This window comes from Lonchura striata, chromosome 3, assembly GCF_046129695.1.
Source record: "Lonchura striata isolate bLonStr1 chromosome 3, bLonStr1.mat, whole genome shotgun sequence".
Taxonomy (NCBI): Eukaryota; Metazoa; Chordata; class Aves; order Passeriformes; family Estrildidae; genus Lonchura; species Lonchura striata.
This window is the reverse complement of record NC_134605.1, coordinates 98,610,975-98,899,332: the sequence shown is the minus strand read 5'-3', so window position 1 is coordinate 98,899,332 and position 288,358 is coordinate 98,610,975. Positions and strand designations below refer to the sequence as shown.

General features: G+C 40.5%; 6 protein-coding genes and 1 long non-coding RNA gene across 15 annotated transcripts; 3 read left to right on the top strand and 4 right to left on the bottom strand.

Annotated features, from left to right (window-relative positions):
• Nucleotides 1-49,684: 49,684 nt before the first annotated feature.
• Nucleotides 49,685-76,295, bottom strand: LOC144246016 (uncharacterized). The gene is made up of 3 exons (XR_013339618.1): nt 76,277-76,295; nt 50,291-50,360; nt 49,685-49,720 (listed from the first exon to the last, which is right to left on the bottom strand). It is a non-coding gene; the product is annotated as an uncharacterized LOC144246016 (long non-coding RNA).
• Nucleotides 76,296-82,945: 6,650 nt separating this feature from the next.
• Nucleotides 82,946-104,648, top strand: YWHAQ (tyrosine 3-monooxygenase/tryptophan 5-monooxygenase activation protein theta). The gene is made up of 6 exons (XM_021525423.2): nt 82,946-83,090; nt 84,110-84,488; nt 99,432-99,555; nt 101,928-102,091; nt 102,459-102,554; nt 103,579-104,648. The coding sequence occupies exons 2-6, from the start codon at nt 84,195-84,197 to the stop codon at nt 103,636-103,638; spliced, it is 738 nt and encodes a 245-aa protein (XP_021381098.1). The 5' UTR covers nt 82,946-83,090; nt 84,110-84,194; the 3' UTR covers nt 103,639-104,648.
• Nucleotides 104,649-127,796: 23,148 nt separating this feature from the next.
• Nucleotides 127,797-162,381, top strand: ADAM17 (ADAM metallopeptidase domain 17). The gene is made up of 19 exons (XM_021525424.2): nt 127,797-127,976; nt 140,083-140,215; nt 141,715-141,848; nt 142,757-142,845; nt 144,800-144,968; nt 145,514-145,644; nt 147,330-147,419; nt 148,503-148,616; nt 149,136-149,280; nt 149,803-149,891; nt 151,739-151,891; nt 152,696-152,895; nt 153,934-154,037; nt 154,679-154,813; nt 155,739-155,869; nt 156,886-156,964; nt 158,095-158,183; nt 158,820-158,876; nt 160,466-162,381. Exons 1-19 carry the CDS (start codon nt 127,892-127,894, stop codon nt 160,805-160,807), a joined length of 2,469 nt encoding a protein of 822 aa, XP_021381099.2. The 5' UTR covers nt 127,797-127,891; the 3' UTR covers nt 160,808-162,381.
• A 1,507-nt stretch (nt 162,382-163,888) lies between these two features.
• On the bottom strand, nt 163,889-169,701 carry IAH1 (isoamyl acetate hydrolyzing esterase 1 (putative)). Its single transcript, XM_021525425.3, has 6 exons — nt 169,503-169,701; nt 168,406-168,458; nt 167,819-167,967; nt 166,820-166,981; nt 164,927-165,045; nt 163,889-164,235 (listed from the first exon to the last, which is right to left on the bottom strand). Exons 1-6 carry the CDS (start codon nt 169,575-169,577, stop codon nt 164,068-164,070), a joined length of 726 nt encoding a protein of 241 aa, XP_021381100.1. The 5' UTR covers nt 169,578-169,701; the 3' UTR covers nt 163,889-164,067.
• Nucleotides 169,702-170,299: 598 nt separating this feature from the next.
• On the bottom strand, nt 170,300-189,455 carry CPSF3 (cleavage and polyadenylation specific factor 3). 2 transcript variants are annotated; one of them, XM_077782422.1, is made up of 18 exons: nt 189,355-189,455; nt 188,859-188,922; nt 188,374-188,471; nt 187,299-187,427; nt 186,401-186,578; nt 184,771-184,860; nt 183,629-183,779; nt 181,220-181,395; nt 180,561-180,719; nt 179,664-179,810; nt 178,554-178,706; nt 178,050-178,158; nt 177,212-177,310; nt 176,054-176,148; nt 175,429-175,516; nt 173,369-173,438; nt 172,691-172,787; nt 170,300-170,724 (listed from the first exon to the last, which is right to left on the bottom strand). In XM_077782422.1, exons 1-18 carry the CDS (start codon nt 189,423-189,425, stop codon nt 170,536-170,538), a joined length of 2,163 nt encoding a protein of 720 aa, XP_077638548.1. In that variant the 5' UTR covers nt 189,426-189,455; the 3' UTR covers nt 170,300-170,535. The 2 variants fall into 2 exon arrangements, with proteins under 2 accessions (XP_077638548.1, XP_077638550.1); XM_077782424.1 differs by having other exon boundaries at nt 170,580-170,728.
• A 76-nt stretch (nt 189,456-189,531) lies between these two features.
• ITGB1BP1 (integrin subunit beta 1 binding protein 1) lies at nt 189,532-198,626 on the top strand. Of its 3 annotated transcripts, XM_021525437.3 has the most exons (7): nt 189,532-189,605; nt 191,416-191,516; nt 192,452-192,530; nt 193,232-193,368; nt 194,559-194,651; nt 197,452-197,601; nt 198,269-198,626. In XM_021525437.3, exons 2-7 carry the CDS (start codon nt 191,445-191,447, stop codon nt 198,338-198,340), a joined length of 603 nt encoding a protein of 200 aa, XP_021381112.2. In that variant the 5' UTR covers nt 189,532-189,605; nt 191,416-191,444; the 3' UTR covers nt 198,341-198,626. The 3 variants fall into 3 exon arrangements, with proteins under 3 accessions (XP_021381112.2, XP_021381115.2, XP_021381114.2); XM_021525440.3 differs by lacking the exons at nt 189,532-189,605; nt 191,416-191,516; nt 192,452-192,530 and having other exon boundaries at nt 193,280-193,368; nt 194,563-194,651; XM_021525439.3 differs by lacking the exons at nt 189,532-189,605; nt 191,416-191,516; nt 192,452-192,530 and having other exon boundaries at nt 193,282-193,368; nt 194,587-194,651.
• Nucleotides 198,627-198,905: 279 nt separating this feature from the next.
• On the bottom strand, nt 198,906-281,741 carry ASAP2 (ArfGAP with SH3 domain, ankyrin repeat and PH domain 2). 6 transcript variants are annotated; one of them, XM_021525431.2, is made up of 28 exons: nt 281,603-281,741; nt 262,831-262,903; nt 258,900-259,045; nt 250,247-250,321; nt 248,652-248,701; nt 238,872-239,001; nt 236,697-236,782; nt 235,301-235,376; nt 234,844-234,930; nt 229,503-229,606; nt 229,324-229,393; nt 224,300-224,387; nt 222,463-222,511; nt 222,188-222,354; nt 220,676-220,809; nt 219,867-219,961; nt 217,415-217,604; nt 216,917-217,002; nt 216,603-216,718; nt 216,079-216,146; nt 215,179-215,292; nt 213,283-213,538; nt 210,710-210,871; nt 209,686-209,854; nt 208,307-208,374; nt 207,052-207,161; nt 203,130-203,252; nt 198,906-201,540 (listed from the first exon to the last, which is right to left on the bottom strand). In XM_021525431.2, the coding sequence occupies exons 1-28, from the start codon at nt 281,726-281,728 to the stop codon at nt 201,466-201,468; spliced, it is 3,093 nt and encodes a 1,030-aa protein (XP_021381106.2). In that variant the 5' UTR covers nt 281,729-281,741; the 3' UTR covers nt 198,906-201,465. The 6 variants fall into 6 exon arrangements, with proteins under 6 accessions (XP_021381106.2, XP_077638544.1, XP_021381108.1 ...); XM_077782418.1 differs by having other exon boundaries at nt 207,052-207,158; XM_021525433.2 differs by lacking the exon at nt 210,710-210,871.
• Nucleotides 281,742-288,358: the final 6,617 nt, after the last annotated feature.

The window sequence follows — 288,358 nt, the reverse complement described above, 5'->3', positions numbered from 1 at the left end:
GAGGTTGTATTGCTTTTTCTTTCTACCTCTCTAATTTCCTTCAAGCAAATTAGTTATTGGAACAGGTTATTACTTTTAAAAACCACTCAAGGTTTCCAGAAGTCTGAGAATGACCCCATTAACCACTCCAGAGTGCACTTCCCACCAGCACTGTGAACAACACAGGTTTGGTTTGTCTGCTGGAGACCTGGAGGAGATCTGGCATGTGCCAGGACCCTTCCCTTATGTCCAAACCCCAGGAAGATGTCAGGTTTGGTCCAGACCCTCCCTACATGGAAGGCGAGAGGGGATGTGAGCAGGTGAGAACTTCTAGGATACTCACCCAGTTCCAAATTTTGGATGGTGAAAATGGAATACCCTCTCTACACTTGAAGGGCACCTACTTGGTATATAGCAGCTTATGTGCAAAATACGGTGGCTGGAATGGCATGTCAAACATTGAAGTTGAATTTATGAAAGTTTGTCCCAGCTCTGTCTTCTTTGTCTTTCTGCTATATTACTTGACAGACAGATGGGAAACTATAAGGAAACAAGAAGGCAGTATTGCTTACAGTACTACTTACTTTTTAGTATGCACTGCTTTCTCCCTAGGAAAGTATCTTTGCACCCTGATCACATCACCTCTCAATCTCGCTTTTTATCATAAACTAAACAGACTGAAGTGTTCATGAGTAAGGACTTTTTTCCAAGCCTTCAAATAATTTTACTGGCTCTTCACCTCTTCTGAATATTCAGGATCAATTTCATCCTTTCAGCCGGAGGGTCTCTGGGTTTAGATTTTCTTTCACATTCTGTCCCAGTTTGCTAATTCTCAGTCCAAAGGTTCCCACTTTTTCCATGTCATCTCTGCAATGAAGAGCTTCTTATGACAATGGGTGAAAATACAGGGCATTGCTTTCCTTTGGAGTGAGCGCGCTGATCTTTGCTCTTCCCCCAGGGTGAATCAGTCCCCCAGGAGCTCTATTTGCTGAGTGCTCTCCAGTGTGATTTGTGTTCACTTACTGCATCTCAACAGCCTTTGCTCCTCGAGGGAGGGATGCAAATCCTTGGCAGGAAGTTTCAGAAATCCTGTTCTGCCACTGCTGTATTGAACACTGCTGGGGTGTCCCACCCTATATGGAATAAAACTTTCTCATTTAAATACTGACACACATGAGTTTGTTATCCATTTTTCTGCAGGCATTTTTCTATCACACTGAAATGGTCACAGGAATTATGAACAAAATGGCAGGGATTCCAGCCAAGCCCATGTCTGCCTTTAATTCCAACGAGTAGCCAGAGAAATGCTTGGCAGTATTCAACCAGCTCTATTTTTAATATTGTGTTTACATGTGTAATGACCATGTGTACATAATAGCTGTCCCCCTCCCTGCTCCACCCAGCACTTTCCAGTATTGCTCACTATAGCTTCAAGCAGACATGCCTTATGGCCATCTCCAAACTGGCAATGGCATAATCCAAGAAAAGCACCTCAGCCATTACACATGCAAATGCACTATCAGGAAATTATTTTAATAGATTTTTTTAGAGATAGCTTCTCCTGTTTAGCACACTCACCATCCCAGAGACCCATTCAGACTGGGATGCAGGGAAGGGGAGACACCAAGAGGGAGGCAGGGATCCAGCAGTTGTGTGTTTTACTGCTGCCAGTGCTCCACAGGACCATCACAGCTTGGAGATCCACAGGAAAGAAAATAAAGGCAGTCACCTGGCCACTTCCAGCAGGTGGCTTTTCTGTGAGACAGAACACCTGGAATCACAGCTGGGCTGGCCCAAACCCGAGCACAAGGGTCCCTAGTGCTTCAGCTCACCCTTGGTCAAAACCTGCCTTGATTTCTGGCTGCCCAGAGCAGGAGTCAGCTGTCAGCAGCAGTGGCCAGCTTGTACAGCCAGTCTCCCCTCACAGCTATATCCAGCTCTGCAGCATCTTTTCAGACCTGCAGCAATCTTGTTGATGCAGCTTTCATCATGAACACAATATGAGCTCCCTTAGTAGCAGCAGAAAATGATATGTGAGTGCTGGTCAAAGCTATGAGGACATGTGCAGTACAGAGCTTCCATTCAAAAGCACTGGAGTATGATGAAAAGGAGGATTTAGCATCACAGAGGACATCTGTAGCAACAACACTTTCCCACCCTGTACCTTCAAACTTTATTTGTAACATTATTCATTAAGCTGTGGTCAGTGCAGGAAATCAGTTTTGGGCATATTAATAGAAGCAATAAATTATTGCTTACTTCTTTATGAGTTCTCCTCAGATTCAGACAAATAGAGGGGCCACTTGGCTCCCAATGGCAGCAAGTGCAAAGTGCAGGGTCCCATCCCCTTGGAAAAGATCAGGATCCACTTTATATTTGGTTTGCTAACAGAGCCAGAGAAGCTGAGGGTGCAACAGTGCCACTGAGTTGGGCTGGAGGGTCAAGGAAGGCAATGGGGTCACACACCTTGCAGTTTGGGCACATTGCTTTTCTGACCCCTGTGTGACATGCACCAATCCTGCATGGCACTTGCACATCACAAACACCCCAATTAAATTAGAAACTCATCCATTTTCCCTCCCAAGAGGCACATCCTTTTTTGTAACCCATGGTGTTACCCATGTAGCCATAAACACACAGCATCCCAATGCTGCACTAGTCTACAATAAAGTAAGCTATGAGGACTAAAATCAGTTTTAAACCCTCAATGCATCATTCCTGTCCTTATGTATTATTAAACTGTGCTGTAATTCCCAGTGCAGCAGGATGAAAATGAGTAGGATTTGGTGACCAACCTACAGCCAACTTTTGTGTTTGTTTCACCTAGAAGAAGACAAATGTCTTGGCCATTTTCCTGAATTAAAAATTGGTTTTGTTTTGCTCGCTGAGCTGGGATAATATGATTGAAGGATGAAGCAGTGGAGTAGAAAACACCAAACTGTGAGCCCCATAGCCATAGGAGAGCTTCTCCATTATCTCGTTGGCTGTGCCTGGCTGTGAGGATCACTGGCCTGTGGGCACAACAGCAATGCAGATCTGCCTCGGCATCACACTGTGGGAAATGGCACAGGAGGAAGGAGAACGAGCAAACAGCTAAAGTGACCACACTCGTTGTGTTTGCCATGACCAAGGCTTGCTGTCTTCCACCTGTTGGCCATGAATTTACAATGGGATTGCTCTGGGATGTGTTTCTTTAGGGAATGAATTCCAATTTCCATAACAAATTCAGCCCTTGAGAAGCATGATCTACAGCACTCTGCGGATAACAACTCTCTCACTGACCAGTGAGACCAGTGAGGGCTGCTATTCACAGCCCTGTTTTATCACTAGAGGGCTGGTAGAGATGACAATCCTATTTTTATCTGTTCTGCATTGCCTATGAAAAACTTTGTTTACCCCACTGTCCTCTTTCCAAATATTTCTTTACAGAAGGAGACATTGTGTGAGTGGGATCACTCATGTAACCATTGTTACTGGAGAGGGACAGAAGGCTTTGCAGTCTGTCTGCAAGCAAATGGAACAATGGCATGACACCTATCTACTACCAAACCACTGCTTGTGAGCACCTTCCAAGGAGCTGCCTCACCACAGTAAGACCAGAATGGTGAAGTGTCAAGAGACTTTGCTGACTCCATGATTTTATAGACATTTTTGCTGTTAACTTTTGTTGTCACATCACTAAAGGTATTCAAGAATGTTTTGATGTGGCCTAACCTGTTATTAACATCCCAGGGCAGGGTACAGGAAGTGAAGATGTCAATCACCCACTATTTAATTCTGCTGTCCATTAGTTAATCCTTTTCTTCATATGCTCAGAAAGGCATCACCCAAGATGAGTTCCTGCTCTACACCTATGAAGTATGAAAGGGGCCAACAGCATGAGCAGCTCCAGCCATCCGCAGGTGGACCTCACCAAACAACATCCAGCTGCAGTCCCTGGTCCTCAGCAAAGCAAAGTTATTTCCTTCCTGTACCAGCTCATCTCTCACCTCTGCAAAAGGTACAATGAGACCTTGGAGGTTCAAGCAGAGCACACGTGGGGTAAAGTGAAAAACCCCAGGGGTTTCCACTCTTTGAGCAGGTCACCACTAGGTCACCAGTAGTTTACTCACCCAAGAGGGTTTGTGCAGGTTTGTGCACCAGCAGAAAATGCTGCAGTGTTTCACACTGGGAAAAAAAAAAACTGTCCTTTTTTTCTGAATTGGGGAATAGCCTTTGAAAAAAGCAGCAACTGGAAGCATGCTCATTCCTCCCCTTACAACTCTGAAATAATAACAAGGCTCCATTTTTGTGAGTGAACAACAAGATGTGCCTCATTGCATGGAGCATGGAAGAAGAGCATGAGTTGTGGGATCTGGACCAGATCCTTTGATGTTCTGCGCTAGGTGGGTTTGGGAGAACTCAGCAGCTTTCCAGATTTCTCTGACTCCAGTGCTGCTATGGCTTGCCCAGCTCTCTGAGGGGAAGCTGGGGAAAGCATAAGATGCTTGTTAGGTGGAGGATGTCCAGTAACCTGCAAAATTATGAAATAGCTTTGTGCTACCCAAGTCACAAAACCAATTGAGGGGGGAGAAAGAAACCCAGCTCTAAGTATTTTCCCTATTAAAATAAAAGTTCTTCAGGTTCCTCTTCACATACTCATATAAGGCAAGATGTACATGTCCTGATTTCAGCCATCAAAATTATGGGTCTGTGGGTACCTCATCTAAATAGTTTTGGAGAGGGAAAAACAGGATGATGACCTCAGCTATGATTTAAGAATATAAATTAACGTGTGGGCATTGTGGACTGTGAAGGCTTTGGGTCTGTTGCCACAACCCACAGGAGCAGGGAGATTAATGTGCATCTGGGAAAACAGTATGGTTTCAAACCAATACACTGTTGGTCAAAATGAGTACTGCCAAAGCAGTGTTGCCATAAATTATTAAGAATTTCTTTTTGCCTTTTGCACTGAAAATTTTGAAAGAAAATCCTGACTTTGCTCTATGAGAGAGGCTCTTAGAGAAACAGATTTGCTGTCTTCTGTGGGCTTCACCATGCAAACTCTCTAACTGAAAGGACCATTATGAAGAAAGGCGACAGAATTGGGCTTTTATTTTAGACAGAGAAAAGGCATCATCTGCATTGTAAGGGAAATATTGTTTGCAGCCCAATATAAGTATTTCTTTGTAAGCCTTCAGAGTCAAAACCAATTAAATTCAAATATTTATCCATCAATATAAAGTCTCACTTTCTCAGCTAATAAAACCTTTAAGAGCATCCTGTTAACCATTGTAACATCACTAGATGAAAAGCTGCTTCTTATTCCCCCTCTGTGTTTTTCCCTTGTGTTAGATTTTGCATTTTGCAACAATTTACAATATAATTAAAATTTAGAGTCCTCTGGATGTGATGGAATTATTATTCATTGTGAAAATGGGAGTGGAAAAAGTCTTCTGACCTGTTCTTAATAATCCAACTCACACTTCATTACAGTACACGCAATACTTAATTTGTGACACCAGTGTAATTGTATTTGAAATCTGTGCTATCTGTGATGGTGTGAGGAAGACAAGCAGCCTGTTAGCATGGTGACCACTGAGCACGCTGCCCAGCCTCCTGGCCACACTGAAATCACCAGCAAAGCAAAATAAATTGCTTTTGCTTAGCAAGAACAACACTCTGATCTCACCCTCCAAACAGAGAATTTCCTGCTCCTGCTGCTCTGACTCAGCAGCTTGCTCTCAACAACAGGAAGAAAACAAAGAGGAAGAGGTCAGGGAGGAAGGCAGAGGTGGGAGCCTGGCACTCACTCATCCTCTCCTGCTGATCCTCCTGCCGCAGCCTTGCACGTCCCGCAGCTCTGGCGCTTTGGGGCTGGACTGGTGCCAGGATCCATCCATAACCCTGGTTTCCTGTGCAGCCACAGTACTCCCTGCCTCAGCCTCTCCCCAGGTCCACCTGCAGAGTCAGTACTGGAAGGGACCATACAACACACTAATTTTTTAGGGGTAGATGGAAAGATCCTGCATAATTTTACCAACTGGTAAAATGTGGTTAATGTGGTACCAACTGGTAAATGTGTACCAACTGTGGATGGTGTGCACCATCCACAGCCATGGAAGTACAAGGAATTCAGCATGACTCCTGTAATCCCATCTCCTTCCCACTAACACATTAAACCTCCTCATTAAGACAGATAAAAGGATGGCACCAGAGGCACGCAGTGGAAGAGTAAAGCCAAGCTGTGGCAATTCCCTTCCCTTTGCATCAACAGCCATGCAAGCCCAGCCTGAAAATAGTAAGGCAATGAATCACCCTGCTACTCTGGATGTGCTCTTATTGCTTTTATGCTGATGCCATGGATGTCAGTGAGGTTTCTCCTGATTTACTACAGCAGTTGGAGATGAACAGGAGCGTGAGAGGCTCATGTATCAGAGCAGTGTGATTGCAGCACAGCCTCCTGAAAAGCAAGACACAGAGACAAAGATGTGATTGGCAGCAGCACAGCACAGCCCTCAAAGTCTCAGTTAGCATTGGAGAGAAGCTGGACCTGAACAAATAAGTTTGAGCAGAGATCACATCCTATTATATTGCTAACTTAAATGCCAATTAAGTATTACCTTTTCAATTCGTATTTACCTTAGGAACCAAATGTATGTTCTGGTGGTGGTATTCAAAGGCTACCTGCAAGGTGATCTGCAGATCATGATGCCAGGCTTCTCAGTGGAATGCTGGCACCCAGTACCATCAACACAGTATTGGTAGGTCTCACACCAAAACCTTCTCACCTGAGCGTTTAACATGGACAGTTATTTACAAGTGACTCATGAAAAGCAATTAAGATGGGATGGGAATTAAGTGTTCTCAGTTTTTCTGCAACCCCCAGGGTGAGAAACCCAGGCACCAATTTCTGGCACCCTGCAGTGAGAGCAGGGCTGCTCCCACAGACAGGCAGCATAAGGCTGGTTTGCCCCACAGCTCCTCTACTAAGTGAACTACCCAAATGAATATCCTCAAATAGCAGTCACAGCTTTTGCTCCAAGGCTCTGGAAATGCTGTCTCAGCACTGGTACATTAACCAGGGCCAGGGCCCCAGCCCAGGCACCTGCCACTGTCAGGCAGGTGTCCACACACCAGTATGCTCAGGGCCAGGAGCCACAGTGCCTTGGAGGCAGCCTGGAATGGACCACCTTGTCCTTGAGCTGTGAACTGTGCCCCCAGGCCAGAGCCCCCCGTGGTGGTGGGTGGTGGTGAGGATGAAGGTTTTGCAGAGCTGGGCTAGGACACAGTGCCACATGTACCCCTGAATTCAAACTGGAAGCCACCTCCCCTTTGCTGGGAAGGCAGGAGTACCCCACAGGTCACCACTCAGGGAGCCCCCAGGGCTGCAGGGCTTGCTCATGGCAGAGCCCTGTGGGGAAGTCCAGCAGCTGGCCCCAGCACTGACCTGCAGCCTCTGCACAGACCTCATCTGTAGCGCTGTTGGCTGCAACCCAAAAGCATTCATCATTTAAAAACCCCATTCTATGTCTATTTAACTACCTACATAGATTATGTGAGTCAGTATGATGGCATCCTTGACCCACAATGTCATCATCTACTGCACCAATCCCTATCTGCCATATCCCTCCCAGTCTGAGCCTTTGCTCTTGGAAAGTTCTGTGCCTAATACAGGACACTTGCCCATGCAATAAAAAAAGAGCATTGTAAATTTGTTTTCCTGATTTTCTCTTTTTTAATTAGCAGCCCAAATTAATGGGCTGACAACAGGTTCATTGTATCTGATGTAAAATTTCCAGGAGTTTCATTTTGCTCTGCAGTACATGTGTGACAGATAGAATTTGTGTATAGTACTCATGTGAATACCAGGGTAATAAACCAGTGGATCCCACTGCTTAGACTATGGAAATTGAAAAAAAACCCCACTCTTTCTGCATGTGTATGGCTATTTCCTGTCATGCCTAGATCCATCTGTACACAATCCAAATATATTCTGTGATTAAAAGCACTTTGCCCAACCATGTATTTGTAGATGTGACACTTGTACTGGGTGCAGAACTGAGCAGCCTGCTTTATTTCACAGGCAGGATGCTTGGCAGAAGTTTGGCAGCTGCCTCCAGCTGTGGAGCTCTTTCTCTCACCAGGTGCAGATGGCAGCAAATCTCCTTCCTTCATGCTAAAATGTAAATTCCAGCCCTTTCCAAGCTACTGCACTGGATAATAACCACTCTCTTTCATAATAAGACTCACATATCCTGCCAGCAACATCCTCCAGAAAGGACACAGAGAGAAGGGAAGAGGGAGAGACAGAGGTGTATCCAACCTGTAGCAGACAAGGCAAGGGAGAAAACTTGAGCACTGGTGTAGATCAATTAAAAAAATGCAGTTAAGCAGGGATTGTGGGTGTTGCAGGAATTAGATTAAGGAGGGATTGAGTGTCATTTAAGAGGAGGCTGTTGATATGCAATGCTTTCATTTCCCGATTTAAATAGCACTGTAGCAGCCAGCACAGTGTGCAAATGCCTTCTAAGTGGGTTAGAGAGGGGTGCAGGGTACAGGATGCAGAGGGCCATGGGGAGGCCAACTGCAAGGAGCCAGCTGGGAGAACACTGGTGAAATCTGTGAATCAGTTCAGAGACAGCTTCTAACAATAGCATTATCATCAATACCCATGTTTGCATCAGGACAGAAACAGGCAGGAGTGCACAGGTTTAACTGTATTTTCCTACATGTTGCTTACGTGGGAGAAAAGCACATCACCCACGGTACTGCCAAGGTCCTTTTCCCTCACACACACACACAGATACATTGTTTGCTAATTGCAAATTGCTCACAAACACAGGGGCACTAAATTTAGGTTGAAGAGATGTTTCTTTGTTTGAAAACAAAACAAACAAAGCAAAATAATTACAGGAGTACTGCAAGTGAGTACAATAAAAAGTCAAAACAGAGGCAAAATAACTCTTTTCATTTCTAGAGCTCAAGCATCTCTGCAAAGCTGCATCAGGGTCAGTGCCTCCTCCTTGCTGAAAGGAAAAGAAGCGCTCTAATCCATACTAGACTCCCTGACAGAATTCAGAAAACATTCTGTATTTCTTGCCTCCGCAGAGCCCACTGTAAAAATTTCAGGTGAGCATGTCATTTTGAGACAGATTTTCTTCTCAGCATCACATAATATAAAATAAAATTCTTGATTTGCTTGAAGGCTTTCCATGCCAACAGAAAGCAGAGTCAGCCTCAAATCCAACACCAAAAATCCACATCAGGGAAGGCCCACACCAGCTCTTCCACACTGTTCTTACCTACTGCCAAGACATGACATTCCATTTTCCACTTGGAGCTGGTAGGAATGCTGTGCATCCTCCCAAAATTTCTAGCAACCACCAACTCTACAGGACTCTAGATGGAGAGTGTTTAGTAAACTGCTTTCAGCTTTGAACCCAAGCTCTACCCTGAAATACATTTAAAGCCAAAATCCTTATTTTCTCCCTGTAAACACAGAGGTGAGCACTGATTTGGGGGGATGTATAAAATGGCCACCCACTGCCCCTCTGGCTGTTTCCCATGTGTTCCTCATATGAGTCCCTCACCTTCAGCAAATAAAGTGCTGCCAGGGAAAGAGGCTGGCTGAGGGGTGTGTTGGAATGCTCACAAACTCCTGCTTATCATAGTGCTGTGGCAGAAGAAAAAATCTGCAGAAAGACAAGTGCATTTTAAGAAACAAGGGCAACATCATTAAAACTATTTCTTGTCCCCAAGTGACCGACTAAACTGTTGGGTAACTGCTGGGAGTGCAGACAGGAGCTCACATGTTCAGCATGAAGCAGCTACTCGGTGTCTCTGCAGAATAATGCAGCTGGAAAAATCACTGTGGGAAGTCGTGGCTGGCCAGAAATCTGCAGGGGAGGCACAATCTGATGTGACAGGAGCTGCATGCCTAGGAGCAGCACCACCAGCCAGGGAAGAAGAAGAGCTGATTCTAGGAACACTGGATCTTGGGTTAAAACTCAGGAAAACTGGGTCTAGCTGTAAGGACTTGCTCCTGCAGGTTGGGGTGCTTTGGTGTGCTGGCCGTTCCCCTGGGAGCTCAGGAGCAGCAGCTCTGTGGACCCTGGGTGTGACCCCCTCATACCAGCCTGCTGCTGGAGATTTAGGAAACAACAGCAGGTATGGAAAACATCCCACTGACATCCCACAGAGTGCTGGCAGTGCTGGGCAGCAGATCCCACTCAGCACACTCAGCTGGTGCTCCATTAACCAAAGGGGTGCTCACAGCACAGGCACAGGGCTGAGAGCTGTACAGCAAGAATTGCTCTGGTCCAGCCTCTAACAGAGGCTTTGTACAGACCAAAACATTTGTTTTCCTTATAAGTTCCTCAGTCCAGGATCAGACACTCCAGGTTAATTTGCTCACAAACAATTTTGGTTTTAAGTCTTCAAAAAATTTCTTTACTAACACATGTCTTCTCAATTTATTTATTTCCTTGATTTTCCTAACAGCTACCAGGAGGTTATATTTAACCCTCACATATGGTATTAGCTCTTTGTCAATATTTAAATTCTTATGGGACCTATGTGGTCTTGAAAATGAAAAATTAGGTTAATTATTTGACCAATTCAATAAAGCAGAGCAGCATCTCTGTGATCTAAACTCAGGCCTATGCTACCTGACAGGGAGGATGTTTTTGTTTGTGTCGCCTAGACAACTTTCCCTCACACATCACGACCCAGCCCCCTGGCATCAATGCAGGTGCTATCTCTGTGATTCTCCTACTTGCACGTCACCCTCTTGATCCCCAGGGCAGGAGCTGGCAGCCTGCCTGCTGCCTTCAGCAGGTGAAGTTTTGTGGCAGGCATGAATCCTGACCCTTAAATGTTGCCTCTGGCTCAGTACCAACCCCACAGTTAGTGCCTGGGAGAGGAGCATTTTGAGCCATCCCCTTCACATCAGCAATTCCCAGATGAATTCCCAGTCACAAATGGGATGAGCTGGCACGGCTCTGTTGGAGAGTTCTGGGGAATGATAGGGTCCTGCCCACTCCTGCACAACCCACTCCCATGCCCAGCTGCATGGGCTGTGCAGAGCAAGAGCCAAAGACACTCCTGAGCAGTGCAGGTCAGCCAGCGGCCCCCAGGCAGCCATCTGGAGTCCTGAGGGAAAGCTGAATGTGGGTCCCCCCTGGTAGGAACCCCTCTGATACCTGTCTCTCTTTGACTGGAAGTGGTCTCTGTTGAGTGGAAGGGGTGTCTATCGATTTGTCAAGACTCACAGAATAGTGTAGTCACCTTCAAAAGTCCAAGGGGAGAAAGCTCCTTGAATGAATGGAGGGAAAGCTGAAAAAAAGCTCATGGTAGCAAAAATGATGATGACAGACTGAGAGTGATGCACAGCATGCAGGTAGAGGATTCAGTGCATGTGCAACAGGTGCCTGTCATATGAGTATCAGCACATGCACCTGCACACCACTTCTGCAGCAAGAGGAACGTAAACCAGAATCACAGAATCACAGAAATGTTCAGATTGGAAAAGACGTCCAAGTCTAACCATTAACCCAGCACCACCACCATATTTACCATTAAACTGTCCTCAAGTGCCACATCCACACACTTTTTCAACACTTTCAGGGATGGTGACACCACTACTGCCCTGGACAGTCTGTTCCAATGCTTTGCAACTCTTTCAGTGAAGAAAGTTTTCCTAATATCCAAACTAAACCTCTGGCACAACCTAAGGCCATTTCCTCTCATGGTATCTCTCGCTACTTGTGAGAAGAGACTGACCTCCACCTGGCCACAACCTCCTTTCAGGGAGTTGTTGAGAGTAATAAGGTCTCCCTTGATCTTTCTTTTTTCCAGGCTAAACAACCCCAGTTCCCTCAGCTGCTTCTCATAAGAGATCTTTTCTAGACCCTGTACCAGCTCTGTTTCTCCTCTCTGGACTCCATCACCTCAGTGTCCTTTTTGAAGTGAGGGGCACAGAACTGGACACAGCATTCAAGGTGCAGCCTCAGCAGTGCTGAGTACAGGGGGTCAATCACTGCCCTGGCCTTGCTGGCCACACTAGTTCTGATACAAGCCAGGATGTCAAATGTAAAAGAAGAGAAAACAGAAAAAAAAATGCCTTGCCTCTTTATTTTTCTGCTCATTTCTGAAGATGACAACTGATCTACTATGTTTTCTATCAAAAAAACTCCTATGCCTCTCAAATTACAGGACATAGTTTGCTGGGAAGCACTGGCTGAGCCAGGCTGAGCTTGTCCTTGAACTCTTCATCATAAGGAGAAGACAATCGCTGCTGCTCCGTGGTTACCAAGCGCTGCAAAGATTATATGGATGGGGAGTGGTTTTTCACACAGAGATTCTGAGGGAAATCCCCACTCAGTCACCCACCTCAGTGCACCAAGGATGCCCTCCCCCCTGTCAGTGCCCTGCTACTCGTGTGAGAGCTCCTCCAGCCCTTGGCTCCAGCCTGGCATGCTGGCAGCAGCTGTGTCTGCCAGCGGTGCTGAGCCGCACATCCAGCTGTGCTCCTGGCTGAGCTTGCTCGGTGCTCTGTCCTCATCCACAGCTGCTCATCGTGGCGTGGGCACTGTGGGCACTGCTCAGCACTTGCAGGGGTTTACTTTGCTTCCCATGGCTCAGGAGCCCAAAGGATTGGCATTTTACTCTGCATTGTACTGCTGCCATCCAGTCGGCTCTGACAGACAACCACTGACAAAACTTGAGCTGCTGCTCGTTCAGCACCCACTCTCACCCTTCTGTATATTATTACAGTAAATAACCAGAGACACCACAATTTCTCTGAAGTGGCTTTGGGCTACAGCCTTTTGTCCCAGCAGGCCCTGCCAACTGGCAGCCAGCAGCTGGTGCAGGTTGAGTTGCCCTTTAATTTGGCTGGAGATGCCATTGGGTAAGGTGAGTTTTCAAGGAGCTCAGAGCTGAGAGCACAGCTTGACACAGTGAAGCCTTCCAGTACTGGGCAGGCTGGCAAGCCAGACCTTGAGCACCCCAAAAGCCTCAGAGCAATGCTGGCTAGTGCATATCCCTGCTGCAGCATGAGGACAGGGACCTTGACCTCCTCCCATGGATGATGGGCTGTAGGAGGGTCTGCCAGGTGGACTGAGCTGTTTCCCACTGAATGTAGAGCAGCACCAAGCTGCTAAATGGCCATGTGAAGCTATTTATGAAAACGCTGAGTGAAAGACAAATGGTTTCTTTAGCCAGGCCTGCCTTAACAAGCGATGTAAACCCTGTGTGGCAATGAGGGAAGCAAACCCCACTCAGGTTTTGCTTGCTGGGGATGTGCAGGACCCTCCTGTCTGGAGCAGGGTTGTCCTGCACAGTATCCTCCACATGCCATGAGGTTCCTCACAAAGGCAGGGCTGCCCAAATTGGGACCCTGGGCCTTGGGGAGAGCCTCTGCAGGTTTGCTCATGCGTGAAGCACACGTGGGGTGTCTGGCAGAACTTTAGCCATGTGTTGCACTGCAGTAAGTAACATGGAGTTGATGTGCAAGGATTTTAATACCTTGGGAGGCTTGAGAAAAACTCTCCCTCCTGTTTCAGTGATGGGATCTGGGAGAAAAGATGATGTGTGTGCTGTCCATACACTCCCCATCAAATGCTGTCAAAACTTCCACCTGCACATCTCTGTTCTTCCACATCCGTCCTCCACCACAACCCACTGGCAACCAACCTTTGTCACAAGTGGACTTTTGCTTTCTTTTCTTCTTTTTAAATGTGAAGCTGTTGACAACCAGCTTTCTGTCTGAAAGGCAAATGGTGACTCACAGCCCTTCCCACCTCTGCATCCAGGAGGGAGCTGCTCCCTTGGAATGGCACTCTGCAAACAAACCATGGGGGGTAGGGAGAGATCCTTCTATCAACATGTTCTCTCTCCAGGAAATTGAAGTATTTCAGCATTTTAGAAAAATGGGCATTTTTATTAGCAAACTCTCTTGTCCTGGAAGCAACTCTTTTAATTTGCAGCTTTGCATTCATCAGCAAAGTCCCTGACATGCAAAACCATCATAAACTGCACCAAGCTCCATGGTGCCCTGGGCCATCACCTTCCCAGCCCATGCTGCACCAGAGCTGCAGCTTCCTCTTTTCTTTCCCCTTCTTCCTTCTTGGTTTTCAGTCTGACACCAGTCCTACACTCGGTTTACAGACTTTCCCTGGGTGGAAGGGAGGGAAAGGCACACCTGAGCTCAGGATGAGGGAGTCTTCATAAGTTGTATAAATCAGGGGAGGGACGAATAGGCAAATTTGTATCAGGTCTTTTATCACTCTGACCACATTCCCACTGCACAAGGTAAAGTGTCTGAGGACATAGAGCCCAAATGTGCTGTACCATAAGAGAGCTGGATCCCTGTGTAGGGAGAAGAGGCAACAGAGAATGGTTGACATGGCCAGCTAAGGCAATCTAAAAGGCTGACATTTTATTTAATTCTTATATTTCTATGTTACTGCCTACCTTTATTTCCTTACTGCCTTTCAAAATCAAAACATCAATTATTTTCTACTGAATTAGCCCTCATTAGAGCACTGGAAGCACCACAGTAGCATGTGCCTGTCCAAGGAGGGTTTGCTAAGGAATGCTGTCCTGCCATGTTGCCCTGGCAGAGACGAGTCTCCTGGCCACAGAAAACCAAAGGAACATTTGCTTTGTGCTGTAGAGATACCCCAGACAAAGGGAAATGTGAGTGAACCTTCCACTTGCACACTGCCTTCCTGCAGCTCCTCAGGAGAGAGGAAGGCAGCTTCTGCATTTACCTGCTGCATTATTGAGGGAGACAGAGCACCTCTGATCCCAGATCTCCATGGCTGTCATTTCACACCCAGGGCTTGCTGCTGAGAGAAGAACTGAAGCAACTGCCTCTTCCCAGCCACTGCAACAGGGCATCTTTTATGTTCAGAAAGCCCCAAGGACTGAGCTCTGGAAGTGCCTGTTGAGTCCTGTATCTTCTTGGCCTCTTGGTTAAATCTGCAATGAGAGAATTAAACGAGGCAAGGAATCTTGTAAAGCATTTATGTTGCATTTTGTCCTTCTGTATATTACAAATTGCACATTTCATGACAGGAGTTAGCATGTCAGATTGCTTTTCCAAATAATTATGCATGATACATTCCCTCAGCCAGGCCTCTGGTGACTCAGCAGGAGGTAAAGCTTTGAATAGGAGGAAAAAAACCTCAGACACATTTCTCTGGGCTCTGTGCAGCCACCAAACAAACAGAAAGTCTAGTCTTTTTGTATTGCTGTCTGGCTGCTGAATCCCACATCAGATGCAAGGAAGGGAGTTCTGTGATGAAGAAAGCCTGCAGAAGATAATCTGCTTTGGAGAGAAGTGGAGATTTTAGTGGTTTTGGTGCTCTCTCCTATTCCTTGCTTTGCTTTGCTGTTCTGAAGCACCAGGTCCACCAAAATAACCTGCAGAGAGGGAAAAAAAAATCTTCTTCAGGGCGGGGCAAAACTTTACAGCTGGGTTTGTGGTGTGATGTTGGGTACTGGGGATGGCCCTGCTGAAAAAGAGCACCAGCCATGGGGACTCTGCCCCTCCCCGCGCCTCTCCCATGCTGTGACCGAGGGGCTGGGAAGAGACAGACCCCGGTGAGCACCAGGGTCTGTCCAGCTGTCCAGCTGTCCAGCTGTCTCCAGCTGTGCTGCTGGAGCTGGGAGTGGGGCTGCCACAAAGCTGCAGCAGGGCAGTGCCCACCCGGCCACCTGTCTTCTGTTTTTGGAGCCTGGCTGGGGAGTAGAGGGGTTCACGTTTAATTAAGCAGGGCCTCAGAGAAAAAAAGAGCCACATAGAAACTTGCCACCAGGTGTGATTTCACAGGAGCCCAAGAACATGATCTCTTTTTCAGCATCTTTATGTTTGCCTGGCTAATGAGCATGTTTCCTCACAGAAAAGCAGATTCCCAGTGGGAGGGATTGCAATATAATCCCTTTGCCCTGGCAGCAGGGCTGCAAAGGGGGATGGCAGAGGCTCAGGCACACAGACCCAGTGGGTCTCATCCTGCCTTGGGGTCATGAATCCTGATGGCTTTTCCAACCCATCCTGCTCTCACAGGGAGAGGTCGGGGCCATCAAGCCCCAGCCTACAGAGCCATGACATGCCCAGAAACATCCCCTGTGTCCTCACTGCCCACCAGAGCCCGGGAGCTGAGCACTGGAGGGGTGGTCACCAGGTGTGGCAGCTGGACTAGGAGCACCTGCAGGTGGAGTCACAGATTTCCATAGGAAACCAGAGCAACAAACTGTTAGGAAAGCAAATAATCCCAAATAAATCCTTCCCCTTTATTCAGTAATGGCACAGAGGCACAAAATAATAGTGGGGCCAAATCTCTGCAAGACATTTGGGTGAGTGAATGCCTTTCCTTACTAATGGGAGCAAAGCGACTTATGGCTTTGAATTTGTGAGCAATGATATATCTGGTTAGAAAACCCCAATCCCTTGATCAACAGGAAAATCCAATCTAGGGACTCTCATGTGGGAGGATCAGGAGCCAACTGAGATACAAGAGACTGGGAAAAATGCAGGACATGGGAGAAAAAAAAAATCTGTTTAATATCTTTTTCTTATATGGAAAAGTGTATACTTGGAGAAGAAATGTAGAAGAAATATTCTTGTAAATTGATTTTTCTCAGAGTGAACAGTTTCTCAGAGAAATGTTTAACATGACATGACTTCTGCCATTTCAGCTCTTCAAAATTCTTTCAATAACTAAAATATTTCAAATGAAGGTCTTTTATTTCTAAACTTCATGGTATCAAGCAATTAAAATGCTTACAGACTCTTGGCTTCAATACCTAATTTAATGAGGGTCTTTGCTGCTGTTGTGTCAACTGCCTCTCAGAGACTATGGAGAGAGAGCAAACGTTAATTTTTCAATCTTTTGCTCTATTCTCTTAAATCTGTTGATGTCTTGTGGTAGGATACAGCCTTCTTTCTTATTTAAAAAACAGCTAGAAGTCTCCTTTTAATATTTCAGCATTTTATTTTCCTGAAGTTAGAAATATATTAGTAGGCAACACATGTACAACTAAGTTCCTCAGCATATAGTGGTCACGTCTCTCATCGTTTGAAAATAAAAACTGAAACTCAGCTTTTTAAATGTATCCATCATCTCCTTTGTTGAACTAACTGCATAAATTATATTTTCACCCTTAAAGAATGAAAAAAACCAATAATTCTGATAAGCAGCATAGCTACTGAAATTATTTGAATTTCCTACATTTGGTGGGATTTTTTAAAAAATATTTTCTTCCTTAAGCCTTTAAAAGTTCCAGAGATTTTCCATCTCTAGGCAGAGTAAGATTTCCCTGTCAGACCCCTGGCATCACATATTCACACATGCCAACCATCTTTAGCCCTGACATCCCCAAACCAGCCCTGCTCCTGAAACCAGGTGAGTATTTTGTCTGGTTGCCTTCCCCCAGCACCCCCTTGCCACAGGGCCTCCGCTCACCCCTGTCCACCTCTTGACCACCACCTGCCTCCATCCCCAAGCACTTTGGGAAGGGGTTTGGTGTCAGCAGGGGATGCTGGCTGCCCTCCCCTCCCATGAAATCCAGCTGGAAAGCAGGATCCACAGACCTGCTGAGAAATGCCAGGTTTTGTGGGAGGGTTAAAAGGGGCTCGCTCCCTGCAACCAGCTGTACTGCAGGCTTTTTGGATAAAAAACAGTCACCCCATGGAGCTGTTTTGTAAAATTTTAGTTGAAGAGACTGTATTGCAGTGAATGCCGTGCCTTCCCCAGAAAAGGATTGGAAAGTCATCCTCGTTTCCATGGATACCCTGTAACAGGACTGAAAACAAAGCTGAAGCTGTACTTTTTGATATGGCTCCCTGAGCCTCCCTCTCTGTACTTATGCACAGGGAAGGGCCAAACTCCCTCTGCAGCAGGACATGAGGGGGCCATGTCCACATGAAAATATCCACACCTGTGGCTGGGCAAGACTGGAAACTTTGTCAAGGCATCTGCTTTTTGTATGGAAACCCCAAGGAGGCTGAGCAGTGCAGGGCTGTTTCTCCCCTCCCAATTAAATCTAGTTGAGTCCATGTTTTATACATGACCTTGAGGAGATATTTGATCAAATAGATTTTATTTCTTCTCTCCATAAATGTCAGCATTATAGGCCATACTGAAAGAAACCACAACAAACACAAAGAAAATAGATAACACTTTGTGGGCATCATATAACTGGTGATATTCTCTGCATAAATCTGCAGCATCTGTGTCATGGTGAACCACGTCTGCTACACTGCTGCAGGCACAACCACATGGCCCCAAAGCAGTTGTGAGTCCAGCTCAGTTCTGAGCTTCTCCTTCCACCAGAGATGCAGAAACCCAGCTCCATACCCACTGGAAGAGGCTGATGTCTGACATTCCCTGCTTTACACACCTTTGTGCTTGCTTGCTTGCAGTTCCTGGGCACAATGCCCACTTTTAAGAAGCCATACTCTGCTCTGTGCCAGGCTGCTTGCTGCTCTTTTTCCTTCAAGAAGATGCTCCACATGACTTGCTGCAAGCTTGATGCTGATGAGTACAGCCAAGAGAGGGTTGGCTATTTTATTCTTCAGTGGCCTCATGTGTTGCAAACCATTTCCCAGACAGTCACATCTCATTATTCATCAATGTGACTCTCATGGAAGTGTTCAGAGAGCTGTAGAAGTCCAGGATTCTGTTGTGCCAGCTGCTGGCCAGGGCAGAGCTAAACCTGCTGGCTCCCTACTCTTATCACATGCCTCCCCAGTACTGCTGTGCCTTGTCTTAGTCATCTGTGACGTTATTTGGATAATGAAATGAGAAAAGAAGGGGTATACTAATGTTAAAAACAGAGAGATATCAACATTGGCAGTATGCAAGTTCTTCAATAATCCTTGGAAGAAGCTATTTTGTTGTAAGGAGCTTTGATTATTCTGTTAGATGGGAAGAAGCTTTGTGTGGATGCAGAAGGATCTGGTGGATCTTGAGCCTTGGTTCCAGCAAGGGTTTCTGTTCCAGCCCACTCTAGGGCACAGCAAGGACTGGGCACCACAGCACAACCACCACACTGCTTTACCCCAGTGTTGGACCTGGACTTGCAGGAGATCGAAACGTTTAATGAGCAGAAGTCAGCACAAGGGACAGAGACAGAGAGTTAACAGAATATTCAAGATAACAGTAAAGTGTAGCTTGCCAAGATTTTCTTTCAATATTATCTACTGTCATTTAGTAATTGTATGTACACACATGCTTGTATGAGATACAAAGTGGTGGGATGTGGTTTTTGGCATGGGCTTAAACAGATGCATTACGCACAGAGGGAAGAGGCTCAAAGTCAGCTGCTCAGATCATCCCTCACAAGTGCCAATAAAGTCTTTATACCGTGCCATTAAGCATTCACGATGCACCATCTGGACTGCAGGAAAGCTAATTTTGGAATGTTTTAAACACAGCACTTTATAATCTCTGGTGCATTAGTTTCCTAGTTACCTGGAGGGCAGTTTTGCAGGATTCAGAGAGAAATGGTAAAAGGCACAAACAAACTCAATCTACAAACTAGGTGGGTTTAAGTCCTCCATCCTAGACTCAGGCAAAACCCCTAAGGTGTCTATCACTGGAAAGTTGCAGATTGTCCCAGCCCCAGTGGATAAGCTCTCCTTTTCCAGCCAAACTGTGGAATTCCCTTTTCAGTACTTTTTTACACATCACTGATGTTAACTAGATATTCCTAACCAGTAACAATGGAGAGAGAGACCAGAATCCTAAATGACAGAGCAGAGGAGGAGGACGGGGAGAAGAAGGAAGGAGCCACCAGGTGGACAGGGCTGTCTGTGCAATCAGTGTCTCTTTGGACTGGTTTGGGGCTCCCCAGGCTCCAGTGATTGTACTGGCTGCAGCAGTCAGCACTCCTTACTCCTCCCCTGCCTGGGCAGTGTCCCACCCTCCAGACACACAGCCTGCACTGCCCCGTGGTTCATCCCCTGCCACCCCTCTGGCTGCAAGGAGCTCCAGGGACAGGTGAGCAGCCCATGTAAATTGGATCTACTCTTCCAACCTGAAAACAGGCATTTTCCTTTCATTCCTCTGAGCACAAGGGAGCACTGCAAGGAGCCCCAGCATTCTCCTTCCCTCCAGACCACTCAGTCTCATGTCTGCAGGCAGGAGCCCTCCAGCCCTTGCTCTGCTTTTGTAATCAGAAAAGCTCTGGTTAACCCACCTGACTTATCCCTGCTCAGGCCAGGTAGACTAAGGCTTTCCTTAGGTCCTTGTCTGCAGCTGCTTTTAATACCTAGAGGCATTTTGCTGCTCTTTCTGCTGGCTTGGACCCATTGCTACCTTAGTGAAATCTGCAATTTCATGGAACCTTCCCCTCCCAATGAGGGTCATTAACACCTGCAGAGTCATAACTGTGCACACACACCCACCCACACATCTTTAGGGGAAAAAACCACCTGAAAATAGGGACTACATATATAAAATTGCTATGTCTCACATATTAAGTGGGCTTACTAACCAATAACATTTCGAATAAAAATTTCTTGCATTTGAGGTTAACAAAAGTTTCTATATATTTTCAGAGTAGTAGAAATAGTTGTCAAGCTAAAATGTTACACCTTTCTCTTTTTCTAGCTTCTTTGCAACACTGTATTTTCCTTTTCCACTTCACATGTAAGGAAGCTCAAATTTGGCTTTAGCTGAGGAAGGCTTGGGATTTTTATCCAACTCTGAGCTGTTGTTTTGTGCTGACTTCTCCTTGGAAAGACTCCGCTCCTCCCTTCCACCTCAGAAACTCTTTTATTTTTAGGCATAGAAAAACTTCCACAACATGCTTGGCTGCTGTCAGTGCCATGGGATGTGTCCTTTTTGGCACACCAGTGTGGGAACAGTAGGGAGGTTTTTCCCTCTGTGCTGGTGCAGAGGGAAGGTACTTAGAGAACACTTTGTCCCTGAGGTGGGATATTTGTATGGGTCTCCCTGGTACTTTCCCTGCTTTTCCCTTCCTTTTGGAAATTGAAAAAGGGGAATCAGAAGCAGGAAACTGTCAATTAGCATAGCTAAAAAATAGCCTAACAAGGCTATCATCAGCTGGAAATGAGATGCTTCCCACACCAGCAGCTGCATGCTACTGGGGATATAAATGTTTGTATCAGTCTTCTCAACAGTAAATTGTGCTGGTCCTGTCGGGTGTGGGCTAAGGGGAAGGGTCTATGCTGCTCTGAGACTTGCTGGAGTCTGTGGTCATTGGATGTCCCCTTTCCCCCAAACCTGCAACTGCAAAACCACCCAGAAGATGATAGGCACAGCAGAAAAATCAGGGAGACATCACGCAGAAAGTTTGCCCATGAGGGAAACTTCAAGGGAGCGTAGGGTTTTTTTAATAAGCATTGGTATGGCAAAAGATGGGAGAAAAAGTCTCTTTTTCACTGTTTCAATAAATTTTACTGTTAGTTATTTTGTGTTGGTCTTCCTCCTACCCAAACCTCATCTTTTGCTGAGACAAGGTAGCTATGGTCAGCTCTTTCACAGACAATATTTTTCAGTGACTCCCAGGGATGGTCAAAGCTTGCCCAACCAGAGAGGAACAATCCGGGCTTGAGGAACTGCACTTAACCACATCAGTGCACTGAATAGCAATCATCCTCCATGCATGGACATGCTTCCCTCAGTGCACTCAAATACTAGGATAATTTATCAAAAGAGGAAACACTATGCTTCATTAAATGATATCTGTATTTTATGTATTGGCTGTGTGGTGGAACCCTCAGCTTCTGCAATATCTGGAAAATCTTGTGGATGCAAAGTGGAACACAGACTTGGACCAGCTCACAGTGAGATCTCCATGTACCCCTGCCTTTGAACCACTGCCAGTGGTGAGGGATGCAAAGCCACTGGGCCTGCATTCACATTGTGCCCTGTCTTGTGATGGGGGCTGCATTTCACATTCATCTTGCTCCAGTCACAGCCCTCCTTTGCTTTCATCACCTGGGCCTGCAGGTGTGGGGGGAAAGAAAGGGTGTTCAGAGTCTAATAAATGCTTCAGGAGATGCTGGAGCAGCAGCTGACCAAGTCTGCAATGTTCAGAGAGTGACCTTGCAAAATGAAGCATGGAAATGGGTCAAAATTTCAAGTACAGAAAGTGCTTCCTCAGTTTGTGGTTGTTTTCTTTTTTTCTCATGTAAATTCTGTGGAAGGATGTGGAAGGACTAGGGTATAGCATTAGCACATTGTCAGCCTAATCACACAATAAAACCTGCCACAGTGAAGCCAGAATAACCATTTATGGAGTGAGATGATGCTGAAAAAAAAAAGTTGTTTACAGCTTAGCATCTCCTCTGTCTGAAAATCTCCCAAAGAGGGGAAGGAACTGAGAGGGGATGCATTTGGTGATTTAATGTTTAAATAAGAGTGTGAAATGGTTATTTCTGTGTCCACTCAAGGGGGTTCAAGATTCGTTTCCTCAGTCTCCCTGCAGCCACTCTTTATGGGATGAGCACATAAGCCTATGCCCTGGGTGTTCCTGAAATGGGTGCTAGCAGATGGGAAAAATCCATGGGAATGGAATGCTTGTCACACTTATAACGGTAGTGGAGTGGGGAGAGGTAAACCCACATTTTCAATTACTTATTTCGTCAGGACTGTGTTATTAGTGTCTAGATAAGGGATGTGAGTCCATCCAGTCAATGGCTTTAAGAAGAGCAGGCACTGTGGAAGGAGCAGATCCCAATTTTCATATCTATTTCCAGCCCTTTGTAAATCTATGCACTCCTGGTCTGAGTAGGGTGGTGGTAGGGTCTTACACACACGGCTGTGCAGCTGCAGTAGCAGTAACATACTACCAGCCTGGATTTTACATGGATCAAAAGCCTTTGACAAGGTCCCCCAAAACATCCCTCTCTGGATGGAGAGATATGGATTCAGAGGATAGACTGGGTAGATAAGAAGTGGTTGGATGGACACATCCAGGGGATTATGGTCAACAGCTCAGAGTCCTGATGGACATCAGTGGCCAGTGGTGTCTTCAGGGGCCCATACTGGGACCAGGGTTATTTAATAACTGCACTGATAATGTAGATGAAGAGCTTGAGTGCATCCTCAGCAAGTTTGCAGATGACACAGAGATGAGTGCTGCTGTTGGCACACCTGAGGGGTGGGATGCCATCCAGAGGGACCTGGACAAACTCAAGAATTGGGCCCATAGGAATCTCATGAGGTTTAGCATGACCAAGTGCTGGTGCTGCACCTGGGTCATGGCAACCCCTGGTATCAATCCAAGTTGGGAAATAAACAAAAAAAAGAGTAGCCCTGCTAAGGACTTGGGGATGACATTCTGAGCCATCCATCATTTAATCCTTTTAGAATTAGGACTAAATCAATAGTCAAAGAAATAATATCCTGTTTATTTTGATTATTTTTAAGAAATTGATATCTTCTTCCAATTACTAGAGATAATGGTATCTAGCTCCTATATGAGGAAACATTCCCTATTTTCCAAACAAATTGCACATTTGGGCTAATCAACCATTGCATAGCCTCTGCAAGGTAAATAATTATGCAGAGTAGCAGGGAGCATTTAGAGGCAAAAAAAAAAAAAAAAAAAAAAAATTAGAAATCATAGCAGTGGAAATAAGACTGTCAGGGCTTCCTGTGCCACCTGCAGCACTGTGCCCTTCCTTAAAAAATCTTATACAGGTACCCAATTCCATTACATGTGCATCTGCCCTAGCCCCAGTGTTTGCTCCTCAGTGAGCTGATTACTTTTGGTGTGCTTGTGTGCATCCTCCAAGCTGCATCTACAGCAGCACCCAGCAGCCCTGCAGACCAGTAACCCCTGGAGGAGTTAGGGCTATTCCAAAAGGCATGGAGGGCCATGCCACCCTATACTGTGACAGTGCCCTGAAATGTTTTTGCCTGACTGGTTTTTACCTGTCCAGGCACTGCACAGCAGACTGCACAATACAAAACGAGACATCACTGCTTTGATTAGTGTATGCTTTTCACTCTTTTAGACTGTTGAAAATGGTTGCTTCATTAATCTGACTCTGGATTTGTCTGCTTTCCTATTTATTGTGAAGCCTGCTGTGTCACTTCCTTTACATGTTGTGGTGCCTGGAATATATTATTTCAAAAGTGTTTTTCCTGAAAGTGCTATTTTCAATTAAATAGGCATGAGCAAGAGCAAGCGTGTTCTTGGGAGCTTTCAGACACAGTGTCTGCTCTAACATAACATGACAGCTGCTGAAATGCTACCCTCAAATCCAGAACCATTACAGTGACTGGAGAAATTTCACCTAAGGAAGGCAATAAGGTTGTAATGGACACAGTACAGCCTGTACTACCTACCATCACCTACTCACCAGTGCTGCCAGACAGTGAGCACATTTTCGCCATCCAGTTCTTGGAATATGTGGCACACTGACAGACTGCTGCTTGCCATAAGAGATGGCAGCAAATAGACATGGCCTGTCAGCAGCCTCCCCTTCTGTGCTCCCTGCTGCTCTCCTCCTCGCCCTCCCTTTATACCTCCAGCACCAAGCCCACACTGTGCAGTCATTAGCGCCAGGGGAGACTTGCTCTGAGCACTTCCTGACACCATTTTCGATAAAGGTCAGTACCAAAGGTCAGAACATCCAAACCTGCCCAACTTTTCTCCATCTTCCTCAGAACACAGCAGGGTTACTCAAATAAGCTTATACCAAAAGTCTGCAGAAGGGCAGTTCTAGCATCATATGCATGAAGAAACACATCATAGTCTGGGAAAGTACCAGCATAATGATGGAAGATTTTTGAGCTGCCTCACTGAATTCTTCTGGAGGGATTTTTAGTTTTTGCTGACTTCTCAAAGACTTTCCTACCAAGGGGTCCAGCAAGGTGTTTTCCTGGATCAATATGCTACTACATAACAAAAATAACACAAAGCAATTCAACACAACCCACACTGGGCTGAGTGCAGAATTGGCCATGATCCAGACTGTCACACTGGGACAGCACAGCTGTGCTGGAGCAGCAGTGCCACCCAGGAGAGGTAAGACCATGTTCAGGGTGGCAGGTCAGGAGGTGGTTAAACAACATGTGGGAGGAGATGACCTGAAGGCTGGAGGATGTGGACTTGTTCTCAGAAGTAGAAACAAGAGCAGGTCTAGGTCTCTCTCCATTTTGCTGGTGAGAGTTTAAGGTGGGAAACAAACAGAAGAGATACAATTAGTTAATTCTGAAAATCTAATTAGCACTATGTATTCTTTGGAGCTTTTTGGGAGCACCAAAGCAGCCACAAGCTCCCTGTCAAACCCTGCTCTTCCCTGGTAAGTTGGCCTTTGCTGGCAAAAGCTGACTTCATATCTACCAATGGCTTTGTCCTTCATGTCCACCAACATTTCCTGAGCCCAGAAAAGCCTTGGCTACTGTGGGCTTCAGGAGAGGCTCTCCCAGACTATGGATGTGGCATGTAGCTGGAGGCACAAGCCTTCCCCATCCAGTGAGAAGCTACAGCCTTGTCTCTCCCATGAGTGAGACAGACTTAATCTGTGCATTGATGGCTTTCAGAAACATTGTGCACATCTGGAGCAGCTGGAGACCAACTCTGGGGAGGGTGATTTATGGAACCCCCACAGGGACAGAGAGTGTTTGGGAACCAGAAAGCGAAAAGCCATTATCTATATGCCTAATGCCTTTAGTCAGAAGGCAGATTCCCTTCTTCCAATGCTATTAGCTTCCAGATACCACTGGGAGGATGAAATCCCTGTTCATATGGGGTAACTATCCAGAATACCCAAAGAAGCACGAAAAAGCTCACAAAGCATGAGAAAAACAACCCTTCCACACACAATCCCTGCTTTCTCCTTGCCCAGGAGGAAATGTTGATGTTTTAATAGGTAGGAAGCCTCACTTACCCTGGGAACCTGCAGAAGGAGGCTCCAGCTCCTCGCTTCCCCTGTCTCAGAAGTCATTTCTACCTGAACTCAGTGGGAAGACATCACAACACCACGAAAACACAAATACTGTTGAGATTGCACCCAGGAACTTTCATATTTTTGACAAGCCTGTAGCTGTAGCTTACTGAAGGACTGTGTAGCACTGTGCATAAGGGGCAAGGGGATGCCCAAACCTCTTGTGCACACTTTAAGGCTGTTATTGGAAAAGTGTGAAGAAACTTCAAGCAGACATCATCTGACACCAGCACTCCTGGCTAGAAAGCTGGATTTGACACACAGCCTTGCCAAAGCACTTGCAAACTTTTTGGCATCATCACATTGAACATTTCCAGGGGATGTGTGGCCAAAATTATAAATAGAAGGACATTAGCTGGGATGGACAAACCCCAGGTAGGCCAGTTGCCCACACTGCCCTTTGTAGGGTTCATGTTCATGCCTGCATCAGTGGCAGCCACTGGAACAAGTGAGGACACACACCTGGCATCAACCTCATCATCTCAGCCCACAAAACTACTAATAAAATAAAGTAGCATAAATTTAAAATGGCTATCCAGACCTTATTTTTGAAGAGGAAAAATGCTCCTTTTCAGGCTAAAGAGCTTGAAGAATTGATTTATTAAGTTGGCCTCTTTCCATGAGGCTCCAAAGATAATTATAATTATAATTATCTTAATTCTTAGTTCATGTTTTAACAATCAGTATTTAACGACCACTTGGAGCAAAAGGCTAACTGAAAATCATATGAATTGTGGCTGAAAAGTTATGTCATGAGGCCAAACAGTCTGGTTCCACTGATTTGCACTATTTCTTGGGACATCAGTAAATACTAACACAAAAACCTAGTGGCTCTGTTCCATTTTGTATCTCAGACCAGACCACTAATTTTGACATCTACATTCATAAAGATTGTGTCCCCAAAATCAAACATCTAAGAATAAAGGGAAGAATAATGACAATCTAATAAAACCAAGACTTTTAGGGAAAATTACTTTTTTTGAATGCTAAAATGTATTACGGATGTTTCACCCATAACTGGGAAGGGAAAGAACAAATGAGCTGCTCTTCCCCAGCCTACCTCCAGAGTGTAACCAGGGCTTGCCAATGACAGACCTTCCCTTACACAGGCATATTTTGTAATTCATATAACACATGATGGCAAAGAAAACCTGCCCAGCTGCTCGGCAGGCTGGGATTCACCTCCCTTTGAACACGACATGTTGGCTCATGGGGACAGCAGCACTCCTGCAGGCCTTGTGTGCTGCAGTGCAGGAGGATGAGCAAAGCTTTCTGAGGATAGATAGCATTAAAAATAATCTGAGCTGAAATTTTTGCATCCAGACTTGCCAAAAGTTCAAGGATGCTCAGGTCTGAGGTTCTCGTTCAGTCATGTCTCTGGAGATCTTAGAAACCCGTTTACTCTGCAAAGAGAAAAACAGGAAGCAGAGACTGTGTCACCCCCGGGGCCTTTCCTCCAGCTGAGCCGACTGGTCCGGGAGAGATTATTTTGGTTTCAGGCACAAACAGGAGGAACTTTCCTCTGCTCTTTAGTTACAGCTTTTTCAGTGGAGCACTAACCCTCTGACAGGAGGCAGTGCCTGCTTGCAAGCTCTGAGCCCAGCTGATGGAAACCCAGGGGCTGCATCAGTGGTGTCTCAGGCTCATAGGCATTTGGAGGTAGCCTGCTTGAGGCATCTTTTCTGCACCGAGGTTCTCACCTGGGCTAAACAAAAAACTGAGCAGTTTTTTTAAGAGGAGAACTGAGTCTTGGCCCACCCTATTGCTGGCTCTTGTGTCTTCTCTTCCAGGTGGCTTAAATATTCTGGTCGTTAGGGTTTATCAGCAGGAAAACTCACAAAATAGGACAACAAAGTGCTTCTTGAAAGTGAATTTATAAAATCCATGTATGTGTCAAAATTGCATGCGTAGTCTAGAAACCGAAGCACGCAATTCAGGGAGCTAATCAGCCAAGCTGTAATTGCAAACCCTTGCATCAGGCAGCTGAGTCATGAGATAAAGTGAGAGAATTGGGGATGAACAGCAAGAAAATCCACATTCTTGGCTTGGAGAGATGCAGAGCATTTCTAGTTCCCTTCCTGGCTGCTGTCAAGGTTTTGCAAGTAAATAACCAACATGAATAATCTATGCATTTCATGTACACTACTCCCATAGAGTAGTTTTAATGTAGAGAGGGTTTAAGGGATTTTGAGAAAAACTGCTCAGAGCTGTTTCAAACAATTGCTAGGTATTAATGTCACATTTGCAAGTCCTGGTGTTTCCCTGGTTTTAGCAGAATAACATTTTCTGCTTATTAAGGACTCATCTTCTTGCTCTAGCTGTAAAAATACTGGGGACAGATGCTAAATTGCAGGTAAGTATGCTGCTGTGCTGGGTAATGGCCTTGTATTAGATGTAATTGAGACAAACACTCTGGAAAGCCAGGAGGCTAAAAATTTGTCTTTCGTTCAATCTGCTAAATAAGGGTTGCTGAATAAAATTAGGAAAAATTAGAGCTGATTCATGGGCTATATGCTGGCCAGAAGGGAATGCATAACGAATACATTTTATAATAAGTAGTTCAACCAAGTCTAATATCAAAATTGCTCATGCCATGGCAATATGCCTTTATTCTTTCTCTGCTTTTAAGATATCACTTGAAGTATTTAGTTCTTCTCCCGCTCTCTCCAGCTAAGATACCAGGCTCATAATAACACATCTGCTAAATTTCCAGTGTGACCAATCCCACATATGCAGAACCCTCTGTGTCTTATGGTTTCACAATATCAGTATTACGTTTCCAAAAATCCTCTTTCAAACGTGCAATTTGAAGTGATGGTTTTAGCCACTATTTTCTGTCTGAGCTAGTTGGCGGCCTGTGCTCTCCTGACAAGTGGGGAGAAAACCTACTCAAAATTAGAGCTTCTGTAGGGAAAGAAAATTAAATCCTCTTTAAGAAACTTCGGACATACCTTAATGGATGAGGGAAACGCTGTAGACATGGCTTACCTGGACTTTATTAAAGCCTTGGAGACTCTTTCCCACAGTATTTTCCTGGAGAAACTGGCTGCTCATGGCTTGGACAGATGTGCTCTTCCCTAGGTAAAACACTGGCTGGATGGCCAGGCCCAGAGGGTGCTGATGGATGCAGCTACTCCAGCTGGTGGCTGGTTGCAAGTGATGATCCAGGCTTGTGTTGAGGCCAGTCCTGTTTAATACCTTTATCAATCATCTGGATGAGGGGATGGAGAGCACCCTCAGTCACTTCACAGGTGACACCAATTTGGGTGGGAGTGTGGATCTGCTGGAGGGTAGGAAGGCTCTCCGATGCTCACCAGAAAGGTCTGGGTTAAATGCAACAATAAACCAACCAGCAATATCCAAAATGGATACATTTTCTAAGAGCCCTTGAGACACAGGTTCACAGCACCTTCTTTCTTTTTCAATAGCAAAGGCCTGTTCTGTCTTCTGCCAGCAGCACCATGATGCAGCTGGACTATGAAAGTCAAAGGAAGGTGTTTACCAGACTGAGATGAGCAATGGGCCACATCAGAACAGAGCTCAGCCTGCTCTGACCCCATCAGCTCCATCACAGGTGTGCACACACTCCCATGCCCCAGGCAAGGGCTGGCATCATGAGACATGAGTGCAAAGCAAGCAGTGCAGACACCTCCTTAAGTCCCCAAGGGTTGTCTTCTATTCCCCACCAAAATCAACCTTGCTGTGATTCTTGGTTGTCTCATATGAGAGAAGTTTTCATCACGGCCTCTTCATCTTTGTGGGTGTCTCCCCTTTCAGCTGCATTTATTTTTCAGGGTATCAAAGCTAGGAAAAGCAGGGAGAGCTGAGAGTCCCCAGGAATATCACAACAGAACACAGCTGTCAGTGGATGAGTGAGGTTTTAAGGCAGGCATACCCAGATGGGGATGTTGACTCTGCAAACCATCCTTACCCAGAATTTTTGTCTCAGAATGCGGCCTCACCCCTTTTAGACTTATTTGCCAGGTATTCCTGGGAAAGAGTTGTGCTGTTGTGACATGCCTGGAAAATCCCACATTTGCTCATTCTAGTAAGTCAATCACTAAAATATGGAATGTGAACCCAGGCTATAAGTGATTTTACAGTATGCTTAACTGGTTTCTTCAGAGAAGCAGCACAGCAGGGTCTTTACTTGACCTTCTCACTCCACACCTTATTTTTTTTTTTTTTTTTAATGGAACAGTTGTTTTTTTATGTTTTGGGTTTTTAAAAAAATTGTTTGTTTGGGGTCTTTTAGGTTTTTTTGTTTTTCTTTTTTTGTTTTTGTTTTTTTTTTTGGTTTGTTGGTTGGTTTTTTGGGGGGGTTTGTTTTGTTGGTGGGTTGGGTTTTTTATTGATTTTTTTTGTTTGTTTGTTTCTTTGGGCTTTTTCTTTTTCTTTTATTTTACAGGGATTTTAAGCTGCAAAGCTCTTCACAGAATAACAGGCTTAGAATATCCTGCTTTGGAAGAGACCTATAAGGATCACTGAGTCCAGCTCCTGGCCCTGAACAGGACAAGCCCCAGAATTAACCCATGTGCATGTGAGCATTTTCCAAGTGCTTCTTGAACTCTGTCAGGATGATGCTGTGACCACTTCCCTGGGAAGCCTGTTCCAGTGTCTGACCACCCTCTGGGTGAAGAACCATTTTCTAATATGCAACCTAAACCTCCCCTGACAACTTCAGGCCATTCCCTCAGGTCCTGTCCCTGGTCACCACAGAGAAGAGTTCAGTGTCTGCCCTTTCTCTTCCTCTCACAAGGAAGCTGTAACTGCAGTGAGGTCTGCCCTCAGTCTCCTCCAGGCTGAACAGACCAAGTGACCTCAGCCACTCCTCACACGGCTTCCACTCAAGGTCCTTCACCATCTTTTTTGCCCCCCTTTGGACACTGCAATAGTTTCATGTCCTTCTTACATTGTGGTGCTGAAAACTGCACACAATATTCCAGGTGAGGCCACCCCAGAGCAGAGCAGAGCGGGACAATCCCTCCCTTGCCATGCTGGCGATGCTGTCCCTGATGCCCCCAGGACAGGGATGGCCCTCCTGGCTGCCAGGGCACTGCTGGCTCATGTTCAGCTTGTCACTGACCAGGACCCTGTGTTCCCTTTCCATGGAACTGCTGTCCAGAATCTCATTCCCCAGTCTGTCTGTACATCCAGGGCTGCCCCATCCCAGGGGCAGAATCCAAAACTTGTGTCTGATACTCTTCATATGGCTGGTCATTGCCCAGCCCTCCAATTTTTCAAGGTCTCTCTGCAGGGCCTTTCTGCCTTTGAGGGAGTCAACAGCTCCTCCCAGTTTACTATCACCAGAATAACACCCCAAATTTCTCAATACAGGCTTTCATGCTGGCTTCCTGGGCAATGTCTTAGGCTAGCTTTTACTGTTACTTTATAGACAGGTTCTTTTTAATTCTCCTCATTTCACTTCAGTAGTTTGTGAACAGCTGGCTTTAACCTCACAGTAAAAGCCAAGAGCTGTGTATGGTGTCCTCAGCCTCAGCAGATGACCTTGATTTTTTGCCACAGAAAGATCTGTAACTGATCTCTTGCATTCCCTGTTTGCTGCCTGAGGAGTAATTTTTCCCTACCTGTGCACTCTGGCCTACAACATCCAGGTCCTGAGAGCTTATGGGTGGAGGCTACTTTAATATCCTCAGACATCCAGATAATTTTTACAGGAAGATCCCAAATTAGGTCTGTCCTAAAAAATGCAAGGTGTAAATTTGATGAACCATCACAGTTTTAAATCAGTATAAATCTACCAAAATCAATGAGGTTATTTGGATTCACAGCATGAGGGCTGACTCCATCCCTGCTATGACTACAAAACTTCCCAGTTCAAGCGATGGTGCTTCTTTGATTTTACTGCTTAAGAGCCAAATTTATTTAATATATAAAGGAATTACCTTGGCACAAGAGGAAGAAGGAAGACAATGACATTTGCAGTCAGTGCTGCACAGTGTAGGGACAGACTGTCCTATGGCAATCCAAAGTAGACCAGACTCTGGGGATGACTGGGAGGGAAAGCTTGGCCAACACTAAGAAAATAAGTTTTATTTAGCCTGGTAAACTGGGATAAAGTGGAGATGGTAGTGATCTCCATTAGTGCAGCAAACATTAGGGATAAGGATGATGATAAAGCTTGGGGATGGCACAGGTGGTGTCACCAGTTGCTCTGCCACAGCAAACGGGCTGCTGTGCTCAGGAATGGCTTCAGTCTGAAAATGAAAAAGTGATTCTGGCCTGTTAGAGCTGGCAGGGTCTGAAAAGGCTCCCTGAGAGTGACAAAAAACACCGATGAGTTTGAAGATGGGATTGAATTTGACTGTGAGAGGGTGGGAGGGAGGTGGTGAGTGGCAGTGAGGTCCTGCCCATTCTCTGCATCTCACATGCCCCCTTGCAGCCACCGCCAGGCTCTGCTCTGCCCATGGGGTGCTCACAGCCCTTTCCATGCACAGTTCAGCTCTGTTAACAAAAGTGAGTCTCTTCTGCAGTTGGTTTGGCATTTAAACACTGCCCCACAGCCACTGGGCTGCCCCAAGGAACCACATCTTGAGGGATGCAGCACAAACTGCATTCAGACCAGTAGCACTGGAGAGAGTGCCAGTGTTTTGATGCCAGTGCCCTGCATCTTCCAGTTCTTACAAATCCACCTCTGTGTTCATTAATGTGGACCCACATTGACACAGTTTTTTTCATGAGAAATCTGCTTTTTTTTTCTCTAGGTGTACTGCCTTTTCAGTTATTATTATTATTAGCTGATAAAAGTCTGGAGATGTGTATTAAAGACCTGTGCATCTAACTAAGTCAGCAACAGCACATTAGTTTTTTTGGATTTTTTATGTCTTTAAATGAGAAAAGCTTCCTGCCAGGCCCTCTTAAAGCATAGAGAAGATAAGCATAATAAAAATTAAATCAGTGTCAAGAAAACAAGCCTACAGATAATGCAGTCCACAAAGAGATCCTGGGGAGAGAGCTGCACTTATCTTTCTGGTCAGGTATAACTTGTGTTTCAACATTAAACTCTTAGTTATATCAAAACTAACACTTGTTTCCATTGAAGTCATTAGCCATTAGCTGTGCTCAGTTGATAAATATGTTATTAAAATGGGGTGCTAATAGAATAATCTACAGCAAAGCTCAAAACACTCAGATTTTCACTCAACAAATGTTTGGAAATATTTAGTGCATGTTTTTCTCAACTGCTTCTAAAATTTGCATATCTTATGGAGCATATTTACATTTACTATGATGGCAGCATCATCTGATAGAGCCTTTCTCTGAGAGAGCATTTGCTGTAGTCTGGGCAATCCCTGTGATGGGGCATTGGGGACCACGCCTGCCCATAAGCAACTGCACAACGTAAAAGCAGCAGGTTGGGCTGAACAGACTACTGTGGTTTGATAGATGAGGTGTCTGTGCTCTGTTCCTACAAACAGTACTAACATGCACTGTATGGTAAAGGAGGAAAAGGACTTCTTTCAACCAGTTTTTTTTAGTACAAAAGCAGGTGGAATTGCTTTAAATTTGGTCCTGATGTAGAAAATAAATGACCTGAGAGCTGCTGAAGGGTCCAGTGATGCCCCTGGTGTATCATTCTGACATGAGCCAGGATCAGGAGGAATGTTGAGAATACCTGGAGTAGGCTCTGTTATCTTTGATGATTTATAGCCAGCTGAAGCAGGATCTCTTCCTGCCCCTCTTGCCTTCCTTCACCATAGTACATGGGATATCCCAGGCTCAAGTCTGGCCAAAAATATCATGGCCCTGCCATGTATCATGTATCCTGCCATTTGTATGAGCTGTAGCACACTGTTGTGGCACATGAAGTTATTTCCTGGGAGTTCCTCCTGGGCCCTGTGAGGAGGCTGGAGGGAGGCTGGGATGTACCTGGGTCCTGGGAGGAGGCTGGAGGGAGGCTGGGATGTACCTGGGTCCTGGGAGGAGGCTGGAGGGAGGCTGGGATGTACCTGGGTCCTGGGAGGAGGCTGGAGGGAGGCTGGGATGTACCTTGGTCCTGGGAGGAGGCTGGAGGGAGGCTGGCCAGGCAACTCCCTGCAGGCCAGCAGATACATGAGGTTTAGGCGTCATGCAGGCGAGACAGGCACTGCTTTTTCTTGTCTGAAGATCTTCTTGCTTCCTGACTCCCTTCCTGAGACAGACAAAGGTATGGAAAATGCCAGGGCCTGTTCTCTGCAGGGGAGATAATTTCTGTCTCACTTCTGCTTCCAGACTCCCAAGTAAGTGGCAGTCATGGGTATTACTACACTTCATTTCATACAAGGTAATTTACCTGCCAACTTTTGAATGTGAAGATCCTGTTATCCTGTTCTAAAAAATTATCTATATTTTAAAGCAATCTTTTTTCTCTAGTTAAAAATCACACCAAATAGTTTAGATTTTGCTTTAAACATTCGAGGGGTTAAGTATTCAGGATATTTCTGTTACAGCCAGCACTACTTACAGAGTCACAGATAATGAAGAAGCTTTTCAGTAGCATTGCCACTGCAGGAACACTGAAGAACAGAAACTTGTTACCAGCATTATCCAAAGAGTAACAGTGCAGAATATCCTGATCTGGGTATAATCAGCCTGAACACAAGAGAGTGATTACTTAGAGCTACAAGAGTATGAACACTAATGCATGTAAATCAACCCCAACCTTTGAAATATATGAGGAAACAGAACATAAATTGGACATAAATTTCTCCTTGGGGTCACTTTGAAGTGCCTCTGGAACAAGAAAAGAAGGTAGCCAGGGTGTTTTCCAAAGGCCAGGTTAACATGGACTCCAAGAATACAGACACAGATCTGGTAGCATTCAGTGCAGATGAGAAACCTGCTTGCTCAACAAAGAGAAAAAAATTGCAGATGAAACCAAACATCTTCCTCAAGTGGACGATGTGAGGGCAGTGGCGTGTGTGCCTCTTTTCTGCACTGTTATTTTTGGACGCAGCCGCCCTTCTCTGGAACTGACTCACCTCTACAGGAAAGGCTCTTCCCTCCCCAGGCAGTTGGCTGCATTTTCCTTCCGTGGCTTCTGATTTCCTTCTAAGGGTTTGCACTGAACCCCACAGACAGTTTTAGAGCATGACCACTGTGACTCTTTACAAGGAGACACCTGAGCCAAAGAAAACAATAAATGCTTGAACTCTACCCTGCTAATCACATCTCAAAGCATGATTACAGCAAATCTTATAAACCCCAGCAAATAATTCCTCTTATCCTCACTTTGTGTACTTGGACGGTCAGGCACAGACAACTCAAGTTACTTTCCCCAAATTCATGATGTGTAGCAGGCCCAGAAATAGATTTTAGATCTAGACAGCCCAGACTGGAAGGGATGAGTTTTCAGTCAATCTCACCTCAGAGGCTGGTCTGAGCTCTCCCTTCTCAGTGCCTTCACTTAGATTGTACCAGGCAATGAAGTAGGGCAGGAACACTCTGAGCACAAGTGAGACACAAACCTTTCTCTCAGCAACACTGTAGTTACTCTCTCTACAATAAGAAACTGTTCTTTCATGTAGAAAAAGAATCCCAGGGATTTAGGAAGCAAGCAGATACAATTTTCCACAACCTGATGGGAACAGGCACCCTAAAACAGGGCCCCTCCAGAAGCTCCAAGGTCCTTTAGCAGAAGCTCTTTGTGGTGAATCTTTCCTTCAAATTACCAAATAAATTGGTCTTTAAAAAAAAGGCTGCAGAAAACAAAAATCAAGAATCTTAGTAATCACTGTAAGTCTTTATAAAATAAAGGGAGGGTAAAAGTGCCTCAATTGAGCTCTGTAGTCGGGTGGACCTACAGGTACCCAGGGGCAAGTGTGTGTGATGGCAAAACCTGCTGGGAATGGGAGATAAGGTCATGCTCTATTCTGGATTTTTGGGGTTTTTTGGGTTTTTTTGGTTTGGTTTTTTTTTTGCCTTCCTCTTACGCATCCCCTCAGGTGACACACAAACACCTCATAGCTACAAAAGTTTACAAAACCATCTTTTGATAAAATGTTCATTTTAGCAGATCCATCTCCCTCAGCCCTGGACATGCCATAGCATCCAAGAGGAAAGCCAAATGCTCAGCATCGTTCCTCCCTGAGCTGCACCATCAGGTCTCAGCTCACTGAAAAGCCTTCCCTGTTTGATCAGAAACCATAACACAATGAAAACTGCAATTTCCTGACTAAAATTCAGATACAAAATCTGCATAGAGATGAAGTCTTGAAGGGTCATATTATTCTCTGGACTGATCACGTTCCCCTGCCCACTCTTTCTCATCTGAAGATTTTAATGGCTTTAATATGTAAGTGTTTGGAGCAGTCACAGTTTGTAGCTGTGTTTTAGGATAAATAGGAAGTGAGAAGACTTGAGCAGCAGTAAGGTTGCCATAGCAATTGTTTGTTGAAGAAGAGAAATTGTGACAACAAAGTCCTGGAAAACATGTCACTGTGACTGTACCCTTTGCACCAGGCCCATCCAGACTTCAGAAAGGAGAGGCTGCATGGGAGAAGGGAGCCCTCGTGGCCCCTCTGCTGCTCTTCCTCAGGAGTCTGGGGGAGCTGCCCGAGGGCACAGCTGAGGCAGTGAACCCATGGGCTCAGTAGGAAGTTCTGAGTTTTGAGTGACACACGCCCGAACTTTGCAGACACGTTAAATCACACATGACTTATCCAGTGATCCCATCATTGTATCAGCCCAAGTACTTACTTATAAATCATAGATGAATCAGAAGGCATTTGTTTGACTCTTCAAACCATGGAGTATCAATCATATATTTTGTCTTTGATTTCAGTCTGCAATCACTTTGAAAACAAGTTGATCTCTGGGGTAGGAAGGTTATCTGCAGGGTGTTCTTGTGCTACTCAGCTGAACATTGATGGGCCACTACCCAGACAAGCAGATAAAAGGAAAATAAATCAATGTGCAATGTGGGGAATCTACTTTAACTTACATGAGAATGTCTCTGAGACCCAAACACTACTTTTACCAGTGTTATCTGAGCAATGCAGTGCAGTGATAAATTCACAGCATTTGCCAGGAGTTTTTCCTTGTGGCTTTACATTTGATGTTTTATATATTTCATTTGCTTACCCCCTGGCACCAGCCTTTCTTTAATGGCTGACTTGCATTATTACTCTCATCTTACAAGGGAAGGGACAAGAACAGAATGTAAATGGGAGCCAAGGTGAGACAGACACAGCAGAGCAGAAAATTGATCTTGTTTCCAGGCTCCATTTGACACAGACCCTGCCTAAGAGTGTAAACACATGGTTCTGCTGCCATTACAGCAGATGCTGCTGGCACCTCCTAGATGCAGGGGTCACACCATGTCTGAGCATCAGCGTTTCAGTGACAACATTCAGAGACACCCCTGGGACATTTATATTTGCATGTCAACATCACTGGCCCAGGAAATAATGTTTGCATAAAGAGTTTTAAAATGCTATCTGGAATATCTTAACCACCATAGGACACCCTTCTCTAAATACAACAGTAAAGTGACTGCTGTGCCTTAGGAAGAGGGAGGGAGAGGCAGAGCAGTATCTCACCAGTCACCAAACCAGCAGCCAGCCACACTGGACATCAAACAGGACTTGCAGAATGCTCCCCCCCTTCTCACGCGCAGGACAATAGCTTCTCACCCACAGGACTAGAACAGTGCTTCTCTAGTAAGGATTTAAAAGATCACTTCATGACAATGTCTGTACTACACTACAGTGACACACAAATGCTTCAGCAGTACTCACAAAATACACATGGATGATGGCATATCCAGAGCAGGTCTGATTACCTTATTGAGTACAGCTTGCCCCAAATGATCTTTTGTCTTGAAATAATTGCCAGCATTTTGTCAGGCAGAAACGGTTCTGTGTTGGAGGGGGAAGGTGGACCAGAAAGCATCCCAAGATTTCTTCCAGCTCTATTTTCTTGTGGACTTTGTTCTGGTTAAGAACAAATCCATAGCATTGTATTTGAACTCTTAGAGCTTAGGAAGAAGAACAAACTGCTCAGATACTTCTTCAGTGTAGGGAATAGCCAGAGATCCAGTGGTGTGAGATATTAATCAAAAGCTGTGGAAGAACACCAAAACTGCTTTCCTACATAAATGACTGAGCCATGTAAAATAGAAGCCCATGTCCAGTGGTCAGTTATGCCAAAATCAGAGGGAGATGCAAAGTAACACTTGATATAAAATCACTGCCAGCATATCACGCAGTGTTGCCCATGGGTTAATAACATTTGCTGTCAGGAAAACAAGGCAGCTGTAGGATAATTCATGCCCGCTTGCCCTGTGGCTTTACCCAGAACATAACTCCCTCAAAACTGGCTGGTATAGGTGGTTGCTGAGCAAATTTTTCATGCACAAAGACCTCCTTGCTCTTTAAAGTAAAAACCACCTTGTCATTTCAAAGAAATGAAAATCTGGGACCTTTCCACATATTCCCAAGGTAGTTTCCAAGACAATATATGAAAAGCTAGGGCTGCACTTAAAAGCCTGCATTAACTGACTGCTTGTGTTAGAGAGGGGGTAGCCACCTTACCCTAAGAAAAGGCAAGTGAAACTTTTAAGGTGGCAATTCCCATCATCTGCTTGGACCAGCTCATGAAGGAGCCACAGCACGCCAGGGAGGGGTATCCCCAGCTCCTTCCCCAAGCTGCTCCATGGCACAGTGTCTGTGCTGCTCCCAGTACGGACAGACAGCTCACCCGCTCACTGGCACAAACCCTCGTGGTTACCAGCTGTGCCCAGAGGTGGAGGTCACTGCAATCAGCCCTGCATCTTTGCCACCATTTGGAAACAAACACCTCTCAGCCTGTGCAGCCAGGCTATGCAGAGCACATTTCTGCACAGCCCTGCTTCTGCAGCTTCAAAACATTATGTATGCTTAGCATCTTGCTACCTCAACGCTGAAACACTGTCATCAGGCAAAGCTACCTCCCTTGAATATGTACCAAATGCCAAGGAACATGAACCATCCTACAGCAGGAAATTTGGTTTGCTTTAAGCAAACTCAGATACCAAATTAAAAAAAAAAAATTTTGCTATAACATCTTTGATAAAAAAATATTTATATAAAGTTATGTTTTGGAGGGTTTGAACTACAGCTTTGTCTTTCTTACTGACTCTGCTTCAACACTCAAATGAAAGCTTTTTGTTTCCCTATATTTCTTTTTATAGCCTGGTCAAAGATCACTGCTCTTGCCTGACAGCAGAGCACATCTTCTGAAGTCCAAGTCAGAGCCCATGGGTGCTGTCTGTCTGTTCAGCACTTGCACTGAGGTCCCTGGTCTCAGAGATGTAAATACTGACGTGATATCAGCCAAGCACCATTTCTAAAGCAGTTTCCAAATCCTTCATGCTAAGGAGCTACAACTGTTTTAAGAAAGGCTTCAGCAAGCGGAGCCAGGTCTGCTCATGGATCAGTTCCTGCAGATATTTACCTGAAAGTAAGATGCTTTGTTCATTAAATTGCATCTATCCTTCAGTGCATTCTCCCTCTAAAATCCAGGTTTATTTTAGTCTTGGTATCATAGGCTTCCTACTGCAGAATTAGTAAGGTACATTAACAGAATCAGAAAAAAATACCTAAATTTTTGGAACTCTTACGTACAACAAGTCAAGAGTGGGGAGAAGCATAATTTTATACTGTCTCAGCAGGGCTATTTTCTACTGGAAAGCTTTTGGATTTGTCAGCATTAGATTATGAAAATACTTTAATTTCTTAGCATCTCCCCCTTCAAGGTAATACATCCACAGGAACTCTTAAAAATTGATTTTTTTTCCTCTACCCTGACAGAAGGACTATCAGTATCCAATACAAACTCCTGGCCGTGCCCAGCTCTTTCCTGAGTAGTGACTGTGCAGCACCAGAGAGACAGTAGGACAAAACCTGTGCAACATACGGTCTGTGAGGCGAGTGCCCTGTTCTGCAGCTGCCGAGGGGCAGGGGAGCTGCGTGGCCCCTCCAGAGGCCACAGGAGCAGCCAAGGAGCCCACGAGGCCACGGCAGCCCAGGGGCCCTTGGCCAGTGACAAGGTGCAAGCACTGGGCTGGCAGTGGCACATACGGGAGCACCAAGCTGCCCCTGTGGCTCTGCACAGCCCGGGGCAGGTGAGGGGGAAGCTGGATCCTGTCTTGGCTGAAGGCTGATGGAGGGAGGCTCTCGCAGTGGTGTGGCCAGGGCACGAAGGGCTCCACGGGTGCAAATTCAGGGTCAAGTTAGAGATGTGGGAGTTGTTGCTTTGTTCCTACATCTTAAGGCATTACAGATGGCAGAGATGAGGAATGAGGAAGGACCCAGCATCTTTTAGAGAAGAGGAAAGTGAAATTAGGGTTAAATATTGTGGGTGAAGGGAGTTGTAGCCCAGTATGATGTTTGATGGCCTCTAAAATCCAGTGTGCCCATGAGAGCTGGTCTGCACTGGGCTGTCTCTCCAGGCTTCTGGAAGCCAGCTTCATCTCAGGGAGCACCGTCACTGTTTGCCTTTGTAAACACCAGACCCACTGAGCAGTGGAGTGTGGATCTGAAATGCCTGCACAGCTCTCTTGAGTCTTGGTCAAGAAGAGCAGCATTTATGTTTTACATTTTTCTGATGAGCGAGTTTTGTATTCCTTAAGGTTGCTGGCAGACTTTTCCAAATGGGGACTGGGTATCACCCAAACATATTGCCTCAAGCTCCCACTTCACCATTGAGAATAATTAAAAGTGAAACCCTTCTCTTTCTGATGAACTTCTTGTGAGGCATTCTGGTTAAGAGTTTGTAATCTTAAACTCCTTTGACCAGGCCTACAGAAAAAAAAGTGATGGTGACTCTGATTTCTGTAGCATCTCCTGTAGCTTTGGCTGTGCTTGGCTTCAGGCACAGCTCTGCTCTGGAGCAGACAGGTGTGCTTGAATCCAGCAAGGCACACACAGTGGCACAGGCCACCAGATCACCCAGAGCAGAGGAATTATGTTACCTGTTGCACAACAGCCTCGGGGTACCTAAAAAATAACCCAATACTCACCACAGGAGCAAAAGTTCTACAGATTATCTCTGAATGCAACACTTGTTATTTATTGCATTATTATATTCTTTAAAATAATATTATTGTCTTTACAGGAGAAGAACACCCCAACCACTTTTTCTTAGCAATTATTGCTTTTTATTCTGTGCACATTATAAAATTTCTTGTATCAGACTGGGATGCTGGGTGGAGCTTAAAGTGTTGTACAGACAAATAGGACTTCATAAGCAAGTTTAATTCATTATAACAAGAATATTACCTATTCAAAGACCTCAGAACTATTCAGTATTCACTGAAGTTGAAGCATTACATTTATTAACAAGAAGTATTTGCATGAGACAGCTTCTCCACATTCTCAAGAGGGCATAAAGGCACTACAGTATGTGTCAGCCTGTGTAAAGAAAAGTAGACATACCAAGAAAAAACTAAAGGACTCAACATCTTCAGTTTTGGCTTCAAAGGAAAACAGAGTGCAAAGTTGCTCTTCTTTCTACTCCCACTAGAATGTCCTGGGGGGCTTGTACCAACACTCAGGCTTTGGGGATGAGAGTGGTCCTGGGTGGATGCGCGCTCTTCACTCAGGCCCAAGCAGCCACAAAGAACAAAAAAAGGAGCCTTGGTGGTTTAAGTTCTGCTGGGACTGTGAGTTGGTGTTGCCACACATCATCACTGGCTCATGGCAGCAAGGCATGGGCACAGGTGGCACAGCCTCTTTCCTCTGCTCTTCTGGAAGCTCTTCCAAGCTCTCCACAGCAGACCCATAAACCAAGCAACACCTTCAACCTATCCTGATGATATTTTTCCCTTCTCATTGCAAAAGATATGTGCTGTGCAGCACTGCCAGCACTGGGGACAGCAGTGTCCCAGCAATTTCCAGGCATCTGGCCCGTGGTTGGTCAAACATATATTCAGAAACCAGCCTGCAGGAGTTTAATATACATTCAATTTTTCTGTATGGTGCCATTAGATTAGGACAGGTTTTCAAGAATGGGGCCAGAAGAGGCCAAACACCTCATGGTCAATCCTTTTTGTTCATATAGTTAAATTCCAAGTCTTTCATACACTTTACTCTCTCATCCCATAGTGATCTTCTGCTACAAGGAGCATGGCCAGTGTAAGGCACGAGTAACACCCCATGTATCTGACCCAGCTGAGTTCTGTGCAGAGCAGACAAGGTGCATTTTGTCTCATGCTCACTAACTGTGGGTAAGTCTGCAAGCTTGTCTCCTCCTAAGCCTCCTGAGAAGAAAGGGCCTTGTTTGAGGAAATCACCATCAAAAGACAGGGGAAAAAAAATAGTAGAAATAGGCAGGCAGTGTTTTTGGACAAGGGCAATTACCAGAGAATCCCACAGGAATCTCTTCCAGAGTTTAGACTGTATGAACCATATGGATCAGAAGACAACATCTTCATAAATATTTGAAAGAGTGAGGAACAAAAATTGATTATGTGAACTGATTCAAAGTAATAAAACTGAAAACTGACTGTATAGAGCTGAAGTACAACTTTGCAATAAATGGCTGGATGATAAAAAGCCAAATGAAATGTGATATTGATAAATGTGGAATAATGCATACTGGAAATACAGCTTTAACTCCATGCACACAGTGATGGGCTTTGACTGGCTTGCTACCACTCAGGAAAGAGATCTTAGTTTGTTAAGCTGTCTACCCAAATCTCAGGATCAGTTTGAAAAGGCTTAATTTAATCTACTATTAGGAAAATATAGAAAAAAATTTGAAAGAAAAAAACCCCAAATAAATATTACAAGGATTGTACTGCCTGCATCTGACCATAAATCTCTACAGCAAGCATTGGCATCTCTTCCCAAAGCAGCAGAGTAGCAGCAGAGAAAGCACAAAGATGTGAAGCAAGGGTGATATGGGGAAGAACATGACAGAGATAAGAAATCTTCAACCTAAGGATAGAGGAGCATATGGAATATGTTAGGGTTTATAAAACCTCAAGCATATAAGGTAGATTAACAGGAAATAATGATTTAACTTCTCATACTACTGCAACTACTACTAGTAATAATAAATAATAAGTTATGAAACCTCACCTAAAATTTTCTAGAGACATGACATTGGTGGATGTCAAAACTGCATGTGCTCAGTGAATGGAAATAGTTGATGGAAGAATATATCAAGTATTATTAATCACAAAAGTGTCATACTTGAGTTAGGAGCTCCTTGGCAAAGCCTCCTGGGGAAGTTCTCCTACAGCTTTCACACTTTTGTGCATGCTTCTAAGCATCCACTATCAGTCACCTTATTTTTTATGGTCATCAACTTCCTAACAGTTCTAAATATCATTCTGCAGTCCCATCAGAGGTGTGAGAATGCATCAGTGAAACCCAGTAGAAATGTAAGTGAAGCTCACAAGGGACTAAATGACACCAGTGTGTGCTAACCCAGGTCACAGAAAGAACAGGTGCTTCTTGAAAAAGGATTTTTATGGCAAGAGTGAAAAATTATTATATTCTTGCTTGTCTTCACATCTTTCTATCTGCAGCAGCCTATAACCTATAAGTTGCTGCAGTATCTTGCAACTCTCAGCAGTGTAGATTTGGTCCTAATTCTTTCTGGCTGGTGGGGATCTTAACAAAAAAGTTGGGAGTATCTAATGGTTGTAGTGTGCTTAATGAAGTGGAGGATTAAGCTAACAAAATAATACAAGAAAGAACAGTATAGATTATTAATTGTGAAGATAATAACAATACAAGATTTGTTTCTTATACACTGGGGGGAAAATAGGTCCTTTTTTTGTATTTGAACTTGAACTTGTAAAGAACTTTGCAGCTTCCTGCTCTGTATTCCTTCTCACTTTTGGCCAAACTGCTCTATGCCAGCCTCTGTGCACTTAGGGAATAACCAGTAAAATCTTTACTGAGGGCTGCTGTGCAAGGCCTTTTTGTAGGCTTCCTGTATGTCATGATACCCACATTGGTGCAAAAGGGAGCTACAAGACACAGCTACTAGGCTGACTCTCAGCCAACCCTTCCACTTGCCAGGGTTCCTCTGCAGGGTGCACAACACAAATCCCTGCACAAGAAAGGAAGTGAACCTCTGGACTTCTCAGAGTCTGGGAAGAAATACAGGCAGCCTTTACTTTCTGCAGGTTCCAACACTTCATCCTCACTGTGGGTGTGCTGAGCATCTGCTAGAAGATTAAGGTAGCTGTCAGTACAGACACTTTACACAGAAATGAGAGACATTTCTTATTCCAAACTACTCCTGCCTCATCTGAGAATCGGTGAGCAGATGTTAGACATTATTTCAGAGCATCTGCAGTGTGTGAATGCAAGCTATGTATTAAGTAAGGTTATTAATTTAAAATTGATCAGCTTAGTGCAGCTCTGAACAGAAACATGTCAGATTTGGCTGCTAATCTGGGGGGAAGCTCAGCTTAGAGGAGTTCTGTGAAGGAGACAAAATAAGGGGTACTTTCAACAAGTTTGAGAAATACTGATTTGAATGGACTGTGCTGACACTAAAACCAGTGTGAGCAGGATCTGGTCTTCTGTGGGTGAGGGGCTGTGCAGTGTTCCCAAGGATACTACCCTGTCCCATGAGTGCTTGTGCCAGCACTGTGCCTCTACATGGGCACAGCTGAAATGCCCTTTAAATGTCAGTGAACAAAGTAAGGAAGATATTAGTCAGGTCCTGCCCATTTTATGCCTTCTGTGACATCAAAATCCAATATTATAAATTGCAGGAAATTTATAAAGAAAACTAAGTATCTAGAAGAAAAGGCCATAGGTGGGACGACAGGTGACAAGGAAAGACAGGATGTCCCCTTTGCTGGAGCTATATGTTGGATAAATCTTGTCTCTCTGAGCAGGTTGTGAAGCCTAGGAGAGGGCTGCTGTAGCAACAAATTCAAAAATAGAAGGCTAGCACCTCTCAGCAACTGAAGGACAGCGAGTTGGGGTATTAGACAAAAAAGTAAAAAACTGGTGAGGGACAAAATAGAAATGTAATTAGGAAGATAAGACCTGCCAAAGAGAATATTTCATTATTTGAAGAGATTATGTGTTTGATTTATAACTGCAAAGACATAATAGAGTTTTGCAAGGTTTCTTTCTGAGCACCATATTGGCATTCTGATTATAAATTGTCAATATACAATATTAGTAAAGCATTCGGTAGATAAAGAAGTGATGAATAAACAGCTCAAAAAACTGTTTTTTTCACGAAACAGATTTGTTATCTATTGGATATTATGAAGACCGGAAGGATCTTGGTACCTCTCCAAAATTTGTATCCATTAATGCAACTCCAGAGAACACCAGCCTGCACACAAATATTCTCCTGGCAGCTGGTGAGAGCAGCCAGGGAATGGGACCAGCAATGGTCATGGCACTGCTAAGGAATTGGTAGTGGCCAAGGTGCTGCTGGGGCATGCCCTGCTTTGTCAGAGCGCTTCATGTCTTGGGGTTTTTGAACTGCCAATGCTGTACACATATCACTTTCTAATTTATTTTTAGCTAATGAAGTTTCTGAGAAGCAAATCAGATTGCTATTGACATGGTGTCTAATGCAGCCCCTTCTTCGTCACAGTCAGTTTCTGAAATGAAGTTACAACAGTGCTGTAAAAAATACTTGATGTGACAGGCCTGGAAGATGGAATGGTCTGTTAATGTCAGCCTGTGCTAATGGAAGCTGGGCTGAATAGCTCAAGAGCAACAAATTATATAGATTTAGGGCACAGAACAATTTCAGCTACATCACCTTAATGTCCTTTGTAATGAAAACAAATTGCTTTGTGCTATATAAAGTGGTGCCAATGGGAGCTGGAAAGTTCAAAATAACACAAGGACATTGTTAGGCTCCTCAACCAGCTCAGTTGAAGTGTGGCAGGGTGAAAAACAAGGAAGGAACTTCACTGGTTCCTGCCAGAAGAATTTAGTCCCCAAGACATAATCCTGAACCTTTGTTTAGATACTACACTAAGCCAAATATGAAGAATATTCTTGTTTTATTCATAGGAGTAACTGCTGATCATTTGACTTATTAAAGTATCCGTCAAATGTCACTTAAATTTGCAACACCTCTGAAGCCTGGCCTGTGTCTCAAAGAGTTTAGCCATTTAAACTACAGTGATATAATTGCAGCAGAAGAAAAAGCAACCGTAAAATAAGTGGCTCTACCAAGAAGTTGTTAATTCAATACAGTTTATTTAAATGGTGCAAAGCAACATTAGCACTCTGAGCAATCATTGTTTCTATGGTGTGGCACCTCAGGCTCCCAACAACATACCTGCATCACTCTGTACTGGGTGTTAGGTGAATATACGAATCTGAAGCTAATATTTTTGTACTAGGCTTTTAATATCCAAAATATATTTAGAAAATATCAAGTTTTTAATTGATGTGGAATAACCATATCGTTGTTTTAAAGAAAAGGGAAAACTCAAGTCAGTTCAATGCTTCTGTCTATTACAAAAGTGGAAAAGGAAACATTTACATATTTCCACAGAAGAGACACCTTTGTCCATAAAGACACTGGATTACTGATTCATATAATCATATAATTCTCCTTCCCAGCCCTGACAATGGAGAAACACCTTCTTTTTTATTTTGGAGATGACTACATTATAGTGCCACTCTTTTGTATTGTAACAATGATTTTTTCAGGAATAAACCTTCTTGTTCTTACCTGTATGTTCATAAATGCCTCAAGGCTAGTCTTTAAATCTTAATAGTCTTACCGGATACAGATATATCTACCATTTGTACTGGAAAAAAAGTTTGGAATAAATTTGGACGTCACTATATCTGTGTTGTTACAATTGGCCACTGACAAAACTGACTTTTGACCAGGCTGGTGAGCCAGGTGCAAGAGCTGTGGTGCTGTTCAAAGACAACACAGATGTGAGAGAGCTCTGGGACTGCTCTGGTAGGTCTCAGCTGAGAATCACAACAGTCACAGACGCTTTATTTTGCAAAAAAGGGAGCTCTTACAGCTGTGACAGTATATATTGCTTGGATCACATCCCATTTCCACCTTTTGATGCTTAGATGACACATTAAGGAATTCACTGTTCACTTTCACCTAATGTTTCTACTAACTAACTCTTTTGCTAATGCATCCATCAGAAAAGCATCATAAATACTTCTGGAGACAGATATTAATCGTATGGTTTTCAGGAAATGTGTGCTTGGTCAAACTGAAATGCATGAAAGAACTGTCAGTCAGATGCACAGAAAGCGAAATTCACGTTGTATGAGCTGGTGACTTTTCCTACAGCATGAACAATGGATTATCTTGGGAACATAAGCAAATTCTAAGAGGAAATGTATTTACTTAACCATTGTCAAAATAATTTGAATATCAACTACATTTGTAGAAGATCAAAGTCTATTCAAGGATTACTGAAATGGACCAGTCTGATGCACATGGCCAGAGAAAAAATATTCTCAATTCTATGCTCCATCAAAATTCTACAGGTTTCCAAATGGCCTACATTCCTTTGCACACATTATTAGTGCTTTAGTTATTTGTATAGTCAACAAACCCATGAAATATCTGTGTGAAGCTGTGTATCCCAGTGCAACTATTACACAAACACCTTCCAACTCACTCCCACACCAAAGTTAAATTTAATTCTAAAATGGCCTTGGCAATTAACTAATTCCTTTTAAAAATTACTCTTCTGAAAAATGGCTTTTTTATTACTTGACAGCACACAAAGGAATTGCAGGCAAAAGCCATGCTGCTGTTACAGAGCCTGGAAGCTGAGAATCTCCCCAGTACAACAAGGATGTTGACACTGCAGCAAATCCAGTACAACAGTGGTGATGAAGGGGCTGGAGCATTCTTCATGTGAGCAGAAGCTGAGAGGTGGGAGTGTTCAGCCTGGGGAAGAGAGGGCTCAGCAGGATCCTGTGAGTATGTTTAACTGGGGAGGGAGCAAAGAACACCCAGCCAGGGTCTTCTCCATGGCACCCAGGGACAGAACCAGAGGCATAAGACACAGACTGAAACACAGGAAAATATGTTAAAACATAATAGAAAGATTCCTCTTACTGTAAGGGTGGTTGAACATGGGAACAGATTGTGAAATCTCCACCCTTGGTGATACTCAAAACCCAGCTGGACACAGTCCTGTGTGACCTGCTGTGGGTGACCCTGACTGAGCAGAGCTTGGACACTTTGCTCTCCAGAGGTCCCTCCTGCTGGTACCATAGCATCCTTGCCCCACCTGACGGCCAGGTAGAAAGTAGAAAACATTCTTGGACTTTGCAAAATTTTATTACTTAGTTTTATTCTCCTCTTCTACCTCACTCTTCTTGTGTGCTAAATGTATTTCTTGTGAGTCTTTCTGACCTCTGAATTTTATGAGGTAGCTGGCTGAGTTTTGCTATGGCTGGACTGGATTATGACTGGGCAAGATTATGGCTGGACTGTGTTTCTTGTGGCAAAGGCTATCCTCATGCCAAGGACATCTCTCTTATTAAAGCAACTCTTGGTCTTCTATCTTAAAAACCAAAGGAAGATGAATAATAATAATGCAAACCTGGCATGCTAAAATCAGCCAACACAATTCTACAAATTTTGAACCTCCCCTCTTAAATTCCTGAGGAAGAAACCCTTTCATTAAGGACTGGAGAAGAGAAAAAAACAGAAAAAACTTTAGAGTGTTATGGTGTTTCTAATTGTACACATATATATATGGATATATATATGTGCCGTTTACAGTTCAGATGTGGTACTAAGAGCTTGTCTCATTCTGTGTGACAAGGATAGCATACTGAGGTAGGAAATAGAAATGAATGGGATATTCCTAAAGATGACAGCAAGCACAATAAATCCTCAGGATCCAGGCAGGGCAGGATACTCACAAGCACAGAACTGTCCCTGAGAGCCCTTTGCCAGGGGTCTGTCACTGATGAGACAGCTCTTGGCCTGAGACACTACCATGCCTTTCTTGCACATACAGAGCTTGGGAACTGGTTTGATTCGATGGGGAAAACCAGAATTTTCATTAAATTTGGTACTTGGGCAGGCAGCCTGCTGCCTGCTGAAACCTGACATATGTGACTGCTTCAGCCTGACAGGAGGCAGAGAGAGAGGGAATTTGGGGTAAGGAATAACTCATAGTACAAGCAGAACAAGAGTAAAAAAAAAGAAAAAAGATCACTTAGGTGCAAACCCCTGCTAGGTGTAAGACAGATGGTTTTTCATAGCAAAGAACCAAGATTTTTTTTTTTTTTTTTTTTTTTTACTATTGGCCAGAAATTGCATGAAATCATGTTATTTATTTATTTACTTAGTCTTCAATTAAAAATACCATTGAACCAAATCTGACAGTGTTCAAATTCAGTTTACTCCAGCCCTACCATTTCATCTACTGATGGGTTTAATTCCTTTTTGATATTTGCTGTACAGAATTTTATAAGGGCTGCTGACAGTTTCACTGTGCATCAGCTCCCAAGACTTTCCAACAGCAAATCCACTGGGGCAGGTGTGGCAGGAGCAAGACCTGCTCCTCTTTCCCCTCCTGGAAGATGATGTCGTGGTGATTGCAATGACATCATCTGTATGCTGGGAGGGAAAAGCTGTCCCACACATCTCCAGCCAGGGGGAGGGGAAGGGGAAACAAGAGTCTCTGTGTGAGATGTGCTGCAGAGGCTGTGCCCCTCCTCAGCACAGCCTCACTATTCACCCTGATGCAAGGCCAAGCCTCTGTGAGCACAAAGTACCTGGAGGTGGTGATTGCATCCCTGCTACAAATGGCACCAGATTCTTACCACAGGTTCACAGACGGGTGGAGGCTGGAAGGGACTTCTGGGAGTCATCTGGTCCAAGAGTGGATATCTGAACCAGTGGAAATATTATTTTGTGTTATTTCATTCTCTCCAAACTGTGCGAGGTATGCTGAGACCCTCACATCTAGCTTTGTTTATTAGATTCTTGGGCTATAAAATCTATTAATCTCTTTCTCTTACATTTTTTCAAAGTGCTGCCAAGCACATTTTGAAGTGATGGCCTGCCATCATACTCAGCCAAGTTTCATTGAAGGTGAGCATCATCTGGGGGCAAGGTGGTGATGCAAGCAAGCTGACAGCAGAGCTGTGCTCGGGGTGGAAGCACGGAGTGTGAGCAGGACTGGCTGCTCTGTGTGCTGGGAGCTTCCACCCAGCACAGCCACAGACTGAGGGCTCACAGCCAGCCCCGAGTCACAGCCTCACCCGAGACACTCAGTTAAAAACACGTAACATCAACCAAACACAAGGCACAAGGGAATCACCTACAGGAACTCAATCTCCAGGATGAGAAAACCAAGGCAGAAGATGTCACGGCCATGGGGCAAGGGAGCAGCAGTGAGCAAGGCGTGGCACTGCCAGGCTTGGGGAGCTCCCACCTCCTCTCCTCTCAGCCACTCACCACAGCTGAACCAGGCAGGGAAGGGGCCAGGAAGCATCTCAGGGAGCTGATGGGCTGTGACAGACGTGGTCTAGGTAAAAAACCCAATACATTAGGTAAGCCTTTATCTCAGGGCTTACTTTGATATATTGGCAAATGTGAAGAGTTTGTATCACATAATTCTAAAAACAAAAGTGGTGGAGTTTTCTTCATGTAAGAAAGGTCTGGTTATGTGATCCAGATGAATTTTTATTTAAAATCCTCTCTCCCAGATTTTGTCATAACATTTTCTCAAAGCAAACTGCCCAAGGACTGAATAATAATAAGCCAGAGCATTAACTCTGTTAATTCACAAGGTTTTAATTTTCTCTGTGTTAAATTTTGTGAAAGTTCTTTTACAATACCCTAAAAGTGTTATTCAAGAGAAAAAAGTGATTTTAGCAGTCAGAAACAGGACACAAGGTGTCAGGGCTTATGAATCAGGTCATGAAGGGTAAAGCAATGAAAATCCACCAACTTCCACTAAACTAAAGCCATTTTACACCACCTGAGCATCTGCTCTTTCAGCTTCAGCTCACCTCCACTGCCAAATCGCTGTTGTGATAACATCCTGCAACACAGGACATCCATTAATGGCATTAGCAATATTATTTTTCTTCCCTTTCTGCTGTTCCAAAGATAATTACAGCTAGAGAGTTTCAAGAAAGGTTGTCCTTGCTTTTGGTTTTGTACAAGGACATTATTTTGCAGTGTTGAACACAAGGTTTAATCACAGCTTGCATTACCTTAGCTGTCCTGAAACAGAAGCACCAAGGGAATGCAGGGAATGCCCTTTGAGCATCACTGTGCAGGCTCACACGTGTCCTGCCTTCCTTGGCCGTCGTGGGGCAGAGCCTCCTCCTCCAGGGCAGATTTCAGAGGACTCCCTGCTAACAGACCGGCTGTCTGGCCTCTCAGTCCAGCTCTCCATCCTCACACACATTTCAGGGGCTCGGATAAGAAAGGAGAGGCAGACATCACATGCTCATTGAGCAGATAAAATGACTGAAATGCTAAAAGAGAGCCATGAGCACACTGTCCCAGCTGGAACATGGGAACCAATAGGGCAGGATGCAGAGGGAAGAGTTTTGCACTGCAGTAGAGGAAATTATGGCCCTTCAGAAAGGCAGCACAGAGAGTTTATTAATGTTTTAGGAGTTCTGGCTGGAGGTCAGACCACAAGAAAGTGTCCCTCTGGGGATTTACTCCATCATTCACCCTCAAGAGACTCCCACAACTGCAGCCTGCAGGCCGTCCATCTTTGCTCATGGATGCATTTCAGCAGAAGTCCCAGTGTCTGAGTAGAGGCAGGACCCAGTCGAACCCACACTTGGCATTCCTGCACTGGTTCACAACTATTCATACGTCTTCTCTAGGTTATGTTCAGAGCTGGGTGAGAGCTGTGCATCTAATGCTTGATTTTAAGTGTGCAGCCTGTGGGAGACAACCCATCATGGACTGAGAGTGCCATAGGAGAAATCTTCATGCCCAGGGAGTGGAAGCCTCGATCAGCTTTATTTTTAATAAATATCCTTTTCTAGGTAACAAGGTTCACTGATGAAAGGGCAGCAGAGTGTGTTGTAAACGCAGGCGAACCCAATGGGAAGAAATGATGATGTCTGACTCAATTCAGAAGGCTGAATGATTTCTTTATTATAACTATACTAAAATACATTAATATACTATATAAAAGGAAGATACTAAAACTACACAGTATTTTCTCTAACTCTGTACCTCTAATACAACTCATGATCCTCTTTTGAAATTCCAGACACAGGTGGATTGGATTGGCCATCAGGCTCAAACAATCCTCACCAGAATCCAATCAAGCACTCACTCCAGGTAAACAATTCTCTAAACACATTCCACATAAGAACAACAAGGAGCAGAAATAGAAATTGTTTTCTCTTTCATTTCTCTCTGTGGACCTCTATGAAAAATCCTGAGGGAGAAATGTGCTACCACAAGAGTGTATAGCAAGGACCTCAACAATCCAGCATGATGCAGACAAGCCTCAGAGCCTGCAGAGCAGCCACAGTGTTCCCAGCACCTCCAGTCAATGTTAACAATCTTTCCAGACCACCACCTGTGCAATAAAGCTGGGGAGAGATGAGACTCTGAGGAGTCCCACAATCTTTCCAAGTAACTCAGTCTCAGTGCTTCCTGCTGGCCAGAGAGGAGGCAGGCTGCCAGCACTGCACAGGAAAGGGGTTTGCTGATCATTCCTTGAAGCAGAAGCAGTAACTTCAGTCACCAGGGCTGTCTTTCAGCAGCATAGAACTCATGTTTGTGGCTGTTAGCAAGTCAGTTACAAGTAAGCAAATTACATTATTAAAAAATCTGTGTGAGAGAACATGCCTTGAAACTATATGAAATAGCATGACTGTCCCTTTTTTCATTCTCAGACCTGCTGTGAGATGATTCCTGCCAAGGATGCCCATGTCCTTGTGGTGGCATCCCTGGAGGACCAGCAGGCTCCCCTGCCTGCCTCAGCCCTCTGCACCATCACACTGCAGGCACCTGTCCCACCAGGGAAAGATGCCCACCCTTACCAGTGGTCCCCCATCCCAGTCCAGCAGCTCCCAGCTACAGCTGGGAAAGGCAAACAGGACACGATCCCCACCCAGAGAGAGACTGTTGGCAGCACAGTTTGAGTTGCTGATCTGGGCAGCTGCTCCAGCCCCTAATCAGGTGGGGCTGAGAAGGCCATCACAAAATGCTGCATTTTGCAAGCCTGGTATTTGGTCCAAAGCTCACCAAATGTTGAGGAAAAAGCTCTGCATTTGGATTAGACTCCCTACCTTTAATATAAAATAATGTTCCCTTGGCTTACTTTTTTTTTCATTATTAAAAAAAAAAAAAACAACAACACAAACATGCAGTAAAAGAGCTGTTATTTGAACATAGATAAGTCCCTCCAAATCATTATTCTCTTGTAGTCCAGGACACCTGTGCATATTAAGCAAAAGCATCTATTATCTACTACAAGGCAGGTGTTCTAGCTGTACTGAGAGTTAGGAATGAGAGTCTGGCTAAAAACCAATTCAATTCAATGAGAAGTTCCTCAATTTAACACACAAATTGATTTGTTTTGGCTGATCAGTTGTGATAAAAATAGAAAAATATGCTTTGAAATAATTAAAGAAACATTTAACTGGAATAAAATGTTCACTACAAATGCCTTCTGAATGAGAATAATTTTCACTTCAGTCTTCTGAGAAGAGATTTGGAGCTGACAATGTGGACCAGTTTTCTAATATTGGCATCCTTGGCTGCAGACAGACTACCGAAGTAATGAGCTCCATTTGAGAGTAACTGACTTTAAAATGTAGAATTTAAAGTGATGCCATCATTTTTTAATGCCCTTACTTGTACATTGTGTTACAATCCTTTTTTAGTATGCAATTAAATGCTCTAAAAACTTGAAAATATATAGGAAAAAAAAATTACATGTCTTAGTTTCTGAAGTTCCTCTTCATTTTTCCCCCTTCCTGAACTGCTCAGAAACTGTAAGGATCTTGATAAATCCAGAAGTATCCTTCTCTACAGAGAGTTACATAGTGTTTTGCACTACAATAAAGAATCTGTGATATTGCTGGGTGGTTCCTCATCTCTGTAAGAAGTAAAGCATGACTTCTTTGATCAGTACTTCTTGCTCTAAACTGAGGGGTAACTCAGGGTAGTTACTATGAGATTGGAATTAGTGAAATTTCTAAGAAAAAGGCGCTTAAGCAAAATTCAGAATGCTGGTATCTGGCCTATCTGGGTGAAAAGTCTGCACTGAAAATCAAAACAAAGCAGCTTTTGTTTTTTAAGTTAATGAACCAGGACACTTGACACACTCCTTGACAAGCATTTGCATCATTTCCATTGGAAAAGTTATGAGAAAATATTAATAAAAATAATTCAATAATATTTTACAATAAATAGCATCAGTAATTTTCTTTGGTTTTAGTAATTTTCTTTGTTTTTACAGCCACAATGACAGCCATGTAACAGATTCTTATGTTCAAGCAGGGTGTCCTGGGCTTTGCTGATGTATATAATGTCATTTATATAGGGTTTGTAGTATTATTTTATTATAGCGGTCTGTGTGTTTTATGTACATTGAAATTACATCAAGAACTCTTTTGTTTTTCAAATAACTTGAAAATGCTGCACAAACCACTCAGACAATCCTCAATATTTTTATTGTGTTACAATTTCCAGGGGATGCTTTTATATGGAGCAAATGTTTAAGCCATCAGTATTGCAGCAGGAGAGTGAGCAACAGAGTTGGCACATGGGCTGATCATGGAATTGGGAAGAAGAGCAGAACTCCAGGGTTGTCCTCCTGCTTGTGCCACCAACCTGAAGGGTCATATTCTGAGCAGCTTCCAGCAGGGATTTCCTTCCATTAGCTATCTCAGGGTGGGTACAATCCTGCCTTATCACAGTAACATTTTACACACAGGTGTTAAATGGACAGGTTGAGTTCACCATACCAAATAAGAACATTTTCTAGTTTTATTACCCAGTAAAGAGAGTCTGAAGGTCAGGAGTATTTAACATTAACAAGTACCTTGGGAAACCCTGGGATTCCCATGTAGTGCAAGAGGAAAACATCACAGCCACTGAGAGCAAAGGGTACCATTCTTTGTCACCACCTGTATTTTTCTAATTGCGCTTTCTATACATAAGTAGAGCCATTGTGCAGTTAATGTAGTCTCTGAATGAAACGTAAGCTCATTCTAGACACCTATACTAACAAGGAATAGGGATAACACTGGTGAATCTTCTAATGAAAGAAGAAAAGCTACAGAAAGATCCTACAGTGCACAAGAAAGTCTCTGCCTGTATGAATGCAAGTGCTTTAATCTGCATGACAAAGGCCCCCCTCCCCTTCCAAACAGCCACCGCATGGCATTGGTCATTCATTCCATGCAGCCTCCCTGCTAGAGTGGAGAAAAAGAGGCTGGACCCATGGGAACAGTGCCTCAAGTACATCTTGCAAAACACAGAATATTAAATTCTCCCCAGAATATGAGCATTGACCACTACCTTCCCCCATGCAGGGCAGGACGGCTCAATGCTTCCTTTGCGTGGCAGTCAGACCCTTTGCTACAGCAGAGATTTTGCAAGCCTGGCTCTAAAACACATTGCAGAGGTTCAATTACTCATTCACTATAAAATTCTGCATGGTAATAAGACGTCCCTGACTCGCAGCTGCTGCACTGCCGTTGACACAACAGAAATAAGAAATAAGGCAGAAAGAAAGGAAGGAATGTGAATCACCAAAATCCACAGCAAAGCAGACTGCAGTCTGAAACATGGGCTGCCTGTTGATACTGCTTTGTGTGGGGAGTACCAGTGAGACCCCACAGAGATCCTCAGGGTAGGTGATCCCACTGAGAGATCTACGGGCTGGTGCCAGCCCCCGGCACGAGTCCCTGCCTGGGAATGGCGCCGGGGCCAGGACAGGGCAGCTCCCCAGATGAACAAGCACACGGGCCCATCAGCCCCACTACCTCCCCAGACAGTGCCAGAGCTGGGGCAGGGCTCCCTGAAGCAAGTGGATTTCTTTAATCGAGTATGTGTCACTTTTGACTCACACTTCACTCCCCAGACACACTGATTCAGCTACCCTGTCTACTCAAGCCAGACTACAAAAGCTCAGGCAGTCTCTGCTCTGAGCTGCAGAGGGAAAGCTAAAGTAATTCCAGTGAAGACAAAGTCTGACACAGAGTAAATAAGCAGATGTTGGACTTTTTTCCTTTTCCCATTGACTTCTTACATTTTGTTCTAGCCAAATCTCTCTCATGTTTTTGGTAGGATTCTCTCTCTGATCAGACAGAGCTTCTGATAAAGACAGGATTTTGCTTAAAGCAGGGTCCTACTAAAGACAGAACATTGTTGTTGTTGTTGTTGTTGTTTTGATCAAGTAGCTTCTGGTAGGGAAGGAAAACAACAATTTTTTAAATTTTAATTTTTTTAAAACTGGCCCTGAAAATCTGTGCCCAAAATTTATGTGAGATATTGAACAATTACCCATATACTTGCTTGCTGTTACTGATAGTTCAGTAGGTCAGGACTGCAGAAGCTTCTTATCATGGGGTACAGAGACTCTGTGCCAGATTCTGATCTCAACTGCACGTGCTGTAATTTACCTTATGTTCACATTGCACTAGAATAACTGAGATGGAAATGTGTTTCACTCTTCTCATCCTTTTGCCTTTGGAGGGAAGCTTTACTTTGAAACGTAGGAGCAGTGAAATGATTAACAAAAGCTAAATAGGGCAGTTTCAGGCTGAAAAATGTATGAATCATAGCAACTTGTTCAGACATATTTCTAAGTCATATACATTATGGCAATTTAATTATGTAATAGAAGGGATCATGTACTGTTGCGTGCCCACAGTTCCCACTCGTTCAAGTAAATGCAGATGGGCTCATACTACAAGAAAGTAACACATAAAAGTGAGGGAGAGAGAGAAAAGTGGTGCTGGAATATAAGAAAAAAACACATAGCAAAAATAATATCCAAATGGCAAATTCTGTACACCACGAAATATTCATTTGCTCAACTGTAGCAAAAGGCCAGGCAGGAGAGCATCAGCAACAAGCCAAGGCAATCTCAGCATAGGATTAATGCCATTAAATGGAGGGGAAATGTCACAGCATGCATAAGAAATCTGAAGACTTCAGACACACAAGTACTGCTGGATGTGGGTGTTTTTATTATCCAGCTAGATGTAGAATATCAAAGCCTTTCCACCTAAATCAGAGGTTTAAAGGCTACTGAGTGTTGCTTCAGCTTCTTTAGCCATTTGATAAAATCTAGCAACAATTTCTGAATAGAGTGAGAAGGGTATTTTGTATACCACTCATGCCCTCATCACTGCATCTTCCATGAGCTCTTCATTCAAGGATGTACTGACTTGAGAAAACTCCTGGGTTGTTTATGTGCTGGAAGACTGAGGTCTATGGGAACATGCCTCCTCACAGATTGGTGTCATATTGATCTCTTTTGAAAGTAGTGGTGGCAAACAGCAGCTGAACATGAGGGATTCAATGTTGACACTCTTCACAAAGATAATTACTGTTCACAGTGATGGGAAATTTTTAAAGGGGAAATGGTCTCAAGTTGTGCCAGAGGAGGTTTAGATTGGATATTAGTAAAAATTTATTCATTGAAAGGGTGATCAAGCATTGGAACAGATTGTTCAGGGAAGTGGGTGAGTCACCATCCTGGAAGGGATTTAAAAGATGTATGTATGTGACACTTGGGGACATGGTTTAGTGGTGGACTTGGCAGTGCTGTGTTAACGTCTGATTTAAAGTTCTTTTCCAACCTGAGCCATTCTATTATAATGAAAAGCTCATTCAGTCCCCTGAGGGGGGACCTTTTGGTTTACCTTCACACAACAGAACAGCATGGGCACCATCTCCTGTAGCCATCAGTGCTGGGGGAGCTGTATGAGAACTCATGGCTGCAGATCTGCAACCAGATTTGTGCAATAAGAGATAAAGCCCTGGTATGTAGAAATCTAGATGTGACACCAACATGTAATTGCTTTTACATAGAATTAATAGGATCTGGTAATGTTGGGTTTGTGCTCCTGTTACAGCTTTATGCCTGCTTTTGTCAGCTTTGGGAGAGCAGATAAGAACTGATTAAGCACAAGGTCCCCAGTGTGCACTGTGGTCCCTGGGCAGAGACAACCTTATCCCACATTTCTTTTGCTGGGGCTCCATCCTGACAGGGAGGATTGCTCTCAGCAAGAAGGAGGGAGGGCTGGGAGTAATATAAAATATAAAGACATTTTTTAAAAATATGATATTATATGATATAAAATGTACGATCAATAAACAAATGAAAATCAATGCTTTGGTGGACTGTCAGACCAACTGAGAATGCCCATGCATCCTCTCAGTGCCAGCACTAGCAGAGCTGTAAATACACTGCTGCATGGGAGGAAAACCGGCCTGTTCCAAGTAAATGGCACTTGAGCTGGGGGCAACATAATTAAAAAATACATATTAGGGCATATGGCGTGAATGGCCTCTGAGCAAACAGAGCAGACACAGCCTCCAGCAAGCCTTGCTCCCTCAGATTTGACTGCTTCCCAACGGGAGGAGCAGGTGGAATGGGAGCCTGCTCACTGCTCACTGGCCTGACACCTTGCTCTGGCCACCCAGATATGCAGCGGGACACAGAGGGACACAGAGGGACACAGAGGGACACAGAGGGATGCAGAACGGTGCAGAGCAATCCAGAGTGATGCAGAGGGAACAGCCATAAGCAGAAGGAGGTGAATGCTCACAGGAAACAGACACAGCAAGGGCTGGCCCGCAAGAGAAAAGGGACATCCCAGGCAACGAGATACCTGCAGCTGCCACAGGCCAGAATTTACACCAGGTGGAGGTGGAGGTTTAATCCCTGGGAGAGGGCAGGGAGGAACTTTTGTACAGGGAAGATGTTCACGTGCAGTCCAAGAAGAAAACCTTCACTTACTAATCTATGTCCCCATTAAACAGCAGAGCTGGGCTGTGGTATTTGTCTGCAGGATGTATAGAGAAAAAAACATAAGGAAAGCCTGAAGAAAGGGGGTTAATCAATTTAAAGGATAATAGGAAAATGTAGTGGCCTCTTGCAGGAGTGAGGTCTGGGAGGAGGCACAGCCCCCATGCTTAGCTGTGCTGCCTCTGGATCACCACTCCTGTGGGGAGAGTGGCCGCCGCCCAGCGCGTGGGGAAGCCAGTGGGAGCATTACCTCATCCCACGGGAGTGACTCAGAGCAGCAGTATCACCTCTGCATGCCAAGTGCATCAAGTCAGTAAAATTAATTCAAAGTCTTGAGGAAACAGGTCTACCATGCGAGAGAAAAGGAACGGACACGAACTGTAGAGAAAAGCACATCATTGTACCTGCCTGTACATCATCCATCCACATAGCAACACACAGAGGTGACCAACTTACATCAGCTGTGATGCTCTTCCTTCTCTCCAGGAATACAACATTTCCATGCTTCAGGTGTGCATCTTCTCCCTCCCTGCTGTGTACTGTTACCAGTGAACACAGGTGCAAAGAAGCTCACCTGAGTTTGGAGCACAAAGGGACATGCTCCTAGGGACTGGCAGAGCTGGATGCACAATTTTAAACCAGTCCCTGAAAAACGGCAGCTAAAGAAAGAGCCCATATTGCACCAAAAATAGTCATCATCAAGTTTACAATCAGCTCATGCTGCAAGACCTTTGGGCTGTCTTTGCAGAGTCATGGACTATTAAGCTTGCTGGAGGCTTAGAAAGAGGGCTAAGTCTGATCACTGTAACCATTCTGGATGCAAGCTGGAATAGTGTCTTCTTGTATGGGAAATTACTCTGTAGCTATCACATGGAAATGCAGAGCTGTTCTTTGGGAGCAATGCAAGGAATATGCTTCAGCTTGCCTCACCTTCTACAGCTTCAGGTGAAAGAAGCTGTTTCAGGAGAGAGACAAAAACCAAGCCTGATCTACCCTGACTTTTCATGTCAGAACCCCACTGAGCCAAGATCCACTGTTTCTGAGCTGGGATCATCCCTGGACAGGTACCATGTGTGTGTCCTTCACCAAAGCAAGCAGAAGGGGATTTTGGTGCACCTTCTTATGGAGAAAGCAGGATTCAGGTTTTAACACTTTGTTTACACATAATAAGGCACTGGTCAAAATGGACTTAGTGACAGGATAATTTAACACACTTCTCCTTAGAAAATAATTACAGGTAAAAAAATACAGCTCTTCTTAGCAGTGATAGGCACCATCTTATCAATGATTTTAATACCAGAATCCTAGAATGCAGGAAGCAGATTTCTGACCTCACATTTTAGCTGTGGAACCTTCATATAATCAAGTTGTGAGGCGGAAGCTATTTGTTGGTCCATCTTTATTCACAATGTTCTCAGTGGCTCTAAGAGACATTTTGCACTTCTTTGTAACCTAGGTTTTCAAAGGTTTGCATACACTAAAGGAAAACCACAGGGTTTAATTTTCTTGATGGAATAAAACCAGTAGCGTGTATATTTAATAATCACATAAAGGGTACCCATTTTATTTCAATTTGCCTTTAAACAGAATAAAAAGGCATCAAGTTACTTGATATCCAAGCACTGCCACCAGCCAGCAGTGGACTCTCTCCCCAGGGCAGGTCACCACCAATGGCACAGTGACAGCATGCTACCAAGCCAAGGAGAATTTGCTTAAGAACAGCCCTTCTGGCACCAAAACTGCTGACTATAATATTTGACAATATTACATCTTTTTCCCAGTCTGATTGAGAAATGGAAGGGGGATCATTCTGGTTTCTGAGGTGTAGCAGGTCGTGACAAACAACCAGGAGAAATGTCCCCAGGGCTAAAAGTCAGTCCTTATTACCAGCTCAAGCTCAACCTTCATGCAGAGACTTGAGTAAGTTTCTGTGCATATGGTTGCATCTTGTTAGAGATGACAAAACCAACCAATCTCATGGGGGAAGAGTCATAGAATTCACTCATTCTTTTCAACAAAAACCATTGCTTGATGCAGTGAACAGGGCTGGGAACCAGACAAAGATAACTTCTGGAGAAATGCTCTGTGTTCTCTGGGCAAAAACTTGTCTCACTCCAACCCTCTCCAATTTCTGCCATCAGCATCAGTAGGGTCAAAATCTGATTTTTTTAACCAAGCACAAATAAACAAGGATGTAAAAGTGGGAACAATAATGTTTACAGAACACTCTCTACTGCTTTGAGGTCTCACAGATGGGATTACACCACTGACTTCAGGCTTTCCCCAGCCTTGGTGGTAGCAGCAGAAAGCACTTTCCTGTTAAAATGTCAGAAATCAGCTTTTCTGCTTGGGCAGCTCATTAGCAGCAGGCTCTAAAGTTAAAAAAAAAAAAAAAAAAAAAAAAAAAAAAAAAAAAAGGCAGGCTTACAGAACCTGATATTAACCACGGAAAAGGGGAATTACACCACTATAAAGAAGGTGTGAATTTAATTAATCATGCTGGCAACTTAATTCCCCATGTGAGTATTTCTCTTCCAATATGAACCATGGCCATTTTCAACACAGTTGATGTTTCTTAACATCAGAAGAGGTAGTTTAAACTCAGCTGAAAAGAAGTCACTCTTTAATAAGAGGATACATGAGAGATTATATGGCATAACCACAGCAATACAGTCATAATTACAGCAGTCTGACTTCCCATACAGATGACCCTGGTAGAATTATTGATTTGTGCTGCTTCCTTTAGGAGGGAAACAAGCCCATTGTGCCTGAATTATCCTCTCTGTACAGCCAAGAAGGAGGACAACAATTTTTGCTAAAGAACAGAAATTTCCTTTCTGCACTTCTCACTTCACAACTTCCAAGAAAATTATTTTATGTCAAACCACATAATCTGTAGGACTGTAATCCTCCCCAAGTACTATTTGATTTATGGAAGAAAAGGAATACCAGAAACAGACTGCTTTTTATTTCTCATTTTTGCAGGTGCTAATAGAGTCATTGTAGATACTAAACCGTGGGAGAATGTGTTCCTCCCTTTTCCCCCTGCAGCCAAAGGTTAGAGCTGGCACTGTAGGCTGAGCCTGCTTTCATGACATCTTCCCTGACAACTCATTTTTAATCCCTGATTCAGCCATCCCTGATCACAGGTACATTGCATCACACCTACAAGCTCACTGGCATTTTATCAGACTCCAAAAAGCAGACTGTCTTCCCATGTACTGTGCTCTGCATGGAAATAGCATAACATTAAGTCATATGCAAATGTCTAAACACAGCCCACCATTAACTGCCATATAAATCTATCAAATACAGGCATAATGAGGTGAAGGTACAAAACACAGATTACTTCAATGAGGATCTAACCCCAAATGTTTGTGAAGTCCAGCAGTGCCTTTGTTTGGACCGGGTGTCATTCCAAATGCAGGAGACAGACCATATGACAACTTTTAATTAGTTGCATACAAATATGACCATGATATTAATAGCACAACTTTTGAAAAATAGTATCATGCTCAATATTTAACGCCTATGGGCCCTAGTCTTTCATCAGGCTGCTCATATAAACATCAATTTATGAACTAGTTTCACTAGTCATGGACAAGTAAATGTAATGACTTGGGCTGAGAGACATTTTGTCTTGGCAAAAGAAGATAGATTACAATTTCCCTCAAGAAATATTTTTCACCTAAGCTATCAAAAGTAAACTGCACATAAAACCTGAAGTGCCTATTAAAACACTTCCCTTGATGAAATATTTAATACTTTTTCTATTTAACAAGATACATACTCATCTGCTTAAAAATTAAATATTCTTTTCTGCACAATGAACAAAAACATGAAAAGGCAAATGGTGAAGAATCTCAGAAAGTTTTATGAATTGAAAACACCTCATTCAAGGCATTTAAAAACCTAGTTCCCACTTTCTGTATAAGGTGGAAATGCCTGGCCAAGAAGTGCAGTCTGGCATCTCAAGATACTGTCTTTGGAGATCTTTTCTCCCTGCCCAGCCTCATACATTATTTGGGCCACAGAGGGCATCCTTGGTAGGTAAGGAGCAGCAGAACAAAACCTAGGCCAGCTGTGATGCCAAGAATCCTACTTCCACAGGCATTGTACAGGTTGCCTGCAGCAGGGATGGAGACCTGAGCACCAAATGACCATTACCAAGCCCTGCCCTAAAGCAGAAGCCACTATTAAGGAGAGGTGAGGTAGTAGGTGAAAAGCACAGGAGAATCTTGAGAAGCTCCTTTCTCCTAATTTGATCCTCTTAGGTATCTCCTGGACAGGTTATTCCTCCCTTTTTTGTTAGAGGGGGTTACATTCCTGAAAGGAAAGGGCAAGCTGCACCTGGGATGGTGGTGGGAAGGAGCATCAGTCCCACAGGCAGCTCTCTGTTGCACAGGAGAACAGAGTGTGCACAGAGGAGCTCTGGGGTCAGGCTGGGGCACAGAGCTCTGTGTGTACTTGTTTTGCACGCACAGCTGTGTCAGTGACACAAAGCAGGTCTGCAGCTTGAGCTGCCTTCCAGGGACATCCCTCTGAGGCCTCCTCCAAGTGGAGGATCCACAGCAGAGGCAGGAATGACTCTGATGTGTTTGTATTGTTTTCAAACTGAAGATTAATAACAGTAAACAACAAATGAGAGTTTTGCCCTGTCATGACCACTGTGCCACAGACACTGTCCTTCCTGGGGTCTCAGCTGGGATGCTCAGAGAGCACAGGGACTTGTGTCCCTCTCCTGGGGGGGGCTGCCAAGGCTCACATTAAGCTGTGACCAACCACACGTACTTCATCTCTCTCAGAAAAAGGTTTGCTTTCCACCAGCCAAATGCTATGAATCTGCAACTTCCCCCCTAAAAACCTTTTATTCATCCCCAATGACACTGAAGTGATGCATGGCCAAGGTACAATGCCTCAGGCACACACAGGTCTCCCAGCATATTCCCTTACCCACGTGCATCCTCTCTGTTCGCAGGCCAAGCAAGTTGCATTTGCTCATCCTCGGGCGCGTGGGAGCTCGCAGCCGCGTCCCTCAGTCTCCACCTTCCCACTGACACACCCCTGCAGCCCCCAGCTCCCTCCCTTCCTACAGGGCTGTGTTCGCAGTTCAGCTTGCCCCCCTCTCCCCAGCCTTTCCAAAGGCAGGGGCTGGAGTTCGGGGATCCCCCGTTCATCCCTCTTAGCCTGGTTATCCATTTCTGTCCAGGGGAATGATTTTTATCCAAGCCATTGTTTTCTCTTTCCTGCCTGGTTTCTTTAGTTCCAGTACGGCCTCCTTTAAATCTGTATTTCCAGTTAGCGACACACAGAACTGGGCTGGGAAAGCAAATTGTAAGGGATAACCATTAAAAAAAACAAAACAAAACAAAACTACCAAACACCAAAAAAACAAACAAAACAAAACAAAACAAACCCAAACCAAACAAACCCGAACATTTTGGGTACTTTTCCCCCACATTAAGAACGATGCAGAAATTGATGTGCATAGAGCACAGAATCTCCTGTCGGGGTGCTGCAGCAGAGTGGGGAGAGCAGCAGAGGCTCCAGCGCTGGGGCAGGCAGGCAGGGTGCTGGGGAAGCGCCTCCCGCGAGGTCTGGGCTTTCCTATGTTTTCCAAATAATTGGACATGTTGAAGGTTGAATCCCACAAACGAGTTAAGTCCAAGCCTTAGGTCAGTTGGTTGCAATGGGAATGAGTGGAAGGGTGTTTCACCATCCCTCCGCCCCTCCCTCCCAGCAAACTGGCACACTGCTCAGGTTTTTCTTTGCAAACTGCCAAACCACTATTAAACCTTACACTCATGCTACTGGAGAGAGGAAACTATTTATAGAATAAAAAATTGAATGAGTTTGCTGGCCTAGGTTCATATTTGGTGACTTCAACAAGTTACATAAGGGCAGATTTTAAACCACCACCTTTGGAGAATCCTTCTCAGGCTTTTCCCAGTTTTCCTCGTTGTTTTGCTCTCCTCCACTGATTAGAGCTGGGCATCATTCTGCAAGAATGTTTTAATTGGTACATTTTAAATGTTTTCTTTTTTTCTTTAGGTGAGAGTTCTGTGGCCTGGTGTGGCATGGCCTGAGGATCTTGCTCAGAGCCTTGCTGCAAGCACTGGGATCCTGCAGCCTCCTCAAGGCAAGCAGAATTCCCCTGTAGTATAGTCACAAGTCTGATAGTGTGGCGATGATCAGGGAAGGGATGGAAGATATTGCCTTCCTTCCCACTGCTTAGCATTTACCAAAAGTTCTTAATAAAATATATGTTGTAAAAAGCACCACAACTTAACTTGACCTATTGTTAACAAAAGACCTGTCTTAAAAAATATTTCATGACTTGCATAACAAATGCAGGATATTATAGTTAAGTATATAAATTGAAACTCAGAACTGAGCTGCCAGAAGCCTAGGACTCATGAGTCCTCAGTACTTCTGAGGACATTTGTTGTCCTCAAAATTGAGATGCAGATAGCTACCTGATAAAATATTGACTTTTTCAGTAACACAACTCTGAATATGAAGTGCAACCTAAAGACACAATTTATAATCCAAAGAAACCGAGAGTCCTGCTGTCCCATTGAAAATAGCTCCTGCAGATTTCTGAGAACCCCTCACAAGATGATATCAGCCCCAGCTGCTAGCAAGGCCAAAGTGTTTTAAGTGATTGTGCAGCATTTCCATGAAGCAGAGCTCTAGTTTGCAAGTGGTGAGAAACAATCCACAATATAAACAGGGCAGTGTATCCCTATCAGCATGCAGTGCTGCTCTCAACTCATTAAGAAGAAGGATTATTTTTCTTATTCCAAGACACATCACAGCAATACATGACCTTTCAATTAGACAGGGATTCTGGTGCAATCTTCAAAAGTGTTGTAATGCATTTTACATCTCCCAAAGCTGACATGCATTAACTGCTGCAGAGTTTTATAAGAGAGCAGCCTAGGAATGGTTTTGGTATCCCTGCCTATCTCAGGTCCATATGGTACGATAGAAAGCAGTTTCTCAGGTCACATGGAAGGTGTGTCTTTTTTCCTCCAGTTAATGGAGACAGGGAAGTGCCCCCCGGGGAACGTGTTTTAGTTGTAGTATTTCCTTTGTTGTAAACAACAAGATATGCCCTAGGAAAGGACCTGCTAAAATGATCTGGAGGGTGAAATGTGCTTTTCTTGTAGCTTGCCTAGGCTTGGCTTGGCTCGGCTTTGCCACCAGGCATCAGCTAGTGTACCTAAGTGTCCAGCTCCCACAGTCTTTAATGGTGCTTTTGAGTTAATTGACAGAGAATTCTCCAAGATGCAAGAAATTTGTTAATATTATCTCCTTTTTTTTCATAACTGAGGTGGTTGTAACATTTAGGAACCTTAGATCTGTGTGTGAAAGCTGAACTTCTAAACTGAGCTGAGTAATATTTCAGTCCTAAGGCTCAATAAGTGCTTCAGGTTTCTTAATGATTTCAGCTAAAATGATGTGTTATAAATTTAAATATAGTGTAGGCATACACCAAAAAAACCCACAAAACAGGCAATGAAGTGGCATTAAACAAAAGCAAGAAGTTGCATTAAGTGCAAAAAGAATGAAATTATATGGAGTGCTGTAATATTACTTAGATGTTGATATTCAGTTTTAACAAGCTTTTAAACAGTGCTTGATTAGATTAGGTTAGATTAGGGATTAGGAGGGATTAGATCTAATTCATGAATCAGACAAAGACTGAAAAACTCTATGAGAGAAATGTGGGCAGGAGGTTTTAGCAGCACATAAGTGACATCCAGGCAGTGGAAGATGATGGGAGCAGGGGCTGTGTCCAACAGCCTCCCTCCTGTATCTGCAGTTACTAAGGGTGCAAAGCTTTCCTGGCTGCACAAGTGAAATGCTGCATTATGCTCTGAATGCTTCTTCCTTAGAAAGATGCCAATGTCTTCTCCAGCTTCTGTACCTCTGTAAAGAGCTGATATGAGAGGCATGGGCAGAACTCAATACAGCAGTAACCTCATACCTACAGGGCCTGACACACCAAGTACAGGCATGATGACAAAGTGATAGGAGCTTCAGAAAGGTACTGTAGGCAGGTCATTCCTGCCTGTTGCCCAGGCATTGCTTGAAAACACACAGAATCCAGGTTATTGCCTTTAAATTGTTTACATCCTCTTAACAACTCACTGACATACCTGGGTGAGGCAGGCACTATCCCACTACCACACTTCAAGATTTAATGGGAGCTCAACATCTCTCAGAATGCAGAATGACAACAGAAGGAGGATTGTCAGGGTGCTTTGTGACAAAGGCAACACAAATTAGAGTGCAAGTTCTGGTGCCATAATTATAATGCCTTTTACAGGCATGATGCACATCCTTGAAATGCTTTGACAGAGATCAGATTTCAGCTATAAAGTCCATATTACTTTATGGCCCTAATTTCTCTATTCAATTAGGTTGATACCAAAAGCTATGAGGCGTCTGTTTTACTTCACTTTCTTTGAGCAGGAATAAAGCAACATTTCCATCTTTATTTTTTCTAACAATGGGATGCGCTGTTGTGGCCACATTCCTCCTTTCAGCTCAGAAGCTGGCTTAAAGCAGGTTGGTGTGGTTTCTCAAGCCATCTTTTGCCAGGCATTACAAAGGAAGTGTCTGCTTTGGACACTGCTTCAAAGGACAAATGCTTGAAGAAAGCAAACATCATTCAGAGCAGATACATCCTGGCAGATGTATACCTGCAATATCATAGGAACTAAACTTCTCCCATATATTTGGCAGTGAAAACTTGAAATCAAAATGAGGATGAGCTAGTTACTGTATAAACAAGGCACACTGTCTTTAGTGTACCTTAACGTGTGTCACATCCTTCTGGAAGTGTGCTAGAAAGTCTCTCTCCAGATTTGGGGAAACATGAATGGTAAAATTAACCCAGGAAGTAGACAATATGATGTTCTGAGCTCAGGGACCAAATCTACTGCTCGTCCTGACTTTTTCCACCAGGGGAAGGGAACCTTTCCTCTTCCCATCCCTGAAAGGGAATAGAGTTGAACAGAGAGTGTTTGTCCCCTTTCCTTGTAGAACCAGATTCCTGAAAGAGCAAGATGCTCCACGAGGCACACTCCCCATTCTCCTGCAAGCTAACATTCACTAACATTTATCCCTGTGCCTCAAGCGGGTGGCTTTGCAGTACGTTCATGATCTGGTTGGTTTTCCTCCAGACCCAACTCTGACTGTGAAAGAATGTAAAGGATGTGGTGAAATGGAAAAAGAGTGATCTCCTACTGTAAGGGGTGTCCCAGGAGAGTGATTTTTGTCATTTCCTTTACATGCCTGACTCCAGCTAATGCGTGTCAGAACGACAGGAGTTATGTACAGGGCATTTCACAAACTTGCCAAAGCAAGTTTAACAGCACCAAGATGAACACTCAGTACACAATAAACAATGATAGCCATGTCCAGCTGGGAAAGGCAACTTCTCCTCCAGTGCACTCAGAGATCTGCTTCAGCCTAAGGACTGGTACAACAGTGGAACTATAGCTAAAACACTAGTGGAAAGGGCAGCACTGCACAGTCAGATGTATCCAAGTCAAGGAGTCACGAGTTTTTCCACCTCCCTTTTGGCCTTCTGAGACAAGAGGGAGACCAATGCCACTGAAGGAACAATGTCATCCTTGCCTTCTCTATGGCTCCTTGTAAGATAGCTTGTAGAATAGTGTTAATTAGGCTTGCTCCTGCAGTTCATGTTTTTTACTGCAAACTGGCAAAGATTTAAACCCATTTTGCAGGCAGATTCAGTAACCTGGTGGAGGAGCCTAACCCTTTCAGGATAACAGGAAATGGATCCTTCTTCTGAAAATATCCCATATTCTTCTACTGATATCCCAACATACTTTGCTAGATACCTGGTTTTTGCTACAGGCATTACCTGCCTTCTTGCATTTTGGCAAGAGCAAAGTGTTGGTTTATAGTATTCTAGCTGGTGGCAAGCTGATTTACCATCACAATCCCATACTGAAGTCTGGAACTGATGACCTTTTGAGAAGCCTGTCTCGGCCAAATCCCTAGCAGTGCTAGTGCTTAGTGCAGGAAAAAAAAAAGATGAGTGATAGTGATCACCCTGTGATAAAAATCAATAAATAGAGCAAGACTTCAAGGATGGTACCAGGGCCTACTAAAGTACACTGTTACCAAGACCTGACTGTGCACTGGTTCTGAGCCCCAGCTGGAACATCTCTCTATGTTGTAGACAGGGGAAGGTACCATTCCAAAGGATGGGGCGCTGGAACAGGTTGTTCAGAGAAACTGTGGATGCCTCATCCTGGAAGTGTTCAAGGCCAGGCTGGAAAGGGCTTTGATTAATCTGGTCTGTGGAAGGTGTCCCATGGCACTATTCCTGATACAGGCCAGGTGGTCTTCTTGGCCACCTGGGTACACTCTGGCCCCAAGTTCAGCTGCTCCCAACCAACACCCCCAGGTCCTTTTGACTAGAGAAGCTTTCCAGCCACTCTGCCTCCAGCTGCAGCACTGCATTGAGTGTTGGGACCTAAGTGCAGGAGTCAGCACTTCATCTTGTTGATCCTTAAACCACTGGCCTCAGCCTATTGATCTAGCCTGTCTAGATCCCTCTGCAGAGCCTTCCTGCCCTCCAGCAGATTCACACTCCCACCCAAATGACTGTCATCTTTGAATTGTCTGAGTGCATTCAATTCCCTTGTCCAGATTGTTGATGAAACTTGTTGCCTCCTCCACTGAGCTGACTGCCCCGGTGATAAAGCACTATTACATCAGTAAAAAAAAATTCACAGCTAAAGGAAAACCTCGACAGTTGGAAGGTAAAGTTCTTTTATTCTAGAAGTGTTTACTGTAAATAGAGGAAGAAAACTTCTAGAGATGTGTTGCTGGCTTACAGTTTAATTGGTGCCCTCAGTTTTGAGCCAGCATAAAACATTATTATGAGGGAAATTGCTGAGGTCAGGCTATTCAGACACTTGCTAAAGGAAAGCAATTCTGAGTGTTGCTATAGGGAATTCTCTGCAGCTTTCCTGTAGTTTTGCAGTGTACTTTACACTGACTTGCAGGAATTAAATTAACTAATACCAAAAGTAGTGCTCTCCCTTAAAATGAAGATTGTTCATTGACACAGTTCTCTGGTTGTGCTCAGACTGGGAGGGAGTGTGCTTGTGCTAGGGCCCAGTGTTCTGGAGGAATAGTATGTATTTTCCCTTCTCTATCCTTATCCTCATTTTAAAAAATCCAGTTTTGCCCGCTTGCAATGAGTTTCACAGTGAGATCCTTCAGAGGGCAGCCCTATACATGCCCACTTACTAATTTGCCTCTCATGTACTTTGCTACCCCATACCAAAAGCAGCCATCAAACCTCCTAATGGAGCCACACAGTACCCCTGAAGCCTCTCTCAGCAGACAGCCTTCTACCCTCTGCTCATTCCCTGGCTATCTAGGAATCCATGCCATGTTTAATAAATTTCTCCTTGAGTTACCAGAAAGGACTGCTTTTAGACAACTACCTTTAGGCTAAGTGGACAAGGAAAAATTTGGAAAGATGAAATCCTTGTAACTTCATATTTGTTTAGGTCTGGACAAAGTCTATGAGAAAGAAGACCTAAACCCGAGGAAAAGGCTAAAGGACAACGGCACTGGGTTAATGTCTATAAATTGGAAAGTAATTTTTGGTTTTCTCCTTTTTGTGTCCCCAGATCTTCAGTGTGATGAAGAAGAGACAGAAGAGTGTGGGAAAAGGGCTGATACCCTATAGCACAACAGTTTTGGGGGATCCTGGAGGGACAGATAACTCTCCTGAAGCTCATGGTTTTAATACTCCTAACTGCTTTTCAGATTCTTAGTAATGTGGTTTTGCTTAGTGTTTACTCTGCATGCTCCCCACTATTCAATTTAAAAAAAACCCTGCTGAAAATGTATTTCCTTTCCAGAGAAAGTGCAATTAATTCTGCATATAAAATAACGCAAAAGGTACACATGAATCATGACAATAGTATTCCATACACAAGAAGATAGGCAATATGCTTGACTGGTGGTTTATATAAAGATTTATCTGTAGTTCACAAGTGGCTGTTTGAGCCACACCAGGAGCACTATGCATTTCTGACTTGATGGCCCCAAGAACATTCAGCATTTCTGTGACGTTCCTCTTCTGTCTATTCAAGGCTTTTGGTTGTGTATCCTCTACCTTTTCCCACACCTCCACAGTACCCTCTTGCTTGCTTTTCCCTTACAAAGTTGCTGCAAGAATATTTCTGTCCTACTTCCACCTCAACATCAGTGCTGTCCATTCAATCATGATTCATCCAAATCATATTTCATAGTCTTTATAAAGCTACACAGGCTGTTTTGCTATCTGTGTGCAGGACAAAAGACTGAAATGAAGCAGCATCCTCTGAATAAGCAGAATAACCCCACAGAATACATTAGGATTAGGCTGAATTTCTCCCATGAGGATCTCTGCTGTGTCCTTTGTCAATCTACAAAATGTACCCTGCACATCCAATTAAAGCTTCTTCAAGCTTGGTACCTTGGAACTGATTTTATTTAATATTTTCATTAACAACCTTGGCACATGAAAATGAAAACATGCTAATGAATCAAGAGTATATCACAGGATTCAAAGGCTGGGTCAGTGCAGAGGAAGAGCAGAGTATTGCACAGGTAGGCTAAGAGTAAAACAGAGAGACAAAAACTGAAGATCATGGAGTATAAAGTCATATATATACATGGAGCATAAAGTCATAAACACCAGAATTTCTGCTAAAATTTAGCAGCCAACTAGGAACACCTTATATTTCTAGCTAAGCACAATCATCCCTTGCTAATGGGATGCAGGGCTGAAAAACCAAAGTTTGATGCCAAGAAGTATGAATTATTTCACCAGTTAAAAAGTTATTGTGCTAGTACTAAGTCTTATGGGGATCTTGCTGGGATATTCTAAGGAATTGTTTGGTTTTTTTTCAAATTCAGGCTCGAGAGGTACTGAGAGTGTTTTGGTGGAGGCAAGGAGATAGATACAAAGGGAATAGCATTTAGGTTTAGACTGCACTTGCACAGGCAACATGAGTGAATTGTAAGGTAGGATTGCAGAATTTGAGGCAGATGTAGGCAACCAGACATGCTCCTGCCTTGAAATGTGTGCAGAATCTGTTCTCATGCTTCAGTGAACAAGCACTGAGCCTTCCAACAACCCCTGTATTGCCTTCCCCCAGCATACTTCTGCTGCTCATAATTAAAGGCAAACCTGAGAGGGGAGACAGGCCTGCAGGAACAACTCCCTCAGAAGCTGCCTTAGCAAAATGTGGAAAACTAATGTGGATCTTCCTTGCCAAATTGGACGAAACATAGCCATCTCCTTCCAACTAATGAAACACATCTTTTTGTTCCCATTTCTCAGCTGGGGCTCCTATTCTGTTGTTTTGATATTTGATCCCATTTTTCCCCATCTGCTCATATATTCTCTCTTCCCTCACCCCAACCCATTCCCTCTGCAAGTTGCCTATGTGTCTCTGAGGGATGAGATGAACTACAAAAGAGAATGTCTCACATCAGGCTCCACTGCTGCAACATGGGCATTAAGGAGCTCTTTTGTAAAGAAGCGGCATCAATAATTCAGCAACATAAGAAGAGTGCAAAGCCCATAGCTGTGTTGGAGCCAGGCAATCATTTGGGAATCTAAAAGATGCCAGGAACTAAGTATTCCTATGTTGAAGCTTTAGGGATATAACACTGCAAAGAAAGCAGAGTTTCCAGGGATTGTGGACTTCCGCACTACCTCCTGCATGTTGACTGACAAGCTATGTACAGAAAAACATCTCTCCAGTAATGACTAGAAAGACTGATGGAAGGAAGAGGAAAAAACATAGAGTGCCTCCATCGATCCCAGCCAATGGAGTCTGTGGTGCACGGGCTTAGCCTCTCAGCAGAGAGCCCAACACACCCCCACTTCCTCTGCTCACCCTTCACTGCCACCCACAGGGGCAGCTGCCAGCCAGGGACAGCCTGGGGTGGTTTGGCCCCAGATAACAAGTGCTTGGCTCTGAGGCTGTAGGAAACACTCATCTATGGGCTCCATTCCTTCAACTCCTGCAGGTTTCCTGGAACCACTCTGAGACTCTGATGCCACCACAGCTACTCACAGCATATTTTTTTTTATCCAAACTGGTTTGAACTTCAAACAGTGCTAAAGTCTACGGGGACAAGATTTGTTTGGCCACCTTCTCAGATGCATCAAGTTGTGCTATTGTCACTGATGCAAGCAAAAAGGTGGGAATACAGTTTTACTTTTCACTCAGACTAAAGATTAACTGCATGGTGCCTACAGATGTAGGCTACTGCTCAATGTCTTGACTAATGGTCTGAAAAAGAGTGGAACAGGGCAAGTTTACAAGTGACACAATGTTATCTGACAGTCAAAACAGCTCTGAGACAAGGTTGTGGAAAAACTTCATACAGACCTAACAAATGCTGGTTGAATGGACAACAGGAAACAGAAGAAATGCCATGTTATCAAGTATAGTCTAGGACAAAATTATTTAAGTATTGATGTGGTCAGCAGAATAAGAACATTTGCACAGTATTCAGTGTCAATTTATAAAGCTGGCAGATTTTCAGGAAGAAGTGTATTGAGAAAAGTCCTGAAAGCATTAAACCACTCTTTAAATCAAGTCTCACCTTGCAAGCAGTGTCCAGTACCAAGTCTCTCATTGCAGAGATATATGAGAAAATAAAGAGTCTACAGAGGTGTAACTGAAGAATTTAAAAAATAAGGACGGACTAAATGTGATGGTACAAATCCTGCAGTTGGCTTACAATAAAAAATCTTCAAGGAATTAAATACAAAAGACACACATTCAAAACAGGCAGCATTTTCTCTGATTTACACCAGACAAAAATCAGGCCTTATCCTTTTAAAGTGAATCAAAAGGAGCTTGTGCTCTGTGAAAGCAAACACTAAATGACTCTTGATGACAATCACCCTACTTATCACGCCCTGCAACTACTGTTCCTTCAAACAAATTAAATGGCTTTGTGCCAACAGTAACAATAAAACAATTGCATCAGAAATATGGAATATTCCTCTCCACCTGAAAAAATGTATGACTTTGAATGAAAGTACATAAGTATGATGCAAAAGGGGAAAATGTAGAAAATTCAGTCCCCTAACAAATGCAGTATGAGCCCTTCATACAGGCCTGATGATCATTTATGTGCTTTCTGAGTGAACATAACCTGCTCATAATTAATATGCAATGTTTGTATTAATCCATTAGAGGTAATCTTCAGCCATTATGAATATTCATCAAATTGTTCTCACATTTGTAGACTTTGGCTTATGTTCAGTCTATTTCATTTTATTTAGTTGCTTAAGCATCTGGAGAAGCTCAGTGAGATGAGAAGACTCATTCCCTGGAAATATTTTCCACAGGCTACACAGAGATGCTGGGGTTACTATGGTCCAGTAACTTGGAACTACATCTACTGGAGAGAAATCCAAGTCTGTCTGTCCTTTTGTGGAGCATCCTAACAAAGTGTTGGAAAACAGATCTGACATTTCCAGGATACACACTTCTCTTTATCTGTAAGAGAGACCTTATTTCAGCCCTTCAGTATATACAGGGGACTTACAAGAAAGATGGAGAAGGACTTTTTACCAGGGCCTGAGCAACAGGACAACAGTTTTAAAATGAGAGTTTAGATCAGACATAAGGAAGACATTTTTTACAATGAGGGTATTGAAGCATTGGTATGCATTGTCCAGAGAAGTTGTGGATGCCCCATCCATAGAAGTGCTGAAGGACAAGTTGGATGGGGCTTTAAATAACGCAGGTCTAGTGAAAGATATCTTTGCCCATGGCATGAAGGTAATTTCATTCATACTGTAGAAGTATGGGGTTTTTTTTCCATGAGAAAAGTTTTGCAACCTTCTTCTTCAGGGTAAGAATTCCTGAAGAGTTTGACAGAGCAGGATGTTTGTTTCCTACCTAGCCGTGATGACAGTAGCATGGATACAATAAAGCAAGCTGGTCAACCAGTACTCCTCCAATATCAATATCTTACCCAGGAAAGTAAGATATCATCCCTCCTGGAAAACATTTGAATGAAATAGCTAACAAAGGTGATAATCTGTGACAATAGAAAAAACCTCAAAACCCTATGAAATATTTGATACATTTAATATAACATTTTATGTTATATTTCCCCTCATATTTCCAAAACTTTCACCTTAACTATCTTATTATTTTAATGGTCCATGCATAGCTTTAAAGCTCAGGTAAAGATGTACAGAAACATTGTATTTAAAAAGAAAATAAGGCCAATTCATAGAAATGCCTCTACTTAAGAAGGGGAGCAATGCTAACTACATAACATCTGAACATTCAAATACACTTTACTGAATGTTACACAAACAATAATTTGAGAAACGCCATAAAGAAGAAGACTGAAATAAATATTGGCATTTACTTGCAGCTGTTCTGTGTGTTCTATCTGGAAGTCTCCAGTGTTCAAACACATGGAAATTAGATGTGAAAATTCCTCCCAGCATCAATATTTAACACTGTGAACATCTAGCACCTTCAGACTAAACTCCTCATGTGTTCATCCATGGTTCAGGACCACATCTGAATCTCCCTATTCAGAAGTTTATCTCCTGCTGCAGAAACAGCTTTATCTGCCAACATCAACATGTTACCACGCTCTCTATGTTTTAAGCATAGCTCTTCACCTCAACAGAAACCTCTGCTTTCTCATATGCAGTAGAACATGAAAATAGGGAAAGGGAGGCTGCATCTCTCATTTGGTTTTTCTGGAAGGCAAAACCTCCCACTGGTAAGCTCAACCCACCAATGCAGGAGGCAACCCCACACTTAGCCATTCTTTCCCTCATCTGAAGCTTTTTTCCTTGCTTGTAGCTCCATGGACACTCACCCTGTGTACCTGAAACTTCCTACAGCATTAATGCAAGTAATTAAGTGATATAATTTGCATTACCATAGGCCATCATTAAACAGCTTGCCTATAATGATGGCAGACAAGTGCAACAGTGATAAAGTATTTCAGTAAAGCAAAGATGCAGTATGTTAACTGCCAAAATTAATTCACTTACTAAAGATGTATGACTAGTACCCTGTTCTTGGCTTGTCAAAGGGCATTTCAGCCTAAAAGATGTATATTATATGCATATGCTATGCCCTTCCTTCACTGAAGAATTATTTTATTCTACATATAAATCACTATTAATAGTGTACCAGATATATAATCACAAGTAGTGAGACATTTAATATGTATTTTTCATAGTCCTCAGACTTCTGATTTTTGTACATGAAAGACAGTGCTGAGTGCTAATTAAACTCATAACCAAGAACCTTGTCATTAGAAATTATATGGAAAAATTCAATACATACACATCCTATTGCCACACTGAGCTGATGGAAGAGCATGAATTCTTCAAATCCAAAATATCTTACCTTTGAACAAATTTCTGAGGGCTACCACACAATTAATTTCAGTCTGTAAAATTCAGATGAGAAAGGATAGTTATGTTACATCTTCCCACAGGTATCTTTACTTAACCACTTGACTACCTTCTTTCCATCTCTATCTTTTTTTCTTCTCCCTTTCCTTACTTTATTCTTATGGCTGCTCTACTCTGAGAATAGTCTGATAATCATAGTTTGTTGTTATTGCTCCCCTAGCATGCACTGTATTTCAGAATAAAAGTGTCTTTCTTAATAGAATGGAGTTTTCATGTAAGGAATTACCCCAGTTTACTTATAGTTTACAGGTAAAATTATTCACAATTCCTTTACCAGTCAGTTTACCTGTATAGATGAACACTTCGCCTTCAGGCATCCATCAGTCTTAATATTATATAATACAGAGCAAAAAAGTACATTTAGATTATACAGAGAAACTACATTAGTACTTTCAGATCAAATGCTTGTCTATTTTCAAACTGTTAATTGATACGGTAAGAGATATTACCTCTCTGCAACTGTTTTGCCTGCTGGCATCCCTAGTCCATCACAAAACTAACAGGAATGGCCTGCAGTGACCTCCCTGCATTGACCTCCCTGCAGTGACCTCCCTGCAGTGACCTCCCTGCAGGACCCAAGGCTTTCTCAAGTCATGCTCCCAACTACAATTCCAATGCCCCCTCTCCTGTCTCCACTGTGTCACTTAGCTGATTGATGTCCTTTCCCCCATTTCAATAACATGCTCTTATGGCAGTTGCAGGGGAAAGAGAAGGAAAGAGAAAAAAAACAAGTGCAGAGGTCAAACACAGACAGAGCTCTCCCTGAATTCACTAAATCTTTATGAAACCTGAAGACTTTCCAAGTACCAGTGCATCTTTATGCATTTTGGTCTTATACCTTAGTGCCCCTTTCCCTTCCGATAGTTCTCACTCCCTAAAAGGCACACTAAACATGTGCAGTGTTTGCGCTCTCTGACCTCTCCATATCATTTTTGCCTTGCACATCCACCCCCACTATCTGCTTTCTCATTTGTCATGACCACTGGCAACATGGCAGAACCAAAAATCTATACAAATCTATTGCAATACAGACGTTTTCTGAAACCAGCAATTTCATAGCACTACAATAAACTGTTAATGGATGAGCAATTTTAATCGTCCACTCCCATAAATTGGGTAATTTTTCTTAGATAAAAGCACAACATATAATTAGAAAAGGGAACTAGTTACTTGTAATGAAAGAATAATCAAATCACCATTAAAATGACATGAGCTACATTTGTCTTAATTCTAGGGGCCCTCCTGTTGCTTCCAGATAGGAGAAAAAAATTAACTTGACAATCTGAGTGACTTTTTCCAGTTGTGTTTATTCATGCAAAAAAGGGACCTTTTATCAACTTCTAGCAGAGCAAGTTGAATGTAACTAAACAAAAGCCATTAACAGGCTATTTGCTTAATTTCCACAAAAAAAAGGACACGCCTCAACTTTGAGGGACACCATGAACTCCAGCTGGCTTCTCTCTTCCCACTTGTAAGACAGAGCCAGTGAAAGTAAAAGAAGCCCACAGAAATCTCCAAAAGCTTTATGTCCAGCTGTACAAGGTATTCCTGGAGAGGTATCCCATATGGGACTCCACCACATGTGTCTCTTGACAGCAGCAGCTCAGTGAGATCCCAGGGCTTTGGATCTACTTCACAAGAGATTCATTGGACCTGCTTAGGACCAAAACAGACAAACCTGCACTTTAATGCCAACAGCACAAAAAAGGGAATGGTTCTGTTCAGCCAGCATCCTCCTTCCCTCCCTCACAGGCCCATCAGGATGAAAGGAAAGCTCTCTGAAGTAGGGAGATGGCTCACCCAGGTAACAGGCTTGACTCTGTTCCCTAGAGCCTATTGCACTCTCCATGCTACAGAAGGAAATACAGAGAAACCCAGTCATGTTCAACAATGTTATAGATACTGCACCTCCCAAAAAGAGGCATGGAATCTAACAGCAGTTACTGAAATGGTAGGAGGGAAGAGAGTGTCAGACAAAAGCTGAGACACTCCTATCAACCATGATCAGTAGCTGCCTCAGCACATCAGACTACAGCAACATTTACCTTGCAGCAGGTATCAATATTAATCAATACCATCCTTTACAAGCAATGACCAAACTGCTCCCAGCATGGAGATACACTTATCTTGAAGCCACTTAAACCAGAAAAATGGCACTCAGCAGCAAAACTGAGGTTCAGTACCACCCTCCCACACTGACAGTCATCATCCTAACCCAAGTACTCCTTGATTCCTCTCCTCCCAGCAGAAGAAAACTGTTTGCATAAAACAGCACCCAGCAATAGCTCCACATTCATCAACACCTTCAGAGGCTTGTTCTCTGGAGCAATTAGTTTACACCAGCAATGAGCAAGCCATGCAAGTATTTTCAAAAATTTAAGAAGTCCTGTGGCCTCCTCACAGCACAGAACAGACAGAATATGGAATGAGGCTAGTTTTTAAAGAGCTTGATCCCACTGACTCACATTTATTTGTCACTTAACTGAACTCTGATGATGCTTTAGCCTCTTACATGAATGGCTTTCTATTTTTAATGTAAGAGCACTCATGCTACGCTCTAGCACTTTTTAGATATGAGAAAAAAATACAAGGATAACAAGAGATCTTATCCTTTCATTCCTAAGTCCCCCAACCAAGTGCAAGATAAACAAATTTAAGTAAATTTAAGTTTTATCTAGAAGAGTCATGGCCACTGGTTCAGTTCCTCTCCAAAGGCTTAAATACACATCAGTCTATATGAACACACTTAAAATGTTTTTCATGTTTTAGCTAGAATGGTTTAGCTATTTCTCACAGAGAAAATCAGAGAGAATTCCAGTTTTGTCCAGGATGACACACTTTATTACAATTTGCTTATCAAAAAATTCCAACACCTGCAACCAAGTGGCACCTTTAAATTCTTCAAGAAGTTGGGCAAATGGAAGTTAAATCTTATGCTGGTTTCATGGAAAACTAACCAAACATGGAAAACATAAAGAAAAAACTCAATTTTAATACCCTCAGATGACATATTAAAATTTACCTGCAGAATTTCCTTAAAACTCCAGCTCTCATAAAGGACTACTAAATGTCTAGGCCCCCTAAGCAAGTCTTCTTCTGTCCCCCAAAGTTTTAGTAAAAGTTGGAACAAAGGAAGAGCAGAGGGTACAGATACAGAAAGAATGACAGCAGGAGAACAAGTGTACAGACAGGAGTTGAGCAGAAGACAGGAATCAGAAGGGGATGAGATGGGATGTAAATTAGGGGGCTGATAATAAGGAGAAGATTACAGGAAGAGTATGGGAGCAAAAGAGACCTTAACCACCAGAACACAGGGCCTTAATAAACATAAAATATGTTCTCTTGCCATTAAGTGAACAGACACGAGACTAATTGTACAGGATCTCCATCCCACTCAAGACAGGACACAAAATGAGTAAGTTTTTCTACTGTTACTCATGACAGGACTGTTTTGCATAGTTCAGGACCATGCTGCGTATCCAAAAGGCTCACTCACACTGTTGTTCAGTGGTATTCTAGGTAAATCCCGTGACAGAAGTCTGCTTTTGGGGGTTCTTTGCTTGTTTAGCTTCATTCACAGTGCTGTATGTTTGCTTTGTGAGATGCCACTTTGAGCTGTTGTGTACCTGTTGTACAGACAGCAGGAAGGAAGTTCCTGACTGTACCATCTCAACCTCCTTTGCTGTAGAGATGGAAAGCATTTGATTGGGGTTGTTTCTGCTGAGAAAAAGCAAGAAAAGTCTTATAGCAAATAACAGAGGCTCTAGAAAACTGTCTTCTAACTCTGTTGTAAAGTTCACATGTAAGTCTGAGGAATTTGCATTATATATATTCTTTATTTTTCTCCCACACCCCAGTTGAGTAATTTGTGGTGTGAGCTGCTAAGATGCTGAATGTGAGTAGGTGCATCTGAAGTCAGTGGGAGGTGGACTTTCTCTACATGCAAAGTAGCATAAAGCATCTACCACCCTGGAAATGAAAGTCTTTGATACGATATTTACCACCTGGGAAATTAAGCTTAGATTTCTTCATATAGGTAACCAGAAGTGTTCATATTTTTAATTTCCTGCACCCAAGACAGAATAAGGCCAGCCATTTCATAGTGGTGACAAGGGTAAAGTCCTTAATGGTCAGTAAGATTATAGCACTCCTGAAATGCTCTACAGGAAATTAGGTTTTTTAATTCAATAAAGGATAATGTTATGCAGTAAACTGTACATTAAAGTACACATGGACTAAGCATGTATAAGAATATGTAATAAGCAATAAAAGAAACACAAATTTGGAAAGCTTCTGGAGCTTACTCTCCTGCTATCCCAGGCAACTGCTTATGTGCAATCACATAAGCACTTTTATAAACTCATCAGACTCTGCTTTCTAAGCGAATGGGCTTCCTGCCCTCAGCACAGGGAAACTGTCTCATGGCCTCATTGCTCTGAAAATTCCAAATCTTCTAAGTCACAGTCTAAATTCATTACTGACCATTTTACACACATTTGTCTTCAATTTAAAAAACAATTCTACATCCATGCCATTTACTCTTTTGAGAAAATATAAAATCTCCTCTTCATTTTTCTAATCTAAACACAACATATCCTTCAAGTCCCTTCTCTGAAAAGCTCCCCAAAGGACAACATTCCTAATCAGCAATAGGATTCTTCTGGGGAAATAAGCTTATGGCTGTATGATTAAAATCTACATTGCTGGGCAATCTTATGGCATGTTAGCCCACAAGACCCAAGCCTGAAAAGCAAGGAGCACAGAGGGGGTTTGAAGCCAGACACACACAGGCCACACAGCTGCTATGCACACATACATCAGACTCTGCATCACACATGGAATTCAGTCTGCATCCATCACACTGCTCTGTGCAAACTGCTCTGCTTAGTACTTCCCAACTCTTGACTTAGTTCTGTATTTCTTAATGCACCCTCTCAATAGGTGGAAGAGAGACAGGAACTAAATGTTATGAGGGTAATTCTCAATATCTTCCCCTTTTCTTTGAGGTGAAGCAGTGAAGGAAGTAGCCTCAATCAGGTCAGTGTCTTTCCTCAAATAAAACACACTCACCTGTGCCTTAAAAGTGGAATGGTTAGTTGATAAAGACATGGTGTTAATAAAAAAGGTTTTGTTACACTATTGGTCAGCTTTGGTCTTTACTTCATGTAAATGAAGATAATTATAAGGGACTAATGTAATTGCAAACATATCCTACTAACAAGAATAAATGGGCATCCTAAAACTATAGCAAGTTGCCAAGAGGTAACTTCCGAGGGAGATCCAGAGTGGTTTCTCAGTTTCATTAAATTTGAAAATATTTTTATCATTAGTTCTATTTTTTTTTAATAAATCAATGTTTCCCAAACTCAAATGACAAAGAAAAGTGTCTTGTTCATAGTATAGCTCAAATTTCCATACACATAGTCCTAGTACTAGTCCAAACACATACCAAAAGCTTTATAAGTTGAGACAGTAACATCCTGGGATTGATTCAGAGAATTCCTCATCCCATCTGGATGTTGAAATTCCTCAGTATGACTATATTTGGTGATGCTGAAAAGAAAGGTGAGAAATGTCATCTCTTGACACACAGACCTGGTACTGCAGACATTGGAGGACCTGACCTCGCCTGAGCCCTGATTCACCAGATGCATTTGACCTGTTTTGTACGGCAATACCAACAACACAAACCCACCGTGTCCTTAGCACATCCTCTGAGGCTCAGTCAGCGTGAGTGCACACAAGTCATGCATCTACTCAGCCAACGTTCTGGACCTACATGTGGCCGTAGGTGCCTTACCTTTATCCAGACACGGGTGGGTAACATGCCACTACTGTATGTCATAGCACGGGCTGACCTCTAGAGAATTAAGGTGAAATCAAGAGGATGAAAACAAGCAAATATACTGAGAGCTTGTGGGAAATGCTATCTTCAGCCACGTGGGGCTGCGGGAACACGGACTCGGGAACACGAAGCCCCGCAGTGCCCGTCCTGGGCCCCGCCGGCCCGCGGCGCCCGGCGGCGGCGGCAGCGCCCGGACTCGGCCCGGCCCGCTCCGGACGGACGGACCGCACGGCCGCTCCCGGCCCTGCCGCGCCCGAGCCGCCGCGGGGCCGGCCGGGCAGGGCCGGGCTCGCCGCCCGCTCCTGCGGGAGCTGCCGCCGGCGCGGCGGGGAGCGGCGGCCCGAGGGCGCGGCCGCCCGCGGGCGGAACAACAGCCGCCGTGGTGCGGCCGCGGGCACCGCCTCGCCCCCCGCTCCCGCCCCGCCGCCGGCAGGGGCACCGCCCCGGCCGGGGCCCTCCCGCCGCCTCCCCCATCCCCGCTCCCTTCCCCTTCCCGGTCCCGGGTGCCGAGCGGGGGGAGCGGCGGCGGGGGGGGGCGAAGGGGGGTGTAGCGGCGTCACCATGGCGACAGTGACGTCACCCCACCCTGGATCTCATTGGAGGAAACCCCGTGGCCCCAGCCGCAGCCCACGGGCCCAGCCGAGCTCGCGCCCTGCCCGCGCTCGCCCCCGCGGCGGCGCGCTCCTCTCTGATTGGCCGGCGGCGCGCGGGGGGGCGGGGCCGGGCGCGCAGGCCGGGCCGCGATTGGCCGCGTGGGCGCGGGCCGCGCAGCGGGTTTGTGCGCGCGCCAACGCCCTTCAGCGCTGGCTCGGCCGAGACGGGAGCGGCTCTTTCTCTCCGCCACAGCCCCGAGCGCGGCACCGACCGGGTGCGGCCCGGCCCCACAGCCCGGCGGACCCAGGTGAGCGCGGGGTCGCGGCCGGCGTCGGGATGGGCCCCGCTCCGCTGCTTCCTCCCGCCGCGTCCTCCATTTTGTGATCGCGGCGTGGAGAGCTCGGCGGCCCCGGGGAGCGGGAGGTGCATCCAGCGCCGCCATTTCGCACCCGCCGCCGCTTCCTCTTCCCGCCCCGTCGCCACGGGGACTCCGCCGGCCGCCCCCGCGCCCCCCGCCGGCGCAGGAGATGCGGCTGCTGAGCCCGAGACCGCACCCGCCGCCGTGTACCGGGAGCCGCCGCGCTCCCCGCCGGCAGCGCGGGGCCCCCGCCGCGCCGGGGTCCGGATCGGCGGCCGCCGAGGCCGACAGGGAGGCCCGGGTCCACCGCGCCCCGCCGCGGGAAGGAGAAGCGCCCAGGGCCCCCTCGCCGGCCTCGCGGCCCCGGCCCCGCTCGCCCCCAGGGAGGCGGGTCCTGGAGGGGTTTAACCCCTGCTGTGTTCTCCGGCGCCGAGCTCGTCTTGCTGCTTTTATTATGTATTTGTTCCCGCCAGTCCTGGCATTCATGCCCGCCTGCCTCCGGTGCTCGCCCGCAGGACTGGTAGCACACGGAGGCAGGGATTTGGGCGAGGGCCCTAGGCGGGGTGGTAACCAGGAATCATTCCACGAGTTACGGGGCATATTAATATGCTCACGTAGGGCACGAAGGAAAAGCGGGATGATGACTTTTTTCTGATGGAAAAACAGCTGTTGCCACTGCTTGGGCGGCTGGCTGCCGTCCCTTGTATAGCACCGACCGAGTGCGACTTCTCCGCCTGGGTTTCTAGGTCGTGGTTTCCCGAGGGGTGGACCCTTGGGGCGCGTCCCCGTAGCCTTGCATGGAAAGGCAGGATGTTGCAGTCCGTCTGTCCAGGAGGAGCACCTGGAGATGGGGAAGGGACGGCAAGGCTCAAAGTAATTCTCGTTTTTGCTGGGTTGCAGTGGGTGCTGCAGGATCGTGTTTGGTGGTGTTTATCCTGGCATCATGGTTGCTGTCTTCTTTCTGTCAGGTTTTGAGGTGCATTCTCGTCCTGATAGTGTGACATCTCCAGCTTCTTCTGCTACTGCACTGCTCTTGTCCCACTGCCAGCCACCATGGATAAGACCGAGTTGATCCAGAAAGCCAAGCTGGCTGAGCAAGCCGAGCGCTACGATGACATGGCCACCTGCATGAAGGCAGTAACGGAGCAAGGTGCCGAGCTGTCCAACGAGGAGCGCAACCTGCTCTCCGTGGCCTACAAGAACGTGGTGGGGGGGCGGCGCTCGGCCTGGAGGGTCATCTCCAGCATCGAGCAGAAGACAGACACCAGTGACAAGAAGATGCAGCTTATCAAGGACTATCGGGAGAAGGTGGAATCTGAGCTCAGGTCCATCTGCACCACGGTGCTGGTAAGTCAGGACTTTGTTTTTTCTTATATTTTGTTTAAGGTAAAAAAATACAGTGTTTAAGTGTGCTGCTGTACTGGAGGAAGCATTGGGAACTTGCTTGGGGCATATCATGCAGTGTTGTGCTGGGGTAGGTGAGGTCAGTACCGTAACTTCTGCAACCCTTACGTGGGTCACTGCAATGAGGAGGATCAGCTGCACTATGCTGTTGACGCTATATTTGTAGAGGTATTTGAGATAGTTAATTTTGAGTGTCTATGAGGTACGTTTTTGGGTGGAGAGATCCATATGGAGTATTTCACCAGGTAATTGCAGAGATACAGCCTCTGTGCTGTGGTTAGTAAACATATTCATAAGATAAACTGAAAATGTGGAAAGCCCTTTATTTAGATCAGCTAATAACTTGCTACAAACATTGAAGCCATGTATGCATTTTGTTTACTTCCTGATGAAGAGAAATACTCTAAAGGGGTCTTCAAGAGACATTTTGATGAATGCTTTAACATAAATTTAACTTTTCAAACTTAGACATCTATATTGAAGGGGAGAAAGTGACATGTAGAAATTGTCTTTGTTAGATGCAAGCTGACTTCTCAGGGTAGCTTTGAGATGGTTTTGCAGTAATTACGGAGCAATGTAAAACTAAGGTGTAAAGACCAGAATGACATCCTAAGCATGCATCAAACACAGAAGTACATTTCTGTGGAAGCAGCAGAATTCCAGGTGCTGTTGGTAGGAAAACTGTAGTGCACTGCAGTGGGAGCTCATGAGATGTGTGTCTGCAGTGTGGAGGCTGCTGGACCCAGTTTTACATGACCAGGGAATGATATCTGAAAAAAACTGCACGTGCATAATGCAATAGTAATTCTGTGGGCAGATCATCTTCAGTGGTTGATTTGCTCCTCTTAGTTACCTTTTTCTGGTGTCTAGTATTGCTAATGTGAGACCAGGAGGAAGCAAGTCTATAAGGAAATAAACAATTTTGAGGTAAACTTATTCTAGATTTGTTTAGGAGATGTGAATTTAAAGGTGACTGGTTTGGAAGTAACTGATTTTCTTCTTGATTAAGTGTTTTGGCTCACATACAAGGGAATGCTTCTTTGGACTGTGCTGAAAATACCTATATGCTTCCTTGTATGCTGCCATCTAGGTTTGTTCTTTTTTAATCAAAGTGAGTTGTCTTTCTTTGAAAATAATTTTCATATTTATTAGCTTTATGAATCAGTTAATTCCTTAACACATTTGAGCCCATGCCTTCCGCAAGAACAAAATTGTTTCAAAAGGTGTATTGAAATTGTAAGACTTTCACCTTTGTGAAAGTAATACTTCTGTAGGATTCCTACTTCCTCTGACAAGAGTTTCACTGGACGCCTGTGTTGAAGTGCCAGCATTTGTGTCACTCTTCTTTCTCTACTCAGTGCCCCACTTCAGAACTAACTTCTTGGGACCTCCATATAAAGCTCTCACTTCAGATTTCTTAATCTCCCTTTGTCCTTTTACCAAATTGAGTGCCTTGGAGAAGGTGATGTATAAAATCTCATACTGGTTGTACCATCTTGACAAGGAACTTGTGTTTCCATAGGGAGAGGCAGTGAACCACTTCACACAGTGTCTCTAATGAAGTTACTCTGATGGTGGTCAGCAGGTATTCTGGTAGCCGTGCTAGCACAGACCTCTAGTGTAGGGAAAGCAAGCTCTTCCTGTGCTAGATGAATTTTTCAATGCACTCTAGTCTTTCTCTGTTCTCAGCAATGGCCTGTTGGCAACTCTCCCCTTCCGGCCTGGAAGGCTGCAGGAAGTAGTGAAGACCCAAACCTGGAGCTGAGCATGCTTTTCCTGTCCTGTCCTGACCTGCTGCAAAGATATGCCTTCCTTTGGTAGGAGATGTTGCCTATCTACTGCAAGCCTTCCTTTTTTTATTCTTCCTTTGAGGGCCATGTGCAATTCTGTTCTCTTCTGATTCCCTCCCTTTCCTCCTCCATCTACCACTCCTATGATCCGTGAGTCAGCGTGAGCGAGGCTGGAATTCAGGAGAGCGGGAGTTACAAAGGATGGGTTTCCTAAAGCTGAGCTACACAATGGTTTTGGCTCCTCCTTTGAATGATAATTTCTTCTGTACTAGTACTATGGTAACAGCTTGTAGCTTTTTCAGATCTCTTCAGCTCAATCTCAGAGATGCTTTTTTAATTCTAGGAAGGCAGCTAAACTGTAACAACTGCTGGCAAGTAGTATGGAAAGGTTTCTTGTCATCTGGAGTATTTGGATTTAGCAAGGGTGGGTGTGTTGGGTGGAGTGTGACTGCTGTTAGTCATACTACTAACAGTTTTTTCAAAAGTTTTTTTTTTTTAACTACTGATGTGGCATATTTCTAAATCTTCATGTAGAAATACTTGTGCTAGCATTAAAAATGCTGCTAATATTTTTATTAAAATGTCAGGAACATGGAATCTGTAATTACTTTTTTTCTGGCAAAAAATGTCCCAAGCCAGTTAAGTAAGCATTGTTTCAGGTTGTGGTTTGATAAAGAACTTAATTTTAATCACTACTAGAATAAAACCATTCAAAATTACATTGAGATATCTGTATATAGAGATATACATAAAAATAAAGCTTTTACTGATTATTTAACTGTCATTCTTTAACTGCCTGTCTTGCAAGTAGGCATGATATGAATGCTTTTTAGGTGTTAATTTTATGACTGGTCTTTCAGATGAGAATAGCTCTTTAATGAAGAAATGATACGGCTGTCAAATAACTTACACAAATGTTTTATTTGAAAGGTACACTAGGAGGTTTTGCTGAACTCCCTGTATTGGTTGACTAATTATTTGGTAATGTATAGAGTTAATGTTGAATCATCCCTTATGACTCATAGCTAAAACTGTTCTTGAAACTCTTCTCCTTGAATAAAGAAACAGGTTGGCAACTTAATTTTTTTCAAGATACAGTTCACACTATGTTGATTCATATACTCTGAGCACAAAGTTCATGTTGCTTTCTCCTGACCTGAGTGATACCAAGACAGACACTAGATAATGTAGAAGGGGTGGATGCAGCAGCAACTTTCATATAATTAGTGAAATGATGTGGGAAACTTTGAAGATGAAATGTGCAGTATAAGGTTTGCTTACTAATATGCACACTCCAATGTTCAGTGACAATAGTTTTTTTAAAAAGTTAACTTTTGAATTGAACCTTTCTAGGGAAGCTGATTAAACTGGTGGGGTTTCTGAGAGCCTTGGTCGTTTTGCGTGGCTATAACTTGTGTTGCATTCAGGCTCCTTTGTTTGTTAGACAGCAGTAATGTCAATGCAGGGAGGACAGCAGCCCTTGCCTGGAAGTACTCTCCACGTGCAGCTTGAGGTTTTTTGTGTGTGTTTGCATGTGTTCAGTTTCTAGGTCCTGATGTGTTGGAGCTCTTCGTGGAGTAGTGGAGATAAGATTTGGTAACTATTTGCCCACAGTTTAAATCTTGGTGAAGATGCAGAATCATTAGGGCTTGAAAACAACTGTGTCTTGGTGTGGTTACTTCTCCTGTCTCTAACTGAAATGTTAAAGTGTTTTTTAGTACTTTAAAATTTTATGTAGAAAAGTTACATACCTGAGGCTTTTAATTTGTTTCCCAACATCAGTTTTCACAGTGTCCTCTGTAAACGTTTTTACATTGTATTGTGTCAAGCCTATGTTGGCTTGTTCCTCTAGAAATGAGTGATGGCATTACAAACTTTTAGAAATGAAGGAACACTTACGTTGCCATGTGCTGTTGATTCTTCTTGCCACTCTGTGGCAGTGCCTGCAATGAAATAGTTTTGAGCTGTAGATGTGTATTGTCTATATTTTTACTGTCTTAAGGCTGATGGGATGCTTTGATATTGTGAGAGGTTGCACTGTTAATTGTTGAAAGCATGTATTGGTGTGCTGCTCTTGCCAGCCCCCCTTTCCTTCCTTCCTCCCTCCCTCCCCCTCCAAGGTTGCAATGTTGTTCCCACTGCTACTTAGCATACATAAGAAACAATAAAAACTAATAAAAACAAGTAAAAAAAAAATCTGTCCACTTCTGATTATTATCCATTTTGTAGATCTAGTTCCAAAGTTAGTCACTTAAAATAAGTAGAACAGAAGTTCCCATGATAGAAGGTAATGTTTAGAGCAGTTTGTTTCAACAGCACAAGTTGAAAGTGAAGTTGGCATTTTCTTGAAGTAGCAAATAGATTCCTCATATCAGGTAAAATATCTGATGTCTGATGATGGATAACTTTGACCATAGTCCTGTTTATTCCCTGCTGTTACCTTTGGCCTACAGAAAAGTGAAATCTTTGTGGTTTTTATTGCCAGTGTAGAAATTTGTCATATTCAGTAAGTATCAGCTTCATGCTGCTATGTAAACAATTTACCAAAATTTCATACCTTGTGAATTCTTTATCTCTGTGTTCCTATTGTCAGGGAAGAGAGAGAGTTTTTACAGAAATATATGTGGTGTAGAGGTAAAGCCCACTAAAAGGATATTACATACAGTCTTTTGATACAGGAAACTGTGTAGGATGCAGTTTTATTTTGAAGGTCAGGCATACTAATCAACGTTACATTTGGACTTGAGTTAGTTGTCCCAGTTGTGGTTGGGACAGTGTTTCTAGTATTACATTTAACCTTTTGTAAGTTAAAGAAACTGCTATTCTTAAGTGGCTAACTAAAAGGAAAGGCTACTTCATAAAAGTCAGGTTGGGAATGTTACTTCATGGCAAGTCCAGAACTGTGGAGTGAATGCGAGTTGAATTAATAGTTTGAAATAAATAATCTTTTTTTGTGAAAAGTAATTTGTGGGGAGATTATTTTTCCTTTGTGTTCTTAGCACAACTTCTAGCAACCATCAACACATTTGTGGTAAGAATTGTGGAACTTAATGGTTTAATTTTTTTTTTAGTTTAATATGCTTGAAACTTAGATATGAACTTGACTTATTCATAGTTTTACCTCCTCTGTCATCTTTCAATAGAATATGCTGCTTGAATCCTCACTCTTGTGCAAAGAAAACATAATTTCTGAAAAGGGACTGATTCTTGCAGAAAACAAAGCCTGGAGTGCACCGAGGTTCTTGAACAGACTGTGAACTGTTAGAGAGTCCAGCTCAGAATAAATCAAGGAATTCTGATGGTAGCTGAAGCCTCCATCCCATGCAGTCATTGCTTGCTGCCCCCTCCCCTTACAGCTGAATGCTGTCTAGTTTTACTTAATTTATTGGAGGACATTTATTGCTTTGGTGGCCTTGAGAAAGTAGGCTGTGCTCACTGGATCAAACTGGACAATAAAGTCAAAAATTCTGGTTTTCTGCTAATGCAGTGAACAGATTTTGTAAATTACTGTCATGCTTACCTGCTAGACAGTTGTCTCACAGGCACTTCTACTACCTTGGATACTAATGTGATGAGGTGCCTTTTTGAAGAAAAACACAGAAGGCTGTATGTATGAGAGACAGAACTTGATGGGGAAAGAACACACTTGAGTTTGAAGGTTATTACACATGATTTCTTTATCATTACACAAATGAGGGTTGTTTAGCACAATATTAAAGAAATAGATTTTACCAGTTTTTGTACAGGCACTGCAGCTTAGTATTCTGGTTTCAGTAATGGGGGATGCCTGATTTTCAGTGGAAGGTAGTGAGGAAAACAGCAGAGGAAGGGCTAGTAAAAGTGCATGGGTATACTTCGTAAATTCGGTGGGTGAAGGTGGGCAAGCACTTGATTAATCAATGTTTTCATATTTAGCTTTATGGTCTTGGCCTTGGAGAATGAGGGGCCAGGTGCTTTCTTACTGCCAATAAATTTTAGGCCAATTTTGTCACAAACAGGTAAGGTAAGTAATAACTATTCTTGAGCACTGCATTTGTGATAGTCAGTATAGCTCCACCAAGTTTACTGGAGGGGTGTTTACAAGTTCCTCTTCATCCTTTCTGCATCCCAGGAGCCTGGAACTAACATGAGAACACTTCAGATGTGCATATTGCTGATTTGTAAGCTTGTCATTTGCTAATCGATTCTGTACATCAGAATATATAACACTGCCCGGTTTGTGTGAGCTAGGCCCTTAGGAGAGGCAGCTAAACAATTTGTGTGCTGAGTTTCACATCTTGTAGTCTGTGCCCCCACCAAAACATCAGATGTCAAGATCTAAGAGCTGGACGTCCTGAATTAACTATGATTTTGCTTGTACCTTTCTCTAAATTTGTTAAAGTAATCAAGGATTTGATTTACCAGTTTCTGATATTGATAAAGGTTTGATATTTGCTCTATTACTGTTTATTCTCTTGTTTAATTTATATGATCCATTCACTGAAGTAGCCTGATATGAGTAGTGTTGAGCTCTGAAAACAGAAGAATTTGCATTTTCTTTAATAATAGCTTTTCTAAATACACTATATATACTCTAACCTGACTGACAGCCACATCATTCCTGGATAAAACTTCTTCAGGAAGTTTTTTTCTGAAGTTGAGTTTATTTTGCAAAATTCTTGTAAGCAGAAATTGTTTTTAATAGAAGTAGGTAACAGGGCCTTAGCAAAAAATCATGGTTCACTTTCTGTGAGATGTTGTTGTAACCAGGTTATCTTAAATGCTGACTTGAGTTTTTCTGACGTAAGGTTAGACTTCATTGTTGTAGGTTGTCTCATTTGGGGAATAACAAATTACTGGCACATTTCCAGTCACAGTCCCAATAGACTAAGTAAAATAATATATTGCTGGATTTCCTTCAAGATAAAGTTGGATGATGCAAAAGGCTCTTCCAAGCTACACTATGCAATGGGAATAAAGTGCATCTGTTGTGTTACCACTTTGAGTTTGTGGTCCCAAGCCTCTGATCAAGAGCTCCCAAAGAGATGAGAACTGAAGCAAGTCAAAATTAGTTCTTTGCATAAGGGCAGTGTGCCTTAAGACCACATAACTTCTGTGTGCTCTTGTCCCTCTTGTGTGCTGTTGGTCTAGATATACCTTGGCCAGTCATTTAATCTTACCTTTGGCCTTCTGTAGCTGCAGAGCATAGAAGTATTTTTAAATGAAAGTTTAGACTTTTTTTGTTTAATTCTATCATATTATGCAATGTCATGAGTGGATGCTGAAAGAAGCTTTTAGATGGCCAGGATTCTGAAGGAGAGGATTTGGTGTCTAAAATGTGTATTTGCTAAGAGGTGAAGAGCGCTTGGAAGTATTTTGAAGAATTAGAAATATGTAAAATGCAGTCATGGAAGAATGTTAGAATCAATTTGAGATAAATCTGTCGGATACCAAGGAATTTTTCCTGAAAGCTTTTAGCTGTGTTTTATGGCCATTAATTCATCCAAAATTTATAATTTTTGAAAAGAGTAATGACCTTTTTTTTAATACTCATTTTTACATTAGATAGGGGAAACTGAAAAACTTCAGGCTCTTCTATAAAAACTTTCACTTGGTTGTTCATTGTGTTTGAAAATTTATAGAAAGGAGTACTTGCATTTCCATACACTTCTAGTTCCTGGCTTACATACTTCTCTGGGGACCGCAGAACTTCCTAACTTGAGGAGAAGTATAACCAGAGAGTGTAAATTATAGGTTAAATTAATCTCGGCTCCAGGTGGGAGTAGTGTGGGCAGACGTGCTGTAGCTCATGCTTCCAGTGCATTTGTTAAGTGAGATTCCAGATACTTCATTCAGGGCCTGTCTTAAGTGTTGGCTGCCAGTTCTTAAAACTATGTAGACAAAGACATGGAACCAAATGGAAAAGATGAATTAGGTCACCCTCTCCATTTTCATGTCAGGTACATTTGTCACTGCTTTCAGTAGTTCTTTGTCAGGTCACCTTCAGGCCATGCCATTACTGGAAAGGTGCACACATATTTTCCTCAATACATAAACAGAAACACTGTTAGTCTGGAGAGGTCTGTATGAAAATCACTTAAGTTCTTCCAAAAGGAGTTGATGCATAGAGCTTGAATTCTGAAGGATGAAGAATTCAGTTCTGCTGAATTATACTGTTGAAAGTAAAGTGATCTTACTGTTGCAGCAGGGGACTCTCCCTTTCCTGTCAAGAAAACAACTGCTGAACGTTAAAAAACACCTAGGTTTCAGTGAGTCATACTGTGGACTTTGGAATGACTGATTTTACTTAAAATAGTCAAGAAGTCTTAAATACTACTCTGCTAGACGATTAAAACAGGCAGTCATTTGTGAGTAGAAGCCTTATTGAAAGGTCTGAGCCCACACCAGTCATCTGTGCTGTCAGAGACTTTGGAATATTTGATGTGTTTAAATTCACATTTAAGTTATATTAGGTGATTATGTTGGTCTGAGTTGCCTCGCCAACTTTAGCTTTGCTTTTTGACTGCAGCTGGGGTGAAAAACATTTCTCTATGCTCCTTCTAGGTTTTGGGGTTTTTTTTCATATTGGGTCTGGATGAGCCATCAGAAATACTTGAGACTGAATAATTTTTCCAAATATTTTGCATACTGCAGCCCTGAATTTGTGTAGCCTCATACACTCATGGTGTTCCAGTGGGATGCAGGCTGCTCATCTAGATGGGACTCTGATGTTCAGTCCATGTTTCGGGGTGGTTAGTTAACTTGCTGGAAGTGTTGACATGCACTCTGTGCTTTGTGCATTATTTTTAGCAAACTTGTCTCAAAATAGGTTTATTTTGAAAGTTTTTATACACTTGCATGTGACTTTTTGGTTCTGTGGGGTTTAGCCAAATAGCGTATGGTACATTAAGTAACCCAGGTAACATCTGTTCTCCTGGTGGCTGTGCTCTTTAATAAACAAAACAACCCAAAAGCACTTAAAGCTCAAAATAGAGAACATTCAGTATCAGTTCAGAAAACAAAGAAACATCTAGGAAACAGCAATAAAAATCAGTCTAGTTCCTATAAAACCTGTGAAAAATTGGTATTCTGTGAAATGACAACATCTTGTCTGCTGGCAGGTCTGAGAACACTTGGACAACTAAGAGCTGCTGAGCAAAAGTTTGACTTGGTTTCTTTTTTCTTTTTCTTCTTTCTTTTTTTTCCATATAACTTAACTTTTTCCATTATGCAGTGAGGAGGAATATATTTTTTTTTATATTATAAGCACTGATATTTATTAATTTGTTCTTCTGTCAAAAAATTACTACTGTAGGATTTTGTTTTTTCTCTAGATGCTTTTTGTGTCATATGAGTTCAAGCCAGGTGAAGGACATTGTTTTAAATTACTAAAATCTGCAAATGCCAGTTACTTCACACAAACTGTTTGGATGTTCACTTTTAAAAATAGTTTTTAAAATTACATTCCCAGAAGATGGAGATGGTACTGAAATAAGGTATTTTAAACATCTTGAACATATATGGGCTTAAGGCTCAAGGGTATTGCTGAAACAGTCTGACTTGAAAAATCAAACTTTATCCAACATAGGCTTCATTCAGCAAATTTGGTGCCAGCCGTTTAGAGCATCGACACACTCCTTGTTAAATACCATGCAGCAGTTTAATTTCTGGGACAAACTTTTGGAGAGCATTGCTGTTTGTGATGGTTGCTTTTACATTGACTTTTTCCTTTTAGTGGAACAAAGTTAATGATAAACTGTACTCTTTGAGAAACGCAAATGACAATGTAGATCTGTCTTTTAATAGCATAACATTAAATAACTTGGTTCTGGTGATGTGACCCAAACATGTCATAGATGTTGACATCTGAGTAATGGTGACATTGTAAATGTTTTGAGTTACTCGAGTTTGCCACATTGAGAACTTCTGTCCCTACCTAGGCACATGCTGTCTTTAATGTGCTTTGAAAATCGGCCTCAAACTAGTTGTGATGAGTAGATAATCTCTGAAGCTGACCTGGTTCACATTTATCCTCTGGTAATGAATGGTTAAGTGTGAAGAAAATGCCCCCTAGCTAGTGGTATTGGAATGTATGAGGAGATTTTACACTCATGTACTTGCTAGTCTTACTGAAGTCCAGTTTTGAATGGCACAACTGCTGAAGGAAGCTAAAAGTTCAGTTGGGTATTCAAGATGTTTTTTTTTCAATTTCAGCTTTACTGTTGAGATTTTTTTATAGCTGGATATGTGGGAAGAGAGAACAGCACAGACCAGATAGCAGTGGTATTTTTCTGCCACTTGAATCTACCCTGTAGTTAAACTGTATAGAAAGTGTTTTCTGTACAGTATGGTTGAACTTAATGTCTCAGTCTTGCCTTTTAAAATAGGCTTAGGTGGGAAGAGAATGGTGGGACTTTGTGTTACGAGGTCAGCTTTTTCAAGGAGGTGTTGCCCTGAAAAGAGATAAGAGAAGCCATATGTAGAGTAGGACTGGAACATGAATTGCAGGGGAGGTGTGCCAGTGTATTGTAAGGAGAGGTTGGCTGGATGCACACACCACAAATAATTATTAAGGAGCTCTTGTCTTCAGGGAGCTGTTTGGTCTGTGGCAGACATACCTTCAGGTAAAGGTATGGCTGACATTCCTTCAGGGCTTGGTTTTCATAAAGCTGAAAAAATGGGGAAGTGATGAGAGCAGATACACTGACTTAGTATTTCTGGCTCAGGTTAATTGCAGTGGTCAGTGAGTACCAATGTTCAGCCTACTTAAACAGAAGGGAAAAGGGACTCAGGATTTACCTCTGAGTTGGGAAAGAACAAGAGTAGAATGGAGAAGGATCCAAAAGGCAATTGAAATGTAAGTTTCACTTGCATGTAGAGCAATGTTTGCCAATGGAGAGAGGAAGAAACAAAAAAATCCGTTTTTAGGGGAAGAAGTATTTAGCTGCCTGGTTCCTCATGGCTTCTTCAGGCAGCTGCAGACCTGCTCCAGGGAGCATTAGCCCTTTGTTGCTGGCATCTTTATAATAGATAAAGAAGCTTTCCTTTTATAGGAGAGGAAAAGAATATCATATATGAAAATATGCTTTTAGGATGATAAGAGTGTTAGCACACTATGAAGGTAGAAGTAAACTGAGATGGATGAGCAACACTTAGGAGACACTTATCACGCTCTAGGAGCACCAGCACAACACTTGAGTGTAATATGGCAGTGCTGGGGGAAGCAGCAGCTACCAACCACAGACTGTCACACTGCAAACCTATTGTAGTGCAGCTGCAGTGGGACACAAAAGGTTTGGTCTGAGGATAGAGCTTTGATTCCTGCATCTTCATACAGATGCTCCTGGTTCTGAGAGTCACCTGCCATCAGGGCAGATCAGCAGCTCAAACACTTTGTGGCTGTCATGCAGCTTCTGAGGCATGTTTCATGTTGCAGAGCACATAATTGTTTTTCAAGACTTGGTTTAGAAGGTGATGGGAAGAGCTGCAATTCTTAAGTGATGGTAGCAGCTGTATTTTTAATACATAAAAGGGATGGGCACATTCACTGTATGTGAGCATGGATGGCAGTCTGCTGTATTGCCTTACTTCATCCCAGAATCACGCCTCTGTCAGTGCTTGTCTCTGCCTAGGTAAAATCACAAAACCTTTGATGCTCTCTGTGGTCTGCTTTATTGCTTTGCCTGCTTGTAGTCATTTAATATCAGCTGAGGTTTAAAATAAGGAGTCCTGGCTAATATATATCTGCTGGAAAGGTAAAAAAGGTGGGAAAAGATTAGAGTTTTCCTGGCTATTACTGACTTATAGCAGTATAAAGCAAATAATTTGGCTTACTGTGCTGTCTGCTCTCACTACCCCACTAACATTTTGCCTCTGAAAAAGGAGGGTAAGATGCCTTACCAGAAATTATGATGATATCTTGAGATGAATGGCTCATGAAATACACCAAATAAATTATTGGTTTGAAAGATTAACATCTGGCCTGATAAATAATTAGCTTCACTTAAAGTCTGTTTGGATTCTGTTCTAACCTATGGGATTCATAAATGAGATCTGGTTCAATTAAAGGCTATTAAAAAACCAAAACTGAATATGTAAAGTCCAGAAGGAAAATGTTCCACCCTAGCTGAAGGAAAAGGCACAGGTCTCTTCCTTATTTGTGTTATGTAAGGATTAGTAGGCCCTCAAGATGAACTGGGAGTGGGAGCTGCTGAGCTACTCAGCTTCTCCACCTGAGAAGTGCCTAGGAAATTACCCACTCTTTGCTGTCTGAAACCTGCAGCTTATTCTCAGCATCATTTTTTTCTCAGAAGTTTTCTCTAAGTTCTCATTTTTTTCTATAAGTTTCTCAGAAGTTTGGACAGAGCCACTTGTTATCAGATCTGCATAATGAAGGCAGAATTTTAAGGATGCACTGACACACAGGCCACAGTGCTACTTGCTTGTGGTAGGGCTGCCACAGCAAAATCCTTTCTTATTCCCAGAAAAAGTGTGTGGCCTACCCCATCTGGGGGAAGGGAAAAGTGGGCACTGATGCTCTAGGGAATGTAGCTTTCAGATTTGGCTTAAATTTGCCACTCTAAAGCTTTCCTGTAAACATTTTTTAGTGTGCACTAGATTCCAGGGGTTAAGTATTTTTGAGTCATAACCAAGCCAGATCAGCTCTATAGGTAGAGCTGCCTCCAAAGACAGACTTTTGTAATAAAGTGGGTAATGCCTTTTGTGTGCTAAGTATGTAGTAAATTTTTGTGTTCTGGAAAGCATAAAAGAAAAATGCCTGATTGTTCCCTTGTTGATATAGTTGTGATATCTTGAAAGTTTTATTTCAGTATTGAAAGATGAATCAATGATAGGATTTTGAAAAATACCTGGTTTAAAATGTCATATAATATCTTCACTGCTTGTCTGGTCAGTGCTCTTTAGACTGCAGCACAGTTATCTGAGCACATGGATAGATCACATCTCTGCTACTTAAGGCAGTCCCAGCTGTAGGATGGCTTTTAGAGGCTGGTGGTTACTCTTCAAACATCATGGATTTATGCTAAACCGTAGGTGTATTATTTGTCACGTTTCATCCTTCTGGGCAATTTCTTGGAAAATCAAACTCAAATGTTGGACTTGAGATTACCACATTGTTGTCTCTGAGACTCTGAAACTGATATATGTAGTGTTGCACTTTTATGGCTGATGTGAACATTGTCAAAGGAGAAAAGCAACAGGAAAACATCGAGCCAAAAGGTGAAGTTTTTTTTTCTTTGCAGTAATCTGTAGAGTGGGAATAACTCATTCTAATATGGAACGATTCCTGCACAATAATAGTATTACTATGGTGTTGTATTACCCATCTGCCTACTGCCTTTGAACTCTTGTTTTGAAACAGACCTAAGGTTTTACTGCTTTTTCCATAACACCGGTGAGCTGTACTGTTCTATATGTTTGCTCAAGCCCCTGCATACTTGACTGCGTTAAACTATTACACAGATTCCTCACTTATACCTTTGCCAAATAGCCAGTGTCTAGGCTTTGGCAGTGGTTTTATAGCCTTACTCCTAAAAATGTCTGTCTTTGATTTGGTAGGTGCAAGGGTATGTCAGGCTTTGTATCATCTTACCTTCTGCTGTTTTCTGTAGGATTGTATCAAGGGCAAGTATGACTCTGTACTTTCCTTACTGCCTTGGTGGGGATCTCTGAGGGAGCTTGTCTGGCACTGTAGTGTTATATCCAAGGGACGCGTACAGTTTGGATGCAAAAATGCTTTTTTAACCCAATTGGAAGTACCATACTACAAGTGTCTGTTTAAAATAGTTGCCAAAACCTCAAATGGACTTGGAATGAGTAAACACTTTGAACTGGACTGCTCTGCTTCTATTGATCATTAAAGGAAGTAGTAATGGTATGGTGTGTGCATAGGGAGTAAGTTTGTGTCTAAAATTAGCTTGTTTTGATTATAGTGCTCTAGTAGCCAATTAAAGTGCTAAGGATTTTTGTGCAGAAAACTAACGGTTCCTTGAATGTTTTCTTTCTAGCTGCTTCATGAGTTTGGATGCATGTTCCTGTAACAAAAATCTTAACTAGCCAGCTGCAAGCTTTGTGGAAACTTTCTGCTCTTTTTTTGACCTGTTTGCTTTCCAAATAAGTAAATGCAGATCTTTATAATTTACATTCCTGCTGGAAGTTTCTCTGAGTACTGCAGGGTTTCCTTGAGTGTATCTGAACTCATTTGCATCTTTTGTCAACTCTGGAGAACATGGGTAGCTGTAGTAATGAGTTGGGTAAAATCTCTGGAGTTCAGGGGCAAGGTCAGCGAGAAGCTGCTCTGCTGCTTGTCAGTTCTCTGAACTACCCTTGTTTTCTAGGGAAAAGTCCTGTACCTCTTCTCTCCATTTTTTTTTTCACCTCTGTCTTAGGATGGCTTGCAGCCTTGGAGAGAGACTTACCTTCTCTTGCTGGAGGCTTGTAAACCTTTTCTTGTCCTTCTGGTATCAGGTGGGGAGCTGTGAACAAGAGGTGATGTTTGCCACAGCTCAGGGTGTGCTGGAGAGCACTGTATAGCCCTTCCCATTCTGGGACCAGCAAGGCAGATATGAAGGGTGCCTCTGCTGTGTTGGAGCCAGATGTTCCTTTAGAGCCTTATGAAGAGCTGGTTCAGTTTGGTGAGATTGGCTGCCAACTGAATGGGTTTGAATCCTTGAATCCCTGTAATAGGTGGGCTGGAGATTCCTTATCACAAGTCTAATAAACAGAATTGATGAAAAAAAAGTAGCTTTGAGACTTTCTGCGTTTTTTGCTTTTCCAGTAAAAGCTTACTCATTTGCAATGTTTTTGAAATGAGAAGTATAAATCCTGAAACTAAACTTGGTCCTGAAACAGTACATCAGTTTTCTTTCCTTGTTACTTGCAGTCTAATTGGGCAGTTGTGTGTTCATCTTAATGTAGTCTGTTTTGTACCTATACTCAGTTTGTTGGAGTAAGTGTGCATCAATCTAAAATGCCTTAGAACTCTGTTTAGCCTTGTAGCAAACATTTGAGTCCATCCAAACTTCTGGGAGAGAAGTAGATTGAACTTAGTTGCAGTGGTGTTTGTAATATGTCAATGTGTGTTTTGTTGTTGTTTCAGGAGCTCTTGGACAAATATTTAATAGCTAATGCAACTAATCCAGAGAGCAAGGTATTCTACCTGAAGATGAAGGGAGACTACTTCCGATACCTTGCTGAGGTTGCCTGTGGTGATGACAGAAAACGTAAGTACCTTGGGTCTTTCACAGTGCTGGTCCATGGATGAGGGCCAGGAAATGAAATACAGACTCCAAATTCACATGAGTTAGTTGTGTTTCAATCAGAAATCTCCAGTTTTCATACAGACAGAGAGCAAACTCTGACTAGACCTTGAGTATGCCAGGGAATTTTAGCTGGTGTTCCTGTCATCTACCCTAAATTCCTGAATAGTTTTTCCATAATGCTTATTCAAATCTTCTGGAAAACAATGTAGGTGAAGGTATGTTAATATATTTAATGCTGCTTGTTTGTAATTCTTTTCTAAAATAAAGTTGGTTGAGGAGAGTAAACACATCTTTGTAACATTTTGTACTCTGTGGCAGAGTCCTGTTGGTCTTTAAATTTTAACCATTTCACTGTGAAGCAGACTTCATTGTAGTCACCTATGTTTATAAAGAAGCTACAAAATTACTAGGTTGATACTCTAGCAAAAAAGCATGAGTTGTACTGTAAAATGATAGATTTTAATGGGAAATTTAGTTTGCCCTTTTGGATTCAGCAGGAAAGGCCTGGAAACTGCAATTGATACTGTGTATCTTGAGACTGTAGACCTTTCCTAGGAGTTAGAACAGGTGGATAGGTAGCTGTAAGTACCTCAGGAACCTCTTCTGGGGAAGATTTTAACTCTGTATTGAGCTGATGTATTGAATTAATTATTAAAACTGTCTTGCAAGGTGCCCAGATAGTGTGGTGATGTTAAAAATTCTTGGTATGGCATAAGCTAGTGATCTGCTTCTACACAACAGACTAAAATTAGTTGTGCAGTAGGAGAGGGACTGCTGGAACAACTGGATGCTGCAGTGGCTGTCTCTGGGGCTGGGCAGGGCAGGATCTGACCCTGTTGGCTGCCTGAAACCAATTGCAGTGCACAATGGGAGGATGGGACTGGTTGTCTCTCAGTAAAGGCTTTGTTAGTCTCCTCTATTGTAGGAGCATCAAGTAGAAAGATGAAGACATACGGAATGGAGTAATAGTCTTTGCATTAATATGTTGCATTTAGAAAGTCTTAACCCTTAATTTGATTCAAGTAGCAGCAGCAAGTCAATGGGTAGCAGAGTAAATTTGCCTTTGGCTTTCACAAAGATCATCTAATTTATACTTTGTCTCAAGGAACGGCTACAAATCTGGGCTTGTCCAAGCATAGAAATACCAGCTCCTGTTTGCTAAAATGACTGCAGTTAAATGCCACACATGCTGATAAGAGGATGCAGTGCAGGAGAAATTGGTTGTTACAGCCTTGTTAGCAGATCCTCCTGGGGTTTAGCTCTGAAGTTACAGTTTATATATATCACCATTTGGACTTTTCTGCTGAACTTCTTGCAAACTTCAAGACTTTAAGCTTTTCTGATGTTCCACCTTAAAGCATCTGTTTATTTTCTCAGCTTCAAATATATTTTATGTACTTATGAGCTAATTTATCTCCTGGATTTGGTAGCTTTTTGCCTTCTTTCACCTGTTCTCAACAAAGGAATAGTCCTTTAGCACCCATTACTGTGTAAATATTGCAAAACCAAATCTGTATTGACTCTTTTTGGTTCTTATTATATTTTAATTACCAGGTTCTTCTACCAGCATTTGCTGGAGCACTGCCAGTACTAGCTAGCTCCCTCACAGAGTATTTTAGCTCTGACAACAACCTTTTTTTCCTGCAGTCTCCTTCCATTCTGCAGCATGTTTAGGGAAGCTGTTGGCTTTTTGGTTGTCTATCAGAAGTGAATCTGGAATAGATTACAGGTATCACTCCTGAAGTACTCTGGTAACCCCTTTTCTCTGTGATGTTTATCCCAGTTATTTTGGGGGCAGCATTGGGGCTTTTTATCTTGACCTGTCCACACGCAGATTTTGGAGGCAAACCTTCAATTTTTCAGGAACATGCTGTACATGCCTTCCAAACTTCCTCATGGAATTGAGAATTGAGCCTTGTTTACTCTGCACACAACTCACATGAACATGTCCATCCTGAGAAAGGAATGAAGTATGAGTTCTGTAGAAAAAGCAGTGCACAAATGCTTCCCCCACCCCCCTCAAAATTATCAAAGGCCACTGAAGATTGAAGTAGTCTTGGATGCTTATGTTTACCAAGTTCTTGTGTTTATCTCTCTTGAATACCTTTGCTCTGTAGTAGCTTAGTTTGTTCCCTGTGCTTTGTCAGTGTGGCAGCTGTACTTAAGATGGGTGTACAATCATTACTTTGATTAAAAGTAGCTGCACTGTTTTCCTAAGAACAGGTTTATGTACAGCACTGTAGAGTCTCCTACTAATGGATTGATCTAGGTAGGAATGTCTTTAAAAAAGTGTAAATTAACCCAAAACCACTTTGTTTGTCATTCTTTTACAGAAACAATAGAAAATTCACAGGGAGCTTATCAGGAGGCGTTTGATATCAGCAAGAAGGAGATGCAGCCAACACATCCAATTCGCTTGGGTCTAGCTCTTAACTTCTCTGTATTTTATTATGAGATTCTCAACAATCCTGAGCTTGCCTGCACACTGGCAAAGACAGTAAGTCAGTTTTCTTTTTTCAGTATGCCTGCAGGGAAAGTAGAAGAGAGTTTATGTTTAAAACTGTATGAATTATTACTTCCTAGATTTTGTGAATGAAGTGATCATATTTAAAGTTTCTGATTTCCTTGCTCATATTGTTAATGGGATTGAAGGGGAAAAGCAGGCTGTGTTTATAATGTGACTTAAATTTTCAGCAGCATGGGAAGCTTTTATTATATCTTAAGTATAGTTTCATTTCAAGTAAAGCAGGTCATTAACTTCTGATGTTGCTTTTCTATTTTAAGCTGCCTTTTCTGATAGGTTTAGCTTCTGCCTGCTTAATGATCAGTTAATAGAAAGGCTAAAGATGATTTAATTATTCCAGGCATTTGATGAGGCAATTGCAGAACTTGATACACTGAACGAAGATTCATACAAAGACAGTACTCTCATCATGCAGTTGCTTAGAGACAACCTAACAGTAAGTTGCTTTCTTATGTATTATCTGGTTCTTTTCTCCAGGTGTTTGCTTAGACTGAATTTGATAGGGAAAAAACCCTTATTTTCATCTCACACAAAGCACAGGACTAACTTGGGCTGTTTGCCTATGATACCTTTTCATAACTTAGTTTGAATATTATGTAAATTGATGTCCAACTTCATGCTATGTAATGTGGAATAACAGCTTGGTTAGCTCACATTCTTCCTGGTGTAATGGCCTTTATGAGGGGAGAAGGGGCATTCAGCCCAACCTAATGTATAAGACAGGACAAGGGATTAAAAAAGGTCATCTGTGGTCTGTCAGGGAATCTTACTCAAACTTTTTTGATGACTACCTCAAAACAAAGTTTCTCCTGGTGTACATCCAGTGTAGCTTGCTTTACATGTTGTCCTGATTTTCATTCCAAAGCTCTGAAATTTCAGTGTACTAAGAATAAAATCAGTTTGTTTAACTATGTTATTATAATGATAAACCTTTAAGAAAAGTGCTTTATGGAACAACTTAAGTTGTATTAAAATATGCGGCTATGGCAGTTTTTCAGGGACTAGCCTCTCTGAATAATTACTGTGTTTAAAATTACAACATTTGTTATTTTGCAGTAGTCCTTTAGTGGAAGTGTCTGTGGTTAGCAGAGCGAAGTGCTTAGCTTTGATAACCAAAGTGGCAATCTACACTTGCAGGATTGAGACTGCTATGTTTGAAGTGGAAGTTGCCTGTGGAGCTGCTGTTGCAGTTGAATGGCTGGGATCGATGGCACAGCGCACTGTTAAGCACAGTGGAGCCATTGAGAACACCCTGCTCTGCCTGAGGGGAAGAGCTCTTTGTGTCCTGTGCATGGGCACATGCACCCAGCACATGCTGGGAGCCAGGGTTGTGCAGTGCCACTCCACTGGTACTTTGTGGGCAAGTCTAACACATTATCATTTTCTTACACTCAGTAGTTATCTCTTTGGAATTCAAGCTGTACTTCTGAAAGCTGACACTGTTCTTCTTTTCTTTCTAGTTATGGACATCAGACAGTGCAGGAGAAGAATGTGATGCTGCAGAAGGTGCAGAAAACTAAACTGCACATGGGGCGTCATTCTCCCTTTCCTTCTCAAAAAACCTTTTTACACGTCTCCATTCCTTATAGCTCCACTTGGATTTCCTATAGCAAAGAAAACCCATCCATGTGTATGGAAATCAATTTATAGTCTTTTCACACTGCAGCTTTGGGAAAACTCCATTCCTTGATTTGTGTTTGTCCTGGCCTTCCTGGTGTGCGGTTACTGCTGTAGAAAAGTATTAATAGCTTCATTTCATATAAACATAAGTAACTTCCAAACACTTATGTAGCGGACTAAAGTGTACCTGGTATTTAAAAACAAATCTGAACCAGTTCCTGCCAGTTGACTGTGTTTTGTATTACAGTAAGATATGAAAATGTAGTTAATTGCAACTAAAAAGTGTTCCACATAGCATTTAATTCTCCACATTCCCTTCTTATTCTGCAGGGTTTCCTTTCCATAATTGACTTTCACATGCTACTGTGTATTTGTTTCAGTAGGAATATGGAAGTTCTGGGCCAGATCAAGTTGAGAATTTAAAGTTTGGAAAACAACAAATTGAGTTGCTTCCCGTATCATGTAATACAGAAGCTTGTGTATTCAAAAACAGGGGCTTCTCTTAATCTTCAGTTGCTGCTGTTTAAGTTGATATCCCTTCCCAATAAAAGTTCACTTACACTCCTGCCTTTGTAGTTCTGGTATTCACTTTACTATGTATTAGAAGCAGCATGTTACTGCTGGAGTACAGGCAGTGCTTTTTGGCAGACTAAAGTGCATGTCATTTCTTAATACACTGGAATGGGAAAACCAATTGAAGTTCACATGTCCAAGTATAAAATTTAGTACTTTTCCATGCAGGTTTGTGCACATGTGAGAAGGTGTCAAGTTTGTCCAGTGATTGTTAGAGAGTTTGGACCACTATTGTGTGTTGCTAATCATTGATTGTAGTCCCAAAAAAGCCTTGTGAAAATGTTATGCCCTCTGTAACAGCAAAGTAACATTAAATAAAATTACATTTTATAAACCACCTACTGTTGACTTGTAACAATTCCATATAGCTTAAGGGCTGAACTTAAAAAAGTATCTTGTGCTGGAAGTGTCTTTCTCAAATTTATTGCATGCTTCTTAAAAGAAAAGTCTGCTTTTAAATGAACTTGTTTTTAAAAAATACCCCGGATAATATTCATAGTTAATCTGACATGTGGATTTCTTAATAACTAAAACTACTACAGGAAATGGATTCACCTTAGTAATGAACTAAGAAAAGATAGCAAATTTCTTGATACTCTTATGGCTTGCAGATATTCTAAAATGCTAAATCTAAATGATGCAATTTTTTGTAATCTGTTGAAGTTCTCTGCTGTGTTCTCTTGTGTTTTTCCTGATGGATCTCATTAAAGTGTTCCAGCTACATGTTTAGCAATGCAGAGGAATTTATCCTGCTCTAGAAGGTTAGTTTGTGTGCTGCTACATCATGATCTGCTTTCTCTTGTTCTTAGACTACATTTAGTGTTACCGTTTTCCCTCATTTTTGGAGCGTTTTGTAACAATATGTTGCTCTGCTTTTTTATTTTTCCCTGGATCCCTTAAGAGTTTTTTTCCTAAATCTCTACCTCTCACTTTCCCATGTTGGTGGGTTTTTGAAAATATTTAACTCTTGTTAGTGTTGTGGCTGGACAAGAAATCACATTACAAAAAAGGATATATATTCCTAGTCCTTGAGAGCTTCTGGTGGTATATTTTCCACCTTTCATGTTTTTATTCAATCTTTGAGTGTGCACAATGAGTGTTTCTACAATAAAACTGTTGAGATTCTGTGCTTCAACTGACATGCATTACTCTAAAAAAATTGTATCAATTCCATTTTCTTCATGCAGTCACTTTCAATTGCTGTCAAAGTATTGTGTGTCAGGACTACATAGTAAACTCATATGCTTCTTAATCAGTGTTTTGGTTTCATAATTTCCCCTCAAATACACATTTCTTATTGATCCTTTATTTGTTTCATAAAGGTTTTGGCTCTTAAGTGCTGCCATTCTCTAGTAAGGCTGTTTGGGTACTGACATTTAGCAGTCAGCTTTATCTGCTCATTTAAGGGTTTGCTTTCTTTGCTGTCTTCTGGCTGCTGTCTTAGCTTGCACTACATTGTCAGCTAACACTGTTCTCTTGTTTCCTTGCTTTTGCACCTTGTTGAGAGAGTTGTCAGTTTTCCTTACAGGAGCAGCAGCTGGGCCTTATATTTAGATTATGGCTTTATTTTTAAATGTGCTTTCAGATTATTATCAAGCTGGGCAAATTCTAGACTGTCTCTATTGTTGATTGCATCTGTGTTTTACATGAAAAAAGTCTTCAAACTGCAGCATCAGCTTTTAAATTTTAATAATAATGAATATAGCAGCATCTCTCCTCATTGTTACTTCCAAAGTTTGGCCAGGTATTTGCATTGTTTTGGAGGAGAGAGGGAATGAAATGTGTAGGGGAATGGGATGGTACCACAAATAAAAAGGATGGATTGTAATTCCCTAAATTACTTTGCCGAGTCTTTCCCTCCCAGGTAAACCTGGACAATAAATCATCCTATATAGGAAAAGGGCAGACTTGGTAATTTATTCCAGACATTATTGGAAGCATATGGACTTGGGAGTCCCATTGTACAGCTGAAATCCCAGACCTGTGTAACAAAAACTGCCCTGTTTTGTGTGAATGTGGCTAGATGACACGGCTGCTGAAAGCTGCAGCAATTACAGCTTGGCTAGCTTGCAGCTGTATAAAATGCCAGAGTGGGAAGGGTGAAATGTTAGTACCAGCTTTGGATTGCTGCCATGATATTTTCCGCTACACTGCAAGGACTCCAGCTTCCTAGAGGAATGCTTTGTTGTCTTCTGCTACATGGCCATGAGTACACCTGATAATGAAGTGTAGCCTGAAACTATGACATCAAGTATTTTAAAACTTGTATTTCTGTATATGCGAACTAGTTTAAAGGCAGTTTGTCTGTAGTGTAGGATCTGTGCATTGATATCAGTGTAAGAATTCCTGAGCAGAGATTCTGTAAATGCCATTAGAAGTAGCTCATAAACTTTTTTATTGCAAATGTTGTCCAACCTCTTTGCTTAGTTAAATCCTCATTCCTGTTGTGGTCATTGTCATTGTAAAAACCCTCTACTTTGGAAGCAAAAGGGCAGTTGGTAAAATCTCTTTGGAGGGAGAAGACTGGGGCTTTTTTTAAGCCTTGGCTTCAAATCACATATGGCTGCTCATGTTGTTACTGCTGAGCAGATGCTGGGTATTTTCAATCTGTTGTAAATCTATTGGAAACAAAAGAGGTTCATTACAGTCCTGTAAAAAGAAGGAAAATGAGAGGGAGAGGATATGTTTGTTTCTATGCTATGAATTACTTAAATTGCATTCCCCAGGGAAATCTGGTGTGTGAAAGCCAGGGAGTGATAGTTGGGTTTCGGCAGTAACAGCAATAACAACACTGTGCATTATAGCATTCTTCACATAATTCAAGGCTTCCAAAGAGATTTTGTGTATGTGTTAAGTGATACTGAAGTCTCTGTAGTACAGGATGCATGAATCAGCCCAGTGGAGTTTAAAAAATACTTGTGTTTCTATTCATAGAACAAATTGTGCCAATGTGAACCAGGAGGCAACAGAATATTTGGGCTATTATAAAATGGCAGAGCCAAGGTTTTGCCAGTCTCATCCCTTCTGAAAAATGCAGGCTTACACAAAATCTGCCTTTATTCTGTTAGCATAATTTCACTGGTTTCAATGTATAGGTGAGTTAAACTTCATTTATAGAGCTAATTTGATCAGATTAAATGGTGTGGACACGATCTTGCTATATGATTTAAAAGGTTTCAGTAGTTAGTGAACTTTATTCATAACTTAATTCACCTTTAATGTTAGAATTAATCAGCTTAAGTACAGGACCTTGAGAACATAATTTGCAATTTTCATACACCAAGTCTTCAGTAAGGTATTATGCAAACGGAGGATAAGCACTCATATAAAATGTACTTTTATTTGCACACTTCGAAGTATAGATATTTGTGAATACATAGCTACACCAAAATGCTTCAAATAAATTGTAGTGCTCAGTAAGGATTGTGTCAAGTGGAAACTCATGCTAACTTACTGCTGTTAAAGTTTGTGGTTTGAGACATGGTTGACAGTTTCATCAGTGGGAGTAACAGGAGGAACTTCTCAAGGAGTACCAGAGCATCACCAAAGAAGTTTGTGTACAGTGGAATTGCAGCTAGAGCAAATTTAAGTCACTCAATTTTTGATAGTCCATTTTGTCCCTCCCCTCAAGTTTTATACCATCTGGGACAGTTTCAATAATGCTCAGTGGGAAATAAAAGTGGGGCTTTTGCAAGGCCTGCTTGAATTATTTAGCAGCCAAGTTCAAAGCTATTTCACTGTGAAACTTCCATCCCTACAAATGTGTTTCTGATGTTCTGGTTACTCTCCTGCTCTGCTTTACTCCAGCTCTCTTGCACTGCTCTACCTTTCTACCCTGTCCTCCGAAGGCTCTGGAGCAAGGGCTGGTCACACTGGATGGTGGTGGGAGAGATGCTCGAAGGCACAAATTGCTCTCATGCTCTCATCTCTTGCATATTGAGAATATTTGAGGGGATGGTCTGCACCCAGGTGCCAGGTGTGTAGGATCCCAGGGGGGAGAAGATACAGCAAGATGATCACTACTGAAATTGTAAGGCAGGAGAATTGGAAAACCAGAGCCCATCTGTCAGTATTGAATGCAAACACTGCTGTCTCTTGTTACTGCCCTTCAGAGTGGAAAGGACTTAAGATACTTTGTCACCTAAAAGTAAGGGATGTCATGCGTGAAGGTCTGGTGTGTGGTCATAGCTGAAAAGATGTTTAATATCTCCGCATGTGCTGCTCCATTGTGCAAGCAATGAGATGGTTACCTGCTGCTCTGTACCAAGAGCACACCTTTAGTGAATCTGTGGACTATGGTTCAAAACCAGTAGCTTTGATAAATAATAAAAACCATAACATTTGAGAAATAATAATATAAATGGTTCCTGTGGAGGATACAGCCTTAAGTGTGCCACCCTAACCAATTGGAGACTTCTGCTTCAAAGTGGGACGTGTTGTTGGTTTATGTACTTAAAATAAGTCTGGGGGAGATCCCCCTAGATACCATGTCCCAGTCTACACAGTATGTTTATTGGGCTGGTATCAGTATGTTCATCCTGCTGATAGCTAGAAATCCAAATAAAAGCTTTCTCTTAGCTAGTTTCTACCCACTTATTTTTGTGTCAGGGCTGCCTGTTAGCTAAATATTGTAAGCATTCTGCTGTCAGCAGCTCTGCACAGAGAGGAATCTTAGATTAACAAAGTGCTCCAGGAAATTTTGTGGTATGCAGGGGTAGTACATCATGCAGAACTTCAATACATCTGTAACAGTATTGGTTTTCAGACATGGGTCCTAATGCTGCACATCCTTTTGCTCAAGGTTTTGCTCATTTTAATGAGGATTCAGTTCATCAATGGTCTGCAATAGTTAGATTTGTAATTTGTCAGTGATAATTTGGCTGACAAGGGAGGCAATTCATTTTGGAGTGCATCTGCAAAGAATCTACTGCAAAAGGAAATAACAGGAAAAAGGAATTGTTTTGGTTGTTGAGTAGAATGATCTTTAACAGCATGGGCATTGACATTTGAAAGAAATAAACATACTTTCTTTTTCCAAATGGCTGCTCTTTATAAAAATGGCTCACTTGTTAGTTCACTGTCTTAAAAGATAAAAAGGAAATGTTGCTTATCTGTCTGGCTTGGTTGATGGGTCAATTGCAAATATTTTTGTTCAATTGGAACTGGAGGACAAATCATTTGCCACAAAGGGCAAATCATTCTTGTCAAAGATGCTTTAATTTTTAAAAGGTGCTCAAGCTTTCCAAATGTAACATTTTTTTTTCCATCCAAATATGAGATTGAGATCAGCACCCTGAACTTCATATTGTATTTCTTGACTTTCTAAATTTCACTTGCCAAGAAAACCAGGCAGGCCTTCCTACTAATTAATAAATCACTATGATTAAATGATGCAGTAAGAAAAGTAACAAAGAAAACAAGTTGACTGTTCAGTGGATTTGTAATACTGGAATGTTTTGTTTTTCTCTAACAGTAGGAAATTGCTACACCCACAAAAGGTCTATTATTTAGTGTGTTCTGTTAGTAACCACATCTTTCCTCATCAAGTGGAATTTAGAAACCTGTTATGGCAAAAAAGCCAAGGAAAATTGTCATGTTACCGTGGATCTAATCATTATTGTTATTACAGTAAAGCTTCATTCACAACCCTGCTGTGGAGAGCATGACATACACAACATCCAAAGCCTGGGAACTCCCACCTGGCATGCCAACCCTTTCATGACTGATGAATTTTGGACAACCTTTGGTAACTGCAATGACTACCTAAAAGAGTGGAATAAAGCCCATTTAAGTTAAGACAAGGTCAAGCGTTATTTATGTAAAGGAATGAAATACGGTGTTCTTATGTACTTTAAAAGACAAGTATAATAATAAGAATGTGACAATTATTTCAGGGTTTATAGCAGAGATGGAATAACCCTGCAGTATCTTTGTAGTTCTGCTGGGGACAAAAGGAAAAGCTATGTGGATTAATTTGAAGATTTAATAAGGCAACTGGAGAGAGTAACCTGTTTTATTACTGAACTCTGGAGCACCTGGGAGCACTCTTCCTCTGTTTAAGAGAAAAGGCATCTTTTATCAAGAAAATCTTTTTATTTCTCTGGTGAGACATAAAAATAACCACATGCACTTGTATTTGAGGTTGCAGTGGTTGTGGTCTTTTCAAAGATCTAGAGAAGACATTACTCATTTTGTCATGATGAGCTTGTTTCTGAACTGCTGAGTTTATACTGAAGTTCCTTAAATGCTTTTGAATCTTCTCTGGTGAGAATGTTGCTGCAGGGTAAAGTTGAAACAAAATTCTCCACTGAAGGATGATGGTCTAAAAACATCAAGAAATGATGTAGATAAGTGTGAGAGGGCAAAGAAGGATGGGAAATTGGTAGCCAAAGTGATCCAGCAAGGCTGAGTAGAGTGGAGAATCCCTGCCTAACTTGAGAAAGTGAATCAAGCCTTAAATCAAACTACATGGTCACATCTCTGGGTAAAAATGAAGCAAATGGGTCCTTTGGGAAAGGACATCAACCTTAGGGAAATACTTGGACTGACACTAATTGAAATAATGGATTTACTCAATGAGCACGGTGATGTAGTGGTAAAAGATGGGGGTGGTTTCCATTTGCAGGCAGCATGGGAGTCATGCTAAAGCTGCCATAAGGGAAGTAGTGTGCCATTTCCCTGGGTGTAAGTTTTATCACTGTTTTTCCATTTGTGTTTTTTTTTTTTTTCTTTAATAACTAATCCTGCTCTGTACGTTCTGAGTGTTGTTTGCCCATTGAGACATTCTGCTGAAGGATGGGGATCCAAGCACTTGGAGTAATTTATCAAGGCAACCTGGAATCCCTACAGTCAGCTAACACTAGTGCTGGGTCTCATGATGGTCTGCTCAGAGTATCACAAGAACTGGATGCTTCCTAAACTACTTACTGAATTAGTTGCTTGATCTTTTTAGCAGGATTCCTATTGTTTAATTGGTGGAATTGAGTCACAGAAACTTATTTTCTGTGTAATAAAAACAGTGGCCCAAATTATCCCAAATATTGCATAATTTTTCTATTAAAAACTTTTTATTGAGAATGCAATTCTGAGATTTTGGGGGGTTTTATTTGAAATGAATTTAAAATTGTTATATCTGATTCTCTCATTAAGCATTCTTGGTGAAATAAAAAGTCCTCAAAAGCTCTGGAAGCCAAATGGCACTGTGAATTGCATTTCCTTCTTCAAAAAGACTGTTGGAAAGATAACTGTGTGGGAAGTGATCCACTGCAGGGACAGTCATGCCCTGGCAGCAAGGATGGACCAGATGACCTAATTTCTCTTTTCCATTAGAGTTGTCTCTGATTCCTCAACTAGTCATGCAATCACGTGACTGACAACAAGGATAAAAAAATACGGAAAGTACATCTCCCAGTGAAACAAATAAATCCTGTTATTATTGATTCCATCACCTTGCAAGCACTGATTAATTGAATGCCACACAGTCCTATATCATTACATTGGTGTTTTAGATGAAACCCTTAAAACTGACTTGCTCTGTCTGGAATTCAGCACTGCTTCCTCAGCTGCATGAGACATCTGCTTGGTGCAGTTGATGCGTGAATAGAAGCAAGGCTTGAGAAAAAGAGCTCAAAAAAGGACTTGCAGGAATAATATACCCTATTGCCCAGTTTTAATGTTACCCCATACAACTCATCTACAAGATTTTGGAAGTGCAGCCCTGTGCTGACTACTCCATTATCATACCTTGTATGCATATGACATGAGCCAAAGTCTGCAGTTGGTTAGATTTGTCTTAAGATGGCTTTTTTTGCAACTGTTTATAAATCAGCCATGACCTGGTTGTCATGATCCAAAAGGAGACTTTTTCTTTGTTTTTTTCTTTCTTTTCCCATGGCTTGGTGCTTCTTGCTGGCTGAACAGGCTACCAGTTCTCCTTGAGTAAGCTAGCCCAAGGTTTTGTACTGTCAGATCTTATCTGCAACATGAAGAATATTGGAATTAGCATTTAGATTATTATCAAGGGATAAGTCTTTGAAATACATTTTATTAACCTCCTGCTGTAGAGTTGTACATGGAATCTTATTCCCACTTGGTGCATCCCATCTGTAATCATTCTCCATTAACATTATTCACATCATACCTACAAACACAACCAAACACGAAGGCTGAAGAGTCCCGACCATAGCATTCAGACAATACTGGATTACAAGAATGCACTTAGAAACACCTGCATCTGGGTGGAGAAGTGAGAGTGTACAAGATAAAGAACTTTAAAAAGCAGAATACGCAGACCAATAAAACACTTTACTGTTTTGATGGAAACTACACAAAGCCACTGTATTGTCTGAAAGAGGATGTTTATCCTTGAGATCCTTCACAACTCTGATTTGCAGTTACTAAAAGGATGCTCATATAGCCAACTGAGATGCAGGAGGAGTTTGCCTCTCAGAACCACTTTGGAAAAACTGTGGTAAGGTTGATTTCCTCCTCAGTAAGAGAAAGTGGAGTAGAGTGCTTTTTGCTAGAATTGTATGTCACATGCTTTCTATTACTGCAGAAATCAAGGGCCTTGCAATGCCCAATCTCCTGACCTCTTCTTGTACCTTATTTTTTTAATAGTTGTGGATTGCAGTCTTTGTCTTTACATATTTTGGGTTAGAGGATGTTAAAAACCTGTCTTTTAGCTTAGATTTATTGTCTACATATTTTATGGGGCCTTCTGAAGTAGATGTCTATTACAGACTTGTATGTACAAGATTGGACAAGTCCCCTATTCCTTTGGCCCTGGTCATCAGTTCTTTCCTACTCATGTAGCCAAAAGGAGCACTCTCTCCACCCTGCCACCTGTGGGGCCACAGACATGGACAAGATACAGGGATGTCAGTAGCTTTCCATGCCCTGCATTCTTCTTCTAAAGTATTTTCCTGTGCAAAGCAATCCCAATTTCTAAAACAATGAGAAAAAATCTTGGAGCTCTTAAGAAATAAATAGATACATGTTTATTATAAAAATATAATTCATTAATAAGAAAAATACTGTGATAATGAAAAAGTTTTAACATTTTGAGTCTGACTACTGAGGGACCTTTGTGGAAGGAATGACCAAAAATTACAAATCTTACATTTAACAGCATATTTCCTGTCTGTTCTTGCTTGGTTTTCCCCTTGATTTGTGAAGCTTTCTGATGTTTTCCAATTGGAATATGGAGATTGCTGCTATTCAGGAAAACTGCCTCAGAGACCTACTCCACTGAAACAAAAGCAACTGGTAGATGCAGTTTAATGTATTTGTGTTTGGTTTTTTTCCTTGTCACTCAGCTTTCATACCCATTTGCACCCACCCACTCCCAAAACTCCTGCTTGCTATTAGTAATTTGTTTACTTGCTTAATTCAAAGATCTTTGGCTTAAAAACTCCACATATTGCTTCTAAACAGTGTTGTGGGATAAAATGTTATCAGTCTGAGCCTTACAAATTACAGCAATCCAAAGGCTGTGCTGATTCATATTTCCTGGTAGTGATGTCTGAAGATTTTTATTAAATGGGAATTGCTAGGGTACAAAGTTCCAGTGGCAGCCTGTCTTCCTGGGCCTCTGCTGACAAGCAGTTGCTGCACTGGATACATGCTCTGGAAGATCCCTCTCTGGTCACAGTTATGCAGTCAATTTAGTCCAACACAAATCCATCCTGCCTTAGAATTAATCTTCTGTGTCATCTCTGCTTGTCCCTAGTGGTCCTCTTAGGCTGGCATCAGACAGCCTGAATGCAAAACCACATGCAGGGATGGACACCTTTCCCTCCTCCCTTCCCACCCACATGCTGACCCCTCACTGCATGGCTCCTCAGGAAGAGAAATGCACGGGAGGAGAGGCCAGGAGCACTCCTCTCCCCATGGCAATGCAAATTAGGATGTATGATGTGGCAACATAACAAAAACCCAGGTACAAGGACTTTAACATCCCTTCTTGTCAGACTCAAGGCAGGTTTCTTTGTCTACTTTGCACTGTATTCTGGGTCTGGTCTTGTAATGTTTATTGTTGGCTCAAAGTGAGTGACACCAGATTCTCACCCATTGGGCTGCATGATCAAAGTCTCTTTGGGAGTAATATCTCCCAGCAGTGAAAGCTCCTGAGTCTCAAACTGTGCAAAAAGAAGAGTTGTAAATAAAAGACAAAAATCTGGATCTTAACCAAGGAAACTAGCTTGGTATTCTCAGCAGAAGCATCAATCCATATGACACCCTAGCAGGACACAGTCATGGTCAGTAAACCTGTTTTACTACAATTTCAGGTATTCTGCATGATCCAATTTCTTTCTACCTTCACAAGTTGGGCTTAAGGGTAAAAACAAATTCAAGCATCAAAAGGCAAACATTGTTTACAGTCCTCCTGTGCTTTATTGTGTGGGAGGCTGTTTCTGTACTGTTCCAGAATGAAATGTCCTGGTAGTGATGCTTGTAATCAAGGAAACAGGAGAATATGGGATTAATGCAAGAAACAAGATGAAACAAGATAATTAACCACAGAAAATTAGTTCACTAAAGTTTAACTTATTAAAATGAAACAATCTAGAGCAAGACTTCTATTTCTTTCAACTGAGAAATGGATTTGGACTCCTCTCTTTAAAATTATAACCTAAAAGATGTACCATATTCAGGAGAACTAAAAGGTGGGAAAATAATGAATAATACACCAAATAGTTTCAGTTGTGCTAGTGTGTGTGTACTGAAATATATATTTTATTTATAAGTATTTTGTTATATATATTTACATGTGTTTGTATATATATATATATATGAGAATTGATGATTTGACTGTGTCTGCTTGCAGATGACTAACTCATTTGATGTTGGAAATTAGTTATAATCAGATGCTAACAACTTTTGGTTACTAAGGACCTAGGCTGACCCCATGCCAGTAACCACACATCATTAGTTGTGAGTTTGCAGTCCTGTGAACCTCTCCTGCTTTTGCATAACTTGGATTTCTGGACTCAAATGGGGACAGAAAGATGTTGTTAAAATTTTCTACTAAATACATTACTTTAATTATGGTGTCTTGGTTGAAGACTATTTAGAAACCACATTTAACAGTAATTACTGGTCATGTTGTCTGGAAAAAACATAAATAAATGTCTAAATCTTTAGAGATAAACTCCTCTTTTCTGGGTGTTTTTGTACACAGGTAAGAACAGCCAGTTTACTTATTAATTAAATTTTTCAAATAGCTCATTAGAACATGGTTTAAGTTATGATAGGAAATACTAGATGCTTGCACAGTAAACAGCAATATAAAAGCAATAAACTTATAAAAAAAAAAATGCTCAGGTTTATTTACTGCCATATATGCAGTATCTTTGCATTAATAGGAGCAAGACAAGTAATATACATTTAAGGATCTTACAAAACATCTCACACTTAAACTGTTTCTCTGCATTGCATAAATTGCACACACACATTTATAAAGTGTAGTTTGTTTATGCCTTCATACTTTACTGATTATGACTTTTTATAGCTTAACATCATGTCTCCATTGCTCTTATCATTACACAATGCTGTCAGCCACTAACATGGCAAATATTTTAATAAAAGCAGCTTAGTTTCAATAATGCTTTAGAGTCATAAAACCATTAAGGCTGGAAGGGACCTATGGAAATTACATGGTTCATATCTCCTCTCAGAGCAAGTCCAACTTCAAAGTTACAGGTTCCTCGGGGCGTGTCTTTCAAACACACATAATGCTAAGTCATCCCAATACTCTACATAGCATTAAAAGCATTAATGCAGTCAGTTGTTCTCACTAATCCACTAACAAATACATTAAAGTTATCTTGTGTTAAAACTAGCCACTACACTTGTTTCATCTTACATAAATAACAATGTTGCTGGGAATTTTTTCTCTCAAGTCCTTAATTTCTTTTATTTTTATACTATCTTTTTTATTTTAGACTCCTTATTGCATAGTCATTAACTACAAATTTATTTGTACAGTCAGTGGTGGTGGTTTTATTCTTGGGGAACTAGCATTGCATTCTGGAGACTGAGGCTTGGTGAATTATGCTTTAGACTATTTCTTAGATACTCAGAAAGCCAATAGTCTGTATTCTCAAGGGGAAAAGACATGTATCAGCTGTGGTAAATGAAAAAACCTGTCCAACAGCAGCACACTAAAATTCAATTAGTTTAATTTTGTTCTAATCACTTTAGTGTTGTAAAGGCCCTGAAAATTGATGTTTTCTTTAATTTCAGTATAATTGCCCCAGAAACAGCAGCAATGCATTCTTGCTTACACTGGCCACAGCAATGTTTTCATCAAAACACACAGACAAACTGACTTTTGACAAAAAGGATGGTTTAATTTACAGTGGATAATCTGCTCGTCTTACTGATTCCTACTGGAAAACGATTCCTTCAGCAAGGCCTCTGCCAGCAGAGCTGGAAGATGCTGGCACAGACATCTGATCAGTCTGTAAACCTGGCAAAGGCACTAAGCAGGATGACCACTGTTACAGAAGTCCAGAGGTCTTGTGCAGACACTGCTGCCCTTACATGGAAAATGTAAGTGGAGCCCCTGGGATCCCACCACAAGTGTTCGCCTGTGTCTCAATCTTCCCAGCCAGCTGTCTTGGAGAAATCTTCCAGACAATCCAGAATTCCAACAACAGTAGACCTTGATTCTGCATAACTATTTATGCCTTTCACTCCTTTTTTTTACCTGCATTTGTGAACACAAATAAATTTTAAAAACCCAACCAGCCAACAAAATAAACTATAAGTGTAGCTAAGAATTCAGTGTGATTTAATTACAAACACAAACACTGACAAACCATATTCAGCATCATTTAACTTGCCAAACTGGAACAGTTTTTGTGAAGCTCAAAGAGAAGAGGAAAGGAGAGGAAGGTATCAAGGAGACAGGAACAAAAGCAAAAGCTCTGATGGCACTACAGAGTTTGTTGTTTTTTTTCTCGTAAACTTCTTCCCGGTCACCTTTTTTACCTTCTCATCTTTCATGGCCCTTTTTATCACCTGTTTCAGGCTTCTTTGCCCTAAACCCATGGGTCATGTTTTCTCAGCATCCCAGATAAAGCAAGAAAAGTTGCCCAGTGTGGACATGTGACAGCAGAGAAAGTTTGATTCAGCTGAAGCCAGGTGCCCAACTAGCATAGGATCAGAATTAGGCTTCCCCTGTGTGTCTTAGAGTTATGAACTTTAGCCTTTGAACTACATTCTTGATGATATTTGTCACATATTTCCTCAGCAACTTCTAAAGTGTTTGAGTCCTTTAATTACAGTGCTGTTTACCTACTATCTTAACTAACAGGCTCAGAACAGGTATTTTCTCAAACACTCCCTTTATTATCTTTTCCCCCAAGTGCAAAAAAAATTTACAAAGAGCCATATTAACATCCCTGATTATATATAAATCAGTATTCTTTTGAGAAAAAATATCTAAAGAGTAATAAGCAAGTATGAATTTCTGTCCCAGACTTGCAGAAAACTCTGTGCTTGTGCTTTCTGCTTTAGAGACCTTAGAAACACCTGCCTACCAGTTCTTCACCAATAACGTTTTGCAGTCATATGTGAGAAACCCAAGCTTGGTGTCATTTTTCATAAAGAAAATTACCTAAGATAATCACTTTAAAATGGGTCTAGCACTGTGCCTGTTTTCAGGTTACTTCCCAGTCCTTTTAAATTGGTGCTTTAAGTCAGCGGGTGTATAATACCTATGAACACTTAGCTCTTGCATTGCATATCTAATATATATCACTGTCCGTGCTCTACCATCGAAAATTGATTCACACACAAAAAGGTGAGGAGACTTAGACAGAGTCTCTTTAATGGTACCTTAAGTTAGTTACAGTTGAAGTATTTTGGCCTGTGGTTTCCTTACTGTGCCACATGAGCCACTGATATGGACTCAACAGGATCATATGAAAACATGGTATTAGGTATAATTTTAATAATAGCATGCAATAAGTTTTCAGTGTTGACTACTGACATAGTCTGACATTTGTGATTACAGAATTACCAAAGTGCTCCCAGCTGCCTTGTGATGGCAGAGCTGTGTTACCAGGTGATCTAAGCTACAGCTCAATGAATAACACAGCCAGCATATTTGCTGAGGGCAGGTCTCTTGAAGCTCTCTACTGCCACTACACAAAATACACTTCCAACCAAACCACTGCAGGTAGGCCAGGAGAAGGATGAAGAGCCTGCACGGGTGTAGGAGGGAACATGCCTTCTAGCAGCACTGTCCTGAAGCAGAAGTGTCTCTTGGAAGTGCCCTTCTCTCTTGTCTTCCTGCTGCGTGCCCTGTATCAGATCTGGTTGGTGAGCACATCCCAGAGCAGTGTAATCGGGCAGGGCTGGGGAGTGGCGATTCTGTGAGTCACATTTCAAGCACACGGAACTGAAAGCCCTGGAGAGAAGAGAAATTAGGCACCATGAAAATGAGACATCAAAGGCATATAAGTAAGAAGACATATTAAAACAATGTTGAAATCTCAGCTGATGAGCAGGTGACTTGAATCACACACAGGTCTTAAGCAGTTCAAATGCAGCTCTGTCACCAAAGCTCCATCATGAGGCTGGCCAGTCTGGGTCACCTGGACCCTGACTGTTGGATGAAGTGAGCCAGTGGTGCTCCCAAGCCTGGTCTCAGTAGGCTGTCTACAAGTCCAACACATGGGCAGGCCCATTTTGCAGTGGTGAACTGCTGTCCCAGATGGAGGCTGCTCATAGAGATTTCCTTTTCTTGTTGGAAACAGGTGGTATGTGTGAATTCTGGTCACATGAAGATTTTGACAGTGTTCATAGACCCAAGACATTTGGTGAACTTTTCTTTGTAAAGAAATTATTTAAAAATAAATAATTTTGGTCTCACTCACATACTCAGGAGAGCTATTTCATCTGAGAAAGAACTGTGAGGACTTTGATCCAGATTTCCTGCTCAGTGCAGGCACTTACACCTATCCAGAGTGTGAAGTACTTGCTAGCCTGGAGCAGCAATGCTTCACACTTATATTGCTCGGATATCAGTGAGTTGACATGGTCAAAAATAAGTAAGGAGAATGAAATCTCTGAGCTTGTTGATAGCTTGTAGACACTAAGGACTGCAGCAGCTCAGCAAAAAACTGCCTGCATTCCTCCATTTCTGGGGTAATGGGTTCATTCAGTCTGTAGTGTGTAATTGGGTAACTCTGCACTGTCCTTCTGCTCCAAAGTCACCAGGTCACTACATGACATCCTCTTGTTCTGATCTTTCCTCTCTGTTGGGGCTTTAAGATAGTGCCCAGAGGAGCATTAAGACAGGCACACAGCAACTCATTTTACAGAAGGAGAATTGCTGCAACATCCCATCACAGCAATTTTTCAAGAGCATCTGAGTCTGCAGGAGGCTCAGGACTCCAGTTCTCACTGTGGAACCCAGGTAAAATGCAAGGTCTTATTTGGTTGGCTGAGGCATTTATCTCTTTTCAAACAACTCTTGATGATGCCTCATTCACAAGTGTAGGAATAGCAAGCAAAATCTAATGCTACATTCCATGTGTTCCATGAATTGCTCCATATTTGAGGTATTGCCAAAAAACCCTAGAAGGCACAAATCCATTCCAGCACAGCCTTTTTCTAGCCCACTCTTTTTCTGTTTCTTTGTAATGCAGATGGTACAAAATCCAATACATGAATTTTCCATAGCATGTTGAAGTCTCCACTTACACTTAAATCCCATATTGTCAACCTAGCTTGCAAGGGATAAAAAACCCAGGAGCACCACCTTTCAACTCTCATGCATGAGACTAAATCTCACTTGTGAAGCCACTGAAAACTGATTTCAGTTTGCCCAAAAGAGTTTCATTTGTCTATTTCATACTATTCTAAGCCTAAACAGGAACTCTTCATATGTATATAAAGACATAGTACACACACATACACAAATGTAGAAGCAAAGCAGTGTGCATAAGGTAGAATGCCAGTAGATCCTTCCAAACCCAAACATAGGCAAATTCAATCAGTTAAATGTTTTGGGGTAGTTTGTTTTGGTTTTTTTTATTATGGTAGGTGTCTAGTTGTCCAGCTGCCAGATTTTGCTTAGGACTACTGGCAGTCAGTTCCCTCTGCATCTCATACACCAAAATAGTACAGCTAGAGACTGGCCCACATTTCATTACTTTCCATAAGGTCCACATTTTCTGCCTTTATATTAACAATACTCCTGGAATAATGTCTGGTCCTAATGTCTGATCAAAAATACTGCCACTGCCCAGAAGAAACACATTTTACCTTGTGCTAAGAGTCTCTGTTCTTCTATTAAATTTCACATCAAAGAAGCTTTTCCTAGGAGCGAAAAAAGAATCAATAAAAATATCTGATGTCCTCTGAAGAGCAGGAATTGATACCAAAGATGTTAACTTCCACCAGTGTCTGTGAAAGCTGTTGGGTGGGTAAGAGATATCACCAGGATATATGTTAAATCATCAGGATGTATTTTAGAAACAGAATGCAACAAAACCTGGGGATTTGACATTAGGTCCAGTTGTTTTGTTTTGTTTTGTTTTGTTTTTTTTTTAGTTTTTTGGGGGTTTTGTGGGTTTTTTTGTATTTTTTTTTACTGTAGCCATGAGTGTTACCAAACAATTGCACTGATGAAAAGAAAATCTGATGCCAAATAAACAAAGCCAAACTATTGATCCTTTAAGCTTAAAAGGAAGTACCCTGCTCTGTGGCATTCACACATATTTATAAATGTGATCAAGCAGAAGAGAATGTGTCTCTCCATTACACATTGCAAGGTCTTTTCAGGCCAAATTTTGTGAAGTGTGCTCAGTGGAACCTGAAGCCACATGACCTGTTAACATTGATGCTAACAGAACTGTCTAAATGACAAAAGAATATTTAGGATGAGTTTTAAAACTGCATCCTGCTGCCATTTAAAGCAGTGTCACAGCTCTTGTTCTCTGAACAGGGCTGGGATGCCTGTGAAAGTATGAACCATCTTGCCAGAGTGTATCCACAGGTGTCTGTAAAGGTGAGAAAGGCATGTGTGAAACTACCCAGGAATCCATAAAGTTAAGTGGTTTATATTCAGCATCTTGCCGTGGAATACTAAAAACCTCTGGAAAACTCCTGAATGTCTTTGCCAAGGACACCTGGTGAATCTTAAATACATCTGTCCAGCTGTAAGATAGTAGTAAGCTTTAAATATGGAAAGGTGTTTTCTGTTTCTTTTAAGATCCCTATTAGGACAAAAACGTGTCAGCCAGATGGCAGAAGTATTTTCATTATTGATACACAAACATGTGCCACCTTTCCTAAAAACTGGAAAGAAAGAGATGGAAGACTGGCAGCACCATCTCCTGGCAGATAAAAGAAATAGGGACCACTTTGTATCAAAAGGTAGGGCCCAAGTAATTTATTAGTGGATTTTAAAAAGACTGAAGCAGGAAGTAACTTCACAAGAGTATATCCCCTCCCTAAGAAGATTAACTTTGATATGCTTCAGGGAAGAAAAGCATTATGTGTTATTATAATTATAGAGAACACATGCTCACAATAACGAAGAACAAATTCAGGTTGCTTCTGCTTTTAAAAAGCTCTCTCATGTTGGTCTCTGCTTTCCTTTGTGAGCAGTAATAGCAGATTTCAAAACTAGCACAGCAGGCAAGTCAGTCCAGTTGCAGCATATTTCTGTGGTCCTGGAAGACCACAGGAGACCATAGAAGTTCTTCAAAGTCAGAAAATATTAGAATATGTATATTTCAAGAGTTGTAGCCGAATTTCTGTCTTTCTGAGTAAGCAGGGGAAATCATTGGATCACTGATGTTGAAATGTTGGAAACTCCTGGATCACTAATGTGGAGTGCTATTTTACATATTTTGAAAGTGACAATAGGACAAACAGTGCTAAGTAAGGGTGAGGCCTTCAAAGTAATGAAATGCTGTATGGGAAAGAAAAACATCTATGGAGATAAAAGAGGAGACTAAGTCAGATGACTTGGTGAAAGACAGACATGGAAGAGAAGAGCAGAGGGAAAAAAGGTAAGGAAGAGAGAAATTATAGAGACTTCAGAACCGGTATGCCATAGGAGTCCAGATCTCATTAATCAGAAAGAGGGAGAAGACAACCTCAGTAATCAGGCCAAAGTATACTACTCTTCTGCCTATTAACTCCTGCAGACCTGTTCTTGCTGTTAGGTGTCCTGTTCCATGGTATGAAACAAGCACAACACCCTCCGTGTGCAACATAAACACAGATGATGTTTTGGTGTTGGGGTTTTTTATCATGTTTTGGAGGTTATTTCACTTTGAGAAACTCCCAGGTGCTTTTAAAGTTGGTTTTGTTTTCTTTCTGCAGATGATCATGAAAGTGGAACAGATTTATTAATTTATTCATTCCATCCTTCTCCCAGAGTATGAACATTTCTTGTAAGTCACTGCACTTCCCAGGACTTTGCCCAACATAGATTCAAAAGTCACATGTAACATGGGTTTCAATAGTTCCATGGGAAAATATGCAGCTTTATGAAGCCTACATCTCCCACATAGGTGGGGAGGAGATCTGCTTATCTCTTTAGCTCAGAACCAAGATCAGGACTTTTTCCTCGGGGGTGGGGGGGGGCGGGGGGGGGGCAGGGTGGATCATTTACTCTTCAAACATTCACAAAACAAAGGTAATCCACCATCTTCCTCCAGGGCATGCCACAGAATCCATCTTCTTTTCCAAACAAACTACTAAACTGTGTACTTTATGAATCACCCTGGGTAGTGGGTTTACCTCTTTCACCAAACAGTTGTTCTTAAAGGAACCCTTCTTGTGAACAGGGTCAGTTACCCAGCTAGCTGTCACTCCACATCTCCAGTTTTTATTATGAACACAGGGAAACACATTCACTGCCTACATATATAAAATAATTTTTTTTCTTTTTTTTTTATTCAATGTGCTGCACTTGTGCTATTCCTCACTAACATACTACATGCTGTTTCTCATTAATTTCTAATAATATCCTATGTATTTAGAATATCTGTTTAGTCCACACTCATATTAATAAAATGGCTCAAATTCCTTACTGTGGGAAGGAAAGAATGCATTTCTATTAATACTGAGTATCAACACACTCCAAAAATGGTCTTGTCCTGGACACAAGATTATATATTTATATAAACAAATTAAGATTTAAAAAAAAAGCACTCAGACATGCCATTAAACTAACCTACTTATGCCAAATCTGCTACTGTTATTAATGTGGATTAAACCATATTGCTAAATCAGTAACAATTTTCATAATTACTATATACCGTTATGCTATTATTAAATACGAATAGTCTAAACACTTATCTAACTACCCCATTGTGATGGGCTCTGTCAAAACCCAAAACACAGTTCTATAACCCTAAAAATATTTACAGGCAATCAACTTTTATTATTAAAGTGTCCTTGTGAGATATGAAGTAAATGGAAGAAAAAAACCTAGTCAGCAGGAAAATTCAAGTAATAATAGAAAAGGAAACTTTTTACCTGGCTGTCTGTATCTTCCTTCACAAGTTACAAAACTTGTAAGAGATAGGACAGTCTATCCATCGATAAAAAATAGATCTGTACTGATACCTCTAAAGTCCAATGTGATCTGGAAGTTGGGATAAATCGTTCACAGATATAACAATGGCATTCCAAAAAGTTAAACCCAAAGTTGATTCTAAGGCTTGCAGAAAGATCCTGCGATATTAAATCGCATCTGGTAAGATGGCAAATGAAAACTGATGTTTACAAATGTTATACGTAACCTACACCAACTACTTACAATGATGAGCATCTGTTTAGTTGTTATTAATCTGAAAAGACATCTTAGAAAGCTGGTGAAGTATCATCTACCTGAAACTTCAACTCTGTACTCAGTGGAGGTCAAAAATTACAGAAAGTCACTAGAATCAAGACATGAGTAGAGGAAAATTATTTATTACATACTTCAGAATGGCTGTACTATATCAAAACACCTCACAAAACCACAAACCCAAAAACCAAAACCCAAAAGCCAGAAAGAGGTTTAGATTAAGCAAAACATGGATTAATCACACACAAGGGAAGGCTAACCAAAATAAAACATTTCATTTGGAGAAAATCCTAATCAAACCTGTAACTCAGAGGGTTATGGTAGATTTTATGAATGACATTGAAGGAAAGAGCCATAAAATACATAAAACCCAACAATAAATAATTTTCAAGAAGATCTGAAATAATCTAAGATTGCTTCAATAATCTTAGTGCACAAAGTGCCAGAAACTAAAATCCATCGACCAAACTGGCTGCAAAACCAGTACAGAGAAATGATAAAGCCATGGTAGAAAACCCAAAAGAACCTCTGAGTCTTGTGTCCCTCTGTTGGAACACTTCATCATTGGCCTTACTTCTTATCTGTTTCAAGTGGAGATGTTGTCTTAAAAAGAAGTTCATGACATAAAACAAACAACTTTGAGATAAATTCTCAACAGACACTTCTTACGCAGGAAACTCAAGGACACAGTAATTTGTACAGTGCAGTGAAATTCTAACTGCTGGCTTAAAACTTTCTTGGCATCTAAGAAGTAGATTGTATCAAATATTACATTTGTTTTTTAATTGTTTCTAAGGGAAAGCTGGAGAACTCGTGACCATTCAAAGTGATACTATTCCACAGAGAGTAGTACAACTATAATTAGTGCATGCGTGGGGAGATGTGATTTACCAGGGAAAGGTCAACAAAGGTTTTGTCAACATTGCTCTTGCCAAGAGAAGTCTTGCCTTATAAACTCAGATTTAAGTCTTTTGAATGTGTCAGCAAGCACTTGCATAAGAGGGATTTCAGAGCTACAGTTTGCTGAGATTTCTGAAAGACTTTCAAGACTTTCTTGCTAAATGTTCTAAAGAAGACTAAACAACCACAGGACAAGAGAGAGGATCCCAGCATGGATTGAAATACAGTTAAAAGACCAAGTATATGGTCAGTTTTCACTATGAAAACAAGTCACTAATGCACCCTCACATCTCTGCACTTATTCATAAATACTCCAAGTAAGATAAGGAGTGACAAGACAAAGATTGCTGAAGATAAGTAATTCATGAAAGGAGAGAAAAGGTGTGGCTGAGAATTCCAGAAAGACCTTCCTCTATTTAGGGCTCACACACACCCACTGATGATCCACGATATGGGGGACACATTTGCTCCGGCACAGGACTCAACAGGGACCCCCAGATTCTTCTAAAGCTTTACTCAGACCCTCTGTGTCATCTGGAGTAGCACTGGACACCTCCATGTGGGCAACTGAACAGAGATCTCGGTGCCTGGCAGGAAAACAACAGATGATCATGAAAACAGACAGATGTAAATCCATGCACATGGGAATAAAACAGTCCTGCATCACATGTGGAATAATGCTGTCTGAACTGACCACTACATGTCAGGAGGGAGAGCTGGGAAGTTTAGTGTTATTTGTAGGACAATGCCAGCTCAGTGGAGATCAACAGCACATTGAATATTAGAAATATTCACAAGCAATACTGAAAACAAGGCAGGGAATGTTGTTATGCCACTTTATAAATCTACTAGATGCCTCTGTCATGGACACCATACGGAGCTCCAGTCCCACCGTCACAAACAGGAATAACAGAAATTGTAAAGTTCATAGAATAGCAGCAAACACTTAATTGGAAAAAAGATTTCACTTGGACTTGTCAGAGTGCAAGAAAAGCCTTACCAGACTGCAAGGACATTTCATGGAGGCTCTGAAGTGGTGACTGGCATAGAGAAGGCAAACTTGATGTACTGTCCTTTCCCAAGCAAGAAGCAGGGTCAGGTCATCACATGGTGTCACAGAATGTCAAGTTGAAAACCAGGAAAGTGGCCGTTCATACACACAGAGACACTGTGGGAGTCCCTGCCACAGGATGATATGGATGCTACAAGTTTACAAGCAGTATGACACAGAAATCACAGAAATCATAAAAATCACAGAAAGGACAAAGTTGGAAGGGACCACAGTGGATCATCTGGTCCAACCTCCCTGCTTAAGCAGGGCCATTCCAGAGCACATGGCACAGGAATGTATCCTGGTGGTTCTGGAATATCTGCAGTGAGGGAGACTTGACAGCTTCCCTGGACAATCTCTTCCAGTACTGAGTCACTCAAACAGTAAAGAAATTCCAACTCGTGTTCAGCTGGCACTTCATGAGCATCAAATCAACTGAACAAACATATGGAGGAGGTATTGTGAGGGCTGCTAAGCAAGACACAACCTCTGATTTCAGGAGTCACTAGATGCAAATTGTTGGAAGTTCAAAGCAGACCCACTGGAAGTTTCCCCAGAAGTTTCACCTCTTACAATCCTCTCGTCTTTGGGGACAGGAACTGGGAGACACACTCTTACTTTATGTGACGCATCTGCCTTTATGGTGCTATGAAAAATTAAAAAATGAGTGATTTTATTGATGCTTTTTAAAATATTTCAGGTTAACTAATGAGTAGCACAGTTTAAGCAGGATGGGCAATGGGGACATTTTTTTTCTCCATTTTTGCTGAGTACATCCCTTACAATCATCTTTGCTAGAGGCATCTGCAAAAGGTAAGAGATCCACCTAGTTCTGGAGAACATTAACCAGAGCACTTCAGCGCAGCTGCAACACAAGTTGCAACACATTTTCTGAGCTTTTATCTCAATAAGGCACGCTCTTTGGGAACAGTTGAGCCATAGACCCATCACTTATTATTCGTACTAAGTGCCACAATCCTCAGTTCTGCTAAGGAAACGACGCAAAGCCTTGGAAAGTCACTGAGTAGTCACTCACGTGGGCAGGGGAGAAGCAGCAAATGCAGTTGTGAGTGGCATCACTGAGAGTGCAAGGCCTGAGAGCATCAGGGTCCTGTCCAGGCAGATCCACACCTCAGAAAGGGGCTGTCCCAGAGAGCACTGCAGAACCCAGAGCCTTATCCCTTTCCAGGGTCTGTTTCTGCCCTGGGGAGGCCGTGAGGGGGCTGTGGTAAGGATGTGCCGAGAAAGCAAGCGCTCTCAGAGGAAGAACAGCACTGCCAGCGAGCAGGCACTGGAACAGACTGTCCAGAGGCTGTTGTCTCCGTCCCTGAGTACACTCAGGAACCATCTGGATGCAGTCCTGTGCCATGCGGTCCAGGATGACCCTGCAGGAGCAGCGGGGCTGGACCCGAGGCCCCGCTGCGGTCCGTGCCGCGCCGCGCCGCGCCGCGCCGCGCCGCGCCGCGCCGCGCCGCGCCGTGCCGCCCCGTGCCGCGCCGTGCCGCGCCGTGCCGCCCCGTGCCGCGCCGTGCCGCGCCGTGCCGCGCCGTGCCGCCCCGTGCCGTGCCGCCCCGTGCCGTGCCGCCCCGTGCCCCCCCGCCGCCCCACAGCGCAGCGCGCACCGCCCCCGCACCGCCCCCGCCCAAGATGGCGCCCCCGGGCGCCCCACAATGCCCCGCGCGCAGGGCCGCGCTTCCGGGTGCGGGCCGCGGGGGGCGGCGGGCCCGGCGCGGCGGGCGGAGCGGCTCCGAGCGGATGCGAACGGCGGGCGCGCAGCACCGGAGGAGGCCGCGTCCGGACCACGATGCTTCGACTGTGGCTGGTCCCGGCCCTGGTGCTGCTGTGGGGGCCGGGCGGGCTGGAGGCGCTGGGGCGCCCGCAGCGCTACGGTGAGGACAGGGCGCGACCACGGCAACCCCGGAGGGGAGAGGGGAGGAGGAGGGAGACACCACTGGGACGATGGTGGGGAGGGCGCGGCAGCCGCGCCTCTGGCGTGGGGGAGCGGTGGGCGATGTGTGGGGCGGGCAGAGCGGCCCTGGAGCGAAGGCATCGCTGGCGGGCAGCGCTGGGGTCGCCGCTCTGCGGGGAGACACCGCTGCCTTCACACTCGGTCTGCTGAGGAGTTTCCTCACAGGAGTTCGCGTTCCGTTGAGGCGGGACAGTCCCGGTTGGTGGAAGGGACCGCATTGCTCCAGTGTCCGTGCTCCTGCAGGGTCATCCTGGATCGCATCCCACAGGATTGCATCCAGGCGGTTCTGGAATATCTCCAGGGAGGGAGGCTGCACAGCCTCACTGGGGAAAATCATATAAATGGCCTCCCTTCATAGCTCTGCTTGCAGAGTCACCAGAGAGCCCGAAGCCATTGGAGCTGAAAGTGACCTCTAGAAAAGCTTGACACGGAGGAGAACCGCTGCTTTATTTAACTTCTGTAAACAGTTTTGCGTCTAAGCTTCTGCTTTGCATTGATCAAGTTGCAGACTTTCGTTTGATAAGCAAAAGCTTATCACTGAAATGGAAGATGGATTCTTGCACGAGGCAATGGCCAGGTCTTGCCCTTAAGATCTGTATCTTGCATACTTCTTGGATCCTTGTCTTCGCTCCATTTTTCCTTTTCTCTGTATCCTGGTTCCTCATCACTGGAGCAGCAGAATTATTGTTTCCTTTGAAAGGTTTTTAAAGGAAAAATGTCTGACCCCCACATGAAAACCCCTGTTTTGAAAATCAAAGGTACAAAAACAATTTTGCGATAAGTTCTGTTGCTTTCCTTGAGCCCATTGTTGTGTGGGGTGGGGATTCACATTGGGATGATGCTGACATTCAAATGAACAACTGAACTGTCTAAAGGCAGTCTCTGAACACTGTCCCAGTGATTAATCAGCTGTACATCCCCACAGAGATAGCTGTCCTGTCTCCAGTCACCAAGGCCAGCAGGGACTGCTCCAAGTCTCCTTTCTTGGCTTAGATCTCTCAGCACATTTCCTGAGAGATGTCTGACCTCTGCCCTCATCTCCTGCACCTGAGGTGGATCTGTGCACACCTCAGCAGTTTGTGGCTGTAGGAACATGGGAAGGATGGGGCTCAGTGGTGGATGCCCCAGGAAGTGTAATAGAAATAAACAGAGCGTGTCCTTTCAGCATCAGGCAGGTCAGGGGGTCCTGAACAGCGGTCGCAGCTTGGGCTGTCAGACCTTCACACCTTCTGAAGGACCTCTCTGCTATGAGTTTGTGCAGTCTTTATCTGGTGGCTTTTATCTTCTTGGCCTACGTACCACTGTGCCTGGACTATGAGCTCTTCAATTTTATGAAATACTGCATGGACGAAAACCTCATTTCTTCTGTTTCTAAATGTTGGAAGACTTATTCGTTTTTTTCACATCTGTAGTGACTTACATACCTATGCAATTTATCTCATTTGTACTACTGTTTGTTGTTTAAGTGATAAAATATTAGTCCATATAATAATTCTTAGTATGAGGAAAGCATCCTGACTTTATTTATTACTTTTGTCTATATATTTTGTGTTGGATTTTTTATTTATTTGAGATGTATGGTCAGGGCTGCAAGACACCATTTGTAATACAAAGGCAATATAAATTTATAATTATGAATGCTTTTGATTTTGTTTCCTTTCTGAGTAATTTTTGGTCTTTAATAGTCACTCCAAGCACTCTTTTCTTTGTGTTTTGTTTGTTTGTTTGCTTTAGAGTTATTTTCTTGTGGGGGGGTTTGTTTGTTTGTTTTCTTTTGGTGGGTTTCTTTTGGGTTTTTTTTTTTGTTTTGCTTTGAGTGGTAATAATTGTACTGATATACTTTGTTGTGTAAATACAGTGAGGAACTCTTTTCCTCACATGTTATTTCACACATTCACACTTTGAATTTCATCACATGTTTTGTTTTGTTGTCCAGTAAACTAAATTTACAAAAGTATTTTGTGAGGGAATTTGAAAAATCTATGTGTGCTACATTAGCTGTTACTTTTATCCACACACTACTGCCAGATATATATACACACATATATATATATATGTATAGGAGGCATTACTTTCATGGTATCTTATTTAGCCCCCCCACGTCTAGTAATTTACACGTTGTTGTTATTGCTACCTGTTTGCTTTTGGGACATTTAATGTATTTGTTGATTAGGCCCTTAGGTAGTACCTGGAGTGGAAATTGGTCTGTTCAGACCTCATGCACTACACCAGTGGCTCTTTAGTCTCATACCACAGTTAGGAGTTGACCAGTTCTATTTTTGCAGTGTTTTGTAACTCTTGGAGTAATAAATTCATATCCTGTTGATTTATTGGTCATTTTCTTGAGTTGTTATAAAGCCTCTTTTCCTGATTCTTGAACACAAGTCTTTACATGTACCCTATCATGGCAAAAAGTTACTTTTGGGGAACTTTTTATCTCCTCCGCAGTGAATACCAAGGTCAGTTATTGGCACTGGCCTTCAGCATCCATTCTTGGGACTGTCTTTGCATCTTACTTGTTTTACAAGCCCCTTTGGTTATTTAGCTGTGTGGTTTCTTCTCATAAAATGAAAAATATTTTAAGTATTAGCTTTCTGCCTTTTATAAGCTGCTTTTTAAAAATACCTTTGCCTATTTTATTGTGGTTTTATGTTCATCTTTTGTTGGAGTTCTGTTGTCCTCATCTTACAGCTTGGTTTTCTAAATATCATCTTTTCCTTCTAATAATTTCAGTGTTATCATTTTGAAAGTTTTATTTATTCACAGCTTAATTTTTGGGAACCGAAATCAGATTTCTGCTGAGCACTGTAAGGAAGTTTCATGAATTAACATTTTGTGATTTCTATTGAGAACTTCTCACTTATTACTCTGAGTTCAGTTTTTCAAGGAGGAAAAAAAATTATACAGTGAAAAAAATAATTTGACAAAGAATAGAATAAGTGATAAAATTATGTGGGTCATTTTCCGGCTTTTTTTGGCTGAAGTAATCTTAGGGTGTGGTGCTCCAGGAGTCTGAACTGATCTAAAATGAGACTGCCACAACCTGACCTCAGCTTCCCAATCCCTTCCCCATTCCTGTGAGCACATTCATGGAATGTGAGCTGTCTGGAAGTTAATCTCTTTTTTTTGTTTGGTTTTCCCCCTTTTGTTTTTGTTTTGTTTTGGGGTTTGTTTGGTTTCTTAATCAGTTTTTTGGCTTTTTTAGTGGTTTGGGGTTTTTGTTTGATTGGTTTTGGTTTATTTTCAGTAAAGGATATATTTTCTCTCTGTGAACTCCATTATTGTGGAGCAGCTCACAGTGTGACTGTCCAAGCACCTGCCCCGTTGTTTTTGAGGGGTGGAAAGGGTTGTGTTCCAGGTGAGGGATGAAGGCAGAATGATTTCCAGCTCAGTTTGTCTTTAGGTGTACTCTTTTTAATAATGTTGACATCCGGGATCAATTTCTAGAGAAATGGGGCTCTACTACGCAATACAGTGACTGATACTGTAGTTTGGCCCCAGAAAAATTAATGGCAGCTCTTTCAAGATTTTTCTCTTTGTTGTCATTTATCTCTGAAGATAACCTTTTATATCTATAAAATATTTATTCTGTTTGTCTTGAAGTTCAGACACATCTGAATGGTAACAAAGCTTAATGTACTTGAAAAGAGTAGCAGTGCAGATATCCAGCTCAGGTGCTGAATAGGCGAATAGGTCACTGAATATATCTAAAGATTTGCCAGAATCTGTATTACAATACAGTGGTACAAGTTGTGTGCTGCCACTGTGCAGCATTTGTGCAGGATTGCCCCCAACAGAGTCTGGATGTAAAATGTGTCTTACTCTACTGTTGCGTCTTTCGAATGAGAACTTTTTGTCTCAAGCTAGGTGGGGAACTAAAATAAGATAGTTCATCATTTGCTTTACAGATGATATTCTTTAAATCACTAACTGGAGATCTTTTTCTACCTGCCAAATTTCACTAAGAAAATCTGAGGCAGGTACCCTGATTTTCACCAGTTTTTTCTCTATACCACAGAAATACCACACCGAACTCCGGAACAATTGCATGAGCTAGAGAAATGGTACAAATGGTTCTGTGCAAACCTACCTAATGCACATCAGAAGACTCGGATTTAGAAGTTGTTGAGTGAAAAAAAAACAAATGGTAGTGATGTTGATGAATGAACCAGGGCAACTAAGTGATACAGAGGGCAGCATAAAATGATTTGAAATCAGTTTAGAATTTTTCACACTTGTTGTGACAAAATGTAGGAAGTCCAAAGGCCAGGAACATAACTTGCTGCCAAAGAATTTAGGGATTGGAAGTTTAGCTCAGTGTCAAGAATGTGCAGTGAGATAATTAGTGACGAAAATATTAATGCAAGGTTAAATTTTATCCTGCTGGACTGAAGCTTCTGTTGGAGACTAAGGCAAGACCTAGGTGAGGGTCAAATGATTAATTTCTCTACCATGATCTGCTTTTTTGTTATAGTTTCTTACCCCATTTGGACATCCTTTGAAGCAAGATTACTGTTTTAGATGGAGCTGGTTTTGCAGTTTGTCCCCAAAAGCTGAAGGTTGAGTGTATTTCTCACCATGCATCACATGGTGGAGAATTCAAGGACATGCAGTCCCACAGCATGTGATCCCTGCCCAGGATGTGGTGGGATTATTTCAAAATCATTGCAGGAATTTGTTGATGCAGTGTCTGTATAAACAGCAAATGCTTGGTGTAGACATGTCCCTATTGAATGCAAATTACCAATATTATTTTTATGCTGTGGATTAGCAATCTTTTCCATGAAGTTACTTAATATCAAGGTTTTTAAGTACTTTTCTCAAATTTGTTTTCATTTGTTCAGATGAAGAGGTCAATGTTTCCATTTCCAACTGAAAAAAGTGATCGAAGTGTAATTTCTGCAAAAAGTACTCAAGGTTAACAAAAAGAACAATGTCAATGCTACATTAAAGTCTAATTAATAAGAATTACCTTTAACTATTGCAAGATTTTTGTAATGGGAGCAAAATCCAGTGCTCAAAATGAGTTTGGTTTTCAGTAGTGCCAATTTGTTCTTACCTTTAAGCAGACAAAAAAGTAAAATTGCTGTTTGCATTTAAGATTTGGGGTGGTTTAACTTTTTCCTCAGTAAAACTGACAACTTCACTGCTGCTCTACATTGCTGATAGCAGTGACTCATCTCAGTTTCATGCTTCTGCTGCTCTGGAATTTTTGTGTGCACGTGCAGAAGCCCCAGCATGGATTTCTGCTCTGTGGCTGGAAGGGCCAAGTGTGGAAGCCCAGTCAGCCATACTCTAGTACTGGCACATTAGGTGTAACTGTGTTTTGTAGTCAGCAGAGATTTGTCTTTGCCGTAGAAGTTTATATTTAGTTTCCATTTTAAACAGGTTAGTTCCCCACCCCAGCTTTTTTATAAACTGTAGGAGTCCGAGTTTGCCAGACTGATGATAGCACGAGCTTTGCTGTGAACCCAAGAGCTAGGTTTTTTTAACAAAGAGCAATTTATCCTCCTGTCCTTTTCTGTGATCTTCATGTGTAGCACATGAACTTGCCTGTTTTGGGGATGTCCAGCAACCCTCTCAGTGGTTCTAATGATCTTCCTGATGTCTTCCATTCTTGCAGATACATGTATTGTCCATCTTTGTCACTTGTGGCCTGCATCTCTTCACAATATCCATCCCTGTCTTCCTGTGTTGCCCTAATGTGCATTATTTGTACTTTTTTCCCACCTTGATACTTGCATTTTTAGCCTATGTAGGTGCATGGACTGGGAAGTGGGAAGGCAAGGGGGCTCTGTTATGAAGGGAAGCAGCTACAGCTGTCATCCAGTAGATGCTGATCCATAATTACTGACATGTTGAACAAGAACATGATATCCCTTGGTTTCCTTTTGCACCTTTTCAGGTTGTCACTGAAATAGTAAAATTCTGTGCCTCAGTACCTGTGATGTGCCTCTAATTTTGGAAGCTTGTATGTGAATGAGTCCAAAGTTGTATCCACAAGGAAAAGAAATGCAGTCAGAAGTGAAGGGGTTGGTCTCACAAGTGTCATCTAGACAGTATTAGTGTCTACCTAGAATCAGCTCCACTCAAATTTATTTTGTGACACAGCAGGATTTTGTGATGTGGTATCTTTATACAGTGGTGAGGCTTGTAGTTTTTTGATAGCCAGACAAATGATCTGTTTCCAGAGAACACTGCATGCCATGACTGGGCAGTTCCTCTCTGCAGGTTGTATGAAAGCATGTGATTTGGGGGTGGGTTGTGCTGGGGTTTTTTGAGCATCAGGTCATATGATGCTGTTCTGTTGTAAGATGGGATGGCTGTATTGCCCTCATTTCACTTTAATTATGAGGATGTTAATTCAGTAGAGTTCCTTATTTTTTATAATGCCAATATTTGGCAGGATATTGCTTTTTTTTTTCCTTTGAAAAGTGGTCTATTGTCATTAATAGGACAAACAGTTATTAAATCAAGTAGATCCAACAGTGTAGGTTTTGTTCCTCACTGGTCCTTATTTAAGATGTGATTAGAGAAGGAGATAATTTGCAAGGTTGGAAGTGTGTGAGGTAATGTGTAGGATCATTGTGGGTATTCAGCTGTATTCAAAACCACCAGAAACAGCAGCTTAATTATCTATACAGCTTCTGCTAAACAGAATTTGCACCCTTAAGGAGATATTCCCACTGCCTAGAAACAAATGTTTATTTTACTCTGGGGAAAAACTTTGGAGCAGCATAAAGGTGCTGCTACCTGAAGAAGTTTTTCCTAAGATGAGCTAAAGGGTATTTAGTAAGCTGTTAGTTTTTCCATGATACCCATCACTGGCATGTCTGAATGTGTGATAAGGAGGGAACAGTTGCCCAGTGTAACTGCAGGAGAAGTGCACTGTGGAGTAGCTGTTGGACAATAAAGCAGCAGCATCCCTGCCCTCCCTGCACAAGGGCTGATTAACCCTACCCGGAGGCTTCATCTGCTGCCGAGTGAGTGAGTGCAGGCACCTTGTTTTCTCAGGTGGTTTGACTAGTTTGATGAAGCTGGGATCCAGTTAAAAACATGCCTTCTAACACATTCAGCTGATGTGGCTGACTGTTCTTACTTACAGGTTTATCCAGAAATGTGCTCAGAGTGTAAACTTTTACCTTGTTATGGTTTATTAGAATGCTGATATGTATTTGGTTCTTTCTTTGAACTTGTTTCTCATACAGGTTCTTCTGTTTAATGTTCTTGATGAGCAAAACAGCAACCACTCTTCAGTGGAAACAAGTAAACATGATTTATCTGAACTGTTGAAAGCATGGGCTGTTTTGTGTGGGTTAAGTATTTCAGTTCACTTTTTATTGTGTCTCTGGCAATGCCTCTGTACCAGATATACTGGAGAAATATTAACAGCACGTGCAAGGAGTTGTTACAGACCAGCTTACCCACAATGAACCTTCTCAATGTATCCTCTTCATCAACAGTCTCCTAAAAGCAGCATAAGCTGTTCAGAGAGGGTATCCACAAACATTTGTGCACGACTGCATCACCTCCTGCCCGGCACAGACCATTTGTGTGCCCAGTTGAAATATGAATATATTTGCCTTCTCCATTAGCACTCTCTGGAATGGTGGTGCAGCCAAACCAGCTGTGTTGCAGCCAGTGAGCGGCTGTTACTACAAACACAAGGGCAGCTGTTTTATGTAGGGTGATGGACACCTGCTCTAGCTCTTGTGCTTCAAGCTGGAAAAACTCCAGTCTGTGTTTCCTAGTCTAAATTCTGAGAGTCTGAATTATATTTCAAATTGCTGTGTTTAGTTACTTCAGTTAAAATATTTTAATGTACAAGAAGAGCATACAAAACTAAATAGTAACAATAAAGAATATGGAACCCTTCTACTCAGTCACTTGTCAGCTGAATCAGAAAAATTGTTACTAGTCAACTGCTCATAAGCTTTTGATAGGTATTTGATACCCATTGGAAATCAGCTTGAGATCAGAACCCTGATGTAGTTGATGAGTACTGTATAAAATACAGTCTGGAGTCGCTTCTTCAGTCTTGGAGATGAAACTGATTTAGCAGTCCCACTACAAAATCCTTCCTGAATGTGTTTGCAGTGCCTGTTGTAGGAGTACTCCCTGTAGGCTTGTCATCCCATTCCAGTGCCTTTGACAGAAAAATTATTTCTGCTTTTATTTTTTCCCTTGGGATGATTGGAGAAATAACTGCAATCATTTCTGCATGTCTCACTGATTATCTAGTGGTCTTTTTTAAATCCTAAAAGAAATTTTTTTTTTAAATTTCAGATCCCGAATTTTAGGTAGGAATATTTTCTATCATGGCATAATTTTGAAGAGAGTTCTAGAAAATATTAATTATATGTTCTGGGTTAAAACTTCATGCTTCTAGATAAGCTTAACCTTTCCATAAATGATGCAATGAAAAAGCATGCTTATGAAATGGCTGAATGCCACATTTACTTGTTGGGTTCAAGACAATAGATGGGGCATGAGATCATGGGAATTTACTGTTGTACTTATGAAAGCCAAGATGGTTGGAGAAGGCTGACATTAGTATATGAATTGCTAGCTGAGCACTGAAAGAGAAACTTCTTTTGAAACACACGCAGAGTGGCCTCCAACTCAGGGAGTTAAGCTGTTCTCCTGTGCATTCTTGAGCTCTTTGGTGCTGGTGCAGAGTTTATTAAAAGATACTTTCCTGTTTTAAGTCTGAAGGTCTAGTGCCAGGGAGCTTTTAGCCCAGAAACAAGGTGAAAAAAAAAAGAGGCAAGAGTTGGTGAGTTCAAAGCTAGGGGTAGAGGTGGATCAGTGCTGTGGATTTCTTCTTGAGAACTTTGGGATATTGTCTTTGTCATATGACATTCCTTCCTTGTCTCTCTTACAAACCCAATTTCTGTATGTTCTTAGGAGGTTTCCCTCTGGGAAAGAAGGTACCATGAGGTGAAGGGTGGTGACAGTAAATAAATACTTGCCGTATCAGGATGCAGTTAAGATGTTCCCTAAAATGACAGGAATGCAGAGATCTTGGAGGGAGTGGGAGGGATTGAACTGCAAAAAAATGGTTTGGGAAACCTAAGCTCAGGTCTGTTGAAGCCTGTGGGAAATGACTCTTGGACCATAATGAATATAATAGGGAAGGAATACCAGAAAGATTTTAAAATTTGAATAAAAAGTCAAGTATATGCTTTCTATGGCTCCCATCCACAGACTGTTGTACAGTTGGCTTCTGTACAGTTCTGTGTTTTCTTTAAAATAATGACACTTCATCTTTTATTTTCAATAAGCCATGAACATGGATTCATTTTCACAATATGAACATTTTACAGAAAAAATTTAGTTTGAGTGTATTACCAATCTATTTGTTCCACATCTATCTGATACCATAGTTAGTTAACAGATTATGTCTGGGAGGAATGTGTCTTAAGCCTCTACTTATGTTGTAAGTAAAATTAACAAATTTAGGAAGGGTAAGAGGAAATATGAACAAGTGCACTCTTGTTTCAGGGTTACAGGAACTGGGAGTGCCATGTATTTCATTTGTTACTTCAATAGAATCATCTTACTCATCTTCATGAACTTCTTAGGTCTTGTTCTTACTACCCTTCCTGTGTCTCTGTGAGGCATTTCCAGAAGGGTGTTTGTGTATATTAAGGTGGAATAGGACTTGCCTACCAAATAAAAAAGCCTGATTTTTTTTAGCAGACTTCTTAGTTCTCTTGCCATGAAACTGAGACGTTTTGTCTGGCCATAGTAGCAACTATGTTTTGCTTTTTGGCATGGCTTTCTCTTGGGTCTGGTCTGTACTTCAGAGGCAGAGATGGAAAAGGACAGTAATGTTTTGTAGCTGGGGTTGTGCCTCTCGGGCAGACCTCGTGTGGCAAGACCCTGAACAGCACGGCAGGGGTACCACACCTCTTGTTTCATGCCCCATGTTCCACACGCTTGGTCTGAATCATAAACCAGTGTTGGATATTCTGTGTATCAGCATTCACTTTGAGGGGTCAGCTCTAGCCTGAGTGTAGTGACAGAATCTTGAGTTTGATTAAATTAATTCAGAACTAGGCAGTTTAATGAGGTTTTTTTTCCAGAATTTATTTCCTTGCCTGTTCCTACATCCTTTCTAGGTGGTTCTGGATGAGGGCAGATGCCAGAGAAGCAATTAAATAGAACAGACTTTGTAAAAACCAGCTGTTTGGAGGGGGAAGCTAGGCATTTACTCAGCAACCTAAAGATGAAGGCCCTGCCTGACATGCAACAGTGGGGCATATGTGGGGAAAACCCCCACCACAGAAGGTAGGGTGATAGAGACTTGTCTTTGCATATAACCCGAAACACATGGTAATCATGTGCAGGTGTTCTCGACCTGAGAGTTGTAAACAGAAATCGGGAAATTGCAACTGCTCTGCCCTTCCTGTGTTGCTCAAGGGCCAGAGAGGAGGGGCCAGGGAGGGAGAAGCCTGGGAACTGCTGCTCAGTGGCTTCTGCTGCCCAAGAGAGCAGCTGTGTTGCCCGTGCCTCACTCTGTGAGTGGGTCTGGTGCAGGGCCAGGAAGGCTGTGAGGATCATCTTTGCTTCTGTGCCTTCCTCACTTCAGTGTACACAAGCACACTAGTGGCCATTTACTGCTGGTTAATTCTCCCCATCCACCCACCCCTTGCAAAAGAAAAAACAAGGTGCTTCCTTGCCCTGATCAGTGCATGTGTTCTTAAAGCTTTCCTGGGCTTTGGAAACATGGATTTGGGAATAAATTATGGTACTGAGTGTCAGGTTTAAAAAACCCATATTATTTCAAGAGCTATGAGCATCTAGATTTCAAGTTGGCAATATTGGTTTGTTGCACAATAGCTTGTTAGTGGTGCTGCTTACTTTAAAGTCCAATAAAGCACATGAGGTGGCTTTGCTGAGTGGGGTAAGCTAGTGACCAGGGACTCTGAAGGAATGTTATCTTCCTTAACAGAATATGTCTTTGGTAGCTGTCAGTCTGGTTCAGAAGCATAGCTGGAAATGGAGGGGAAGGAAACAGGACATTTTTAAAAAAAAGAATGCCTGGGTGAGCACCTCTGCACCTCTGTCTCTAGTAAAACACATCTGAATCCTCATTTAGTGCAGTGAAGAGTGAGCACCTCTGGCTGAGAAGGAAAATGACAATGTGGGAATAAGAACCTCTTGTTAAGGCTGTAAATAGCAACTGAATCTGTCAGTGTTGGTGGAAGCTGGGGTGGTTGTTGGCTGTCTTGATGGGTGGTGGGTGCTCCAGAGAAGCAAGAGTGTGGATGGGTGTTTTGATGAAGGAATGCCTTACAAAGTAGCAGGAGGTTTTATCAGCAAGACAGAAGCACTTTTTGCAGCTTGTTAATGGTGGAAACATCTGAAGAATATTGACATGAATTTGTAATGTGTGTACTGCTCCCATAGGAATTCAGGCACTTGGTCTCCTTTCTCTGAATAAGTTTTCGTGTTCTCAGTAGGAAGAGGAGTTTCACATGATGGTAAGGTATTGGGAAATCAGGATATCTCACATGAGTTGCCTTGTTAGTTCTGATTGATTGTGCTATGCAGATAACCTGTTTTCTGTCTACTGTTGGGCAGAAAGGCCCAATACAGTCCAGTCTGCAATTAACTTGGTTTAAATCTCCTAGGTTAAATTATTTTCTTCCTCAGACTCATGTGGGGACCAGCAGGTGAGGAGAGTAATTTACCCCAGAGAAATGGGGATGTTCTCCCTATGTAGTTTCTTGGGGGGAGCCAGGGAGGGCATAAGTTCTGCATTGCTGTGGCACTAAAAATGATGAGTTGGTTGCTTAGAAGTTGTATAAAAATTGAAGCAAACTGTCTCTCTGAGATTGTCTTGTCTCACTCTATGATTTTGAATTACATACACAAAATAGGCCATTACAGAAGTAGTTAAAATTAAAGCAAACTGTGGTATTGCTGTTGAAATGGGAGTCTCTGGTTTGCTCTTTTTTTATGTGTGCATTTGGAAAAAAAGTCTTTTGAAACTAAAACTTTCCTTGTTGGTCTTTCAGACACAGTTGAGTCCATGCTTTCAGACTACGACATCCTTTCTCTGTCTAGCATCCAGCAACACTCACTGAAGAAGAGGGACCTCCAGCCTGAGACACATGTAGAAAGGCTCTTAAGTTTTTCAGCCCTGCAAAGGTAATTAAATCATCAGTGATGAAATAGCATAATATTTTCCTTCAGTTTCTCATGAGTAATGTGCAGTTTCAAACCCAGAAATTGTTGTCTTGTTCTCTGTCATGACTGGCCAGTTCTTCTAGGTTAGTGATCTGCATGGTTATGTGACTTCAGAGAGGCTCAGAGGAAAGGGGAAAGTAAATTCTCTTTTATTTCTCTGATGGCTGACATAACAGTAATTTAGGATTTCTTTTGCTTTATTCTTAGGTTTAGTTTCATGTAGATTACTCCTACTGATTAGGTTGGATCTCACTTATACCTGATCTGGCAATCTTGTCAGTTCTTCTCGACTGTCCTCTGGTTCTTGAAAATCTCAGCCTTCAGTTTGGGAAGTGTGTGTGCTCTGCTGCCCAAGAGATTGACTATATTTAGTTTCATGGAGGTTTAATCCTTTTCCTATTGAGTATGTCCCATTAAATAAAACACTTATTTTCATCTTTTGTTTGTTTGGTTTGGTTTTGTATTTTGGTTTTTGTTATAAGATGGGAAATAAAGCTCAGGTGAAAAGGGGAGGAGAAATAGAAGGAAGCAGGCATGAAGATGGCAGAAATTTTATTCTGAGAGTCAGACAAATGCCTTGCAGGTTATGACTGAAATTCACTGAAAATGAATCTGAAATGGGGAGCAGGGTCAGAATCACTCTTTTTATTAGCAAATGTAGATCGATTTTTGTTTGAATGACATCCTTTGTCCTCTTTTATTCATGTGCCTTCCCCTGTGTCATCTTCAACTGTCATGCAAGTTATGCATAATTTTTGAATTTCTGAATGTTTGAAAGGGCATTTTTTTTTTGAGTTTGGAGGGGCAGTTATGAAAGGTTAATGGGATCAGATGTCTGACTGTCCCTGTTTTGCACTGCCTCATGCACGCTGGCTTTAGGGTGAGGTTGCCGATGATGATTACAGAATAATTGCAGAGGAGCATGCCAAAAATCTTTCACCCAAAGCCCACATAAACCAAGAGCCCATCAGGTTTCTTCCAGAAAAGGTTACCAGCCTACTTCTTGGGATAGTTTTCAGTTTTTGTGACAATATATTGTAAAAAATGTAGGGAGTTCAGATTTCTGTTTATGGTCTTTTGCCTGTATTATGTAAGAAAGTAAGAACTTAAAGATAATTTAATTTCAAATAGATGAAGAAATTTCTTGGTCTGATTTTTTTTTTTTTTTTTTAAATAGTTACCAGTAACTGGTTTTGCTTAACTGCAAATGAAGAAGGCACATCATGAACAAACTGTGACTGTTTTGGATTTAGGGGGTTATTTTTTACACTTTTTTTAAATTAAACATCTGTGACTCTAAAATATTTACAGTTATCAATTACACATTATATGCTTTTGTAGCCTTCTTATCAGAATTATTGCTTTTTTACTTTTTTTTGACCCTCAGTAAAATGGAGATTGAATGTATTTGTTACATGTATACTTTGCTTAAAAATAAATGTAAGTAAATTCTTTTACAGGCACTTTAAATTATACTTAACTGCAACTGCTGAACACTTTTCAGAAAAATTTCAAGCATTAATTGTGGATGGTAAAGGCAAGGAAAAGGAGTATCGTGTTCAATGGCGAGACTTTTTCACCGGACATGTTGTTGGTTAGTATGAAGCAGACTATGGGTCAATGCTGAGAAACTACAACTTTGCTCGGGTCTCTTGGGTAGAGTAAATGGTGTATTTCCCTCATTTTGATCAAATGTGGTTAGGATGAAGAAATAAACGTAATTCTTATCCTCTTGGGTTTTCTGGTTTTATTTGTGTGGTGTGTTTGGGGATTTTTTTTAGGTTTGGTGGGTGATGGGGTGTATTGCATCAGGCTCCTAAGACAGGACTCTTGTGTTGAGTTTGGAAGGACACAAAGGTATAATTTACTTAAGCAGCAGCTTGCAATTTTTTTTTTTTTTTAATGCTGATGGTAGCTTTAATTCCAGCTGGAATGTAGGACTTGAATTGTTCCCTGCCCCAGAACACAAAGCTATGGTAGAGGTGATGCAGTAATACCCAGACTGTTCAATTAAAAGACTTAAAGATAGTTCTCTGTAGATTACTTTTCTGTAAAGAAAGATGCTGTGCTCCACTTCCATGCAGTACTAATGCTTCTGCTAAGTTGTTTTGATTTCTTTGTTGCCTTTGTGATGTGGTGAGACTTTTCCACTGGAATGCAGGCTGATGCTGTGAAATTGCTGTCTGATAGTAATTAGATGCACCTTGCTTTTGTCAGCAGAAATACTGTGTCCCCCATTACTAATCCCCAGAGCCATCTCAACACTTTCTGCAAAATTTTCTGTTAAATCTGAGTCTCACTGACTATGACTATTAGGAAGTTACAACTTGGGGAAAGTGCTGATTAATTTTGTCTTTTTCTTTAAATTGAACAGTACAGAGACTGAGGAAGGTAATTTGTCATGAAGTTTAGAAACAATTAAAAACCCCCAACAAGCGGTATCCGTGCAGGAGCACATGCAAACAGCTGAATTAATTTAATGCTTCCTTATTTATGTTAAAGGAGAGCATAATTCCAAGGTTGTGGCACATATTGGGGATGAAGATTTTACGGTGCGAATCAATACTGATGGAGAAGAATACAATATCGAGGTATGCTTTGCTGTGGAAAACTGTATCCAGACAATCACCTTCTTTTCCTCTGGGTATTCCTCTTCCTTGTTAGTTATGTTGACATTTCTGTAGCTCAAACTAGATTTGATGGTAGTGTTTGTTTTGGGGTGAGGAGAGAGAGAAATAAGAAGCCAATTTGGATTGCAAGTGTTGACTTTTATTAGTGAGCGACATTCTCTGACAGTTGCATGTTTTAAGTACATCAGGGAGAAGGTATATTTTAAACAGGAAGGGGTTTCAGAAACAAATGGATAATGTCAGAAATTGGTGGTGATCATGGCCTTTAACAAACTAGCAGTCTAAACAGAGTCAAAGTCAGTGAAGCTTTTTAAAGCTGGCTTTGTTACATCTTGGAAGTTTTCCCATTTTTAGAGCTGCATTGAAAATTGATATTTTATCTGAAAATTGGTTATTTTTCCCTACTCCCTTGTTTTTCACCATTTTCCTTGCTTGTGTTATTTTGAACTCTTGGTTAAAAAAAATTCAACAAATACATAATTAGAGACTGTAATAATGAGATGTTCATTGCAGTATATTCCCAGACACAAGCAGTATTTGAATGGCTGAATAACAGTAATTATGGCTGAGTGTTATATGGATATTGTAATTGTCTCCAAACCCAAAGATACACAGAATTATGGGTAAACCTGAGAAATATAGTCATGTTAAAGTATAAAAATGTGATCAAAATGCTCAAATCACTGTACTTGAATTTTACATTGAGAACACACTGTATCTGTTTGCTTGTGATGTAAAGCATGTTTGTGTTTGTGCTCCAGAGCAGTTGTAGGTGTGCCTTGTTTCTCCCTGCAGCCAGCCTCCTGTTCCTGGCTGGCTGTGTCTGCAGCTGGGGCAGGCAATGGTGTGCAGCCTCTGGCTTGCCCTGCTGCCTCGCTGGTGCTGTCCCCAGGTCAGCTTTGGCCACTGACAGCCCTGGATGAGATGATTCCCGTGCACAGTCTGTTCCCCAAAGGCAGCATGGACAAAGCTGCTCTGCCATTTCCTGCTTTTGTTTTCAAGGTAGTTGTGTATGGTTTAGACTGGCTGTGGGCTGTTGTGTAAATCACTGTTGCCCTCACACCTTGCCTTAGCGTGTGAAACCTTCAGTTTTCTGCTGCAGACATGTGGCTGCTGACATAGCACAACCTTCATGTTCCAGGACGTTTTTGCTGTGAAATGAAAGCACAGTGTTCTGAATGATGGCTGGCTAAAGTTGGAAGAACCCTGCTTAAGGGCCAGAGGAGACCCAGAGCCAGGTGCACTATGTTGTACATGTAGGCAGTCTGTGCTGCTTGGCTTTGGCCAAAGAACTGACCCTCTCTGTGTCATATTTGGTGGCGTTGCTTTAGCTCTGACATTCAGATAGAAATAGGACCTGTCAGTAAAGTAAAATATTGTGTGCATCTGCTATGGGAATTGGTGTCTTTCCTTGAGATTTCATGGTCTTCTTTGGTTTTGGAGACATTTTCATGCTTGTGACTTGGGTAGCTGTTGAACATCAAAGAGCCCACATTCTGCTGTGTGCTTAAAGGCTCTCCGTTACCTGCCTCCTCCTGTGCTTCTGGTCAGTGCATTTGTTAGCAGTTAAAGATATTCTTCTGGCTCCATGCTCTTGCTGAGGGGAGCAGAGGAACCTGAGAAGCCTCTTCAGCTTGTTCAGATTCTGAGGAGAAGAAAAATTCTCTCCTATGGCCTTATCAGGTAGCTGCCACTACTTTGTTAAGATGCTCTCAGACTTCTGGATTCCCATGTAACACAAGAGAGTTTACTTCCGTTGGCTTTCTTGGGGATGTCATTTTATCAGTAGATTTGTTGGGTGAAGTGCATTTGTGTGTGTAGACAGAAAGCTATGGAGATACAATGGTGCATACATAAAGTTTTTTACTTATCTAGACTTTGGGTTCACTGTGTTCCTAACTTCTTGTGCTGTCAGCCACTGTGGAGATTTGTAGATGATGTGGAAGATGAAAGACTGCTGGTCTACAGATCTGAAGATATCAAAGATTTCTCAAGGTTGCAGTCCCCCAAAGTATGTGGTTATTTAAAGCTGAGTGAAAATGAACTGTTGCCAAAAGGACTGGAAGACAGGAAACAAAATGAAGGTGAGTGTCCATACCTTGAGAGAGCAGCATCTGTGAAACAGATCAGCTCTTTCAATTCACTGTGGGCATGGAGGGGGGAAGCAGTAGTCCTCATGCCTCTTTAAACAACTTTGTACTTCTGTGCACTGTGCAGCAGGACCTCTTTGGCCTCTGTGGTCACTCAAGGAGTCCAGCTTGAGCTATGATGGGGTTTTGAGAGTTTTTGTCCCTCTTTCCTCTGTTCTTTGCTGTATCAGCAAAAGTTGGGGTAATGACTAGGAACAGGAGGAGGAGAGGTGTTACGGCTGTGGTGATGACCATAAAAGCTCTGTAGGTAAATCTGATAAATAATTCAGTGCTATGCATTCTTTTCCTTACTGTAAGTTTGAGGACTGTTAGGAAGACAAAATTTAAAAATAGCTATTAAAAAAAAGCCCGAAACTAAAGTGAAACATCCCCATTGTCCTCCCAGGAGCCCACCCACACTCACATTCAAGTCTTAAATAAGGCCAGTAGATTTAGCAGAGGTAGTAGTATTGAGTGTTTGTTTGAAATCCTTACTTTAGGAAGCACCCATCGGAAGAAAAGATCCATTCCAGAGAACTCCAAAAACACGTGCAAGATGTTGGTAGTGGCAGACCATCGTTTCTTCAAGTACATGGGCCGTGGGGAAGAGAGCACCACTATAAACTACTTGGTAAGTAAATGTACCCTGTTAAAATTTGCTGGAAAACACACTGCTGCAGTAGTTAAAACAACATACAACTTATTCTTTTGTACTTTTGTACACACAGCTTTTACCTGGGAGAGTGCTAAATCATGCTTTAAAAATATTCTATAATGAGGCTAATGTAGTTCAGTAGTCTTCAAATTTCACTCAAAAGCAAATTCCTTCCTGTCATATACTTCTGTTGGCTATGCTGTTTTCTGCCCAGGAGCTTCTCTTTTCTCAGTCAGAGCTCTAGAATCTCCTGGATTTTGAAATCCACTGCAAATGATCTAGCCATCTTTAAAGTTCTAGCATGTTTAATGAGAAGTTAAAGCAACTCATATAGATCTTCTTTTCCAAATTCTTTCAGGATTTTCTGTCCAGAACAATAAATTAGAAGCAGGCCCAGTAAACACCTTGTTTGGTTGTACGCTGGTGGTGTGGATTAACCCCAGCAGGCAGCTCAACCTCAGGCAGCCACTTGCTCTCTCCTCCCAGATGGAATGGGGAGACAATCAGAAGGGTAAAGGTGAGACAACTTTTAGGTTGAGATAGAAACAGTTTAATAGCAAAAGCTGTTCCCAGCAGCAAAGCAAAACAAAGGAATTAATTCACTTCTTCTCATCAGCAGGCAGGTGTTCAGCCATCCTCAGGGAAGCAGGGCTCCATTGTTGTACCAATTACTGAGTGACCCAGCTGAAACACTGGCGTTGTCTATCTGACAGGTTTTTGTGAACTAGAACAAGGCCTACCCACAGCCTTTCAGCAGAAAGGGGGAGTATGGGGGTTTGGGGACTGCAGATTAAACAAAACAGGTTTGGAGGCCTGTTGTTTGTCTAAAATATCTTTCTGAGCTTTACTCTTTGAAATGCTAATTACTCTGTTGCACTTTTGCTGGCTTTTTGACCTTTCTGCCCCCAGAAATGCTTTTACATTCTCCAGGTGAGGGTGCCTCATTTGATGTGTTTGCAGAGGTGCTCTTATCTCAGCGTCTGATAAGTGCTGAGGCTGACCCCTGTTGTGTTTCCTGGGTAGATGGGTAATGTTAACAACACAGTGATTGGAAAACCAAAGCATAAACTATTATTGAGTGGTTCTGAATGTCACTTTCAGCAAGTTTGGTGGTTTATATTTAGTAGAAGGTGTTTTTTTAAGAGAACAGCTTGAAAAGGGAAGTATTGATTGTGAACACTGACAGGAGACTTTCTGGAACCTTGTGCCTGAATCATAATGAGGAAATAATAGGTTTTTGGCTGGGTGAGGGAAGCAAGCCTGGGGGGGTCAGTTAAACTAGTTAAGCACCATGCTGAAACAAAGCAGTAAAAACAGCTCCCTCCTCTGCCCTTCCCCTGAAAGAAATCCGGAAAATTAGTGTTTGAACAAAGTGTTTTCCAAAATGTCTTGTTCTTAATATTATTGCTATTCCACTACACAAACAAAAGTGATAAGTGGAAAAGGTTGTGCTAGTTTTTTATGATGGAAAATTTTCAAGTATATTGGATAATACTGATCCAAAACCAACAGTACTTGGATACAGGGAGTTTGTTTTGTTACCTTACACAAGGTTCAGTTTTAATTCAAGGGACTGTTTCTGGGTAAGTGTGTAGCAGTTTTCTGAATGTCTTTTGCTCCATGAAAGCTCACTTGAGTGACTTGTTTTCTCTTCCACACAGATTGAATTGATAGACAGAGTAGATGACATCTACCGAAACACTTCCTGGGACGATGGAACCTTCAATGGGTACGGCATACAGATAGAGCAGGTATTCACTGCACTCTGCAGAGGGCTTCCAGGTTAAAGGAACATGGTTTTTAAACAGCAGTATTTCTGACTATTTTGTTTGGGTTAGAGCTAAAATAATAAAATCCTACATTATTAACTCCAGCCAGGAACACTCTGAAATAGCATCTTGCCAGTGTTAATGATCTGACACGATGCCCGTTTTCAGTTCCTTGCAGTGTTTGAGATGCAAATCTTTCCATATTTATTCCTGATTTTATATTTATTGAGGGAGAATCTTTCCATATTTATTCCTGATTCAAAAGTGCATTTTTCACCTGAACATGTGCAAATTTTGTTTCATTCAGACATGCTCATGCATTTATTTCAAATACCTGTTGCTAGTGCTTGGCTTACAAAGCCTTAGTAGGCCTGAAACCCAGGTGAAAACAATCTTGCCTGAAGAGCTTTAATGACTCCCTTAGACATAATGCTAGTGTAGAGTCTTATATATGGACACAGGGAGTGTCGTGACTTCAGTTTCTATGATGGTGTCTTGAATTTAGTGCACAGAAATCTGCAAAACAGCATTAAAAACAGGAGGACTCCATCAGCTCAGCATACTGCAAGAGCTGTCTTGGGGGACATGGAGACTAATGGTACAAGCCAGATGCCCCTTTCCTGGGAAAAGATCTGCAGGCATAAAGGAGGAGCATTACTTGGGCAGGGAGGGGGTGGAAAACATGATGAACTAATTCTGGGTTACTGGGAAAGGGGCAGTCCTTTAACATACATACTGGTTAGCTAGAACTCTGAATTTATTTGGTGTTATTTATACTGATTGTATTTGTCTGGGTTTTTTCTAAAAGTAAAAGGCATCTCAGAGCAGAATTTTATATGAAAACTTCTAATGTTATCCTGTGAAAGGGTTATTTACAATGTAGTTATGATTTAGTTGGTGTATTTAACTACCAGGGGCTGGAAAGTTAATATTAGAATCATTCTGAGTCTGAATTTTTCTCCTTCGAGATCTATTGAGGTATTTAAAATTACATTGGAACAACTTCTGTAGCTATAAAATTGACAAAAATTCCTTTTCGTTGTTGTTGCCCTTTTTGACATGTAGATTATCATCCACAATGAGCCAAATCCTGTAAAACCTGGAGAAAGACATTATAATATGGCAAGAAGTTACCCAGATGATAAGAAAGATGCCTGGGATGTGAAAATGCTGCTAGAGGTAGGTTGTAACCCTTGAAAAATCATGCCCCTTAAGAGAATTGCTCATTCATATGGCTGCTCTGTAGTAATGGGTGAAAGTCCTCTGCTCCCTCTGCATGATGTCTAGATGTCACACAAAGTCAAACCAGCTGCTATGCCCTGTAGCCTTTGGTAAAGGGCTCCCTTGCATAATTACAGAGCAGACATTAATTAGTCTTATTAATGTGGTCTGAGTCAGGCAGTCCTGATTTGTCTGGCCCTGAGACTGGCTGCCTTGTGACCTTCATCAAGTTATTGTACTTGGCTTTTCCTGCCTGTGAAAAGGGAAAATGAATAGACAAGTTATGTAAATGAATGTGTACAGTGTACTTGAGCATTAGTTTAATTTCCTGCAGCTCTGCAGGACACTTAAACAGCTGCTGTTTTCTGACTTAACCAGATCTAGGAGGTACTTGTCTGGCACATTAAATAAATGTTATCTATAGACTTCTAACAAGTACTGTCAGCTAACAGGGATTTGACTTTTTTTTTTTTTAAGCAATTTAGCTTTGATATTGCAGAGAAAGCAGCTCACGTGTGCCTTGCTCATCTCTTCACCTATCAAGATTTTGACATGGGAACGCTTGGACTGGCTTACGTTGGCTCTCCCAGACCTAACAGCCATGGTGGCATTTGTCCTAAAGGCAAGGCTTCTTTGTCTTCTCTCCCAGTTGTGGGTTGGAAGCTAGTTTTTGTTATTCATGTTTAATTCTTTCCTCCAACTTTCATGGATATTTGCACAAACTGTAGGAGCTGGATTTTTACATAGAAGGGATGGCGATTTTTTTTTTGTCTGGAGCTGGAAAAAGCAGGAAGGATCAAAGTCACTGAACTATCTGGTGTGAACAGACTGTATAGAAAAAACCCTGTTCTATGGGCTGCTTTGTGTGGGCACATCCTGCAGTGCTTTTGGAATGGCAGATGCTCTTGTCTTGGAAATTTTTGCTGATTTTGCCTTTACTGCAGCACATGAGCTGTTGGAGCTGTGCTTGAAAGATTCCCAGCTCCAAAAACTGGCAAGAGGCAGGGTCTCACTAGTGAGCCTGTGAGAACAATAAAGCTGTAAAGCTGTTAATTTCCCTGGACAAGTACTCCTCTCTTCCCAAAAGTACCCTGAAGCGCAAGAAAAATGGTTCTCAATTTTAATTTATTTCTCACTCTTTCAGCTTATTACAGTCAAATTGCAAAGAAGGATATCTATCTGAACAGTGGCTTGACCAGCACCAAGAACTATGGGAAGACCATCCTCACAAAGGTAGAAGACTGTCCTCCTCATATGTGTGTGCTGGTGATGTGTACCATGGGATTGTGACAAGCTCCTGTGCTCTGTCAGAAAAGAGCTGCTGGCTTTCCATTTGAGTGAGATCTCTACGGACAAGGATATAGATCATGAAACAAAAATCATCTTTTTTGTTGTAGCTGACAAGGGGAGACAGGACTGAATGGAACTGAAAATTGAATTCACTGTGAAACAGGAACAGAAACAGCTAGTGTCTCATAGGAACTGTAGTTTCCTAGATATAAACATGTTTTTGTCTAAAGATGAATTTAAATGTGCTTTGTTTTAACAAAAAATCCCCAACTAACAAAATTCTTAACAAAACAAACCCTCAAACAGAACAAGGCAGACAAAGTAGGAGGCTTAGTTTGAGCCTTTTTATTAAATTCATCCACCTGATTTTTGTGTGTCCTGAGTAATTAGAGCAGAGAACAGTATAGTAGACAGGGCTTATTAGTGCTAATACTAAGCTTAATGTAAGTTGATGCTTGCTGTATTTTTTCATACTTTATGAGATAGTAAATGCACAAAGGCCTAAGTATGAGCTTTGTATCACTTGTAAAGACACCAGAGCAGTGTCTATGTCTTCCTCTATTAAATCTTTGAAGTTGGGCATATTTTGCTTTTGCTGGCTTCTCAGCTGTGCTTTTCTGTAGCATGATTATAATAGGAATTTATAATTGATGTGTGGGCTAAAACTTGGCACAGAAGCTGTCAAGAAGATAGGGGAAAAAAGACAGTAAAGCTTTGTGTTAGAGGGATGTTGACAGAGAGCTCTAGCAATAGCTGTTGCCATGCTATTTGCATTTGTTCCATCTCCAGACTGGAGTTGTGCCTTAGATTACAAAGGAGGTTTAGTTTTCTGTCTTCCCAGTGGCAAGCTTAGGGCTTGGGATGATGGTTCACATTGGTTTCACAGGGAAAGTGCTGCATGGTTTCTACTTTGGTTTAAAAAAAACAAAACCAAAACAACCTCCTTAAAACTCTTCTCCAAATGAAACACAGTGAAGCCCAGGAGGGATGCCTGGGCAGCGCTCCTGTCTCTGGCTCCCACATTAGCCAAGCTTAGACACAGACAGGGCAGCTCATGGCAGCGCTTCGTCCTTCCCGTGCCCACACAGCAGCTGCAGCGACAGTTCCTCTCCAGGACTGCCCAGTCTCCTTGTGGTTATCTTTATTTCTGTGTGAGTTTAATCTGTGGTTGTCACCTTGTGAGCGTGACACCATGTGCTGGAGAAGGCACTGTGGGAGGTGCACAGCGAGCAGAGCCAGTTTGGGATCCTCAGCACAGGCAGGCGTGTCTTGCATAAAAGATGTTAGAAATCCATCGGCCACAATTGTAGGTGTCTTTCCTAGAAATCATGCAGTAGTGGAGTTCATTCAGCACTCCAAATGTCATCATCCATTTAGAAGAAACAACTCTAATGGCAAGATATGTTAAACAAGAGATTGACTAATTGTAGTAGCTGGTGTTTGTTTGGGTTTTGTTTTAACTTTTTATGCCTTCCAGCTACACAGAAGTAAATTTCATATTTAAGCATCTGCATTGCCTTGAAAACAAGTTTGAATTGGTATTCTAGGACAGCATTTTGCTTTTAACAGTGATTTAATGTTCAAATCTACTCCTTGAAGTTAACTTTGAAAAGGGCCACAATTTAATTTACCTTAATTTCTCCAGAAAACTAGAAAAATGTTCATGGGAAATTCCCTATTGTTTTGCTGTATTTTAGTATTGCTAGTGGCCTAGAAGTAGCTGGGATCTTCTGTCCTTTACTGGTCAGACTAATTTTTTCCAACATTTTTTTTTTTCATGTTCAAAAAAGGAGGCTGACCTGGTTACAACACATGAACTTGGACATAACTTTGGAGCAGAGCATGATCCTGACAGTCTGCCAGAGTGTGCCCCCACTGAAGACCAGGGTGGGAAATATGTAATGTATCCTATTGCTGTCAGTGGGGATCATGAAAACAACAAGGTATGGTGGTTTAGTTTTGCATCAACACAAAGTTTCTGCTGTGATCAGTGACCCTTTGCATGGCAAATCTATTTAGTTAATGATTCCTGTAGTTTGAAACCACCAGAATGTAATGGGTTAGCCATAAAACATTTGCATGCAGCGGGGTTCTCTGCAAGATAAGCTCATCTTTGGAGTCTGGGTTTCACTGGAATTCATGGCATGTCAGTGTGCGTTTTAATTAATTGTAATTATCTGTGGCCATATGCTGCTACAAGCAAGTCCCAGTAAGAGTCAAATCCAAGACCTTCAGTACCACACAGCATTGGGGTGGTTCATAGCTGCTGTTGGAGAGGGGCTGCCAGGTGCCACAGCTATGGTGGAAGCTTGCCCTGGCAGTGTGGAATTGGCCTTGTGCCTGTTGTACAGATGAGAAACCCAGATGAGCAGGGGATGGTTGGCCTGCAGTGTGCTCTGACCGTGGCTGTGCCCAGCCCCTCTGCCCAGAGGCAGTGCTGTCTGTGCCTCTCCTCTTGCTGCAGCTTCACATCCCGTCCTGGGGCCGCTGAAGTGTGGAGAGCTGGAGTTGTCTCTGAGCCAGGCTGCGTGGGGGAGTCCCTGCAGTGTGCAGCAGTGTCTGTTACTGACCCAGCTGTTACTTTCCCATCTTAAAATTTTTCCAAGGCATCAAGCTGACAGTACAAAGGGAATAACTGCTTTCTGGGATGCCAGAACTCAGAGACGTAGGGAGGCTGTGGTTGTCTTAGATGCCAGATGTTGACAGAAAGGTACACTCAGTGCTGCTTTATTCCCCTGTGACTGTAGATGTTCTCAAGCTGCAGCAAAAAATCCATCCATAGGACCATAGAGGTCAAGGCCCAGGAGTGCTTCAAAGAGCGCAACAACAAAGTGTGTGGGAACTCCAGAGTGGATGAAGGCGAGGAATGTGATCCTGGCCTCTTGTACCAGCTGGCTGATCCCTGCTGCACTGCAGACTGTAAACTGAAAGATGGTGCCAAGTGCAGGTAAGGGGAAATGAGCTGCAGCTTCTCTTTACACAGGAGAGAACGTTGGGTTGGGCTGAAAACTCCTAAAGCAACCTGCAGTATCACAGGCCTCTTTCCTGGCTTTTCACATTCACCTAAGGGTGAATGTGTGAGCTCACAACAGTGAAAGACTTAATGAAAGGCTTCTGTGTGTATGCATTAATTTTTATAGCATTCTATTTTCCTGAGAAGTGTCAAGACCCAGAGGCTTGCAAATTATTATTGTGTTGTCATTGTTATTACTACCATTATTATTGAGCAAACTTAGGTGATCAAAAAGCATTTAAAAATATCCTGTGCACACTTTCTGTGAAATACAAGTTTTGTTTGTATTGGAAGTGGCTTTTTACATTGGTACATACTGGTAATTCCAGACTGCTGCAAAATATGTTTGAGCAGACAACACAGTGACTGCACTACATGACTCCTCTTTCTGTTGTTGCTTTTTGGGGTCTTCATGGCCTTGTTGCAATGCAGTGTCCAATCTTTTTTGTTAATAGTTCAGCTCTACACCACGTAACATCAGAGAGCTTGTGCAATTCCTGTTGTTTAGCAAGAAAATCCATGTGTTTTAATAATTTTTTTTTACCAAGGGCCTTCTTGTATTAGGTGAGAAAATGAAAGTAAGGACAATGCAGAATACAAAGTAGGAAACCTTCAGGACAAACAGAAGGGGGAGAAGTGTTTGGGGAAGGAAAGGGTGAAAGATCTTGTCCTAAGTTGCAGAGCAGGTTACAAGAGGATGATCCAAGTGCCTTGAATAAATACAAGGGTCCCTCTGTTGTCTCTCAATATATTGTACTTTCTATGTGATTTGACCTTCAGTAAATGAAGAGTGAGTATGTATGTAGAAAGGTGGTTGTGGGAGGGGGCAGAGAGGACAAGGGTTGAATCAGTCAGTCTCCAAGAAGTAGCTTTTTATTTCCTAAACATCTTTTTTTCTGGCTTTGTCACAGGTGTACTTTTTTTTAAAAAAATTGGTTAATATTTATTTATTTCATTTTGATCTTTCCCCAGTGACCGAAACAGTCCTTGCTGTAAAGGCTGCCAGTTTGAAAGTGCACAGAAGAAATGCCAGGAAGCCATAAATGCCACTTGTAAAGGAGAGTCTTTTTGCACTGGTAGGATGTGGCTTTGTCCCCTGTATGTCAGCTAGCCAAGTGCTTCAGGCTCAGTGTCCTGCTCAGCCCACTTTCAGACTAGTGCCCTTTAGTCATCCGGTGCATGTAATTTTAGAGACCAGTTAAGCATCACAATATGCTCCTATAATGAGTTTCATTGTAGTTCAAGAGTCACTTTGTGATTTATTGCCCAGAACTACATAAAAAAGGTTGATTTAAAAAAAAAGAAAAAAAGCAAAACAGAGTGTGTCCCTGGGAGGGAACAAGAATGAATTTTGCATAGAAAATGTGGAATTGCTGCAGCTCTGCTTCATTTCCCCACTTGTTTACTTCCTCCTCATAGTCTTTTTTGGAGACAGGGAGTCAAGTCAGTGTGTGCTTTGCCAAGGGGGGCTCCAGGGTCTGCACCTACTGTTTGGTTGCCAGTGCCACAATGCCCAAGCTGTTGAAAGCTTCCAGAGCTTCTGCCGCCTCTCAGAGCAGCTGGCAGGCAGCCTGCAGTTGAAAGCCAAGAAAAAGCTATTGGGGTTTTCCTGGGATAAGTCTGTATTTCCATTATTTTCCTTCTTTCTTCTGCACACTTAGGTTCTCTGCTCTTTGCTCTAACCCAGTCCTCCCACTCTGCTGACTTCCATCTGCAGGGAACAGCAGTGAGTGTCCCCCTCCGGGGAACGCTCCGGATGACACCGTGTGCGTGGACATGGGGAAGTGCAAGGATGGGGAGTGCGTCCCTTTCTGCGAGAGGGAGAAGAACCTGCGGTCCTGTGCTTGCAATGGTGGGTGACACAGCCTGAACTGAAACGGGACTGGGACTGAAATTTGTATTTCATCTCTGCTCCTTGGAGAGTGCTGTCTTCATGTGGGCTGGCCTCTTGGAGGGCTGAGTTTGTGGTTTCTGGAAAAGTTTGAACTGTTGGGTTTTGTCAGCTGTTCTCTGTTTAAAAAGGGAATGTGAATGTCCTCCTGTCTTCTGATGGTTTGGGTTGAATTAAGATGAGACTCAGGCTCTGACACTCCAGCTAAAGGAGAGGACACTCTCCTACTTTCCAGCTCTGCCACAGATGGATAAGAAGGGATTGTAAGGAGATTCCTGCCAACCTCTGGATCTAGCATCTGGCAGAGAAGCAGTGGCCTCCAGCAAGGGATTAAATAAAGATTTCAAAGAGATTAAAGTGCCTTGAGAATATAGAATCCCCAGCTTAATTCCCCTGCTAACCTCCCTGCCATATACTTCTTCATGTGACTTTTCCTGCTTCTTTGCTGTCCATATTATCCCCTAAATGTGGGAAAGCAGCTGGGAGTAGGATGAAAGCTTCATAGGGGCAACAGAAGGAATTGCTGTGAGCCCCACTGTTTGAGATGGAGGAGACAGCTGGATAGCTGAGGAGACAGGTGCCTAGAGGACTCAGAGCCCAAGAAATATTTTGTCTTTTTGGATTTGCTTGGAACCTCTTCATTGGCCTGTTGATTCATGTAGTTTTGGGGTATCAGCTTGGAGAACTTGGTCCCACTGTACCCCTTAATATGTTCCACAGGGCACATGATTGAGTTTTAGGCTTGATTGTCATAGTGCCCAAAATTGGGCAGCTTGGTCCTGCTTTCCGTGTGGGGAAGCTGGTCAGGACTATGCTCAGCCAGGAGACACAGGGGGTTGTGGTTTGCTTTGTGCTTCCAAGGAATGAGTTTGCTGCTTTGTTTCAGAAACTGATAATTCCTGCAAGGTGTGCTGCCGGGATGAGCAGGACAGGTGCACGCCATACGTGGATGCCAACGACCAGTTCCTGTTCCTGCGCAAGGGCAAGCCTTGCACTGTGGGGTTCTGTGACACAAATGTAAGTGTGCCCAGCTCTGCTCTGCTCAGGGTCTGAGTCCTCAGGGAGGAGGACTGTGCTGGGGAAGAGAAGCCAAAGCTTGAGCAGGGTAATGAGTTTTAACTCTTAATGGGGTAAATATTAGAGAGCGTTGGAGGCTGTGGGTGTTGGAGTTCTGCAGAGACCCATGCAAGGGGAAGCTGTTACCTTCTGGAGCTGCTCATTACCCCCTCTGCTGCTCCCCACAGCTCAGCCAGGGACCCTGCACAGCTCAGCAGCCTGGCACCCTGCACAAAGGAGGAGACAGCGCTGCTGTAAGCTCGGTTAGGTTTGCAGCACTTGCCTTTTCAGTTGTTCCTGTTGGCCCAATTAGTTTTCATTCCAATAATTCAGGTCAGAGAGCAATCCCATGAAAATCCAGCCAGCAGTATCTGAAGTGCGGCAGTGAGCCTGTGGCAGCGAGACTGGTGGCTTACTGGCTTTCAGTGGCCTTTTCTATGGTACAGCTGCACAGACACCTGCAGAACCCAGTGGCTGGAGCTAAACTGGGTGTTAGCAAAAGTGAACTTGGAAGGGCATGTCCCAGTCCTTCTGCTGGCAGAACTGGAAGATCAGAGTTCTACTGTGTTAAACCAGCACAGCCAAATCTGAGAGTGAGTTTGTCTGTAACCTTGGACTCTTGAGAGCTGTAGCCTTCTTTGTGGATAATGGGAACTGAGGCTTCCAATGTTTAAATCTCTCCAGAAACATCAGTTTTATGTCCCCTAACATGGGCCAAAGGTGGACTAGATTTTGCACATTTCGAACAAAAAAATTATCTGATTCAGACCACAATTGAATTGAAACTGGCTTGATAAAAATAAAGGCAGTAAAAGTGGACTGCTGCTATTGGACATGAGTGTAATTCTGTATTCAGAATGTAAGTGAAGTCATGCTGTGTCTGTAGTTCTCATTTCATTACTATCATTGTACTTTCCTCTCCAAGAAGGCAGTACTTAATTCTTGGGTAGCATAAGCTTATTTGGTTACTTTTGCAGGGCAAATGCGAGAAGCAAGTACAGGATGTGATTGAACGATTTTGGGATTTCATAGACCAACTCAGCATCAATACTTTTGGTAAGATACATAATCATATCCTTTGGGGATTTTTAAGTTCATGACATGAACCTCTAAAGCCTCGGGGGGAGTTAGCTGCCTGGATTTATTCACCGTGTGCAAGGGTAGCACAGCTGTGCTTGTGATATATTTAAGTATATTTTTGCCTGAAGTTTGACACTACTGATCTCACCTTTTAAAGCTGAAAGGATGGGAGATTGTTTTGCATTTTTGTACTCCATTTTTTTCTAGGCATCTTCCAAGGTTCTTGTCTGAATACTAAGAACTAGGTCAATTAGAGAAAAGGAAATAACAGTCTCTTTAGAGGTTAGGTAAATTCAGCAGGTATAAAGTGGGCCTCTCAGTGGGATTTAAATGTCAACAGAAGGGGAGGGGAACACTTCCTTTCTCTGTCATTTAAGAAAACCAGAGGTCACACACCTCAAGCTGTGTCTGTGCAGAGTCACTCCCTGGGACAGAGTGGGCCTCCTTGGTCTTGATCCCAGCTGTGCAACCTAAGCAGGTGTCACCTCACCCCAGGTGTCACCCCTAATGTCTCTGTTAGTGGCACCAGGCAAAACTCGTGGTGGTTAACTGGTGCTGTATCATGAGCTCTAACTGTGTGTGCTCATGGCACCGCTGTCCCTGCACAGTGCAATTATCTGAGCTGCAGCTTTTCATTTCAAGTTTCAGGGACAAAAATTGTTTATGAGGTAGCTGATAAAGCTGTTTAGCCTGCTTGGATAAAGGCAGTTTTTGAATCTTTGACATCCAAATATTTTGTTTGTGGAGGCAGGTAGAGATCATATGACTGTTGCATCAGAATTTGGTAGTGGACTCACAGCATGTCTTGTATAAGCTTGGCTGGCTCAGTATAGGCTGTTCCAAAACAACCCATATTCAGTATTAGAGCCTCAGCATTTCTCTTCAGAGAACAACAGAGAAAAACCTGTTATTGTTAACATACTGGATAGAATTTTTTTTAATTGTGTGATTTTATCTTTGTCTGCTCCAAAGCAGGCAACCTGTGCTTCTCTAAGCAATTCTGAGCCTTCAGTTGCCTGAACAGTGGCTGCAGAAGGGGGGATCATAGATGTGTGTGTTCATGAAACTGTATTTGGGTAACTGACAGATCTGAACTGGTTTCACAGGGAAATTCCTAGCAGATAATATAGTGGGCTCTGTGCTTGTCTTCTCCTTACTGTTTTGGATTCCTCTCAGCATCCTTGTGCACTGTGTGGTGAGTAAGCTGTCTTTGAGATGACTGCTCTGTTGGATTTTGCTAGGAGAACACCCTTCATATGGGAAGTGGCAGATGGCTGTGGGAGAAATGATGGGAAGCTTTTAGCAAACCCTGGGGGGAAATCCAGCATATGTAAGGCTTACTGCTCCTTCAGTAGGGAAAACTCTTGCTAAACTCTGCCAGGCTCTGGCAGACCCAGTGCTCCCATGACTATTCCCTGGAGCCTTTCCCATCCTTTCCCAGGCAGATTTTCTTTCTCTGCCTTCTGAGTTCCACCCAAGTATAATTTTGTTATTTTTATCATTAAAAACAAAGTCTTCTAAAGCCCTGTGAAGAAATGACACCCACATATTGAGAGAAGACTTGGAGTGGGAAGTGATCTTAGTTGATTTTGGGTGGATGGGTAAAGAGAGTCAGTGAGCTCATGGCCACTGGGAGTGTGGATATGTGGTGTGCTGCTGACAGCAGTGTGGGCCCTAGAGCAAAGGGGTGCTGTGCCTACAGGCACTCCTGGGATGAATGGGAAGGCATGGGAAGTAGGGGAGCCCTACAAAGTGATGAGTCCCTGCTGGAAAAAGGAGTCTTTGCCTTTGGGAAATTAACTTTCTTATTTTGTTGTGTGTTTTTCAATAGGACAAGAAATTGGACAAGCAGTATGAGGAGAACACAAAGTCCCTGTTTTGCCCCAGTGTAAGTTGCTATCCAAGTCTGAATTGGCAGAATGCTCTCCCATGTGTATTGGAAAAACAGAACCTCAGGTGTCTGCAGAATGTCTACCAAAAGTGTAGTAAGAGAGAGCCCCAGAGCCCCGTGCTGCAGAGGGCTGAATCCGTGAGAGGGGAAGCTGGTTTCTGAACAAGCCTCTGTTCACTCTTACGAAGCACTGCAGCATGGAAGGGTCTGATTCTCCCTTCCTGTAAGAGCTGAGCCTTGTTGGCAGAACTCTCTGGTGCAGCAGAGAGGGGCAGGAACTCTGCCCTGCAGAGCACAGCTTCACCCGTGTCCGGCATCCCCTCGGCACGGTGCACTCAGCAGCACCAGCCACAGGCTGCTTCTTCCCAGCCAAGTGGAGTCACTGAAGCATGAGGCCCAAAAATCTCTGCAAAATGCAGTGTCTGCTGCAGAATGGCTGTTTGCAGGAGGTGCCTTCTAGCAGCCAGATGTGCTACAGCCCTCCAGTTGCTCCAGTGTCACATCAGTGGCACTTCTCACGTTGCAGATAATGAGCTGGGAAGAGGGGAAGAGCAAAAAAGTACCAAGATAAATTTTAATTACAGTCCAGCACAGGGCACCTTGTGACAGAGTTTTGGATATCCTTTCCTGTGCTTTGACAATCCAGTTCCTATTAAGAACTAAATATTAAGGAAAAGTTGTTCTGTTAGGTGAGGGGGAAGAAGCCTTGCAGAGCTTTTCCTTGTACAACCATTGCAAGAAGCATACTGGAGTTGGAGACTACTGAGGCAGAGTGCCTCTGTCATCTACTGTGACAGAACTGAGGGTGATCTTAGTTTGAGTGCCCCATAGCTGTGACATGAGAAAAGTTATCTTAGTGCTTCTTACCTGCATTCAGTTGAGAAAATCCCAGAGGCAGGAGAGAGAGCACAGGTATAGCCAATGGTCTCCTTGCACTGGCAACAGTTTAACAAACAAATTTTGTGTCTTTTAAATCTGCTAAGGATGGAGAATTGGGAGATGGTAAACATCTCTTTCTTCCCAGTATTAGCATTTGCTGAAGTCCTTGGGGAATTTTTATGATTAAAGATCTCTGGATATTTTCCAAACCATGCTGAAATAGTAGCAGACATCAATGGACTTGAACTTAATCTGGGTTAAGTTACAATGACACTGATCCCTGTAGTGTTTGATCCTGTGTTCAGTGAAGTTCTTGTACATGAAACCATGAACCAAGTTGGAGGACTGGAATAAGCTGTACCTTGGATTGTTTCCCTACACTGAGCTCTGTGCCACGTGGCTTGACCCTGCATTTCTAGTCCTAGGTTTGCCAAAGCAGTTTGGGCCCCAGGAAGGAAGGGCGGACTCAGCAGCTCTTCCCAGTGAGGCTGTCACGTGTGGTGCTTTACAGAGGAAGCAGCAGAGACACAACAGCCTTTCTGCCTTTAGAGATGGCACAGAGGACATGGCAGCCTTTAAGCTGCTCTAACAGAAGCGCAGCTGCTCCTCAGAACGTGCCTCCTCCCTTTGAAAAATGCTGCAAAAACTGCAGCCTGGGCTAGGTGCTGGTTGCTTTTGCCAGTGATGTGGTCTCTTGTGTCTTGCAGAACGTGGAGATGCTCAGCAGCCTGGACTCGGCCTCTGTTCGCATCATCAAGCCGTTCCCCGCGGCGCAGGCCACGAGCCGGCACCAGCCGCTGCAGCCCCTGACGCCCGCGCCCGCGCCGCCCAAGCAGGACCACCAGAGGATGGACACCATCCAGGAGGACCCCAGCACCGACTCGCACATCGACGAGGACGCCTTTGACAAGGACCCTTTCCCAAACAGCAGCTCTGCCGCCAAATCTTTCGAGGACTTGACAGACCATCCTGTCATTAGGAGTGAGAAAGCTTCATCCTTCAAACTACAGCGCCAGAACCGGGTGGACAGCAAAGAAACAGAGTGCTAGTGTCCTGCTGCCTTCTAAATGTATGAGTTGTGTCGGCAAAATAAGGATCTGAAACCATTTCATTTCTATAAATATAAATATATGTATATATATTTTTGTGAGGGAGTGGGAGAATAAGGAAGTGACCTACTGCAGATGCTGGTCATGTGTATGACCTTCCTTAAACTACATTTATTAGAGCATTATATCTTTTAAAAAGGAAAATCCAAACTAGAACTGGCTTGTTTTTGAAGCTTTTTGGATTTGTTTTTCTACTTCCTTGACCTTTAACATTTCCTTCGACCTGTGGTGCAAAACCAAATATCCTGATGGATATTGGATTGTGTATATCAGCCTTTTTTTATAATTTAATATTTTGTAGTCTACAGCACTGATAGACAAAATTAAGGGGCTTTTAAAACCAAAAGATAATTAAGGTACATGTAACCAAAAGCCTAAGCAAATGCCTTGAGAACAGAGAGTAATGAAACAGATAAAAAAATACAGTCTCGCAGCATTCAGTAAAATGCTTAATCAGAATAAGGAACCTTAAAACACCCAGCTTCTGTATAAATAAAAGGATCACAGAGGTTGTTACACTGTACACAGTGCATGGGAAATGCTCCTTTAGCAGCTGTCCTGTCTTGGTGGCTTTTGTTGGGAGCTTCCCACTCTACACTGAGGTTTGTGTGTTGCAGGTGTCTGGTTGGAGATTGAAACATAAAAGAAATAATTTATGCAGATGACATTTTAAACTGCTGTTTTACAGCAGTTTTGGTGCAGAAATGTTTCTCCAAATGTTATTTTAAAACAGGCGACACTATTGCTGGAATGTTCAAATTAGTGACCTGTTTTCTGTGGTCTCTGTGGCCTTTAAAAGCTCCTACTGCATGAGTGATGAGAAAAACTCACTCCATCGCAGGGGAGGCATTTAAAAACAATTGTGAATTTAGTAAAGAAATAAACCTTTTTTAAAACTTGCAGGGTAAGTACAAGGAGGAGATTTTGTGAATACAGATACTCACAAGCTGATAATTGGATGGTGTCTTCTGTACACCTGGAGATCTCTCAGGTGAGCTGGGACTGGCACATGAGCATTGTTTTAGTTTAGAAGCAGATGGACTGACACAGTGGAGTCAGAGCAACTGTCCTGCTAGTACAGCAGCACCTTCACTCTGCAGCTGTTTTCTCCTACAATAATCTGTTGATAAAACTGGCAGAACATGGCCAAGGGCAGGACCATTTAACTCTTACAAGCCTGGACTCAGACACAGGGATGTGAGGCTGTGGTGAGCCCGTATTTTTAAATGTGAGGCGAAAGGACTGAACCTGTGCTGCAAAGTTGTGTGAGTGCTCTCTCTCCTCCACATCCAAGGATACTTGTTACACTAGTTACTTGAATGTGTGCCTTATGGTATTCCTATCTGACTAGCTATTATGTTTTATATGCTGGTTTTGAACTTTGTTTTGGGGTTGTTTGGTTTTCGTTCGGGTTTTCTGTTTTTTGATTCAGTGCAAAGTACAAGTGTGAGGAGTTAATTTAATTCCCAACAAAATAAAAGCTTTTTATAATAAAAAAATCAGTTAACCAAGAACTGTTTCTATGTAGTCCTTTTCTAAAAGATCTCTATTGTCTGGTTGTCAAAACCTGGGTTAAGTCTGTCATGCAGGAGCCAGGCTTTCTGCCTGCTCCTTTCTGAGCTCAGATGCTGCAGAGGCCAGACCTGGACTATCAATGGCGCAGACCTACACTGTGAGGGCTGCCTGCTTCCTCCCAGGCTGAAGCTGGTACTGCCATGGCTCCTGCAGATTATCACCAGTTCAGATGGTGACAAGTGCCTGAGGGATGGGGGTGTGCTCAAATGCCTGTTCAGCCACCAAATCTGTGAGTACATGTTCGCAGCACAAAGATCTGTACATCCCAGGTGAAAACCATTCAGTGGCAGGTGCTTGGGATCATGAGAACGGAGATTTGAAGCAGGCCTTGGAAACCACTGAATCCATCCCCCAGCCTGAGCTGTAGTCCAGAAACTGAAAGCAGTACTTGCATGGTTTGTTTGTAACATCTAAGGCAGGAAGATCCACACCTTCCCACTGGGAACCGCTTTTGCTGTTCAGCCAGTCTGTACTGTAAGCATTTATTACAGAAAGGATAGTCCAGTTTAATACTCATAAATATTTATATATCAAACTCCTGTGCTGGCTCCAGGCACATGAAAAATACTTATGGTTCAGTTTATAACACTGTTACATAGTAGATGACAGATCTTGGCCAGTTTGTCTTAATGATTTCACAAAGCAAAGGCAGTCTAATGGCACTAACAGTGCAGGACAGCATGAGAGCCTCTCATTACTCTCACCCCCTACACGATAAGCACACTTGTTCCACGTCAATGTAACTGTTAATAGAGCCCAGAAGTATGGAGGGGTTATATTTGCAGTGATACACCATTTGATTTTTATGAATGGTTAGTTGTAGCCTCGTTTTTGCTGCTATCTGGCTTGCTAGACAACCATTTTTTCCACACTTGTTGAATTTCATTTAGATTGCAGACAATGTTTTATGGTTTTTTTTTTGTTTGTTTGTTTGTTTGTAAAGGCAGTTTTGTTGTTTGTGTTTTCTTGGCCAAAACCTGCATAGTCTGCAGCCCTTATCTGTTACATGAGTTGTAAAATTACTTTAACAACTCAGCTCACAGAAGAGCTGAGTATAAAGAAGCTGCTGCTGGTGCCAGAGTAAATTAAATTTTAAAAGCCCTGTTCTAAACTACTCTCTATCACTCACTACCAAAGCCACAGTAAAATTTAGGGGACTGCTGTTCCTGCTGTATTACATCCAAATAAATTAATTTGGACTGACACTAATGGCTCTTGACAAACTCCACACTACTGCCTCTTATGAGCTACTCTGTGTTTAAAGCAAGTAGCTGTTATTAATCATAGTGCAGTCCTCAAAGCTCAGCAAAGCCAGGAACTGCTGAGGGCAGCCTCTATCCCTTGGCCACATCACAGCTGAGACTCATTTTCTTCTGAGTCCTCCAGCAAAGAGCTACTTATCCCCACAGCTATCCTGGCAACAGCAGCGTAAGAAAAACCACCTCAGGACACCCCCCAAGTGGTCTCACGTTTATTCTCCCCCAGACCAAGAGAAGGGGACAGAGAAGAGCATTGCTGGGGACTCCCCAGTGCTGTGTTCCCTGAGGATACAGTTTGCAGCACCTTGCTGCATAATGAGCTGGCTCTGCCTGGCGTGGCTGCCCTGGCTCCTCCCTGCAGGGATGTCACAGAAGACTGGCCTCGGGGTTCATGTGGTCCACGTCACGCCAATAAGGAAGCAGAGAAGGAAGAGAAGACAGTTTGTTTTCCAGGCGTGACCAAAGCTGAGCTGCCAGAAAGCTGTTGCCTTTTGTTGATAAATGAAGGCCATCAGACAAATAGGAAGAGAAATCCTACAAGCGAGGTTAAAACCATGTATTAGTGTATTTGCTAGCTAAAGGAGACAGTCTTCAGTAATTCTTCAAAGCCAGCTAGCAAACTGGTTTTATTTTCCACTGTTTATGTTAAAATATTAAGAGAATGTTCTGATGGCCAAAATCACTGCTATTCATCAGTAAAAGATCATAGGATTAAGTGATGCAATCAAAATGAGCAGTCTACTGAACTGGGGAGGACAGGGGAGGGAAAAGGTTCAGGATCCAAACTGGAGTTATCTGATCACAGGAAAAGTCTGCAGTCTCCCATAAATGAGTTTGGGTATTTGGTCAGAAGCATCAGCAACACTCTTGTGCAGCCAGATCTGACCTTGAAATTAGCCCAACACTGCACAGTGGGTTGGACAAGAAAGAAACCTACAGAGGCTCCTTCCAACCTAAACTCTTCTATGACTCAAATTCAAGAAAAAGGCTATTTAGATATAAAGTACTTGGGATATTTGCTAGCCAAGCACGATGGCCAGGTTATATATAGCTTTATTTCTAATTGCCAACTATGAAGCAACCTGGATTATTTTTTTCCTCCCTAAAGTGTAATTTGGATGTATTTTGTAGCATTTCAGTGATATGCAGCACCACTGGTTCCTCTATGCTAAACGATGCATTTCACAATTTGTGACAGTTTCAATTATTTCTGATTTCATCGTACCTGATTCTTCTGCATGAGGGTCCAGAGGTCGAGCACGTCCGTGCCGCATTCCCTGGCGACCTGGACGCAGGCCTGGGCGTACTGCCCGGTGGTGGCATTGCAGCGGTTCAGTTTGTCACCTACCGACACAAAGAAAACATCCAGCACCCGCCACTGATGCAGCACAATTTCAGTCTTCTGTGGCACACACCACGCGTTTCAGGTGTTAAACCTGCACACATAACCAATAACAAACTAAATACAAAGCCTGGCAATGCAAACGACTGGAAGCCGCAGTCTATGTGGTCTTTTTCAGGGCACCCTTTGGTTCTGAGTCACTTGAAAATGTCTCTTTGGAAGAAATGCATCAGGTTGAGAGAGAAGCAACAGAAACAAGCAGACAGTATAATTCTGCTGCTCACAGCTCTCACCTTCTGGCAAGCTTCAGGTGAAAGCAGTGCTTAGATTTAAAACTCTTCATACACCTGCTAAGGCAGGTAAAACAGAGTTAAGTAAATGGAAATCTATTTACAAGATGAGTTCTGCTTTTTGTCTGACTCCACATGCAACTGCTCCTTGCAGTAGCCCTCTTGCTACTTTTTGCACCTGGATGAATGCTCCTGTGAACATCACCATCCTCCTGCTTCCCATCTCTCCCTTGCTCTGGTATCTGTCTGAAAAAAATTAGAAACAGGCAGAAAATTTCTCCTCGATACTGGAGGGCAGATGGTCTGATATTGCTGCTTACTGTGCCCACAATACTTCACTTGTGGTCCGAGATCACCCTGTCTTTTGTTCCATCCCTAGATAGTACCCTCTTTTAGATAGATGCTGGCAGATTCAATGCCATAAATTCAAGTTTCCTCCCCTCCTACCCCATAAAAAGGACAGTCTTAAGAGGAAAATGTGTTAACAATACAAGTGCTCCTTGACAGCTGGGAGCCAGATAAGCAGCATTTGAGGTGTGCTCACATGACATCATCACATCAAAGCATCCTAATGCAAAATCGTACAATAATGTCCAATTTAATCCAGTTTAAATTTAGGGTAATCTTAAAAGTTTTACTGCTTTGATTGAAAACATGACTCAGGATATGTAACACCACCTAAATTATAGAAAACTGTGCCACAAAGGTACCACCTCTGTAGATCTCTGTACTACGTATTTGTACCTGACCTAACTCAAAAGTTTTTTATTAATGTGCAAGAACTGGACAAGGTGTCCCAACAGAAAAGAGAACATGCTCTCAGGACGTATAAACTGTCACAGCTGGAGTCAGTGGGATTATGGCAATTTCCACCAGCTCAGTAACACAAAGTAAGTGGTGCTATTATGTCTCTAATTTTAGAATTAGCTTAAATAACATGGGAAATAATTTAACTACCTTTTTTCTTCTTTTTCAGGCACTTTTATTAGCATCCTTAGAATATGATGTTCTCTGGTATTGTTTTTTTTAACTTTAAAATAAACCTGGCTGGGATATTACTGCTTATCCAAACAGATGGGAAATCTGCTGTACCCAGTAAAAACTTTTCTAAAGCCCACAGTGCCAACATTTCTTCAATTATTTGTATTATTCTGGAAGCTGCTGGGACACAATGGAATCTGCCTAGGAGACGTTGACAAACCCCATGTTCTTAGAGGGCAGCCACTTCTGTCAACTCTATGCATTAACAGATCAATCAACACTTTGGAAAAGATATTTGTAAATACTTGGTAGTTACAAAATAATTACTATAAATTAAAATAATTACTTCCTCCATGAGCTTATCCAGAAGTTGATCAGTAAAAGTCAAAGAATATGACTACAATATGGCACACACATGAAGGAAACCACCTGACAACCTGGGATCTGTCACTTACACTCCACTGGTAAAATGCAGAAATTCCACCCATCCTCATCACTCCTTTACCTTTGGCAAGACATGCCTTTTCCCATGCTGATTCCTGAAGAGGTGGTGGTGTTATCAAAATAATCCTGTCCGCAGTAATGTCTACTGACTTCAGGTACTGCACCATGCTCCGCAGGTTGGCGGCGTACTCCTCCAAGGGAACGTGCTGCTTGGGGTTCAGCTCTGTCAGGGGAGGAGCAGTGCACCAGTGGGGCTGAGCTCCCTGCAGGCTTCCCTACAGCATAACAGCACTTCTACACAGTATGGCCACGGACACTCATTTCCAGTATGCAGCACCTCTCAATCACGCATTTGGGAGGTGTGGTAGGAAAGTTCTGTTCCTCAATACCCAAAGCAGACAAATCAAGAGTTTAAAGACAGCATTTCCAACAAGCAAATAAGGCACAGGGGGAAAAAAAACCCCAACAGCTGGGTTTTTTTAAGATGCTTTTTTTATAACTTCATATCATAGTATCAGAAAATATAATCACCTCAAACCTCATCTGAACCAAAACCTGAGATTTCCAATATTCTTGGATGCAGAGAAAATTTTGAAAAGTCCCATGGACCTACAGTCAGTCCTTGATGCACTGATGTTATTATCATTTTGATTAGACTCTGCATCCTGCTATGCTCATCTGAAAGAGAATCCAAATGCTACCTTCTCTCCTTTCCTCAGCCCATCTGCCTCATCAGTCTCCTTTAAAGACAGAAGAAACAACTGGGTGCCCAACTCCAATTTTAGGCAACTGCTACACAACTAAGTCTTGAGCATCTTGAAATTTATTTTTCTAGTATTAAAATTTAGTGATAGGGAGAGAAATGGAAGGCACTGCATGGTTTAAATACAAATGAAATGACAGAAAGCAAACCTCTGTATAAATTAAGAGAGAGTAATCAGTTCCTGGAGAACTAGCAGGAAAAGCCTGTTCTGAAATGTTCTGCCTATTCTGCTAAACTGTAAAACTGTTTTAAGAGAACAGGTCACAGGAAAAAAAGAGAGAAAGCAAGCTACTCTACCTTTCAAAGCACTGTCATTAGCTCCAAAGAAAATAGTAACTGCAGCAATACTGTCAGCACTAGTACTTTCAGTGATCAGTCTTGGAAGAATCAATTTAGCCCATCTGGTGTTGTACCCCGAGATCCCACGGTTCACAACATCACACTTTCTGAAACAGAGACACATATCAAAAAAAAATCTCTCCTCTGTCCACCAAAACAAAACTTTGGAAGGTTTGAACCATTTCTGTCAAGCCATCTGCCTCCATCCCTCTCAGGAAAAATGAGATGTCACATAAGTTTTCAATGGGATCACGCTTTGAAAGTTCACACACATGTACTGTTTACCTGTTACACCACGGAACCAAGACAATAATCCTGACAATCACTAAGGAATTTTTAATTTCCACTCAAGCTTTGTGTGGAAACACCCAATAAGTATTTTCACCAGTTCTGGGCATGCTGCCCAGAAGGCAATTTCACTTCACTAAATAAATAAATGTCAATAAATAAACCTGCATTAAATATTAACCGCTGTTGGTTTTCATTTAGAAAAGCTGCATGACTTTCTGCAAGCTAGAAATTACTTTTGAAATTTAAGCTCTTACCTGACCAGTCTCTCAGCAAGGTATGCCCCCCAGCCATTTTCCTGGAAGGAGTACTGAAAACAAGGAAAATGGTTAGATCCTCACTGGAAGAACTTGTTCCCAAGAGCTTAGCCCCACCACTGGCACCTTCCCACCTCAAGAGCTTCTGTGCATGGCCTCTGGCACTGCTGCTGGTGCATTTCCTCCCTGCCCTGTCCCTCTGAGGTCAAACAGTCCTGGTTTTACCCAGGTGCACCACTGAGGCACACGGGGCTGGTACCTCTGCAGGGATGGACCCTGTGGTCCCTTCAAAATCCAAACTGACCACTGCTCGACTGTAGTTTCATTTTGGCCAGCAAGGGTTTGAATATTTTTCTACTTTATTTGTAATATCCTTTCATTCTGAAAGGCACCTCTCAAAAATCCTCCCTCTTCGTGGAGTTCAGTTTAACCTCCTCCAGAAACAGGAAAACTAATTCCTCCTCCTTATTCCCACTGCGGCACCATCCTCTGTGCTACAGTTCTGCACAGTGAAGTCGGCTTAGACACCCATCTCCCATTAAGGATAAACCTGGTCTCTGGCTTTAGTTTTTCCTCAGAGCAGTCCCGTGACCTACCACACAACCCACCCAAGAGAAGGCAGGGACCCAAAATCAGTGCGGAACAGCTGGTGCTGCCTCAGAGATGCTCCCCAGGCGCGGCCACCTCAGTGGAGAAGCTGTGCCGGGGCTGGGCGAGCCAGGCACGGGGAGCAGGGCTGCACCAGGAGCGGCGAGGGCAGAGCTCGGCTCCCCGCAGGGCCCCTGGATGGAAACACCCTTGGCGCCCTAACGCAGCGAGCCCGCGGTTTCTGCGGGACGGCTCCAAACGCCACATCCGCCACCGGCGCGCAGGCCGCAGGCAGGGGCTCACGGCGGGACGGGGCTGCGGCCGAGCCACGAGCGCTCCGGCCGCGCCAACGGACCGGCCCCGGCCCCGGCCCGGCCCCTTCCCGGTCCCGGTCCCTGTCCCGTTCCAGGTCCCTGTCCCCTTCCCGGTCCCTGGCACCGGAGCTCGCAGCAACGCCGGCTCGCTGCCGGGCCGCGGAGCCCCACAGGGGAACGGCGGGCCCGAGGTACCTCGGTGATGGAGTCTCCGAAGAGGAGGACGCGGGGCCAGCGCAGGAGCCGCCCGCGGGCTCCCGCCTCCGCCATGGCCGGGCCGGACACCCGCGGGAGCGGCCGCTTCCTCTGCGGGCAGCGGGGCGGTGCGAGCCCCGCGTACAAAGCGGGCCCGGCTCCGGCCCCGCTCCGCCTCTCGTCGCCTCCTGGAAAGGCTCAGCGGCGCGGGCGGGCGCGCCGGGACCCGCCCCTCACACACCGCCCGCGCGGGCCGCAAGCGCTCCCAAAGAACGCGCGCCATTTCAGGTCTGTACCTGTTTCAAAGACAGACTTCCTTCTTAAGAAAATGCAATTACCTCATTTAAAAGACTTCATACCGTTTAGCCTGCTAACGACACAATTTGGGGAAGAAAGTGTCGCTAATTTTGCTAATCGTCCAATACTATGAGGATCATCCTCTGGCAACAACTGCAGATACCTCAGAGCATCACCCACGCTGTATTTGGAATTCTGCTGTGTCCTGCAGTGTCTGATATTCCATGCCCCTTTTCCCAGGCCGGGATGGTCACCGACCTGGGGCAGACGAGGCTGTCACACGCCATAAGCACCCACGTCTCCTGCAGGTGTGGTGTTCTTATAGTCCAGTTAGTGGCATACCTGCAGGCAGAGTTTTAAAGCTCCAACTAACCCCACCATGCAAACATGCATTCCATTTTCAGTTGTGTTCAAGACCCTTTTGATTTCAAATAGAGACAAACAAGCAGGCAATCACTTTCTCAACAGGAACCAAATTATACATATGCAAACTCAATATATCAAATTTATCCTCCAAGTGGTTTTAATATTCAAAAATACAAAACTCCATTTAACCTTTGTAATTCTGTATCAGGTTAAGAATTATTTCTTGTATGTGCATGTAACAGAACATATGCACACTTTGCCTGATTTAACTGCATCTATAAACACAAATACAGTTGTTACAAGGTTGCTGATCTATTATGTGAAATAACTCGTCACTTTCGCATTCACAGAATTCAAACCTTTGACTTATTCAAGAAAAAAATCTATTTACTTGTAAAAAATAACTCAAGTAAATTGAAAATTTAGAAGATTTTTTTAGGTATCCTAAGTATCTACAGAGGTCAGTACACAGGGCTGAGGGCATCATAAAGCCTCTGTGCTGCCAGTTCCACCATTTCACGAAGGGATTCGTCATCTTCACTTCCTGGCTCGCAGTCAACTGTCTGGAACAGAGAGAGAAGGATGTTACAACAACAGGCACTTCGTGCTGCCTGCCAGCACACAAAGAATGCTCCCGAGGGGAAACGAAAAAGTAGTCATGGAAATTATCAAGAGCAACAGTGTATATTTTTCAGTGGTCTGCCAGCACATAGAGGAGTTCAGAGAAGAGCTAAGCAAGTCCTGCTGAGGAGCAAGAAGCTTAATTTTGAGTCTTATGCTCAAAACTGCTATGTAAAATGCACTCAATTTTGTGGATTACATTTGATTTGAAATCAAATGTAATTAAAAATCACAAAAGATTAAGTTCCTGGAGATTTCGCTTTATCTGTATATTCACTCATACTGTATTAGGTTAACACTGCAAAACACATGCAGTCACTAGAAGTAGAGGCACCACACTGATGTTCCCACACACATTATGACATTTACACAAGAATAACCAAAATAAATTTATTTTTTACTAAAACAAATTTTCCTAGAGAAAGATGCCCACCCCAAACATGAAACTTGGTCTACATTCCTGACTGCTATACCTCAGAAACAAAGGGCAGCATTGGAGTAATAATACTGTTCTTGGTCCTGTGGCCTTTCTAGAGTCTAAGACTATACCTCCTTTAATTCAGTAATAACTTGTTACTCTTCTGATTTTTCCATCCATAAAGGCTTGGGGTGAGGGGGGGAAAGGCACTTAAAACAGCAAAAATACATTTAATATTATCTAGAAATGTTATTAAAATCATGTTAACTGTAAGAGCACTGTGTTAACATGGAAAAAAAAATTCCGTGTGTCCCACCAGTCAGATCTATGCTAAACAGCTTTTTATTTTAAAGCAAGTAAGGTTTTATAAGATATATACACATGTAAAGAAGGGCAGATCTGCCTTGTAAAATCTGGTTCACAATGGCACAAGCTTGCCATTGCTAACACAGACTGTACAGTAAGTACTGCAAAGATACACCCTGTTGTAACTGAACTGCCACTGGGGTTTCTGTCTGTATACAAGCCTTTTACCAATAATAAGGTATTATAAAAATTAAATCAGAATTCTTGATTAAGCAGTATGCATCCTTTTCCAGTCTAGTTACTTTCTGCTTTATTTCAAGAGTTCTTTCACCAGTCCTTTATTTTTCTATACTATGTACAAACTGAAATGTAGGATTTCTTATTAAAGAATTGAAAAAAGATGGCACAAGTTGTGTGTTAACCACTGTTACTATTAAGGTAATTAACATTCATTTGTTTTGTTTCAATAGGTAACAAATTTTTGGCACGGGCTAACCTTTTCTTCTGGGTTTGTAGAACACAAAACATTTGTTGTGACCCCTTAAAGAAAGCATGTGAGATGTGCTCTGTAGAATGAATTTATATTACATTATTGCTATGAACAGAGGCAATATATAAGCTATGTTTAATATGTTATTAGTAATGACAAAGTCAACATATTAAAATGCTTAAGAACATGAAGGACATGGCTTTAACCATTCTTTCCAGTTTTAAATTTTTCAAAATAGTAGGTATGATGGCTTCTTAAAGCATCCTTCTAACATGCATGAAATCCAATTCTGTAAGATAGTAATTTAATAAAATATTTATTTTTGTGTGTATTTCAGTTAGCTCCAAAAGGAGGTAAAGATGACAAAAAAAATATTAACAACATTCCTACCCTGTAACTGTTCAATTATTCAGACCAGAGCCATGCTTTACAAGCATTTAAAAAATGTTAACTACAATGCTTTATTCATTTTTGTCATACAACTGAGCTGCTGAAAAATACTGGGTTTTTTTTCCAAATGTACTGCATTTGTTGCATAAACATTGCTGGCATTTTTTAGTTAAGAATGCTCTCTGTTTTGATACCAAGTACATTTCCTTAGCAAGTGAGTACATGACAGTGTAGGAGCACTGTGTGCCAGACAGGAGACTGCTGAACACAGCACACACAGAAGTACTTTGCTTTACATACCCGAGTGTCCAGGGAAATGTTGGCAGTCTTTCCATCCACGGTGATGCACAGCACGGAGTCATCTTTGGAACTCACACAGTCCTCTCCAAACATATCCCTAAAGCAAAGACACGGGAGTGTAAGGTGTGGCCAAACAGCAAATTTAGGTTTTTCTATTGACCCTGAGGTCACTTCGTCAGGTGAGTATCACCTTTCAGGAACAATTATTTAACTCACTCCGATGTAATTAAAAATCTAAATCCTTATTATCAGAGTGGGTATCAAATAACAGTAAAATTTTACCAAAATAATCTCGTCATAAACAAAGGGAAGGATTCCTTTGATTTCAAAAGAGGCAAGATTTCTACACAAGTAACAGAACACATCAGAGCAAGTTTTAAAAGATATGTGATCCAAAGTTGTTTTTGTAAACGATTTGTAGCATAACTTTTGGGACAACTTAAAAATCTGCTTCTGGAAGACAGAACTGGGCCCTGTATTCAAAATTTTAATGGTTCTGAGAACTTTTTACTGTCCCTCTTTCTTTGCTTAGTTCCTAGCCTTCACAGAAATTAGACTGAAATAAATTTGCATGAAGTATTTTTACATAACTATCTTTAAACCCTTTTATACTAAGACTGTTCTATTTACATGGTCAACATTAGTCATTTTCCTTTAGAAAAATATATACCAACTTACTGAAGCATGATCTCCATTCTCTTCCTATATACATCCATATCTATTTTTTTGGAAATCTTATTTACTGCAGCTGAAAAGAAAAAAAAGAATTTACTTTCACAGGCATTTACTGGGAGGGAAAATGGCTAATTGATAGATGCCATTTACAAACTGCCTTTCCTGAAAAACACTCCAAAAAATAAATAAAAGATATGTACGTTTAAACAATTTATTTAAAAAAAGACAGCCAAGGAAATCATGCATTTCCATTATATATTCCTGTACTTATAATATTTTAAAGTAAAAAAAATCACAATCCACCTTCTTTTTACTTCTGTTTATTCTTAACACCCATTACATCTCACATATCCTTTACTTTAAATAGAGAAAATAATCTACAGTTGTTTGTAATACCTCCATTTTCTCTTATTACATTAAACTCCCACATCATGGAGGCTGGGAGAATGAAAATAAAAAATAATAAAACTGGACAGTTTAGTTTTATTTTATACTGAATGTGAGCAGCAGTAACAAGCACAGACATTCCTGGAATATATTTCAGCATAGAGAAGTTGAAATAAAAACAGTGCTTTTTTTTCAGACCTGGTTTCAAAATTAAGAGGTAGTGTAAACCAAGTAATTTTATTTTGAACATAATTATTTAAGTATTTGATTGTTAAAGAGTCAGAAGTCTGTAGGTAAGGGCAGTTGTGAAAATTGCTAACTTTTCATTGATGGACACAAAAAACTTTAAGTCTTTTGAAAAACTGGTTTCCAATACTTCTAAAGCAGCTGAATAATTCAGAACTCATTGCTAGTAAGTTGCTGCATAATTCTTTGAAAAACTTTACAACTGCAAGTGACCAAGCTTAAATCTTAGTAATAATAAAAAAGCCTAAATAAATATATTGAAATTTACTATTGCTCACATAAGATGCAGTAACTGAATGTACTAAGCAAGATATAATATTATCCTGGAAATGAGGCAAACACAGGCACATGGTCAGCTAAGCAACAATAACTGAAGATATTTTAATTTGATCTCTTTTGATCCTGTGTACATACCCTAAAATACACAATTGCAAGAATTATTTTGAATGTTTTTGCTCCAAATAAGAACAAAAAAATCCTGAAAGAAGCCACACCTGAGATTAGCAGACAAAATCAACACCATAAAACAACATGGGAGATAATGCTAAAAGCCCATAAAAATACAAAGAATTCATTTCAGGGTGGTGAAGGGTGGAGAATCTAGATACTGTCACTAACAAATCATACAGAGAAAGTGTGGACTATGAAAAAACAGGGTAAAACAGATATTACAATACGAAATAAAAAACATTAGCAAAACAGCAAAACAGTTTTTTCCATCTGTATAAAAAAAAGAAAAAAAAAAGAGGTGGTCAAAGTATCATTCAAAAATAAAATTTCTATTTTTGGCTAGTCTCAGAGAGTAGAACATGAGGACATGGCCAGAAGAACTTATATAGTGAAAATTATCACAACCAAGGTCACAACATTACACTCTGAATTTGTTCGGGTCAAGGTGACTGGAGAATCTTTACCCCCAGAGTTAGAACTGTTATGGGACTTTATAAACTCAGGTGAAAGGATTTTTAACAAATGTGTTGAGTCAGGTATGAGACTAAACCCCTAAGGAACACTGACTGCTATTATACAAAATTATTAAAATATATAATAAAAAGACAAGAGGGGTAATCCAGTGAAAACATCTGTCCATTTAGAATCCTAGAATAAAAAAAAAAACCTGGATTGGGCCATACAAAACTTAATCACTTTAGGTTTTTTGTACAAAGTTTATTTTAAATAAGGCCATGTTTTCCAGTCAGTTATCAGTTGCCATGTAAGAGAAAGTTTCAACAAATGAACATATCGCAAATAATGAAGAACAACCTGTAATTTTCGTTTTTAAGTAGGAAATTTTACTCCCTAGTAAGTTACATAAGGCAAGGAAAGACAATATGGGGATTGGAAGGCATTATTTCCCTCTAAGCTTGATGTAAAAAAACAAACAACAAAAAGAAATGCCTCAGTTAAATAAGAATACACTAAACTTATACCTTTCTGTATTTTGGGATTTGACTGAACTTCCAGTATCACTGTTGTTACAGTGTCTGCATACATATCATTAGCAGGATTTGCCACCCACTAGAAGACAAAAAAAAAAAAAAATTCATTATTTAGACTGAGTGAATAATGCAGCATAAAGACAATATAACATTAATTGCATTCTCCTTTTTGCTTTCCTCTGAATTGCAGCTTCAAATGACTGTCATATATTTCACACCAAATTATTAACTACTTTTAACTGGGTGTACTCCAGTAACTTCCCATGAAAAATTCAAGCTTTTGAATATTTCTGAATACATTTACAAAACAATTACCGTAACTCTTTGGGGGAGAAAGTAATTGGAAATAACATTAAATGGTGTTCCTATCTGCCAAATAAAAAAAGGGCACCAAATATGCCATTATACTCATGAGATACAGCAAAAAACCTAACTGGCACTGGCTAAATCAAACAAAACACATCCACACAGGACCACAGCTTAAGGGGAACTTTGCTCTAGCCTTTGCTCTACTTGTCATATAACAGAAAGCTCCTTAAAACATTGACTTCTGCATTGCATCTCTATGGTATTGTTTGAAGAACAAAATACTTCTTTCTCCCTCACCAATGCTCACCTCAAGAACTACCATGCCTGGTTCCTGGATCACAGTAATATTTTTGAAAACCTTCAGGGCTGGTTTTTGTTGGATTTCTATTTCTTCTACATCACCTAAGAAGTGACAACAAATGGTTAGCAATAAGGAAATTATACTGAAAGCAAGAATAACTTTATTCACATAAGAAAATAAGTCAGTTTAAGAATAGGAGAGGCTGTCTGTTACCACAACTGCTCAGAGTAGCTCACAAAATGGAATCCCATACTTTCTTCCCTTACCTGACAATATTATTTTCTTTGTTCTGGATTGTTTGGGGTTTTTTTAATAGATAATATTGGCCACTTTACTTGGTTTGAATTCTTTTATTTGACTACCTTAGTACACTGAGTACACCAACAAAAAAGAAAACACATGAGGAATTTAGTTAATTCTGCTCCATTTGCAGAAGAAACCAGCTCTTACCCCTTAAAGGATAACCCATTGCTCACATAGGCACAGAGCTTAAATGAAAAGCCCTTGTGTGCCTGCTAGCACTTGGGTTATGAGACCTGAACCTCAACTGAATATAGGTGTTCTCTTCACTAGTGACATGAATTAGATTCTGACACTAGAGAATTAAAAAAATTCTGAGCTTTAAATCTGGGAAAGGAATCTGCAAGGTATGCGTACCTAGGATAGGAGCTGCCCCTAACCCTTGAGAAAGCCAGAGAAAGGCACAGGGGATCATCCCAGTATCAGGTTTCAATGGCTTCTCATCCAGGAAAAGCCAATTCATGCCTCTTGGGGAGGCACAGACGAGGCTGTCTGTCCCAAAGGGGAGCAGAGCTCTTGTTTTGATTAATTGGATGGCATTAGCCATTCCATTTGGGGCTCGAGGTACACGATCAATTAATAAAGTTTCCATCAGAATGGCCAGAGCACTCACTCTGGGGGCTGAGAGAGACAGAAATCAGCCTATGATCTATACTGCTATATGCTCATCACTTTGTAATATGAATGCAGTAGTATCCCCCCCAAAGCTGTGTCACACTCATGAACTGGATCTGGCAGAAGCTGCATACTCTAATGAAAGCTGTAAAATACAAAGGAATCTCCACTCAGAAGACCTCTGAATACTGGAGGTTGTTTTAAAGGCTGGCCAGTGTAACTCAGGGCCGTGTCCTCCCAGGCACTCACCGGTGAGTTTCTGCAGCTGGTAACAAAGCAGATTGAAAGGGCCCGTGTAGGGAATGGCTTGTGTCTGCGTCACCGTGCTCATCGCCAAGTCCGTGTAATCTGAAACCGTTTTAAAAAGTGCATGTTAAAAATTGGCCCTCTGGATTTATTTTCTAATAAACAGAATTGCTATTATAGACAAACAATAGCATTGATACATTTAAGACAAGGGGGCTGAAAAGGGCAATTTATAAAGAGGAAGGCAGGACACCTGTTATAAGATAAGTAATATATTTGTGGTTAGGAAACCAGCTTGTTTTATTATCCTCCCTATTAGAGACAAACAATGAACTAGGGCAGCAGAACTGCTTTCCCCCAGGCTCTTCTGACCTTAGATTTAATTCCTCCTCTATTCTGAGAATAGATCAATTCCCTGAGTAATAAAAAACATAGGAGGATTATGTAAATATTTTCTCTGTTCTGTAGCTTTTTACACTAAAAACTAATGACATTTTAGAAAATGGTAGGACTATTGATTGAGGTGTTTTTTTGGTTATCCCTGGAATGCTTTATGCATATTCTTTCAGATGAAAAGGTTTTAAGTAACCAGAAGGGAAATGGAACTTGGCTTCTTTTCTGTTAGAGAAAGGAAAGATTTTTAATTTGAGTGAATAATGAGTTAAATGTGTTTTGTCTCACTACAATACTTTGGAACTTGTGGCAAATAAGAAATAAAACTAAGAAGTTCACTAATTGCTGATGAAACACAAAACTGTGGAAAAGAAACCCAGAATTATAAGTGTTTTAATGACACAGTACATTTCAATTACCCACTGATCACATCACTGTCTGTACTTACTGGAGAGGTCACATGGAGAAAGGATGTGATAGTTAAAATTTCTTTTAACTAGGATTCCAGAAATTCTCTGTCCCTGCTCTGGTTTCTTATCTGCTAAAGATCCCATCACCTGGAGAGAAAAAATACATATAGTGCAACAAGGCAATCTGAAGCATTCACAGCTTCAAGTAATTATGGAGATGAAATATGGTTCTCTCTGAAAAATCAGAGTATAAAATTAGCTCTGAAAACAAAAGAACATCAGAATAACCTAGAAACTCTCTGAGACATAATACAAGAAAAGTTTGCAAGAGTGAAGAACCAAAAAACCCCAAAACAACGAAAAAACAACCTCAAAATAAAAACACCTGAACCAAACCCCAAATACAACTAAACACAAAATAGTCACATCCTTTGAGACCCTGGAAAATATGTAAATTTAAAAGAGAGGCTACAAAGGTAACATGCAGCTTTTATACCAGAAGAAAATACTGTTCTACATATAAGAAAACACTGATTTCATACCTTGGCAAGTTTTTCTCCTCTGAAGTTTAATGTCACAGCTTCAGTATTCCTAGGATTATGAACTTCTATATGAACTTCATCATTATCCTCATACTCCCGTATCAATGCTGCTTTCAATCTGGCCATTTCATTCTGCTCACCATGAACTAAAATCTAGAAAGGACAGTTTTCCTTTTAGCAGAAATTATTTGTCCAAACAGACACGTTTAGTAAGCAAACTATCCAAGAAAACTGCTATATTCTATCTCATCTTTATAAAAATGCAATTCCATGAGGTCACAGCATAGGAAACATGAGCTTAATTACAGTTCTGTGCCTGCAAATTCTCTGCATTATTTGAAAGGTGGGATTTCACAGCCTTGAGTATGAGTTGAAAAATCCATGCTTCGAAGCAGAGTGCATTACAGAGGTCCCATTTAAGTTTTCAAACATGAATATATTGTTGTATTATGAAAGGGAAGTACTAATTTAAGTTCAACAGAAGTCAATTAGCTTTGTATTTTTGTGTGTAGATATAATAAACATGCAATTCAAAGAGGATGCTTCACACTTCACAATTTTCTTTGCCAAGTTAATTCTCTTCTGTGATGTTTTTTTCTTTCTTATCTGCGCTTGCACACTGTTTTACCACCTGTTTCTAATCCTAGCCTCCATTTTCACATTCTGGTCCTTCACACCTTCTTCATCCTATGATTTGCTCATGTTTCTCCTTCCATGTGCTGCCTTTGTCTTCTGTTGTCTGCACATACCTTCAATCAATGTTTTCTTATTTATTTCAGGGCCAATTCCAGTGAATTATTCCAATACCAGCATCCCCAGCTTAACATTGCCCCATACTACATCTTACTTGCTCCAAACACTGCTGAAACAGATTATGGTTTACACTATTGTATGGAAAGTCATCCCCAGGGATCCCACATGCACATACTCAAGAAGTTGTGATTTTTACTTTGCTAAGATAACTTGACAAAAAATGATTAAAACCTCCACCTGTAATTATTCAAAGCACAGGGATGCTGGCTACTGCTAGACACCAGTCCCTGCCTTGACTCAAGGCTGTGAGCTGGTCTGGAATCTCACTCTGGAGAAATGGGCAGCATGGATACTGACCACATGTGGAGGTTTCAGGGCCCGGATAAATTCACTAGTTTGTTGATAATCTGTGTGAGCAGAAAAAGAAATGTAATCCACAGACATCTTCAGTGGGAGTTTTTGCCCTGACATAGTTGTGATCTCTTCAGGTTCAGACATGATGTGCTAGAAAAGAAAAAGCACTTTAATTAAAAAAAGTAAAGACTCTTATAGACACCGTATAACTAATACTTTACATTTCAAAAATCCATGAAATAATAGCGGCAACCATGTTAAATGTGAAGCAGTGAAAAAAAATCTCTCAAATTGCCCAGAACACACACTGACACATGAAAAACACATGCCCAACACACACCATTTCATCTTGTGCATCCCTAGCAGATGTGGAGGCTCATCCTTCTTCCAAATAAATCTCTCTAACTTGTATCAAAACAGTAACAAGTGTGTGATTTATATCTCTAAAGGCAAAATTATGCTGTAGTTGCCCTTAGCTGCTGGAATTTGGAGGGATTTCATTCCCTACAGATGGTCAATGGCACAAGGTGCACAAGGTAGTCTGGTCTCTGACATATAAATACTGTTAGACTTGCAACTTCTCTAGAATTAGGATTAGGGCTACCTTCTTGAAAAATTAAACAGTGAAGAGGTCTAAAGTATCAATCATTCTTTTTCTTTACAAGATAACTGCCTCTAGAAAAGATTATTCTATATAACATCACTGAAAATGACCAAATGCAAATTTTCTGTACTTTTCATTAGTATCAGCCAAAAGCAACCAGTTTTGACTACGTACTCATACATACCCAACAACAATCTCAGTAAATCAAATAAGGGCACTTCTTATTGACCAATTCTTTTAAAACCTAACATGAATGCTACCTGTAATTAGGAGGTTGTGGTACATCAGCAACTCACCTTAGCAAGAGTTCCTTCAACACAGTAGCCTGCAATAATGACTCCATTTCTCTTATCTGTGCACCAGCTCTCAAACAACTCTCTGGATAAGCCACTCTGCATCATACCCGGGGAAGCCATCACAACACTCGGGCCAATGTCATCAAAGTGATCCATACTCTAGAAAGACACAGTAAGAATATCAGTTATCACATCTCACTTAAAGGATAGCCCAGCTGCACGGGCCCTGTGTTCACAGACTATACCCCATCCTCACAAAAAGTGCCTTTTGCAGGAAAATTAATCTGATACCCACAAGAAGTAAACTGCAAGTACAGGGATCTAGAGTGGAAAAAATGTTGGGGCCTAAGCTTCCCTCAAACAGCCCTCTAAGCACTGGGACAGCAGGTAACTCACATATAAACCTGGACCTAATCAATCTATTAGGATATTAAGGATATTGATTGGCTCAGCTGGTTAGAGCATGATGCTAAAAACACACCAAGGTTGTGGATTCAATCCCTGGAGGGGCCACTCATGTCAGAGTTGGACTCCATGATCCTTGTGTATCCCTTCTAACTCAGAATATTCTGTGATATCAGGATATTAAACATGCAAACTATTAAGCAAATATTAACTCTTCAGCCATGTTAATCTTTTTGTAAGAATCTCAAACTTACCTTCAGATTACTAATGTGCTTGAAAACAAAAGGATTGTTGATGTTAATTTGCTTGCGGATTTTGTCATTCATGGCATTGACGTATGTCTGATAAACTGCCATACATTTCTTTGCCAAAGAGGAGGCATAGTATATGGGGATATCATGGAGTTCAGGATGATTCTGCCAGTATTCATCTAAAAACAAAAACAAACAAAATAATAAAAAAGAACAAGACAAAAAAAACCCAGCCACCAAACAACAAAACACAAAATTCTATCCACAGGATTATTTATAAAGTGTGTGCTCCTCAGAAACATTAGTAATTCTTGTAAAACAGATTTACCAGTGGGCTTTTTCATTTTTAGTACAGAAGATCACCATCATAGCCTCTTTGCTTTCTCCTGGTTTTCTAAAACAGTCATCAGCTAGAACTATATACAACCAGTACAAACAAACAGGCAAACAAACATGACAAAGGTGAACTTCAGATCCTTTTGGCAGGTCAAATTTCAATCAAATTTCAACCATCTTCAGCAACAAGATTTAAAGTACACGTGATACTACACTGCAGTAACTCTACATTGATGACAACAGTACACCTCCACAATAAAGTTAAAATGTCCCTGTCAAATGTTAATTGTACATCTAAGAGCCAGGGACATCTGCACACAGATTTGTTTGTGAGAATTCACTGTATGAACATTCTGTAAGATAAATCCATGGAGTTCAAGGTGAGAAGGAACCACTCAATTATCGAGCCTGGCTTTCTGCATAGCACCAACAGTTATATTTTACAAGCCCAACTGGAACAAATCCACGGAAAGAGCCTCCATTAACCCCAACTTATTTTATCATTGATGACAGCAGCCATGACCTTTCCTAAACACAAAGAAGAGATTTGAATGCAGCAGTACAAGTGTAACTTATCCATTTTCCATTTTGGATACATTTCTGCTAGCCTGAAAGATATCCATGTTGCACAATTGAGGCATAATCATTCAAAAATAGAGGTACATTCTTTTGGCTCTATTTGTGCATTTACAATGACATTACCATGTGCTTTTACCTAACATTTCTGATTTGCAGGCAAAGCTTCTCACAACATTTCAGAGAGGCTCACTGCCATGGCTACCTTAATAAGCTCAGGGGTAAGGTGGAAACAGCCAGTGAAAGATAACCAGTAACAAACTGAATTAATCATCATAACTGTCTACACCATAACACAGTATTTTATTTTTGTCACACAGCTACAGAAAGAAGAAAAATAAACACAGAAGCCTGCAGGCTCAACTGCATAGGCGTGTGAGATGCAATTGCATTTTCTACCTAATTAAGCATCCAATTGCATGTCTAGCTTTCCTAGATATATTTTCAAGCTTATCTTTAGAAATTCACTCTAATATCTACACACAGCAATGAGAGGCAAACAAATTACAACCTAATGGCCACATAAGGTTGAAAATGTTCAGTTTTCATGTTCTCTATAAATTAAAAAAACCCCTTGCAATCAATGGTAAGTAGTAAATAATTTTACAACATCAAATACTACTCCACACCTACATCTGAGTTTCTTGTTAACATTTGAATAGACTAGTACAACATTTTAAAAACAAACTAGTTTCTAATACTGAGCTAAACTGAAATGAAAAGTGAGAAAAATTTCAAGTAGTTTAGGGAACACTTCATATTCAACACTCCTAAATTTATGCATTTTAAGCTTGAGATATTTTCTTTTGATCTTGCCAGCCTTTGAACAAGCAGAAAGACTAGTGAGAAAAATCATGTAACATAATACAAATTAAATGTGCTGAAAGGAAGGAAAGAGGCCTGGAAATAATTTACTTAAAAGCTATTTTTTTTGAAGTACCTTGTAACAACTACTATATACTTTATGTGAAGTAGCTTGTTATGTTCATGGGCAATTCTCACTCACTTTTGTTCAAAAGCCTAATTTACTTTTCATTATTATTAGGACTTCAGAAGTGTTGGAAGTGTCTTCTATGGTCTTCTAAGCTTTTCCTATAAAGAGTTCTTCATATAGGTTTGCAAATTAAAGTGCAAAAATAGCAGAACTTTGGAAGAAAATACACCCCTTTTTTAGCAGTACAGTTTAAGTAAAACAGTCGTTGTTGTTTCCTGTTGTTATTTTTCTATTTGTAATAATTGTCCCTATTTGCTGACATCCTGATTCAAAAAGATTCAAAAGCCAAGAACATATTACCACTCCTCCTTTCTAGGTCTCCCATCCTACTTCACAAAGCAGAACTGCTGGTTGGTTTACTGGACCTTTTGCATTATATATTAAATTATCAGGTAAATAACACACTGCGAAATGGCTGAAGAGTTGTTCGAGGAATTATGATAGCTGAAAACATTCTAAATCCCTTTCTGTGCCTTTCCATTAAGAGCAGCTGGGAAGGTACACACCTAAGATTAGGAGCAGCTCTTGAGCTCGACCCAGGGCAAACACAGGGATGAGCCCTCGGCCCCCTCTGTTCACGATGTCGTGAACGGTGTTGCAGAACCTCGCCTCCCGCTCCTCCCTCTTCTCGTGAATGTGAGTGCCATATGTGGATTCCTGCAAATGGAGAGACAGAGCACTGAAAGGGCTGACACAGTAATTCCTGATCTTCTCTGAACCCAACAAAAAAAAGCAGATAAACATACTGGTGTTGACATGGTGGGGAGAGGAAGGAGAAATGTCAAAGAGTGGGAAAAGTTTCCCCAGGTTTCCAAAACAACCCTGCCAAGGCAAATAACCAAAACTTCCCTGCTCCCAAATCCCTCCAAGCAATTTAGACAGACAGACCCTGTTGGCACTAAAGAAATTAGAGCTATTAATTTCAATGCTTCTTTTGAGAGGTTTCAAATTTAACACATTTATTTTCCTAACTAGAAATGCTGCCAGAACTTTGATGATCACACTGACAGGGCCCATAGTGGTACATGTGCCACGGTTTAACCCCAGACTAAAAATACAAAAATTACACAAAACACAAGATTTTGATGTGACTTAAAATTAGATTATCAGTTACAGAGATCAGCTAGAAAGGACACAGTGAACAAAATAATTTAAAAGTTCTCAGTGTTGCTTCCAGCTAAAACTGCTACTTATAAAGTTTCCCTTAAGCTTCTATTTTCCAAACGTGGACTCAGAATAAAATAATTTCACTCAGAAAAAACAAAAATATGGAATAACACTCAGGGCACCTCCACCAAGGACAAACTCTTAACATATCTGGAAGTAGCTTAGGATCTACTAAAAGAGACATCTGGTTAAATTTGGGTTGGTGTAACGCAAGCTGAAATCTAATAAATCTCCCATCTCAGAAAGGTCTGTATAGAGCCTGAAGGAGCTTCATCAGAAGAATTATAAAATTATAATTACACTTTTCAATCCAATGGGAAGCAATGTCTGAGTTCTGAACACCCACGTATTTTGGATATTTAACACAAATCACTACCACTAAATCTCCACCGTCTTTGTCATTCTGTTTTGGCCTTAGTCAAGTCTTATCCCTAATCCATAATTAATCACTAACAGAAAGAAATAATTTTGCAAAACTTACAATTATAAGAATGTCAGGTTTAATATTGGGAATCTCAGCTGCCATCAGGTGTCTATCTTCCTGCCTTGAGAAATCACCTGTATATAACAGCTGTTGGAGACAAAGAGAAGCAGGTGCTCTGGTTATAGGTTCTACCAGTCAGCAGCCTTTACAAGGCTGTGCAAAGATGGTTTTAATGAATTTTTGATAAAAAGGTCAGCTGTACTTTAAATAAGACTCTTCTTTTGTGAGCAGTGCTTACAATTTTAGGTCAACAGTACTACAAGTATTTAAATTTCAATAGTAAAGGTTTTTCAAGAAGTAACATAATTCCAACAAAAACAGGTAAAAAATTATTAAGCTCTTATTAAAGAAGTAAAAATAGACATAACATAAAATATAGCAACTCCTATGAAGAAGTATATCAAAGATCAAACTGCATTTACATACCAGAATGAAAATACAATCCAATAAAATTATTTATAAGAAATTCTTGTAATATTTTATGATACTAAAAAAAAAATCCTGTAATCTAATTGATTTTCCAAATGGAAGAATCATGTTCCCCAATACACCAAGAAGTAACTTTTAATTGTTACTTATTTTTAATGGGTTCTTAACTGCGGGGTGGAATGCAACTCTCGCGCCCAAATTGATAATTTCAAAACTGACATTTTTTTGATTAAACAATAATTCCATTGATGAAAATGTGAGTAATATATAACATACAGTCAGTGACAGCAGACACCTGGTCTTTCAGGTAACCTACTATCACAGGGAATTAATGAAAATAGTGATATTAAAACTCAATCTATTTGAGTCATGCATAGCAAGAGGAAAATTTTCTTCATCATGCCTTAATCAGGAAAAAAACCAAAAAAGAAACACTAAGAGATCTAAATTTTGCTGTGATAATCGTAAACTCAGTTCTATTTCTAGGATTTTTTAAAAGTTAAAAATCATGTAATTCACAATCTTTATAAATCACGAACAAACTCCTACTGGGCAGCAAGCCTCAGAACCACCTTCTCTCTTCCCTCTTCAGGGCTGTGTAAAACTTTTCTTGGACAGTGATTATCCTGCTGAACTCCAATTCATGAGATGCGTTTCAAGTATCTGGTTTTGGCACAGTTCTGCCTGTGATTATATTATTTATTTAATCCCTCTGTGCCTAAAATTAATGATAATAATCTTATTTCTTTAGGTACTTTAGCATAGGAGTGTTATGAGAAAAATGTAACTCACACACATTGACAAATGCCATTTAAGAACTTGAGACAGGCAGAGCCGTAAATGAGAATTACAGAAACAAACATCTGTTCACAGATTTTACTACAATGCAATTCCACACAATCCCTCAGCTACCACCTGCCTCTGATCAGCCCAGCAAGGGAAACTACATGTTTAGTGGTTCCAAGTCTGTGTCATGTCTCAGACTTCCATACAATCCAAACATTTTACCTAATCTGTGTCACTTACCAGTTTTAATCAATGAGAAAATGCATGTCCTAAGCCAAGGCTTCTCACCCTGACCTGAGTCCAAGTCTATTGGACAGCTCCAGCCACAGTGGTAGGGCATAAGAGACAATAATAATTAATGACTACATTTAGTACTCAGGCTTCATTTCAACTTTTAAGAAAGAGCAAATACCTTCACACCAGCTATTTCAATCATAAACATGGCTGCTCCCAGAACGTGGCCTGCATGGTAGCACCAGAATTTGATTCCTGCCACCTCTTTCACTTCATGGAAGTTGATGGTCTCAATCTTGTCCATGCTTTCTTCAAGGTCTGTTTCTGTGTACAGCATGTCATCCGCTGAGATGTTGCTGGGTACAAGTGAAATGGCTGAATATCAGCTCATCTGAACTGCTGGAAAAACACTTCCTGGGTATTCCCCACTGACCCATTTCCATTCAGTAACACCACCTCTCCTATGCTAGATATCAAGTCCAGCTACTCTAATGTAGCTCCTTAAGGACAGTTAAAGTATCTTTGGTTTGAAAGACCATTCTAGAAGAGTCTTTTTACTTAAGAATCTGCTCTGTGTTTCTCAAAAGGTTCCCAGTCCTGTGCAGAGATCTGCAACTTATCTTTTAACAGTCCTCAAAAACCACATGGATCCATGCTTTTCCTACCAGCCCCGAAGAAACAAGCTAAAAGAGGACTGTTCATCAAGTTTCTGATCCAAGCTCAAAAGAAGCTCAGTTGAGATAAGCTCAGGACCATTGCAGTAATATGTCAAGGCATGAAACACATGAAAACAAAAAATATAAGACACAAAAAAAACCCCAACAGAGCCCCCTTTGTATATTTAATCTGTCCTTGTCCTGAAGAGTGAATTGTATCTTTAGAAGCTTAAAATTCACTACAAACTATCCATGAAGTAGTAATATGATTCATTACTTCTCATCTGATTATATGTAATGTTGTTACTTAAGACAACATCCAGGTTCATCCAGCTACTTTTGGTAGCTTCAAGTTTCCCATTGGAAAGGGAAATAATAGGTGAAATAATTCAGGAAGAGACAGCCCACAGGTTAGCTTACCTGACTTTAACATAGTCTGAAAGAAGCCATCTGTAAATAGCTTTGGTGGCATGAGTCATAAATGTCCTTCCCTTAAAACTTGTTTTCTGTAAAAACCATGGCAAAGCCCCACAGTGATCTAAATGGAAGCTTAAAACAGACACACAAATCCAATTAATACATTCATATTACACAACACTAATATACAATATCTGTAATTCACTACTTTACTGGACTAACATGGTGTCATGAAAATCCAGAAGCAGAATTTTCAACCTTGTTTTTAACTGTGCTGGTCTACGTTCTGCAGACAGGTGACTAGAAATACAACCAAGAAAAGGTAAAACTAATACAGGAAATTCTCCATTAATTGCCAAGGTGTTACATGTATAGTATTAAAATGACCTTTTTGTAATTTCCATAAAAATTTAGAGGGAGAAAAGGAACAGTAACCAGGGACACTACACAAAGATACATGAAAGCTAACACCACAATCCTAATTTTGCATATTGCATACTACAGAATAAAACATGATCTCTGAAAATTAAATTATTTGTTCACACTCTAGTTTGACCCATCTTAAAAAACTACTTTTGAAATACATGTAGATCAAACACATACCCCAAAAGCTCAGGATTTTATGGAGAGCTTTTCATTACTGGTTACATAATATAGATAGAAATGGTCTCCTTATCTCTCAGCCAGTAAGCAATACATAAAACACATTCAAAGCTTGGGTAAATCTCCGCGAACTTTTCCAACTCAAAGCCAATAGAGCAAAAAACACAACCAAAATTCTTCTGCACTCTTTGTGTAGAAAACTCACTCCATGAGCTATCACAATGGTGTTAAAGCAGGCCAGGCTGTAAAACAGTCAGAGATCAGAGTGACCCCAGAAAAGAGCTGTAATGTCAAAAGTGAATGAACATCATTAATATTCAGTCCCTAATTCTAAATTGAGATCCTAAAACCTGGAAACTAGAATTTTTCCCTACCATCCAAATAACACCTATTTTTCAGCCTATCTTAATAATCTACAAGTGAACACAGCTCAGACCATGACCTCAAGGTATCTGTGCTTTTAGGTGCCACTTACTGGCTAATGAGGAGAAGATCAATCTCAGCTGGATCTATCAAATCAATGTAAGGAAGAGCATCCATTCCTTCCAGCCCAGGATGGATTCCACAATCAAGCTGAAAAATGAAAGAAAGTTAAAGCTTCTAGCAGAATGTATGAAAACCCCTCTTCCATCTTGGTCTATGACATAGTTATTAGTGATTGGTAACTTTTAGCATCACACAAAAAAAGTTTTTTCTTCATTAAACATTACTTTTAACACTGGATTTCAAGCAGAATGGCTTGGGTTGGAAGCTCATACATTCTCTATGGGGATATGGTTTTATTTTACAGCACAGGCTCTGTGATGCCTAATATCATACATGCTCCAGAAGGCTACAAAATGTTCCACTGTGTCTGACTTCAGTGCAGAGGCTGAATTTAACCTGCAACATTTGAGATCACTTCAGTCATCTGAAGTAGCACATTAAGAGGGCATACAAACATATCCATGCAATAATTACCATTATTTTTCTTCCTTTAAACTCCAGAATGATGCATGACCTTCCTACTTCTTGGCCAGCACCTCTGCAAAGGGATAGCAAAGTCATGAGTACCGAAACAACCCACACCACACAGATGTAACTACACTGGATGCCTCTACTGGGATTATTTTTCTGCGTAGAAATAACAACTGCACGGCCCTTTTAAGCTCATTTATCCGAAGCACCTGAACAGCTGTACTTATCCCAAAGGCAGCGAGGCTCTACGTAACGCAGCAGAAATAAAAACAACCCGTTTGAGGAAATTATTTTGGCCTCTTTTGTTTTTTTACTGAGCACTCGAGTCTCAAACTATTGACACGCATAATTAAAGTCCACCTAAGTAACAAATTAGGCCGAACAAGCCTGGAGCAGCATCTTGCAGCTGTCCCAGAAGCAGGGCTTGTGGGAGCGCTGGCACAAACACCCCCAGCCTCCGCTCTCTGCCGCTGCCCCGCGCCCCGCGCCCCGCGCTCACAGGGGCCGGATCAGCAGCTGGTCGCTCTCCTCGGCCGGGATCAGCGCCTCGGCCTTGCGCTTGGCCGCCATCGCGCCGCCACCGCGCCTGCGCCGCGCCGCGCGACCCGGAACGGCATCGGCGGGGCGGGGGGACGGCGGGAACGGAGCGGGAGCGGAACGGGAGCGGAACGGGAGCGGAACGGGAGCGGAACGGCGGGAGCGGAGCGGGAGCGGAGCGGGAGCGGGAGCCGGCGGGGCCCGGCGCGCCCGGTGAGCAGCGGCCACATCGCTCCGTCACTTGCCGTGTTATCGGCCGGGGCCGCAGGGAGGAGCGGGGAGCGAACAACGCCGGGATGCGGTGCTGCCCTGCCCGGCTTCCCGGGCCGGCCCCTGCACCCGCAGGGGCGGAGGTGCTCCGCGGCAAGCCCGGGAGCTGCCGAGGGCCCGTGTAATGCAGCGGCTCGCCCGTGGAGCAGCGGGCGCGGAGCCGCCCCGGGGGCCGCTGCGGAGGCACAGAGGCGCTCCTCGAGCGGCCACAGGCACCGGCACATCCCACCGTGCGGGAGAGCCGGTACATCACATCCCGCCGTGCGGGAGCTCCGGCACATCACATCCCGCCGTGCGGGAGCTCCGGCACATCACATCCCGCCGTGCGGGAGCTCCGGCACATCCCGCCGTGCGGGAGCGCCGGCACATCACATCCCGCCGTGCGGGAGCGCCGGCACATCACATCCCGCCGTGCGGGAGCTCCGGCACATCCCGCCGTGCGGGAGCTCCGGCACATCCCGCCGTGCGGGAGCTCCGGCACATCCCGCCGTGCGGGAGCTCCGGCACATCACATCCCGCCGTGCGGGAGCTCCGGCACATCACATCCCGCCGTGCGGGATCGCCGGCACATCCCGCCGTGCGGGAGCTCCGGCACATCCCGCCGTGCGGGAGCTCCGGCACATCCCGCCGTGCGGGAGCTCCGGCACATCCCGCCGTGCGGGAGCTCCGGCACATCCCGCCGTGCGGGAGCTCCGGCACTTCCATGCGGGCAGCTGGGGCGGCCGGGGCTCGGGGCTGCACCTGACACCGCCCTGCCCCGCGCACTGCCGGTGGCCGAGAGTGGCTTTTAGTCCTGCAGGGACCCAATGTCCGCTTAGTGACAGAACAGGGGCGGCCTGCGGACTCTGACCCATCACGGCATCGCACGTCTAAGCTCTGCCTTGTGCTTCTTTCATTATTTTCTGCAGTGTGAGCCGTCTTCTGTAGGTTGTCATAATCCATTGTCCTCTTTCTTCCATCTGCTCAAAGTTTCTGAAGTTTTGTAATGAAAATAATTCGTCTCTGAAGCTGAGAAATAGGGAACCAGCATCCTGTTGCTTGACACTGGCCAGCCAAAGTTGAAGTGAAGCAAGGTATTAGTAAGGCAGGCACAGGAAGTAGGGTTCTGGAATCCTCTCAGAATTCCCAGGAACTCAGTTCTAATGCAGTAAATGTACCACGCATTTTGCTTAATTTTCAGGAATATGTTAAGTGGTAGTGGCTGCTTCTATGGGTATTCCAGTCAGTAGTTCTTAAGGAGTAGGCTGGGGCTGGGATTCAGGGTTTTTTGTGGGTTTTTTTGTTTGGTTATGGAGGGAGGAGTGTTTAGTTGGGCTGTGTGGCATTTTGCTTTTTGTTTTGTTTTACTGGAAACATGGTCATTGGAGCAGGGAATGTGTTGTCTGCACTTTACAGGACACTTAGATTGTACTCACAAATAAAAATCACCTAATACATTTAGGTGGGAGTAAATTTTAAATTTTGCATTGTTTCTAAATCTATCTATGCATTAGAAACTGACCTTTGCAACACTGTGTAAACTACGTAGTAGCCTTTTTTGACAATTCAGAAGGAAAGGGAAGTTTTAGCAGAGAGCCTGAGGAACTTTCCCCAGTCAAACATGAAGAGCCCCAGAGTAAAATTCCTACCTCCTTTCACAGAGCCCTGTGCAAGTTTTCACCTTTGGTCCCCTTTGGACACAGTCACTGGTATTTGCCTAGACCTCCTTCCTTTGATGATATGTCAGGCTTTAATTTTTATTTTTTCTACTTAGAAGATCTTCTTTGATCCAATTATGAAAAAATGTTTAGAAAAGGAAAAAAGCGACACAGCAGCAGCAGCTCACAAAGTAGTGAAATCAGCACTAAAAGCAAGGTAAGCTGTTGGATATGGTGTTTATTCTTTGTAGAGCACTTGGGTTTGTTACAAGTTAACAGTTCAGTGGTTCTCTTGTACTGATGTGACTTCTGTAAAATGCCATGTTCCACAAAGAGAACTTTCTACTTCCGTTCCTCAGATTGTGTTATGGAAGTTGAAGATACCTATCAATCATAAAGCCCATGTATTCTGAGATGAATACTCAGTCACTTCCATGGTGAATTACACAAACACAAGATTTTCTTGCAGTGCATAGAAAGGTTTGAAGGAAAAATTAGTACATTTGTTCTTAAATTTTGCCTTTAAGGACAGTGTCTGGTGCTAGGTACCAAGAATGAGTTTTCTTCAGTACTTTTTGGTTTCTCAGTATCTCTAAAAGCAGTCTTAATTTTGAATAATGTGTTTGTTTTGTCTGATCGGTTTTAGAATGATCAGTTGAATATTCTGGATTTCCCAAGATGCTGTTTCTTTTCCCCTGCACTACTATGGTATTTCAAGTATTGGTGACAAGTATGCAGCTATCAATTTCTTCATGTAAAATTGCAGTACCAGAAAGATTTGAACATAACCCTAAGGTTTATTTTTCCTTTTTCTCTGGACATATCTTAAAGTTCATTTTCTGTTCTTCTGTCATTTCCTTCTTTCAAAACTTCTCAAGGGTTCCTAATGAACTTTTATCAGTCCAATCTGCACTGAAGCAGAAAAATATCTTCAAGAAAGAAACAGGTGGTACTGTTTTTTCCTCCCCATTTTCCAGTGCTGCTGAAGTAACTAGAACATAAACTGTAGGTTTTTGTTTGTAGTGTTTTTTTGGTTTTTTTTTTTTGTTTGTTTGTTTTTTTTTTTTTTTTAAGAGTTGAGGCAGGACATCTAGAAGTGAATTGTTAACACATTCTCAGTACCTTTCTGATGATGAGTATTTTTTTCCTTAGTCTGTAGATTCCAGTCTTGGGGGACTTTCCAGGTCTAGTACTGTGGCCAGCCTTGATACAGACTCCACAAAAAGTTCAGGTATGTAGTCAGAGCTTGAGCAGGTATGGATAGAGCAGGATTAACTTCCTGTCTTTGTATAAAACAGCAGAAAATGGAAAAGTTTAAGATAGGTATTTTCAGTAATAATGAGTGAATCTGTTCGGTAGCCTGGTGATTAATGCAGGCACAGCACTAGACCTCTAAGTGTTATTAATGATTCATCTAGGATTAAGTCACTGTTTTCAAAGTAAAGTGTCTGAGGAAGAAGAACTTAGTTGTGCTACCAGTCAATTGCCAGCACAAATTGTGTATAGCTTTTCAAATGGCTGTTTTCTGCTTTTCTAAGTTTACATTTGCACCAAAATAATGGAAATAAGATTTGATTTTACTTGTATTTAGTCACCAGTGTATCACTGTTGGACCAAACAGTTAATTTGAAACAAATAGACCTCAAAAAGTAGAACCAGCTTTTTATGTTTTCTGATTCAAGATTGTTAACTCCAGATATGAATTGGCATAAACAGTGCTGTGTCATGGATGCATATGAAACTGTTGCCTTCACCAAGGGTCTGTTCTAAATCAACCCAGTACAGTTCATTAAAGAGTTAATATACTGTGATAAGTGTTTGATGAAAGTCTGCAAAATTAGGGAATTTATTATGTTAGCCCTGTCAGCAGTAATTAGAATAGCATTACAGTTCTGGAAGTCTTCAGAATGGTTTTGTTTTACTTTGTTGCAGGACAAAGCAATAGTAATTCTGATACGTGTGCAGAATTCAGAGTTAAATATGTTGGTGCCATTGAAAAATTGAAATACAATGAGAGCAAAAGTCTTGAAGGACCACTGGACTTGATAAATTACATAGATGTTGCACAGGTAAGTGGGTTACAAAAGGCAATACCAACAAAGTCAAAACATCTTAAATTTAGGTGTGGGTTTTTTTTTTTTTTATTTATCCTGTGGTTTGACATCTGTAAATTTTAGATTTACTTGAAGAATGTGGCATACTTAACTATTAACCTATTAATCTCAAAAGCCATCACAGTTCTATAATTTTAAGTGACTGGAGAAGATGCACCCAGAGAACCATTCTGCAGAAGGAGGCTCAGAGCCAAGGCCCTTTTCATGTGTACTTATTGAACAAGTCCCAGCTGAAAGCTGTTACATTGCCTCCAACAGGATTAGGATTAGTATCCCGGAAGGAATATCTCCCCAGATTCTTCAATATTGTAGAAGTTTTCCCATAGAGGAAGATGTCAAGTTTCTGCAAGTTTCGTCACTTATGAACCTGTGACCAAAGAACCTGAATAATATTTGGGTCATCCTTGCCAAACTTACTTGCTTGTACTTACTTTTGTACTGAAAGCCATAACTGGTTGTTCTCACTAGGTAGCTGATTATATATTTTTAAAAGCACAGAATGTCTGTTTATCATGCAGCAACTTGCCATTTCTGCATATGTGCTAAACTGTTTTTGCAGCCAAACAGTGAAGGTGCTGCCAGTGGAACATGGATCACCTTGGCTCAGTGCAGCATGATAGGCCATGCATGATTTTTCAGCCAACCTGATTTGACCACAGGGCCAACTCTCCCCTGAAATGATAAATTCCTTTCTGGAACCATGTGATATTTAGAGTAGAACAGAGCAAAATGGAATGGAGTGTTTCTTCTGGAAGGGACCCATGGTGATCATCAGTCCAAACTGCCTGACCACTTCAGGGCTGACAAACAGTTAAATGTCTTTTAAAGGGCATTGTCTAAGTGCCTCTTAAACACTTGACAGGTTTGGGGCCTGACAACCACCTTTCTAGGAAGCCTGTTCAAGTGTCTGGTCACCCTGTCAGTAAAGAAATGCCTCCTAATGTCCAGTCTAATGTCCAGTCTCCCCTGAATATATTTCACATTAAGCAACTGGGCGAGTGCTGGGCAGAGCAGGATCTGAGCAGGGTTTGTGGTGGTCCTGACCCAGTGGACCCAAGTACACAAAAATATGTTTTCTGTTATGTATCTTCACTGTTCATGTTCCTCTGTCTGCACTAAAGGCTTTTGTTTGTTTCCCTCCAAAGCAAGATGGAAAGTTACCTTTTGTTCCAGGTGAAGAGGAGTTTATTATGGGAGTTTCCAAATATGGCATTAAAGTTTCCACATCTGATCAGTATGTAAGTGCACCCAAGTTGTCTTTCTGATGAGAGTTGAAAAGTGCTTTCATTTCTTTCTCTGGTAGATGATCTGTGTGACCAAAATGTCATTTCTGGCTTTAAGCAAAAGTGAAACAAACGAGTTCTCCCAGCAGCACTGCTTCATGTCATATCTCCACAGGCTGTGTTTTCCTGGATTTATGACAAAAAGCTGTTCCTTGTGAGATAGAACACCATACAAAAGGCAAGCAAGTCTTTGGTAATACTCTTTGGGTGCCATTATATAATGAGGGAAAATAGTGTGACTGTGGTGGCCAAAACCATCGGTTCCTCAGCCCAAGTTAGTAAGGCAGTTCCCTTTGGTGTTTCTGTGAAAAGGATGGGGTTTTTCTAAGAATACCTGAGTTTCCCAACTCTTTTAAGTTCCATCCTTGCACTCCTAATCCAAGAATTAGAGTTCACTCTAGCATTAAAGCCTCATGATTCCACTTTATCGATCAAGCCTACTTTTTGTTTGCATAATTTCCTACATGTAGTTTATTTTGCTACTTCAGGTAGCTTCTTTGCTAAAATTAAAAATTCAGTCTCTTCCCCAGGGCCCTCCAGTTGCCTTTGTTTAGCTTTGTGTTTTAGCCATGTGGTTTCCTTCTTGTTGCCCTCAGAGCCCCAGATACCATAAATACTTGGCCTTATGAAGCCTTGACCCATCAACAGCCCAGTGATGCCTGTCCATGAAAGCCTCAAGTATGAGCACAGAGAATACCATTGCTTAATAGTTGAATGCTCTGAAGAGAGCCAAAAAGTTTCCTTTGGTCCCTTCAGAAAATAAAACACTTGTTAGTAATACCTGGGAGGAAGGGTAGTACTTGTTATTCAGACTTTGAATTCTTTTGAATTCTGTTTTTGTTCTCCTAAATTCTTAATTCTCAAAAACATAGGTTACACTATTATTTAAATTCCTTTGTGCTTTGATAAAGATCACATAGTTAATTTAAGACTTTCATCCATCATTTTTCTGTCTTCAAGCTGCAAGCACGCACAAGCAGATGAAGCCTTTTGTGGTTAAGCTAGCTTACACTGACAATTTATTGCACTGCATTGTTCCCCAAATTCTGGCTTTTTGCATCTGTGTCACCGTAGGCATTTGTCCTTCAGTGTGTTACTTCACCAAATTCTTTTCAGAGTTCCAAGATACTGAAAGGATGGGAAGAAATTAATTTACAAGGAGACTGTACTCAAAAGAATTCTATCATCCCTCTTTTCGTGATAATCCACATACATATTAGCACTGTAGCAAATTCCAGGCAAGCAATCCTTGAGAGTTACTAGTAATTTGGTGAACAGTCTTGGCATCTTTCTTACAGAGATGGGAGGATGGATGCAGTAAGTTCCAGGCAGGTTCCAGCTGCCCTGAGTGTGGTGTGATATTGCTGATGGCGAGAGCAATGTGAGCAATGAGCTGAGTGAGCTTCAGGATGGAGATGTTTTTCAGGAGGGTGACCTTAGGGCTGTGGTGGAGGTCTTTCCCTCCAGGGTTCCAAGGCAGGCAGGAAGCTCACTGCCCATTTTTACAGCTTCTGTATCAAAGTGGGCATTTCTTTAGACCCTTCAGCTGACAAAAACAGGTGTTTGATGCCATGAACACAGAGCTGTCTAGAATTTCTAAGACCCTGGAGATGGTATGACTGGAATAGACTAGATGAATATGATCAGAGGGCAGGATGGCTGGAGAAGAAAGGCTTTGTGTAGGGTGCAACTGCAGAGACTTTATACTGGGTGTCTTCTACCAATCCTCTCTGGAATGTCCAAAATCAGAAGTGTTGTGACTACAGTGGAAATCCTGCAGTTCTGATGGAGAGTAGAATTCTGCCAGATGAGATCTGTAGAAGAGTCAGGACACATCTTGTGGTTTAGGTCACAAACAGCCTGGCTACAGCCACATGGCTATTGCCCCCCAAAGCAACTGACCTTGTCTATACTGTCTTCTGGGAACAGTTTCCTGTGTGTATCCTTCCCAAGACTGAGACGGGATTGTCTGGAAAAATACTGGGAAAGTAAGAAGTTGTTTTAAGTTCCCTCTGTGCCAGAAGGACAGTGTCCCACCTGGCACAGAGCCTCAGTGAGGATTGGTGGGAAGTGAATGTGCGCTTCCAGATTATGGCCAGGAATGTCACCATAGAATCATGGGAGGGGCTGAGTTGGAAGGGATCTGAAAGATCCTCTGGTTCCGTCCCCCTGCCTTGGGCAGGGACACCTCCCACTAGAGCCAGTTGCTCAAAGTCACCTCTAACCTGACCTCAAACACTTCCAGGGACTGGGCGTCCACAGCTTCTCTGAGCAATGTGTTCCAGTGCCTCACCACTCCCACAGTAAAGAATTTCTTACCTTAAATTCAATAACCTACTATAAACCTACTCTTTCAGTTTAAAGCCATTCAAATCCCCTTTTTGTTGTGACATGCCCCTGTAAAAAGTCCCTTTCCTGCTCTCTAGCAGACCCCCTTCAGGTACTGGAAGGTGCCCTAATGTCTCCCCAAGAGCTTTCTCTTCTCCCAGCTGAACAACTCTCTCAGCTTGTCTTCACAGTCCACATAGGAATACACTTCTAAACTAGAAGCAAAAGTTAAAGCTAAACTTGTGCTTAACCACCACTTTTTAAAATCAAGACTAAATTCTCAAGTAAAAAAAAAAAATTACTAAGGAAAACTTTTCTCCTTTAAATAAATCTAAAGTATTTTTTCATAAGTAAGAACAAAAACGTGGAAAACTGAAATATCTGTTGTACTGTTCCAGAGTAACTTTTATTTGCTGTGTGCTTTCAGGATGTGTTACATAGGCATGCTCTCTATTTGATTGTAAGGATGGTGTGCTATGATGATGGTCTGGGAGCAGGAAAAAGTTTACTGGCTTTGAAGACAACAGATGCAGCCTCTGAAGAATGCAGCCTTTGGGTATATCAGTGCAATAGTTTGGTAAGAGTTTATGCTTGCCGTATTTAAATTAGGTAAAGGGAGATTCTAAAACCCAAGGCTCTTGTGAAGGCTTTTTGGCAGGAGGATTGCTTAATTAAAAAGGTATAAATGTGTGCTGGCTGAGGAGGGGACAACAGCTGTCTATATTGGATCAGCTTTGAGAAAAACACCTACATTCCTAAATATGCCAGTGACTGTACTCACCTGAGAAAGCTCTGTCCAGTCTAAAGGGTGCTGTGGCAACACCTATGGACAATCTCAACTTGTATTTCCAAAGACAAAAACCTCTTAATATATGGAGCAGGAAGGAATGGAGCAACAATTCTGGTAATAGAGCATGCAACCATATTTGTAATAAGGAAGGTGATTTCTTATGAGTACGAGAATTCATTGTCAGGATGCTCTGATGACACAGACCCTTGGCTGGCAGCACTGGAGGAACACAAAAAATGAGGTTCTAAATGCTGGTGCTGTGCTCTGCTGACAGCCAGCAATTCTGAGTTTGCTCAAAAGAGCTCATGTAAGACAGTTTTTACATATCATTGCAGGCCAGACAGATGAAATCCGGTCTCACAAAGCAAAATGAAGGACACATTCTTCTTTAAATGAGTTTTGAGAAGTTTAGAATTCTTCAGAAAGTGTTAATGTGTGTGTTTGGGTTTTTTAGGAACAAGCACAAAACATTTGCAAAGTGTTGTCTACAGCCTTTGATTCAGTTTTAATGTCGGAGAAGTCCTGATTTCCCTCGGCAGCAGTGCTCGTGTGGAGGCACCGGGGCTCCTCGTGGCACCACGGACAGCTGGGAGCCACACAGTCCTAGGAAAGGCTTACTGTGCGAACAAGAGCCACACAGCCTTGCACATGGTACTCTGGCATTCCCCAAACGTGACTTGAAGATTGCATCTTCAGTTTCCGGGACATTACAGAATTTTATATTTAACACAGTTTCCCTTTTTCCTAAATAATGTTTTCTATGTTAATGTCAATATTGCAGAAATGTAAAATAAAACTGACACTTGCTTCTACCTCGTTGTCTGAAAAACAATTTGTAAATACTGACTTTGATTCTGCTTAAGCCAGACACCAGAAGAAAACGAAAGCACAGTGGTAAGAGGGAGTTATTTGGTTCTTTACCCCTTTAATTTAATCTCAGGTGTGCCATCTACAGTTTTTCTGTTCAGCTGAAGTTCATAAGAAATACATTTTTTCCTCAAGTGATACTTGTTTGTATTTGTCATTTTTATACATTAAAAAGAACAGTATTGTGTAAGCAATACAAGGGAACAGAAGAGAAGCAGAAAAAGTGATTTTAAAAGTAGTTTTATTTTTCCAGACATTTGACTGGTTAACAAGAGTAAAATTTATTAATCATGCTCTAATTATAAATCACTGCATCCAGGACATTGAAAATAAGAGTTGATTTTAGGTTATACAATATATACAGTTGCTCTGCAACTAAACAAAATAAAAACAACTGAATTGAATATTATACATCTCATAGCATTCTAAGCTGCATTTTAAGTGTCACTTGCTCCTTTTTAAACAGTTAACACAGCAACCTAATAGTCTGTCTATTAACAGGTTTTTTGAATCAGATTTGAAAAGCTGTATGAAATATGCCAAAATTTTGGACTTAAAATTCTTAATTTTATATTATAAATAGATATCTACAGGCTCTAGAATTTCATTTTTCTCTGCCAGAGGAGAAAACTTTGAGAAATGCAGAAAATCAAGGGATAAATTTTGCTTAGCTGCTCTTCATTGGTCTTTGGGATTTTACCTGTCTGCACTGTTAGTGCTATTAAGTTGTAGTCCACAAGTTTCCTGGAATTTAAGTGACCAGTAAACAAAGTTGTGATGTTTTACTCTATGCCTCTTCTAGCAGAACTCAAGGGAAATTTGTATTATTTTTTAATGTTACGAATTGTTACATACACTATAAGATTCTGTGTTAAAAATACTGTACATTAGGAGATCTGTGCAAAATAATATGCCCATTTACTCTCTAGACTCTATCAGGGATAGAAACATACAAAATAGTGTTGCAAACTGAACATATCAGTAAGTGAATAAAACTGTAGTGCTAAACTATTACTCTATCATTTTACTTGGAACTTTGAAAATACAGACTAATTTGCTTCAACTTGCAATAAAAATATCTTGAAACATTCCAGTTTGTTCCCCATTTATACTGCAGCAACAGCATCTAGGAAGTGAAAGTTACACATCTACGTGGCTGTACCCACACGCCCGAGAGGCATCAACCAGCGGTACCATTCAGGAAGGGTGATACAGGGTGAAATCAGTGTTGCTCTTCCAGCATTTTCACAACGTGGTTTTTCTCCAAGTGAGCACAGATGTGGTAGTTGTGGCCTGTTTTCCATTCCTTCCAATATGAAATGGCCAATTTAAGCACCATTTGCCAGAAATCCAAAGCTCTCTTGATAAATCTAGAGATACAATGTTCACATAACGTGATCAAAGCCAATGTGACCTAGACATTGATTTTCTGTATCCTATGCCTCAGTTGTTTCCTGTAGCATAAGCAAAACCTGGTACAATTGCACAATATACAACATCAAAATTATGTCAGATCCGTATTGGTGTTTTAAATTCCATCAACCAACTGGGAACTATCCATGGCCTAGCTTTTGTACACAAATCAGCAAAACAAGTTTAACAACAGTGTAGCTACCATATATGTGAGTATTCTATATAAATACAGAGTGAGTTGGCAAACTATCATCGTTTGCAAGGTAGTGGCACACAAATTTCATAAACCAGAACATAACGTAGTGAACTTGTGAGGTGTCAGGTATCTCATTGACCAAGGACAACATGTTCCACAAAATATGTTCTCTCTGTGAACACATTGCTGGATGATTTAAAGAAAATTCAAGAATTTAAAAACAAAGTCTTAATGCTATAATGAGACAAATGTAAGAAATGTTCTGCAATCCATCATCATAATTAAGCACAGTTCAGGAAGTGCAGTTTTCAAATTCTTGAGTTAATATAGTAACTCATTAATATTGCCATAGTTTAGTTAACCAGCAGTAGTCACATTAAATGACCAAATGGATGTAACATACATAAAGAACATTTAAAAAACAGGTTCTACACACATGCAGCATAGAAAAACAAAACAGTCTCAAGCTCACAAAATTAGAACTAGAAAGTTCAACAACTAACACAGATTTCAGGTAACTTTAAACAAATATCTACATCCATTCTGAAAGAAAGAAGTTTCTCCTGTGGTAAACTGAAGTACTTTTTCACTTTCACCTGGCCAAAGACACATAATTAAAATAATTTCTTCTGCAACTGTTGGCATCCTTGATGACAGCCAGTATGGCAAGCTACTGAATGAGTCCATTTCAGAACTACACAGCAGCTTACATGTTTTGGTTCCAACACTTCAAATGGTATCAAGAACTGGATAAGTTCACTGCCCTGGTAGATGCATACACAATTTATTCAACTGGGGAAGCAACACTGAACTGTTGTACTGTCACGTTACAAAAGGGAGAATAAAATTACAGTGAATTGATCAACAAGAACATTCATAATGTGATATTCAGACATGTGGATTTTGATTGTTAAAGCTTTTCAGTTCACCTTGAAAAATACAGGAAGAGTTGTTTGTTTTTAAAAGTGTAAACTGCTTATGAGAAGTTTTCACGTAGAAAAAAGTTTAAAAGTCCCAAAACCAGAACAATGGCAATAAAAAAGTAAGCTACAGTACCTAGGACTTGGGCAGTGCTCTGGCAAGGTGGCTATGTAAAGGTAGGTGAAATGGAATAGAACAAAACTTATTTCTGTGACTGCTGGAAATGAGAAATGTCTCCACTTATCAGTAGCAATCTAGTCAACAATAAAGTGCACAAATGATACAGGGAAAGCTCCTTTCCGACTGGGATCTCCATCAATATGACCAATCTGAAAGAGTCCAGATATTTTTCAAGTTAAATCTCAAAATGACATTTCAGTATCACCAAGATGAATACCAGTGACCTTCCTGCCTGTAGTACAAGCCTCCCACCAAATCTTTTCTGTGGTAGTGCTACTTTTCTTCCACCAGTAGGAAAATTCAGTCCTACAGGGTGCATGCTTATCAGCTGTAGGTTGGGTTTTTGTCAAATGCAAAAGTTTTATCCAGTTATTTGAATATACAACATCTCACTGCAGTACTGCTGCATAATTCCAGTGCAATCTGTAATGCCTGGCAGCCCACATTTGGCCTATGCTGAGGTGCTTCTTTAACCAAGACTGTGAGGCAAAAGGATAGTTCAACCTTCAACAGTTTCAGGTTTTTAACAGGTTTTTAACCTGTTTCTGTTTATACAGCTTATTGTCAATTTAGATGCAAATTGTTCACTAGCTAACACATTAAGGCAACTGTTTTCATGCACAATAATTTTCCAAGATTTTGCTTTAGCCAATAAGATTCTGGAATGTAAAAACTTGAGATGGTTTCCCAGCTCACACAGACTCAGTCCTAGTCATCTGAAGACTGAGGACAATACAAAGCTCTCCTCTGGTGCTGTCCTGGGTGACTTTAGGATGTTATATAGTATTATATAGTATTTGTATCCCCATCCATCTGTTTAGCCCAGAAATAAGTTCTGCACCTTTAAAACTAGATCTGAGAGCTAAGGGAGGCAGAAGGAGAATCGGTGGAGTGTCTGAGGAACTGTATTCAAATCACAAAGATGAGAGCTTCAGCTCTCTCTCGCTGCGTGTTGTCTGCAGCACAGACAGCGAGAAGGACAGAGCTCTCCTTTGCTTCCAGTTAGTTTTTAGCCCACTGAGGCAGACAAGTTTCCTGGACTGTAGCTGCTCTTTTTCCTGGAACTGTTCAGCCCTGCTTTGAACCAAAAACCAGAAATACACCAGGAGCTCACGTCTAGGGCCCGGTACACGGCATTTACAACGCAGGAGGGACTGATAAGAGACTGAGCAAGCCGAGCTACACCCCACAAAAAGGACCCTCTCTGAATTCACCATCTCTTCAGAACATCAAGAGGTTCCATTGTTTAATACTATTCATTTTTTCATGTCTGTGAGTACTTTGCTTGTTATATCAACCACTTTTTTCACTTTTCTCAAAGGAGGTTTATCTCCCAAACAGGTAGGGGGAAGAGCCACTGAATTCTGCCCTTTAGAGGACATGCCTTTGGAAGTTCCCTTCCAAATTTGTCCCAAACCAGGACAGACACCCACTACATAGCACCTGTAATAGCAGATTCTTAAAATGCTGACACTCCGCCAAAATTTTTCTGGATCACACAGACCATGTTCCCTGTGTATTGTGAACCCTACTAATCAGATTTCTTTTTTAAATTTTTTTTTTCCTTCTAAAAGCTTGTCTGAAGTTTGACTTTTGAAATTTCATCTCTGGTTGCCATGAGATGAAACTTTTCTTGTTATTTTGGTAACTCAGCAGGGATCTTCTGCAGTGAGTGTCAACCTCTAAGATTTAATTACTTTCTTTCAAAGTGTGTTGACAGAAAATGCAAAATACTCACCCACCACTCCTGATCTTCTTCACCATCAACTACAATAATATCTCCCTCTGCAAAAGTTAGCTCATCTGGGTTATCTGCTACACAGTTGTATATTGCTTTTACTCTCTTGGGTTTAGTTTTTGACTGAAATGAAAAAAAAGAAAACAAACCTGAAGGTAAATAATACATCAAAGAAGAAACAAAGTAGACTTGGAGTTTTTTAAAGAAAGTTTCAGAACTGCTTCCAGCTGCTGTTTTTCATAGGTTAGAGTTCAGCTATATATTTTATGCTGGGTGCTCATGCTTCAGGCTGAATCTGGCACCACCCAAAGCTTTTTGGAACCACTGTGCCAATAATATAGGCCATGTTTCCCTTAGAAATTCTGCATTTTGGCTCACCCAAACCTACAGAAGGCTCACCCTCCATCTTCAGAGATCTACATCACTGCAGTGAGTGTAATTTTGTTTAGAAGATGGGGTGATCAAATTCTGTGCAAATGTAACAGCGGCAGCATTACCAGAGGGAGGCCTGAGCCACCTGCCAATATGCTCCTTCTTAATTTTCTAAACCCATTCCAATAGTGTAAGAACCCACCAAAACATCCTCAGCCTCCAAGCAGTGCTCTGACGACTGCCAGCCACAGGAGTCTTTTGGCAGCTCTTTCAAAAGTGAAGTTTAGTAAGGAGTTGCAATATTCCAGTATGGCAGTGGGACTCAGTTGTAGCTATGTTCTGTGCAAAGTTATATCAAAATTGTTTCACTCCGGTTTTTCTCATCTGACACCTTTTCCAGTGCAAACCAGTCTGCTGCTGCATTTCTTTTCAGCCTCCTCATTCTCTGCTGCAGACAAAAAATAATGCTGCCTACACAGCGTTTCCATGCAAAACAACTCAACAAGTGAAGAGGCTCAAGAGCTGGAGGCAAAGTGCAAAGTTTTCCACAATGAGTTCACCCTTTTCCCAGCCATAGGGAACGAAAATCTCTCCTTTCTACCCTAAAGTGTCAGAGCAGAGCTGTAAGTGCCATTTAGGTCTGAAATGGCTGTTAATGCAGTGGCTGTTTGGGACAGAAGTTCCACATGGCATAAGATGGCCTCACCACCATACTGGAGTTCCCCCAGTGCCCGGTCCCAGTCTCTAGTTAGGACAGCCATGGAGCAGACAGCTTGAAAAGGAACAAAAGACCCCAATTTACAACTCTCATTTTCTCCATCAGCAAAATGCTCTGCTGAGGACAGAACTGCCCAATGGTTTAACTGTGCCATTTTATTAGAGCTGAGAACCATGCAGAGAAAAGAAGGAATGTGGATAGGGAAGGATGGATGCAGCATGATTGTTATGGTCCTCTGGAAGCATTCATTTGCATTCTAGTATAAATTCTATATAAATTCTAATATAAATAAAGCTCTGGCCTGCCTAGGGCAGGCACACCCTGAGGCTCTCACCCCTGTGAGCTGCCAACCCAGCACTGCAGCACAGCAATTTTTCCAGACACTCCCTCTCAGACAAATGACAGTCTGAACCACAACCACCTTTTAGGTCAAAAGAGAAAAGCTTCACATCAGTATAACAGTGATATAATTACTAACTTCAAAGTGCAGTAATTACAGGTAGTTCTTGTTCTTTAGAAGACAAGGAAATGAAAATAGATCTCATTCCCAGAGGAATAAAATCTTCTAGGGAAATTTCCCATGTATCTACAAAATGGTTTCAAAAATCTAAATGTCACATTGAGGAAAATAAAGAAATCAAAAGGTGAGTCAAGAATTTCCCCCTGATAAACAGGCTATTGGGTAAATGCACAGTGTAGGAGATAAGCCACTGGCCAAATGTGCGTGTACAAATTGACCTATATTTTCTTTACTCAAGGAGCATTTCTGCATTCATTTTCCAGATTTTGTCTGGCCTCTGAATTCCCTGGCAGGGTAAAGACATAGCAAAAAAGCCAGGAGTATAAGGCTAAATGGAGCAATTTAGCCAAAGAACTTTAGCTAGACTGATCTAGCTAAAGCTCTTTAGCTGATGGGCCCTTGACTAAATCTCAGCTAAGATGCTTTAGGTAGATTGATTTAGCCAAAGCATCTTAACTAGCACACACTCCTGAGTCAGGTTTTCCCTTACTTCTCTGTCCTATTACAGAAGAAAATCACCCAGCTGATTTGCTCAGTCAGAATTCAGTCAAAATTCACCTTAATGAAGACCTAGAGACAGACGGAGAGTCAGATATGTTCTTCACATTATGTGCAATTAATATTAAACATTGAAGACACTGACCCTAAAACTAGCCAGCACAGTCTATTCCTTCATAGCTAAATCAATTTGTGCTATTAAAAAAAAAAAAAAAAAAAAAAGATAACAACATAGGGAAACTACAACTTCAATTTATATAGAAAGTCAGGTTAGGAGCCTTTTCAGATGTGCTGGAAGGATGTAACCAGTGCTTACACTTGAACCCCAGCACACACAATGGAAATTAAGACCAGAATCCAGTAGCTTCACGACAACATAAGCAATTGGCACTACTTAGACAATTTAATTTTTTGAGGCCTAAAAAATGAAGGTTATTTTAATGCAAGATGGACAGTAACTTGGTTGAACAAGAGTGGGGGAGGTAAGAAACCAGAAAATTTTATACTCTCAACTAATGCAAGATGATGTCTCTGAGGTTTCTCATCATTATCAGATGAGAAACAGGTAACAGGGGCTCTGTGTACTCAAGACCAATGGCAAGGCTATGCACACTAACAGAACTCTGTCCTGGAGAGCTACTATTTCAGTGGACATGGTTAAGGAAAAACGGTTGAAGGGAGAGACACGGGGGACTGAAGGAAGCAGGTCTTTTCATTACAAGCCATTAACAAGACCATTGCAGGGCCCGGCACAGCACGTCTCCTACCTGTCTGTTTATTATTTACTGCTGAACCACACTCCTACACAGAGTGTGTGAAACAGCCCAGACCTAGTCACACACAGCATCTTGGAAATGTACAGGTTCTACATATTGTGATTTGCTTCCTGCAGAGATATACTGTCATATGGATCTTTTACATCTATCACACAAGAAGCCAACATAAAATTGAAGCAAAGACCAAAAACCAAGTTAACTACACATAATGTACAGCTCCTCTGACATCTGGAAATACATCCCTTTACCTACACCAGTATAAGATTACAGGTACTGACACTAATATGTGTTACCATTCATGGTCCTAAATTAAAAATATAAGTAAAGAATATAAAAAGGCCACACAATCAGATCAAGAGTCTATCTAAATCCAGTATCTCTTGTCTAATAGTCACTGTAAGGCTAAGGGAGGGTGGAGAAGAAAAATATAGAATTAACCACCTTCTGCTAAGGATGTGCTTACCAAGAGATTTCTTTCCTGTCACCAGGTGAATGCTGAGAACTGACAGCACAAAGAAAGAGCTTCTTTTGAGTTTGACTCCTGCTAGTCTTGTTTGAAGTAATTTCACCAGTATTTGATATATGCCAGTATATCTATGTCCATTTTAAAAGCACAGGAGTTCTCTTATAACTCACTTCACTGAAGACTGAGAATGAAGCTACATGTTACAAGTGACTCACCAAGCTCACCTACAAGTCACTAACTCATAAAGCTTATCTATTTCCAATAAGTCAAACCCTAATTCTGTGGATTGTGTTGGTCACATGTGGACATGAACAAAGAATCCAACTGGTTTGGTTTTCTTTTTTAAACTTAAAATTACATACTATCCTATAGGAAATTTAAGGAAAAAAATGTTTTTATAACTAGTACAAGTCACACAGATACTCAAACACAGGATATGTGCTTATGTTTATGTGCCTTGTATGTTTCATGGCTCTCACACTTTTACCATGGCAGGACACACTATCATGTCTACAGTATGTTTCGTAGAATGCAGGACATGAATGAAATCCAATACCTCATCTTGTACTTACTATTTGTGATTTTCTTGGCATTGGTGCTGGTGGCTGTATTTGTGCCAAAGTATTTGCTGTAGAACCAGTTTGTGTTCCTGGAATGTCACATACAGAAGATGACTCTCCTGCTAAGGTAAATAAACCAAGTAATATTAGGCATGCTTTCAAAAAAAAGTAAGAGTGATGGTATCAACTGAAACCAAACCAATTATTCTTAAAAGTATATAAATTATTTTATATCCCATGAGTATTTAATTTTTACTGGTTCTTTCTAAATAATGGAACAGAATTCTATACTTTTCCTTACCAAAAATGCCACTTTTCCCAAACACAACTACCTAAGACATTAGACAGTGCAGATATTTTTCTGTTCTATATGCGCATCTGACACCTTGTTTATGACATATGCAAACAAAAATTTTCAAAATGCATCCTTTGTTTGAGTGGGTTTTAAGGTGAAGTTAGAAAAGCTAAAGCCTAGCTGGAATTGAATCTGGCACGGAATGTCCAAGACAACAAGAAGGGCTTCTATAAATCCATAGGTAACAAAAGGAAAATAAGAGAATATGCAGACATATTGTTGAACCAAGATGAGATTCTGGTTAGGAAGTACATGGAAAAGACTGAGCTACTGAATGCCTTCTTGGCCTTAGCCTTTACTAGCAAGACAGGTCTTCAGGAAACCTGTTCCACACATCAGGGGAGAATCTGGAGCAATGAAGTGCAATGCCCTGCACTGGGGAATGAACAGGCCATGCATCAGTATATGCTGGAGGCCACTTGGCTGAAAAGCAGGACCAGAGGCAGTGAACACAAACTGAAACACAGGAGCCTTTGTCTGAACATCAGGAAACACTTGGTCACTGTGAGGGTGATATAGCCCTGGCACAGGTTGCCTGCCCAGAGAGATTGTGGAGTTTCCATCCTCTGAGCACAGTGCTGTGTGATCCACCCCTGTTGTTCCTTCTTGAGAAAAGGGGTTAAATCCAATAACCTGCAGAGGTCCCTCCCAACATCACCCATTCTGTGATTATGCTTATTACATGGTCCCATTATTGACTTTGTTTGGCCCATAGCTCTGTTCATGCTAGAGAACTTGAGGCATCAGGGCCTACATAATCACAAAGAGAAACAAGAAGAATGTCAGCACTGATTATATTTAAATATGTAAGGTATATGAACAGATTAAAGAAAACCTCAGCAAACTCACACTCTCCCTTTGATTGCTATGACATCTTAACTATAATAAAATAAATCTCTAAACCACAATTACCAGGTTGTTGTAGAGACCCAAGTCCTCTGGTCTGCCCTTTGTTTGTTAAGCCAGATGACTTCTCAGTCCTGTGCAGAAAGTGAGAAATTGGTTAATTTCAGAAACAAACAAGATCTCAAAAAAAACCAATATAGAGTACTTTCCAAATTATAAAAGTCTTAGCATGTCTTCAGGAAAATCTGGTGACAGCTATTTTGCTTTTTAAAGTACTAATTTTCTTCTGTATTTCTAATGAAGTGAATTGAAAGTTGTACTTCATTTTTAAAAAGGCAGAAAAATAATACGTTTGATTATTACAATTCATGTCTTTTCCTGAGATTTGAAGTTCCTTTCACTGTTATTTTATGTTTTTCTTAAAATTATGCATCCATATTAGTCTGTACATTATAGAAAGCTTCAAAAATTTGTGTCTACCTTTTAGCATGGTACATGCAAAAAAAAAAGGCTAAAAAGAAACTTAAGGGTCAAGGTTGCTTTCATCTTTCAGCTCCAATTTGCAAATGAAAACTTATTTCTTCCAAAATTTGCTCAAAGGCCCTATTTTCTAGATTTCTCATTACCTTATTGATCTCCCCTGGTTCCCACCTCAGTATTTCATTTTACTGCAATGCCCCAAACTGAACACAGCAGTCCTGCTGAGGCACCACTGATGTTGAGACAGTTGAGAGAATTAATTCCTATCATTTGCAGGTTATTGTAAAACTATATTCTTTAATTATTCCACAACAGCACTAGGTCCTCTGCCTTACTTACTATGTTCTTACAGATCCTTCTTCTAAGGACTTTTGCTTACCATACTCTGCTGTTCTCCATGCTTCATTCCTGTAGTTGATTGATCTTAATTACTAAGAGTTGCTTACTGAATGACACCCTTCTTTTCCCTTGACTATTCCTTCAGTTTCTCAAGCATGCTTTGGATATGATTCTGTTTTCCAGTGCATTTGTCCTTCCTAACTTATTTCTCTGCAAATTTAAAAGTTATTTTTTCTTTTCCAGGTCTCTCTACTTCTGCCACAAATGAAAAGATTCAATGGAACAGAACATACACAAAGCATGTGAACAATAAATGGCACAATCAGACATTATATCCCATTATCTCCTATTTGCTGCTAGAAGAGAATAAGCAATTGAATATTTTTAATGTTTTTTTAATCTCCATCATAGCTAGGCATTCTGGAGATATTCTGCAAGTCATATAACCTCAAAACACTAAGCTGTCTTGTTTTTACTGTAGTAATCATTGTCATCTATGTCCTTAGCATCTGCCTTCTGTTCATTCCCACACTCTAGAACACATCATTGGCAAAAGCATGCATGCTTTATATATTAAGTTATTAAAAATTATTAAGTATATTAAAGGCTAAAATGACATAAGTTACCCAGGAATAGGTTTTCTCTGAGAGATTCTGCTAGGAGGTTGTGGGGGCAGTGGTGGTGGGGTTGGCTTGTTTTGTGGAGGAGCTGGCTGCTGTTTTGATTGCTGGTTCAGAGCTTCTATAATGCTGGCTGTCTTTGCCACTGGAGGTGGTGGTGCTGGAGAAAGTACATCTATATAGGAAAGTTAGACAGAAACATGGAATTAAATTTCTATTTACCATTTCATTTCCTGGGTTCTCATTACAGGTTGCCCTGTTACAGGACTTATCCTCATGTAAGAAAAACGCTTTATTACGTGTAACGAAAGGAGGACCTCTTTGGAAAGTAATTTACCTTTAGTTTCATCTAGTTGAAGTTGGAGACCTCACAAGCATTTAAATTTATTCAAGCATTGAAGTGCAAGTAAAGAAAATTTTACCAAAGTCAGTCACATTATTGAAAACAGTAGATCAGAATACATCTTTTAAAGTGCTAATATTATTTGTTCAGTCAATGCCTTCTGTCTGTGTTTTACAGAAAAGTAACCAAGTGAGTAATATCTGGCAAATTTTATTTAGAGGAACATCTTTTCTGAAAATCTTGTTGTGATTCACAACTAACAGAAGACTAGATTTAGCAATTAATTAAAATTGCTATTCAATTCTTAAAGCCATCACAACAGCAGCTGGCAATGAATTAAAACATCCTTTTGTATTCCAGTGGTCTGCAAGAATCAAGCACAATGTGGAGACACAGCTCCAGGCTTACATGTAACATTCACCTTTACAACTAGTGAGAAATGCTGCACTAAAACTATATAAAATTATGAGCCCTTTAGCTGTAGTAATAGATGGTGTTTCCTGCTAACCCTGCACTACACCATACAGTCCTCACTGGAGCATCAGAGAAGACAGTTTGTTACTGGATGGGAACGATAGGCTAAAGCCACAGTCACCAAAAGAGGAAGTATGAGTTGTGGAGATGGAAAAATAAGCCAACTGCGATTAGATACAGTAGAAGGGAAAACAGGGGAAAGTGCAAACATACTTGTAGATGTTACACGCAATGGCGGCACAGGGGGTTGAATAGCTGGTGGATCTGATGAAGACCTCTGCCTGCTTATACTTTCCACTCCTAAAGAATTTGTCTTCCACATTGCATTAGATGAAGAAATTGTCTGAATACCACTGCCAAGAACTGAAGGCTGAACTAAAAAGAGAGGAAAATACTGCATTATTATTATTACTTACCCTACGCACAAAGTGTTAATATTCACACCGTGCTTTCAGAAATGGTGTGGCTAGACCACTATATTTAGCAACACCATATTCATCAAGTATAGTCACTGCATCCCAATGGAATGCCAGAGCAGAAATCAGTCTGGTGTTAAAAATTACACAGCAAAACTTCACCCAGAACTTCTAACACTTTACCTAAATAAAATTTGTCTCCAGTCATTACTTTAAAATACATCAATATTCGAAAAAGCAGATTTCTCAGTAAGAAGGCAAAAGGCACATATTACTACCTTCTTTAATCCCTGACTGATAACTCTACTTTTCTCAGCTACTGCAAGAAGAGGACTTCACTCTTCCACAAGCATGAGCACACATTGCTGCTCAAAGTGAAACATCAGTTTTGACTTAGAAACAAAATGAAACCTGAATTTCACTCAAGCAAGAAGCTATAATAACTAGATGTGCAACAGTCACAAAGTACTACTTCAGAGCCTCTTAAATTATTTCATTCTGAAGAGCTGCCTCCTCTTTTCATAAAAACACTCTACAGGTTTTCTTTATAAAGCCAGTATTTTGCACATATTATGCCATTTCTCCCTCCTCAGCACATGAGTATCATATAAAGAAAAGATGAAAGAAAGTAAGGTATGAACAAATATTAGGTTGCAGGAAAAAGCATAAAAGGTTCAGAAGACTTGGAAAACAGCCTAAAGCTATGAGGATAAAGGAGTAATAATACACCATAAGCATAACATTAACAACATCAGCAATTGACAAGAAGCTACGGTCAATGATACTATTATAGCTTTTAAGTAAGTATAAAAATTAGTAGGCTAATACATTGCTAGAGTAAAGGATATGAGCTAATAATATAAGGCAGGCAGCATGTCTTCATGGCATGAGTTCTATTACAGTGATGCCAAGAAGTTTGGGGCTGGGAATTAAATTAAAATGACACTTCTTGAAATGTGTCATTTAATCAGGGCAAACTGTGGGTATGATTGGCCATGATTAAAGCAATATCAAAGGATAAAACAGTCTTTTTAACTACTAAATTTTTTACTAATTCAGAGATAGAATCTAACAGTTAAACAAACCAAGCAAGCTCCTTGTGTAAATTTTCCTGTTTGGTGAGGAAAACATTCCTTTCCATCAAGTAGAAAAATGTTGTCTAGATATTAAGCTTCAAGTTCATGTGAAATGTTAAAGTTATCCTGCCTTAATTAAGTTTTACATGTGACTGAACTTCCCCCAGTCCCATGCTACCCTTTCCAAGTAACCCAAAACTGTCCTCATTTTTTCTGCCCCTTTTATGCAGCCATTCCATAACTGACTTTTCATATTAGACAGAAGATCAGTTTGCCATCTCAGGCACAATCACTGGTGCATGGAGTCCTACATTCTGACCTCTGCACAGTGCTCCCAAAGACAGAAGTCACCCATGTGTGCCCAGAACATTTCCTGATCATATCTCCTCTTTCAGAGTCTGAATACAGCATCATAGAAAACCATGTGTTTAATAATAACTTTTCTTGAATTGAATTGAATACATAAATTTAGCCTCCATGCAAGATGGTGGATAATAAAGGTATTAAAACAATGAAACACATTGAATATGACCTGTACTAAGAGGACCTATATATATTTCTCTATGTTTCTTTACTGTGATGCAAACAGATTACATATGAAGATAGGACTGAAGTTCACAGCACCAGCTTTAATGGTAGATTTTGCAAGCACACAACCCTCCGAATCAGGATGAGACACAAACTTTTATGCTGTTCTATTGATCTCGGGACAACAAGTAATTGGAAGCTGTATTTTCAGTCAGCTATCAGGTCACTAAAATCATCCAGTTCTCCACATCATGACAGTTACACTTTTATTTGAACAACTTTGAAGCATGTATTTATTAAAAGAAGAATTTGCAAGGTTAAAATCTCATGTTCTGCATACACTCTCCATTCTCTGAGATCTTAAACAAAGTTTCACAACATACGAATGCTATTGAAATTTTATCTTTACAGTGAACTCTGACAACGACGTCTTCAAGAAACAGAAGTATGAAAAGATTGAATATAACAAAAAAAATTGATGAGCTACATTGACTGAAGCCATCCTTTTAATAAACAGTTTAACTCTGGTGAGGTTATCTGGGTATTGTTTTCTCAAACTCTATTGTGTACTGTCTTGCAGGTATAACAAAAACCAAACTCAGAACACGTTATGTAGATTCACTGCAATGATATAAAATGAGGCCATCAATAACTGTTCCAATACTTACCTGTATTAAATAACTGTAAGAGAAAACCCCAAAATTATTTTTTTAAAAAATTAAATTATGATCCTGTTCTTCTAATATACAATTATATTTTCTAGTACCTTTGCCAATATTCCTTGGAGGTAGAGGAGGTGCACTACTTGTAACAGGTACTGTAGGCTGAATGGAAGGTGGACTGCCACTGAGTATTGCTCCATATGTTTCATTCTGTAATATACTTGGCATAAATCCTCTTTGCTTGTCCTTAGCAATGTTTGCTGCATCTCTTGCCAATGATGCTACATTAGGCTGAAGTTGGTTTGATCCAAGCTGGTAGAAGCTAACAGGCCTGTCCTCTCTCCGGTTGGGACTGGGTTGCTTAAACACAAAAAAAAAAGTACTCATTGATACCACATTAGTTGCACTCATTTTATGTATTAGTTGATAGAAAGTTATTAGTTTCTAGAAAGAAAAAAAGGCTTCTAAAATGCATTTTTGTTGCTTTTAATACATAACCTAAAACCTGCCTCTTCAAGACAAAGTAACTGTGCGCCCTAACAATGCACCCTAGCAACAACAACAAAAGATTAAACGTCAATTGCACTTCAAAACTATTAATATATTCTCATTTCTTCTGTAGTACACTGCTACAGGATAATACTGTATCCCTATATACACAAGACTATTCTTCTATAGATAACCAGTATAGATTTTCAGACTGTACCAAGTAAAGTTTACCTTCATCAAAATACCCGTCAGTATTTTCAAAATGAAATTAACAACTGTAGGTCCTAAGCCTCATCTGAAATTCAGCAGAGCTAAATCCCAAATGGATATCATGCCCTCAAAACCCAGACAAGATTTCATCTAAGTATTCTACCTGTCACTCAGCCTACAACAAATGAGTAGCCAAAACTTCTCTTAAACTCTTTTTAGCTCACTAGTATTACTGCATAAATTCGGGAGATTACTTCAATTGGCAGCTGGGATGGAACATTGCTCATCCCACACACATTACCAAATTCTATCTGATTAGGTGTTGTTGAGATTTACAGCAATCTTCTGCACTTAGCATTATTCTTCCTGTTTCAACAGCAAGCATTGTTATTACTGTTATCAAATGATAATTAAAATAGCTGGAGTTACAAATTAATGTGGCTAGTACAGCAATGGGCTTCAACAATCCACAGCCCAGAAAGCAAAAATATACCTTCAGAAACAGTGCTGGATACATATGCCATACTAACATATTGTCTGTATGAAATTAAAATAATCATTTATACTAATAGCATTTAGGCAGAATAAAGATTTAAATCAACATTATTACCTATACATATATATATAACAAGCAATTGATTTTCCTCTGAATACATTCAATTATTACTTCTGAATTCATCATGTAGGGCCTTTAGATATGCTATAGCACAGCATTATAGCTCCAAGATTTATCAGAATTATGTACATGATAGTCCCTACCCATGCTTTGGCTTAGCAGCCTCACTCCTCATTGGCTAACACTCTCCATTCCCTGACCTCTCCACTGTCCTCGTTCTGGGACTTGTTTCAACCCACACCTTCTGCTTTCTAAACCAGCAGAAATTCTTTTTCATGTTTATGATTCAGCTTTTCACTGGCTCACCAAACTGAAGCAGTTCAGTACAAGGACAGACAAATGTGTGCCAGAGTGGAGGCAAAACCTGAGGCAGGACCAGGCAGCCACGGTGTACAACAACAGCAGAAACCAGTCAAATTATCTTAACCTTCTTTTAGGTTAGAGTCTCTCTTGTATGAAATATTCTGGACTAAAAGAACTTAAATTTCAGATGTGACCAGACATGAAATAGATTTTCTGACATAGATTACAAAAACTATTCAGTTTTCTTACCCAACTACTGCATTTTACTACAAAAAATTATTTCACAGTGTCTTCATACCTATAGTAAAAAGCAAAGTTATTGAAATAATTATGAACATCACACTTACACAGATGTGTACAGAAAAATAATATTGATACAAACCTGCAGCTTTTCATCCATATCATCATCACTTTCATCCAGATCTTCATGAAGTAACCGCCATTCATATTCTACATGAACATGAGAATTAAATCTTCCAGACAGTGCTTGAGTAAGCTAAGGAAAAAAAAAAGATGACTGCAGACACTTATGGGCAGTACTTATTTTAAAACAACATTTTTAAAAGTAAACAAAGTCCACAAATAGGAAGACTCTTGATTTCAGCAATCTGGAAAGTTACTGCACTGAAGTAAATTTAAATTAAGCTGTGTTACCAAATACAACACAAATAAATCAAAAGTAACTAGACATTTCATGAACCATTCTCCATTTTCTGATAAGAAGCACCACATTACATTTGTTTTGATTTAGAAATTGCAGTTCAAAGACATTAACTGCAATGGCAGTTTCCTTGAATCAGAGTGACTTATTAAGAAGCCTTGACCCCCCTAATAACAATGGGGCATCCACAACTTCTTTGGGCAACAAGATAATGGTATCTTCATCCATGGCCTTCACACATAAAAAGTACTTTAGTAACTAGATTTCAAGGAGATGTCCGACACTTAAAATTCACAGAATCATTTAGGTTAGGAAAGACTTTTAAAATCATGAAGTTCAACCTAGAACTGCCACATGCACCACTAAACCATAGCCCTAAGTGCCACATCTACACCATTTCTAAATACCTCCAGGAAAACATGACTCAACCATTGCCTTGCGTGTAAAGAAAAATATTGTTTTCTCCTTAAAAGCATATAAATTTATGTTAGCATATGACTATTTCTGAGGATATAACTATTTCTACACCACTATCGCATCTGGAATATATTCACTGAATATTCAGTTGTAAACTGTTAAATGATCAGACATGAAATGCACACACAATGACACAATACTCACCAGCTCTTCACAGTGAGTATGTTTTAAACGTTTAGCTATATCAAGTGGTGTCTCTCCTGCTTCATTTGCTATATTACAGCAAAAAAAGAAATGTATTATGAGAAGTGTCACTATTAACAAGTCCATTACTAAAAACAAACCTGCATAGTAAAGTACTAGAGCAACACACATGAAAACTCATCTCTTTCTTTTATAGCTAGGTCCAACTCACATCAACCGTCTGAACACAACAAGCAGTAGCAATTCAACATGCCATACACACATATGAAAGATCGCCATGAAATGGCAGTATATAACCTGACAACAAAGCAATTAAAACTCTAAACCTGCTTAAAAACTAAGTGTAATATATAAGTCAATTTTAAACTTAATACTGATTCTCTAATGATTTACAGAATTATGATAAACAATGGAGAAGGTAGTTATGATAAACAATGGAGAAGAAAATGCACTTATTCCAACTTCACTGTTTCTTATCTGAAGCAATGACAAATAGGAAATTGAAGTACACATTACCCTTTTACCTATTTCAATAGAAGCCTTCCCTCTCAGCAGCAGTTTGAGGCACTCAACGTTGTCTGTTAGACAGCAATAATGCAGGGCTGTGCTACCTTTACAGGTTTGCTTATCTAGATTGCCACTTTTGGAGTACAAGAAAGAAAAAAGGTAATTAAACATAAGTTTCCTACCCTATATTATTATTCATTCTCATTAGAAGATTTTCAAATAATCAAATTACATTTGCAAATACAGCTTTAGTACTTTAGTATTTGTATTTATTTAGTATTTATATTACTTTACATAAAAGCAATGTCAATATTTAGCTTTCCATACTTACCTGTTCTGCACTAAAAAGTCAACTATATGAAGGGATGTTCGATCAACTGATCTAACAGCAAGGTGCAGTGCTGTTTCATCTTGCTCCTAAGAATAAAATGAAAAAAGATATTTGTTTCTTCTTCTGAAGAAGAAGAAATTTAAGTAAGACATTAATTAAATCAAATAAAACACGTAATTGCAAAATACTCAAACATGCTACCATTAAAACATCTGTGAAAACTTTTGTTCCTTTAAAGTAAATAAATAAATAAATGGGTTGAAAACTAATGGATTATTGAATTATTTAATGTTTAATTTTAATAAATTTAAAATAAGATATTACTTGGAAATAATTTTAGATTAAACTATTTAGTATCTTCTTTTTTTATTGTTAAATTACATCATTAAAAGGACATGCCCTCAGAACAGTGTTTCAGATATTATTTCAAATAATTTTTAATTAATGAATGCATATTGCACTTACAACAATTTGTCTAATAAAATTTACAACACTTACATGGCCATTGGCCAGTGGAATTTTTTCTGTGAGATCCACACCATCAGCATACACTTGAACTAATCCAAGAATGTCTCTTGATTTCACTGCTTCACAAAGAGCATGCAATTTAGCTGCATTGTCTGCATGCTTCTTCCTTGCATATTTTCTCTCAATATACTTGGCAGTAATGTAATCTTTTCTTGCATTCCTGAAATTGAATATGATTTACTTCTATAACTTTCAGCTGAAGATACACATTAGCATTTCCATAAATACATGCAAGTTATTTGAAATAATTCATTATGATAATTTTTCTTTTTAAATATTCATGTAACCATGCAGTCTCATATTTCAAGTATGAAATGTAGTTACAGAAAATGAATAAAATATCCAATAGGAATTTGGACCACAAATTTCTTCCTCCAAACTCTGTGATGGTGTTGAGATTAAGACTATCCAGCTCTATGTATAGAAGATAAATCAAAGCTTCATAATGCTGGTTTATGTTGTCTTGCAGTTTTATGTTTACCTGACTTGGTACTCCTGCACATGCTGGAAAGGGATGGAAGGCTTGGGATACAAAAAAAAAACCCAAAAAAACCCCAAACAAACACAAAAATCTATCTTATACCTCTGCACAGACCATCCAGGCCTTGAATTTGACTTCACAGCAGTGAGTATGTTTTTTAAACTCTTCACCACAACTGTAACAGGGAGGATGTGTTGGACCTTTTAGCCATATTTCTAAACCAAGATGACAGCTTAGTCCACCTGACTCAACACAAGTTATCACTTCTGCTGTAGATGCCCAGTAACACATCTACTCCTCTTCCCATCACTGCAAGGCAGGAGCTTACTTGCCACCTGGCATAACTCCTTACCAGCTCTTGGGATGAACGCAGCATTGCACAGAAGACAATTAACAAAGCCACACCTCATAATCTAGTTACTATGTAATGGGCAAGAAGTAAAAAAAAACCAATAAATAATAAATTGAATCAATGGATAACTCTTGTTCATAAAGCAATCGATAGTATTCAGGTTCTCATTTCAATAAAATAGCCCCAAATTTGATAAGCAGAGGTATCAAAGTAAATTATCTTTTAAAATACAAATTTTTAGAAGTGTTCTTATATTGATTCATCATATGATAAAATTATTAGTAATTTAAATTATTCATATTAATACTCTTCATTATTATTGATAACTGTGGTGGTGTGTCTTTGATTTTTGTTCAATATCTGTTCCCCCCCCCGCCCCAACCCCCCAATCTCCTCCTCTCCCCAGTTGTCAATCTTCCCTAGCTCTCCCCTAACTCCATCATCTCCAAGTTGTCAATCTTCCCTTTCCCTACCCCTTTTCCTGGAACCTTCCCTGTCATTCATCCTAGCCCCCTCCTCTGCTTCCAGAGCATTCCCTGTCTGTTTGGTGAGACTCGAAACCCTATTGCTTTTTTTGTGTTATTCCACTCCCCTGCTTCCCCTGACAGGTTTGTGATGGGTTAATTCTGCCCTAAACTCCTCCCCTGCTATTCCCTCATTGGTTGCTGTTCCTATACCTGTCTCCCTGAATTCTTGTATAAAACCTCTGCTCCCGCCCCCGAGGGGGTCTTGGGGCTCGCTGAATAAAACCATCCTGTTCACCCCCAAGTCCCGTGTCGCCTCCGTCTGTCCCCGCGCCACCGACTGGGACAGCAGAGCTTCGCAGGGGGAGCGGCCGCCCGTTCTCTTCCCTCTCGCAGCCCAGCACGGCACCGCTCGGGGTGCCGCGGCGAGGAGAGCGCATGCCGCGCTACTACAGATAACAGTAGTCAAAAATTACCTAAACTGCCTTTTTTAACGCTAGTTTTGTCAGAATGCTAAAAATACACCTAAAGTAAAATCAGCTTCATCCAGAGCCAATTCTTCTGGATATGTTTCTGCTTTGTTTACTAGCTCTTTCATGATGAGTAGTATCCAGCCAAGTAGGCAGCTGTCCTTGCTGTATCTCTGCCATCACTGTTCTGTGCTTTCGAGGAATTCAGTTAAATGTTCTGTCTTCATTCCACATGGACTCTGGTCCTAGGTGTAGTTTCTCAATGCTGTTCTGTATCGTTCAATTAAATGTGCACTTTATTACTCTTTCTATTTTGTTTTCAAATAACACAAAATTAATTGCTTTGGTTTTAATCCCTATCCTTGTATGACTTTAAAGTTCCAAACAAGTCACAATTAATTTGTTTCTGTCCCAAAAAACATGATTCAAAGGGTTGGTAAGATATCCCTTACTATTAGAGTAGGTACAGTCAGATAAAACTCAATAAAACAGGCATGCAAAGCATCAGAAGAAAGGTTTACTCCTCAACTATAAGACCATAAATAAGATATTACACATCTTCCATTGCCTGCCAGTGCAAACCATAATGTCACAGCCCCTTAGCAATATTAAATTAAATGCCTGCCTTTCTCAGAAGTAGTGGCTCTTTACTTACATATCACTGCTTGGATTAGGTTTGACCACCTCATCAACTGGAAGACAGAATTCCATAATCTCATTAAATCCAGCATTCCCAATATTCTTTGCAAGCTGTTAAAAAACAAAATCCCACTCAATTAATAAACATGTTCAGTTATTAGTCACACACGTAACAAGGAGAGAACAACAGAAAATGTGAGTTGGGACCTCTTATGATTCCTTGGTCTGCTGCTATGTCAACAATAACAAACAGATTAGGGACTTTTTTTGGATGTGAATTTTCTGGGATTTAGTACACAAACAAATAATTTGCAGAATAATCCATCAAGACATTCATACAATAAATGCAAATACTTTATGCTGGGTAAGAACACACGTACCAACTGTCATGGAGCAGCTGCTAAGTGGTAACTTCTCCGTGTAGCAAAGCTGAATACATTTTCTTCCTTTGGGGATTAAAGTTATCTTCTAAAATAATGCTAAATAATTAATGGGTTAAGTATTTGTGAAGTCCTCCAATTTTTAATCTGAAGCACATTTATATGTCAGACAGTTCTTTTAAAAAGCAACTCATAATAAAAAGATTTGAAAACACAAAAAATATTAAGCCTCTACTAATTTGAATTCTAAGATAAGGGAAAAGTTTACAGTAGGACACTATGTTCCAGAAGGTTCCAATAAACTTCAAAAATTAAGCTTTCTTAAATTGTGTTTATCCAGAGACAACTTCAGGATGAGAACATCATGCTAAAGTGACAAAAGATATACTTGTGTTAGAAATTTTTTGCAGTACTATTTTTAAGTTAATAAAAGTAATTTGATTACCAGAAGTTCAGATGTTCCCAGCACATCTAATGTAAGTGACTGCATTCTGGAATAGTGAACACCAAGTTCTCTATGGATTCCTGAGCATTCAATGCAAGTTAAAATTCCCAAATTTGTTGAAAGCCAAGTAGGATCTGGAACAGAAGGCACCCACAGAATGAAAATTTATTCAGGCAATTATTTCATCTAGAAAATGCAGAATACATAAATGAAATTCTGTAAAATAAGATTCTTGTACATGAATTATTCTTTTTTTCTGTTGCTGTTAATTTATGTCTTTATATTTACTCTACCTGAAAAAAAAAAAAAAAAAAACCAAACAGGATCTTTTTTAATGCTGAAAGAAGTGAAGAGGAGAATTTTTATTTTACTTTTGTGAAAGACTGCTGTCCAAGGGAGCCCATTAACCACTCCAGTTTCTCATTCTTCAAACAACTTTCAGGAACCGCATTTTCCCACCACCACTATAATGGTATAATGGTGCCACACTCTCAACTGGGTATAGGTGCAATTTAAACTGAAATAACAACATTTACAGGGTTGGGGTTCTTTTGTACTTGAAATATAGACTTTCAACCAAGTGAAGCAGAAGTGATTCAGAAGTGCACACACAGCACACACTACAAGGTTCTCACTCAACTACTTCAAAGATATTAAGGCTCATCCCTCTCCTTTCATAGCCCTTGACAGTCTTTTCTCCTGGTATTTTGCATTTACTACATCATTCCCTAATTTTTCAGCCAAATAATTAATTTCTGAAGATTTAGACAGCTTAGCAATTAATTTGTTTGATAAAAGTTTGTTCGTTGCTATTCACATTCCTTTTTTAAGACAGCAGGCTTGACTCTTCCCATAGTCTTATATAACACTTATTGCTGGAATTAACTATCAATTTGTAAAGTGCATACAGCATCAGAGCAGATGTTTGCAGCTACACTTTTACATCAAAAAACCCTAAGTCCTGCAGTGCCCCTGCAACATAAAAGAACACCAGAAACAGCAGGATTTTAAAAATAATTTGAAGAGGGTTAAAGTAGAAATTCATTGATTAACAAAACCAACACTGCAAACAATAGTCAGCAGGAGCATTCTTGTCAAAGTGAGTACAGCCTTAGACATATTCCCTGTCTCACTTAGTTAAACATGATGAAAAAAAAAGAAGAAAGGTGTATTAAGAAAATGTTCAAGTAACTTTTAGCTGCTCAGTTTTACCTAAATCTTTCATTACTAACCCGTATTTTATGTAAGTTCATTTGATTTATGTAAGCAAAAGCTACAATTAGTAAAATGCATAGGAGAAAAATAAGCTTCTTAGTAACTTTTCTCCCCTCTGATAATAAGCATATAGCAAATCAATCTTACTAAAGTAGTTCTATTAAATTGTTAGCGTGTTCTACTAAGTGTATAATTTTTGTGAAATAATGAGTAGAAGTGAAAGTATAAAACATTAGCTTAAAGAATCTCATGAGACAAAGAATTTTTACCAATTAGAAATATGCTTAATTGAGTCACCTTGTGCTCCACAGTCACAACAAACATCATTTCCAGTCATCCTCTGGACTTCAGATATAATTTCTTTTGTCAGTTCCTGGACAATATTATTTTCTCCTGTGTTATCATCTCCTTTGAATGCATTATTTAAAGCTTCCTCTTTGCTGTTTTGTAGCACAGATGTCCATCTAAAATGGCAGTAATATTTTGCTATTAAGTGTTATGGCACTTCTGAAGTTCAAAGTAAGTCTCAGTAGATCACCAGCATCAACAATAATATTAGCAAAGTAACTCACATTTGACATTCCTGTTCATCCTCTGCTTGAAAGTGGTATGTTCTGTCATCTGCACAATAAATAATTCACACACTGATTAAAAAAAGTTATTGAAAAACTCATCTTGCAGAAATCTCTCAATGAAATCTAAAATAATTTGATTCCTGAGGTCTCTATTCTCGTCACTGGAGTGTGCTGACAGACAAAAAGTCTATTTAAGAAGTTTCACCTTTCTGCCTACAGTTCCTGCATGATTACATCCGTGTTTACACAAGGTGGCTTGCTTCCTTTTAAACAGAAGCTGCTTTCTTCAGTGCTGTGCTTTTATCACACAAGCAGCAGGAGAGCAAAGGAAATGTTCCATGTCCTGCATATAACCTCCATAATCACAAGTATAAAGTTCTGCTGGGAGGGAGGGGAGTAAAATAGAGTCCATATTTGAGTTTATCTGTGTATGTAAGAAAGAATTAAAGTTCAAATGAGCCTTAAAATCCAGTAATCACAAACTTCAAAAAAAATCTGCCAGACACAAATTCCAAACTACAACCAGCATGAGCCCCAAGCTGTTTCAATTACATGAAGCTCACAATTTTAAATTTACTACTACTTTTCTAATTCTAAGCATTGTTATTATAGTGTACTACTATAAAGAAAAAAGCATAATACATTTTAAGTCTATGAAGAATAAGATATGTTACAGTTTAATGACTGAGCTGGAGTAAGACCAACAGAGGTAAAGTTCCTGTCAAAAAAATTCTAAGATGAAAATTTATAAAGTTTGAAAAATACTCAGGCTAAGAGGTATTAAAAGATAGCTTCAAGCATGAAAAATATTAACACAATGAAGATATATGAAAGAATAGAAAGGAAAGTGCTACATTAGAGATTTTAATTTGCCATGATACAGCAATTTGCATTTTGTAAAGAGAAAGGAATTTTTTTAACTCTACAGTAAAACAATGTGAAAAAGTCATTGGAGAAGGCTAAGAGACCAGTTATGCTTTTTCAAATGTGTGGTAACATTGAAATAAGCTGATACCAGGCAAAACATGACACAGTCATCAACAAAAAAAGAAAGTGCAAAAGTAAACAGGGAGGCCCAGTTGCTTGAGCAGAAATGAATTAGCTGTATGTTGCACACAAGCATTCAAGTCTATTCACATAAGCAGCACAGCTTACATTTACAATTGCAGAAGAACTTTATGCTTTAATAAAGGAACAAATGAGGAATACACTTAGATTCTTCTCCCCAGCTAATTTGAGTACATATTTCAGTAAAATATCCTAGTTAAAAAACAAAGGAAATGTTCTACCATACTATTTCATATCATCCCATTCTGATCCAAAAATTATTCCGTTTTGGTAGGTTTAACATGTAGATTCTTTATCTCACCTTTTTATCTATTATGAGATAATAAACCAAAAAATGTTTCTAGTATTTTCTTCATAGTTGCATAGCAACCACCAGACTTAAATTTTAAAAAGTTTAACAAGCACCTTTTGGTCTTGTGCACAAGTTTCAACTTCTCAAGATGACGAGCTAGGACATTTTTTGTAATGAAGAGTGATGTCATAGCAAAAAATAGTTACTGTGCTGTAAGACAGTAAAAAATTAAATAGAAAAAAGAAGTGAAGACAGCTTTTAAATACAAGTGGTTTTCCAAAGAAGCAGGCACAGTTAGTTGCATTATGCTAAAATAATTGATTGAAAAGTCAAATTATCATAGGAAGGGCATTTTATAAAGGAAAGCATTCTACAATGGTAAAAAATGTTCTAGTGGATTATTGACACATCCACAGAAATAATGCAAAATTCTGCTATGAACTGCAAGTAAAAAGACCTGAACAACAAACCTACGTGATATGAGGTCAAAACACTTTTTCTCCTCTGGGTTTGTTTTCACTTGGCAGGTTAACAGATTGAGCTTTGCTGGAGGCCGGTTAGCCTATTTGAAGATAAAACATACACATTTTAGTATACCCACACTGACTGAAAGCTGCAGATTGATAGCACAGGATAAAATCCTACTGGCCAAAAAGACTTGACAAATGGCTGTTAAAGTTTTAAGGTCCCCAGGTTTTCATTCATGTTCTCTTTCACATCATAGTTCATAAGCTACTTTTATTTGATTATTTTGTGTCCTGGTAGCTGAATAGACATTAGAATTTTGAAACGAGGAAAGGTAGTATCTCTTTAATTACCACTAACCAGGAACACTTACCTGAAGCAACTGGGTACAAAAAAGAGACAGGTTCATCCTTATATTTAATCCCTTAACACTCAGACATTCAATTTTAAAAATTTCCCTGTTTTCAATAATTAATTATTTTGACTTCTGCTAATGCCTTTAAGGGGTCCCCAGATAACGAGTTAAGAACAAATGCTGAATTTTTAAATCAGTAAAGGGAACTAAGTGAAGGAAAATAAGTTTTCATGGAGAAGTCTTGCAGCAAACATATGTGAAAGTAAACTGAGCTAGCTGATTACTGAAAAATATAGTGAAATAATGAATTTTATAATGATATATATTTTCTAGTCAAGTTCCTCTCAGCTATTTAGTTCCTTTTTGAATAGAAAGTGACAGTGTTCTACTAAGAGCAAGATTTACAAGGAACCTGCATTTTAAAAGATTCATAAAGGCTACAAAGACTTTTCAAATGGTGTATCTGCATTCTTCTTTCCCTTAACCTACCTGTGCTACAGATCTAGGGTAGGACCTAGAAAGACTTGTTTGCAACCTTAACTTGAGGAATGGCTTTCACTTCCTACAACTGAAAATTAGTTTCACTCTTCTTTTAGAATAATTAAATCAGAAAGCAGATTTAACTAGTCAACCTTTGCTCTAGACAATAATATCTAAAAAATCATAATTTAAACCATTAGGAAATAACTATTATAAGGATAGCAATATTCACAAACACATTACCACACTTATTGTTGCATTCTAACAATATTTATAGAATAAGTTGCTAAAATAAGGTTTAAATATATAAACAAAACTATTACCAAATTAAGCTGTACTATCACATAATGTTATTAACTTGCAGTGAATCATAAGAAATGTAGATATTCTCACAATCTCATATAAATTTATTGATGAAAACATTTAATTCAAAAAAACAAAGGGACAACAAGTTAAAACATTACAGATTCCCTTGAAACAAGCTAATGAAACAATATAGCTGGCCTAAAAACAACAGTATCATTATATCTGCAGACCAGTTTAAAAAAAAAATCACAACCATGGACAAACATAAGAAAGGAAACAATTATGTATTTTTTTCCTGTCAGGAAAAAAAAAGCAAGCATGGTGTCCTTGAAAAATAGTAGGCTCATGCTTTGCCCAGCATAAGCAACAGACAAAACAAAGTCATGTAAGCTTTGAAACAATAAATGTGCAGGTCACTTGCTGGGCAAAGTAAAACAAATTATACCCAAGAGAGGTTTTAGAAGCAGCAAGATGACAATTTATTGACAATCACATTGTATTCTCTGCCTAATAAATAGCTTTTCAAATTCCAGCCTTCCTTTTGGTAGTAAAAGTGCATACAGTTTTAATATTTAGTTATAAATTATATATAAATATATAAAATATTTATAAATTATTAATTATATAGACTCTGGGCAACTCATATATACCTTTCTCACAGGCTCTATCAGAATGTTTGAGAGAAAATCCCCTCGCCCCAAGACTGGATCTGAAGTGCATTTGGGACCTAATTAGTTTTCTCTAACTTATGAAATCTGAAGCTGTAAATGAATGCAATAAAATGCTTTAGAGGGGTCTGAAGGAGCAATGCCACAGGATTTGTCCCTTGGGACAGGAGAAAGCAGCAGAAGGACTCTTGTATCACAGTCTGACAACCCACAGAAATGGCTGCAACAACAATAACATATACTGGGCAAATATGCTGATCTTGAAATCCTTAATTCCTGAGCTTTTATCTGAAGAACTCCTAACTTGGGGTGAGCATTAACAAGGGCATTAAAAACCCTGTGCATGTGGCTGATAGCACATCATTCATGCTTCCACCCTGCAGCTGAGTAACAGCTTTTCTCCAGCAGTCTCCCCGGCCTGTGCCTGCTGCTTATGGACAACACACTTCCATCACATGGCAGGTGCTGCCTGGAGAGAAGCTGAAGTTTAAAGACAAAGGAGGTAAAGCTTTGTGAACTCCTTAGCCACACTGATTCGGACACTTGGCAGGATTAGGAGACCCTAGACATGGAAAAGAGTAACACATGTAACTACTATTACACTACTTGTTTGAAACTTCTGAGATTCACTTTCCTGATCGAGTCTCTGATTAAATTTCAGAATACTGCTGAGTTTTTGAGCACCTACATTAACATTCCAACACCCTGAAAAGTGCTGCCACCTTTCATGCCATTTCACAGACCTGAGCATCAACTCATGTTCCTTCCTGCAAAAACAGCAACTCTCTATCCATCAAAACTGACTTATAAAATGTTCTAGCAACAAACAGAAGTGTAGGAATCAAAAAGTTAGGCCTCTGTGACAATACAGGAGATATAGAGTTGATTTTACAAAAGGCATGAGCAAATATGTCTACTTAATAGACTGGCTGGCTGATTTCATCATGCATTTTTTCTGGATATCAGTGATCAACTTCAGAATAAAAAGATGAAATCTGATTGTTTTGTCTTCAGATTGTCCTTTTTCAGCAGGTTTTCAGCAGTAAAGAAAGACCAACAAAAAAGTTTTGATAAGGAGTCTCTTATATTCTTTTTTTCAAACAACCAGCAAACCTTCTTCAAATACAAATCCAGCTTTGAGGAGTCTGATATTTCTGAAATCTTTTTGCCTGGAAAGTATTTAGGAATTCCTAATTACATGTTTCAATCTTCTTCTATCATTGTTTTTTCATCCATGTATGTTAAATGTACAAATGCTGATTTCTTTGAAGATTTTAGTTATCTAAAAGCAGAACTTCTGCACATACGTCAATGCAGGCAGGCACAGACAGGGTCACAGTTGGGTGACTGACAGAGAATCAAACATATTCTCTCCATCCATCAGGAGAGCACTTGGCAGGCAAGTCTAAGCACCTGCAATTGCTTGAAGACAGCTGTTCTAGAGACTGACAAAGTAGTCCCTCATAAAGAGAGGCTACATGACCAAAGAAGAGAAATCCTTGAAGAATCCTTAGAACTTCGAGGAGAAGTATTAACAAATTTGTATTTGATAAAGAAAGCAAAACTGACAACTGAATTTCTGAGATTCTGATTAACTGCTGGGATGAGAGAACAATACTTCAGAGACCAGAAGATATCAACCCTGAGAAGCTTGTAAATTCTCAGAAGACATTCAGAGCAGCCTAGAAAAATTTTAACTAACAAAAATTACTTCTACCTTTTTCAGTGTCTGTGAAACATTAATTAATTTTTTACATAAAGCTGTCATCAATATATAAGGGGAAAGTGAGCAAATAAGTGAAAATAACTTTTAGGAGTATATTTTGAAACTAGAAGGGACTTTTCTAATGTTGTAATATAAAAACATCAAGACCAAACCTGTGAAATGCATCTATCTAAATTCATATTTGAATATCTGCCTTAGAAACTGATTTCCAGCTCCACTGATTTCAGTGGGAAGATACTGATTCTAAAAATGTCAGCTCATCTGGTAGACAGCTTATAGAAAGAGAAGAAAACAGTATCTTGATAGACTCAGTAACTGTACTTTCAAGTCAAAATTTTCAAATTCTGCTCCACAAGTGGAGGTTCCACAAGAGCCTTTGCCAGCTCTGAGCTTCCTCAGCTACTGGTACCAGTACAGTGTGTCCAACATCAGGCACCATCACAGCACATGGAGACACCAGCACAGAATGCACCAACAAACTTCTGTCTGACAAAGACACGCTCCTACACATCCAAATGAGAAGAGGCACAAACGAGTAGACAATTTCAAAGCCATAGTAAGGACTCTGCTTTGCAGGCCTGACTTTATATTCCTTCTTAACTCCTGATTATAAATTCTGAAGGCAGCAGCTTGTGCTTAGATGCACAAATGAGAGATTGATTCATTTTTACTGCCAGGGTCAACTTGTAGTCATGGCAACAAGCATAACAGGATGAAGAACAGAACAGTTCATAACAGGCACAAGAAACAGGACTGTTTATTAGACCAAGAATGGGAAATACTGACACTGAGTTATTTTTTGCCTCAAGAAACTTTCTTAAAAGTTTTGAGAAAACAATATAAAAAAAGTTACAGGAAAGCAGAAACAAGTTGAAGGCAAAGTGCAAAAAGTCCAAACCTTGAAAGCATAAAGTTTTAAAATTTTAACAAACGTTTAATAGTTACAGTTAATGTGTTCAAATATTGGTAGAAGTAATGAAAAGGAATTTCCAATTCTCTATTTCTTGTCATTCTGCTAGAAGTTGTTTTAAGACTTGATTTTCCCCAACAGCTACTCCTAAGATCCTAAAGAGCTAACAGCACCAAATCTGGGGGAGAAAAGTAATTCAGCATACTCTTAGTTTATTTTGCAAATATAAAAAGTTGTTTAACTCATATCTAAAAAATGGCTTAATGCCCAACCATAACTTAAAAAAAAAAAAAAGTTAGAATTTGTATTTTTAGATATCCTGGTAAAATATGAACATTTGCAAGAACTGAGTCACTAAAAAAGCCCTTTTTTCCCCATTAACAGTCATGAATATTAAAATAGCTGTATTTTAGATACTGTGTATATCTTGATATATTTCTAAAAGGCTGACTCAAAAAATATATCCCTCATATTCAAAACACATTGCATCAGGAATCTAGCTAATTCCAAATCAAAAATATAGACCAGCATAGCTTGCCTTTCTGTATTAGCAACTATGTACATAAAATACTGGAAACAAATACTTACTGTACCATGGGAAATTGTAAGAAAACCATTTTTAACTGAGCACTTCCTTTTCTGCCACACTTTTCTGATTCTAGTTTAAAGGGGAAAAAAAAAAGTGACAGTTTAAAATATATTTTTTATTACATTGCTTGAGCTCTTAGGACCTAATATTTCTCCCAGCAGACTCCAGCAGTACTTACCCATCACTTTTCTTGTACAGACTGCCACTCCGCTCAGTGCCATGCTCCTTGTTTCCCTGAGGCTGATGTAAACTGTAAGCTGTACTCTGACGAATCTGAGAATCCTGAAATAATCAACAGCAATTTGTGATGTATTCCACACATTCAATCAAACTAGTCTCCCATTAATGAGCTTCAGAGCTTTTTCTTCCTGCTCTAATCCAACAGGCCAAGGAAGTACAATTTTCTTCCCCAATGAGAGAGAACAAGATCCATTTGTTTTTTCAGAGGGCACAAAAAACATTTAAGAAGTATCCATTATCAGCACCTGACAAAATCTTTTTACTTGCTTTTACTTATATTTGCTCTTGGTCTTAATATATAGAGGCTTTAACCCAAAACTTAATTGAGCAGTGGCCTTTCTGACTCACGTAAACACATCAAGGTATAAACACTAAAGACTATTATTACCTGCAATTGCTAGTGTACTCTTCCACTGAAAAGATAACTACATACATCAATTTGAAGAAGTTATTTTCTTTGTGGAAACTGAGTCAAGTTATTGTCTGAAAAGCAGAAGAGTTCTCCTGGAAACATAGTTCAGGAGTCATACAGAAAAACTGAAAAGTCATTTCCAAAAAGGAGTAATTTAAAGCAAGATACCTGGAAGAAAGTAAAATCTGAGACAGGAAGAGACAAGGGTTAATTGAACCTTTCGCACTGCTCTCAGAACTACCCAGAGGCAGGACCCACTGCTGTAAGGGTCCAACTTCTTAAAAAATAAGAACCTGAAAATGAGGAATCTGATGTGTCACACCATATTAATAGCAGTAATGTGACAGAATGGACTTTTAAATGCACACAATAACAGTGACTATTATTAAAATTTTCATTTTTTTCTTATCTATTATCATTGCTCTATGGACATAATTACTCTTGTGCTTTATATAGCATATAATACTAGTACGGTAAGGAAAAAATCAAAAGCAGCTAAATTATATTACTATAAGCTATTCTAAACATGATGGTGGGGACCTACACCTCTGTTCAGAGGACTTAGGACTCCATATTTCCAAGCTTCAGGATTTCAGGCTCATCCTGAATACACTGCCTGAGCTCAGTGGTCCTGTGAGCCATGAGCTCAGCTCCACAAAGGATGCAGCACTCCTTGTTGATCCTTTTCAAGAGAAGCAACCTGTGCCCTCTCCCTTTCTCTCAGCAAGTGATCCAGGAAGCCATACCAGGTAGCTACAACATCATCTGAGCCTTTTAAAGGCCCTAAAGAACTACCACTTAGCTGTCTGTGCCTGACAAAGCATCTCTTTAGATTTAAACCAGTCTGTTTATCATTCCTTTCTAGTTTGTTTACATAGAATTATTTAGTTTTGCACTCTGCACAATATAAAGACAGAACAACATTTTTTAAATATTCCTGTCACTCATTAAAAACCACTGCACACATACATTTACTGACTTTTGAAGAAAATCTGATCTGACACTGCCTATTGTACCCTACCAATGCCTTGATCTCTGCCTCCCATTAGCCAGTAAAGGAACTCTATTCTCAAGATTAGAGGCCTGACAGGAAATTAATTTCAGTTCTTCACATCCTCAATTATGTAAAGATTACTGGTGACCTCCAACACCTGCTCATAGTAGCATTCCCATTAGTCAGTGCTGCTACTTTTTGTGCATTATTTTCTGCCTCATTTCAGCTACCTCCCTTCATCTGTTTATGCTCAGCTGCTGTGTTTGGCCAAACTGGCAAACCAATAATACAAGCTTCCTGCCTTATTTCAGCAGGAGAGGAAACTGCAGCAGATGACGTGTATTTCCACATCACTGTGAACAGTATCTAAAAAATTTAATACTATTTCATGAAAAGATCTTAAGGACAAACATATTGTTCATTTTAAATTCTCAGTTCAGGTCATGTCGAGATCAATACTGCCCAACATGACTGCTAAATGATGGTTTTCCACAGCTGTCTGACAATAAGTACATGATTTCGATCCAGCTTCTAAGAGATGGTAACCACCCCACAAATCACCACCACAATTAACATGCTTCCTTTCAGCACGCCTTTTCCATAAGCAGGCACTCCAAGGATCTTCCCCTATTTCTGGTTTGCATACTGCACAAAACAGAGATAGAAATCACAGATAACAGGGTCAGACCCAATAGCCTCATTGGAGGAGCAGAAACAATGTACATTACCTATGGGAGGAAATGGATTACTGCAGGTTAGAGGACACACACCTAGTGCAGAGTATTGTCATTTTAAGTCTATCTTGAACTTAACAAAATCAGAATAGGCTGAAGTACACGAGCCTAAGGAACTGAACTTAAACCACTTTATCAACTTTGAAATGTAGATAGGCATATAAAAATAAGTGAATCATTTAAAATTTGCAGCATATTCTTAATGAATCACTTCACTGACCATAGACAGGCTTGAAATTCTTTCTTCCAAAGTCTATGAAGATATACTGACTCTTAAGTCAAGCTGAACAGAAGAGCTAAAAGTCTCTAAAGATGGTCTGTGACTACTGATAAGAGATATTCTAAGATCCTATTTGTCAGCTCCACTACATGAACATAACAGAACTTTTCATACAAGGTGCTTCAACTTATACACAACAAATTTTGGCTAGCCATTCCACAGCTCCCATGGAGTGGGATTTTTAGATTGTTTAGATCATTCCTGTGTGTAAAGTAGCCAAAAAAAAGCTCTTATAACTCTCCTAGAGCCTGAGTGTCTCTGACATTTGCAGGATCATTACCAGGAGGATGTTACAGAGATCCATCCTTTATCTATCCCATCCCTACCCCTATTACAGCCCCACAAAGTCTCCAAAATATATATCTATCAAAACCCCCTGCAGCCAGCCTCTCCTATTGCAAAACTACCATAGTTTTTGTCAAGAAACACAACATTTATCCTATCTTACAGTGGTCTAAATATAGGTTCTAACATAGAAGCAGAAATTAATCTAAACACTACAGTCACAGGAGGTGACCTCACCCAAGGTCATGGGAAAAAGGACAGTTAAGGTAATACAACTTTAAGGTTGACTCTGAAACTTGCAGAACTTCTACATTTGAAAAACAAAAGCTTAAGAATTAAAAATTATGAAGGTGTACTCAATAGGACATTTAAAAATGAAGTTTCAATACAAACAAGGTTTGAGAAAGTTGTGTGCAGGAAGAAACTATGCATATAGGCACAACAAAAAAAGGTTCTCTAAGAGTGCTTTTGTGTGTTAAACTTTTTAAACATAACATGAACAATATTTGTCAACATTCTGGTACTTCATACATTAAGTCTATTTTAATTAAAAATACATATATCTTAAAAATATTGCAAGAATGTCAAATCAAGCAACTGGATTTAATTTCTAAAAGAAAGTACAAAGGAAATCACCAATTTGTCTTACAACAATTTTCTTTCCAAAAAAGAATCTGATAAATTTTTTATAATGTTTTTCTTTTTTGTTTGTTTTTTGTTTTGTTTTTGGGGGTTTTTTTGTAATAAGATACACCAAAGAGGAGAAAGGACCAGTCTTTTCATGCCAACAGACAAAAGCTCAGAGGAAAAATCCAGTTTCTTGAAAACTGAATAGAAATCATGCCACTATTTTCATTAAAACATAGTAACACTTACTCTCCTAGACTTCGGTCACAAAATGTAAATGCATTTCAGGAAGGAAAAAGAAATCAGTTACAGGAAAGAAAATTACAGTGCAACAAGAATAATATTAGTGGGTTGTACAATAAATTATATATGAACTCTTTGGCATCCCACTGATTAATTGATGTTTTCAAAAAGCCTTAAAAATAATTATAGTAATTCTCATGCTCTGCAGGTAAGCTTCTATATCTAAATTTGAAGAATTAATAAATAATGATTCTAGCATAAAGCACTTTTTATACTTGTATTTTTAAATGTCACAAACCCAGTAGAAATAATAAATGTATGTGTATTATTAATTTTTGCATATGTGAAAGATGTGTACTTGCCACATCTTCCATATATATTTAATATCAGTATCACTGATAGACATTCCCAGCAACCATGAAAGCAAACTGCTTCTGCTATCCTTCTTGAGCAAAGACCCAGGTGAAAGAGGACACCTGCTAACACACCCTAAACAGCAAAGACTCCTTCTTGGGAGTGGGCAGTCAATGCCTAACCCAAAGCAGCCACCATTTCCACAAGGTCTCTCATTCTACCAAGCTCAAATTTGGAAGCTTTTGGCAGATCAGTGAGTCCTGAATGCCAGGTAAACTCTAAGGAAGTGCCTGCTGATCTTGTGGGACTTTGTACACAATGGTCATTATCACAAACTTCCCAAGGTAACAAAGTGAGGAGTGTTCAAGACCGTTCCAAATGCCTGCCAGCAAGTCACAGAATCACATGGATTGAGTTGGGAGTGGCCTTTAAAGATCCTAAAGTCCAACCCCTGGCTGTGGGTAAGGATACCTTTCACTAGATTACATTGCTCAACAACAATCATCTGTCACCACTAAGAGCTAGGAGTCACCATAATTTTTATAGGAAGACCAAAGCAAGACAGGAAAAGATCAAGGAAGTCTGAGCTCTGTAGACTAAACTATCTCATTGTGATCCCTCTCAGAAAAAGAATCTGAAAAGTGAAGGGGGGGTGTGGCTCATTCATCACTTACTCATGGCCCAGCAGCCACACAAAGGAAGCTGGCTGACTTTTATTTATATGAAGGGGAGGCACTAGCAGTCTGAAATAAAACTAGACCCAATATTTAGGATTACATTATACAAAAGATGCTTACTTCCAGGTCAGAGTTTGAAACTACTCCAGAATTCATTAAATATAATAGCAATCATAATTTGAACTCAAAACATACTTATTGGATTGCCAAACTGACGCAGCTCTTGCAAATCTGAACACTGGCACTTTGCAGCTGAGTAAAAAACTTGATTGTCATTTTTGCAGATGATGACAGAGGTGTTTTGGGATTTGAAGTTCAGTTTCACATAATCATTATACAGTTTAGAACAATATTGTGAGATAATGTTCCACAAATAGGGTCTTCTTGATACTGCCCAAGTTCTTTCATTCTCAGTTTGAGCAACAGTGGACCATCTGAAGTATTTTACAACAGTGGTAATGAAAATAAATTATTTTTCAGTATCATATTTTTAGTGGGCATTATTTTTTTTTTAAATGCTTTTGTCAGAAACATTCAGCATCAGCCTCAAAACAAAAATGAATTAACAAAAGGAATTAAATGTCTGATAAAAGTTAAAATAATTTTATTTGGATATTAACATTACAAGTAATTAAAATAGGTGTTCCAAAGTTAAACCACCTTATATGCTCACCTCTTTCTGATCAACTTGGAGTGCTGATTTTAAAATATCTCTGAGCTGTGTTAATTGTCTTCTTTCTTCATCTTGTGCTTGTTTAATCTTGAATGAAGAAAAACACAGGTTAAAGATAACATTTTTTAAATTTTCATCGCAGGTCCTTCAAATTTGCTGCTTAATTGGTTCATATTCTGAGAAATGTTCAGTGAGAATGAAAGCAAAAAGAAAAGATGTTATTTTCTACTTAAATAACACTTTTGAGCAAAGACTGTTTTCATAACATTTTACACAGTGTGGTCCTGAACTGAAACTAAGACTTCTGAATGCCATATTAAAACAAGACTTTACCAACAATCTACTTTAAACCTTAAATGCTGACTATTAAAACAGTCAGGCAACCTGAACCAAAATGATCATGCTTCTACTGTAAAAAACTAAATTTACCACACAAACATGCAAGATTGCTACTCACTGTATAAAGATCTGTCGAGAGTGTCTCAATTGAAGGTTTGAGACTTTCAACTGCTTTTAACCCATCCTGAAAGAAACTTAAAAAGAAAAGCAAAAAGCCAGCTGTTATGAAACTTTACTTTGTATTTTCTGCTTAAAAATTGCCAAAGAAAGATATGCATATTATTATGCTATGTCATAAACTTCAAAATAGTAAACCTTTTTAAATTCCTCTTTGACTGATCCACCTCTTTATTTCCATCATAGCTTATTCTAACATGCAAAATCCCTAATTAGATTCAGAACTGCCACAATCCACTGCCACATAAATTTTCCTCATTCTCACTTCAAATACAAGTTCTCATCACACTTTGTGAAGGCCCTGAACAAGTAAGACTCACTTGCAGAACAGCAAAAGCTCTGGTAGGTATAAAATGTGATTTCTTGAAGACAAATAATTTTATGTTTGAAGCAATCTTTTTACTAAAGGAAAACCTCTTTGTTTCACAAGCATTAATTATGGTCTATATAAGCAAGCTGAATATGCTACATCTTTCTGCAGTACATGCATTTTGAATTGGCAGAGTAATGCTGTCTATGCCAAGTATTCCAGTTCTTAAAAAAAGGATTTGAGATTTAAAAAATAAATTTTAATTTGATTAAATATTTATGCACTGTTCGCAACATAAAGTACTTTCATTCTGGGAAGCAGTCATGAAAGTGACAATGCAACACAGCATTTTATTAAACGGACAGAGCAGGTTAATGACACGCTACAAGTGAAACTGATTCTAAAAGCAACACAGGTATTTAAGGAAAAAATACATAGATGCAGACTGGTGTTTTAAGATGAAAACTGATTTCAGCAGGTTAGCAGTGGCTCTTTCAAGTTTATAGCTGTGACTTCATTGCTACATGACAGATTTGTAACACTATCATAAAAAAGCACATAATTCTAATGACAACTATGTGTTTTACTACTGAACTAGAAAAAGAATGCCCCTTTTGATATAGTTTTATTCCACTACTTATGCAACTTATTTTTCTTGAGCAAAGAATTAATTTAGATCATTGTTAGATACACTCAAACAAGCCCATCAAAACTAATGGACCACTAAGTAATAAATCAAACTAAAAGCCCTGTTTCAAGAGTAGTTTAAAAACATGGTAAATTATTGCTCAGTATTCCTTTGGAACATACAACTTTATTCAATGTAATAACCTCAACCTCATTACATGTTTCAGAATATAGTAACAAAAGCTATGACTAATTTGACAAAAGCAATCTGTCAAAAGACATCAGCAAGAACAGCTGAAACCTGAGATTTTGAAAATTCTAGGAAAGTGTTATGATGATGTCAAAATTTGAAAACAAAATATTGTTCCAGTTAGTGTAAATTATGAAAAGTAAAACATACTTGCACTGAGCATGAAAATACTTGATCAAGTTCTGAAGCAAGTCCACTCCTTTTTTAATCTTGATTTCATTGACTTTCAGCAGGTACTGTTAAAACAGTAATTCACAAAACAAATTATTTATTACTGCTACAGGGGTTTTTTAACACTTTATTTTCAGTCATATTTCAACAAGTTTTAACAGTCACAAATTTACAAAACCTACAAGAAAATGCAGCAAAAAGTGGCTTCAAGAGTTAAATCACACAAAAAGAATTTTTGTCACTGCTGACTTTTGATACCCTGTGAGGATATTTCACTATGATTTGTTCAAATTGTTAGAATATCCTTTAGGGCTCTTAAGGAGAGTCTCTGTTAAAGAAAGCATGAAAGGGTTTATGAAATACCTTTGAGAACCCATTCTTACACCTAGCAGCATATCTAAAAATGTATCTCACTAATTGTAAAATTCATTGCTAAACAGATGTCATTAAGGAGGAAAGCAGTTTGCTAAAATAAAAGTAAAGGATTATTTTAACAAGTTTTTAAATCTGCCTGTTGATTTTATAGTTTGCTTTATCAAATTCTTATACATGGTAATTACAACAAATTACAATTTAGCAAGAGATTTTTCAAATAATCTACTGTCAAGTGCAAAAGAAGTGTAATTACTGTCCTTTTGTATAAGGCACAATCAAAGTCCACATTAAGTGGCAACTCCTCCCCTGAATATCACAGCAGAAAATGTCAGCAATGCAAGTATGATTGATCAAATATCAAACTCCTTAACTGTCCATTAAATGACAACAAATTTTAACCAGTGACCTCCAAGCGGAGGAGTGAATGTGTTCTTAATGATGCTCTAATGCATCTGGGTTTCCCCTTCTCACAGTACACCCTAAATGTTTTAAATCAACTAAAGTAAAGCGCATCCAAGTGCCAGCTTTCAATGTTGCAGCTTCTTATGCTGGTTCAGGTAAACAAATGATAAGCCTAAATGTAGACGTGAGCACTGGATAGTATTTAGTTACAATAATCATGTCTCCAGCTCCTGTTAATTTAAAATGAAGCTGAGCATTTGGTATTCCTTTTACTTTCACAATTTAGAAAGAACTAGTCTGTACTTATGATAAAACTTCAATATGTCACCCTTCTGACTTACTATCAAAACAAAACCAAAGTCCTCTTTCACGACTATTCAGAGGTAAAGGAGTATAAACTTCTTTCCCTCAAAATCAGAAGAAATACAGGATACACTTCAGTTATTCCATATTTAAGGTAATTTGATCCAATTTCATACACTTCACCCTTCATTATCACTACAAATGACTAAAGTGAACTCTTCCTTTATTGTGACACAGCGAGAGAAGCATCTGCTCCTAGTTGTTTCTTAGGAAGGATAGAGATGGGCAATTAGCTGAAAACATCCATATGTTTATTTGTTACTCAAATTCCTTAATCAGTTTTGAATATTTTAGTCTGATTCTGTATAGGAATGTGAAGCTTTTCTCTTATGTATGAGTGCATGTAGTTACTAAAAGTAATATCCAAGACAAGTGCAGTTGTGCTATGCTGGCATATGAATCAAATTAGCTATCATCATCACAGGAAAGGCAGTAGAAACACTCATGGTGTATTTTTGGGCTAATGTGTACTAAAAAAGAACACAGCAACTTGAATTCCCAACCACAGAACCAGACATATCCCTAAATGAATCAAACAAAAAATATTCACATCAGATTTAACATACTGCAAAATCACAGAAATTTTGAAGTAGGAACATTCTGAAACAACTTGAAAGATAACTGGATTCCATCCCTAGCACTTTTTCCCTGTACCAACCCAGCAGTGTGCTAGACTAGAGCCTCTCCTCCTAATAACACAACAGCTGTCAGCACAGGGAACAATTTAGAGAATGATCAATGGCTTAAAATAACTTACAGTGAATTAACAGTGTAAAGACTGATTCATTATAATCTCTTAGTGTTTTATTTGTATTAATTTAGCTGTTTAATGAAATTAGAAAATATCTAAATTCCCTGCAAAGTTTGCCCATCAGGATAATAGAAAAATGTGTTTTCACAAATAGAGTCAACAAATAACTTGGCATTTCCCTTTAATATCACAGCTACTCTTAAACAATTTTCAAAATTTTCCTATGAACAGCACCATAATAATAATTTCACACTGAATCTTACCTCACACATCTGTAACTGGAAGAACCTTCTTTCTTTCTCCATCTCTTCTGCAATTTCAGCTCCACTTATTTCTGTACGAATCATCCCATGAAGTTTAGCATGCTCTTTTTTCTCCTTCTCTATTTTCGTACTATAAGGCAAAAAGAATCGGTCAATGAAGTGAGAAATCCACAGCCTCTCAGGAAATCAGATCGTTCACAAAGTCTTCTGACAGATGCAGAGCCAAACTCCTGTAGCTTTGCATATGACTTACTTCCAGATGACATTTCATTTGAAATTTGACAATGACTAAAGATCAGCAATGACATACAGTAGCTGAAATCTAATTAATCATCTGTTAAAGTAATGTTCTGACAGATATTCCAAAAGACAGTCAATCAGAAGTACATACTAAGTTCCGGCTCCAAAGAAAAAAATACAGGAAAAATTTGTGAGTTTTAATTGAAAACATAGGGGAATGTTTAATCCCAACAGAGCAAATACTGGTTAACAAAGTTCAGTTATGTCACCAGATTTATTGAGTCTTGCCTGTCATCAAGTCATCTTATATATATACAGGGCTCCTAAGCCAAAATCACAGTTGCTGTCTCTACTTGCTGCTGAGCCAGTTGGCACTGGGAATGCCGACCAGCCGGCTGTGTTGCAGACTTCAAAGTCTGCTAGACCAGCTGTCCTAATTCCCTAAAAGTTTCCATGAACGTTTTCCAAGAGCTCTGAATAAAACAGGTTCTCCTGCAGAATATAAATGAATGACCAATGCCTAGCCTATTCCCATAAACTCACTTGTGCATTTGGTAAAGCTATTCTCCATATTATTCCTAAATGCAGTAGCATAATTTGACAACCCAGTTGTATAAGTCTAATATACATATATATATAGACAGAGAGAGAGAGAGAGAGAGAGAGAGAGAGAGAGAGGAAAAAAAAACCCACAAGGGTGTTTACTTTTTGAAGACTTTTAGTTTGCCACTCATACTGTTTAGAACCTCAAAATTCTGAAAAGAGCTTCCTAAGGAAATGCTATACTGCTTTGGAACAAAGTATGCAGGAAGGAGATCAGAGGAACAAATAACACACACAACTGTCCTACCTCCTCTTGTGTAGTCAAGTGTCTCTTAGCTCTCCCTCTGAAAAGGTGACATGTCTCAAGTACTCTCTTAACTTGATGTTAACATTACCCTAACAGATTATGGGAAAATGTCTAGAAGGTCTAAGGACTTCCAGTCAACAAAATATTCTGTACTTACACTTCTCAAAAATGAGGAACTGCCTCCTGTTATACCTCAAGCAGCAAGGGAAAACAAGAATTAATTCCATTAATCCTTCCCTTCAACATTCCTACTGGGAAGCATTTTGAGCAGCAATTCAAGAAGCCCCACTGTGCTCTTAGCATGGGCAGGCACAGCAGAGCCAGCTCTGTGCAGTATTGCAGCAGCAGCACATCCAGTCTAGCACTGTGCCCCTCCTCAGCCCATCTCATTCCACCAGAAGCAGACGTTTGGAAGGAAGCTCCTCTCCTTTTAAATAAATGTTCTGAAAACCTCCAGTTGCCTGAATTAAAACTCAATTCCAAAATGCTCTGTTTTCATGAAGAATAAGTCAGCACTCTTTAGCCAATTGCTGCCAATTACACTATTTTTCAAGCACAGAAAACAAGAGTCCAGACACAAGAATTAACCAGACAATCCTGAACAAGAAAGATAAACCACTACAAAAAAGATTCACAGAAAATGATGACTATGCATCTCCCTTCTAGCACACACTCTAGATCATACTTGATAGTTCTAAACCATCAAACATCAAAGGAAAGATGCAGGATGTTTCCATTCTCTCAATTTCCAAATTAACCTAACAGTTCTTGAGGCCAGAGAACACACTAACATGTGACCAGGTGTGAGAAGGCTAATAACTCCCAATTACCATTGTATAGTATTTTCATTTTTTATAGAGAACAATATTCAAGCATAAGAAACTGAAACCACCTCCAAAATCTTAGGAGTTTATTAGCATGCCATAAGGTCTCTCTCAATGCTAGTTAAACCAAAAGACAGCTAACACTGTCAAACAGCCAAACATTATGCACAATATCACAGCATTCTTCCTAAAAAAAAGCTAGATTTTGGTGCATTCTGCTCTTTAAAGGATAAATCATACTCCACTGGCAAAATGTACTGACCTCTATCAAGCAATTCAGAGAAATATATCCTTGAAGCCATTTGGTAGAACTTCAGGCTAACCGTTTTCAAAAACTCAAAAAGGTACTTTACCAAAAACCCCATATCAGCTCTCAGTGACAAGTATCAGAGATACATGCCTCGTGCATTTCACATTTGCATTTCACATTTGCATTTCCTCATTATTTTTGCTTTTAATATCTAACTACATCTTCATCTTTGTAATTCAGAATTTACCCTGTTGTTTTGCCACAATAATAGGCTACCTCCTATCTGACTGATACTACAGGACACTTTGTTTCTAGGGAAACAAAGAAACCCCTCACAGCTGTTTTGCACAGCAAATCTGAGTGCTAAAGGCTGGCTGAGTACCCTATCCAAATGCAAGGATCAACTCAGCTTCAAATGTCAGTCTATTGTGACTGTAACCAAATCCTTTTAGCAAAGACAGTCCGGTAACACTACACTGTGAGATTTCCAAATGTTGCAGGGTAGTCAGGTTTTCCAGGCAGATCAATTAACCCAAGTGAATAAGAAAATTGTGAAAACTCTAAAAAATACCCTAGAAGCAGTAAGAAAGCAGCAAATTGCTTGTAATGCTGCTATTCTTGGAGCTCATGCATGATATCACATATGCATATTTTGCTGACTAAGATTAAAATGTGAGCACACATCAGTCCATTTACAAGATAGCTGTACATAACTAATATACAGTGAGCTCTTATGCGTGCAACAGACAAGCAAAGCTGAAATACAGGATGAAGAATTACAACAGTAAAGTCAAAGAGATACAAAGTGAATAGTCGCACCCATTCAGTTTCCAATATAGGACTATTTTTACCATTTCCATTTTAAAAGCAACCATCTTTCAATATAAATCACAATTTTCATTTCAAATAAATCAATTTTGTCATACAGATCATGGCATAAATAAGCACCAAAGATTTGTATTTATTTTCTGCCAATCAATAAGGGTAAAAAATCAGATCACCCTGCGTACATGCAGCAGTAGTGAACTGGCTGGCTGAGAAGCAACTCTGTCATTCTTCCTCCTCTCCATACAGCAGTCAGCCAGGCTGTGTCTGGATAAATACATGAGAAGGTGCAGAGACTGAGAATAGCACCTGGAGGGAACACACTTAATTGGTAGTACTCTGGAAAAAGAAGTGCTTCTGAAGGCTATTTTGTTTGACAAAATAATATGACACATTTTCATTTCTAATATCCTTTCTTTGTCTAATCTTCCTTTTCAGCCTGACTTTCCAGACTTGGGCCCTCCAGCTTTTTGGTGAAAGAGCCTCCATTTCGTTTCACCCTACTGTCTGTCAATGCTCAGTAAATATGTCTCTCCTAACACTCAAGTCCTCAATTAAGAAGTTATCTTTTCCTTTTGGAAATGCTTAAAAGGTTTTCCCTTCCATACATCCTACTCTGAATGATAAAGGAGAAGAGGACGGGAGTGAAATGTGCTCAGATATTTTCATCATCTCACCCATAACATCTGCAGATTGATTCAAAGACTTTTTCCATTTAATTTGTAGGTAATCTCTTTCAGAATAAAAATACTTAATATGAAATCATAGACTTGAAACAGTATATTGTGGATGTGGTTACCTGGAAAGTCTTTGACACTGTTTCCCACAGGATTCTCCTGGAGAAACTGGCTGCTCATGGCTTGAACAGACCCACTGTTCACCGGGCAAAAGAACTGCCTGGAGAGCCAGGCCCAGAGGATGATGGTGAACAGAATTACTCCAGCTGGTGACTGGTCACTAGTGCTATTCCCCAGAGTTGGTGTTGGGACCAGTCCTGATTAATATCTCTATGAATCACCTGGAAAAGGGGATTGAGTGCATTCCCAGTAAGTCTTCAGATGACACTAAGAAGGAGGGGTGGTATGTGGATCTGCTGGAGGGTAGGAAGACTCTGCTGTGGGATCTGGACAGGCTGGATTGATAGGGAAAGGCCAATGATATGAAGTTCAATAAGGCCAAGTGCCAGGTCCCACACTTGGATCGCAACAACTCCAGGCAGTGCTACAGGCTGGGGAAAGAGTGGCTGGAAAGCTGCCTGTTAGAAAAGACCCTGGAGGTCCTGGTCAGAAGCCAGCTAAGCACAAGCCAGCATGTGCCCAGGTGGCCAAGAAGGTCAATGGCATTCTGGCCTGTATCAGTAATTGTGTAGTTAACAGGACCAGGGCAGTGATCCTGTACTCTGCACCAGTGACTCCACACCTTGAGTACTGTGTCCAATTCTGGGCCCCTCAAACACATTGAGGCACTGGAGCAAGTCCAGGGAAGAGCAACAGAGCTGGTGAAGGGTCTGGAGCACAAGTCTGATGGGAAGTGGCTTGGATTCTTTAAGTTGTTGAAAATTAGGCTTGAGGGGACCTTATCACTCTTTATAACACCTGAAAGGAGGTTTCAGCAGTGGAATTTCAGTTTCCTCTCACAGGTAACAAGCAATAGCACAAAAAGAAACTGCCTCAAGTTACACCAGGGGAAGTTTTGATTGGATATTAGGAAAAAATTTTCTTCTGGAAAGGGTTGTCAAGCACTGCAACAGGCTGGCTGTGGGAGTGGCTGAGTTGCTATCCCTCCAGGTATTCAGATGTGTAGATGTAACACTTAGGAACATGCTTTAGATTCAACTTGGCAGCGTTAGATTTATGGTTGAACTTGATAATCTTAAAGGTATTTTCAAACTTAAATGATTGTATTATTCTATTCTATGACTCTATATTTAAGCAACCTTGTTTAGCACTTTCATTCTATATCACTATTTACAAGCTGCAACCTCCACTTTATCTTACGTACTTGCATTAAAAGGAAACATGGCAGAAATATCTAGGAGCTATGAATATCAATGGTCTTCTGTGTCAAGTTTGAGCTCTGAAGAAGTAAATTGAGAAATGCTTGCAGAATTTTCAGATAAAATTGTTTCATATTGTGTAAAACGTGACTACTAAACTGGAAATAGCATCACTTAAACAGAGAGTTGTACAGACATCTTAACAGATAACTGTATTTGACTTTGTTCATTTTTCCATTGACTTCAAATAGTTCAGAAACAAATCAATGATAGTTATTTCTAGATATGAATGTTTGCATTTCTTCACAGTAATGTATTGCTAAAGCCTGGATCTTAAAATGCCATAAGCACATTCAAACAACTTCTTCACTTCACTCACTTGTGCAAAAGAGACCTCATGCCCAGTTTTTAAAAGGAGAATGGCAAAGGAGAGGTAATCAGCCTTCCCAGAAATAGCTCATTAGTTTCCATTAAACCTTTAAATTTCATAGCACTAGCACAACGCTTCTTAAAGAAGACTTCTGAAGATAATAGGCATTTACAGGCCCCAAAATAAGACACCTCTATTTTAAGAAAATAACATTTTTTTTCTTTTCAGGAAAATCAGGTTTATGTCCAGAATACAGACATATTCAGCTAAAAAAATATTGTGAATAATATGCTTCAGTAAGTTTATGCTTCTATTTACTGCATAAAATTCAATACAAAGTCTTTACCTCAGAATCTACCACAACAGGACCGACCAAAGTGAAGCATGTGGGCGATATCTGGCTCAGTGCCTTGCTGAATCTGATCTGTCTGCTGGGAGAATGAGCAGTTTTTATGACACGTGTACTCCTTCTCCATATGGTCCCCCGGCACGCCTGCCATTAGTGTTTAAGTACACAGGGGAAAGCAACTGCCTTGTAACAAGAAGAGCCCAGTCCAACACAGCTCTCCCAAAGGACACAGACCAGTCCCGCTGTGCTGCTCTGGTGGCTGGCAGCATCTCCCAGCTCTTATGTGGGAAGCAACAACTGTAACTGAGGTCCCATCAGAAATGCACTGCTTTAAGGCTTTAAAAACATTTAAAAATGTTTATGGCTCCAACTAACTCATGTAAATGGCTGATGGTGAGAAAAGATAAATTGTTCATGAATACCATCTCAGGATAGTCCCAATTTTTGACTGAAGTAGGTTTGCATGAAGCTATAGGTTATTTGCTCCTCCTACTACTTTACACAAGAACAGTGCCAGGGCACAGAGAAATAGGGATCCAGCTTCCCTCCTTACTTCACCTAAGGTGATCCTTAGGAAAATAGTCTGAGAAGTTAGGTGGCTACAGGGCAGAGGAGGTGCATTGTAATCAACAATGATGGATGGTGATCCAAGAGCATCAGAATGGATCTTAACATCTCTCTCCCAAACAAGAACTAGATACATGGAAATTTTTAAATACACTTAATTATATAAAGAGGCTGAATCTCAAAAATTGTTATGGGAATAAAGCAAAGCAGATGCCATTTTTAAATTAACTTTTTTTCTTTACAAATATGTCACACTTTGGTATATTTGCACCCGAGAGGTTATCACAAAGGTGCAAGGAAGAAAGATGAGATAGTGTGATAAATAAGTTTAAAATTTTTCCTTATAAAGACAGCAATCAATATAAAAACTGTCACTTCCCAACAGACTACAAAAATACCCCTTCTTTATCTGGCACGTAGCTTCACAGGTCTGTACTTGTGACTAGGAAATGCAGATGAACAATATGATATTAAGCATATGATACAGAGGCATGTGCAGAAAAAAAGCAGCCTAGCAGCCTTGAGTAGTTTGTTAACCAAAATGGAAAAATAAAAGAAAGAAAAAAAAAGGTGGTAAGAATTTTAAAGAGTTATTCACATATAAGAAGAAATATCACTGGAAAAGATAGCTCACTAAGCACATACCTAGAATTGGTTTTAGGCACAATCCAAACAAGGAGTTATCTAATGTAACAGACTGAAGAAGGCTGAGCAAACCTCTGGCTATCAGCACCGACAGCCACCATTCTACTCTGGCAACACAAGCTGCAGGTGAGACTGAGGTTACCTCTCCAGATTCCTTTGTTCTTTTTATTAAAGCGGAGAGAATGAAGATACAACAACAAACCCCCCAAAATTTGCAATTAAGACTTCTTGAGGTGATTCTGCATCCACCCACTGCTACAGATGATCAAAACACACAGTTATAAGGAAGTTTAGATCCATTCAAGACAGAATGAAAAGTTATTTTCTTAAGAAACCTCAGCAGCATGTATATATAATAGCAACCCAGAGAAGCCTCACTGTTTTCCTATGTCAGAAAATTAGTATGAGAAAAAAAACTGACCTGAACAAATCCAAGCTCAAATTAATATTCTCACACTAAATTGAAAATCACATCATTAAAATTCCTATCTCTGGTTTTTAAAGACAAACGCTCCATAATGAGAGGTCATAACATCTCAATTTATCTGGGAACTGATCTTATGTACAAGAGGTCTGACAAATCCCACAGTCCTACTGCAGGGGCAGGGATGTTATGGAAGTTCCAAGACTGAATTTAACTCAACAAAACCATGCAAAACTGGTCTGCACATCGGTATAAGCAACACAGCTTGCACCAAAAAACAATACTCCCTGATTGCCAACCTTATGCTGTGAAAAGTCATTTCCACTGTTGTAGAACAGCCTACCAAAAAAAGCAAATAAAGAGCAGCCCATTATTTGAAAGAATTGTCTTGTACACGGAATTCCCAGGCTTCACATCTGGAGTCTCAAGCAGATGATCCTTTGGTCTTCAAAGTCAAGGAGTCCAACAGATTTGACTAAGAGCTTAAAACCTCAAAATATTGATGTGGAGCTTTCATCTAACCACTTTAAAAAATACAGCACTCAGTAATTGTATCAGCCCACCACTTAGAGATACCAAAAAAATTGTTCATGGATCTGAAAAAATTTCCTGATGCATGTGTGCTACCTTCAACTTTTGCATGTTGAATAACCTGACATGTAAATAGCTTAGAAATGAGCATTGTCAAGTAGGTCTGCTTCATTTGTTAAAAAATCTTGCAGAAAGTAGAGATAACTGCAAGTGGAAAAAGGAAACCCATTTCAGATCAAACCCAAAGTGTCTTACTTGAAAGCAAAGTCATAAAAAAGGTTTGCTAAAGGATTGCCAATTGAAAGAAAAAGAAAAAAATCTCATTATATCATACAAACAGCAGTGGATTCAATGCCACAGACAGAAAACAAAGTCCACATCACATTTTCAGGTCCTGAATGACACAGCACACAAAATAACATTTCCAACATGTCCATAACCTCAAATTAAAATCCCCAAATATACAAATACATTTTCTAAGGGGATTTCTTACTTCTCAAGTACTTAACTAAATTAAATAACAACTGAAAGTATTTCCAGTATATCTGACTGAAATGCCAGCTCTGAACAAACTGATGATCAAGTACAAATCTTTACATCACTTCAACACACTCATCCTAGTGAGTATTAGATCAAAAAATCCTAAAAGCACTAGAGATCCTGGTCCAGTAGTAACATTCCTCTTGGTGTATGTCCCAGCAGTGCACAAATTTATTTTAAATTCTGAATACAAACTTTGTGGGTTGTCAGTATGAATAGTCACACACAAGTAAACAAGTTTTCAGATCCAGCAATCAAGCAGTGTGAGACAACAGCAGACCAAATTATAGGACTATTCTTTGAGGCCTGTCCTCAGAGACCAACTACTGCCATAGGCAATCATTAGAAATCTTAAATACTTCAATAGCCAATAACTGGTATGGCACCAAATGAGACTGCTCACCGGTGTCAGGAACATAAAACACTGGAGCCAACACAATCGTCTATGGATTTAGAGTGTCAGACTAGAGGTTTATCTCAGTATTTCAGAATGTCTTTTTATGAAAATCCAGCTATAGCTAGGCAGTTTCAAAAATTAAAAGCTACACAGGTCTTCCTCACAATTTGATGCTAGAAAGCATAACATTGTTATGCACAAAAGGAATAATGAAATTTAGCTAACTGGTTGCTTTTGTGGGTAAACGAGCTACAGGAATAGTTTTTGAAGACTTCAGACAGACTAAGTGGGCACCAGAGAATCATTATAACTTTTTGCAATTTAAAAAAATACATAAATGGTGCTAGAATTTCAGCCAGTCTAGTTGGCTGTGGATCTGCAAGTTATTTATGTTAAATAGTGTCGTCAAATGTGATTCTTCTGTATCTGTATCATCAGAGATGGTCTGATGCAAAGCAGCATTATTTCAGAAGAACAAAGATACTGTACATGTGACACAAAACTGATAGACAATCCAAGTAATACGGTAATGTGGAATAAAACTCACTACAAAATTCTACTTCAGAGACTGTCAGCTGTACTGCTACAACTGACCTGGCCAACCCTGGAAAGAACTGTCCCTGATGTAGGACACTGAATCATTTGAGATTTACTAGGAACCAGAATAAATTGTGTTTGATATTAGGTGTTGAGCTTTGTTGACTCATTCCGTTTATTCAGCTAAAGTTCCATTTTTTATAAACTTATTTTATAGCTGTTTGAACAGTGTATCTGGTAACTTCAAACAAGTGGCTTATGCTAAGTAGGGTTAGATCCACAACATAAGACACAACTCACAAGGCTCAGATAGGTGTACATCCACTTCTAGTACATGCTGCACCTGCTGAGAGCATCCAACCTCATAATGAAGAAATAACCTCTACAGATTTCAGTTACATTTCCCTTTTAAATAAAAGTTTAAAAGATACATACACTTTTGTTTCGTAGTCCTTCCAAGCTTTATCAAAGGGTTTTTTCAGGTCCTGTCAAGAAAAGAGAAAAAATAACAGCCAACTATTTACATGAAAAATACTGTGGATCTAACAATGAAGACACACCTTGGCCACTTGCAATGCCTACTAGAATAAGGGACTTCACTCTTTCTTCTAAGGATTGTCCAAAAGTAATCTTGCACATAGAAAAATCAATCTTGTAAAGAGAATTAATACACTCATGTTTTTAAAAGCATCTAACGGATGCTCTTTACTATGATTTTTACAGCTCCATTTTACTCGTTAAAAGTTATAACATCATGTTATCCCAAGACCACACAATGCAATTAATCAAAGTAACTACTTTCTCATCATTTTGTCTCTGGCTCTACTGGAAAAAAGCCCCTGTCCTGAGGCTGTGGTATAGCTTTGGCTAGGAACTAGATTCACCACACTGAAGTTTGAAAAAAATCAATTTTCCACTGACTTAATTGGAACAGTATAGACTTTATGACTCAGCATAACTAATTCCGTGAGAATTCTGAATTACTTATATTCCAAATTCCTTTATCTTCTTTCCTTTAAATATGGTAATTTAGATAAAATTATCTTAACAAGTTGTAAAGTTATTTCACTGATGTCTAAAAATTCAAGAGCTGAAATTTTGACGAAGTTCAAGAGAACAGACAACTTCAACTATCAGACACTGGAAAAACTTTGCAACTAGGAACTAATTCTTACATGTTAATTAATTATTGAGACAATTATTAAATTAACTGAAGAAACGTTTGATTATATTCTCAAGGCAGTGGGGAAACAGTGTATCGTAGTAAATGTATTCTGACATAGAGAAGAACACAAATTAAATGTGGTAAGCAAACAACACAAAGATAATAAGTCTATCTTATTAAATAATCTATTTATCCTCCAGTAATTTACAGAAACCAATTTTAGTCTATGTACATATTTTCCTCCTTCCTTCGATGTCCTAGAACAATAGCTGCCAGTCACTTCCTGTTTGCTCACCAGTAAACAAAGCAAAAGCCAAGCAAGTTCGGTTGCCATAGGCTCTGAAATTTATCATAAACATATCATCATCTGAGTCTTATGTTGCTGTTATTTCAAATAGAAAATGTCCTTGGGGCATAAACAAATAGATTTCAGCTTTTTTAAGAAAAATCCTATGCTCATACAGTCATCTGATTGTTTCTTAATAGTTCCAGGTAAGTTTAGAATGCTAAATTATTATAATCCTTTAAAATACAGTACTACCCTTAATTCAACTAAGTAAATATCTGAATCTTACACCTCTTTCTCTGCTTATCTTCTGTATCTCAGGCCTGCTTTTAAAGCTTCTCAAATGTTGTTTTGTATACACACTCAAGAACTTGTGGTATGTGAATCCACAAACAGAAGGGATGACTTGATTCACAACAAAAAACCCAAAAAAACCCCACCAAAATCCCCCAAAGTCTTGTTTATTGAGCTAATATGTTACTTGAGTATCCTACGCCTTCCAACATGTAATAGTACACTTGCTAAAGGTATCTATTGTACCAACAACAATCCTATACATTAATAGGAGGAAAGACATACCCCTTTAACTCCTTTCAGGTCTCCCTTCAGCAAACTGTCCAGTGGAAAAGTGATTATGTTGTTCATATTCTGAATCTGTAACAAGACAATTACACCAGATCAGTTAATATATTTAGGCATAGACATAAACTGTCTTAATACACACATTTCAGAAAGTTTCACAAGGAAATTTTACATATTATTTTCCTGTCCCTGCCCTATGGACACGTTTATCAGCACAGCCAGTAATCAAAGATGAAAGCAACGCGAGTTAATTAAACTTCACTCTGGAAACAGTATAACCCAAACCAGCAGGAAATCTCCAGAATTATTGCTGATTATAAATATCTCATCTAACAATGTCTGCAAAATAAGATCACTATTTTTTACATTGCCTTATTTCCTCATTTAAATTATATGAAAACAAGTTTATAATTTTTAGCAGTGATTATTTTAAGTTCATGAGCATATTTTATATTAACCTTGTTTACTTTCCAGCATCTTCAGACCTATTCCATAAAGCATATTTGCTACTCTCCCAATACATAGCATTTTACTGTGACAGAAGTTATAAAGACAAAGTATGCTGGCCTGTAAAATAAGTACCATTCCAATATTTTCCATTTGTTTTAAAAAGCAATACATCTGCCTTATTTGTCCCATGTAAACTTTGAGACAAGAATTTAATTATGTCATTAGTATCTAAGTAATTCAAGAGAAAAGAAGTACTTCAATAAGATAAAAATTATTTCAAATTAAGACAGTGGTAAAATAATAATGGTTTTTGTTAAGTACCTGTATGATAATATTTTAGTAAGTTAAAAGAACAAAGAAAGACTGTAAGAATAAGCAGCTAGGAAAAGATTGTATATCAACTCCTTTATGATTCAAAGAAAACATTCAAGGTATGGATCGTAGGCAAAGAGTTTAAACTGTAACTATTCAAAAGGATTGGTTGCTCTGAGGAGCAAAATACAAAATATTTTAGAATAAGACAAAGAGAAAAAAAAATAGAATAACTTTTGCAGCAGTTCAGCAAAAGTTGCCCTTGGATGAGTTACTTCTTTCTTGGTATTTTATGCTGTTATTTTAAAATGCAATTTTAAAAGAAGCTCTGAAATCTCTACGTGAATGTTCAAATTACAGAAAAAACTTTGCATCATGTAGGAACAAATGCTTTTATTTCTTCAGGAATAATGTCAGGGACATCAAAGTCCCCTTTAGTGTAACCCATCCAGAGATGAAAGAATACTAAAATTTCAAGGAAAAAATATTTCCAATTATGGAAGCTTCAGTCTCCCCAGAATTGTATAATACAAAATATTATCACCCTGTAGTTACCTGGTGGCCTCACTGGAACAGAGTCCGTGATATGTAACAGCTTCTGTTAAAACAAACCAGCAAAGCCCCACTGTCCCCAGCTTTCCTCCTCAAACAAACTACCTTATTGCATTTGCTTGAAGTTTCAGCCACCAGTCAAAATGAACCTTCATCAGTTTTAAAGGTTACACAGACTGTGTCTACATGGAAAAGCTAAAGAAATACAGAAAGTCTGGTCTTTCAAACTCTTAACACAAATCATATTTTCCCTCCTCCACCCTACGTTTTCTCCTTCCCAACAAGCTGCAGGACCCAACCACAGCCCTTCAGAATCAACAAGTTATATTTCAGCTCTTTATTGCGGTTGTTTTTTTAAAGTACTTGCTGTAAAAATTGAATGAGCAACATGTACACATGCCTAGCTGGCAGTGCTGGAAACAATCCACCTCCTAAGTCCTTAGCAGTACTATCACATGCACATAACAACACAACCATTCTAAAAGGTAATAAAATTATATGTCACAAATACAGGAGATAAGTGAAAAGGTTTAGACTGCACAACACCTACATAAAAGACCCCCAAAAATTCTACAAGCGCACATCCAGAATGGTTCTTCAGGTGGGAAAGAGGTCTCTTTCAAGATATCTTCTCACACAAAGCTTTATACTTTTTTATTCTATTTTATGAGTATGATGTAGTCAAATGTCTAACTTAAGGATTAATACTTTCATAGCCTCCATTTAATTATTCTTCAAATTCAGTAACAGGAATAAAGAACAAAGCATTTTTCAACAGCAGACTCAAGGTGACTGATTTTTCTTTAAGTCATAAAAAAATAAACCATCTGAAGTATTATCCCAAACATACTCATGTAAACATCAATTAGACTCCAAAATAGTTAAGGATATTTGCTAGAATTTCACACCATGAGGTCTGGAGTCCAAAGAAACTTTAAAAAAAAAAAAAAACACAGGAGAAAAGCTCTACATTCTTTTTAAAAGTTTAGAGAAAGTTTGCCTATTCAAATTAATTCCTTCTGTGTGCCATCACCTGTACATTACCATCAGTCTATTATATTTCCTATGCTCCTATTCTATTTGTAACAAAAGTAAACATACATAATGCATGAACTTGTCATTCTTAACCCAGTTAGATGAATCATGCTCCCTCATATTTATAAGTCAGCAAGCAATATACAGATGAAAGTTCTTACATGTTTTTCCCCTCTTTCTTGAGAAGTGTAAGCTGAACTATCTAAAAATATAGACCCATTTTTGGCATGCAGAGAAGCACTAATATGCTGCAGGTCCTACTCTGTGCAGAGTACAGGGAGCTAGAACATATGCAATGGACTCTACATTTTGACTCTACATTTATGTTTTAAAATGTGCTTTAAAAAAAAATAAACAAAGGTGCAAGAAAGCTTCACAGAAATTAAAGTCATCCTGTCTCAGAGAAACACTAGCAAATTCCACATGGTTAAAAATAAAGAAAGGAAAAAAAAAAAAGTAGTTGACCTCGTTTCCACTTCCAACTTTGCTGCTTTGGCACTTGCAGTTTTCCTGACAGTTTCCAACAAGACAGAGTAAAAAATTAAAACTTCCTAAGTTGAAGAAGGCTCGGAGAAGAAGAACTGGCAGGGGAGAGAACATATAAACAAAACACATAGCTACCAGAAGTGTTGGTAGAAGCAACAAGCAAGCTAGCATTTGTAAAGGGGAAAGATGTTCAAGTGGTTTAAGGGCCTATGGTTAAACATTTAAATTCACTGTTTGCCAGCCCTCCTGATAATTTTAACATAAAGCTCTTTTCCATAAGAGCTTTCTGTACTGGTGCCCGCAGTACTTCTGTAGGTTTTGTTTATTAAATCCAAGCAAGAAGGGAAAAAAGCCTTTTCAGTATACTTCAGAAGTCCAATACTTTTCTTAACATGCAGAACTTAAAGTTTTTTCAGTTTAAACTAAAATTCAGGCAGTTGAGCAGTATATGTCTCCTTTTGCCATTACTAAACCTTAGATGCAGTCCCTGTACTTGCCTGTGGGTTTCTCAACCTTCAGTGTGCTTGTGTGTGTGCAGGTGATGGCAGTAATGCCTGCTGAAAAATCATTGTTTAAATTATTTTCTTTTTTTTTTATGGCAAGTTCTATTGGATTTAACAGTTTCCAATAATTTTCCTAGTGACATGGGCTTTAGCAGAACAAGGCCAATCAATATAGCAGGCAGAAAGTGGAAATCAGAGCATTCACTACAGATAAAACGTTGTTTGTCTGAACTTTAAGGTTTAGCATCTACCCCCAAGACTTCAGAAAAATGTGCAACAAAGACGGGCAGCACAAACTTTCATCTTTGCACTGTGCCTTCCCCTCACACACATGGACACAACATTGCCCTTCCTCTGTCCTCACCCCCTTTCCCCCACAGCACAGGTGTGGCTGAGCTGAGACATCACCCACCACCCATTATGCCACGAAGAAAACGCCTCCAGCACAACAGCAGCTGAGCACCACTAAGGATCCACATGCAGCTGCTGGCACAGCTGCCTAGAAAAATGCCTTCACACAAGATACCAAGTGTTGCCACCATGAACTACTTAGGATCAGCCCCATTATTAGCACCAATATGCAAACTTCTCTATTAGGAAGTATTTCACAGGAAATCTGAAAAGCATAAAATGAAGAGCTGCAAAAGAAAAGGAAGGAAGAGGTTTGTGGTTATTCTAGCCCTTCTTCCTTGCCAGTGGAGAACTCCAGAGTGCACATTTTCTAACCTAGGTTGAAAGACCTAAGTGGTAGGCTTCTATCACTTTATCTGGGACATTTCACCTAATATTTTCAGAGTGAGATTTCATTTATATGCAATTTATTATTTTCCTCCTCCGCAATCAGAGCTATCTGTGGAGCAAACATTCTTCCAAACTTTCTTCATAATCCTACCTATTGAAGCCCTAATCATGTTTTATTACTGTCCTCTGAATTTCCTCCAGTTGGATCAATACCCTTTGGCAAAAAAATAAAAATTTGATTCCAGGTGAAGCTGAACCCATGCTGCTAAGGAGGAATTATTACATCTTGGTTTATATCTCTACAAGCATAAATCAAAGAGTACTCTAACTCACACTGTTAGCCAAGTTTTCCTCAAGTGTACTGGTGAAAAACTGAACACTCACAAGTTAAATCATTAAGCTCCATATATAATACTCCAATCTCAAATATGTATAACCTGTAGAGTTTTGTCATGGACTTCAGCAAGTGCTTCTAAACAAAAATACATTTGTGACAATTCAGTCATCAAACATTATAACACCTTGGTCTGAACACAGAAAATCCTAGGCATAAATTTTTCATGTTCATTTCACAATACAGAAAAGATAATTCTTTCAGTTTTGCTGTTACCTTTTACAGTTAAGCAGATATTCTCTCTCTTCTTATGTTTAAAAAAGTAAGTAAAGCAAGAGCATAAGGTCAGAAAAATACCACTGCTGTTCTTCCATTTTTCCTGACTAAAAACCCACAGATTATTCATAGAAAACAGAATCTCTTAGTTTCAGCTATCTTCCACAGAGTGGAAATATCAGATCCACTCCTCTCAATACAGCCTGTTTCATTAGCTTTAAATTTATATAAATGAAAAATAAAGGAAAAACAACAACAAATACAGAATGGTATTTGTTAAATAGCTAGTTCATCTTCACCCTTTTTAAGGAGTGCTGACAAAGACGCACAACTAGAGTTTATTTCTTCTCAGTGTAGTAATTTAATAGGATTTAAAGGAGAAAATACTTAATGTGCAAATAAATTGCAATGAGCCTTTCCTTGTCCTAATATTTTCCATGTTAAGACTCACTCCTTATCCCTTGACACTATACTTAATAAAGAATAGCAATTAACACTACAAGCAAGTACCATACAGACATAACCCACCTGGGAGCACTGCCTACTCTAGTGGGTGGTCCAAATCTATTAGGAATTAGTAACAAGGTTGCCATCAACAAGGAATATTGTGCTTGCCACAAAATGTATTATGTTATCTCTGAAAATGGCCTCTAGTATTTTCAGATCTTTCACTACCAAAAAGACAAACTGATTGCTCAATCTTCTTAAAAAACAGAAGTTGAAAAAAAAAGTTTAAGTTGATAGCAGAGCTTTGGCAAGAGAAAATAATTGCACAGTACATATCACAAAGTGATCCAAATAATGCAAACTGGGGTAGAATGACTAAAATAAGTGGTTACAAGGATCTTGTACACAGTAAATATAAATTCATTTCTTGAAGATGAATTTATAAAACCCTTCAAAAGTGAAGAAAAACTACAAAGGTTGGGGTGGCGTTTTTTAAATTTTATTCAGTATTTGAAAGTGTACACATAAAAGCAGCATAGCAAACTTGTATAAACTTCAAGACCTAAACTTTAACTTGAGTAGTAAGTATACAGGTTTTAGGATTAAAACAAAAAAAACTTCAGCTGTTACTGAAATACTTTAAAACACTGATGTCTTGAAAAGGCCATAACAACTTCAAAGTCTTTTGGGAAACTTTTAAAAATATTAGGGAAAACAAGCACCTGAAACTCCAGTTAAAGGAGAACAACTTTATAATGGCTTTCCTCTATCTTACTAAGGACAACTTTAAGGAAAATCTGAGTGCAGAAGGACTCTAGAGCTACAGCTCTAAATGCCATCCAGGCCAAGAGCTGACAGAACACATCAGCTTCTAGAAACAAAAGTAAAATATATGACAAAGCAAAACTTGACAGTAGCCCTAAAGCTTTGCCAGTGTTAATAGCTTTGGCATCTGTTCCAGTCTGAACATGTCCTCTCACTTCCTTGCACATTTCCCATCCACTTCAGTTAAAATCTTCTGTGGAAATTCAGCACTCTGTGAAACTCCAGAGATAGGTCTATTTAAAGAATACTTTTCAGAATGTTTTTTCAACAGCAGCAGATTGTATGGCCCTGGCAAAATTTTTGATGAAAACATTTACAACCAAAACATGTGGAGTGCTACAAGGAAACACCAGAGGAGAGGCATGTTTTTAATATCATGTTGAAAGCATTCAGAGTTGGATATGTCACCTCATTGTGAGAATGCATATATGGCTATGACTTTAATAAAACACACCCTAAATTATTTCCAATTACTGTACAAAACTTTTTATACTGGTCAATACTCTTTTAACCTTCTAGAAAACTAGACCTCAAACACTGAATTGATGAACAGATTTTCAAAATGACCAGTTACTAAAAATTTATTCTAGTGGCATTAACTTCTAATAGGCAAGGCTATATAAAGCTGTATTTTTTCATTATTTTAAATTTCTTTTTCATAAATATGGCATTTACAAGGAATAATTAAGTTCACACCTTTTTTTCATTTGTATTTCTTTCTGGAGGAAACTATTTTCCTATTAAGACACCAAATTCAAGGACCATTAGGTTTCCTTTGCTAGTCAGGAAAAAAACAAAAAGCTTCAAACCTCAACAATATGAGGCATCTTAGCAAGGAGCAGAGCTTTACAGAGACTTGTTCTTCACCAGACAGTATTAAAGAGAGAAGGTGTCTATGCTACTCCAATATCAAAAAAAAAAATAAAATTACATTCATGTCTGTGCAAAATTACCCTTCCCTTCAAAAACAGAGAAAATAAGAACCACAAACTGAGAGAAACTACATACTTAGCTACTCTCTTATAACATATCCTCTTCTTATAGACACAAACTGAAGCAAAAGGACATAGCTGCTACTAAAAAAACCCCACCACTACCCAGCAAAACGAACTACAAATTTTCCTTGGAGAAGACACACAAAACACTTAGGCAGATAACAAAAGGTAACAAAAACATGCATTCCAACTACCCATAGATACTTATTTTGTTTTGCTTTTTTTTCTTTCCAAAGTGTGGAAGAAAATTTATTCTTGTCAGAAACATTTTGCAAAGATTGTTGTTTCTGGTTTTAAGAGCACAAATAGCTAAGATTTTTGGAAAAAAAGTAACACCACCTAGCTTTCAGAAGTATTCTTGAAATGCAATACATTGAAAGATTTTTCTGGGGAGGGGGTGTAGCTTTTAGCAGATTGCTTTTTAAAACCACTTAAACATTACATTTCCCAGATCCATTTGCCTAATGAATTCATCATACTGCAATTAATATATGATAGAGAGGGGGTTTTAGTCAACAGAAGATATCAATTAGAAGACCCATTCCATTTTCCTTTCTGCAGGAGCTGCCTGACTCTGTACGAGAGACTTGGGATAACTGACTCACACTGAATCAGGATGCCTCTTCTGATACATAATCTCAGATAGTATTTGTACATCTAGAGAAGTCCAAATCAATATAACCAATATGAAATACATCTCATTGTTGATAAATATATTTGTGGCTGTATTCACCAATACAATGATTGGGTAAAAAGACAGGACAGCATCAGAGAGGGAATGGAACTGCCCTAAATCCCATCAGCTGGAAACATTCCCCAAAGAAGTGATTATGACCAGCTGGCTGCAAACTACAGACATTTGGACTAGTCTCACAAAAGCATTTGATGTGTCTTCATGCCATTGATTTCAGCAGACACAGACTTTTAAATGCTCCTGGGAATCTGGGTCATTTCCCCTTCCTAGCCCCTGGTATAAGAGTTCTGTGAATTCAAGTAAATTCAGTACTTAAGATAGGGGATAGCTCTAGCTTCTAGGATGTAATCAGAATCTATCCTTTTTGCACCCTCTGATTAATGTGAAATTGAGGCTGAAAATTCTCCATTTATAATTAAAAATCCTGTTCTCCCATTTGGGTCCATCCCATTTGGCTCACCAAAGAGGCTTTTAGACGTACTGGCTTCAGCTGTAGGATTGGTCCCCAAAGGACACTACTGTTGTTTTAGCATTTTGCTTGATTTTGTTTCCCTAAGAAGTGAAAGTGCTCTCTTCCAGAGCCACTAAAATCTCCCTTTACAAATACAAATGGAAAGTGGGAAAAAGTAAAGTAAAATATCATGATCACACAGTAAATCAAGTTGGGTTTTACTGGTTTCACACTTTAAAGCAAATTGTGAAGTTTTATAATGTATATTACAACTACTTTATTGTGGGAAGCTTTTAGGCATGAGAAGTGTTGGAAGAGGGCAGTTTGTTGTGTTTTTATGTTGTGGTGTTCTGGTTTCTTTGGTTTGGGTTGAGTTTTGACTTCTGCAAGGGGAAAACCTAGGACATGAGATATTTTTATAAGTTGAGAATTTTTTATGAACAGTGGTTGCTACAACACAAATTGTCTTCAATATGAAGAGCTGTTATAATTCCAAAACACAGCCTTTGGCTTTAAAATTCCAACATGTTTTTCTTAAGCAATCCTTACCAAATTTTTGAAGAGTGCAGTTAATTCCTTTGTAAACACAGAAAATTTTAAAAACGCTGTTCCCAAATCTGGGTCATCCCTGCAAACACAGTTGCCACCAAACTTCTCCAGTGCTTGTGTATACTGTTCTTCATTTTCCACATGAGCTTTGAAAAGAGCAAAACATGAATATATGATCAGCAGATAAAAGGTTATTGAAATCACAATTTATGGGGTCTTTTTTAAAAAAGAAAAGCTTTCCAGAGTTATTGTTAAAATGTTTACTTGATACAAAAATCCATCATTATTTACACTTTAACACTGATATGCCAGAAATATGACATATCTCACTAATTCCGGTTTGCATGTTCCTATCCACATGTACAAATGACAGTGTGCCAAGACAAGACAAACATCTGACACCCTAGAAAGATCCATTGTATTTCTGCATCACAGCAGACACCTCAAAAAAACTCCCAACTCCTATAATGACATTTCAGATTTTAGTCTTTTATTAACACTTTCTTATTTTACTATTATTATGTGCTATTATGCTTTACTGTGTGCTGTAAAAGAAACAGAGGAGCTAAAGTGTGCTGGCAGTGTCTTGGATCTCTACAACAGAAGGCAATAGAACAAATATTCTTGGGTCACCCTAGGAAAAAGGACTATAAAACACATTATAGTGGAGGACAAAACCATATCTATGTCAGTTCTCCAATTCAGGGCAGTAGTGGGGATCTGAAGCAAATCCTAGCAATCTGCATTTACCACAGGCCAGTTCAGTTCTGAAAGCAGTTCTGGTTCATGACAACCAGATTCCTTTCTGAGACAACAAAACCAGAAGCTCTGCACTAGAAGTCATCCAGTGGTCCAGGACAATTCATGCAGCACACAACCAGCATCAATGTTCATAAAGCTTTGAGCTGCACATGTTGCGGGTTATTCATCCCAGGGCATAAGAGGAAATCTAGGCATAAAATAAGTTCAAATATAAAGGAAATTTGAGAGTCTTAACCACTTTGCACAAGTGATTTACTCTTAGGTCACCAGGTTATCTGCCAATATAGACAGGCACAAAAAGTGCCTTTGTCAAAAGTCAATTTGATCTGTGGAATAAAACAGAAACACAAGGTTTTTCTGAACTCAAGTTTAGTGACCATGTCATGCTTGAACATGTGGACAAAGCACACCAAGTTGGCACATGAGAAAGCTAACACTGCCTATTTCTTATTCTAGCTGTAGACAATTTCTAAAGCTTCAAAGAAAGTCAGGAAAAAAAAAACAAAACTCCATACCGTAGAAAACAAATTATGCATTAATAAGGACAAAGACTGTCTTGGTCATTACATGACACTAGCATAAACCCTGAAGATTATTTAGAGAGGATTAATCTGTTTTAAAAAGCAATGATTCCATTTCATTTCAAGCCCATTTGTGCACATAAACACATTTAATATCCAAAGGATTTTTTATAAAAGTCCTTCCCCAAATTTCAGTGCATTAGTTATATAACCTGTTCAATAAACTTATCACGCTCCAGACTAAAAAGAAACCTGTCTGGTCATGCGTCCTATCTTGAACACAATTCAAGAACTTTGTTTCTCAAATAGCTACAAATTTTCTCTAATTTCCAATATATGAAACTAAAACCCAGTGCAGTAGTGGTATAACAGTATGTAATTAAAGACTGACAAAATGTACATGCAAAATGGGAATTACACAAACCATTAATTCTACAAGTCTTTAACTTGAGCCCTTGAATTTGCAGCCTATGACAGATAGCTATTAAATTTAAAACTGAATACTAGCACTGAAAGTTACTTATTTTCCTCAGCTTCAAAAGCAAGGGCTGAGCACTTACCAAAATTTTTGCTGTAGGATGAAGTAAGGATGTTCAACTAATTCTATTGTGTGACATATATACACCTGAACAAGCTTTCAATGAACTGGCACAGGCAGAAAAAATGAGGATCCTTTAGATTTCACATCACATCTAGCCAGTAAGGTGAGTTATTTCCACAATGCTTTCTGCATTTTTGCTGCTTCCTGCATCCAGCTTAGCTTACATGAACCCAGGTGTGAGAAAAGAGGTCAAGCCACAATTCCTATAGCAAAAAGAGAAAGCTGTCCCTGCATGAAAGCAAGGTAAAAAGGCTTCTACCATTAAGTGCTATGGTTAGATGTGCAACCAGTAGCTGAGCCATGCTGACTTTTTACCTTAGGAAACAAGCCCAGCACCATTCCACAAGGCATCCCCAGGAGTCTTCTATTCCCCAGCAGCCTAGGGACTGTTCTTCTGGATTCTGAGACATTCCCTAGAAGGCTGATGCTAGTTTATTGCAGCAGTACTATTAACTGAGCTGGTACCCCCAAGTGCTTCTGAAGAACACAAAAAAACTTGATCCAGTTTTGATGGTTTAGAGGCTTTCTTTAAGCAAGAACCCAAGATGTGTACAAATTGGGAGTCGCTATGTAATCTTTAATAATGATTTGTAAATGCTCACATTAAAAAAGAAAGACAAAACATTATTTTATTATAACATTATTAACTATTTAGGGAGCCTATACTAAAAATCCAGTCACTGTACTCTTCTGAGTGTAGGACCATGGGGTTTGTTTTGTTAAAAGAAACCCCAGGGGCTGAAAAGTGGCTTGGATAGTGATGTTTCTGCTGGTGGAAGATAAAAACCTCCAAACCTTTCTTGCCAAGATTGGGTGGGCAGCACAAATTTAAAACGTGGGCAAGGTACTGATTTTATGCAAAGACTAGTGATTTGCTACAATGTTCTAACAGGTATTCTGATTAGGAGGCATAGTCTAGCACTCTAGAATAAAATTTTAAAAAAACTCAACAGCCAAAAAAACCCAGTCAAGTAAGAAAAAGAAAATAAGAAAGGATGCCAAACCAATGAAACAGCTCCTGATGAATCTTAAACTGAACTCTCCATAATCCGAAGATAACAGTTTTATTACATTCGACAAGGACCTTCCTTTCAATTACTGGAGATGAATTATACCACAGCAACAATTCTTTTTGTACCTTTGTCTGAACAGCAACACGGCCACAAGTTCTGTCAGATATTGGTGGCTCTCCAAGGTTGACAGGCCTATATGTTTTGCATTTAATATAGGTTTTGTTAGCTCTAATTGCTATGAACTGCACAGTGAGAACAAAAGCCAACCAAATGCTGTTTCTTATCCACAAAAACAAATGCTATTTCTTATTCACAAAATGCTGGTGATCCACAAAAACAAAAGCTTCAGTTATTTTTTTCAAAGAAGATAAACCTACAAAATTATAATAAATTGGCACACATTTAAAAATGCATGCAGCAATAGTTCTTTGTATTTTATATAGCATTGTATGAAAAATATCTGATTTTTTACATCATGACAACAAAAAGTTGCAGCTCATCAGCTCCCTCTCATCATGAATTTCTGAACATACATAAGTGGAAGCCACCAGGGAGACTGAGATTTCACAAAGCAGTAGAGCCAATGTAGCTTCTTATTGCTGCCGAAGAGTAATTTCACCCCCCACACCCTCATCTCTTGATGATACACATGGTCCTACCACTTCAGGTGCTCATCTAATCCAAATTAAGTTGATCTCACTGCATATGCAATTTTATATAAGCTTAAAAACTCATCTAGGTATCTGCCAAGCAGCAGGCATGACAGAAAGAGCAGGTAGCCCACACCCACTGGAAAGAGAAGAGCACAGCTTTACCACTTGGTACCCATACAGCAGCAAGAGAGGTTTAGCTACCCCACAGCACCTCATCCTTACTGAGGTCATGATCAAACAGCCAGTTCAAGACTGCCATTAAAAATTCACATATTTCTCTTCTCACAGTTACCCATATAACTCTTTCTGATTCAGTATGACATCTGACTGTTTAAATCTTCTAATTTCATCAGTATAAACTAATAGGAATTTTGTACTTACCCAGACCAGATAAATTTATGGCTTTGACAGATTTCTTCATTTTATAGAGAACAGTTCGGTCAACATCCAAAGCCTAAAAAAGAAGAGAAAAACATAATAACGGATTTTCTTTTGGCAAATTTCTGTCCTGAAAACCTGCTGTAGTTACAGTTATTGCATAGTTAACTTTATTTCCATACTTAATAAATTACTTGCCATTTGTTTCCATCCCCATCCACACAACCTATTCTGTCACCTTACCCGAAAAAAACACCTCCTCCATCTTTGGCTGGGGATCCGCATCATATAAACTAAGCAGGAAACAATTTACAAAGTATTGTCTTTCCAATCTAAATTGTTAAAGAAACTTAAAACAGTTTTCACTCATGGTATATTCTGATGTTGCTGAAGAAATGAGCAACACCACTTCCTTAGGCAGAATATTGAAAATGGAATTTATTTTCAGTTTTCCTGGATAATTTAGTTAATTGCTTTCTCAACTATATGAACTTTTTAACTGCTATGCTGAGTAAAATAAATTGCATATCTCTCAAATATCTTTCACATAGTTCAACACTAAGCTAAGCTTTCTCCAACACTACATAAAACTCAAGTTTAAATCTTACCCAGAATGTTCAAGCACTTATAATCAACTTGTTTCAAAGAAAGAAGTAAAAGCAGGTAATAATTTTGCTTACTGAAGTGAAATATGAGCGGACTCAAAAATGTAGAATTGTTCCAGAAGGGAGAAGCAGAATTACAGTTATACAAATTAATTTTTAAAAAAGAGTTGTGAAACTTGAAGAAAATACATGTTCAGAGATGGGGTATCTTTAGACCCCACTGAAAAACAATACTGAACACTACAAATTGTATTACGCCAAGAGCTGTTTAGCATGATACATGATAAAGCAAAAAAATCCCACCAAATAAATCCTAGTTCTCATCCAAAACATTCCAATGAATTGTAGCAGCTACATACCTTATCTACCATTGCTTTATGCAGAAAAGTCAGTCCCTAGGAGTCTATACAATTATTTTAACACAGTGAATGCAAAAAGAAATATTAAGCCCCCTGATTCTGGAAGTATTCTTGAACTGAATCTATTTAGACCTCAAATAGGTGAACAAAATCTTCATAGCATTCCATGGAAACAAAGCAGTTTTGACAATGCCTTAACATTAATGGTTACAGTGTCATGGTACTGCTACATCCATTGGAGATTTTACCTCCAGCATCTTTATAGTTCATATCTGAAACATATCAGCAGGAGAAGTACAGAGGCCTTTTCACATGGAGATTTGAAGTACAGAGGAAGGGAAAAATAAAACAATCTAAGCAAGCCCATAAAAGCCAGATCTGTTCACCCTCTTCAGCAATTTGAATTCCATCTAGTACAACAAGTCTGTATCTAGTGTGATCTCGAAGGGTAGATTAGTCACCTGTTTGGATGGGAGTACATGAAGTGAATTCCCCCATTGTGTATTTGCTGATTTCTAAAAATAACCTCAAGAAAAGCATCCTCTGATCAGCTGACTACAGAGGAATTATTTCATTGATGACTGCATCAAAGGGTAATCACCCTCTTGGAGTACAAGTGAAAGGAATGTCTCCAACTACAAGCAATATGAGCAACAGTCCAAAGAGAAGGCTGACAGCCAAAGACTTAAAACTAACAAATTCAATTCTCAGCCAAGTCTTAGATTTGTGTGTGCAGCTGAGAAAATTTAAATCTCTGCACCTTAGTTTGAGGGAGATAATTCTTAAGGAAATGTCAGAAGGATAAATGCATTGGATTAATTTTATTACCATGGTGAGGGATCCAGACAGATGTATGGATTAATAAAATCCTCTGGCTCAAGAATGCCTCAGTCAGAAAGCACAAACTCCCAGTAAGGAAAAAACCTCAAATCCTCCTCCTCAACTAAAGTCATCATTTTGGTTTGAAATGTCTCTCAACCAACTTCCCCTTTCACCAGGATCAGGCAGCAGAGGAACAAACCCACAAGGCACTGCACAACCAGAGTCCAACAGGAATGGCAGCTAATGCCACTAACACACCACTGACAACTCAAGCATCAATCCATTTCAAACAGCTGCTCCACATAAAAATTCAAAACAAAGGATAAGGGGGAAGATACTCCACTGACAGTACCAAGGACAACACAACAAATAAAACCTAAAACCTTAATGTGCTGAAACTGTACAGGTCAGGCTTTCTTGGGTCCTCTCTTCATCCTCTCCCTGTCTTTTCAGCTGTGTCTGTGCAGAGCTCTACTTGAACCTTAACAAACTGTGACTAGAAATTGGGGGGGGAAAATCAGTTCTGGAAAGCTTTCGAAACAGGAAACAAAGGATAACAAATATCTAGCCATTTGAAGCGGGACCTGGATATATTTATAAAATACAATTACTATGTTTCCAACTGTGGTAAGAAAACTACACTTGCTGTTGTAGGAAGTTTTGTCTATTCCTCCCTTCCTTGGTGCAACCTTTTCATAGTGTGTGACATTTAGGAGTGCCTATGTGTGCCTACAACAAAATCGCAAAATAATGGGCAAAATAGTAAAAAGCTCTGCATCTTTAATACTGTATTTCACTCTTGCTTACAGACCAAAAAATAGAGAGGAAGACTTTGCCTTTGTTTGATTGAACAGCATTGGTGTTATTCATATCTAGTGTTTCAAAGGAGTCATTTCAGGATAAAACTTGAAAATGTCAGCTCCTTGTCTTTAGTGTTGTTCTACATATTTCCTTGTCCTTTTCTTTGTCCACATCTTAGCACTGGGAAATCAGTTCAAATCCAGCTGTAGCCTCACTACAGTTCACATTTCTAAGCTTCTGCTTATTTCATAAATATACACATACTATACCAATGCACACACATGCACCAAAATGCACCCTAATTCAACTTCTTGGTGCATTTTCAATAGTTTCAGAAGCAGGAAATTTTAAAATAGCTTTGTATGTTGCATATACTAGCATTTCTTTTTATTCGCTTAAAAATGCCTAGTGAACTCCTGAACAGAACGAAAAGTGACCATGTATTTCAGATGATGGGATCAGTTTGTCTTCTCAGGTAATGTTTCTAGTTTTGCCTCAAAAAACTCTATTGTGAGGCTTCTTCTTTTAGCATCTGTTTCAGCACAACTAAGACTATGAGGCCATATAAATAATTTTCATAGTCCTACTCAGCTTCTACTAATGAGTACTCAGATTTCTCTATTGTTAAAAACAGTAAATATAGCTTTGACTGAAGTTGGGGGGGGGGGAATTCTCTACAGTACATAAAACATGAAGTCACATTATTGTGGAAGTGGTGTTATGCACATGAACTGAAACAGAAACTCAAAAGTGACCTTCTTGACTGTGTCCTTGTCTGTGCAATCTTTTTTCCAAACACAGTGTTTATGTCTTCTCTTCATTTACTTTCATGTGATTTCTGATGGCAATCTGATGAAACCATTTTTAAGGTAAATTACTTTTTAGTCAGAAGTATACTAGGGAAAGGAACAAGCATATCACAATCAAATGTAGATTTTCAAAGGAACACAGGACAGAGGACACAAGTTAACAGTGATAAGTAGCAAAGCTTTTTTCCACATGTAGGAACAAGGTCCAGTTTCACTTGCCAAAGGCCAGTTTCCATTTTCACTGCTTCAAAGGTTTTTACTTTGAACTGTACAATGTGTCAACTAATTAGAATCAAATCCATCTTACCAGGAAGAAATCAATCTAAGATTACTGAAACATCCTGAAATGCTATTCTATATCCTACTCTGTATGCTTCAATCTAATGATGATGATGATGATGATGATGATTAATAATAATAATAATAATAATAATAATAATAATAATAATAGTTCTGATTAAGTCTGTTTCACATTCCCTAGAAGGATTTAAGCCCACCAGGATTTACAATTTTCAAACATTTAATTGTGCTGCTTCCCCCTCAAAAAAACTCAGAAAATAAAAAGATTGGCATGAATCCCCAAATCTATATTATCTAAATAGATCTGTGCAATATAGACAGTTGGCATAAAAGAGGAATGTATTATTTGCTCTTTACAGTGGAGAGAGGAGAAACAAACTGTTCTATTATTAGCATGTTTTACTGAGGGAGGAAAAAAAGCAGGAAGACAGAAACTCAGAAACTGAACATCCCAGAGATGATTTTGGCACCTTTTACAGAGCCAAAGGGTACAGGAAAACCAGGGCAGTAGCAGCATAAGTGAAGAGTCCCCAGGCTCTAGCAGTTCATTAAACACCTTTTGTGCCAAACTTACAGCAGAAGTCTGGGTCTTTATCTTATACAAGTGTCCTCACACCAGTGTGTTTTTTCTTTGTGACCCAGAAAATAATTAATTATCTGTGCAGGAATAGACAAACAGCCATACTGGATCAGATGAACACTGCATTTAACTTGATATCCTCTATCAGGAGCAGCCAACAGCAGATGTTCGGGGCTGCAAGCAAGGAAAAGCACGTACACATCCTTCCCCAGGATAATCTCCCAGTTTCCAGTAATAAGTTTAAAAACAAAAGGCTGTGATACTTTCAACCATAAACACTACATAGCCCAACAGGCTATTCTCAAGAGAAACAAGACCAAATTTTCTCATTCCAGACAAGGGAAAGGAAAAAAACTAAACCTGACAGCATACCATGGGAAGTAGGGACAGAGGAAGAGGAAGGAGCTGGCCATCACCTTTACTTTATTTTGCATTTAAAACAGTTCAAAACATCTAACATATTCCCTCCTTCATACCCACAACAGCTTCCTTTTGGAAAGTATAAAAGCAACTATTTCACATTTTCAGCTATTTGGATGGGGTTTTGCTGAAAGTATTCATAGAACTGGGTCTGAATTTGAGAAAAGTCTCGAGATAATAATTTTGTAAAATAAAGAGTCCATTGGAACAACAACAACAAATGCTTGGAAGTACTGCTAAAGCAGTAACAAGATTTTGGGAAATAAATCTTGTGTTATTTGAAAAATTATCCTGGAGTCAGGAACCTACTTGTTCTTCCCTATACATCTAACATCTAACTGACAAATATACAAAAAAATATTAACACTGATATTTGATCTATTATACACAGTTATCTTAACACTATTTCTCTAAAGCAAAATCAGATCTTGCTCTTAATTTCAGCAATTTGCTTTAAAACATTGAGGTACTCAACAGTCATAAATCCTGCACTTCGTCCATTCCAGTATTTCAGGATAAGTTATAATGCCAGAAGCTGATGCAGATGCTGAACATATATAGGAACATCCTTCCCAAAAACAAAAGGGCACAGGAAGAAACTTGGACAGTTAAGGAAAAGAGAGACAATCAAGTAGTTATTGTAGAGACAGCAGAACAAGACAAGGTTCTTGTGCCTCACTGGACTGGTCTCATTTAAAAATTAACAGCAGCAAATTTTTTTATACTTGTATCCAGGAACCACAATAGTTTGGCTTTTCTGGTGTATCTTTACAGGCAATCTGATATTTGCTGTAATTAATCCTTGCTGACTCAAAAGATCAGAGATATCCACAGACATTCTGTCTCAGCTTGTTATTTTTCTACTAGAAATGAACTGTCAACACCGCTGGCTTCAATCCACTTTTCTGTTACAGAGGTGGTAAAAAACTTCTTAAATTATGTTATCCCTCTCCAGAATCCTCTTTCCATTCTCCTACTCTTATGTAATTTCCTCCTTCAATGTATTAGTTTCTTTCCTAAACCCTCTCCAGTTTCCTTCCACTGATCACCTTGCAAATTCACAGAGGGACTGATACAAAGGGTGGAAAAAAACCCTTACAGGCATAGTCTGGGGCAAGGCATTGTAGTTCCTGAATCTATCCTAGAACAATAGTAATTTAAAAACACTTCATTTGAGGCAATTACTTTACTTGGAGCAGGCATGTGAAAAACTGCAGTAGCTATGACAGATAATTTGTATAAATGAGCTCTTTGCTGTGAGACCTGCCATCTGAAGAGACTGAAGGTTCAGAGACAAACCTGAAAAAAAAAAGGACAGTTTATGGCAGAATCATCTCTGAAAGGTCCCTTTCCACAAAAGCATTATTTCTCCAGCATCTGGGTTTGTGGTTCTTGAGGTCCCAGTGCCAAGGCAATCTGTTTAAACAAGCACTGCTGTATCTGGCAGAAAAATGTAGTAAACTCTTGAGCTAAGGATATGCATAGTGGAAAAAAGTAACAATAATGTGCTTTGGGAAATTAATATGTGAAAGTGCAAGGTAATTCTGCTGCAAAGGTAAATGATGGGAGAATTTGGTATGGCTCTATGTTGTGTATAAAATCAGACCTGAGCATGATGACTTTGTACAATGCATTTATTAAAACAAAGAAGGCATGCCTAAAAACCAGATTTCTGTAACAGATCACTTCTATCAGAAGAGAAATCCCAAATCAGAGGTTCAGAGATAAAAAATGTTACATCATTAATACAAGTCACAAAATGAGACTGTTTCACACTAAACAGGTGCTGTATCTGTGTATTAATTGATTTCCACAATCCGTGTAGTGAGGCTTCCCTCACTACAAAAAGTTAGAAATGCAACATGTACTTAACTAGGAAACAGACATCAAGCATTTTTGTGAAATAAAATCTCATGCTTAGAGATAGAATGGAAGCTGCTTATGCCAACTATTTATCCAGAACACATCAACCTCCTGCATTAACCAATTTTTACACCGAGAAACACATTTTCCTTCTCCAACACTGCAGCTATCTGCTTTCAAAGACAAGATGACTCAACTTTAAATACAGATCTCATAAGCATTGTAATAGATGATGCACTTAATCTTTACAGTAGCTCATTTATAAACAGAGTGGTGTAAAATAAACTCCCTTATTTAATATTTGGGGTTTTTTTCAGTTGCAGTAGTCAACTCCTGATATCCATTTCCCTTTATTTACTATTACATGCTTCAACATCCTAAGATATATCACCATGTAAAATAAAGTAACATAGGCAACAGGATTAAAGTTCCAGTGATGATTGTCTTAAATGGACCAGTAAGATTTAGCAACCCTTTACCTATGTCAAGATTCTCTGATCCTCACCCTGAAAGAGACTTTTTTTTAGCTTCATGCTTTTGCATTTCGGTCTGCTGTCAGCATCCATCAAAGTCATTCATGGTTCAGAGTCCAGCTGTTGGAAGAGGCTGGTCTTCACATTGTATCATTCCACAGCATTATGATGAGCTGGCTGATGGGATTTTCCTTTTGCAGATTTTTTAATTCAGTAACTCTTTTCCCCAGTATTGAATCTTTTTAAACACCATCAGAGGCAACAAAAATTAATCTTTGCAGAACATAATGCCCTTTTATTCTGCATGTGATAAGCTTTCAGAAAAGAGAAATTTTTGTTACTTATGGGAGATACTTTCCCCGAGTATGGGAGATACTTATTTCCAGATACTCAAAAGTTCCCATATTAGTGGTCTAATTTGGTATTTGTAGTCTTCCAAAGCTCTACTTAAACCAGGCAGACATTCCTCTTACAAACTCTATAAAACAATGAAAGACTAAACAGTTACGTTTCCCCCCCATGTATGACATACTCTATGCTAAAAATGAGAACCTTTGCAGTATGTGCACAGATCAGTTGGATGCCATAAGCTGATCTATCCCTCCACACCCAACATTCCTTTGACTTTTTCTTCTTGAGGTATCCAATAATTTTAGGGAGAAGAAACTAGCCTAGAAAAGAGAAGAGTCTACAGCAACACAGCAAAATTAAACTTTAGTCTTAACAGGCCTCTGAGAGCTTCTTAACAGCAATAAATAATAAATCAGTGTCACAAACATCTCTGGCAGACACATACAAGGTGTCCATTCTGAACTGGGATAGAAGACACACAAACTCTATCTAGTTTATGATACACCAGAAACTCTTAGGAAGCCATATTTCCACAACAAAGAATGGCAGAGGTATCTAGAGGGGACTTCAGGAGAGTAAGACAAATCACCTCAAATGAACCAACCATTCCCAGGGACATACAGAACCAGCTGTCAAAATAAGGTTCATCAGAGGTAAAGCAGCACATTGGACATCATCTTTCTATTATCAGGGGAGAAATTTATTAAGAGCATCTACCTATAATACTAATGGTCTATTATAATTACACATAAAAACCAGTGTCAAATGATATAACTTATTTTCTCTTGAAAAATTTTAAAATTACTTCTGTTCTATAGTGGCTTTCAGACTTCAGCCTGTGATTTGCACTCCAACTTCTCTGTAATTCATCATACCTTTGAAAATCTCTGCGTGATCTCACTATCAATACATTTAAATGAAAGAATGCATCTGAACTGCCATTCATTTCAGATTTCAACACAGAAATTTCAGGACACTATTACAATCTTGAAAGCAATGATCTTAAATTCTACTGGAATTTCAGCAGCTTTAAGTATAACAAAAATTAACAGTTCAGACACTCCTGTCACTAGAGACAGCTGCCTCAAAGTGTAAGTGAATCTTAAGTGATGCAATTATTAGTGCACCAAACAGTAGAGATACAATACTCATTTACATAGTATTTATGCAAAAATAAAAATTTTATCACTAGAGTGGACTTTGCCAAAATAATGAGAGAGTTCATGTCATGGAAGGTATCTATAGAATGGAGCAGATGTTACTTCCCTGTATCATCAATTTAGATTAGGAAGGTAAATTCATACACAACTGTTACCTAAGACAAAACGCTACCTAGGACAAAGAACTTCTGCATTTAAAATTGAAGCAATTTAGAACAGAGAAGCATGTCCAGGCCTATCAGAACTTCTGTTGTTCTTAAATGAAACAGAAAAGAGATACTGAATCAACTGATTGAAACGAAGAGACAAATGCCTGAATCTATATGTAACTAAGCACCATGTGTCCTTGCACCAGTGCCACATCTGTATGGCCTGGGGGACAAGGAAGGCAGTGGCAAGCACGACCACTCCATCCCTGGAACAGACTGGGCTAGAAATACTTATATGAACAGCTTATCATCTATATCCAGACCATTTAAGCAACAGAAGAGAGTGAACTAAGCAGAAGAATGAATGAAACCAAACAAAAAGCAGCTTAGAAAAGATTTACTACTTGCTTCTTCAATGCTATTCTCATCAGCACAATTAGCATCTAGTCTACATGGAGCTCAGAGTGTAGGAGGACTCTGCTGGCATTTTTTTTCTATTGTTGTGTAACATACACCTACAGTGCTGGAAAATAAATAATTAAAAACACGTGCTTTGCAAAACTCCATACTGCATGTTTTGCACATGACTATGGAGCAGGGGTTCTGTGTTTGCAAATGCTAAGGAAATTTCTATTCCTACTGCAATAGCCAAACAATAATCCTGGTTGATTGAAGTGGCTTAAAATGATTACATCATGCATTTGTTTCTGAATTGACTTCCCTAGAATACAGCCTAAAATTCCTTGAAATTGTATATTCTAGAAAAGAAATCTTTCATTAACAATGAACAGAAATCATAAAACATGAGAAAATAATCCATAAGAACATCCACATCCCTTCACTACCATTTCCCTTCCTATGTGCTTTTTAAATGTGGTACAAAGCTTTCAGAAATGTGGAAGTAGTTTGTTCAGCTCTAATCACTTCAGCTGTTTTGATGTATCTAAACACATACTTAGCATAATGCCTAGACAGAATTATAGATTTCAGGCTACAACTACATTGATAATCTGATCTTTAATCAGGGCTAGCTGAGGGGTCCACAAACAGCAGATGGTTCTTAACACCACACTGCTCCAATATAACAAGGAACAGAGTTCAGCCTTCTCTCTCAGCTCTCTATTTCTTCTTGGTTTAACAAGTCAGATGCTAGAATGTATACTATAGCTTCTTTTACAGCCACCTCTTAAAGAATATATTTCAAAGAAATACACTTCACTGCACAGTATGTCACTTACATAGTAAATATTTTTGTGAAGCAGAGTTCACACACAGAAAGAAGCACATTTTTCAAATTCTGTCCAACACCTACTCACTTGAAAACAAAGCCTACTACTTGAGATGAGAAGTACTGAATCACACCACCCAAGCTAATTTCCTGCAAAGCACCATCGCTCATAAGAAAAAGCCTATTCAGTTGCAATTCTGTATCTCGGTTTCTCCATCAATATATTCTCCTCTGTAAGGTGAATTATTTTCTCTTTCCAAATAAAATTGAGATATGTATAATATCTCATAAAGTCTGCATAATTCTTAATTACATCCCATTTTCTGAGGAACTTACAGAACTCTTCTTCCAGTCCTAAACTACACAATAGGATATAGCTAAGAGGTACCTTTATTCTCTGTCCTCCACCACTACCCCTTCCCTATATTCCTGCCGGTCTTCTTGCTACACGGATCCTTTTCACATTAGCCCTGCCCCCACGTTCTCAGGCCTGTGTTCTCGTCCTACTTCCTGAGTGAACGTTGCCACACTCCCTCTTCCTTTGTAGTTCCTGTCAATTCCAATTTCTCTGAACTTCCTCAGACTTTTTATGCATTTCCTTATCCCCTCCTTAATGCTTCTTCTCCCCAAGTGGCAATTCCTGACCCTTCAATTCCTCATATGCCATCACAGTACTTCTGCTTCTGAATAACTCACTCAATCTCTCTATTAGTTTTTAATTCAAATTTCCTTTTCTTGTTCTTCACATTTGACTGATCTCCATGTTAGCTCTTAAACATTTCAGGTGCCCATTACTTTGTGAGTCTTCCCTTTTTGTTGTGTTACCATTTTTTGTTGCTTCCCAGCAAAATTTACTTAACCACTTAACCCCTAGATTGATGTAAACATCAGAAAATAAGTCTAGATTTAGTTGAAACAAAAGAAGCTTGTGGTCACCTTAATCACAGAAAATCTCATCTCTAATACTAAAACTCTTTGAGCTATGTCTCTGTCCCCACCAAGAGCAGCCACACAGGAAGCATTTGGCACAGAGAAAAGCTTAAGCTTCATGCTAACAAACATGAGACTGTGTAGGGGAAAGGCTATCAAAAAACAGAGAAGTCCTGCCCTCAATTTGCAATAAAGTTAATAGATACAAACTTCTGCTTGTCCCATAACGAGAACAACATTTTCCAGCTGGATTAAAGAAAAAAAAAAATCTGTCTCAGTTAAAATGGACCAAAGGAGATATTTTAGGGCTATATGAGGCCTGGGTATAACCACTTCATACAGCTTTACAAGTATGATTCTCAGTAATTCTGATTTCCCATCAGCAGCTTCCAGCATTGTTGAAAGAGTAAATAAGGAGACAGACACTTTCTCCTATTGTGAACCTCTTGAACATTTGACTGTGCTACAAGTGTGAAAAGCACCGTCTTCTTGAATAGCAGTGGTAATTGCTGTAAATGCATGTTTAGAATGTTTTTCAAGCATTTCTGGAAGCAGGAGGGGAACCAGTACTTGCTTGCCACTCATCCAGGAACACTTACAATCTTTTGAGTAAGAACAGCTCTCCTCAATTTAATGGTCATGGTCTGCATTTCTGCATTCACCGAAATATTTTTTTTAAGCTGTAAATATTTCTCCTTTTCTTTCTATCCCTGCCTTTTTAACCCTCTGTGCTACATCACATATCAAGCTAGTCTTAAGAGGATTTGTCAGAAATATTTGCTAGTTACCATCTTAAATCTTCCAAGATCCTGGGAAATAAATTAACCAGCCCCAACAAACAGAGTGCTTTAAGCTCACCATTTTGTTTATTGCTTTGCTTACTTGCATCTCTGTTCCTGCCATCCATTCTACCTTCTCTCACACTTTGAGCTCAAAAACTGCAGCATAGCACTTGTTTAGATTTGGCAATAGCTACATTATCTTTAATGCTACTACATTCTAATTGCATATTATGTCTTCTTTTTCTCCTAGCAATTCTATGTCCTTAAAAGCAGTTTTGTTTTCTTTACTGCCTCCTATCACTCCTAAAGAAACTTGACTTTTGCAAATTTGTCTTTTATCTTTACACATATTCTTCAAAACAAAACCTTCCTCTGAATATCTGGCTTTTTCTTCACATGTCTGACAGGTTCAGATAATTTGTGACATTCTTCCTGGGGTGTTTCAAGTCTGTAGATTTTTCCATAATTTTCCCCTTTCCTGGAATATTTAATTAACATTTTTCAGGCTTTAGAACATGCACTCTTCAGTCCTATCGACCTCACCAGGTCTCTCACCAGTTTAATTTTTTTTTTCCTATACATATATATGTATATGTGTGTGCATTGCTTTTAATTTCGTTTTGCTTTAAGTACATAATTAATTCAGCCCCTACTATTCAACAAACACTTCACTTGTTTCCACAACTTTATTCCTTCCTTTAAACCAGCAATTTTCACATTAGCCCCTCCAGCTTCTGTATCCTTGTGTAAAAGTCAGCATCTTGGCTTGCCATGACAGATGCCTGACTATCTCTTCACAAGCAACTTCACGAAGAATATAAGATTTATTTGGAGACAGCAAGGGCTGAGAACAAGTGAAGGCTCTTGCCACTGGCCCACCCATGAGAGGAATTTCATCTTAGCATGAAGCCCACCTGAACCCCAGCCATTGCTCCAGTACCTTGGACAGGGTTGGGCCAAGGCAGGGACCTCTACAGGGGTAGGACAAAGCACCAATAATTGCTGTAGCAAAGAAGTTTCAAGAAATTAAGAAAGATAAGGAGACATTTCGAAAGCATAGAGGAGCTTGATACCCAAGACAAGAGAGGGAAGAATCAGCCTAAACAAGGCCAGACCCGACTTCTGTGGAGCTTTAAGTGGAAAGGTTGTTTCTGGGAAACTGGAGCAGACAGACCGTGTGGGCTCTCAAGAGTGAGGCTCAGAAAGTGCAGTGCTGGATTTTACACAGGGAATGCCTGCATGTAATACATACACGTACTCACACATGGAAGGTGGAAATTATAAAACAATCATAGATTTAAGAGTTGAACTAAATGTTTAATAACCACTACTCCAATGCATATGAATAAAAAGAAAGCACTTCACAGTGGTTCAGCTACTAATACACTACACTAGTCAGGTGCACCAAGTTTTCTTGCATTTCTCCACCTGTATTCACCAGCTAGATCCACTTGACATGTGGACTGTAAGAACTCTGGAGCAGGGATTAGGTTTTTGTCCTGTGACTTTGCAATCCCTTTCAGAATAAATGCTTCACCTTTATTCACCTTTACCTAATATTGCTGCATATTATGGTACACAGAGAACAAAATGAAGAGGAAGAAAAAGTGGGTTGAACCTAAGCAGAAGTATCCACTTTCTACATTACCATATTCTAACATCAGCATGAAGTACACTAGATTCAGATAAGATGGTTCTGAAAAATACACCAACAGTATGGAAAACTCAAACACAAAACCCCCAATTAGTAAAATACTTTGGAAATATTTATATCTTTCTTTATAAATCTATATTTTTCATTCATGCTCCTAGGAGGAATGGGAGCATGTGGTAATGTGAAGCAGATTCATCATCAAATGCCCTAAAGTATGGTGCACAGAAATGGTTTTTTGTGGTTTGATATTGTTTTAACTGACTGCATGTTGACGTTAAGGGTTTAAAGTTGAAATTATCTATTTGAAAATATGCACAAAGCTCCAGCTGAAGCCATACAGTTTATCTCCTGTATTTCTGCAATTTTCATCCTCTATATTCCTCTCAAAAAGAAAACAATTCCCACACTCCTTTTGAAATCATCATGCCTTTTGTGTTATAATGACTTTTCCAGAAAACCTCTGGATGCTGATGACAGAGAATCATGATTCCAGAAAGGAACACAAAAAACATTTTAAATAACAAGTATTTGTGGAAGTGTATTTAACAGTGAGGTAAGAAAAATGTGCAAATATGTTCTACTAAAGAGCATGCTGTAGTCGACATAAAGATACATTTTATTAAAAAGAAATATACAAGAAACCATAGTAAATTTCTCAAAATGCACTATAGTATATGACACTTCCCACTGCTTCTCAAACTGTAGAGAATCACCCTCTTCATGTAACTTTGAAATGCAAGGCACAATCATCACCTATAGGAAAACAGAATCCAGTTCTATAAATGTAGCAAGCAAAAAGTAAATATATATGTGTATCCATTTATCCAGACTCGCATTCCCCCAGCCTACTAAGCTGTTATTACATCTCCCCCTCATTAGCTTCGCAGAACCAAAATGCAGAAGAGAATGCTACAGAATTGTACCGTAAAAGAGGGAATCAAATTCAATAAACATTGATCCCTTACACCACTCCAAGCCAGCTGAAAACTGTGGACTGCCTTAGGTGGGAAGATTTGCCATTTCTGACAGAAAACTGCATTATAAATAACAGTGAGGAAGAAAAGGATTTGATGCAGAAATGACATGCTGCATTTGTACAAGTGGTAATTGAAAAAAAAAAATTGTTGAAAGGGTAAAATAACAGAATTATTGAGGTATAATCATCATGGAATGGGACCTACAAAACAAAGGCAAGTAGAGACCTGAAATTACAAGTTATGCCTTTAACATTAATTCCTCAACTTTTACAAAAATTTATTGAGAGCGGTTTGTAAATAGACTGTATGCAATTGAAATCTATTTCTATCCAGAGAACTAAAACCATCTTTGGTACCACTATGCTTTTTATTTTGGTTGTACACTTTACATATTTCCCCCATGTTTGTCCTCTCTACTTTTTAGAGAACATTTACTTCAGTGGCAAGTGCCACTGTTATGTGGAGGTGTTCCAGTAACCTATTAAACTTCTCTCAGTGTTTCCATTCTCCTCCCTTCACAGGGAAATCTGTGCATGCAGTGAAGTTTAAGTAGGTGGGTAAATTTTGTACCTCAATCCTGACTTAGATGGAAATGTCTTAATGGAAATGTCTTAATGGAAATGTCTTAAGCACAGGGACAGTCTGCTACTCTCTGTTTACATATTAGTCTGCAAAACTGCTCCCTATCCTAATTACTTGGTCCGGGACTGGACCCCAGTAAACAGCCAGAACAGAAATATGGGCTTCACTTCCACTCTTGATTGTAAAACTTAACTCATGCTTAAAAAAAAAAAAAAAAAAAAAAAAAAAGGTGGCACAATTAGATTCTAGTCATTCAATTACTCCTTAAACTACTTCTTAAAATTCTTTAAAATTATTACAGTGGCTACAACCACTATGCAGGTTTCATTACAATTTAGGGACTATTTTATTTAACTTACAGCATATAAAAGAGAGAAACATGTGTTCTAAGTAACAGCAGTACTGAAACCAGATTTTTAAGCATTCAGAGTTTAAGAATGGTCACCACAAATTTTTAGATCCTGTGACCTTTAGTAAAAGCAGACAATTAAAAAGGCTGCAGTTCTCAGACCAGATTACTGATTTCAAGCAACCCTTCCCCCAGTCATGTGACCATGCTCTGCACTCTATCAATTAAAACTTATTTCATCTTAGTCACTATCACACATGTAAAGATTAAACAGTAACCTGTAAGGGCCTGTGACATATTGCTCACTAATAATTTTGTTTCAGAAGCAGCAAAATATTCCCAACATTTTGCTAAGCAACATCCTAATCTGAGAACAAAGAAGAAACTATATGATTCTTTTCCCTTGAAATCACTTTGTGTTCCACAAGTATGCCTTCCCTAATCCCTTTTCCACTACTGAGAGCAAATAAACAGATTCAGCAAAGAATCAGCTCTTCCTGCAAGTGTTTGAACAGGCACCAGCTCCCAAACTGCAATGCAGGTGTTTCTGGTGATCTCAAAAGCCTTAATCCATGTCTGTAATCAGTGTATATAATTATATAAAACAGCAAAATTGAAAGTATTTTCAACTTATACTAAGAATCAACCATATTGTGAAACTGACAGAGGTCAGTTAATCCAAGTTCAGATTTAAGGCAATACCACTGCCCACAAAGATATACAGATAAATTATACATCCTGAATTGTCCAACATTGTATTGACTTCCTCACTTAACAAACTTCTTCCACTCCACCATGGAAAGCTTCATTAACTAAACTTTCAAGACACTATTAGGTACCTGCTAATTAACAAAGGCAGAATTACAAAACTAGTAGCCAGCAATGTTAAGTGCAAAAGACATCACAATGGGATGTGAAAACATATCTGTGTTTGTGGACAGTTGAGCTCAGGCTAAAAGTCACAGCAGCCTCTCCCTCCTGTGCTTCTACACTGCCTCCCCAGCTCCCAAGGGAGCACCAGACTTGGAGCCTAGAGCTGCCTTCATGCAGGGAGTTGAATATTCCATTGTAGAACCATATTTTCTGGGAGTAGCAGTAAAGAGACATCCTCTAAGTCTTAGTATTAATCACTTAATTTGTTGATTTAATAAATGTATATAATATCCTGGGAAGCAAAAATGTGTCTTCAGTTAATAAACTAGCTCTTACAGTTGCTTGTTCAAACCACTGCATACACAAAGTCAGCAGTGAACCAATTTCAACTTACCTATTAACTGCTCTAAAGTAATACATTCCCACAATCACACACAGCCAGACCTCCCAGATCCCAGAACTACACTGCCTGCTGCAAGAGAGCAGTGTGCTCTGCAAATCAGTGCTTCACAATACCATGCCGCTGGAAATGCACAGGTTCTTTGTATTCCCTGAATATTTTTAGTTGCATTCTTTAATAAGCTTTAGTTCGTAACAAGCTGATGAACTACTTCTTGCCCAGCCTCCCAGAAAAAATGTGTTGAGCCCTGACTTCTCTATTACACAATTTACAGACAGCTTTTTATCCAAGAATCACATTTAACCTGAAAAACCAGGCACGTCATGCTAAAGGACCTGAGTATTTCCAAACCAAAGAAGTCTAAACATGAAAAAAAAAAAAAATCACTATTTTGAAACTATGAAAATATATTTGTTGTTCTTGACAAATCACAGAGAAAAAGATTCAGTAGTCATTTCCACACATGCTTTCAGACAGCAGCACAAACAAGCAGGAACTGCTGATATTTTGCCAGAAGTGCCAGATAGATCAATACTATTAACAACTACTGCCAGTCTCTGCAATCTCTCACCTCCTGCCTTACAAACTTTACTAGGCTCATTGTTTATCATCACTATTACTAAAGATAATTTTGTACTAAGCTAGCATACAGCATCTAATACCAGAAATAGGCGGATACAAAGAAAGATTTAATGTTGTGATTGAGTTATATTAAAAATCTAACACAAATCCACTATTAGACTTAGAGAAAAAACAATTTTTTTTCAGCAATAAAAATCTCTAAATCTCACAAAACTGCTTTTGGCCCGAATGCTTAATCTTGTATTAATCAATTATTAAGCACTTCTACCGTGCAATTAAAATTATTCATCACTATAAATATTCAGGAAGAGGTTGCCTTTGTTACAGAATTGTTGATCTTAAGACTATTGGGTTAATAAAGCATAATTAAATCCAGGCATTTAAGTGCAAGCTTGCAGGGCAGAAAATTACCTCAGGAACAAGATTATTTTGAATTCAACTCCTTGCTTTAGTGGCTTTGGGAACTGGCAAAACAGGAAAATCCTGAAAAGGGTGTTTAAACACCTAACCTGGGTCTTGTTCACTAAAGACACGTTAATAATCCATTGCTAGTGGCAGTTCTTTTGAAAGAAGGGACATCAACAACCGACAAGATTCTTTTTGCTGAAGAGGCTCTTTTTAAAATACATGCTTACTGCAAAACAAATCAACTAAACACACACTGTAAGAACTGATGTAACAGGTAGATGGAGCAAATTAATCTGCAGCACAAGATTCCCCCGTCCTATAAGTTACTTCAGAGAAGCTGCTAGAAGAGTCAGGATACACAGACGCTTCTCATTTCATTCTGCGTGTATGACTGGGATGTGGAATGTGCTCTCACTGTGTTCAGACCTGTCCCAGATTTCCCTCTGATTTGAAACAGGAGGGAAAAGAGCTTCCCTCTCCCGATGCTGGCAGACGTCCCCCGTGGGAAAGAGGGTGGGCTCTCACCATCAGGCTCAACAGCACGTTCCGAGTATCTTTAAAGGCAGAGAAACACTCGGCTCTCGGCGAGACAAAAGCGGCTCACGCCGGGCACCCGCAGCCCGGCTGTCCCGGAGGCGGCAGGGAAGAAGGAGGAGCTCGGGACCCCGCGCACCGAAGAGCGGGAGCGGATCCCAGGGACGGCTGCCTTAAACCGTATGGCCGGGGGAAGTGCGTTTAAATTTCTGTGTGCGGGAACTGGAAAGCGGATTAAATCCCACCTGTGCCCGGGGGCAGGCAGACACACACTCGGGGAAAGGACAAACAGGGAAAGCCGAAGCCCCACACAGCAGCTGGCGAGGCCAAGGCGGTTAAGGGGTCGATGTGAAGGAAGGGGCTGACTGAGGAGACTGCAGAGTTCAAGTCCCCCCCCCCCCACCACCACACACACACACACACACACATTTACTAGGAAAGCGGGCGGAACCGCCCGGATCGGGGCTCCTCGAGCGCCAGGAGGAGCGAGAAGCGCCGGCTCGGGCTCCCCCAGCCGCGGGCGGCAGACGAGCCTGCCCCGCCGTGCGCTGCGGGGCGGGCGGAGCGTGAGCCCCGCGGGCCGGGGGAGAGGCGCCCCGGCCCTTCCCCCCTCCGTTTCTCTCCACTCGGGCGAGCCCATTTCCATTTCCTCCGAGCGGCAGCCGAGGGCGCTGCTCGGGGCCGGGCGGGAGAGGGAGCGGCAGGAGCCAGCGCCGGTAGCGCCTTGTTCTCTGCTGCCAGGCCAGAGAGCGCTGCGCGCCCCGCGCCCCCCGCCCGGGCTCACCTCCTCGATGGCCGCCACCGTGTTCCTGCACTGGGCCATCCGGGTGGTGAAGTTGGAGGCGGTGGGTGACTTGTAATCCTCATTGGTCTCGGACACGAATTCCGACACGGAGATCTGGTCCGGCATGGCGGGGCGGGGATGAGCGAGGGGAGGGAGGGGGAAAGCAGGCGGCTCCAGGGGCAGGGAGGGGAGGGCGCAGCGGGGGCTCCCCCTCACATCGCTCGGCAACCGGCGGCGGCGGCGGCAGCGCCCTCCTCGCAGCCCTGCTGTCTGGAGCGGTGTTGTTCCTCCGCCGCCACACAAGGAAATTCCCCGCACCCACACTCCTCCTCCTGCTCCTCCCGCGCGGTCACGCCGCACCGGGGGCCGGGCACACGCCCAGCCGCGGGAGCTGCCTCCACACCCCGCCCTCCCGTTCGCTTTCTCCCTCTCGCTTTCCTCCTCCTCCCCCGCTCCTCACACGCTGGCGACCCCCGGCAGCCCCGGAGCGGACCTGCCGCCGCGCCCGCGCGGGAAGATGGCGGCCCCCTCCCCCTTTCCCTGCCCCAGCCCGTCCCCCCGAGCCCCGCGGGGAGCGGAGTGGCGGGCGCCGGCTGGGTGAGCCCAGCCACGGGCAGGACGGATCCCGCCGAGCGCTTCGGAGAGTGTTTAACAACAAAAGCGCAAGGGCAGGGGAAGGTGAGGCGCAGTGCCTGCCTGGTAGGAGGGGAAGCAGGTTGGAGCCCACAGGACAGGTCTCCGCGCTGTCCCCTCCGGGAATGCCTGCAGGTGCAGAGACAGTCTCTTCCCTCACAGCTCGTAATTTATGGTTCAACAGTTTAATCTGTTTTACGAATTGGTTGTCTAGTTTCGAGGGAGCTAAAGATAAATGTTGTCGTCCCCAAGAGGTCCGTGCAAAAATATTTTTAGGCTAAGTAACGGTTAAATGTAAATTCTTAAAAAGCTTTTTCTGTACTCAAGGAATAAGAGCTATCGGAGGAGTTGCTTTGTTCTTCAGCATAAAGCCACAAGGATCACTCAAGGCAAAAAGGGTGAAACTCAGCCGAGCTGTAGTGTTTGTGACTGATGCAGCAGAAAGGACACTGGCAAGGTGTCACTGAACGAGCATGGTGTTGCTTGCATTGGGAATACAGGGATGTGATCCATGGCAGTGGTTTCTTTCGGCCCCAAAGCCCTTAGGACTTCTATCCTATTCCTGCAGAAAGCTTTAGAAGTTTGTATTTTGGCCCAGAAAGTCTCCTGTGGCTCTTTCACTCCCCTCCGGTGATAGTTATTAGCTTTCTATAAGTGATTCTTTATTACTCTGTTTTAAAACTCTTCAGGGATTTCAGATGAGTAAGCAGGTACTCTTTTGCTGCCATTTGTAAAATGTCCAAATAAATAACTGTAAGCCTGCCCAGATGTTACTGCCCATTGCAATCCTTGCTAGATTCTTTAGCATAAATAATAAAGCCTGTCAACCATATTTATTTTACTGGTTGTAGTAAATCAGATGAATGGATGCAGGGTCTATCTGCATGTTCTTCCAGTTTTTTAACTCTTAATAGTTTTTCCATCCTAATAATTCCTTATTTTCTCCAATGAAAGTCACCACTGTTGTTTTGCTTCTAACTTCATTGCCGCTCTCCTTGTTAATAATTATGTATGATCAGTTACTACAGCATATAAAGGTATACATTGTTCTGCTGCTAATGCATTTAATTTCTGTATTTGTACATCACATAATAAATAAGTATAGTTGAGGATAAATATTAATTCTTGTTAAAAATGTGTGATCTTGCATGCTCATTTTTGCATTAGCTGATAGTGGTACCTTTAAGGCAACACTTATCACACTATTACCCAAACTTAGTAAACACTAGCATTCTTAAACTACCTACCATATCTCCCTGTGTGGCATATTTATTTTGATATTTTGAAGGGGATGAAAAATTTGGGGTCTGAAAGGCAAATACTCTTAGACTTTGACTTTCTGCAGCAGCTCTTCTATCAGATTATAGTGCAAATCTGCAACATAATAATACAGCCTCTAGTGGTTGCACCCACAGTTTGATATTGTAGTATATACAACTGAGATTATGTAATGGTTTAACTCCAATCCAGTACAAAGCAACAAAGTACCACATGGACACCCATCACTGCTTCTCTGCCCATGGAAAGGAGAATCAAAAATAAAGGAAAAAAACTTGTGGGTTGAGCTAAGAACAGTTTAATAATGGAATCCAAATAAAATAATAATGTTTATATTAGTAATTTTACTGAGGAGAGAAAGGTCTAAAACTGAAGATGAACAAGCCATACGCAGGGCAATGCTCACCAGCTACTGGCCAATACCTGTCCCATCACCAAGCAGTGGTTGATACCTCCAACCAAGCCCAGGTTATGTGCCGAACATAGCATTCAATGGTCCAGAATATCCCTTTGGCCTGGTCAGAGTTCTGCACTTTCCTGGCTTCTCATGCACCTGCTTGCAGGTAGAGCATGGGAAAATTGAAAGTCCTTGATTTAGAGTAAGCACTACTTAGCAACAACTAAATTGGTGTGGTATCAACATTATTTTCATACTAAATTCCAAATGCGGGATTGTGCCAGATGTGCCAGCTGTGAAGAAGGAGATTAGCTCTATCCCAGCTGAAAACAGGACAGACAGTGCCATCATGCAATGAGTCTTTGAATTCTACAGATTCTATTTTGTACAGCAGATTAGGTTAGATGATTGCAATGATATCTGATCTTCTTCTATCTTTAACTTAAATAGATGCAAAAATTTGCCATCCCAATGAAACTGCAAGGTCCTTTTCTTGACAGACTGTGCATTTGCCTCAGCTCTCCTCTTTATGAAGCTAAAAAGTTGTACTTGGGTAAACTTTCTAGAAGTTGTTTAGATTTCATATCAGGACTCAACAATTTGGAAAATTCCCTGCTTCTGTTGTGTTTTAGGACATCAGCTAATTGCATCCACAGCTATTATTCCAATCTTTCAGTATTTGAGGAACTATTTGGTATTCAGACTTTTCGACTTGTAAGCATTCTTGTACACAGACATGAAATAATTTTCCAGTTTATTTCTTAATATATATATAGAATAACTCCCCTCTTTTAAAGAGGGCAGAGTTAATTTGAACTGCTTTGCATTAGCCACAAACTCAAACTGAGTATTCAGGGGGTGACTGTGAGTCAGCTGACACATGGCACCTCATTACTCTGCAGTAACACTTTTATTAGTATGTGCAAATCCTGTATCTCTCACTGAAAGGCTGTTTTCTCAGCCCTTCCATAATTTTTACAGTTCTAACACCTCAATAAATTACTCTCCTGGTTCTCTACTCTTTCATTGTTGCATTCAAGTGTATTATTAGACTTTCTGGTCCCAATGTACAGTCTGGCCTTTAGGTATTTATGAGTGATACTTAATTTCAACCAATCTTTGAACCTGTGAATAAGTATTGAAGTGGAATACACTTGATAATGAGACAGCTGTGAACAAAGCTTGCTTGTGCAGAATGGGGTACTACTATTTTGTCTCTATGTTTTCCTCCTTGCTTCCTTACCATGGCTCCTCCTGTTTTGGACCCTCCCTCCCTCTGTCCCTCCCTAGATAAAATGCCACTGCCTTCTTTGACCCAGTCACTCAGAGATCTTCTTCTAAAGAGAAATAAATAAAAATATTTTCCAAAGATTCATGTTCTGCACATTGCTGAAAAGCTTCTTATCTACTGGATACACACCAACTACAGCTCCATTAGTCAGAATACTTGATTTGTACAAACATTTCTCCCAACAGTGACTTCAAAACAGCATTAATGGTTGCATCAGCCTGTGTTGTTAAAAACATGTCATCTTCAAAATAGTAAGACAGATTTAAAAAAAACTGATTTTCTTATGTTTTTGTTTATTTGTATGGTTGGTTTTGAGCCTTTAGAAATCTTATCTGTATGTCAAAATCTTTATTTGCATCACTGCTAGTGAGAACTCAAACTGAGGATCAGGTGCTATAGAAACAGAACAATAAGGCAGCCTCTGGAGATCTTGATATTTAAAATCAGCTAATGAAAGGCAATTGAGTTAATATAAGGAAATACTGGACCATTATTGGTCTGTATTACAGTTTATGATCTTCACACACTGCTGCCCAAATGTTTCTTTAGACATTTTAAGTAGGATTTTCAAGAAGGGTTATGTGATAGATTGGTGTGCTTAAGGGGGAATTATTGCAAGAATAAGGGTCAACATGAAAGAAAGCACAAAAGACTTTGTGTCCTTGAAATTTAACATGTCAAAGTTGGAGGTAAATGTCATGGATCAGAGGAAAATTAATATCTGTTTAGTGAGAGGACATGCTAATGGACTTCTGAGAGTAGCAGGGAAAGAACATGATGATCTGGTTAGAATATGATGATCCCTCAAGCAGTTGCCTAGGATAGGACCCAAAATGTGTAAGGTTGTTTTTTTTTAACCCACAGCAGTCATCATTATTGCCCTCCATTAATCAGCTCCATGACAGATTGTTTCTATTTGCTCTGTCTTTATGTTATGTCAATGGCTTTCCACAAAATTTCTTTCTTTGCTAGCTTTAGATAGTTTGAGGAAACACTTTTTCTTGGCCTTCTTTGTATGTACTCAGCACTTACAATGATTCTGAGGTATATTTCTTAATTCTATTAAGGGTGTTTTGAGGGAACACAACAAGAAGATGGTTCATAGAAAATCTCCTTAGTGTCATCACTTATCTTTAAATAAGCATGCAAATAAATGTAGTCTGGCAGCTGCTAATTACTGTGTGACAATTTTCAGGCAGATGGATGTTAAACTCAGGAAATTTCTATAGTACATATAATTCATAGCAGATTAGTAAAACACTGTGTGGCGAGCCTTATTAGTGGATTCTGTAGTTTCATCCCAATTCTTACATTCTTTCCATGAAGTATCAATCCCTGGTGTTGATTGTTCAGAGAAACACTTTCAAAACCTCTTTCATTTTCGAAAATTTGTTACCACGGTTTAGGAGAAATGTTTCACATGATTTCTAAATTTATTAATCCCCAGAAGAGCAGATACCTAGTTATTTTAAAGTCTTTCCCATGATTTTGGAGGTTTAACTCATGTTTTAATGATACCAATTGCAACATGTAGCAGCTTTAGAATAGCAAGTGTGTTTGCTCTTTTAGAATTAACTTGAAAATAACACCTATTTGAAAATTTATTTGGTCTCATAGGACTATTTCCAGAGATTTATGTCTACAAATTAGTGCAAATTCTGCAAATTAAAAACGTTTGTTCAGAAAAGTATGTTTTTTCAGGTCCTTTTGCATTTGGAAGTGCATCTGGTTTAAGCATATGTGATTGTATGCTTTTCCCACCCTTACTACATTTTACATCATGTACCTTTGCATTGCTCTCAGTCTTTTGTGGAGAATTTTAGAAGATTTATTTTGCCTAGTACTAATAATAACAACATCACCAGTAATTGAAATAGTAGTGTGTAGACAAAAGCAAGAAGGAAAACATGGAGTAGAGTGTTGGCATTTTTTCTATTTCCCTCAAAGCTCCCCAAAGAGACTATTTAAACCAGCAGTGGGGGAGCATGCTACTCCAAGGGTGAAACTGGACAGGACTGAGTCTGTAACATCTTATTTACTGAGATGTGGCAGAGGTATACCGCATGTTTTAATTTAAATTCAATATTTATATCTTAGGGTCACAGTATTTGTAAGGTATGCCCTGGATGAATGTGAGCACTGCTGTATGTTATCTTTCAGGACGCCCTGGAGCGCCGCCCCTCTCAGAGCCTCAGGATGTGCTGTGTTGTGTGGATAAAGCCTCAGGCCCCTGGGCCATCTCAGGAACCCAGTCAGAGGGGAAGCCCTCAGGGATACCAACTGCTGAAGTTACCTTGCTACAGTCCCAGAGATTCTTCTAACGTTCATCTGCAGAGCTTGTGTTTCCCCTGGGCTGCTCCCTCACCCTGTGTCACCATCCCTAACCACCACAGCCATTCAGTCTCTGCCCTGGGCCATAAACCAGCCTGTTGACACAAGGGGAAGAGAGTAACATCTGCAGAGGGAAATTCAGTCTTTCTAGTACCCAGGCAGTTGTAAATACCTCTGCAGTCACAATGGTCACAAGAAGCACATCCTGAAAGGTCACTTCTCAAGCCTCAGGTCATGCTGAACCACATCGTTCCTGTCAGCAGCTCAGCTGTATCTAAAGACTACACAATGGAGGTACCCTTACATAGACATGGCCTTTTGATCTTATTCTGATCCTACAGCTCCAGATCTCCAATGAAAATAAGCAAGGTCAGCAGACTGTGGGCCACTTTTGCATTCACCAGACTATATTCAATACATGCTCTGTTGTGTCAGATCCCTAATGTATAGCTTGAGATAAGGTGATTTCTCTTCTGAGAAATTAAAGAATTACAATTCAGTGCCAGAATCAGCAAAGTTTCAGGTGACAGCACTTAACAAGGAAGACAACTGGATGGTGTTTAAGAATGAAGAGACATTAGTTCCCATGGACACAAAATGAAAAGATGAGGAATGTTTTGAGATTCAAGAATTTTTAGAAAGAAAGAAAAGCCTGTATTGTTGTTAAACACAAAGCACCTTTATTCCTCTCATAAATTTGCTGTAAAGGACTGGTTCCTGAAACTCAGTTCAGAAGAGAGCAGTGCTCCATTGCCCCACTGGAATTTAGAATCTTGAAACTGGTCTGTCTTCAAAAAGCTACTTAGAATACTACAAAACTCTAAGA

What these genes read in the sequence shown, in the direction of transcription:
- YWHAQ (XM_021525423.2), top strand. Translation starts at nt 84,195, where the DNA reads ATGGATAAGACCGAGTTGATCCAGAAAGCCAAGCTGGCTGAGCAAGCC. An exon ending in CTGTGGTGATGACAGAAAAC is followed by an intron (nt 99,556 to 101,927) that starts GTAAGTACCTTG and finishes ATTCTTTTACAG; the next exon opens with AAACAATAGAAAATTCACAG. An exon ending in TGCTTAGAGACAACCTAACA is followed by an intron (nt 102,555 to 103,578) that starts GTAAGTTGCTTT and finishes TTTTCTTTCTAG; the next exon opens with TTATGGACATCAGACAGTGC.
- ADAM17 (XM_021525424.2), top strand. Translation starts at nt 127,892, where the DNA reads ATGCTTCGACTGTGGCTGGTCCCGGCCCTGGTGCTGCTGTGGGGGCCG. An exon ending in AGACAGGAAACAAAATGAAG is followed by an intron (nt 144,969 to 145,513) that starts GTGAGTGTCCAT and finishes TCCTTACTTTAG; the next exon opens with GAAGCACCCATCGGAAGAAA. An exon ending in ACGGCATACAGATAGAGCAG is followed by an intron (nt 147,420 to 148,502) that starts GTATTCACTGCA and finishes TTTGACATGTAG; the next exon opens with ATTATCATCCACAATGAGCC.
- IAH1 (XM_021525425.3), bottom strand. Translation starts at nt 169,577, where the DNA reads ATGGCGGAGGCGGGAGCCCGCGGGCGGCTCCTGCGCTGGCCCCGCGTC. An exon ending in CTTGCTGAGAGACTGGTCAG is followed by an intron (nt 167,968 to 168,405) that starts GTAAGAGCTTAA and finishes TCTCTGTTTCAG; the next exon opens with AAAGTGTGATGTTGTGAACC. An exon ending in TAATGACAGTGCTTTGAAAG is followed by an intron (nt 166,982 to 167,818) that starts GTAGAGTAGCTT and finishes CTCCCCTGACAG; the next exon opens with AGCTGAACCCCAAGCAGCAC.
- CPSF3 (XM_077782422.1), bottom strand. Translation starts at nt 189,425, where the DNA reads ATGGCGGCCAAGCGCAAGGCCGAGGCGCTGATCCCGGCCGAGGAGAGC. An exon ending in TTCTCCATGTGACCTCTCCA is followed by an intron (nt 177,311 to 178,049) that starts GTAAGTACAGAC and finishes AAACGGTTTCAG; the next exon opens with ATTACACGGACTTGGCGATG. An exon ending in ACATTTCCCTGGACACTCGG is followed by an intron (nt 170,725 to 172,690) that starts GTATGTAAAGCA and finishes TGTTCCAGACAG; the next exon opens with TTGACTGCGAGCCAGGAAGT.
- ITGB1BP1 (XM_021525437.3), top strand. Translation starts at nt 191,445, where the DNA reads ATGTTTAGAAAAGGAAAAAAGCGACACAGCAGCAGCAGCTCACAAAGT. An exon ending in ATTACATAGATGTTGCACAG is followed by an intron (nt 193,369 to 194,558) that starts GTAAGTGGGTTA and finishes TTCCCTCCAAAG; the next exon opens with CAAGATGGAAAGTTACCTTT. An exon ending in TATATCAGTGCAATAGTTTG is followed by an intron (nt 197,602 to 198,268) that starts GTAAGAGTTTAT and finishes TGGGTTTTTTAG; the next exon opens with GAACAAGCACAAAACATTTG.
- ASAP2 (XM_021525431.2), bottom strand. Translation starts at nt 281,728, where the DNA reads ATGCCGGACCAGATCTCCGTGTCGGAATTCGTGTCCGAGACCAATGAG. An exon ending in CCTAATCCAAGCAGTGATAT is followed by an intron (nt 217,605 to 219,866) that starts GTAAGTAAAGAG and finishes ATTCAATTTCAG; the next exon opens with GAATGCAAGAAAAGATTACA. An exon ending in ATATGGATGAAAAGCTGCAG is followed by an intron (nt 213,539 to 215,178) that starts GTTTGTATCAAT and finishes TTTGTGTTTAAG; the next exon opens with CAACCCAGTCCCAACCGGAG.